The 265,498-nt window shown below is 49.0% G+C and overlaps 95 protein-coding genes across 95 annotated transcripts in view; 40 read left to right on the forward strand and 55 right to left on the reverse strand.

Moving 5' to 3' along the window:
• Positions 1-2,373: 2,373 nt before the first annotated feature.
• N7446_000001 (uncharacterized protein) lies at positions 2,374-2,652 on the forward strand (the record flags this gene model as incomplete). The annotated part of the gene is made up of 1 exon (XM_058508768.1): positions 2,374-2,652. The coding sequence occupies one exon, from the start codon at positions 2,374-2,376 to the stop codon at positions 2,650-2,652; it is 279 nt and encodes a 92-aa protein (XP_058377747.1).
• A 17,646-nt stretch (positions 2,653-20,298) lies between these two features.
• On the reverse strand, positions 20,299-21,801 carry N7446_000002 (cytochrome P450; the record flags this gene model as incomplete). The annotated part of the gene is made up of 5 exons (XM_058508769.1): positions 20,299-20,458; positions 20,580-21,003; positions 21,061-21,122; positions 21,181-21,674; positions 21,748-21,801. 5 exons carry the CDS (start codon positions 21,799-21,801, stop codon positions 20,299-20,301), a joined length of 1,194 nt encoding a protein of 397 aa, XP_058377748.1.
• Positions 21,802-23,999: 2,198 nt separating this feature from the next.
• Positions 24,000-26,930, reverse strand: N7446_000003 (glycosyltransferase; the record flags this gene model as incomplete). The annotated part of the gene is made up of 6 exons (XM_058508770.1): positions 24,000-24,864; positions 24,915-25,265; positions 25,317-25,686; positions 25,747-25,904; positions 25,961-26,708; positions 26,822-26,930. 6 exons carry the CDS (start codon positions 26,928-26,930, stop codon positions 24,000-24,002), a joined length of 2,601 nt encoding a protein of 866 aa, XP_058377749.1.
• Positions 26,931-27,856: 926 nt separating this feature from the next.
• Positions 27,857-28,878, forward strand: N7446_000004 (endo-1,4-beta-xylanase; the record flags this gene model as incomplete). Its single annotated transcript, XM_058508771.1, has 2 exons — positions 27,857-28,537; positions 28,600-28,878. The coding sequence occupies 2 exons, from the start codon at positions 27,857-27,859 to the stop codon at positions 28,876-28,878; spliced, it is 960 nt and encodes a 319-aa protein (XP_058377750.1).
• Positions 28,879-30,714: 1,836 nt separating this feature from the next.
• On the forward strand, positions 30,715-32,510 carry N7446_000005 (hexose transporter protein (Lactose permease); the record flags this gene model as incomplete). The annotated part of the gene is made up of 4 exons (XM_058508772.1): positions 30,715-30,898; positions 30,986-31,302; positions 31,380-31,698; positions 31,768-32,510. 4 exons carry the CDS (start codon positions 30,715-30,717, stop codon positions 32,508-32,510), a joined length of 1,563 nt encoding a protein of 520 aa, XP_058377751.1.
• Positions 32,511-33,196: 686 nt separating this feature from the next.
• Positions 33,197-34,943, reverse strand: N7446_000006 (glycoside hydrolase family 1 protein; the record flags this gene model as incomplete). The annotated part of the gene is made up of 4 exons (XM_058508773.1): positions 33,197-33,342; positions 33,435-33,928; positions 34,019-34,305; positions 34,422-34,943. The coding sequence occupies 4 exons, from the start codon at positions 34,941-34,943 to the stop codon at positions 33,197-33,199; spliced, it is 1,449 nt and encodes a 482-aa protein (XP_058377752.1).
• A 914-nt stretch (positions 34,944-35,857) lies between these two features.
• Positions 35,858-37,643, forward strand: N7446_000007 (fungal specific transcription factor domain-containing protein; the record flags this gene model as incomplete). The annotated part of the gene is made up of 3 exons (XM_058508774.1): positions 35,858-35,914; positions 35,962-37,431; positions 37,488-37,643. The coding sequence occupies 3 exons, from the start codon at positions 35,858-35,860 to the stop codon at positions 37,641-37,643; spliced, it is 1,683 nt and encodes a 560-aa protein (XP_058377753.1).
• A 31-nt stretch (positions 37,644-37,674) lies between these two features.
• N7446_000008 (glycoside hydrolase family 43 protein) lies at positions 37,675-39,316 on the reverse strand (the record flags this gene model as incomplete). The annotated part of the gene is made up of 2 exons (XM_058508775.1): positions 37,675-39,086; positions 39,157-39,316. 2 exons carry the CDS (start codon positions 39,314-39,316, stop codon positions 37,675-37,677), a joined length of 1,572 nt encoding a protein of 523 aa, XP_058377754.1.
• Positions 39,317-39,761: 445 nt separating this feature from the next.
• N7446_000009 (uncharacterized protein) lies at positions 39,762-41,450 on the forward strand (the record flags this gene model as incomplete). The annotated part of the gene is made up of 1 exon (XM_058508776.1): positions 39,762-41,450. One exon carries the CDS (start codon positions 39,762-39,764, stop codon positions 41,448-41,450), a length of 1,689 nt encoding a protein of 562 aa, XP_058377755.1.
• Positions 41,451-42,409: 959 nt separating this feature from the next.
• Positions 42,410-45,276, forward strand: N7446_000010 (beta-glucosidase; the record flags this gene model as incomplete). The annotated part of the gene is made up of 5 exons (XM_058508777.1): positions 42,410-42,607; positions 42,672-42,719; positions 42,785-43,757; positions 43,833-44,506; positions 44,575-45,276. The coding sequence occupies 5 exons, from the start codon at positions 42,410-42,412 to the stop codon at positions 45,274-45,276; spliced, it is 2,595 nt and encodes an 864-aa protein (XP_058377756.1).
• A 5,479-nt stretch (positions 45,277-50,755) lies between these two features.
• On the reverse strand, positions 50,756-51,690 carry N7446_000011 (uncharacterized protein; the record flags this gene model as incomplete). The annotated part of the gene is made up of 2 exons (XM_058508778.1): positions 50,756-51,354; positions 51,417-51,690. 2 exons carry the CDS (start codon positions 51,688-51,690, stop codon positions 50,756-50,758), a joined length of 873 nt encoding a protein of 290 aa, XP_058377757.1.
• A 2,842-nt stretch (positions 51,691-54,532) lies between these two features.
• N7446_000012 (uncharacterized protein) lies at positions 54,533-54,793 on the reverse strand (the record flags this gene model as incomplete). The annotated part of the gene is made up of 1 exon (XM_058508779.1): positions 54,533-54,793. One exon carries the CDS (start codon positions 54,791-54,793, stop codon positions 54,533-54,535), a length of 261 nt encoding a protein of 86 aa, XP_058377758.1.
• Positions 54,794-56,318: 1,525 nt separating this feature from the next.
• N7446_000013 (glutathione-dependent formaldehyde-activating GFA) lies at positions 56,319-56,543 on the forward strand (the record flags this gene model as incomplete). The annotated part of the gene is made up of 1 exon (XM_058508780.1): positions 56,319-56,543. The coding sequence occupies one exon, from the start codon at positions 56,319-56,321 to the stop codon at positions 56,541-56,543; it is 225 nt and encodes a 74-aa protein (XP_058377759.1).
• A 458-nt stretch (positions 56,544-57,001) lies between these two features.
• N7446_000014 (uncharacterized protein) lies at positions 57,002-57,491 on the reverse strand (the record flags this gene model as incomplete). Its single annotated transcript, XM_058508781.1, has 2 exons — positions 57,002-57,426; positions 57,479-57,491. 2 exons carry the CDS (start codon positions 57,489-57,491, stop codon positions 57,002-57,004), a joined length of 438 nt encoding a protein of 145 aa, XP_058377760.1.
• A 1,446-nt stretch (positions 57,492-58,937) lies between these two features.
• On the reverse strand, positions 58,938-60,829 carry N7446_000015 (uncharacterized protein; the record flags this gene model as incomplete). Its single annotated transcript, XM_058508782.1, has 8 exons — positions 58,938-59,254; positions 59,307-59,804; positions 59,860-60,018; positions 60,069-60,095; positions 60,157-60,286; positions 60,348-60,366; positions 60,435-60,605; positions 60,678-60,829. The coding sequence occupies 8 exons, from the start codon at positions 60,827-60,829 to the stop codon at positions 58,938-58,940; spliced, it is 1,473 nt and encodes a 490-aa protein (XP_058377761.1).
• Positions 60,830-62,018: 1,189 nt separating this feature from the next.
• On the reverse strand, positions 62,019-62,561 carry N7446_000016 (uncharacterized protein; the record flags this gene model as incomplete). Its single annotated transcript, XM_058508783.1, has 2 exons — positions 62,019-62,111; positions 62,217-62,561. 2 exons carry the CDS (start codon positions 62,559-62,561, stop codon positions 62,019-62,021), a joined length of 438 nt encoding a protein of 145 aa, XP_058377762.1.
• A 3,044-nt stretch (positions 62,562-65,605) lies between these two features.
• On the forward strand, positions 65,606-66,301 carry N7446_000017 (SDR family oxidoreductase; the record flags this gene model as incomplete). Its single annotated transcript, XM_058508784.1, has 2 exons — positions 65,606-66,080; positions 66,156-66,301. 2 exons carry the CDS (start codon positions 65,606-65,608, stop codon positions 66,299-66,301), a joined length of 621 nt encoding a protein of 206 aa, XP_058377763.1.
• A 2,349-nt stretch (positions 66,302-68,650) lies between these two features.
• Positions 68,651-70,542, forward strand: N7446_000018 (putative MFS peptide transporter; the record flags this gene model as incomplete). Its single annotated transcript, XM_058508785.1, has 3 exons — positions 68,651-68,927; positions 68,977-69,759; positions 69,857-70,542. 3 exons carry the CDS (start codon positions 68,651-68,653, stop codon positions 70,540-70,542), a joined length of 1,746 nt encoding a protein of 581 aa, XP_058377764.1.
• A 911-nt stretch (positions 70,543-71,453) lies between these two features.
• On the reverse strand, positions 71,454-72,687 carry N7446_000019 (uncharacterized protein; the record flags this gene model as incomplete). The annotated part of the gene is made up of 3 exons (XM_058508786.1): positions 71,454-72,102; positions 72,151-72,437; positions 72,568-72,687. 3 exons carry the CDS (start codon positions 72,685-72,687, stop codon positions 71,454-71,456), a joined length of 1,056 nt encoding a protein of 351 aa, XP_058377765.1.
• Positions 72,688-75,888: 3,201 nt separating this feature from the next.
• N7446_000020 (Zn(II)2Cys6 transcription factor) lies at positions 75,889-78,255 on the forward strand (the record flags this gene model as incomplete). The annotated part of the gene is made up of 4 exons (XM_058508787.1): positions 75,889-76,772; positions 76,827-77,264; positions 77,326-78,160; positions 78,211-78,255. 4 exons carry the CDS (start codon positions 75,889-75,891, stop codon positions 78,253-78,255), a joined length of 2,202 nt encoding a protein of 733 aa, XP_058377766.1.
• Positions 78,256-78,993: 738 nt separating this feature from the next.
• N7446_000021 (uncharacterized protein) lies at positions 78,994-80,798 on the reverse strand (the record flags this gene model as incomplete). Its single annotated transcript, XM_058508788.1, has 4 exons — positions 78,994-79,457; positions 79,528-79,752; positions 79,810-80,641; positions 80,697-80,798. 4 exons carry the CDS (start codon positions 80,796-80,798, stop codon positions 78,994-78,996), a joined length of 1,623 nt encoding a protein of 540 aa, XP_058377767.1.
• A 164-nt stretch (positions 80,799-80,962) lies between these two features.
• On the forward strand, positions 80,963-81,160 carry N7446_000022 (uncharacterized protein; the record flags this gene model as incomplete). The annotated part of the gene is made up of 1 exon (XM_058508789.1): positions 80,963-81,160. One exon carries the CDS (start codon positions 80,963-80,965, stop codon positions 81,158-81,160), a length of 198 nt encoding a protein of 65 aa, XP_058377768.1.
• A 244-nt stretch (positions 81,161-81,404) lies between these two features.
• N7446_000023 (MDR family NADPH-dependent oxidoreductase) lies at positions 81,405-82,475 on the forward strand (the record flags this gene model as incomplete). Its single annotated transcript, XM_058508790.1, has 1 exon — positions 81,405-82,475. The coding sequence occupies one exon, from the start codon at positions 81,405-81,407 to the stop codon at positions 82,473-82,475; it is 1,071 nt and encodes a 356-aa protein (XP_058377769.1).
• A 944-nt stretch (positions 82,476-83,419) lies between these two features.
• N7446_000024 (carboxymuconolactone decarboxylase family protein) lies at positions 83,420-84,117 on the reverse strand (the record flags this gene model as incomplete). Its single annotated transcript, XM_058508791.1, has 2 exons — positions 83,420-83,923; positions 83,992-84,117. The coding sequence occupies 2 exons, from the start codon at positions 84,115-84,117 to the stop codon at positions 83,420-83,422; spliced, it is 630 nt and encodes a 209-aa protein (XP_058377770.1).
• Positions 84,118-85,018: 901 nt separating this feature from the next.
• On the forward strand, positions 85,019-92,725 carry sidE (nonribosomal peptide synthase SidE; the record flags this gene model as incomplete). Its single annotated transcript, XM_058508792.1, has 3 exons — positions 85,019-85,286; positions 85,349-91,417; positions 91,482-92,725. 3 exons carry the CDS (start codon positions 85,019-85,021, stop codon positions 92,723-92,725), a joined length of 7,581 nt encoding a protein of 2,526 aa, XP_058377771.1.
• A 1,001-nt stretch (positions 92,726-93,726) lies between these two features.
• On the reverse strand, positions 93,727-96,615 carry N7446_000026 (uncharacterized protein; the record flags this gene model as incomplete). Its single annotated transcript, XM_058508793.1, has 12 exons — positions 93,727-93,987; positions 94,059-94,371; positions 94,464-94,933; positions 95,017-95,214; positions 95,281-95,295; positions 95,352-95,617; positions 95,671-95,895; positions 95,962-95,977; positions 96,036-96,097; positions 96,279-96,351; positions 96,422-96,459; positions 96,531-96,615. 12 exons carry the CDS (start codon positions 96,613-96,615, stop codon positions 93,727-93,729), a joined length of 2,022 nt encoding a protein of 673 aa, XP_058377772.1.
• A 1,634-nt stretch (positions 96,616-98,249) lies between these two features.
• Positions 98,250-99,367, reverse strand: N7446_000027 (Neuraminidase; the record flags this gene model as incomplete). Its single annotated transcript, XM_058508794.1, has 4 exons — positions 98,250-98,549; positions 98,579-98,853; positions 98,927-99,213; positions 99,255-99,367. 4 exons carry the CDS (start codon positions 99,365-99,367, stop codon positions 98,250-98,252), a joined length of 975 nt encoding a protein of 324 aa, XP_058377773.1.
• Positions 99,368-100,723: 1,356 nt separating this feature from the next.
• Positions 100,724-103,594, forward strand: N7446_000028 (glycoside hydrolase superfamily; the record flags this gene model as incomplete). Its single annotated transcript, XM_058508795.1, has 4 exons — positions 100,724-100,998; positions 101,068-101,181; positions 101,237-101,598; positions 101,631-103,594. 4 exons carry the CDS (start codon positions 100,724-100,726, stop codon positions 103,592-103,594), a joined length of 2,715 nt encoding a protein of 904 aa, XP_058377774.1.
• Positions 103,595-107,698: 4,104 nt separating this feature from the next.
• N7446_000029 (uncharacterized protein) lies at positions 107,699-111,042 on the reverse strand (the record flags this gene model as incomplete). The annotated part of the gene is made up of 5 exons (XM_058508796.1): positions 107,699-108,088; positions 108,139-110,247; positions 110,313-110,365; positions 110,436-110,703; positions 110,758-111,042. The coding sequence occupies 5 exons, from the start codon at positions 111,040-111,042 to the stop codon at positions 107,699-107,701; spliced, it is 3,105 nt and encodes a 1,034-aa protein (XP_058377775.1).
• Positions 111,043-114,240: 3,198 nt separating this feature from the next.
• Positions 114,241-117,688, reverse strand: N7446_000030 (bifunctional cytochrome P450/NADPH--P450 reductase; the record flags this gene model as incomplete). The annotated part of the gene is made up of 5 exons (XM_058508797.1): positions 114,241-115,053; positions 115,118-117,059; positions 117,145-117,424; positions 117,485-117,565; positions 117,655-117,688. 5 exons carry the CDS (start codon positions 117,686-117,688, stop codon positions 114,241-114,243), a joined length of 3,150 nt encoding a protein of 1,049 aa, XP_058377776.1.
• Positions 117,689-118,555: 867 nt separating this feature from the next.
• On the reverse strand, positions 118,556-119,331 carry N7446_000031 (uncharacterized protein; the record flags this gene model as incomplete). The annotated part of the gene is made up of 3 exons (XM_058508798.1): positions 118,556-118,996; positions 119,073-119,191; positions 119,250-119,331. Coding segments are annotated over 3 exons (642 nt in total), but the record flags the coding sequence as incomplete, so codon positions are not given.
• Positions 119,332-119,863: 532 nt separating this feature from the next.
• N7446_000032 (uncharacterized protein) lies at positions 119,864-125,052 on the forward strand (the record flags this gene model as incomplete). Its single annotated transcript, XM_058508799.1, has 11 exons — positions 119,864-120,449; positions 120,526-120,977; positions 121,057-121,153; positions 121,213-121,703; positions 121,754-122,349; positions 122,421-122,778; positions 122,840-123,410; positions 123,515-123,894; positions 123,977-124,166; positions 124,249-124,522; positions 124,623-125,052. The coding sequence occupies 11 exons, from the start codon at positions 119,864-119,866 to the stop codon at positions 125,050-125,052; spliced, it is 4,425 nt and encodes a 1,474-aa protein (XP_058377778.1).
• A 2,175-nt stretch (positions 125,053-127,227) lies between these two features.
• N7446_000033 (uncharacterized protein) lies at positions 127,228-127,563 on the forward strand (the record flags this gene model as incomplete). The annotated part of the gene is made up of 2 exons (XM_058508800.1): positions 127,228-127,282; positions 127,334-127,563. The coding sequence occupies 2 exons, from the start codon at positions 127,228-127,230 to the stop codon at positions 127,561-127,563; spliced, it is 285 nt and encodes a 94-aa protein (XP_058377779.1).
• A 2,241-nt stretch (positions 127,564-129,804) lies between these two features.
• On the reverse strand, positions 129,805-131,739 carry N7446_000034 (FAD/NAD(P)-binding protein; the record flags this gene model as incomplete). The annotated part of the gene is made up of 1 exon (XM_058508801.1): positions 129,805-131,739. One exon carries the CDS (start codon positions 131,737-131,739, stop codon positions 129,805-129,807), a length of 1,935 nt encoding a protein of 644 aa, XP_058377780.1.
• Positions 131,740-132,876: 1,137 nt separating this feature from the next.
• N7446_000035 (uncharacterized protein) lies at positions 132,877-133,387 on the reverse strand (the record flags this gene model as incomplete). Its single annotated transcript, XM_058508802.1, has 2 exons — positions 132,877-133,094; positions 133,174-133,387. 2 exons carry the CDS (start codon positions 133,385-133,387, stop codon positions 132,877-132,879), a joined length of 432 nt encoding a protein of 143 aa, XP_058377781.1.
• Positions 133,388-135,085: 1,698 nt separating this feature from the next.
• Positions 135,086-135,991, reverse strand: N7446_000036 (uncharacterized protein; the record flags this gene model as incomplete). The annotated part of the gene is made up of 1 exon (XM_058508803.1): positions 135,086-135,991. The coding sequence occupies one exon, from the start codon at positions 135,989-135,991 to the stop codon at positions 135,086-135,088; it is 906 nt and encodes a 301-aa protein (XP_058377782.1).
• A 1,980-nt stretch (positions 135,992-137,971) lies between these two features.
• Positions 137,972-138,304, forward strand: N7446_000037 (uncharacterized protein; the record flags this gene model as incomplete). The annotated part of the gene is made up of 2 exons (XM_058508804.1): positions 137,972-137,992; positions 138,101-138,304. The coding sequence occupies 2 exons, from the start codon at positions 137,972-137,974 to the stop codon at positions 138,302-138,304; spliced, it is 225 nt and encodes a 74-aa protein (XP_058377783.1).
• Positions 138,305-141,289: 2,985 nt separating this feature from the next.
• Positions 141,290-142,781, reverse strand: N7446_000038 (IQ calmodulin-binding motif protein; the record flags this gene model as incomplete). The annotated part of the gene is made up of 5 exons (XM_058508805.1): positions 141,290-141,446; positions 141,514-141,659; positions 141,714-142,532; positions 142,587-142,661; positions 142,719-142,781. 5 exons carry the CDS (start codon positions 142,779-142,781, stop codon positions 141,290-141,292), a joined length of 1,260 nt encoding a protein of 419 aa, XP_058377784.1.
• Positions 142,782-143,388: 607 nt separating this feature from the next.
• N7446_000039 (S-(hydroxymethyl)glutathione synthase) lies at positions 143,389-143,964 on the forward strand (the record flags this gene model as incomplete). Its single annotated transcript, XM_058508806.1, has 1 exon — positions 143,389-143,964. One exon carries the CDS (start codon positions 143,389-143,391, stop codon positions 143,962-143,964), a length of 576 nt encoding a protein of 191 aa, XP_058377785.1.
• A 449-nt stretch (positions 143,965-144,413) lies between these two features.
• N7446_000040 (uncharacterized protein) lies at positions 144,414-145,905 on the reverse strand (the record flags this gene model as incomplete). Its single annotated transcript, XM_058508807.1, has 3 exons — positions 144,414-145,302; positions 145,355-145,766; positions 145,836-145,905. 3 exons carry the CDS (start codon positions 145,903-145,905, stop codon positions 144,414-144,416), a joined length of 1,371 nt encoding a protein of 456 aa, XP_058377786.1.
• A 271-nt stretch (positions 145,906-146,176) lies between these two features.
• N7446_000041 (uncharacterized protein) lies at positions 146,177-147,068 on the forward strand (the record flags this gene model as incomplete). The annotated part of the gene is made up of 2 exons (XM_058508808.1): positions 146,177-146,580; positions 146,627-147,068. 2 exons carry the CDS (start codon positions 146,177-146,179, stop codon positions 147,066-147,068), a joined length of 846 nt encoding a protein of 281 aa, XP_058377787.1.
• Positions 147,069-147,348: 280 nt separating this feature from the next.
• N7446_000042 (uncharacterized protein) lies at positions 147,349-152,632 on the forward strand (the record flags this gene model as incomplete). The annotated part of the gene is made up of 10 exons (XM_058508809.1): positions 147,349-147,718; positions 147,768-147,872; positions 147,924-148,163; positions 148,221-148,367; positions 148,424-148,535; positions 148,590-148,719; positions 148,774-149,022; positions 149,065-149,276; positions 151,379-151,501; positions 151,522-152,632. 10 exons carry the CDS (start codon positions 147,349-147,351, stop codon positions 152,630-152,632), a joined length of 2,799 nt encoding a protein of 932 aa, XP_058377788.1.
• A 310-nt stretch (positions 152,633-152,942) lies between these two features.
• Positions 152,943-154,542, forward strand: N7446_000043 (CaiB/BaiF CoA transferase family protein; the record flags this gene model as incomplete). Its single annotated transcript, XM_058508810.1, has 6 exons — positions 152,943-153,107; positions 153,168-153,239; positions 153,291-153,466; positions 153,514-153,611; positions 153,669-154,343; positions 154,400-154,542. The coding sequence occupies 6 exons, from the start codon at positions 152,943-152,945 to the stop codon at positions 154,540-154,542; spliced, it is 1,329 nt and encodes a 442-aa protein (XP_058377789.1).
• Positions 154,543-155,404: 862 nt separating this feature from the next.
• On the reverse strand, positions 155,405-156,199 carry N7446_000044 (rhamnogalacturonan acetylesterase; the record flags this gene model as incomplete). The annotated part of the gene is made up of 1 exon (XM_058508811.1): positions 155,405-156,199. The coding sequence occupies one exon, from the start codon at positions 156,197-156,199 to the stop codon at positions 155,405-155,407; it is 795 nt and encodes a 264-aa protein (XP_058377790.1).
• Positions 156,200-157,219: 1,020 nt separating this feature from the next.
• On the reverse strand, positions 157,220-158,661 carry N7446_000045 (Zn(II)2Cys6 transcription factor; the record flags this gene model as incomplete). The annotated part of the gene is made up of 4 exons (XM_058508812.1): positions 157,220-157,291; positions 157,348-158,040; positions 158,089-158,381; positions 158,430-158,661. 4 exons carry the CDS (start codon positions 158,659-158,661, stop codon positions 157,220-157,222), a joined length of 1,290 nt encoding a protein of 429 aa, XP_058377791.1.
• A 604-nt stretch (positions 158,662-159,265) lies between these two features.
• N7446_000046 (uncharacterized protein) lies at positions 159,266-160,503 on the forward strand. Its single transcript, XM_058508813.1, has 3 exons — positions 159,266-159,406; positions 159,460-159,832; positions 159,890-160,503. Exons 1-3 carry the CDS (start codon positions 159,340-159,342, stop codon positions 160,473-160,475), a joined length of 1,026 nt encoding a protein of 341 aa, XP_058377792.1. The 5' UTR covers positions 159,266-159,339; the 3' UTR covers positions 160,476-160,503.
• A 437-nt stretch (positions 160,504-160,940) lies between these two features.
• akr1 (putative aldehyde reductase (AKR1)) lies at positions 160,941-162,555 on the reverse strand (the record flags this gene model as incomplete). Its single annotated transcript, XM_058508814.1, has 12 exons — positions 160,941-161,014; positions 161,069-161,232; positions 161,289-161,404; positions 161,461-161,589; positions 161,646-161,710; positions 161,765-161,894; positions 161,943-162,015; positions 162,068-162,087; positions 162,159-162,243; positions 162,308-162,321; positions 162,370-162,457; positions 162,509-162,555. 12 exons carry the CDS (start codon positions 162,553-162,555, stop codon positions 160,941-160,943), a joined length of 1,005 nt encoding a protein of 334 aa, XP_058377793.1.
• A 1,034-nt stretch (positions 162,556-163,589) lies between these two features.
• N7446_000048 (uncharacterized protein) lies at positions 163,590-164,039 on the forward strand (the record flags this gene model as incomplete). The annotated part of the gene is made up of 2 exons (XM_058508815.1): positions 163,590-163,667; positions 163,833-164,039. The coding sequence occupies 2 exons, from the start codon at positions 163,590-163,592 to the stop codon at positions 164,037-164,039; spliced, it is 285 nt and encodes a 94-aa protein (XP_058377794.1).
• A 274-nt stretch (positions 164,040-164,313) lies between these two features.
• N7446_000049 (S53 family peptidase) lies at positions 164,314-166,461 on the reverse strand (the record flags this gene model as incomplete). Its single annotated transcript, XM_058508816.1, has 5 exons — positions 164,314-165,430; positions 165,484-165,604; positions 165,660-165,883; positions 165,945-166,208; positions 166,256-166,461. 5 exons carry the CDS (start codon positions 166,459-166,461, stop codon positions 164,314-164,316), a joined length of 1,932 nt encoding a protein of 643 aa, XP_058377795.1.
• Positions 166,462-168,121: 1,660 nt separating this feature from the next.
• Positions 168,122-170,739, reverse strand: fos-1 (sensor histidine kinase/response regulator Fos-1/TcsA). Its single transcript, XM_058508817.1, has 2 exons — positions 170,215-170,739; positions 168,122-170,166 (listed from the first exon to the last, which is right to left on the reverse strand). Exons 1-2 carry the CDS (start codon positions 170,346-170,348, stop codon positions 168,270-168,272), a joined length of 2,031 nt encoding a protein of 676 aa, XP_058377796.1. The 5' UTR covers positions 170,349-170,739; the 3' UTR covers positions 168,122-168,269.
• Positions 170,740-170,752: 13 nt separating this feature from the next.
• Positions 170,753-172,014, reverse strand: N7446_000051 (FAD-dependent oxidoreductase). Its single transcript, XM_058508818.1, has 3 exons — positions 171,562-172,014; positions 171,116-171,513; positions 170,753-171,067 (listed from the first exon to the last, which is right to left on the reverse strand). Exons 1-3 carry the CDS (start codon positions 171,913-171,915, stop codon positions 170,785-170,787), a joined length of 1,035 nt encoding a protein of 344 aa, XP_058377797.1. The 5' UTR covers positions 171,916-172,014; the 3' UTR covers positions 170,753-170,784.
• A 425-nt stretch (positions 172,015-172,439) lies between these two features.
• On the forward strand, positions 172,440-174,983 carry N7446_000052 (uncharacterized protein; the record flags this gene model as incomplete). The annotated part of the gene is made up of 6 exons (XM_058508819.1): positions 172,440-172,472; positions 172,568-172,753; positions 172,801-174,128; positions 174,179-174,393; positions 174,454-174,723; positions 174,784-174,983. 6 exons carry the CDS (start codon positions 172,440-172,442, stop codon positions 174,981-174,983), a joined length of 2,232 nt encoding a protein of 743 aa, XP_058377798.1.
• Positions 174,984-175,193: 210 nt separating this feature from the next.
• Positions 175,194-176,585, reverse strand: N7446_000053 (putative guanine deaminase; the record flags this gene model as incomplete). Its single annotated transcript, XM_058508820.1, has 1 exon — positions 175,194-176,585. The coding sequence occupies one exon, from the start codon at positions 176,583-176,585 to the stop codon at positions 175,194-175,196; it is 1,392 nt and encodes a 463-aa protein (XP_058377799.1).
• Positions 176,586-176,772: 187 nt separating this feature from the next.
• On the reverse strand, positions 176,773-177,234 carry N7446_000054 (uncharacterized protein; the record flags this gene model as incomplete). The annotated part of the gene is made up of 1 exon (XM_058508821.1): positions 176,773-177,234. The coding sequence occupies one exon, from the start codon at positions 177,232-177,234 to the stop codon at positions 176,773-176,775; it is 462 nt and encodes a 153-aa protein (XP_058377800.1).
• A 415-nt stretch (positions 177,235-177,649) lies between these two features.
• N7446_000055 (putative C6 transcription factor) lies at positions 177,650-179,748 on the reverse strand (the record flags this gene model as incomplete). The annotated part of the gene is made up of 2 exons (XM_058508822.1): positions 177,650-178,449; positions 178,497-179,748. 2 exons carry the CDS (start codon positions 179,746-179,748, stop codon positions 177,650-177,652), a joined length of 2,052 nt encoding a protein of 683 aa, XP_058377801.1.
• A 669-nt stretch (positions 179,749-180,417) lies between these two features.
• Positions 180,418-181,164, forward strand: N7446_000056 (lysozyme; the record flags this gene model as incomplete). Its single annotated transcript, XM_058508823.1, has 2 exons — positions 180,418-180,576; positions 180,628-181,164. The coding sequence occupies 2 exons, from the start codon at positions 180,418-180,420 to the stop codon at positions 181,162-181,164; spliced, it is 696 nt and encodes a 231-aa protein (XP_058377802.1).
• A 543-nt stretch (positions 181,165-181,707) lies between these two features.
• On the forward strand, positions 181,708-182,479 carry N7446_000057 (GNAT family N-acetyltransferase). Its single transcript, XM_058508824.1, has 2 exons — positions 181,708-182,174; positions 182,224-182,479. The coding sequence occupies exons 1-2, from the start codon at positions 181,766-181,768 to the stop codon at positions 182,469-182,471; spliced, it is 657 nt and encodes a 218-aa protein (XP_058377803.1). The 5' UTR covers positions 181,708-181,765; the 3' UTR covers positions 182,472-182,479.
• Positions 182,480-182,637: 158 nt separating this feature from the next.
• Positions 182,638-183,669, forward strand: N7446_000058 (D-2-hydroxyacid dehydrogenase family protein; the record flags this gene model as incomplete). The annotated part of the gene is made up of 1 exon (XM_058508825.1): positions 182,638-183,669. One exon carries the CDS (start codon positions 182,638-182,640, stop codon positions 183,667-183,669), a length of 1,032 nt encoding a protein of 343 aa, XP_058377804.1.
• A 331-nt stretch (positions 183,670-184,000) lies between these two features.
• On the forward strand, positions 184,001-184,525 carry N7446_000059 (uncharacterized protein; the record flags this gene model as incomplete). The annotated part of the gene is made up of 1 exon (XM_058508826.1): positions 184,001-184,525. One exon carries the CDS (start codon positions 184,001-184,003, stop codon positions 184,523-184,525), a length of 525 nt encoding a protein of 174 aa, XP_058377805.1.
• A 148-nt stretch (positions 184,526-184,673) lies between these two features.
• N7446_000060 (uncharacterized protein) lies at positions 184,674-185,429 on the reverse strand (the record flags this gene model as incomplete). The annotated part of the gene is made up of 1 exon (XM_058508827.1): positions 184,674-185,429. One exon carries the CDS (start codon positions 185,427-185,429, stop codon positions 184,674-184,676), a length of 756 nt encoding a protein of 251 aa, XP_058377806.1.
• A 2,194-nt stretch (positions 185,430-187,623) lies between these two features.
• On the reverse strand, positions 187,624-188,417 carry N7446_000061 (PEX11 domain protein; the record flags this gene model as incomplete). Its single annotated transcript, XM_058508828.1, has 3 exons — positions 187,624-187,983; positions 188,031-188,185; positions 188,264-188,417. The coding sequence occupies 3 exons, from the start codon at positions 188,415-188,417 to the stop codon at positions 187,624-187,626; spliced, it is 669 nt and encodes a 222-aa protein (XP_058377807.1).
• A 285-nt stretch (positions 188,418-188,702) lies between these two features.
• On the reverse strand, positions 188,703-190,273 carry N7446_000062 (F-actin-capping protein subunit alpha). The gene is made up of 7 exons (XM_058508829.1): positions 190,105-190,273; positions 189,994-190,012; positions 189,772-189,887; positions 189,620-189,709; positions 189,502-189,554; positions 189,314-189,451; positions 188,703-189,221 (listed from the first exon to the last, which is right to left on the reverse strand). Exons 1-7 carry the CDS (start codon positions 190,159-190,161, stop codon positions 188,873-188,875), a joined length of 822 nt encoding a protein of 273 aa, XP_058377808.1. The 5' UTR covers positions 190,162-190,273; the 3' UTR covers positions 188,703-188,872.
• Positions 190,274-190,362: 89 nt separating this feature from the next.
• On the reverse strand, positions 190,363-192,604 carry N7446_000063 (uncharacterized protein). Its single transcript, XM_058508830.1, has 2 exons — positions 191,351-192,604; positions 190,363-191,297 (listed from the first exon to the last, which is right to left on the reverse strand). Exons 1-2 carry the CDS (start codon positions 192,458-192,460, stop codon positions 190,539-190,541), a joined length of 1,869 nt encoding a protein of 622 aa, XP_058377809.1. The 5' UTR covers positions 192,461-192,604; the 3' UTR covers positions 190,363-190,538.
• A 537-nt stretch (positions 192,605-193,141) lies between these two features.
• N7446_000064 (Zn(II)2Cys6 transcription factor) lies at positions 193,142-194,857 on the reverse strand (the record flags this gene model as incomplete). Its single annotated transcript, XM_058508831.1, has 1 exon — positions 193,142-194,857. The coding sequence occupies one exon, from the start codon at positions 194,855-194,857 to the stop codon at positions 193,142-193,144; it is 1,716 nt and encodes a 571-aa protein (XP_058377810.1).
• A 201-nt stretch (positions 194,858-195,058) lies between these two features.
• Positions 195,059-196,273, reverse strand: N7446_000065 (polysaccharide deacetylase family protein; the record flags this gene model as incomplete). Its single annotated transcript, XM_058508832.1, has 3 exons — positions 195,059-195,550; positions 195,601-196,147; positions 196,238-196,273. 3 exons carry the CDS (start codon positions 196,271-196,273, stop codon positions 195,072-195,074), a joined length of 1,062 nt encoding a protein of 353 aa, XP_058377811.1. The 3' UTR covers positions 195,059-195,071.
• Positions 196,274-196,561: 288 nt separating this feature from the next.
• Positions 196,562-197,356, forward strand: N7446_000066 (putative alanine--tRNA ligase; the record flags this gene model as incomplete). Its single annotated transcript, XM_058508833.1, has 1 exon — positions 196,562-197,356. The coding sequence occupies one exon, from the start codon at positions 196,562-196,564 to the stop codon at positions 197,354-197,356; it is 795 nt and encodes a 264-aa protein (XP_058377812.1).
• A 163-nt stretch (positions 197,357-197,519) lies between these two features.
• Positions 197,520-198,656, reverse strand: N7446_000067 (phosphatase PAP2 family protein). The gene is made up of 4 exons (XM_058508834.1): positions 198,493-198,656; positions 198,351-198,441; positions 197,960-198,299; positions 197,520-197,905 (listed from the first exon to the last, which is right to left on the reverse strand). Exons 1-4 carry the CDS (start codon positions 198,631-198,633, stop codon positions 197,536-197,538), a joined length of 942 nt encoding a protein of 313 aa, XP_058377813.1. The 5' UTR covers positions 198,634-198,656; the 3' UTR covers positions 197,520-197,535.
• A 145-nt stretch (positions 198,657-198,801) lies between these two features.
• med7 (mediator complex subunit MED7) lies at positions 198,802-199,630 on the forward strand (the record flags this gene model as incomplete). Its single annotated transcript, XM_058508835.1, has 2 exons — positions 198,802-199,062; positions 199,118-199,630. The coding sequence occupies 2 exons, from the start codon at positions 198,802-198,804 to the stop codon at positions 199,628-199,630; spliced, it is 774 nt and encodes a 257-aa protein (XP_058377814.1).
• A 666-nt stretch (positions 199,631-200,296) lies between these two features.
• On the reverse strand, positions 200,297-202,464 carry N7446_000069 (putative C6 transcription factor; the record flags this gene model as incomplete). Its single annotated transcript, XM_058508836.1, has 6 exons — positions 200,297-200,564; positions 200,610-201,340; positions 201,398-202,041; positions 202,095-202,180; positions 202,236-202,345; positions 202,393-202,464. The coding sequence occupies 6 exons, from the start codon at positions 202,462-202,464 to the stop codon at positions 200,297-200,299; spliced, it is 1,911 nt and encodes a 636-aa protein (XP_058377815.1).
• Positions 202,465-203,433: 969 nt separating this feature from the next.
• Positions 203,434-207,300, reverse strand: N7446_000070 (putative importin beta-4 subunit). The gene is made up of 3 exons (XM_058508837.1): positions 207,106-207,300; positions 204,736-207,046; positions 203,434-204,525 (listed from the first exon to the last, which is right to left on the reverse strand). Exons 1-3 carry the CDS (start codon positions 207,149-207,151, stop codon positions 203,610-203,612), a joined length of 3,273 nt encoding a protein of 1,090 aa, XP_058377816.1. The 5' UTR covers positions 207,152-207,300; the 3' UTR covers positions 203,434-203,609.
• A 238-nt stretch (positions 207,301-207,538) lies between these two features.
• Positions 207,539-211,969, reverse strand: ncr1 (sphingolipid transporter NCR1). Its single transcript, XM_058508838.1, has 3 exons — positions 211,498-211,969; positions 207,968-211,418; positions 207,539-207,918 (listed from the first exon to the last, which is right to left on the reverse strand). The coding sequence occupies exons 1-3, from the start codon at positions 211,768-211,770 to the stop codon at positions 207,815-207,817; spliced, it is 3,828 nt and encodes a 1,275-aa protein (XP_058377817.1). The 5' UTR covers positions 211,771-211,969; the 3' UTR covers positions 207,539-207,814.
• Positions 211,970-212,523: 554 nt separating this feature from the next.
• Positions 212,524-213,454, reverse strand: N7446_000072 (tudor domain-containing protein; the record flags this gene model as incomplete). Its single annotated transcript, XM_058508839.1, has 4 exons — positions 212,524-212,612; positions 212,661-212,850; positions 212,898-213,353; positions 213,404-213,454. The coding sequence occupies 4 exons, from the start codon at positions 213,452-213,454 to the stop codon at positions 212,524-212,526; spliced, it is 786 nt and encodes a 261-aa protein (XP_058377818.1).
• A 1,286-nt stretch (positions 213,455-214,740) lies between these two features.
• On the forward strand, positions 214,741-216,630 carry yap1 (putative bZIP transcription factor AP-1/Yap1; the record flags this gene model as incomplete). The annotated part of the gene is made up of 5 exons (XM_058508840.1): positions 214,741-215,038; positions 215,119-215,192; positions 215,249-215,987; positions 216,051-216,426; positions 216,480-216,630. 5 exons carry the CDS (start codon positions 214,741-214,743, stop codon positions 216,628-216,630), a joined length of 1,638 nt encoding a protein of 545 aa, XP_058377819.1.
• Positions 216,631-217,702: 1,072 nt separating this feature from the next.
• N7446_000074 (uncharacterized protein) lies at positions 217,703-220,086 on the reverse strand (the record flags this gene model as incomplete). Its single annotated transcript, XM_058508841.1, has 4 exons — positions 217,703-219,515; positions 219,639-219,750; positions 219,821-219,971; positions 220,078-220,086. 4 exons carry the CDS (start codon positions 220,084-220,086, stop codon positions 217,703-217,705), a joined length of 2,085 nt encoding a protein of 694 aa, XP_058377820.1.
• A 529-nt stretch (positions 220,087-220,615) lies between these two features.
• Positions 220,616-222,833, reverse strand: N7446_000075 (putative glutaminase; the record flags this gene model as incomplete). Its single annotated transcript, XM_058508842.1, has 2 exons — positions 220,616-222,345; positions 222,395-222,833. 2 exons carry the CDS (start codon positions 222,831-222,833, stop codon positions 220,616-220,618), a joined length of 2,169 nt encoding a protein of 722 aa, XP_058377821.1.
• A 362-nt stretch (positions 222,834-223,195) lies between these two features.
• On the reverse strand, positions 223,196-224,321 carry N7446_000076 (putative NAD binding Rossmann fold oxidoreductase; the record flags this gene model as incomplete). The annotated part of the gene is made up of 3 exons (XM_058508843.1): positions 223,196-223,936; positions 223,996-224,243; positions 224,297-224,321. The coding sequence occupies 3 exons, from the start codon at positions 224,319-224,321 to the stop codon at positions 223,196-223,198; spliced, it is 1,014 nt and encodes a 337-aa protein (XP_058377822.1).
• Positions 224,322-224,865: 544 nt separating this feature from the next.
• Positions 224,866-226,887, forward strand: N7446_000077 (uncharacterized protein; the record flags this gene model as incomplete). Its single annotated transcript, XM_058508844.1, has 10 exons — positions 224,866-224,900; positions 224,956-224,969; positions 225,018-225,032; positions 225,084-225,236; positions 225,285-225,616; positions 225,670-225,931; positions 225,980-226,390; positions 226,436-226,542; positions 226,602-226,701; positions 226,748-226,887. 10 exons carry the CDS (start codon positions 224,866-224,868, stop codon positions 226,885-226,887), a joined length of 1,569 nt encoding a protein of 522 aa, XP_058377823.1.
• Positions 226,888-227,515: 628 nt separating this feature from the next.
• N7446_000078 (uncharacterized protein) lies at positions 227,516-227,791 on the forward strand (the record flags this gene model as incomplete). The annotated part of the gene is made up of 1 exon (XM_058508845.1): positions 227,516-227,791. The coding sequence occupies one exon, from the start codon at positions 227,516-227,518 to the stop codon at positions 227,789-227,791; it is 276 nt and encodes a 91-aa protein (XP_058377824.1).
• A 187-nt stretch (positions 227,792-227,978) lies between these two features.
• On the reverse strand, positions 227,979-229,676 carry N7446_000079 (AATF family protein; the record flags this gene model as incomplete). Its single annotated transcript, XM_058508846.1, has 4 exons — positions 229,577-229,676; positions 229,418-229,520; positions 228,569-229,358; positions 227,979-228,539 (listed from the first exon to the last, which is right to left on the reverse strand). The coding sequence occupies exons 1-4, from the start codon at positions 229,638-229,640 to the stop codon at positions 227,979-227,981; spliced, it is 1,518 nt and encodes a 505-aa protein (XP_058377825.1). The 5' UTR covers positions 229,641-229,676.
• A 192-nt stretch (positions 229,677-229,868) lies between these two features.
• Positions 229,869-231,351, forward strand: N7446_000080 (Mrp/NBP35 family ATP-binding protein). The gene is made up of 4 exons (XM_058508847.1): positions 229,869-229,971; positions 230,094-230,229; positions 230,327-230,446; positions 230,514-231,351. The coding sequence occupies exons 1-4, from the start codon at positions 229,888-229,890 to the stop codon at positions 231,167-231,169; spliced, it is 996 nt and encodes a 331-aa protein (XP_058377826.1). The 5' UTR covers positions 229,869-229,887; the 3' UTR covers positions 231,170-231,351.
• A 285-nt stretch (positions 231,352-231,636) lies between these two features.
• On the reverse strand, positions 231,637-234,414 carry N7446_000081 (uncharacterized protein; the record flags this gene model as incomplete). Its single annotated transcript, XM_058508848.1, has 2 exons — positions 231,637-234,291; positions 234,346-234,414. 2 exons carry the CDS (start codon positions 234,412-234,414, stop codon positions 231,637-231,639), a joined length of 2,724 nt encoding a protein of 907 aa, XP_058377827.1.
• Positions 234,415-234,892: 478 nt separating this feature from the next.
• N7446_000082 (cytochrome and DOMON domain-containing protein) lies at positions 234,893-235,867 on the reverse strand (the record flags this gene model as incomplete). Its single annotated transcript, XM_058508849.1, has 1 exon — positions 234,893-235,867. The coding sequence occupies one exon, from the start codon at positions 235,865-235,867 to the stop codon at positions 234,893-234,895; it is 975 nt and encodes a 324-aa protein (XP_058377828.1).
• A 628-nt stretch (positions 235,868-236,495) lies between these two features.
• On the forward strand, positions 236,496-237,348 carry N7446_000083 (cupredoxin domain-containing protein; the record flags this gene model as incomplete). Its single annotated transcript, XM_058508850.1, has 3 exons — positions 236,496-236,879; positions 236,927-237,030; positions 237,080-237,348. Coding segments are annotated over 3 exons (729 nt in total), but the record flags the coding sequence as incomplete, so codon positions are not given.
• A 436-nt stretch (positions 237,349-237,784) lies between these two features.
• N7446_000084 (glutathione S-transferase) lies at positions 237,785-238,236 on the forward strand (the record flags this gene model as incomplete). The annotated part of the gene is made up of 2 exons (XM_058508851.1): positions 237,785-237,950; positions 238,025-238,236. The coding sequence occupies 2 exons, from the start codon at positions 237,785-237,787 to the stop codon at positions 238,234-238,236; spliced, it is 378 nt and encodes a 125-aa protein (XP_058377830.1).
• A 1,089-nt stretch (positions 238,237-239,325) lies between these two features.
• Positions 239,326-241,416, forward strand: N7446_000085 (flavin monoamine oxidase family protein; the record flags this gene model as incomplete). The annotated part of the gene is made up of 1 exon (XM_058508852.1): positions 239,326-241,416. One exon carries the CDS (start codon positions 239,326-239,328, stop codon positions 241,414-241,416), a length of 2,091 nt encoding a protein of 696 aa, XP_058377831.1.
• A 117-nt stretch (positions 241,417-241,533) lies between these two features.
• N7446_000086 (SDR family oxidoreductase) lies at positions 241,534-242,303 on the reverse strand (the record flags this gene model as incomplete). Its single annotated transcript, XM_058508853.1, is given in 2 exon segments — positions 241,534-242,282; positions 242,294-242,303. 2 exon segments carry the CDS (start codon positions 242,301-242,303, stop codon positions 241,534-241,536), a joined length of 759 nt encoding a protein of 252 aa, XP_058377832.1.
• Positions 242,304-244,357: 2,054 nt separating this feature from the next.
• Positions 244,358-246,736, forward strand: N7446_000087 (uncharacterized protein; the record flags this gene model as incomplete). Its single annotated transcript, XM_058508854.1, has 7 exons — positions 244,358-244,673; positions 244,742-245,037; positions 245,088-245,162; positions 245,216-245,443; positions 245,491-245,973; positions 246,027-246,331; positions 246,385-246,736. 7 exons carry the CDS (start codon positions 244,358-244,360, stop codon positions 246,638-246,640), a joined length of 1,959 nt encoding a protein of 652 aa, XP_058377833.1. The 3' UTR covers positions 246,641-246,736.
• Positions 246,737-247,782: 1,046 nt separating this feature from the next.
• N7446_000088 (uncharacterized protein) lies at positions 247,783-248,538 on the reverse strand (the record flags this gene model as incomplete). The annotated part of the gene is made up of 1 exon (XM_058508855.1): positions 247,783-248,538. One exon carries the CDS (start codon positions 248,536-248,538, stop codon positions 247,783-247,785), a length of 756 nt encoding a protein of 251 aa, XP_058377834.1.
• Positions 248,539-250,031: 1,493 nt separating this feature from the next.
• On the reverse strand, positions 250,032-251,675 carry N7446_000089 (flavin monoamine oxidase family protein; the record flags this gene model as incomplete). The annotated part of the gene is made up of 3 exons (XM_058508856.1): positions 250,032-251,228; positions 251,293-251,456; positions 251,576-251,675. 3 exons carry the CDS (start codon positions 251,673-251,675, stop codon positions 250,032-250,034), a joined length of 1,461 nt encoding a protein of 486 aa, XP_058377835.1.
• A 1,010-nt stretch (positions 251,676-252,685) lies between these two features.
• On the reverse strand, positions 252,686-252,925 carry N7446_000090 (uncharacterized protein; the record flags this gene model as incomplete). Its single annotated transcript, XM_058508857.1, has 1 exon — positions 252,686-252,925. The coding sequence occupies one exon, from the start codon at positions 252,923-252,925 to the stop codon at positions 252,686-252,688; it is 240 nt and encodes a 79-aa protein (XP_058377836.1).
• Positions 252,926-255,182: 2,257 nt separating this feature from the next.
• On the forward strand, positions 255,183-256,795 carry N7446_000091 (uncharacterized protein; the record flags this gene model as incomplete). Its single annotated transcript, XM_058508858.1, has 2 exons — positions 255,183-256,063; positions 256,120-256,795. The coding sequence occupies 2 exons, from the start codon at positions 255,183-255,185 to the stop codon at positions 256,793-256,795; spliced, it is 1,557 nt and encodes a 518-aa protein (XP_058377837.1).
• A 460-nt stretch (positions 256,796-257,255) lies between these two features.
• On the reverse strand, positions 257,256-259,124 carry N7446_000092 (NAD(P)/FAD-dependent oxidoreductase; the record flags this gene model as incomplete). The annotated part of the gene is made up of 8 exons (XM_058508859.1): positions 259,010-259,124; positions 258,915-258,959; positions 258,766-258,866; positions 258,155-258,716; positions 257,859-258,106; positions 257,593-257,808; positions 257,445-257,537; positions 257,256-257,393 (listed from the first exon to the last, which is right to left on the reverse strand). The coding sequence occupies exons 1-8, from the start codon at positions 259,041-259,043 to the stop codon at positions 257,256-257,258; spliced, it is 1,437 nt and encodes a 478-aa protein (XP_058377838.1). The 5' UTR covers positions 259,044-259,124.
• Positions 259,125-260,805: 1,681 nt separating this feature from the next.
• On the reverse strand, positions 260,806-262,130 carry gprD (the record flags this gene model as incomplete). The annotated part of the gene is made up of 2 exons (XM_058508860.1): positions 260,806-261,513; positions 261,567-262,130. The coding sequence occupies 2 exons, from the start codon at positions 262,128-262,130 to the stop codon at positions 260,806-260,808; spliced, it is 1,272 nt and encodes a 423-aa protein (XP_058377839.1).
• A 1,717-nt stretch (positions 262,131-263,847) lies between these two features.
• On the forward strand, positions 263,848-264,309 carry aspf13 (allergenic cerato-platanin Asp F13; the record flags this gene model as incomplete). Its single annotated transcript, XM_058508861.1, has 1 exon — positions 263,848-264,309. The coding sequence occupies one exon, from the start codon at positions 263,848-263,850 to the stop codon at positions 264,307-264,309; it is 462 nt and encodes a 153-aa protein (XP_058377840.1).
• Positions 264,310-264,440: 131 nt separating this feature from the next.
• Positions 264,441-265,498, reverse strand: part of N7446_000095 (NADPH-adrenodoxin reductase) — a gene marked incomplete at both ends in the record, with an annotated part of 1,733 nt that continues 675 nt past the window's right edge. Inside the window, 2 exons of the mRNA XM_058508862.1 lie at positions 264,441-265,313; positions 265,369-265,498. The exon at positions 265,369-265,498 is cut by the window's right edge and continues 305 nt beyond it. Of these exons, the coding sequence (XP_058377841.1) occupies positions 264,441-265,313; positions 265,369-265,498 (1,003 nt within the window). The remainder of the gene's footprint in view (positions 265,314-265,368) is intronic.

Here is a 265,498-nt window from a genome sequence, read left to right on the forward strand (position 1 = left end):
CTAACCCTAACCCCGCCTAATTCACCTAACTTCATCTCTCCTAAATAAACATCCATCTCCTCTCCTAAACTTCCATCCCCCCTTTCACCTCTCCTACCGTCTTCTATACCTAAAACCCTTACTTCTCACTACTACTAACTATTACCTATATTACTACTAAAACCCTGACCTCTCTTAATTACCTTACTACTAAAACCCTCCCCCTCTTATCATGCTATAACCCTCACCCTTCTAATCATGCTAAAACCCTTACCCCTCTCATCATGCTAAAACCCTTACCCCTCTCATCATGCTAAAACCCTCACCCCTCTTATCATGCTATAACCCTAACCCTTCTAATCATGCTAAACCCCTACCCCTCTCACTATTAAATCCCTCACCCTTCTCACTATTAAATCCCTTCCCCTCTCACTACTAAACCCCTCACCCTTCTCACTATTAAATCCCTCACCCTTCTCACTATTAAATCCCTTCCCCTCTCACTACTAAACCCCTCACCCTCTCGCTACTAAACCCCTCACCCTCTCGCTGCGATAACCCTTGCCCTCTCGCTAATAAAACCCTTACCCTCTCACTATTAAATCCCTTCCCCTCTCACTATTAAATCCCTTCCCCTCTCACTACTAAACCCTTCCCCTCTCACTACTAAACCCTTCACCCTCTCGCTACGAAACCCCTCACCCTCTCGCTAATAAAACCCTTACCCTCTCGCTAATAAAACCCTTACCCTCTCGCTAATAAAACCCTCACCCCTTTACTATAACTATATCCTGTACCCATATCCCTTAACTATTCCTTCCCTCTTTTACCTACTTCACTACTACCTTTATATCCTTTTCCTCTTATTATTCCTATCCCATTTTACTTCTGTCCTTATGTCTAATAATATCCCTTCCTCTATAAATCCTTATAACTTTAATTCTTCCTATAATCCTTACTACCATCCTCTTACATTATAATTAATACCCTCCTTCCTATACTAATCCCCTTTCCTACTATTTTACTATTATATCCCGTACCTCCTACTTATTTTCTCTATCCGACTTATCTATCTAACCTCCTTACCTACTATCCTTCTAATTTCACTACTCCACTATCTTAAACTCTACCGACCTATTTATCCTACTCTGAACCTTCTTCCCCATTTGAAATTCTTATATATCGTCCTATCCCTATTACCCTTGTATATATATCTCCATCCATATACCTTCGAATTTAATCCTCCTCCTAATATATATCCCTTTCTCTCCGATCTCTGTTCACTTATATATCTTCCCCTACTGCCCTTTCCAAATATTTATTTTATTATCCTACTCTACCCTACGCCGATATCTTACTACATCTTAATATAACCCTACCCTCTTACCCCGTTATAATCCTAACCCCTTATACTACAATATCCCTACCCCCTCTCTCTCCCTCTCTATTAAAACCCTTACCCCTCGATTTAACTAATAACCTCCTCCTGTTCGCTACTACTATTCTACCTCCTATCCTATTTATATTTATCGAATATCTATTTACTTCCTACCTTATTATACTCCTCCGTTTATATATCTATATATATATCCTTATTCTTAATACTAATAACATACCCCGGAAACATGGAACCCTACCCCCTTACGCCGCTATAACCCTGACCCCTTAAATTTATCACTACCCTCTCGCCTAAACTCCATATTATCGGAAACTCTAATATCGATAACCCTAACCACGATATGTAAATTCTATCTCTTTGGTCTCCTCGGGAAATCTCGTACTGAAATATACATCTCCAATCCTAACCGATCTACCTATATATATACCTGCCATATCTTTGCAATCTCACGAAAACCCATACTCTTGATACATCCGACGCAACCAAACATACTCATGCGCTAACCGGGAATGCCTGGTGTCCACGGACTGCGCTAAATATGCTCGTACGGCGTCTAAATCCGTCACGCGGATATTGGCACTCTTCATCCGCTGGCGCCACCATTCGTACCCTCCCTGTCGCCCATCGGCCCATTGCCAATGGATTAACATCGCCATCATCGGATACAAAAACTGCCGGTATTCACATTGCTGCCCGGCCTCCCAACCGGGACAAATCGACTGCGGCATACCACACGAATAACAACAATAAAATCCTCCTGCTATATACTGTATCGAATCCCGAATCGCCCGCACCCATCGTCGACACTCTGCACTCTCGCCCGCGGGGCAACTCCACAAATCATGCTGGACATCATCCCGCTGCGCCTGCACGCATAACCAACATCGGTGGTTCCACTGCCGTGCCTCCTGCGCTAAAAACTCCTCGTCCGATAACTGCTGCGCTTGCAACGTCCGCACTCGCTCCGAAATCGCCGTCTGCACCATCTCCTGCTGATGGTACCGATGCTGCGCCTCAATGGGGACCCCGGCGTCCGACGCGCTGCTCGGGATGCTCGTATGGGGATCATCCATCTCGGTATCACTGTCCCTATCATCGGTCTCGGCCGCCTCCCAATCGGGGTCACATTGATCACACCGTTGCTCGACGAACCCGAACTGCCGGTCGTGGTCGCCGCACTGCTCGCGGGTATCTCCATCGATCTCCCCATCCAAATAACCATCCAACACCGCTCGACGACACTGATGATCACTGGCCATGTACTGCCGGACTAACTCGAACCCGCTTTGCTCGCGGGGCGTGTTCTGGTCAAACCATGCCGGGACCTCGTCAAACCCTTCCGGCTGGATGATAATGGCTTCACTGGGGAATTGATCCCGTCCGGCACGGCCACTTTCTTGTGCGTAATCCAACAACGACCGGGGAAACCCGATGTGAATGATGCATCGAATATCGGGAATATCCACGCCCATCCCTAATGCACTCGTGGCTGCAATCACCCCATTCGCCGTACGTCGGAACTGTTCCAATATCCCTAACTTACTGTCCTGGTCGCTGTAATATGCGGCACATCCTAATATCTGGGCCGCCTGCGTCACAATATTCCGGGTGCTGCCGTACACAATCACTCGTCCGGGCCGCGCGCGCCGTACGCGGTCACGAATGAACTGTTGGATACTGGGCTGCTCGATCCATTGCGTCTGGGATCGAAATGCCGATGCAATCACGGGCCGGTACACCCGGTATGCCACATGGTGACGGCTGGTTCGCTCGCGGTGGATACTGATGTCCTCCCGCTCCACTTGCATTCGCTTGAACAACCGGGTCTCCTCGCATGGGGGCAATGTCGCGGTCAAAAACACCATCTGCACGCCACACTGATGCAATCGACCTAATTGCTGTAACCGTGGGCGAAACGTCGTGGACTCGCTCAACATCATATGGCATTCATCGATAACAATCCGGTCCAACCGCATCAACTCGCGCTGGCGGTTCAAAAACGACTGGAACCCGTCCGTGAACACGGACTCGGGCGTGACGAACACAATGGCCGCATGATCGGGATGTCGATGGCTGGCCCACTCGACACATGGAATGCCGGCGGCCTGGCATCGCTGTTGCAAATCCGCCCGTAATGCCGTCAATGGCACTACTACAACGGTCAATCCGCCGCGCTGGGCCACCCACGCGGGCAACATAAACAACATACTTTTCCCACCGCCCGTGGGCATTACCACGACCACCCGGGAATGGCCCGCTTGAATCGACCGGATGGCGGCCCCCTGCACCCCGCGGAACTGTATCGTGGGCTGTCCGGTCATCCGCTGCAACGCCTCGGTCATATTGGTCTGCTCCACCAAATGCTGACGCTCGTCCCGCATTATAACCCCCTCGTCCTTCCACCGGGGCTGTGGCCGCTTACCCAATACGTGGCTCGGGATATCCTTGATGTTAAACCCTAAAAAATCATGCCAATGCACGCTGCTCGTCCGAAACCCGGCCTGCCGACCCGCTGTGGTCCCCTGCTGCTGGCTCATCATGCGTCCATACACCATCTCCGCTACGTGGGTCGTGTGCGCGGCTTGTAAATCGGCAATATGTCGGATCCATTGCTCGTCGTCCATGGCATCCTCGTTCTCCTCGTCGTCGGCTATAACCTCGGTTCCATCCTCGCGGACGTTGTGTGGGAACGGTTTGGCATTGCTGAAATACCGCCGGCTAATGGCAATGGCAATGTCCCGGTATGCGGCCAACGTCAATCCATGGTGTAACCGTATCTTACTTTCCCGGACCATCACATCCGTTACCCGCGCCGGCGTCCACTCCCGTCCACTACCGGCATCCACCCCCACATCTTGGTGGCATGCGTGTCGGGAACGGCGTCTAAATGGCATGCCTCTTCATGGTATGCCTGCAACATCTCGACAAATGGCAACACTAACCATAAATACCACACCACCAACTCGCCCACTTCGCGGGGCACGTACCGATGAATCACCTTGGCATCCCCGCTGGCGTAAAACCCCTTGTGGTACCGGGTGATAAATGCCACCAATCCATCTTCAATAAACACATTGCGGTGTCCACCGGCGGCACTGTTGCGGTGACGGATACTCAATAACTCGGGGCCACGCGGGGGCTGCCCACTGGTGAAATGCGAAACAATGGCTAACTTCTCCTTGAACTCATTGACGAACCCGAAAAACCGTTGAATCGCATCAATACTGAACCGATTGGTCCTGGCTTCCATAAACCACTGCTGCAATGGATGCTCCTCCCGTACCCGGTCCACCATCCACCGGGATCCATCGACGGGCCACGGCGTACGCTCGTCCTGCAAAAAACTCCACCCGGCCTTGGGTTGGTTGAAATCGTCGGCTATACGATCCCATGGGATGACGGGAATCTGGTCGGGTGGGCACCGCAAAATCTGGTTGACCATCAATTGTCGTGCGCTGGCCGTCAACCCATGAATGAACCCGCGGAATGCCCCCATGGTGAACCGCATCGTTTTGTACGACAATTCGTCCCCGTTGCCCCAACCGATATGCCCGACGGACGGGGTATTGTAATGGACCTTTAACCCATATCGGCGTAAATCCATCATCCATTCCATCGGACCGGCGGTACCGTGCACCATAAACCCGGTGACCATGATACGAATCCATTCGCGCCATGTCTTGGTGCCTTCTCGTGCCTGCTGGGTGAATGCAACGGGTGGTGGGGAACTGTTGGGCAAACTACCAAATGCGGGCGAACTGGATACTTCGGGCGTTGTGGCTCGGGTCTGGGGCGGACTGCGGCTATCCCGTTGATGTGAAAATATATAATCGACTGGACTGGGGTCATCCCACTCCCCCACTAACTTATTCTCCCCAACCTGTAATAACTCACGCGCATCCGGGTCTAACAAAAACGACTGATGCACAACGACGAACCGGGACACCTTGATTACGCTGGACAAAATCTGGGGGTAACTGTGGGGATCCTTCCATGGTCGACCGGTGTCATGGTCACTCACACCTAACACGGCCAATGCACACACCAACGCTAACTCGTACTCGGTCGATCGAATGCGCTGGTTTAACAATTCAATCATAAATTCCATACAATCGGCTTCCACGGGTTGTAATACGTCCGGGTTCGGGTCGGTACCGTCGGTGGGGATCGGCTCGGCCCGGTCCTTATAACACTCGGCGGAATGCCATAATGCGTCCCACGCCTTGCGTTGCCGTTTACTGAACCGGTACACCGGACTGTTCCAATCATGCTGAACTTGGGTGCGGGCGAAAAACATCAAAATGCGGCGCCATGGGTCGACATGGCGCTCCAACTCATCGTCCGTATTCATATATACCTGCAATGGCTTCGATGGGATCTTCTCTATGTCGGTACGGGCGGCTTCGATCCGTAACAAATGTCCTGTCCGTTTGGTGATACTCTGGCTTTTGCTGGCAACACGTAATATGGTATCCCAAATCACCCGTGTGGTACCCTCGTCACCCTCCGCATCTTCCGTCGGGCTTTCAATGCATATCCGTAATTCCCTGGGGTTACGCCCGCGTAAATATACCGCCCATCCCGTTCGGTCCAACCATGGATTGGCTTCGTCGATGGCGCCGGGCTGGATCTCGCTTTCTAACTGCATTTTCCGTGTAAACACCTCGCGTAACCGCTCCACGGCTTCGGCGACTTGCGTGGCCTGGGGTGGCGGTGCTTCGGGCTCGTACTGGGGACCGGGATGGCGTATGTGGATATAATGCGACCCTAACCCACGGGGAAAAAACCGCTGGCACACGACTCGCTTGGCTCGCTCCTCTTGGTTCTGCTTGCCTGCGGCGACCTCGGATGGTCGTGGCTTGCCCCCATGGCCGTACGCGGAAAACCGATGCTCCCTCGACCAATGCACTCGCAAACTGTCGCGACTGCGGTAAATCTGCTGGCAAAATTGGCACTGTAACCCATCTTGGTAAATGGGCAATACCGGAACGGGACGGTTTACGCTCGTGGGGAACCAACTGGTCTCTTCCTTGACGCTATCCCATTCATCGGCATGTCGGATAATATCCACTACCTGTTCTGCAACACCTTTGCGGACGCGGTGCTTGCCCTTGGGGTTGGTCAAATGACGGACTATCTCCTTGGGCTTCACTCCATGCTCGCACTGGCGACAAATGGCAACTCCCCACTGCTTATTGCAAATAAAATACCGGTCGGCAATGGTGGGTTCTGCCGGTTCACTCATACTAACCATGGATATATATCTCACAATGCGGATTGTCCACTGAATGTATGCTGGTGAAACCCTAACGCTGGGAACTGCTCGGATGTTGATAAAATTGAAACTGGGAACTGATCGGAACCCCTGAAATCCTCGACTGGGTTTTCAAACGAATCGAACCAATAATGCGTGTGTGATGAATCGCGCGGTGATGGGTGTTGGGGTTTCATGATATTGGTGATGGCGCGGCCGACCGTACCCCATCAAAATAATTCCCCAACTTTGAATCCCTGTAACAACCTCTCCAAAACGTTGCTTTGCCTGGTAACTCGGGATAATAAACAATTGACTGTTCAATTGGAATTGGTAAAAATTTGAACGGAAAAAAACCACGGGAACGTAACTGTAATGGCACCCTGAAACTAACTGTAATCTGCCCCCTCGGGAAACCCTAACCCTATATAAAAAAATGCTGACTAAACTGTAACGAGCCTCATTACAGTTCACCCCATGGGATAGCCTAAGCCTAAGCCTAAGCCTAAGCCTAAAACCCTAATAACTAAATATACGGGCATGTCCATCTCCTAATTCTGGTCTATTGGCCCCTAAGTAATTATGGTCTAAAACCCTTAATACTACCCTCCTAAGCTTTTTATAATACTAAAACCCTTACCCCTCTCACTATTAAAACCCTCACCCCTCCTATAATAACTATAACCCTTACCCCTCTTACGATTCTAGCCCTTACCCCTCTAATAATAATAAAAAATAACCTATTTACCTCTAAAACCCTACCCCCTTTGATAATTAAAACCCTTACCCCTTATACTACTACGAACCCTTACCCCTCTCACTATTAAAACCCTTACTCCTCTCCTTCTTCCTAAAACTAACCTCTTCTATAATTAAAACCTTCCCTCCTATCCCTACTAACCCTTACCCTTAAAATATTACTCCTATATCTATTATACTATCTCCCTATACCTTCGAACCCCCGTCCGAAATTACCTCTATTATCCTTACCCCTTTAACGACTAAAACCTACCCCCTTTCCTACTACCGACCCTACCCCTTCTACGATAATATCCTATACTATTCCTATAATACTAAGCACTATTATACCTATTATATTACCGATCATACTCACTAAACCTATCTCCTACTATGAATCTTCCCCCCGAGCCTAAACCCTTCTTACTATACAACTACTTCTCTATTATTGACCTTCTTATACCTCTCCCGATCTAAATATCTCTACTCTACTATACTATCTCTCTTAATGCCTACTAATATACCCGCCTCTTTTTGATATATCCCTTATATCCTACCCCTTTCCTACCTTCTTATACTTACCGTAATACTACCCACTACTTCGTAAACTATTCACTACCTTATATACCCTACTATAACTAATTACCCCCTTATACTACTCTATTATTGCTGTCCTACCCTTAGCTATATACGTCGGTCTATCTCTAATACCCTCTCTCCTATATAATACCTTAAATAATACCCCTATCCTTAAAATATACGACCCTATATTATCTACTAAAATTATGCTACTAAACCTTATACGTCTAATAATATCGTAATAAACAGCCCTATTCTCGACTACTAATAATATAACCCGGAAACATCGAGCCCTAACCCTTATAAATCATTAAAACCCTGACCCTTCCTATACCCTATGCTTACGTGTCTATAATATACTATAATAATATTATAAAACCTCCTCCGACTAGCTATTACTACTACCGATTATATAAAAATTATTGTGAAAAATCGCCCTATTTTTTATGAATAATGCTAATTCTATAAACCGAAAACATCGATCCCTAACCCCTTGAAATAATTGAAACCCTGACCCCTACGCTTCACTTATACTTCGATATATACAATACCTCTAATAATATTAAGCCACGTCCTACTACTACCGATTATATGGCCTATAATATAAAATACTAGCCTTCGTTTTCACTAATAATGCTAATTTTAAAACGAAAACCTCGAACCCTACCCCTTTATCTATTACACCTTACCTATGATATCTCTATATTATAATAACTATCTAATGCTATCCTGATACTTTGGTATATCTTATATAACCCCTATTACCTTATTTTAAACCTAGTAAATCGCTCCCTACCCCTCTATCCGTACGGGGGCATATATACCTTATACGGGCCGAAAACAACCTTTACGGGCTAAATCCTATTACTAATGCTAATAACCCTACGTTATACACGATATAATAATACTAAATATATATATCTAATAAAAATGTCAATAATTCAAATTTTCCTAATGCCTATTTCAAAATATATATCGTAACTTCGTCTAATGTCTTAATGACATATTTTCTCACTAAGCCCTTATAATCTATATTTTACCTTACAAAAATCCTAAAAAAATGAAATGTCTGACTCGCTAGTTAAATTACCTATATATTGGTCTATACCCCCCTTACGCTTATGCTTTATGCCTATACTACCCCCCTTACCCTTATGCTTCATACCTAAACCACCCCCCTTATAATGCTATACCCCCTAACTTACCTATAATAACCTATCTATTTCACCTTACCTCTCTTCGGCTATACTACCCCCCCCTCACCCCTACGCTTTATGCCTATACCACCCCCCCCTCACCCTTACGCCCCCCGAACTTACCTATAATAACCTATCTATTACACCTCACCTCTCTCACTATACTTCACCTACCTATCTATTAAACTTCACCCTCTTATTATTAAAACCCTACCCCTAATATCATTTAAAACCCTTACCCCTTTCACTAATACTAACCCTCACCCTTTTATTAATACTAACCCTTACCGCTCTCACTAATATAACCCTCACCCTTTTATTAATACTAACCCTTACCGCTCTCACTAATATAACCCTTACCCCTTTCACTAATACTAACCCTCACCCTTTTATTACTATAATACTAGCTAATATATCTTATCTCTCTACCTATACTTTCTAACCTACGTCCGAATAAATGGCCCTTTCCTATATATAATAACCCTAACCCTAGCTTTCTAACGGACCTCGGAATTCATGGCTTCTCTACCTACTCCTATTATACCTATCGTACCCTACCCTATTTCTACGGCCCTCACAATTTATTGCTATTTCTACCTACTCTAATTACACCTATCATAAAATAACCTAATATTAACCTTCTACGGGCCGAATCCTACTCGCTATTATAATAAATATACGATATATACGATATAATAATGCTAAATATATATATCTACTAAAAATGTCAATAATTCAAATTTTTCTAATGCCTATTTCAAAATATATATCGTAACTTCGTGTAATGTCTTAATGATATATTTTCTAACTAAGCCCTTATAATCTAAATTTTACCTTCTAAAAAATCCTAAAAAAAATGAAATATCTGGCTAGCCAGTTGGATTACCTAAACATTGGTCTATACCCCCTCACCCTTATGCTTCATGCCTAAACCACCCCCCTCACCCTTATGCTTCATGCCTATACCACCCCCCTTACAATGCTACCCCCATACCTCACCTATACTAACCTGTCTATTACACCTCACCTCTCTATACTACCCCCCGCACCCTTATGCTTCATGCCTAAACCACCCCCCTTACAATGCTACCCCCTATACCTTACCTATAACAACCTACCTATTTCACCTCACCTCTCTTCGGCTATACCGCCCCCCCTCACCCTTATGATTCATGCCTAAACCACCCCCTCACCCTTATGCTTCATGCCTATACCACCCCCCTTACAATGCTACCCCCTATACCTCACCTATACTAACCTGTCTATTACACCTCACCTCTCTTTAACTATACCCCCCTCACCCTTACGCTTCATGCCTAAACCCACCCCCCGCCTTACAATGCTATACCCCCCACCTCACCTATAATAACCTATCTATTACACCTCACCTACCTATTACACCTCACCTCTCAATTACACCTCACCTCTCTATTTCACCTCCTATCTCTTCGGCTATACCGCCCCCCCTCACCCTTATGCTTTATGCCTATACCACCCCCCTTACAATGCTACCCCTATACCTCACCTATAATAACCTATCTATTACACCTCACCTATAATATCCTATCTATTTGACCTCACCTCTCTTTAGCTATACTACCCCCCTCACCCGTATGCTTCATGCCTAAACCGCCCCCCTTCACCCTTATGCTTCATGCCTAAACCACCCCCCTTACAATGCTACCCCCTATACCTTACCTATAACAACCTACCTATTACACCTCACCTCTCTTCGGCTATACTACCCCCCTCACCCTTATGATTCATGCCTATACCCCCCCCCCCTACAATGCTGCACCCCCCTACCTCACCTAAAATAACCTATCTATTGCACCGCACCTCTCTTTGGCTATACTACCCCCCCTCACCCTTATACTTCATGCCTATACCCACCCCCTCTACCATATTATACCCCCCCACCTCACCTCTCTTCGGCTATACCACCCCCCTACCCTTATGCTTTATGCCTATACCACCCTCCCTTATAATACGACACCCCCCGCCGACCTTACCTATAATAACCTATCTATTACACCTCACCTCGCTATTACACCTCACCTACCTATTACACCTCACCTCGCTATTACACCTCACCTACCTATTACACCTTATCTCTCTATTACACCTCACCTATCTATTGTACCTCACCTATCTATTACACGTCAAATGACCTATTCCTAGCACCTAATCAATTAATGACGCTATTCAATACTCTCACTATATTACATCCTCTCACCATGCTCTATCCACATCCTTCGGACCCATATATACTCATGTACCAATTTCACCGTCTCACCATCATGCCGTGACCCTAAATATCGCACTAGCTCGCTCTCATTGCCGATTGATACCCCGAGCCCGTCTAATCTCCGAGCCCACGCCTCCTTTATCACCTCACTTCCCTCGCCGTATACCATAACTGCTAGCCCCGATAATAACAACCCTCGATACGTACAATACCCCTGGCTACCGGCATTCACGAATCGACTGCAAATGGACTGCGGCATTCCACACCCGTAACAACCACCGAATGGGTCATATTTGATCTGCCGGCGTACCCGTAGCCACCAGCCTTTCGGTGATTCATTGCCGTGCTGGGTCTGGGCCCCGCACTGGTATAAATCATGCTGGTCATCCAATCCACGCTGTGTACAAAACCAGCATCGTCCCATCCATAATTGGGCCTGTTGTTGTAAAAATTCGACCCCGGTGGCAATTTCTTGATGTCCTGCCTGAGCTACCTCTCGGACGACCTCTCTCTCACGGTCTAACCGCTGGAACTGGCTAATTGCATGCGTGGGGATCGATGGACGGGCCACGCGCGTTGGTAATGAATGGGTCAGCTGCCGTGCCGTCGAATTGGCCATTGGGGCTGGCATTGAATTGGCCATTGGGGCTGGCATTGAATTGGCCATTGGGGCTGGCATTGAATTGGCCATTGGGGCTGGCATTGAATTGGCCATTGGGGCTGGCATTGAATTGGCCATTGGGGCTGGCATTGAATTGGCCATTGGGGCTGGCATTGAATTGGCCATTGGTGCTGGCATTGAATTGGCCATTGGGGCTGGCATTGAATTGGCCATTGATCCTGGCAATGAATGGGCCATTGGTGCTGGCATTGAATTGGCAATTGGTGCTGGTATTGAATGGGCCATTGGTGCTGGCAATGAATTGGCCATTGGTGCTGGCAATGAATTAGCAATTGATCCTAGCAATGAATTGGTCAGTTGCCTTGGCATTGAAATTGAAATTGAAATTAAGCCATGGGGTGGTCTATTACCTGGTGGCTCAATACTATGACGATAAATCGGACTAATCGATCCGACCTGGGATCGAAATCCGACCGATTCACTCTCACTTCGCTGGGAAATCACTTCCGGTGGCCCCTGGCTATATTGAATACCCTCCATGGCTGAATCGACCGGGCTGTCGGCTGGCTGGTTCAAAACATGGGTTAAAACCATGGTATCGGACATCTGAAATGATGTATTGGAAACTCGGCCATTTCTCTCACTTCCTATCTCACTTCCTACCTCACTTCCTACCTCTTCATTTGCCTGCCAATGCTCGTCACACCTATCGCAGCGCTGCTCTGTCTCATCGGATTCTCCACAATATTGCCGTGGATAGCCATCTAAATACTCGTCTAGTATGACGCGTCGGCAGCTATCTCGAGACATATATCGGTCAAGCCTTGCTTGCTCAGCCTGTGCTTTCACGGGGTCTTCATGAATCGGGTCCCATTTTGGCCGTAAAAACCTAGCGGGTTGTATAATAATGGCCTCACTACGATGCCCGTCTCGGCCAGCACGGCCGCTCTCTTGCGCATAATCCAATAAGCTGCGTGGCAAGCTAATGTGAATTATACTGCGAATATTGGGTATATCAACACCCATGCCTAGCGCGCTAGTAGCTGCCACTACCCCGGTTATATCGGCCTGAAAACGGGCTAGTACGCCATTGCGATCGATGGTACGGCTGTGATATGCCTCACATTCGACTAACTCGGCTAGTTTCTCGACAGTCTTGGTGGTGGGCCCGTAAATGACCACCCGGCCGGTCTGAGCACGCGCGCGCGTAATACGATCTCTAATAAATCGTACGATCTCGGGGTTCTCTACCCAATCGTAGCTATTAGCGTATCGGCTTGGGTTCGGCACCGTAGGCTGCCATAGCCGGTAAGCGACATTCATGCGATGGGTGCGAGCTCGAAATAAATGGACCTTCTCTCGCGACGTACGTAGCCGTTGAAATAGCTGGTTTTCGGCCGTCGGTGGCAGCGTGGCAGTCAAATATATCATCTGAGCCTGAGCCACGAGCAATCGACCTAATTGAGCCATGGCGGGCCTAAAATGGGTCTGATCATTTAATACCACGTGGCATTCATCGATCACAATGCGATCTAGCCGATGACATAGCCGCTGGCGGTTCAAAAATGTCATGAAATCCTCCGTAATAGCTGATTCCGGCGTCACGAGTACAATCGATGCCTGGTCTGCCGGCCGACGGCTCTCCCACTCCACGCATGAAATGCCGAGCCGCCGGCATCGATATACCATGTCTCCCCGTAATGCAATTAATGGCACGACCACCACCGTCACCCCACGGGGGCTGATCCACGCGGGTAGCATGAAAAGTAAGCTTTTTCCACCCCCGGTGGGCATGACGGCCACCACCGGGCTCTGGCCTTGTTGAATCGCTGCTAACGCCGGTGCCTGCACCCCTCGGAGTTGAAGCTCGCTATTTCCTAGCATTCGCTGTATCTCGGGCTCTATAGCTGCCTGCGTCAATTGCCAGCGACGCTCCGTACGGCCGATCTCGGCTTCCTTCTGCCATGGTGAAAACTGGGCCATTCCTAACGCACTCTCGGCCCCGCCGTCATCCGTGGACATAAAGCCTAAAAATCGATGCCAGTCGGTGCTACTAAGCCGAAACATCTCACGCCGGTGGGCCGTCGTACCGGGCTGCTCGGTGATGCCACGGCCGTAGATCATGCCGGCCACGTGGGATGAATGGGCCGCCTGGAGGTCAGCAATATGCCCCATCCATTGCTCAGCATTCATGCCGTCTTCGTCATCCTCTTGTGAAGCATCGGCCCTTGCATCCTGCTGCGTATTATTGGGAAATACGCTAGATGGCCGCATAAAGCGACGGCTAATGCCGATAGCAATATCTCGGTAAGCATTCAAATTGATCGCTTGCCCATTAAGCCCAATGGTGGTCTCCCGTTTTAAGACCTCACGGAGTCTCTCAGATGACCAAGCTCGGCTAGTGCCAGGATCCGGACCCCAGAGGTAAGCCTGACGCTGCCTACTTGCCAAAATTAGTAAAAATCATGAAGAAATTGAAGAAATTGGAAATTGAGAAATTGGAAATTAAGAAATTGGAAATTAAGAAATTGAGAAATTGAGAAATTGAGAAATTGAAAAAACTCACCTCTTGATCTCTTCCACGCCGTCCGATCTCCGCACCTTCGCTACGTACGCTTCCAATCGTCGTATAAATGGCAATACTAGCCATAAATAATGGACCACAAGCTCGCCTACTTCCCGGGGTAAATAGCGATGAATCACCTTCGTATCATTAGATGCGTAAAACCCCTTGTGGTATTGTGAGACGAAGGTTACGAGCCCGTCCTCAATAAATATATTGCGACGGCCCCCGCTATCGGTATTGCAATGCCGAATGCTTAATAGCTCTGGCGCTCGAGCCGGCTGGCCACCACTCACGTGAATAGCAATAGCAAGCTTCTCACGGAAATGCGCTACCCGTTGAAGGTATACGTCAATTGCTGCCATCCGTAGCCGACCGGCACTACTCTCGATAAATCGCTGCCGTACGGGGCCGTGCTGCCGGACCCGAGAGATCAGCCATTGCTCACCGACCACGGGCCATGGCGTACGGGTGTCATTTAAAAATTCCACCCGTGAGCTGTCTCCGTGGGATCGTCGTAAATTGCCTGCCATGGAATAGCTGGAACGGACCCATTTTCGACGAATAATAGCTCATTGTGAAGGATTTGGCGTGCCGAGGTTGTAAGCCCGTGGATGAACCCACGGAAGTCACCTATTGAGAAATTGAATTGCTGGTAAAGTAGCTGGTCCTGATTCATCCAGCCGACGTGGCCCGTAGTGGTGCTATTGTAATGGATCTTTAAGCCGTACGTCCGTAGATCTAATAGCCATTGAATTGGACTATTAGTTCCACGGACCATGAATTGGCTTACCATCTCAGCCACCCACTCTCGAAATGATCGCTGGGTCTGCCGAGCCTGGGTAAATTGAATGAATTGCGATGACTGCGTCGGTGGCAGAACTGGGCCATTTTCGAAATTGAAAAATGGATCATCTGATGTCTGAAATTCAGGCGTATCGAGTGGACTCTCGGTATCCCAATCCCCTGCCATTTGATGCTCCGCTAGCTGATATAGCATTGCCTCAGCCGTGGAATCCAATTTTAATGCCTTGTGGACTACCATGAATCGTGCAATTTTAATAAGCTTCGATAAAATCGGAGGATAGCTCTCTGCCGTACGCCAGCCTGTCTCACCGCGACCGAGCACTGCCGTGGCACAAATCAGCGCGCTCTCATAGTCCTCGACCTTAATTCGATGATTCAGAAGCTCAATACAAAAATTGAGACACGCTAGATCAATAGCAGCAAGCTGGAACGGAGAATCGGTGCTATTTTGCTGATTCGCTAGCGATTCGCTAGCAATTCGCTGCGTGGGATGATCCTCGGTGTCACTCTCTGAATGCTCGCTATTATCGCCTGAACTAGCCGTGGCTGAACTAGCCGTGGTTGAACTAGCCGTGGCCAGGCTAGCTGACCTAGCAATGCCTACGCTAGGTGATGCGCCCGGCTGAGCCAGTTTCCAAAGCGAGTTCCACGCGGCTCGCTGGCGCCTAGTGAATTTGTAATTTGGACTGGCCCATTCGTGCGAGGCCTGCGTACGAGTGAAAAACATCAAAATTTGCTGCCACGGTATGGTATGTCTCTCGATATTATCGGCATCCATGTAAGCTTGTAATGGCTGGTGCGGCAGTCGGTCACGCTCCGTCCGTACGGCCTCGGTGCGAATTGTATGGCTAGTTTTCGTACAAATCAACTGGCTAATTCTCGCGACGGCGGCCATTGCATCCCATATAGCGCTTGCCGCCATTTCCGTCGGATCGGATGAATCGACCTCGGGTGGTTGGACGCAGTCAATAAGGTGCTGTGGGTCGATTCCACGGAGGTAGACGGCCCACCGCGTACGACGGAGCCATGGATTCGCGTCATCGCGCTCGCCAGCTTCAATTAGCTGGGGTAGCTCACTTTCCTCTTTGAAAGCTAGTTCGATTTCATCAATAAGCCGGTCGCCGACCTCGGTCGCGGGCATTGAATCGGTCTCGGCAATGGCCTCCGCCCCGAGCGTACGCACCCGAATATAATGAGATCCTGGCCCCTGGATAAATGCGCGCTGGCATCTTACGACGCGGGTAAATTGCTGAATTTGCTGCTCGGCCGCCGATAAACCTTGCTGCCGCCGACGGCCGCTATAGTGAGCCGGTGCGACCCAACCATGCTGCTCACGCCAATGCTTACGTATAGTGCTAGCTTTCCTAGCGATAAATTGACAAAACTGACCCTTTTCGCATAAAATGCCATCCGAAAAAACTGGCAAATTAGCAATTGGGTCATTTACCGCGGTCGGAGCTTGCCATTCATCGCATTCTTGCGCGCGCTCGGAGGTCTGAACAGCTTTAGCAATTTGGCGTGCTTTCGGCATTGGAAAGCGATGGTTCGGAGATTGAAAGTGTCGAAAGACCTCTCTCGGTCTAACGACGTGCTCGCATGTCTTACACACGAAGACTGGGTCTGTCGAAGGTTGGTGAAAAAATTGGGTTTGCATAATAAAGGTGTAGATATATATCGTACAATAGTGAATTGCATGAAATTTGACGAATGTCTAATGCTAACTTTGGGGTGAAATAGTGTAAAAGAAAAGTGAGACAATAGCTAGGAAGCTTTCAAACCCCCTAAATTAATGGCTACCCCTCCTAATCATTATTGACTAGCATTATCGAGGTTGTTCTATTCGTCTAGAGTGCTGTGGTAGCGTCTTAGGTGCTAATCGTACACCGTAATGGTACACCCCAACAAAACATCTCTAATTTTTAATCGACATTTTCTCGATAACTAGTAGGCTGTGCATGCTCCGAAGCAAATGGGAGATATTTCACATAGTCTATTATAACTTATAAAAATTTGAGAACGATCGGAGTTCATTTGACCTCTGAACCCTGGCGAGGAAATTAACCTGAACTCAGGCGGGGCCCACTTTTTATGTCCCATAGTTAAGACAAAGCCCTAACCTGAACTCTGGCAGAGTTCACCCACCCCCGTGGGATAGGGATAATCCGCCGCCAAACCCTGGCTCTCCTCGGGTGCAAGGACATTTGTTTCGCAGTGTGTAAATGGAAAAATTGAAGGAGCTTCAGATCGTCCATTGCTAGGTTCCCAAGGGCAGGGTTAGACCCGCTCGAGAAAATTGCTGGTAATGGCACATTTATTTCCAGCGCCTGAATTGAATCGAGCGACGGGCCTCTATCCGAGGGCTGGAAAGATTCCGGTAAGGAAGATGTATTGTCATTCGCCAGCTCTTTTCTCCTTGGTCTAGGGGGCTTCTTCGAAGGGCTGCGTGGGCGGGGGTAGGAGCAAGGTTCGCCTCTAGAAGAACAGGTGCCGCAGGCGGGTTGGAATTCATCACACTTTAGGGTATCAGTATCTCATCCGCAACAAAAATCGGAACCACTATGACTTAATGATCATACTTTGACCCTTCGGGTCTTGCAAGGATAGCAACCATTGCGAGACTTGGTGTGGCGGGCGCGATGTCTTTTCACCACACGTTGATAGTCTACAGCGGTGTCGGAAACCGCTGTAACTGCGGTTTGCTCGTCCATTTCTCGAGTATTTTAAATCTCTAAAGGTGAAAATGATAAAGAATATCCACCATAATTGGGAGCAATTGCGTAAGGTTGGAGCCTACGTACTGTAGGAATAAGTGCTACGTCAAGGTAAAACGAGGCTCCGAGGCTCTGGCCTCTGGGTGTAGGGCGGCCCGCAGCGACCGGAGACGTACAGACCGAAGGTTTCCATTTCCGGTCATCCAACCACACAAGGCCTGGAGGCAAATCGACGGAGGAATTTTCTACAGATGTGAACAGTATCAGCTAGGGAATTGAATAATGGACAGAGCAACCTGGCGGCAGGTTGATGGCCGTGTGGCCCGAGGGAGAAGACATACTGCTGAGAATAACTCACGAGTAGAACATGGACGGAAGAATAATACTATGTGGCCGCATGTTGGGCCCACTAGTCTTGATCTAATTCAGACATCCCCTATAATAGAACTGGAAAACAATCTAGTCTCGAAACACTCATGCTTTGATTGTCGATCGGTATCCGAGACGAAGCTAATCCTAGGCAGTAAATTTTAACCTCTGTTCCGAGCGACCAAGCAGAAGCTTTGGAACAATCTCTGCGGCTCAGACAATCATGTATTTACAGAATAGGGGTAGCTTGCATATCGCTTCGGCTGATTTTATCATCAGACCAAAATACGGATCTGTACCTAGTCTAGTGGGTACTGATCTATATTCAACTTCGACAAGGGATCAGATTACATAAATTCATCGATGATTCCATCCATACTGTATCTTAGACTACGTTGTATTGTGTTGCCTGCAGTTCATAGTCGTGTTTGTTCGGACCCGCTGACGACTACGAACATCACGGTGGGTCCTACAATTTCCTCCAACGCTATAGTTAATCACTGTGTTTCGTTAAAAGGTTATAAATGTTAACTTTTTGAAGATCGGAGTCGGAGACCCACCTGTATTCTTATTCTTTGGGTGGGGCGTTTATATACGAGCACGGCAGTTGATAACGCCTCCTTTATCTCAACAGCCGGAGACAACCTGCGAAACGACATCTTTGGTCCATCCTTGTGGGCCAAGCAACAACATACGGATTGTTAATATGTATAAATTATTCCACAAGACTATAAATGTTGCCACAAGAAAGGTTCATCTTCAACCCAGATGTCTGTTATGTTGTTCAAGGGTATGGCCAAGTCATACTCGCTCAAACTTCTCTTTGCCTTACATCGGTAGCCAATGTAGCTTGCAGCTTGACTCCACATCGCCAGATGCGCCTTAATCCTGCCATACCAGGATAGCACAGCGACCCTAGTTGTGTCTTTGTCCGCGAAAGACATAATACCATCTTCTGCGCCTCTTTCGACATTCCTTTTGACACCCGGGATCCTAATTTATGCTAGCAAAGATCTCATAACTTAGAAATTGGCTGGGCACGCCCTTTCCCGAAAAAGTTAGTACCCGGAGTTCAACGAATCTAAACCCTAGACCGACGGTATCTAGGCACCGACTTAAGAGATATCGCTAGGGGGTATTCTACCTTATTATTACCTACAAGAATAACGATCCTAAAAAGACCACCGGATTAATATTCAAGACGACAGATCCTTTTAGCGACGATGCTTAGCCGATTCCTATTCGATATAGCGCTAAGTTCATCGAACCTGACCTTTTTTAGGATGATGATAGAACAGCATACGTTGCTACCGTTAGGGTCATTCTTTAGACAGTCGATGTCACGACTGGTACCCTTAGGAAACCAAGCCAGATCTAGAATAGCAGTACTGGTAACTTCTTTAAAAGGCCTTATCTCTACGGTGATGCGTTTGGGGAAATAGTAGGGGTTTGGAGGTACTTTAGAACATCGTTGAGAACAAGTGGTTGGGGCGGGGAGAGTGGAGAGGAAAGGGGGTGGGGGCGGAGAGGGGTGGCATGTAGTGTATGATCCTGAGCGAGGCTGCGGAAAGTGACATCTGGCCATGTAATAATAATTTCTGAACCGAGGAAGTGCCTAAGGGAAGAAACCCAGGAGTTCTGGATTTTCTCGTTATATCAGACACTAGTCCGAGCACTGATGCCCTCTTGACAGATCAAAAAGAATGTTGACAGCCTCAAAATCTCTAACATGAACACAAGCGGAGAGACCCGATTTGCGGGTTGTAACAGCAGATCATGATATGATATCTGTCGCAAAAGTCCCACTTCCCAGTGGCTACCGCGTTGAGTCATTTAGTGTCGTTTGCTAATTCGGATGTTGAGGTCTGGTTTTTCCCACAACATATATAGTTTCTGTTTTTCGATCCAATTCATGCTGTCCGGTAAGAGCTCTTCCAGGTTGTAATGCCAGAGAAGATTGGCAAAAATCATGCGCATCTCTGCCCATGCCAAACTAAGAAGGAGGTTAGGTTCTGCTTTAGAAGACGAGTGTCTGTATTTTCTATCGTACAACCAAAAAGAATCGGGCATATCCTGCACGACACGAAGAATGGTAGGAGAGGTTTAACACTCACTTTTTACCTAGACAATTTCTTGCTCCGATACTAAATGGCTGGAAAACGCTCCGATTATCTGATCGAAACTCCGGTGGGCAATCCTTCAACCACCGCTCAGGGAGGAACTCATCTGGTCGTCGGAAGTTCAACGGCGAACGGAACGCGGCAAACAAATTGACCGTGACGCTCGTTTGTGGAGGAACGAACTCACCGGCGATGATGCCACCTTGGACCGGTACTATACGAAAGAGGCTATCCGCCGCTGGAGGGTACAATCTAAGGGCTTCGGAAAGGACTGCATTAATGTATTCATGCTTTTGGAGATTTTGGAAAGTCATTCTGGTCGAATCGGCAAAGTCATTTCGGATGATTGAGGTGGTCTTGTACAATATACTGGGATTCCTAAGAAGCAGAAAGGTCAAGCCGGACAATAGAGTGGCCGCTATTGCTGCCAATTAGTATAATTCATTTACAATGTGGATCAAGGAGGATGACTGACTAGTTTCGCTGCCCGCGATAATCCAGGTGATGGACGACACAGCAATTTCAGCGTCGGATAGCCTAGATAACAGAGGCGTCAAAAATAAATTCCAGGCTTCTTCATTTTCTGAAAGCTAACCTCCGCTCATCAACATGTCGTAAAAGATAAGACATAAAGTCAGGTCGCTCCGTTCCGCGCTTCATTCTTTTCTGTGCCTGTTCTGCACCGAATCCAAACGCGTTCTTTGAGTGCGCCAGCTGCCGTTTGGAAAAAATCATTGCTAATGTGATATAGGCCATCCAACTAGGGTAGTGAGACATCTCTCGGGTAATTGAATGGATTTTGAGACTTCCAAAAAGATCATCGAGCCACGGATGCATCTCATTTTTTTCAAGTCCACCGAAGCTCGCGCCAAATGCCAGCTCACCGATAATATCTGTGGTCAGGTAATTAAACCATGTAGCCGCATTGGTAGCACCGTTCTTCGCAGAATTCATTTCTTCACCCAGGCGAGAAATAAACAGGTCAACATATCGCTGCACATAATACTCTTGCAAAGATAAAGCTTTTTCCGAAAAGGCATGGGCTTGGGCTCGACGTAATCGACGATGATCTTCATCGTCTGCGTTAGACTAACATAAGTGATCAGTCGTCCTGCTGTGGCAAATAACTCAAGGATCTAGCAGTTCTTACAATATTGCTTACATCCTTGTCTGACTTGATGTAGTACTTTGGGTCCTTCGAGAAATTGCCTCGCATGTTGCTTTTTTTGAGGCCGTAAATATCTTCGAAGGTCGCATTTGGTCAGAAGCAGAGTGTCTTAGATAACTTACGAAGACTTACCGTTCCAAGCCTCGCTACATGTGTATGAGACGGCATTAGGAGCAATGCGAACAACGTGACCGTACTTCCTATGCAGCCTTTCCGTTCGTTGGGTTATGGAGCCTCGCAAGAGATGGAAAGTGTACGGAATGCGAGTTGCTGCATATAGCTGTGGGCCTGGATATTTTCTCAATGGATGAAACCAAAGATTGTATATCAGTGTAAAGACGAGGTAAAAGATCGGCTATGAATTTTGAAGTAAGTCTCATCAGCAAGCCACTATACATCGAGACGGGGAATATGTACTAACAATGGAGGCAGCAAGGGCGCTTAGAGTCGCTACAGGTAGCATCTTTAATATCATATAAGCCATTTCAGTGCCGATGACAGTAGAAGGCGTAACTTCGGGCTTCCAACTGTGACATCTTCAGCTTATCTGCGAAAATACTTATAGCCCCATAGAGAAGATTGGGTCTACACTTCTCGAGGTTTTTTGCTGGAAAGGAAGGATACGTAGATTCTGAGAATGGGCGAACTGTACGATTACGGACACGTTGATTTCGGCATATACGAATACGGATGGGTCTGTGGAGAGACATATACACTACCATTGGACCATTCTGTTTAATCCTGGTTCTACACGACCAGCCATATGAAAGAAATGGTAGCCGACATGCGAGATAAGACGCGTGACTAGGTACTGCATGAATACGAGAGCTCTAGGCTCTGGTAAGAATTCTATTCTTGAATGCAATAGTTCTCAAACACTTGATATTAGCCTGCTAGAACGTAGTGTTGAGACTAGAGAAGAAGATAATGCTTTCCGAAGAACTGCATGATTTTAATGGCTGAGGTTGCGGGGTCCGAAAATGAAAGTTGAGAATGTAGGAAGCCGGAGGCCGGCGGGGGCCGGGGGGGGGGGCGCGGGGTTGTTACGGGCCTATTGTGCTGATGAGAGCGTTTAAAGCGCTGGAGTACATACAATTGTTGAGGTTAAACAGGAGCATAGTAGTTGATATGTCAGACCGGTAAAAAGAGGGAATGTAAAATATGGATAGAGAACCAGACGAACAAAGACACAGAATAATGGCTAGTTACGGCCTGGTCAAAAAACGTGGCTGGGAAGCCGAACAGTACAAGGTGTGAAATGAAAATGCTGAGGGCTCGTAATTATTGAATCTTTAAATAGACTTACATAGGTTGATCGTAGCCTGAGTAAAGAGGTCCTGAATTGTTGAACTGTTAATTTTTGATGGCCGCTTGAACGTACCACCATAGGGGATAGGAGCGAATGGTTGAGAGCACTGGCTTCGAAGATTAAATAGGAGCAAACAGACAAGTAAGTAATAGCGGGGAGAGTGGAGTGGTAGATTGGACGAAATAAACAATGCACTCAATCGGGTTTTGAAGTCAATGGTTGTTTGGTTGTATTTATGTACTCCCGTACTCCTTTCCACACCAGAATGCTTTAAGAATCTCAAATATGACTATACAAATCAATTGCCATGCCAGCCCGGTGGAATGAGCATGTATGAATTAATTCTTTGCTTTAAAAATTAATTGATCAGATTGTTTAATCCACTTTCTCTCCCGTGTAATTTCTTTAATAAGGTTAACATTCTTCAATTACCAATCCCCAGCATTTTCATTCGACAAACTTCACTTTTCCATTTTCCAGCCACATTGAATTTTTGTATTTGACTAGTGTGTAGCATCTGACAGTGTGTTGACGTTTGATCCTAGTAAGACTTTTGGGGCTGGTTACTCTGATAGGTCTCAATATAATCAAGATTACAAGCTGCATTATTTCACACCTTCTAGACCACACTACTAAGACTCAATTCGGTACTGGCCTGGGATGCAACCGTTAGTAAAAGGTCGGACTAGATTACTACTCATATCCTTCTCATTTCTTTGCTACATTATAGTGGCGGGTATAACTCGCACCCTTCATTCCCCCCTGCGCCTACATAAAGTCCGCATAGTGATAAGCACCCTTAGTTCTCTAGCGTTCCATGCGGGCGTCGCTCTTGTAACCTATACGATATCCATGCTGTGTTACACAGCTTGCTTGTCATTAACAGGATTCGATGTGCATTCCATATTGCCGTTCTTGCAAACGTTCAAGTAGTAAATCAGGTGTTCTTACCCTTCAGTATCCTTTGGAAGCTGTTAACGTTGCTATTAATTTCCGCATGTCTGCCATTCTCCAACAACCATGTCCCCTCGGCACGGCGCGCCTTGATGATTCTCTTTCTCGTCTTAGAGTAAACGGCCGATCTCAGGGTCTTCGCAATACCGACACCAGGGTATACCACAACACCGAACATGGCACAACCCGCTTTAGACGTCATGTTTGCCATGCCCTTGCCAATACCAGTTGCAGCGCCCTTTGCACCATCCTTTCGGAAGCCTTCGTACGGCTTCACGACCAAGTCGCTCACCGCCTCCACCATCCCCAATGCGAAGCCTGTACCGGCAAGAGTAAAGCCACTCTTAATGCCAGTAACGGAACCGTGGTCCCGTGGCTTCTCGCCATATAATCGAGGGACATTGCGCATTCCCTCCGTCATGGCGAGTGGGATGTCGACAGTCATGCCTTTCAGCGCAGTCGGCACAAAGTTGGCAAGACTCTTCATTGAAGCTCCGGCCATTCTACCTGCAAGCCTAGCTCCATGTCCTTTGGAGGCTGACGATGCATTTGCTGTGGAAACTATACTGTTTGTAGGGCTGAGTCTATTGTCAGCTCCCTCATGTGTCGTCTGCAGGGAGCAGTTTCCGGTAGAGCTGCTTGTCGGCCTTTTTGCAGCTTGACTCGAGGCAATCCTCAAGGGCCGATCACTGTGGCTTACTTGGTAGTCTTTATATTCCTCATAGGGTTTGAAGAACAACCCCAGGACAGAATCAATGAGGTCGGTCGTGGTCCCCATGACGGCAGAGGCTCCGCCTGTGAGAGGGTCCCATCGACGATTTTCAATCACAATAGGCTTTAGTGCATGTCTGAATACCGGTCAGTTACGTTACTACAGAGCAACAGAAGCTTCACATACATTTTCAGCCGTTTTGGATCAATCAAGTTTTGCGCGACTAGCGATGCTGCTGCGACTTTTGACAGTTTCACCTTTGTGTCACCCGTGGAGTAAGACCACACTGCTGGTTCCCCCGAGTATATATCACAAGAGAGGCGTTCCAATGGAAGATGTCGATGGAAAGAAGAGATGGCGGCTTGAACTCCTGTTTCAGATGCCATTTTTATCGCAATTACGGAGGCTGCAGTGATCGCTTGCTCCGTGAAGCAATATCGAATTCCTTCAGCCAAGATATCAACATTTAGCTCTTGGTGAGGGATAGGGTCAGGACCAGCACCCGCTGCAGCAACCATAGCACCCCAGAACGGTTGACTAAGGAGTTAGTCTCGAGGTCGTTTGAAACAAGATTGGGTATCAAATCACTCACTCCCCCCAAAAAACGGGACAATGATTGTAGGTCTTGCATTCCGCAGGCCACAAGCCGTCGTGCCAGCGCCTCCATGATGCACCACAGCCGCCACGTGTTGGAAGAGCCATTCATGAGGGCAATCTTCGACGAAGTATACGTTCTCGGTATGTTTTCCGCCCAGATTCGACCAACCCTTGGAAATGATAGCCCGAACACCAACAGCATTGACCGCGTCAAGAATGGCTGTATTAATTCTGACCGGATCCTCAAGCACAATACTTCCAAAGCCAATATATATTGGCGGTGGACCAGAACATAGAAAGGCCTGGAGATCCGTTGGAGGTTCGTATGTTGGCGCATCACGGAAGAAAAAACCGCAGACGTCTATAGGTTTTGTCAGCCACGTCTATCAATACACAGGGAACTCCGTCACGAGGCACTGACCAATATAAGACGGCCAATCCAACGGTTTGGGTATAAGAGCCGGAGACCAGCAGTATGTGAATGGGACTTTCAGTATTTCAGCAAGATGAGGACCCTCAAACATGGCCACTTCATCTAGATCAAGCACTTTTCGCCATCGATTGATCACATCCCCTACACTAATAGAATGGATTAGTACGGTGTATCCTTTGTTCAGTTGCAAATGGAACCTTACCCTTGCCATGTGAGCCAATTGACAAGATCGTACGAGGCATAATTCTTGAAACCCTGATCTGGACAGTCTGTCGTGAAGTTTGCTAGGGGATGTGGAAAAGACTTTGTATTGCTCCAAGGCATAGTAAACATCAAATGTACCGGAACGCTGAGAGCTTGAGCACAGTGAACGTGTGCAAAGCTCGGTGGATTGGCGATAATAGCATCAGCCACGAATGGATGGCCAGTTACCACATCCGGCTCTATACATGAGCTCCAGCATCCATCGAGCATCTCCCGAATCATGACGCGCTTGCGACGGATCTCGCCTGCTCGAAAGCTCTCCATGCTAGGAATAAGCCCGGGAGTCTTGACCATGTATGCCATCAGCTCTCTTGGATCGCCTCCAATAGGGTAAAACTCTAATCCCGATTCCCTGACGAAACCTTCGAACATGTCGTGTGTAGCCAGACGCACACGATGTCCGTATCGCATAAGTTCATTTCCGAGGGCAATGAAGGGTTGAACGTCACCCCGACTTCCCACGACTTGAATTACAATGTTTAGCTTGACGACCCAACCTTTTGCATTCTCCCTACTTGGCTCGGGATGTTCCGATATGCGATCGGGTCTAACGGTGGTAGCATCGGCATCCTGCTCAGAATACTCAGGTGGTGGTGTAGTAGGAGCTCTTAGGAAAGGGCCAGTATAGAGCTTCGAGAGCCCTCGTACGAACTTTGAGTCCCAGTCGATATCAACGCGGCCGGCATCTATTTCTCGCAGGCCACAAATCAATACATCGAACAACAAAACCAGCATCAACATACCCACAGCAAAAAAAACACTCCCAAAAAAAACCCCAAAAAAGGAAGAATAAACGTACCATTCAGATTGATGCCACTCTTACCCGCGGTCCAAGGATGGGTAGATGCCTCCATGATAGGCTCACCAGGTAGCTCGAAGACATCTCCACAATGGCCATTGCCAGACATATTCGCCAGACTCCCGTAGATGAGGAGAAACAGGAGGTGCAAGAAAATCAATAGAAATGGCCGAGTAGAAAAGATGCAGATTAGAAGGATTTGGAAATGATGTTTGATCATTGATTACGACATCATCGAACTTTATTCAACTTCCATTAAACGAATACGACCCGCACCCCTTCTTGTTCGGTTAAAGTTGAGCCTAACTTTAAGTCTTAAAACTAATTGTGGGGCGTATTCGTATACGTTCAACATACGGTCATCCTCAACCAATTGCGAGGTTTTTGTTTGAAACAAATAACGGACCAGGAAACTTGGAAAGTAATTGTCCCTATGATTACCTTGAGATCTACAGCCACTGGCTACGGAATGGGGCACAGGAAGACCGCGCTTTTCCAATAGTCTTATCCTGCTTGATTTCTACGTACTATATTGCGGTAATAGTTTCCTATCGTTTGAGCCTTGGAAAGCGAGTTCATGTGCCATAGAGAAAATAGCTGGCGTGGTAGTTACAATTGATCTATAGCAGACCTTTGCATACGAATAAGAACATTACTTGAGCAGTTCTAGCTCATATTAATGGCGAGTGGCTCTGCTCGCAGAGATCCAGGTATATCATAAGCTCTCGACTGCGGCTGAGGCGGTTCCCCGCTGCCGCGCTTCTTCAAGTACTGCATACATCTGAGCCTGTATAACATTTTATACGCAAACGGTTCCTCGAATCAGAGGGAGAGCTCGTTTACGTATAGAGCTGTCGCGTTCGTACTCTGCTCATACCGCAGTAGGGATCATCCCACGATGTCTCCACGGCGTTATGTTACTGCCTGGGCATCGGGTTTCTCAGCTATAAAGCCCATGGATCTGTCGAGGCGGTCTTCAAGATTCACACACAATTGAGAACTAAAGAGACCGAGAACACATCGTCAAGTAGAACCATGAAGAACTTTGCCACAACACTCGTCACCGCGCTCCTCGCCGCTACCGAAGGAGTCTACGCGTTTCCCAGCACCGGAACCACCCCGCTGAGGGAGGAGGCAAGCAAGAAGGACATTCTCATCGGGTCTGGGGCGATCAACCCGACCTACCTCAATGATCCCAAGTTCGCGGCCGTCCTTGCCAACCAGTTCAACAGCCTCTCTCCCGAAAATGAGGGGAAGTGGTCGTTCTTTAACCCGACCGAAGGGTACTACAACTGGACCTCCCTCGACCGCCTCGTTGACTTCGCGGAAGACAACAATATGGTGGTCAAGGGACACGGGCTCATTTCGAGCTGCTGTAACCCCGACTACGTGCTCAACATCACCGACCCCACAGCCCTTCGTGCTGCGATGACGGCTCACTTCGAGGCGTTCATGCACCGGTACCACAAGAGGATGGATCGGTGGGACGTCGTCACCGAGGCCCTCGAAACGCAGGGCGGCGGCCTGAATGCGAATATCTTCTATAACGTACTCGGTTCCGGCTACATCGCAGATGCCTTCCGCATCGCCCGTGCAGCCGGCCCGGACGCTAAGTTGTTCATCAACGAGAATCTTGTTGAATCACTCCCCGGCAAGCGCCAGGAACTCTACGACCTCGTCTCCGGACTCGTGGCGGACGGCATCCCGATTGACGGAGTGGCCCTGCAGATGCACATCACACCCCCCAAGCAGCCCCAAAACCAGGAGTCATCACGGAGATAGTCAACTCCTACACGGCGCTCGGACTGGAAGTGACAATTGCTGAACTGGATGTCCACACACTTGACAACGCACTCGAGACCGACATCTACGGTGCCGTTGTCGGCGAGGCTCTCAAAGCAGGAATCACCGACATTAGCTTCTGGGGCTTCACGGATAAGCATGCCTACACCTGGGTGCCGGGCGCAAAGCCCTTGATGTTTGACCAGTGCTACAAGCCCAAGAGCGAGTTTTACGCCACTCACAGTGCCCTCGCGAACTTCGTCAGCGGGCCCTAGGGAGCTCGAGCACCGTCAAGCCATCAAATATTGTGCTTTACGCGTGCAGTCACAGAACTAAGAGGGTCATGATCGGATTAGCACGTTCGGGGAGTATTCAACACTTCCGAAGGCATGGTTTCTCCCATATTTGCAAAGCTTTCAACAGCCTTACTCTAGTATATATGTACAATATGTAACAAAACAATCAGAATGAATAAGTTGACTTATATCGGAACTCGTTCACCAATGCCAAGATATCCAATGCTTCCTCAAGCATCCGCATTTTCCTACCAAGAATTCTATTTCCGACTTTCCAGCCAGCTTCTCTTTTCAAATTTCCTAGTAAGACGAGGAGTGATCCTGCGTCCCTGGTTGCTCCTGGGATCTCGATTTGTGTTCCTAGACCATGCATGTCCTACCCCTGGGAGTCATTCGTTCGTTCTGAGGAACCCTCGTACTCCCGAGATTCATGCTCAGTGGGTTAGGAACAGATGTAAAGCGCACGATCGTCTCTTGCGCGTCACACGCGCACTGATCATCGCGGAAGCCGAATTTCTTCGCGTAGGTGGATAACCAATTATGGCAGTCAAACTTGGGCAGTGGAAGTGTCGGTCTGTACAGGTCCATTGGCGAAGAATTGAGCCGGTCGCTTGAGGCAGTTACTCCGCAGATGCTACAGGTTGCCCAATTAGAAAGGGATCACCTGCTAAGAGAAGAGGTGAGCCTTACGACCCTTTGGGTTGTGTGACGAGGCCAACGCAATGCTAAGTTAGCATTGCTAAAAATGAATAAAAGGCCCGGGCCAGCTCGTGGCGACGAAGAGGCGGCTCTTTCAACCAATCGTTGTACGCAATTCTACCGATTGAATTCATTGGCCGTACTCGTATCAACTGGATACCTACCCACTCCGCTTACAACAACGCCAAGCGGTGTGGGAGGGTAAAATGCCATGAGTGTTTCCATCGCTTCGCTCCACAATGAGCCCGGCATGCAACTTCGAAAATTCCCTATTCTTATTGTCGTGGTAGTCTGTTTTGACCTTATCATTAGGCGGTTGCCGACCTCGAAGTCTTAGATATTTGTTCGCGTTTACCACGCAATTTTCCTCATCATGATCCGATTTCTTTGACTTTGTGGCTGCGACAGAGCGTGCAAGCTTGCCTTGTGCCTGGCGAAGCCCTTGAGCTCTAGCTCGGGAAGATGGTGGAATTCGGCGAATGTAGAGTGCGAGTCGAGCAATTAGAGGCCAACCAAGTTGAATGGTTAAACTTGTAACCATTTCTGCTCGTGTTCGCGTGCTCCGTCCCCCTTGATGCCTGGACATTCTGTAGTTGGGTGTCTCGGGCAAATGCTCTTTCGGCCAAATCCACAAATCCTCCGAACTGCATGACTCCGGATTCACGGAACAGGAAGGGTCTAGGGGCCCTTCCCCAGTCTCGTCCCCCGTAGTCTGCCCCATGGGGAGAAAATAGGCTCAATATGAAGCGCAGAACTCAAATCGGCCTTCTAGCCGGAGAATCAAAAGTTCGTTTGCGGGGTGATGAAGATATGTACCGTATTTTCGAAAGCCAAACTACCGGATCTGGGCTTCGAAATATCAAACTCTGTCTCCTTCTACAGCTCCGCCGGCTAAACCAAAGTAGCAACATCCTAGACGGAAAATAAATCATGATAGCTTGACGTATTCCATAATGATTGTTTAACCGGTGGAGGTATTTGATGGAAAGCATGCGGGGGTGTCAAAACCTGAACTTATATATAATCACCCTCACTCTTTCCCTTCTCCAGGCTAATTACTGCTGTTGTCACTATCTCCCTCCCCCAAAGGTTCCCCGATTGTACAACGGCCGCAACATGGCACATACTGAAGATGGCTTCATGAGGCTCCGAGAGCTCTGCACTGAAAAGTCATGGTGGCGCGTGCCGCACCTCATAAAACTAAACCTGCTCCTCTTGGTTCCGTTCGTCACGAGCTACGTAGGTGGTTTCGATGGCAGCATGCTCAACGGGATCCAGACGGTCCCGAAATGGCAACAAGGTTAGCTAGATCTGGGAGCTTCTCTGGCGTGGACACGCCGTGCTCGCTGTTTGTACCAGTCAAGACTAACCGTGATGGGATTTACAGATTTCAACCACCCTCACGGGAGCCTCCTGGGGCTCATGGTGAACATGCAAGTCATCGGTGGCGTGGTCTCTTTGCCCCTCGCTCCCTTCGCTGCGGATAAGTACGGACGACGACATCCCATCTTTCTCGGGGCCGTGATCATCATTCTTGGTGCACTGGTGCAGGGATGCGCGAAGAATTTTGGCATGTTCATTGCTGGGCGGTTTTTCGTCGGCCTCGGCGGAGGATTTGTCGCAACCGCTGCCCCTCCGCTCCTCGGAGAGCTGGCGTACCCGACACATCGCCCCATTATCACCGCCATTTATAACACTACATGGGTGAGTTGGCATATCTGACGGGGATAAGTCCCCTTCTCTTCCAGCTCTAGGATTCGACCGTCTAATCTTGTATATAGTACGCGGGGGCTATCGTTGCTGCTTGGGCCACGTTTGGCACCTTTAGGATGTCAAGCAGCTGGAGTTGGCGAATCCCCTCACTCCTGCAAGCCCTCCTCTCGATCTTTCAGGTAATATTCATCTATTTCGTGCCGGAGAGCCCCAGGTGGCTTATAGCCAATGGACGGACGGCGGAAGCTACGAAGATCCTTAGTATACATCACTGCGGGACCGAAGAGCCGACTGAGCTCGTCCGGCTCCAGGTAGCCCAGATTACGAGCGCCGTCGAGTTTGAGCGCTCGTGCGAATCAGTTTCTTACCTTCAGTTCTTCCAGACAAGTAAGTCCCTATGCCCTTCTACATACTAAAAGCAGAGACGCGATGCCAATGCCTATGGTTCACATCTAGAGGGAAACCGTCATCGGCTGTTCATCGTTGCCATCCTTGGCTTCATCATCCAGTGGTGCGGTAACCAGCTCATCTCGTCGTATCTTGCTCTTGTGCTCAACGGCGTCGGCATCACCGACCCCACTACACAGAATCTCGTCAATGGAGCACTCCAGATTTTCAATTTTGCCGTTGCTTGCGGCTCCGCCACCCTCATCGACCGCCTTGGCAGGCGGTTCATGCTTCTCACGTCCACCGTCGGCATGTTGATCGCGTTCATAGTCTGGACTGCCCTTGCGGCCCAAAACCAACAGCAAGGGAGCGGAAATAAAGGCCTTGGTATCGGTGTTGTGGTGATGGTGTTTGTATTCTACGCCTTTTACAACTTCGCAATGAACCCCCTGCCCATCGCCTACCTGCTCGAGGTGCTGCCGTATACGCTCCGCGCCAAGGGCCTGACCGTCTTCAACTTGGCGCAGTACTGCAGCAGCCTCTTCAACGGCTTCGTCAATCCGGTAGCACTGGATGCCATAGGTTGGAAGTACTATATTGTGTTCATCTGCGCCCTGGTGTTGTGGCTCATCATCATCTACTTCACTTTCCCCGAGACTCGTGGCATGACGCTGGAGGAGGTCAGCGAGATCTTTGATGGGAGACAAGTGCTCGAGAGACTGTACGACATCAAGGCTGAGGGGCTTGGTGAGACTGAACACACGGAGAAGGCCACGCCGGATGCCAAGAGGACAGAGGAAATGAAGGCTTAGTCCTGGTGTTGATTCAGTCGTTGAGCTGGGTTGGTAGGCAGGTACGATGTCACCGGTCAAGAAGGTAGGTCATAACTCGTTTGTGTTACTTTAGTACGAAGATAGTTTATAGGAGTTAAGCACGAACCTTCATCTGATAAACTAAGGAGATAACTACAGACTTTTGCGTACCTTCGTCCCTTGGATGGTACAAAACCATCGTAGCTTTTCGCAAAATCCGAGCCCACTCTTTAAATCGCCTATATCTTGAGAAAAATTTGGAAAAAAAAAAAAAAAAAAATTCAAAGTATTACTGACATGTGTTATGTGTCAAAGAGCTATAATATTATAAAACCACAATACAGTCACCCGTATTTTTCTTAGGAAATAGCCGCTTAAACATAGTAAGTAACGCTTTGGAAATTTGCTTCAAAAACAAGAAAGAGTCAGTAGTGTTGACCTCAAAGATTATAATGAGAAATACAAGGGTTTGATTATACGGAACAGCCATCTAAGCATAAGTTCGTCGGTCGGTGCTATGGAAATGTCGATTCAAGAAGTGAAGAACGAAGTAGAATTTTGATGTGTCGGAAACTTCAGATACCTATTGTGCATGTGAAGAACGTAACATCGAAAGGTTCGCTATCGTACTGCCAAAGGAGGAACATTGAAGTTGAGCTTCCAGGCGCAGCAGTTTCTAATCTCCATCACGCATGTCCGCCATTGGCCTTCGCATTCATTCTATCTGCAATCATGCCTCGCATCATCAATGCCGACTGCTTGGGCGTTCTCTCGAGTGTGTTGTAGTCGGTGAATGTCACACCAAACCTCATACCGTACCCTTCGGACCATTCTGTGAGCAAGGTCAGTATCGAGACTCAAGGGATCGGAGCTTTCATCCGTTCAAAAACACGAGGAATGTCGGTGAAAATTGAGTCAACTCACCCAAGTTATCGATCAACGACCAGGCGAAGTATCCAGGTACTTTTGCCCCGTCCTGGATTGCCCCAATAATGGCATCGAAGTGGTCCGAAAAGTATTGCTGGCGATACACGTCCTTGACAGACTCTTCCCTGCTCATCTTGTCTTCACCGGGGCAGGGACACCCATTTTCAGTGACATAGACAGGCTTTCTGTACTTCTTGTAGATTCTCACAAGGTGCTTTCGGAAGCCTTGGGGAGCAGAGCGCAGCCAGCGGATACCGCTCGGCTCACCAACCGAAATGCCGGCGTTGTTCTCTGGGCACTCATCCACGTTGCCGATGTAGTCTTCATCGGGTGCTGGAGAGGTGCGATGCCGCGCGAATTGAGTAGTGTAATAGTTCATACCGTAGAAGTCGAGCTCCGCCCCGCGTAGCAGGGCGAACTCAGCTTCTGTAAAAGTGGGGAGGCGGTCTCCAAGCTGTGCACGCATAGGCGCAGGATAATCCTGCGCAAGGCTTGAAGGTGACACCACATCAGCAAGCTTGTGCGTACAGGGGAAATAGATCTAGGGGTTCAACCAGGGATGTTCCGCTAGGGCGACTTACAACATGGGGTTGGCGAACCAGCCAGTAGAAAATAGCATCCTCCTCTCCGCCGCTTCGTGGTCCTTGGGTTCTGCGGAATCCCACGGCTCATAATAGTCGCCACTTAGAGACACGCCAATACGGCCTCCTTGCCTCGGTTTGAACTCTTTGTTGTACAGTCTTGCCGCTTTCGCATGCGACAAGATCAGGGATTTGCCAACAATCCAAGGCTCAGTTGTCGAGTCACCCTCAGCACAGTCTTTGTTGGTGCTGCTTCGACCGGGGGCATCAACGCCCTTGGAGTATCCCTGTAACCATGTTAGCCCGTCTGCTGTCCATTTTAGACCGTTCCATCGAGTGAGAACCGCCCGGCAGGAGTGGAAAATGTGTCGTGAAGTTTGACTCAAACAGCCTCGTTACTCACATGGATAGAAGTGACCCACGGCTCATTCAGCGTGATCCAATTCTTCACCCGGTCCCCGAACCGCTCATAACACACCCTTGCGTACCGCTCAAAGTCCTTCTGCGACTCCTCAACGTTCAGCCAACCGCTGTACCGGTCATGCAGCGCCTGTGGCAGGTCCCAGTGATACAAAGTGATCCAGGGCATAATATTCCTAGCAAGTAGTCCGTCGATGAGCTTGTTGTAAAAGGCGACACCTGGCTCGTTCACAGGGTCATTTCGTCCGCCGAGGGGGATGATACGCGACCATGACAACGAAAATCGGTACGCTTTCGCGCCGTACTTGGCGAGAAGATCAAGGTCCTCCTCGTATCGGTGGTAGTGGTCGCAGGCGACATCACCGTTGGCGCCGTTCGTACGGGATGGTTCAAGGTGGGTGAAGGTATCCCAAATAGAAGGGCCTCGTCCATCTTCATTGACGCCACCTTCGATTTGGTAGGCAGCTGTCGCAAAACCCCACTCAAAGTCCGAGGGGAGTGCCATGTTGGATATGCACGTCTGCAGCTGTACGTATTGATGTTAGGGTGGTGTTCAAAAGACTGTTTTCTCTCACAGTGACTTCTTCTTCCTGGTGAGAGTCTGATTTCTCGAGGGAAACGGCGGTCTTTTATCTTTTGGAGGACGCTGCGTCGCTCCACCTCAAAGCTTTCGGAGCATGGGAAATTTTGGCGCAACCAGAGGTTCTCCCAGAATTCCTCCGAGGTCCCACAAATACCACTTTCAGGTACATAGGAAGTTACCAGCACCGGGACTGATCACTGACTACGGAAGCTTTGTACAGAGTCCTGGAGTCCTGGAGTCCTGGATGAAAAGAACCTTGAGCTACGTCGTAGGCCCCACGGCCGAGAACCTAGGCAGCGGGATTATTTGCCCGTCACAGGCCGTGGAACAATTTGGCCGATTTCCAAGTCAACATCCAACTACTGACGCAAAAGCAATGGTGCGGGGAATACGCCGCATATCCATGGCTCTAGTGAATAATTATATAGTAACTACATGCTGGATCCACTGTACTAATGGTATTGTCCTGTCACCATGATACGCACTACTCATATATTAGGGTTGGACCTGTGTCGATAATACTGGGTCATGACCCCACAGAAATCTATAACAATACAACCATCATACACATGCTACAAGACTAAGGAGTACTCTGTGAGAAGTCAGTCTACTTTTAGTCTAGCGGCTTAGCATTTGCGAGACAGTTCCACAGGTTAAAAGGGATGGCCATCGCGGCGAAATATAAATGCGACGATGCCTAATTGCCCGATCCCCAAAACCCCGCTGATTTCCACCGACCGCCACCTGCACGTTCCCCCGCAACCCGATGGCTTCGCTAGTAGGTACAAGGCAGGCTTGTAGGCTATGTCGTCGTCGCAAAGTCAAGGTGAGTAACAATGCTGCTGATGCGGGATTTCTCCGGAAAATCAACCCATTTCGCTGACGGGGAAACCGTAAGTGTGATGGCTTGCCGACTTGTCGCAACTGCCACGCGGCCAAGACACCTTGTCACTACTCGCCCCCGAAGAAACGGGGTCCGAAGCCGGTCCAAGGGCAAGACATTCGCCCAAGAGAGCCTCTCAGCTCAACATCTCCGGCCACTGATACATTGGGGGGACTCGAAAGCCCAGCCCTCCTGCCAGCGGGGAGGGCTTACTCGTACCCGGCTTCGGATAGTCTGCTATCCCGCAACAGTATAACGGCAGATGCCCTATCTGCACCGCCAGAAAGCCAAACGCAAACTGCCGTTAGAATACATATAGACCTCCTGGCGGGGTTGCTAGTTGCTGCTCCGTCCAATACAGCGGCGTCGATCACAAATCACTGTATTCTCCTGTACACCCAGTATGTTTTCGGGACAGTTCCGATGTGCCATGAAGCTACACTCCGAGCGACCGTCAGCCGTTTCTTCATCTCTCCCTTAGGCGGGGTCGACCCTTCAGAGAACCCCGTGCGGATCTCGCGCTGTTTTGCCGCTGATAATGAGCAGGAGCGGATCGGGATCCTCAGGAGTCTCACCCTTCTCACGGCCCTATGCGCAGCCGTAACATACGTCCTGTCCGAGTCCCTTCTACCCAATAAGCACCTCACTGCCCCTCTATTCCTCCGAGCGGCGCGAGAAACTCTCAGGATCTACGAGGACTATGACCTCCAGCACCCCGACTCCTCGTCCCTTATTATCCGGCTATTCCTCTCATCGGCCATACAGATTGCCAAGGGAATGCAAGGAGTGGCTTTTCATATCCTAAGCGAAGCGGGTCTCATCGCGATGAGAATGGGTCTCTACGATGAGAGCTCGCTCGAAGGGCGAGAGCCCATTGAAGAGACCCTCTTGCGAAATGCTTTCTGGCAGCTATACGTCTGCGACAAGACGGCCTTCGTTATGAAGGCCCGCCCAGTGACGATCAACGAAAGTTTGTTCACCACTGAACTTACCCTTAAAACACATTCGCAAAGCTCTGTGCTACTCTTTGAAATCGGAAGGGAATCAAGCGGCACCGGGTTAGAAGGCTGTCTTGTGGAGGGATTCCACGTCATACGTCGACTGTGGGCCATGGCCGCCCGGGTTATCCAAGCCATGGAGTCAAACTCTAAAAGAACTTGGGACGCACATGCCGACATGCAAGCTTGTCGAGAAAACATCGCGCAGCTGTCAGAAGCATACTTTGACATGATCACCTTGACGAACTGGACCCAGTCACCCGGGGAGTCATCTCCTGGCGTCAGCCCAGACGGAGACCAGTACCTGCCCAAAATCTTGCAGCGGCAACGGACCAGTTATCTGATTTCCCTCCACTGCATAAAGATATTCGTGCTAAACACCGCGACCCAGTGTAATATGACCGAGGTTATGGGCCTAAGCGCGGAGCCCCTGATGCTTGCCATGAGGCAGATAGAACTAGCCCAGGATTTCTTAAATGTCCTTGAGAGCGTCCCATTTCTACATCTTCAAGCGGAAGGAGAGCATTGCGTAAGTAGATGTTCTTGTGCAGGAATTCACCCGCTTACACGAGTTTTTCGGAATAGGCTGAGAAGATCAGACGAGTTGGCAGCCTCTTGCTCGAACTAGCACACACCGCGGAAAATGACGTAGTCAAATTTCGAGCAAATCAATGTGCCATTCGCTTGATTGACATGTTGGCCCGCTTGAATTCAAAAGCATCGGATGTACTGGTGCATTGACTAGATTTTTATTTCTATTCTACTTAAGGCGTCAGAGGTCCTCAAGAAGGAGATCCGAATACCGTACTTTGTACTGCTTGTCGCTGACAGCATATATCCCAATGATGGGCCCCACGAAGTCATGCCCAGTCATGTCCAGAGTGTCGATCCCCTCCAGCTTCTCCTTTGTCCCTGCGTCAACAGAATACCAAAACGAGAGTTCTAGCTCGGTATATTCAACACCAAACGTAACCTTCGCGCCTTTGTCCAGTGCACCCACGCTCCGAGATATTCTCCGTTCGATGGACTTGGCCCTGTTGACAATTTCCAGGACCATCTCCTTGGCATCTACGTCGAGAAAAACGCGCGTAAAACGGTGTTCATCCTTGTAATAGCATAGTCCAGTCTTGAGACCGGAGCCGTTCGTAGCAGATGGGGCCAGGGGCTCTAGTGTTGCGGAAGCCGAAGCATCCAGGCGTCTTTGGCGCTTTCCGATAAACGTCACCGGCTCGTCGGCCTGCGACAGGTCTGCATTGCTGGATGTCAAGGTGACGCTGTTTTCGCCATGCTCGTAGTTTTCTTCGACGGGATCGCGGATGCGGACGAAACCAACATCTGGACGGCCAGGCTTTCTTCTGACAGGCCACTCCGAAGATTCGCCCCGCTTGATGGCGAGTGGCACGTCGAGTTGAACAGGGTCAATCACGGGATATTCACCTTCTGGCCAGGTGGCTGTGGTGAGGACCGATTCGCGTCCCATGATGAAACGACCGTTGTTTTTCCTCACACCCAGGCACACGAAATACCACTGCCCTGAGGGATCTTGGAAGAGGTCCCCGTGGCTAGTGTACTGAATATACCCATTCGGATCCGCCTTTGCTAGCACTGGGTTCGCTGGGTTCACCTCGTACGGACCCCAAATATCCCGCGACCGGGACATGATGGTATGGTGATCGGCAAAGCAGCCACCTTCCGCAATGAGCAGATAATACCACCCGTCCTTCTTGTACATGTGCGGCCCCTCAGGGTAAACTTTTGAGATACCCTCCCAAAGCAGCTGCTCCTCGGAGAGTTTTGCTCCCGTCTTGAGATCGATCTGGAATTGCCGGATCTTGGTCGCGGGAGATTGAGAAGCGGCGCCAATGACGTATACCCGGTTGTCGTCGTCCCAGAACAAGCTGGTATCGATGCCGTGGAAGTTGTAGAAGACCGGGTCGCTCCATTCGTCCACCCAGATATCCGTGGTTGACAAGATGAAGTTTTGGTATTCGCTCACTTCGGGCGGTAGAGATGCCTTGTGGAAAACATTGGTGCAGATAATGTAGAAGGTACCCTTGTGGTATCTAATGGAAGGGGCGTAAAGGCCGCCCTGGGCGGCTATCTTTTCCTCTACATCGTTGGAGCCGACGAGCTTGGTCATGGAGTCTTGGAGACTCATCTGTCGATTCTGATCCAGTGCATTGCCTTATATGACTTGTAAGCAGGCAAATATATGAAAGAAAGCTTGGAAGCCCCAAAAGTGGCCAAAACATACCAATTTGCTTCCAGTCCCGCAAATCCTTCGACGCGTATACTGGCAAACCGGGGAATAGGTGGAAGCTGGAGTTGACAAGAAAGTAGGTGCCGTCTACGTAGACAAGGGAGGGATCGGGGGCAAACCCGGGAATGACTGGGTTGATTCGAACTCGCTCCATTGTGCAATACTGTGTGTCCTTGAGTCGACAAATTCAAGCTTGATAGAATTGAGTGCGGGGATCAAATGTTAGGTACAATACTCAAGCACGCCGACCTGTTTTATACCTCTATGCACATTTCCGGGGCAATGTGGACCTAGGGTTCTGCCAAGTCTTCAAAACCGACTAAGGACTGCTCGGACAAATGGTGTCCGTGGTCGGCATTATTGCGGGCCTCCTAGAGGACCAGGGATCCACAGTTGCCCCGAGGGTCACGGGCGAAAGACGTGCCCTAGTTTGCACAAGACTTGAGCCCTTCCGGGCCGCGTGGCATATAAAAAGCACCGCGAGACAGTCTAATGTAGTGTCTGCGATACAACAAGTTTAAAGAATTTCCTATACATGCTCGTATTAAAGGGCTGTCTATAACGGCAAACGCACTGTCAACCTCCTGCTATCCGCAAAGATGGCCGCCAACAGCGAAGGTCAGCCTCCACTGCATCCCCACCTCCGGCGCGACAAGGATGGCACTCGTCTCATTGTCAAGGGCAAACCCTTTCTTATGCTCGCCGGTGAGCTGCACAACTCCTCTCTCAGCTCGGCTCGCTACATGGCCGACGTATGGCCGGCTATGAAGAAACAGGGCATCAACACCCTGCTCGGCTCCGTCTCCTGGGAACAGATCGAGCCCATCGAGGGGGTGTTTGACTTCTCTGAGCTAGACAAGGTCATACTCGGCGCGCGGGAACATGATATACACCTCGTGCTCTTGTGGTTTGGGGCGTACAAGAACGCTTCCAGCATATACGCCCCCCCGTGGGTAAAGCAGGACTCGAAGCGTTTTCCGCGGGCACGGAGTATTAAAGCAGGCGGCGGCCGAAATATTCTCGATGTTGTAACGCCCTTCTCTAAGGAGTGTATGGAGGCGGACGCAAAGGCGTTCGGCGTGCTGTTGGCCCACCTGAGAGTCTTCGATATAGACCACTCTACAGTGGTCATGATCCAGGTTGAAAACGAGCCGGGAATCCTCGGTGACTCAAGGGATAGGTCTTCGCTAGCTGAAGCGGCGTTTAGGGATCCTGTTCCGGAAACCCTACTCCATCACCTAGCCGACAACCAACATCCGCAATTTACGAAGCGGTTTTCCAATGTTCCTCAAGGCGGACGACACTCATGGGAAGAGGCCTTTGGACCCGGAGAGGCTGCTGATGAAGTCTTTATGGCGTTCCACTTTTCCCGCTACTTCGAAAAGGTCGCCGCGTCGGGTAAGGCCGCCTACCCGATTCCCCTCTACGCCAACGCCTGGCTCAACCTCGACAACCTCGATGCCGTAGATAGCTCCCACGCTCCGTTCGTGGTATCTACCGCCGTCGTGGCCGGCGGTTCCGGGCCGGGCAAGTACCCTTCCGGTGGACCCTGCGCTCACGTGCTCGACGTCTGGCGATTTGGAGCGCCCTCATTGGACTTAATTGCGCCAGACCTATACTTTCACGACTACGAGATGGTCTGTAAGGATTATACCGATAAGGGAAACCCGCTCTTTATCCCTGAACAGAGACGTGACGAGCACGGTGCTCGCAGGGTATGGCTGGCCTATGGAACGTATGGTGCGCTAGGGGTCAGCCCGTTCGGCATTGATACCGGGCCGGAAGCCGTTGGCAGGGAGTACAGGTTGCTGAGCCAAGTCAAGGATTTTGTCTTGGGTGCTCCTCCCGCCGAACGCTTCGGGTTCTTCTTTGACGGCGTGCTGGATCCCTCGATTGTTGAAAAGCCATGGACTAGGATATTCGGAGAAATTCAAGTCACGGTTGAGCGAGCATTTGTCTTTGGTAAACAGGGCCCTGGTGGAGGCATGATCATCAGATTGGCCGATCATAAGTTCCTCCTCGTCGGATACGGATTCCAGGCTAGCTTCAAGAGTGTGAAAAAGGGGTGTACTTTTACGGGTATCCTAAGCGCCAAGGAACTGGAAGTTACTGGAGACGGCAATTTCCGTCAGCTGCGCGTATTTAATGGCGATGAGACGAGAGGCGGCATATCTCTGGTCATGCCGAACGAAGAGCCCGACTACGGGGATGTCCCCATTGCGACTTCCATACCATCTCGCACCGCTATTGCTGAGATAGAGGTGTATACACTATTCGAGGAATCTTGACTACTCTTATACTAATATCCAAACAATATTTCGTGGTCACCCAATAGCTGCTCTTCGTAGTTCCGCTCTGTGTGCCGTCCTAGATCTCAACTTCTGGGGTACTCGCCTTGCGGGGGTTCTTAGCCGCTTCTATGATGATGAGCTCTTCCAAGGTGCGGCCTTTGGTCTTAATGAAGGAGACGTAGATGAAGCTATAGTCCATGACTTATGTAGTAGTACTGCAGTACTATTCTATAGTTCTAGTCCCAACTGTGACGATCTGGGACTCATTGTGAGGGTCTCACGTATACATAGAGGTGGATGGTGTTTCAAGATGAACAATCGATATTAAGAACAATTATAGTTGACTCTAGATACAAGACGTAGCGCGAGGAAGCAAAAGAAAGGTAGCTTCCTCGCGTTCGGGGGAACCCATATACACCATGTGGGTTTCCCGCAGATCATATCTCCATCCGTTCTGTATGCTTCATGTATATCCCTGGCACTCATCAAGCCAGAATCTGGGACAGACTAGGGAGGAACCTGGCAAGCAGCTCCTAGGAGGTGATGCAAGAGAAAAGCACTGCGGAAGCATTGTGGGTTTGAAGAGCTTTCGCAAATCCGGCTTTCCAGGCAGACGTAAACCGAGTAGTCTCATCACTAGTGTGCCATTTCCTCCGTGGAAGAATTAGGAATTGCCTTGGCATTAGTTTCCCGTCAACTGACGCGTCCAGACTCTTACCTTTAGGTTTGTATGAACCATGCACCTCCTAGTCCGGATATCATAATTCCAAGGGCCTGAATTTCCCACGGACAAATTGTGGAGTACATCGTGGACAAATTGTGGAGTAGGAGCTCCCCGACCCTCCATCTCGAGGATACAGTGGTCCCTGTTTGCGGGGGAACACAATCGATCAGAAAGAAGCGTCGGGAATCTACTAACTCTCAAAATTATAAATATTTGAATGAGTTCTAGAACAATGCGTCTGCGTGGCACATCTCGAACTCGTCACTTTGAGCTATTAACCTCGAACCAGCTCCTCGACGCCATTATGGGCATTATCGACGTGGACAAGGTGTTAGCAGAGCTGACGATTCATGAGAAGATTAAGCTGCTAGCTGGTCAAGATACATGGTGCACTTTCGCCATTGAGAGATTGAACATCCCCTCAATCAGAGTACATATCTGCCACCAATGCCCCCAAGCTGCTGGCCACTTGTCTTAACGTATCGCCGTAACAGACTACCGATGGACCACACGGTGCTCGAGGCGTCTCTTTCTTCAATGGTGTATGCCCTATCCAGTCGAATGTTCTGACCGTTGTTCGCCGCTGATATATTTTTTTTTCCAACAGCCCCCTGGGATGCTCCTCCCGTCCGCCACAGCGATGGGAGCGACGTTCGATCGAGATCTCATGGCCGCAGTAGGTAAGATGCTTGGCAGGGAGACTCGTGAGAAGGGTTGCCAGGTCCTGCTGGCACCGACAGTGTGTCTGCAGCGCTCGCCACTGATCGGACGAGGATTTGAGGCCTTCGGCGAAGATCCCTGGCTCAGCGGCACGCTCGCATCGGACTACATCAACGGTGTGCAGTCAGAGGGAGTCGCGTGCTCCATCAAGCACTACGCTGCTCACGACCAGTCTACTATGTCGCCGGAGGACTCAATTTGGGCTTCTGAGAGAACGCTCAGGGAGGTTCACTTGCTGCCTTTCCAGATTGCGATGACGCAAGCCAACCCCTGGTCGTTGATGACGTCCTACCACAGAATCAATGGAACTCACATATGCGAGGACCCATGGATTATCAACCAGATACTTCGAAATGACTGGGGCTGGAACGGACTAGTTATGAGTGACTGGTTTGGAACATACAGCACCGCTGAGGCGCTCAATGCCGGAATGGACCTCGAGATGCCGGGACCTACAAGATGGAGAGGTCCGCTGCTGCTGTGGTCTATCGTTTCCAAGAAAGTGAAGGAGGCGACGCTTGACGTCGCCGTGAAGAATCTCTTGAACTTGACCAACAAGGTGCGGCCTTCTCTCGAGCCTGTCCTCTCATCAACGGCGGGTAATAGCCCTGAGAAGGGAGAGCTTTGCCGCAAGGTTGCCGCGGAATCAATTGTTCTTCTCAAGAACGAAAAGGGTATTCTACCTCTCGATACGAAACTCGGCGGCAAGACGTATGCTCTGATCGGACCAGGAGCTTTATACCCGGCCGTCAGTGGAGGTGGCTCAGCGGACTTGATACCATACTACGTCAGTAAGCCACTGGATGCGTTGAAAGAGCTGGTTGGGGCCGAGAATGTGACGGCGACTGTTGGGTGTTACGGTAAGTGACGACGAGTTTCATCCAGAGCATGCTCTTCCTAGCGTTGTAGACACATTACTGATTCTCAACGTTCAGGGCATCTTTTCACGCCCCTTCTCTCGTCGTCCGTCACGGTCCCTGGTACCGACCAGGAGGGGTATTACCTGGAGTACTTCATGCAAGAACCAGACAGCACCGGGATTACGGAACCGTTGGCTATCACAACAACTACCCAGGCCCAAATGTACTTCGCTGACAACCTGCCCGACGGAGTCACTGAGGGGTACTGGATCAGAGTCTCGACGACTTATACAGCGGAAGCCACTTGCATGATCCAGCTGGGCTTGTGTGTCCTCGGAAAGGGCCGACTTTATGTTGACGGGGTTGAGAAAATCGACCTGTTCACGAGCCAGCCGGAAAAGACTCTCCAGACACCCATGTTCGACCAGGCCAGCATGGAGGTTACCACCCTGGTCGATGCGAAGAAGGGCCAAAAGTACGAGATTGTTGTTCTTTTGCAGAATGAGAGTCTGGCAGCTGGCGTTGGTGCGCTGAATGCAGGCGGCCTACGCATCGGCTGTTGTGAGCACTTCGACCCAGTCATGAAACTGTCAGAGACTGTGGAACTGGCTCGGGCTGTCGACTATCCCATTGTCATTGCCGGGCTGAATGCCGACTGGGAAAGTGAGGCGATGGATCGAAAATCACTAGCATTGGCCCGGGAGGTTGACGAACTCATTGAAGCTGTTATCGAGGCTAATCCCAACTCTGTATGTTCGCCTTTCTCTTTATGGTTTGCCATGCTTTAACAGAGCTTGAAGATGCTAAGGGTTACCAGATCATTGTCATGCAAGCCGGGTGTCCCATCACTCTTCCATGGGTTGTCTCGGCCAAGACTCTACTCCATGCCTGGTACGGCGGCCAAGAGACAGGCAACGCAATCATGGACGTTCTGTTCGGGAAAATCAATCCCAGTGGAAGGCTCAGTGTCACGTTCCCGAAGAGACTGGAGGATACACCAGCCTTCTTGTCGTTTGGCAAGCAGGACAAGATGCTTCACTACGGCGAGGGCGTGTTTATCGGGCATCGCTACTACGAGAAGCTTCAGAACTCACCGCTTTTTTACTTTGGGTACGGGTTGTCATATACGACCTTCGCGTACTACGACTTGAAGGTTCCCATGGAAGTGGACCTTGCCAGCCAGGACACGTTCGAAGTATCCGTCAAGGTACAAAACACTGGGAGTCGCCACGGCGCCGAGGTCGTTCAGGTCTACGTCTCAGATCTCAAGAGCTCTGTTCAACGGCCTATTAAGGAGTTAAAGGGCTACCTCAAAGTCCATGTTCCAGTCGATGGTACTGTGGATGTTTCTGTTACGCTTGACAAGTATGCACTCTCTTTTTGGAGCCAAGAGCATAGTAAATGGTTGGCAGAGGCTGGAACATTTGAAATTGTCATCGCGAAGAGCGCTGATCCTCAGGACGAGGTTCTCCAACAACGCTTTGATCTTGTCGCTGACTACTTGTGGTTGGGATTATAAATAGTGGTTCAACCCACGTAGTTAGACTTGACAGAGCCTAGATATATACTGCTATATAACCCTACCGGCTTTGGGTTATCTGTAATGGTGCCTTAGAGCACAATATTCAGTACAGTACCTCTAGAGCATGTGTTCTTATCCAGACTCCCAAGGAGCTATAACCGCCAGAGAGTCATAAAGTCAGATGTCAAACGCTACCTATACTAAAGGCGATACACTAAGAAGAGCCTAACTTGGGAGTCCACAGTGCGTTATTCCTTCAGCCGGCCGGATATCATATAGAGTTACATACTTTCTCTATGGACACGTCCATCTCAAAAACGGCAACTTTGCCCTGATCTTAATCTTAATCGCTTGATCAGGCATCAGAGGATCCTAGTTCTGATTTTCTGTGATAGGAGGAGGCGGTCGGGTTTTATAGCATGTTGTATCGCGGGATCAGGATTGAGTGTTTGCTTGCTCGCAATCGAGGAGGGGATCGCAAGTGCACGCATTTTTCATTCCTACTTTCTACCCGTAGATACCTATTTCTGAATCTGCACATTTTTTAACAAGGACTCGCTAAGAGGCAGATCAGACAATCGAATTCAACAATTGGTAAAACAACGGGAAATTGTCAACAAGAACGGACTCTTGTGGCCGCGTTCAACGTTGTTGATTCTCAAAGAAACGTAGTGCATCAAAAAGAGAGGGCTTTCTGGTCTTCAGAACTTTGAAGTGGTGCGAGTAGTGAGAGTCTGATACCGGCTCACTAGGCTAGGCCAAAGCTCATAACACACAGTAGTCGGCTTTTACCTGCCACATACACCACACTATACTGTAACCTTTTAAACTCAACAACCTTACACCTTCCAAATCACTTTCTGCCGATTTGTTCACCCGTTTCGGCCACTTTCGCAACTTGCCCGAGCATCACCATGTCCCAACGTAGCGCACATGGCTGGCCAGAATAGGAGGGGAAAAATCTTGTCCTATAGTTGGATGCCCATCCGGAGCTGTCGTGGAATACCCTCTCCGACGCATATTATGAAGAATATCAGGTGCATCGAAGCGTTGAGTCTTTACGAGGAAAAAAGCACCATATTCTGCGAAAGCGAGTTGCACTGGTGCCAAATCTGCCCCAAATCCAAGCAAACAAAAGCAAGCAGGCGCTGTGCGACGCTCAGTGGTCTATAGTGCTTTATAGTCGAGTCTTCCTGCTAAGGCCTCTACCAAAAGGAACATCGATAAATAGTTTCAAACAATTCTAGCGGCCGCCCTAAACAGCCTGACGACAGTAATAAAACAAGTCAAACGAACCCTATATCAGGTACGAAACACAACCTCTTCACATTTTACAAGCTGACTCTTTGTCACAGACCACGTCACGCCAGCAGCGCTTCTGTACCAGCCTAAAAGAACACGGTCGTTATCCTGGAGGTGGGACTATATGCACCGTGTCTGCGCTGCTAGGAAGCTAAGATACCGGCGAACAGAGCGTGCACTTCAGCAGCATTTATCGGCTAGATCGCTATATAGCGATGTCCAAGGAACAATGGCCAACTATCTTGATAAATAGGTCCTGGTGCATGTTCCTACACCAAAGTCTACGATCAGCAATGAAGCCTTAGCATAAGGAATATAAGCCTAGTAGTATATCATTCCATGTATTCCGTATAGAAAGGAGCAATCGCCCTTCTTCGGAATGATAACAATATAGTGGAAGCCCTAAACCCGAAGGTAAGGATTCGAGCGCGATAGTGGTGCCCTAGGAACAGGCCCGCCTACACATTTTCATCCTTGTCATGCAAAACCAGGAGGATTTAATCGGAGTGTTATGTGGACCGGTAAGTACTGCGGACAGCGTATAAGGATTCACGATACTATAAGTGTTCCCGTAGGGAGACAAGACCTGGTAGCAAGGGGGCTCTAGGAAAATGGAAATACGGTATTCTTGTTGTCTCAAGGTAATACGTCTTCTTAGCTTTGGTAGGATCGATAGTCGAAAGCAGGGTAATCTTTAGGGTGAATCGTACGATTTGTTTTGACCTACACCCAGGTCACGAGGAAATTAGTTTGACAGAGACCGTGGAATCACGAGCGTAGCTGTCGATTTTTAGCGGAACCGCAAATCATTCGACTACTTAGTTTAGACGACCCATAGAATCGCCTGCTCGGTGAGAATATACGGTGGTCATGTAGGATTTAGGCCCGGGCTTCTGCCCTACATGTTTTCTAGGTTGCTCGTGATTAAGCCCTAAAAGAGAAGTCCAGAGAATTAGGACAGAACCACCACAGTCTCGACCTACTCATATAGGGCTATTAGAATAGACCAGCATTGTACTAGAAAGATCTCTCTCGCTACAGTCGTAATCAAGATAAGGAGGGTGATTGAGATAAAGTTTAGGGGCCGCAGGAGGGCCGGCCCACAACCTCAATCCATTTTCGGCAGCCAATCGGTTCGTCGGTTTTAGTGCAAAAACCGGAGATATTTTTACATAAGCTCTTAAGATCTGTCTATGATTAGCATAGTTTCTACAGGCTCTCTGCTAGACATATCGGACTGGTTATTGAATAGGGTTGATAATAGGGTTATGTCGGATTCAACGAGAGTATTCTCTTGCGCGAAGCTTTATGCAGGACAGAAGACATAGCTTCTAGAACGTTCTACAGACAGATAGACAAAGGGCAGCTTGCTATTTAACAGGAGAACTTACTTTCCTGTGATAGGAACCAGGAAAGCATAACCACGGATCGGGATTTAGCCTACCATTCTATTACCAGAATTCCGCGTGATATTCAAAATACCTCACCTGCCTAGACCGTACCTCGGCCGTACCTCCTAAGCAATAGAGTCCTTTTCGATCGGACACTAACGGCCGTCAAGTTTAGGCTTATAGATCGGTCTAGACCTTTATAAATCCTTCACTTCTTCTCCGGGCTATAAATAGAACCTCCTTAAACTAGTGTCCCGTGGGTCGTCGCTAGGATCTATATCGTAGAACCGTACCTACGTCTACCTAAATTCGCGTATTGTGTTTGATTAGTCCGTCGGGCGCTATTTATATCTAGAGTCTTATTAATATAATAGTAGCGTTATAATCTTACGAGGGGGTTAGCGATCACGCGAACCTACTCGTAGGCCTAGTTACACATTTTATATGGTTATCCTAGGCTCGGTTTCCTATAAAGGCTTTCTAATAAGCTCTAGGTTTTTAGTTATACCCTCCCGAAGGACAATCCTTATCCTAAGTGTAATGGAGTGCACCCAGGTCAATACACGTCTCACCAACTAGGCCAAAAAGACCACTATGTCAGCCGTCAGGCTGACATGCCTGGGACCGATACATATACTACTCAGTACGCACAATTGAACCCGTGGATCAGCCACGCCGTTACACTAAGCTTAAGAGTATTGTTAGTATAAGCGTATTATTAAGCTTATCTTATCTTGATCTAAGCTTATTATCAAAAGGCTTAATACCTGTTACCCCTAGAAGGTCTATTAATGGTTTAAACCTAATAGCCTTCTGTCAGGACCCCGACCTGCCAGGTGCCTGATGGATGCCTGAGGGTATACGGCGAAAGCCCTGGTCCTCGCATTGCGAGGGTAGCTGATCGCATGCATAGGCCAGGATGGCCGTGTATGTCGCTAAACACATTAGCTAATCGCACCATGTATTTATTGTGCTCGCTGGTCCTCGCATGGAGGACCAGCAATTAGTCTCTTAATACACCTGCACGTACATTCGCCGATAGACTCTACTTCCCGAACTCATACTGCTACCCTAGGACCTCGCAGGGCCCTAACACCTTCCTATGATCCGAAGACTATAAGTCTTCGGATCAATGATCATTACATTAATGATCTTCTGACCTATAATTTGTAATACCTTATAGAACTACGCAATTCTACGCCGTTCTATTAGGTAAGAAGGTCAGCTATATATAGGACCTCGAAGAAGGGTCCTAAAAATACAACCATTATCTACTTTTATTCAATTAATTAATTGAATCATCCCTATACCTCACCGTCGCCTACTATCGTGACTATCATTACACCTCACTGTCGCTTATATAATAATATATTATATAAGCCTTACCGTATCGAAAGATAACCCCTAAGCATTCGACACCTCTGCTTATAGAGGAGAACTCTAGAATTTATGCTAAGCTTCGCGCGCTTTACCGGCGATTTAAACTTCGGAATTTTTACCTATTAGCCGTGCGTCTCGATTATTATACGGGCGAACGATAGTATAGGAATACTTCCTCCTAGCTAACGGATAAAATCAAGAAGAAACATCCGTCGCGGGAGTTAGGTGATAGTGATCTAAAGGAATATCTAGATGAATACGTTCGACTTAGTCAAAAGTATAATAAATAGGCTAAAGAATTAGGTAGCCCTAGTTATTTACTTACGTTACTATTAGAAATTATAGAAAGAGAGTGAGTTATAGAACGTTGATAGATCCCAATTTTAGGGGCTAATATTATAACTATATTATAGATACATAGACAGGCACTTTTCTCAATATATTCTAGTAGTATAATAATGAATTGTATGAAAATTGACGAATGTTAAGTGCTGACTTTGGGGTCAGAAAGTATGAAAAAAAGTGAGATAAAAGCTAGGGGTCTTTCTAACCCCTAAATTAATTGCTACCCCGCCTAATCATTATAGTCTAAGATAATTGAGGTGATTTAATTCGTCTATATATATCGAATTCAACCTTAGGCCCCGGTCGCAACCTTAACTAGCCTAGTTAGCCGTACCCCATGAAAACATCTCGAATTTTCAATCGCGAATTTCTTAATAACTAGTAGGCTGCGTACGCTTAAATTAAGGTGAGATATAATTAAAATACCCTATTATAACTAGTCAAAATTTGAGAGTGATTAGACCATCGTAGCTTTCTCTAGTTAGGTCGAGAAATTAATTCCCAGTCAGGGGGTCCCACTTTTTTCTCCTATAGTAAACTGAAAGCCCTAATTCCTAGTCAGCCTGACTAGGCCACCCCCGTGGGATAGACTAGCATTATCGACGTTGTTCTATTCGTCTAGAGTGCTGTGGTAGCGTCTTAGGTGCTAATCGTATACCGTAATGGTACACCCCAACAAAACATCTCTAATTTTCAATCGCTATTTTCTCAATAATTACTAGGCTGTGCATGCTCCGAAGCGAATTGGAGATATTTCACGTAGTCTATTATAACTCATAAAAATTTTAGATCGATCGGAGTTCATTAGACCTCTCCAGTCTAACGAGGAAAAGAACCTGCAGTCTAACGGGCCCCACTTTTTATGTCCCATAGTTAACGGAAAGCCCTAACCTGCAGTCTAGTAGACTGGGCCACCCCCGTGGGATAGGGCCATAATTCTAAAATTTGATGTGATTCGCATACTCTTGACTAATAATCACTATGTTTGTTTGTGAATTATGCTGTCACACTGTGATGCACTCAATGACTCTTGCGTACTATAAGAAGATGGTGCTCTTCTAAGTGTGTTTTTTTATTTCCTCAAACTTAGCATGACAGGACTCGTATCCAACCATTCCGAGACTCTGTAGTTCCTTGATGAAGATATCCATCACTGTCGGCCCCTCTGCATTCTTTTTCCTAGAACATACTGTTTTTTTATAGATTTCCTCCTCTCCAGTCGATTTCCAGTTCATGAACCACGCAATCCGTTTACAGCGTCGCCCTTTGAATTCGACTTCGCCGGACACTAAGGCGGTGACCTGTGTCAAAGCCGCGCCGGTAGGGTCTTTTGTTTCGTGAGGTAGAAAGCCGGGGTTTATCATCCTTGGAAATCTATAATAGGGGTCCGAATCCAAGAGAGCAACAATATCTTCGGCCGGAAAATAGACTATCCAGACCTCATAGATCATATTAGGACGACGACGTTTAGAAAAGCAATCCAGTATGAACTTCTGAGAAGTATACATGTACCGATGAATGAAGATAGCCTTGTCGTTAGGGCTGCTGCGGAAATTGTCTGGGGAACCGGGATCCGGTAAGAAAATAACTTCTTTCATGGTTTGTGTCATTATATCCGACTGGCGAAACTCGTCTCGCCGAGCTCTTCGCCGCCAATCTTTGATCATCGCGTTAGATGAAACTTGTCTTTAGGGGGAGGGAGTTTGTATCTAATCTTACGTATAATAACCCATAGTCTCTGGTTATCTTCGATGGGAACTGTCCAAGTGATTTGGCGACAGCCATCGACTTCCCGCACCGCCTTAAGAATGAGCTTCCAGTCGATGTTGGTCTGCTTAAGGATCGAGTTGTAGGAATAGTCAAGATCAAGCCATTCAATGAACGGCCCTGTTGTCGCTTGTTCCTGTTCCACGCTCTTCGAGATTTTATCCTCCTGTGCTGAGCTCGGGTCTTGGCTGACCAGGGTCTTCGATTGACTTCTTGTGACTGGCATTTTGAGTTGATAGTTAATGAAGAAAGAAAACTAACAGATCAAGCGTTTCGGTTTTGTCCTAAGCGATGACTAATAGATGGAACTTGCCTAGGTGCCTAGGTGAGAGAATCCGAGATTAGTGTGATGTTCCCTGTTCCCGGTGGACTCCACAAAAGATCCAAGCCCCGCGCATAAATACTCCACATGTGTATTGAAATATATTATTACGCTAACCTTAAAGAGGCCGGGCTAACTATAACACGTAAGTGATAGTCAAAGTCCACGCACACGGTTTCTGAAACCTTTGTCAGAAATCAAGGTTTTAATTAGTTACAGTCTATAAATTGGCCCCCCCCATGTGAATACTGCATGGAAACTGGAGGAACGTACAGTGGTCTTGCATAAATATTTGACCTCCGATACTTCGGCTAAAGGCCCACTTTTTAATACTGCTAGCAGAAGCCTCGGAACTTCAATTCAATTTAACAACTACTATAGTATGCAGTTCACGGATATTTTCGCTAAATGGTCATGCTCTGGGCCTCTTTTGCCGCGTGTAAGAGATGTTATTAAGGTAAGACAGCTGCCAAAATGTGTTGAAACGCGGCATACTAACAGAGTAGGCGGTATAAAAGCGGCCAGGCTAGAAGTGGATCCCGAAGTACTCAAGGTCAAATATGCAACGTCCCTGTACGTCCAGTGAATTAGCTTAGTAATTAGCTTCTACATCAAAAAGTCTCGTAAATGGGGGTGATACAAGGCAGAATGTTCGATATCTTTAACTGGTCCAATAAATTACTGGATTACATAAATCCAACACTGTCACGGGCTCTACCCATTAGGTAATAAACCCATCGAAATCGGGCATCCGACCTTTGGCGGCTTTGTCCCATCGTAAGCGGGTGTCGGTGTTGGCGGCTTGGCATAGCTACGCGAAATAAATCACCGAACTAGTTCCAGTGTTTCCCTTCCTTTGGCCTGCACCATTTTCACTCATCTCTCGCTTGGCTTATCGGAGGCATGTTCAATTCGGGTCCCTACAAGCGTGCATCCTGCTCGTACCCGATCTGTAGCACGCATTGCCGTGTCAGTACGTCTCATTAAGTTCTCCTAGAGACAGCAAGGGAAAGAAAAGTTCAAATGACGCCCACTACTCACTACTCTCACCACCCCGGCAGAGATTTAGCGTATGGTATTTGCATGTCTATCGCCCAGCGATCTCTAGGCGGTGAGTCTTACGAATAGGGACTTTCGCACTCTTGCGGAACCATTTCTCTACGCCCGTATTGAATGGACATAGACGGTCTCTCAGAAACCACTCCCCCCCGATTGCCCAGTTTTTGAAATGCATTATGCAAAAGCCAGAACTGACCAATTTCGTTCACGAGTTAATCCTCGGCGGAGACAGTTTTGGCGATTACGAATGGCATAACTCGAAATATCAGAGTCTAAAACTCCAAGTCTACGAAGATGTCACGAATCAGCTAGTGGAATACATCGAAAAACTTTAGGTTCCCTATACCGACGACTAAATCTAAGAGCTACGTACTGGGTCGATAGACGCATTTGCAACGCTTTTGATATCACAACTTCCCAAGCTAAAACGTCTCTACCTAGGCAAAAATCTCACCCGAGAGGAGCCGCTTAATAAGCATAATATTCCGCTCGGCTCTCTGCGAGGAGTCCGAGTCCCGGGATGGCCATATTTTATCGTTTACACATCTTTAAGACGTATCAGCCCAATGTCCCGATCTTGATTTTAATATCCGTAGGTACATGTTAGGACCCTGCGAGGTCCTAGAGTAGCAGTATGAGTTCGGGAAGTAGAGTCTATCAGCGAATGTACCTGCAGGTGTATTAAGAGACTAATTGCTGGTCCTCTATACGAGGACCAGCGAGCACAATAAATCATTACATGGTGCGCTTAACTAATCTATTTAGCGACATGCACGACCATCCTGGCCCATGCGTGTGATCAGCTACCCTCGCATTGCGAGGGCCAAGGCTCGCTATATGCCTTCAGGCATCTATCAGGCACCTAGCAGGTCGGAGTCCTAACAGTTTAAATCATTAATAGACCTTCTAATAATAGGCATAGCTATTAAGCTTTTAATAATAGCTTAGATTAAGATAAGTTAAGATAAGCTTATTATTAATACGCTTATACTAACTTAACAATTATACGCTTCTCTCTCTAATTATTCGAGTTCTCTCATCTCTTACTCGGTGACCGCGCCCTAGGCTGGTTTAGGGGCGGTCGGTTCGGTCGGCAGGAATAGCCTAGTCGGTTCATAGATTGGTTCTATGGTCGGGGGTTCGACGGTTCTAGGATTTCTAACTAGCCTATTTAAGGGGTCTTCGCTAGGCTGCCGAACCTAGGGTTCGATGAAGCGTTAAGAGCGACGCGATGCCATAGTCGAAATAGGTGGGTTCTCCCGGGCAAACCTAGATTGGTAGAGCGTTCAGAATTGTGAGTCTTTAGGTTTAGGTAGGTAAGCGAGGTAGATGACCCAGTTATGCGTGTATTACAATAGGGTGTATTGTATGAAGAGACTGAACGCTGGCAAGTTCCACGGTCCAGCGAGAAATGCTTATATATAAGAACTGGCCAAGTCGAGGGCGGTGAGACCCTCGCTGGCACCATTTCAATACTTTCCGAGCCCTGAGGCATCCACCAATGCCTTAGGCCGAGTCAACATCCTCAGTCAGGTAGAGGTCCTGACAGCAACAGCTTGATGAGTATGAAAACCATCAATATCACAATCATCACTTGGCCTCATGTCGTAAGTTTATGCCCAGTGTAGTGAGCAGGGTATTTGGATGTTGAGGAAGATTGCATGCCTGGCGAAGTGACAATCGTTCCTTAATGAGAACCGTGCGAGAGATTCTTAGTAGACTTGTCTCTTCCACTTGAGCTGGGCATCACTGGAGGCTGCTTTAAATTTGCGTCGTACTGCGGCTCTCCGGAAAGCTCATAGCTCGCATCATGCTCCTTCATCCATTGCTCGTAATCGGTTTGCGGCCGGTCTCGTTTGGGCAGTGCGTGTAACTTTTGTTGTAAAGCCATGTTGCTGTGAGAAATGCTCTGGCGGGAGATGAGCTTTGGCCGTTTGGATTGCGCCATCATCGGTAACTCGATGAGCGGCAGACAGTGTAAAATTACCGAAGTCAAAGTATGTTCGCTCCTTAATATTTTCAGTGAGTAGGCGGCATAATAAGCAACTTCATGTACCCTAGGCTTTTGCGCTAGTACGGCTCCACCCGGCCATTTCCCGTAACGTTACGTGCCTTTTTCAAGGCTGGTAGTAATGAGGCAAACTTCAGGATATGAATATTTGCGTCCAGACTGCATTTTGCGAGGCTATATCCAGGACCTCAGAAAACGGTGGGAGCTATTGTCGGAACAGCTTTTGACCCAATCGCATAGACTAATCACAAATAGTCGTCTGCTTTGGTTATCTTCGTACACATTAATTTGCATGCGCTCGACCATGGCTAAGGCTCTTGGCTAAGTTACAATGATACATTCTGACTATGTCTTACAATACCAATTCCCAACCTATACCGACAGCTATCGATGTCAACTCTGGAAGAGGTAAAATACCGGAGAATCCACACCATGTCGGAATGTGTGGAGCTTTGTTTTGTCATATGTTGTATTCAGTAACTAACGTGATTGTAATAATCGGTAGATAGATTGCCCTAGTGACCTTATAAAATTGTATGGCAACAGAGACGTATACACTCTTTGCTACTCTTTGCTATCTTATTCGGACGTGCAACGTAGGCCCACAGCTGTTTCCGACATAATCCTGTCAAACGTCCTCCATAGCTTGGCGGACGTCACATCATCCGGTCGATTTTTCGGAACCTCATTGGTCGACTACGGTAATGAGCGTACTGTATCCTCTGGAATCAATACACTATATACGTGTAATTCCTCAATATGCATACCATGACGTCATATTAAAAGCTTCTCCGCTTTACAAAAAGCTCTGGCACGCCCTCATCGCTAATTCGCATCTTTCTATCATATCTGTTGAGGCTTCTATAGTGACTAGGAATACCTAACCTTTTTTTCAGTACTAAGAAACCTTGGTATGTCGTACGTGGTTGGGTAATACCGCCATCCTTCCAAAGTTCTCTCTTTACGTGCAAGAGCGAAATGGATCGATTAGCTTCTGATTCCCGAGCGAATAGTACACGAAAACGAATGACTTAAATACAACCCCACCCTTATATATAACTGGTGGTTGCCTTTGCGGCCGGCTAAGATACAGGGCCGCGATAGGAGAAACTTATGCTTTTCCACCTAGAGTAAGTCCTGTGCTTGATTTTGACATTATGACAAGCATTATTAACTGGATGTTAGCCACATACCTGTTCCTGTACCCACTGTCGTAAACACACCGGGGCACCCTTTGCACTTTTCCTGACCTTCACATGTCCACAGCTTGGCTGGCCTAGCCCAGAATCAAGCGTGCCAATGAACTCTATGTCGGCTGATGATGATTTGCAAAACACACTAAGAATTACAATCTCGTGATGTGCATGGGCTGTCTTCTTGGCAGTCTGGAGATTTCCCCGTTGCCGAATACTCACATACACCGGGGAGGTATCGTGGGTTTTGTGGGAAATGCGGATCTACGATGTACTGGCGGTGTCCGAATGAGGATGGGGACGAGATTGAAATGGCCGTTGGAACTGTGGATGAAGAATGGTTGCGCAAATATGGACGGGAGCTTTGTGAGCCAGAGCGAGGTCAGTTTTATGCTGAAAATGAGGTATATGGAGTTGGATTCGGTGGGGAGTTTAAGCAAGGGCTCGGAGGCCCGAGATCTAAGGAGGGAAGCCGAAGCGAGAGACTTGATTAGCTTTAGTGGAAACATCAAAAAGGGCAACAAATGGCATGGGAAAATATTTGAAAAGAGGGAACATCCAAGTTAACTTCCAAAGCCTAGATGCTACTGTCTGAAATCCGGTCGCGGTCCAACGTTGGACCGTCACTTACGCAAAACTGCGGTCGCGCTTGTTGCAATGTGGCATAGTTATCTAGGACTCGATTTGGGCGGGTGCTTGAGACCTCGATCCTGGAACAAGCTGCAAGTTCGGGCCTAGAGCATATGATTCATAGTTTCTAGTCGCTTTACTGTGCGACATCTTCTCGGATGGTTTAGGCAGATGTCAAAAACCACAGTAGCAACCTGTCGTCATGATATATAGATGTGTGCGACTACCGGAGATAGTTGGATTATGCCATATCGGGCTTAAGTAGTGAATTTAAACGATTAAGTGCCAGCCACCGCATCCCGATAAGAACACTCACCATTTCTCAGCCTGCTGGCAATCCTGCAAAGCGCTGAAGCTCCTCTCGACTGACAACCGGAATATTCCATTCCCTGAGAGTCGACCCCAGAGCATCATACTTCCATGTCTCGTCGTCCCGCTCCGCCAGAATCGTCACAATCTGCCGCTGAACGTCGTTCATTTGCTCAAACGACAGTCTTTCTTCATTATTAGGGCTGGGGCCAAAAGCGAGCCTCAAAGAAAGACTCGCTAGGTCCGCAGAGTCCACGCCTTGGGTGCGAGATGGCCTATCCACCACATCGGACATCGCATCTGGGTAATCATCTATGCTGATGATTGCCAGGATGGCACCACTATATCCAATGAGGTCTCCCGTGTAAAAATGGAACCCAGTCCTGTTCCTCTCCTTATACTTAGAAGAGATAAAAGAGGGATCCGCCATACAACGGGCTAATGCGGCGACATGCTCTGGTCCATGATGTTACAGCTGTACCAGACTTACTGCGGCTGCCCATTGAACTAATGGGTGTGAGTGGGTTGAATACACGCGAAGATGAGAAACTCGATCTTCGGCGTCATCAGGTACAGCTCCGTCCAGACGGCCGTTCAGCAGGCCGAGGGCAATAATTGCACTGGCTAGAGCGGCAGGATCTCTCTCCTGCTCAAGAGTGCGTTGCAAGACCGTAATACGGCCCTGACCACTGGGGCCGAAAAATTCTCTTGGTGAGCTTGATCTTATTCTTGGTGACTAATTCAATGTGTTGTCTCCGTATAGCTTGGTATCACGTCGCGACTTCGTCGTATCACCGCTCTATGTGTCTCGGCCCAAGAGCAATGTATGAGAACGGGTTCGAGGAAATGAGGTCACATAACTAGACGTGAAGGCCAGCAGATAAGACACTAATTCAGCCACTCTTACGAAGCGCGATCCATGCTTGACTAGGAAACGAGAGTGCTTTGACCGGGGTCGAAATTTACGTTAGCGCTTGAGGAATTCGCGTTTGCGTCCAAGCTTGGTACTGACTACGTTTTGTGATCATAAACAGTCTGTAACGTGATCTCCAGCGTAGCAAAAGTACATTTATTCGGAGATTATTTTCATTGCCAAGTCCTTTGCGTTCCGTGTTTTATACCTTGTTAGGAAACATATCTCAGTATATACATTAGTTATTTAATTATTATGTGACACTACCTAATTATATCCGTCTCTAGGTACGCCGCCCTACTATTTAGGCTTTCTACTAACTTAGGTAGTATACATATATTATATACTATATAAATTTCACTTTATTAGCACGACCTAATATACGGTTACATATTAGTAAAACCTTGTATAAGTTTAACCTAATACTAGATATATTAAGTTGTAGTCTAATCGGGTGATATAACAGGGTATAGAATACAATGAAATTCGAGGGTGGAAAGTGGAATTCCGAGTTTTGATAGGGTGCGATAAAGTACTACCACCCTAACCGCCGGCCTATGAACAATAACGGCCCGGAATACGCTGTGAATAGATTGTGCAAAGTCCCCTTATTCCATATACATATTTGATTGATTTCTTATATGATCTACCAAAGTTCCGTGATTCACTGGTGACGTTCATTGTGGATACTCGCAAGGTCGTTCTGGTATTTTCTTCGCACAATCCAGCATGAGGCTAATAAACACGTTGGCTGTTGTTTCCTTTGCATGAGGAATTACCACCCTATAGGAAATAAAAGATCACTAAAGAGCCACAAATAATTATAATACGTAGTCTACCTAGTATTTATAGACAAGAGCTTGTGTGCTCGTTCATAAGCAAGATAAACTGTGGTTCTCCTTTATGAAACTTCCATGGAAAACGAGCTTCACGGAGGTTAAGTGCCGATAAGTTGGTTCTTGCCTGATAAATCAAGCGGTGAGGTGCCATAACTAACCAACTGGTTTCGTAAATTTTAACAAAGGAAACTATGATTTCAAAGTGTATAATACCACTCGTTCATGCCCTCAATCTGACAATGTGTCTCCTTGGCCTTTTTGTTCGTTTTCCAAAAGTGAAAGTCCATCATCAGGATTAAGCATATACTGACCATTGTAATCCCAAATGTTACCCAAATGCCTGTCGTATAATGCGGACTCTCACTAGATTTGAACGTGACGCTTGCAATGATGCCTCCAAGGCCCCCTCCAATCAGACAGGTCGCTGATGCGACTCCGCGCTTGGAATGGGAAGTGATGTTGTTCGCTTGAAATGCCAGCACGCCGGGGATACAAAACTGCAGGAATCCGACACCTTAAACATGATGTGAGATATAGATCCTTTAATAACGAAACTAAAATCTCACCTAGAAAGATCCCAAAATACCTTGTCCCGCTTGCACCGCCATAGGCAGTGATTACCATCCCCACGGCTGTCAAGAGTTGGTGAAGTGCAATGACCGGCCCGCGAATCTGGTATTTGTCGGTTAACCAGCCACCCAAGTAGGTAGATATAGCAGCGAGGATGTACGGAGGGGCGCTAAGAAGCTGGCTCTGTGTGCTGGTAAAGCCCATGCCCATAAGGATGACTGTCTTGAAGTAGCTGTACGCATAGCCGGGTAGAGTGGAGGCCATGAGATTGAATGCCCAGACATACAACTTCCAGTCCTTAAGATGATGAAGCACACCTTCAAATGTTACTAGATCTTCCTCCGCATCTCCACGATCGTTGTTAATGCGAGCGATGATGAAGTCCTTTTCCTCCGGCTTTAGAAATTTATCTGCTTGGGTCGGAAAGTCGATGATAATAAACCACCCAATGAGACAAACACCACTGGTGATCGCTCCCTCGATTATAAATATCCCTAGAGGATAACCCCTGTCAGGCATTACTATCGAGTGCAGTAGGCGTGGACTCACATCGCCATCCGTTTAGGCCATAGGTACCCTTAAGCAAGGTCAAGGCATACGCAAAGATCGCGGCAAAGGCATTCAGTATAACAGACACCAGCCAGAAGCTAGCAAGTCTTTTTCCCACTTCAAATCGTGTGTACCAACATGTGATCAGATATGTGCAACCTAGAAGGTTAGTAACGTCTACCTCAAGGACACGGCCTATTCTGATATACCTGGGAGGAAACCCGCTTCCATAATGCCTGTACAAAGGCGCCTGATCAGTCCCACAATCTATACCTTGAAGGAAAGACATCGCTTTACCTAAGAGAGTCCGGCAAACCGCCATTGTGCTCCAACTTTGGGTGAAACCCATGCCGATCAGGATTGCCCCAAAGCTAAAGCCAAGAAATGCCAACCAGTTTGCTGCACCAGCTTTAGGGAGTATCATATTCTAGGTATTGATTCATTAGCGAGTATTAGCGAGTATTCCTAACGTAGGACCGCGGACATACGCTAGGTATCTCGAATACACTAGGAAAATACAACGTCAGACAATCGTTGGCGCCAAAAACGCTCCACACCAACAGGATAAGACTTACATATAGGCCACAAAAAATACCATGACAATGATGGTATATCTATTACCGATGTCAAGTCCGAGATCCTCCTCCATTCCCGCCACAAAGGCAAGACCAAGGTTTGTCCGATCAATGAGAGATATGGAATACATAATCCCAAGTATTGGGAGGAGGCGAAGGTCAACGCGTCGACTAGTCAGGACACTATCATTAGCTGGTTTATGATATCAATGTTGAGATGCAGAAAGCACGCGGAGGACGCACATAACCCTTTTCTGATGCGCCTCATCGATACCATACACGGGTGATTCAATGACGGACTTGCTCTGCTGGGTCTCTTTTCCCTCAAGCTGGATAGATTCCACATCCCCCACCTTCGCAGTTTTCTTGTTCGGGGCTTGCTTGAAAGGGGTCATTTTCATGAGTTGATGGTATTATTTATATTTCAAGGAAGCGTAGAAGTAATGAAGACCGAGTGAATTGGGGTCACCTATATAGTATCTTAATAGCCTACTTAAGAGAGCGTTAACCGAGCTTATCTAACACGGTAGCAAAAGTGCCTCGGGATAGGGATGACAATCAAATAATCCGGGGAACTGCCAATATTTACCCCGCAAGTCTGCGCTTGTTGCCAAGGACCATGGGAGGGCATGCAGGGCTGGGAAGGTCTTGGGTACCTTGGCATTAGGAGGCGTGGCCTGGTAGATTTGAAGGTAGTTTCTAAGTACAACTGATGTGTACTCCCATTGGTAAGAAGCACTTCATGGTTAGGAATGTTGATATAAAGTGTGGAATTGTACGGTCAGTATTCCGACACTTTTCTTTATTGGTCTTAGTATTTTCCCATTAAAGATATTTTATGATGCTTACTGACTAGAGAGCTGCAACAACGATAGCTATTAGAAGTCTTGATTTGGCACACAGAGGTAGGATAACTCGGTGGTGGAGTCCTTGAGGATATGGAGAAATACGAAAGCCTCTCCAGTGCAGAGATACCCGTACCGAACCCCTTTGTCGATCATGTATGAGAAAAAAATGTATAACAATAGCGGCGAAGAGAAACTCAAATGTGTCACCTTCTTGCTCGATAACATCGCGAGCCGGTTCTATCCTATGTAACCTCGCAACCAATTTAGGTACATCTCAAGTATCATTTCACTGCGTGGCAATTAGACTTTCGGAGGCAATTGCGGAGGCGCAAAGTCCCCATCTTTAGCGACATATTCTGGTTGGCGTCACTACTTCAAATTATCGTATAGAGAATCGGACTCTATTATATAAGCTAGAAGCTTGGGAGAGGATTTTGATGACGCTCAGATGAAAGTAGACATAAGGGATTTACAGATTTACAGTTCTCTTCTACACTAGAGTGACGGCCTGGAATTTCTGCATTCTCAGTCCTAGCCCGTCTAATTGTTTTCGGCTGCTCCCTTGCACAAATCACTTGGTGGCGAGCAAGTGGATAGTCCGCAGTAGCTTTGACACTCCATTTTCCTATGTTGGACCCCATCGCAGTCATATATCCAGAAAACTTGATCAAATTTGTGCTCATATAGCATCGATAATGCTCTAAAGCGCCCTACCAAGGACTTCGCGCTAAACCATCTAATACTCTATCGCCAACCATTCGATCCACTTCACCTCAGGCGCCCGGATCTCGTCCTCGGAAGAGTCACACAGCGGCGTCAAAAACGGGATCTGTTCATCAGGATGAGTATCGTAAGCCGCTTTGGTCGATGCTCATTCTTTGCTTTTGGCCGTAATCAGATAGTTCACGTGCTCTTACTCGACGATACAACCTACGCCGGCTTCCCAGAGATCCCCAAAAAAGGCTCGCAAAAGGTTTCGCGGAGTCTCCGCCGTGACAAATAGGCATTTAATATACTGCCTTAGAGAGACGAATGGCGGCAAAGTATTGAAATGAAGGGTTGGCGTGGTGGCGATGGGATCAGAGCACCGTTGGTAAGGAAGACAGGTGACGACGAAGGCGGCGATTGACTGTACCATCGGCATATATTGACCGTGGTCCAGAAAGTGCTGGACACAGTTCTTATAGTGGCAGAACCAGCAGGCGGGATCATTGCTCTCAAATTTGCCGTCATGGAAAACCATCCCCACCTCGAGAGTCTTAGCACGGTGCCGGCGCATTGTCAAGTAGTGGTCAGTCTCCCATTAATGGGTTCTGGATTCGGGCAAAATTTCTCACGACAGACTATGGTGCACTCGACCGGCAGCAGGAGCAATCAAGATGGAATAAGGCATACGAAAAGGGGGCGGTGAGGGAAGCGAGGCTTGTAAGTGATGAACCCCCAATTAGATCGCTATACTACGTGCCACTGAGGCTGATGGCGATCGGATGGTCAGAAGAGATATGCGTATGAAAAGTATGAAAAGAAGAAGCCTGAGTCTCAGGGTGACTAAAAGTCCTGATCTTGGATTTCCAAAATGTTACTAACGCTCGCCATCCTGCAATTTTTATATTTGCTTATCGTATGTTTAGGATCACCGTGCTGGCTTGGGTGTTTGAACGTCACTTAGCTATTAGCGAATTAAAATGCGGTGAACCAGGTGGTCCTCCACGCCTTGATGCACACTTTGCCCTACTGTGATACGTTTCCCTATGTATTTATGCAGATGCAACGATGACCAAATTCGTTATAAATATTAAAGCTATAGATATGCGCTAGTCGTGGTCTCAGCTTATGCTTTAGAGTGCGTAGAGGTGACCGGACGACCAAATTCTTTTACCGGGATATTGTGCGGGCTAGTAGGGCAGGTGCACTAATCGAAGCATAGCCAGTCAAAATGTAAGACTGCGGCTGTCCACCAGATTCACAAATTGCAGGGTACCCCTCCATAGCACTACTTTAACAGTTAGATTCTGTGCTCCGTCTTGGAAAAGGATACCTGCTTTGGCTCCCCTGTTCCAACATTCAAAACACGCTGTACTAGCCTTTCTAGGCCGCTTCTGGAAATGAGGGACATGCCTTAACCGAGAGGTTTAGGTGCCAATCTCTTTGTGGAAATCTGCGAAGTCATCCTACATTGACATCAGAGATGTAGGTTAGGTGGCTTTCGTGTAACATTCCCAGCCGTACAATCTTCCCCTTTGCCAGCTATTTTGGCGAAAGTTTATCTGACAGGTTCGGCTAGTGAAGAAAAGGAAATGGGATAACTAGCAATTAACACACAAATTTCTTTGTCTTATCACCGCGCATCGCACAAAAACGATCTCTTCATGAAGTACCAAACAGGGTTCAAACAAAGCTACAGAGGGCCAGAAGGTTTGGCATTCGGTTCGTTGGAAAAAGTGATGCGACTCAAGGCTTACTTGCATATCCGGCCATGTACATTCGAGCAAGATACTAGTCCGTGGTGGCCTTGAGTTGTGGATACGACTGTTTCAACCAATTGAAAATAGTACTGAATATGAACATTGGATGGTTTCAAAAATACCGATCGTGGCTCGTCACAACCTGTTGAACCTGCGATAAGTACATACTGCATTCTCATGGCCGTGTGTATCATTAATAACATACTAATACATAGTCAATGTCCTCTCAAAACATGCTAGGCTTAGAGTTGGAAGTAGGGCCACCGATGTGGCGCGGGGAAAGAGTGAAAGAGTATACAATTCGTAGAGGCCAAAATTGTCCACTAATGTAGAGAGTGTGATGCTCATGCGAATCAAACAGCGCACCTCAAGCTCCGATCTATTCCAAGTCTATACGTGACTTGGTCAAAATTGAAATGCTTATCTTCTGAGTACTGTACAACCAACTTACTTGAATCGCTTACTACAGATAGTATGTTCCGCGAGATTCGCACAGGAGCAATTCAGCGGCTCCGCCCCATTAGACGGTATGCCCTGAATCATTCAACAGTCAATACTTCTTTATTGACGCCCTAAATCCTTTTATTAAATAGTTCCCGCGTTAGTTATGAACCAGATGAAAGCTAAAACTACAACTGATAGACAAGACATCGAACATTTGCAGTTTTCTTGACGTTATGTACGTATCTAAATAAACAGACATGATAGGGGCTGTGGTTGTGAACAAGACAAGATCGGCTGTCCTGAGTTATCATAACTAAATTATCGCTCAGTTTAATACCCTCAATTTGCCATCGTCCTCATGTATGTATGACCTGGTAGACGGTGTGTCAGACGGTGCGTTTAGGAAGCCGCAAAAAAAAAAAAAAGAAAGAAAGAAAAGATTAAAGTTGAGGTGAGGCGAACGACTTGCGTAGCCAGCCTCAAAGTTTATCGAAATTAAACAAAAACACACAGGGAAATGACTAACTACTCTGTTCAGGAGGAACATTTCGATGTCGTTGGAAAGCGGAAAATAAGATTTGCGGACAGAAAATGCTGCGGGCTGGTTTTTAATAACCAAATCGTGTAAAATAGAGGGGAGTGGTGATTTGAAGGGATATTTTAACCCTGGTCAATTAATTTCTAGGTATACAATTACTGATCAGATGTATAGCATTTGGTGTGCAAAACGAGTAAATATTACAAATAGATATACTTCAAATCCCGATTGCACAGATTGTTCATTTCGTTGAATCTAGCAATATAGTGTCCTTGCCATGAAACGACGTTCTTAGATCCATTTAACTAGCCTTTCGCATTCCTCTGCATGCACCAGGAAATAATTTTCCGACTTCCTAGCTAAAATTCTACCCAGAGGAGTAGCATCTGCGTGTTTGTTGTATCCCGCAGCATTTTATTGGATATCGACTAATGAACTCTGTCAGTTGCCAGCCGAACGAGCAAAGCCTGATCTTGTTCTGATGTTGCGATTTTGCGTTTGTGGGTCCTAGGCCAGAGTACTCGAGGTCAAATACTTTTGTTATACCACTGTACCTTCTCCTTTACTTTTGTAGTACAGTATATAAAATACTTTCAGAAAATATAATGGCGATATACATAACAGATGACTTAAAGACTTCTAGATAGGCCACAATGTCTTGGGCTGCTTTGTGCCAGTATTCTACCGGCTTTAGCGGTATTAGTAGCCAAACTCCGCTCCGCCTACCTCCGAAATGGCAGTGATAAGCCCCTTTCTGATTAGCCCCTCAAATTTTAAGGCCACTTATCCAAAAAATACACCTCTCTACATATAACCAACGTGAACTGCCCTACACTAAATTTGAGCAACGCCATTCCGATCTACTGCAATCCTAAGATGGCATCGAAAACCTGGCTTGTCACTGGTGCATCTTCTGGCCTCGGAGCCGCAATCGCAGAGGCAGCCCTTCAAGCTGGTCACTCAGTGATCGCCACGGCCCGCAACCCCACCAAAGCAGCTGAAGCCAATCCACAGATTTCTAACCTCGGCGGCATTTGGATCGAGCTTGATGTGACGAGCTCCGACACCTCCAAAGCAGTGGAATGTGCAGTCAATGAGGCCGGTGGTGTTATTGATGTGGTTGTCAACAATGCCGGTTATTCATTGCTAGGCAGTATCGAGGACATGAGCGAGGCCGAAATCGAGGCTCAGTTCAGCACAAATGTCTACGGTCCCGTTCGTGTGTTGAAGGGTGCTCTTCCTTTTATGCGGACGAGGAAGTCTGGCACTGTTGTCAATATTAGTAGCAGTGCTGGGGTTGATGGACTGCCCGCATGCGCGATGTACGCCGGTACGAAGTTTGCTCTTGAAGGTGAGTCCACTTAAGCTAATCATAACATGATATGTAACTATCTGAAGTGATGGCTTGCTAATACAAAATAAGCAGGCATGTCTGAAAGCCTCGCGAGAGAGCTAGCGCCATTCAATATTCGAGTACTCCTCGTCGAGCCAGGATCACTTCGGACCAACTTTTGGACCGCTTACGTCGAGCCTGCAGCCGGCGTAAATAAAGGCTATGCCGGGACCCCCTAGAACATGTCCTCCAGACATTCAAGTCAAACAAAGGCGTCCAGCCTGGCGATGCTGTCAAATGTGCTCAGAGAGTTCTGGAAGTCGTAGACGGTACCGGCATGGGTGCCGGGAAGGGAGACCTGTTTCGCTTGCCACTTGGCTCGGATTGCTATGATCGCTTCCAAAATAAAATTAAGAACTTACAGGACAACTTGCTGCAAGCGAAGGACATTGCCCATTCAACTAGCTACTCATGACCCACTTCCTAACTAACTGCAATTCGCTGACTTTGGCCGGAAAAAAATACAAATGTTTTAACATGGAACAATTTTCACAATACAACTTCGACTGTTGAGGTGTGATTAGTGAAAAATGGCTTTGTCTTATATTATGGATAAATCGTGTAGTCTCGACAGGTAACAAATGACGTTTATTATTAGAAACCAATTGTTGCTTGATTAGCCAAATATAGCCTAGCATAGCCTCGGGTACAAGCCGAGAAACAAAGCATGAATGTCCGGTGGATATAATGTTTTCGAATTCTACTGTATCCGGAATCCTAAAAAATCCGCCTTGACGCGTGTCCCAAAACAAGTGTAATGTTTTTAATCACCAAACAAGAAGGCCGAGCCTCGGGAGGAAGCCATAATACCTTTCCCCCGTTTACTGTTATCCACTCCTGCCGCTGTATAAAGTAACTAACTTATATATTCGCTTGAGGTGAACTAGAGGTATGGTTGCCACAGCTAAACTGAATATCAATGGATCCCAGATGTGTGGTTAAATATGAATCATCTTGAGAGAATTCTAGGTTAGTGAATGTAGTGAGTTTTGCGTTCAGTGTGGCAAAAAAAAAAAAAAAAATATCGGATTAAGCTATCTGAGGGTCCAGCTGATTTCGGTAGTGGTGTTTGCGGCGGTGCTCCTATGTGACCAACTCGATGTCACCTCAACAAAACAGGATATATGTTAGTAAGCAATGGGATGGTCCAGCATGATCTGGGAAAACGCGTTACCAGCGGCAGTTGGTAGCCTTGAGCTCGTGAATCTCTGCCGTGAAAGAACCATTCACCATATTCTGGCTGAAATGATGTACCTTCATGCCCCGTCAGCAGTACTATATTAATGACAATAGGTGAAAATATATAACTTATAAGTTAATACGTGAGTTAAGTAAAAAGTCAGAATTGTGTAGGACTAATTTTGATCTTGTATGATCTAGAAGGAAAGTGAGATAAGAGGTGGGCATTATGAAAACCCCCCAATGTAATTACTACTATCCCCGAGCGCACAACCCCCCCCCCAAATCATTATAGGCAAGGATAACCGAGGTGTTCGATTCGTGTGAAGTGCTAAAGTGACACCTTAGGTGCCGGCCGCCTCCCGTTTAGCCTATTTCCCTATACCCCATCAAAATATCTCTAATTTATTTTATCGCCAATTTCTCGATAACTCCGAGGCCGTGAATGCTCCGAAGTAAATAGGAGATAATCCAGATATTCTTTCATAAATTGCCAAATTTGAGATCGATCAGAGCTGATTACACTGCTGCAGTCAGGATAGGAAAAAACCTCCCGTGGGGAGCAACTTTTTCCTCCCATAGTAAAGGAAAAGCCCTAACCGACAGTCACCGCGGGGGGACAGGCGCCCACTCAAGGCTTAGCTCAGGCTCAGTGAGCGAATCAGAGCACTTAGGTGACGACCAGAGCATATTCCGTGAGCGGATCAGGGCGCTTAGGGGCGTGCTTAGATTTACTCAACGAGCAAAAAGCGGCAAGGGCTAAACACTAAAAAGGAAAGGGAGCGCCAAGAAGTAGCAGCTGAAATCACGTACCAAGGTTGAATTTAGTCGAAATATGCATACTTGATGGGGCCGAACTCAGCTTTATGCGGTAAGAACTGGATCCCCGACAAAGAGCAAGTCACCAAATACTAGTTCTAGAACTGGGGAGCCGAGTATCTCCGGCATGAAACTTGTCCTAACCGCAATCAGGGCAAGACCGATTGCGAATTTTGCACTATCATGTCGAAGCTGCATTTGGATGTTGAGAGTCGATTCCATATGGGAGGGCCATTGACGAGCCAGAACGCCGTCAAATGACGCCAATAGTGGATACTATCACCTATATGCCATGCGCGAGACACGCATCTTCGTTAAATGTCGAGCGTCTGCCCTTGCGCTGTGGTTGAGAAAGAGCCGGAAATTCTATTCTCGGTCCCGTTGTTCTTCAAAAGGCGACAATTGACCCGGTCGCATACGTGTAACTCCGAGAAAAAGTGCCAATTGCGATCAATATAGGTCTGTATTGGTCCCGCTCTGCGTCCAGGTTTTTTTTTCCAGAGATTTCTAACTGTTGAAATCCAGCTGCAATGAATTCAGGCAATGAGAATGGCTCCGGGGTGGTGGCAAAGTTGTCTCCTAGCGTGGTGGACGACTCTAAACAATTCCAAAAGCTGGAGCGAGAAGTGGCTTCAGACGATGAATATCCGCTTCCAACTGCAGAGGAAAGCAATACGCTTCGCAAGGTTGCGGGCTCCTTGCCTTTGGTCTCGTTCGCATTATGTCTAGTGGAATTTGCTGAGCGCGCATCCTACTACGGTGCAAAAACCGTATTCAGCAACTTCATCCAATTCCCACTCCCTGAAGGTATGTATCTCAAACGGCGTGTTTAGGAAATTTACTAATGCGACTGAAGGTGGTAACGGAGCAGGTGCCCCCCCGCGAGACACTCAGAAAACGGCTGGCGCCTTAGGGATGGGACTCCAAGCATCATCCGGACTGACACTGTTGTTTCTCTTTCTTTCATACGTGATCCCGATTTTTGGTGGTTGGTGGGCTGATGTCCATGTTGGTCGATTTCAGGCAATCTGTGTGGGCGTCTTGATCTGCGGAGTTGCCCATATTATCCAGGTCTTCGGCGCCATCCCCTCCATTCTCCAGAAGGGCACAGCCCACGTGGCTCCGCCATTCATCATCGGCCTGCTGCTTCTGGCCTTTGGCGCAGGCATATTCAAGCCTAACGTTTCGCCTCTCATCCTTGATCAAAATCCCCACAAGAAGGCCTATACTAAAACACTGAAATCGGGAGAAAAGGTCATCGTGGACCCCGAAGCTACGACAAACAGAATTATGCTTCTCTTCTATGGCTTTGTGAATGTCGGTGCTTTCTTTATGCTTGCGACTACATACTCCGAGAAATATGTTGGATTCTGGCTCTCCTTTTTGCTGGCAGGCCTTATCTATCTCTTACTGCCTATTCTTCTTCTGGTTATGTATAAGAGGACATACAAGCGGCCTCCGGCTGGGAGCTCGGAGGTCTCGCAGGCGTTCAAAATTATTGGGACTGCTCTTCGTCAGAGCAATTTCCAGTTCTGGCGTGAGGGCTTCTGGGATAAGGCAACATCCAGCAGCCTCCAGAAGAAGGGTATCACCGTGAGCTGGACAGATAAAGCCGTTAAGGATGTTTCCAGAACAGTCGGTACGTCAAATTTACTCATGATAAGATCCCCATCCTCCTTGCTTTAATCTTTTCTTGGACTGTTTTATCTTCCATCCGATGTTCTAATACATTTTAGCTGCCTGCGATATCTTCTGGTTCTACCCGATCTGGAACCTCAACGATGGCGGCATCGGATCTGTATCGACGAATCAAGGCGCTTCAATGGTTACTAATGGCGCACCCAACGATGTTCTCAGCAATTTCAACGCATTGACAATCATTTTCGTCATTCCAATTCTTACCTTCATAATCTACCCTACTCTCCGTCGCTACAAGATCAACTTCGGCCCAATCAGCCGCATCACGTTTGGCTTTTGCCTAGCGACCCTCGCTGGTCTCGCGGGTGCTCTAGTCCAGTGGCGTGTTTACGCGCTATCTCCTTGCGGTAACCAAGCGTCAACTTGTGATGAAGTAGCCCCCATTAGCATCTGGTGGCAGCTTGCGAATACTATTCTGAGTGCTTTGAGTGAATGTTTCTGCAATGTTACTGCCTATGAGCTCGCTTATGCACGTGCCCCGCATGGAATGAAGGGTCTGGTGGTGGCCTTTTTCCTCTTTATGAATGCTTTGTCTAGTGCAATTGGTGAGATTTTGCTTCCAGCGACTGCTGACCCGTGGTTGGTCTGGATCTGGGGTGCACCGGCTGTGGCGCTTGCTTTGCAGACGATTGTTTTCTGGTTCAGATTCAGACACCTCAATAATGAAGCGTGGACAGAAGAAGAAGAGCCTACTACTGTGGTCCAGAGGGATGAAAAGGTTTGATTTAATCGCATCGTTCTGGTGGCCAGTACTCAGGTAATTTATGAGAAAAATTTAGCAACATTCGTGCCATACCATATCAAGGATAGAAGTTACCGGTGATTAGCCTTTTACTTTTGGCAAAGCATAGAGAGGAGGGCTGTGTAGGTGCGTTAGTTCCATAATTCTCGCATATGAGTTGACCAACCCGTCACCTTTCAAGGAGGCGCATCCGCCTTTATCGATGACTACTTCCGCTGGTGAGTAGGTCACTCAGCCGAAGAGAACTTAGCCAAGATTCAATCTAAAGACATCCCCCGCATTGAAGCATAGGCTCGATGTACCGAGTCCTGTTTTTCGTAGCCGAAAAAGCTGCGCTTACTCATTTCACTAGGAAAAGACTCGAACGGCTCTAGGGTTAAGCGGTTATAAACGGGAAGATAATCGAAGCGTCGCCTACGGCTAGACTTCTCCAAAACCCAATTTGCGTCCCGCCCAACCCGCACTGGGGGAGAAGTCTACCAGCGTTTCTACTTCCCCTACTAGTGCTAGCAGCAATAGCACTGGCGGACCCCGGGTCCAACCCAGGGTGGAATCCCTGATCACTGCAATAAATGGGTAATGCAGAAGGACGCTAAGTACTGTCAAGACATGGCGGACGCCGCAGGAATCTCCCTCGATTGTCTCTACGAGATGAACCCTGCTCTCAACACGAAGAAGGGTGAGCGTCAGGGGCTGTTGACGGGAGACGCATAATGCATTGGAACTTCTTCCAAGAAATGTAAATAGTTACGCGTAGAAACAATAACTTATCCTATCGCTCTATGGATGGGGCAGATGAAGACTGTTCAGATGATGGGACAAGCCACACAACCCCGGTTCGGCACATGTGTAACTTAACAGCTGCGAATGCTGGTCCTTCTCCTAATCACTTCTCATGGCAGCAGAAACCTCTCGGTGGGGGAGGCGATGTTTGGAGCAAAGATGTCTTCGTCGTTCATGGAAACAAAAGAGCTGTTGTAGGGGTCCTTCTGAGCAGCCTTCCATATTTCATCCATCGACCACTCGTCCGCGTGCCAGCACCGAGCAACGTAGAAGTGATTAAGAAGTTGCTGAAGGCGAACGCGCACATAGCCTTGGTAACCCCTCGGATCGGAGTCCCGGCTTTCTGGATCAAAGTCGGGATCAACAGCCCAGATCCATTTATCGCCAGGTCTGCGAGTATCCAAGACCGACGCCGCGGCGTCGTGGTCCAGAAATAAGAACATGTTCCGGAGAATGCTTTCCGTAATTCCATCCTGGGTGGCGTCAAACTTGCCTGCGGCCAAATCGAGGCGTAGATACGGCGTTTGCTTCACGGGTGGCAGAAATCGGAGATAGTCGAAGTGCTTACGCAGTTGGTTCACCGTCGCTAAGAAAGACTCATCGCCGCCGGTTCTAGAAGGCTGATCAAGGCGCTCAAGGTACCACTGGGATCTAATCTGTATTGAAGAGCCAATAGCCACGTGCGCCCAGTGGAACAAGGTAGTTTGTTTTTGTTCATGGGACTCCTGGCGTTCGGGATCCTCGCGCTTCCACTGAGGGCTTTCGAAGATTACCTAGCCCCATGGGTGTTTGCCCTTTTCTTCTTGCCATAGTTGGCGCAGCCAGGTGTGGCCGCTTTCTAGCATCCGCTCTAGATCTTCTCTGTCCTGGGTTTCTCTTATTTCCTCGGTTCGTTGGAGAAGCTCCACCTCTGCATTTTTCAATGCATCCGCTTCGTATTCCGCATAGAAAGAGGTTCGAAAATTCTCGAGACGCTCGACTGTTTGAGAGTAGTGTTCTTCAGAGACTAGTTTGAGATCCTCGTAACAATCAAGACGGACATCTTCTTCCGGATAGCTGATTCGACCCCAATAACGGCTATTAAGTAGATCAAGCTCCAATTCTGTAAGCTCTCTAGGTGATTGAGCCGCTTTTTTCCTAAGCCCCTGAGCCTTTGCTCAGAGTTGTTGCAGCGGCAATGTTTGCCCCTTGGGTTGAGACGTCAGGAAAGTCGAGAAACCGAACGCGTTCCTCTGTAGTAGCGGCAGACAGGTTGCTTTCGAGTTCTTGGAAAGTTGCTAGCAGCTCAGCAGCGTCATCGAGGTTACATAGGACGCGGATGGAAGATGAGAATAGCTTCTCCATGGTTGGAAAGATACAATAGGAGATCGAGAGGCGAAAGTGAAGCTAAGAAGTGCCAAGAGTACGCCGTACGGGCGACAACACTGACCACGAATGATTTTAGTCTGCTAAACGGCATAATATGGCACTGGGAGACCCAAACTGCAGAAGCAACGGGTTTCACACTTCGCGACTGGCCTCACCTCATTCTCGACAAACGGATGAAATCAACAAATACAAATTTTGCCCAAGGAGTAAAAGTATATATTTCATACATGGAACTGGTTGACGAAACACAAATTTATTGATATACCCCTAAAACTTATTCAATGCAGGGCCAATTTCCTCAAAATTTGTATTATGGGTTAACCCTAAGCTAGTTCTCTCACTTCGCATTAACTATGTAGCTAGTTGGCTTAATAAACGCTGTTTATTAAATGACATATATTGTCGATTGTACGTTCAATAGCAGGTATTGCCAGACTTGATTGACTCAAAGTCGATCATAAAGGCAGAAATGATACCTAAGGCTGTATATCTAGAGAGCCTTGATAAGACAGCGTATGTTTATGTTGGTCTTCTAATCACAACCTTTAGGCACTATTTAACACGCTTATACCAGAATATAACGCGAGTGCCACTTCTTTCGAGTACTTAAACGGATTATCTAGATATATTCGGTAGTTGACCAGACTAAGGTTAAGATCGACGCGGGCGAGTCCTCTAGTCCCACTAAACATTCAGTTTTCTCTATGCTAAAGCGTATAAACGGAAAGCTTTAGCTCGTCAAAGTAAAGCTCATGTTTAGACTCGGAACAGTAAGTAGAGAGAAGGTGGCTGTTCTTGCTAAACTCCTAGAGGTTTCTCATATATATGTCAACTCTTCTAACAAATCTATTACTCACTCTTAGGGCTAGCATAGGTGTTAGAAGCGTTTGAGGCTCCCAACACCGTTCTTGGCATTTATATTTCAATTGATTGATTGTCTTTTTAACCTTCTTGAACCCATTTTAGGAGGCTCAAAGATTTGTTTAAAGGAGACCTCAAACATGTTTGACAAAGAGCTTTTTGTACTGGTCGCTAAGCGATCCACAAGTGCGCCTAAATGCTTGGGCTTTCGGGGGCTTTCCCCACCCCGGGTCTGGAGTCCGTTTGCGCCTAGGGTCGGGTGGAGGGCTGGAGATACTGGCCCTCTAAATGTTTCTTATGAGGTCTACTCTCTAGCTTAGTTTCTTGGATGAATGGACTCTTTTGATTAAGACTTGCCGACTCACATCAGAGAAGTCTAATCCGAGAATGCTCACTCTATGGTCTCCTCTAGAAGCTGGATTTGGTGTTATGAAGTGTCTGGTAATCCCGTGCTGCTTGCCATTCACGTGGATGTAGTGAGCCATGTTTGGTGTTGCTACAGTAAATCTAGAAGATGTTGTTCTTATGAAGTTCACATTACGCCATGCGATTTCATAACAAATTTATTTTTAGTACTGTATGCTTTTAGCACGGGTCCCTGTTTCATTAGGATTGGAGCGGTACATTCAGAGGAAGGACATTTTGGATGAATATACATCCATTGAACAAGTGAGCGCAAAGAAAGGCTCTATTAGTCAGGCTATCAGTTCATTCGCTTGCAAAAGACAAGCGTTCATCTATTTCTGGGCAAGAGTGAAAGGTGAGCCATTTCGGACTATGGGGTCACAGCCTTGGGGACAGTGACTGCGGTTTGAGGATCAGTATGGGGGCAAGCCGGTGATCAAGTGGCGTGCACTGATTGCACGGTGGAGTGGGTTATGTCGACTAGTGATGAAACCCTGAATGTGTTGTCTACAGTTCAATGCCAAGGAGCTATGCAGGGCTGTGGTTCTTGAGACAAGGGCCTAGAGCAGCTGTGGGCCCACTACTTCGGGCTGTGGATGTAAGTTCATGGACGTACGTCCACAACTCTCGAACTGGCGCAACGGCTTAGTGGCTTCAAGATACTCTGACTTCTACATCACCAAGGCTGCAGCTTCAGCCTTTTTTGATCTAGCTACGATTTCTCTTCAGGCTCAGAGTAACGCTAGACCGGATTAGGTCGACGCTACGCTTACGCTAAGTGGGGACCAGGGAGCGGGACTCGCCTCAGGTACACCAACCACAGGCATTGAGCCCTGAGACCGGAGGCTAATCGGATCACCGTTTGCCTACCTTGGCACATAGCACGTTTTATAATACATGGTTTTATAAGGGTAATAATATCTTGATCTAAGTTTGTAAGTCTCGTTATGCTAATCTCCTTTACTGTCTCTGAGTCGTAAGTCGAGGGTGTGGAGAGGGTGGAGACTCGAGAGGATCCCGAACTATGACTTTCGGGGGTCTTACATATTGACCCCAACCCCCCTTCTCCTTTTGGAGGAATGTCCAAAAGGTTCATGCGAGGTACAGGGATCGGACATATGCACTAATCCGAGACTCCTTTTAGGCAACAAGCCCGTCATCATGTAGGTGATGTTCAGCTGGCTGATGTGGATCCCGAATCGAAAAACCTATAAGACCCGACTTTAAAACAAGTTACAGGGCTTCCATTCTGCTGGCGATGTTCTTCTTGGTGGGAAATATGGCAGAAAAGTGGACAATGTTCCTTGAGGCTGAAATGATTCCTACAGTACAACAAAGATTTGGTGGGTGCCTGGGTCATAGAAAATGCGAGTGATTTGGAGGGTGCGCGCCAATAATATTCAATAAAGACCCTTTGTTGTACCGTTACATCCGTTTCCCCGTCGCCCTAAATCATACTAGTCAGGGCGGGGATCGACTGTTTCCGAGATTAAGTGGAATCAACCCACACCGAGACTCGTCCGGAGCTTGGATTGGCCAAGCCCTCAATCCGGTCAAAGATCGACCGCTGGCTTGGAGCCACCCGTCCTCATCAGATTGCTTTAGCGAACGCTCGGGCCCATGAATAATCTGTCACTTGTTTAGTGTCTCGTATTCTCCATCGCGAATTTCGTGATTCGGTTTACGTACAGAATCCCACCTGCGCAATGTCGTGTATGCACCTCATACCTCGGCTCCATGCCGTGTTTTCGAGCCATGAGGGACGGCCAACAAAGCCAACAACTCTTCGATACCTTGTGTTCATCTCCTGATATCTCACATTAGAAAGAAAGAAAGATACTCAACTCCTCTCCCGGGCCACTATTGACGTTAAAAATTGATCTCTATATGACTGCGAGTTAATCAGTGCAGATGAGCCGATCCACCCCCGCGAGTCTGCCGCAAGTGACGTCTCCGGTGAATCCCAGCTACGCGGAGGATGAAGAGCACCCCACCATCAAAGGCAAGAGAAAGCCATCTGGTCCCGACAAGCGAGAGAGCTGCCAGCGACTCAAGACAATCAGAGCGTGCGACATTTGCAAAGAGAAAAAGACTCGCTGCAGCGGGACTCGTCCATGTGCGCGTTGCCAACGACTGTCGTTTGTCTGTGAATACGAAACGACCTACTCCAGGGGACTCGGCCCGCCGCCGCCACCACCACCGCTGGAACTGACCTTCGACGGTCGGCCAGACGAGCAGCAGTACTTCAAACATGACGCGAGTTTCCCAACATCCATTCAACAGCCCGTTCAGCATGAGGCTGCCCATAGTGCTCCTACGCGCAGTACCGATCTCTTGACCGCGGACTTCCAGGGAGGCTACCTAGACTTGGCGTCAGGAACTTCGTTTATCAACCGGATATGTCAGCGCCTCAACCAAGACAAGACGCCGTCCACCGGAGCCGTGAGCGTGTCGGACGGGCTCCATGGTGAACTCTCAGGCAGCCCATCTGTCACTAGGTTTGGGGATAAGCCGTATTCAAGCCTCTATAAGCTTGATTTCACCCTTCCTCCGTTGGAGAGGGCACTGGAGATGGTCGAAACGTACTTTGAATATGCCGTTGTGACCTACCGGTTCTTGCATCGTGGTCATGTCGAGCAATGGCTTCGTCAGATCTACCAGAGCAACATTTCAGCAAAAAACCCGCCCACAGACCTGATGGTGGGCCGGTGCTGTATTGTGTACAGCGTTCTTGCGATTGGTACACTTTATGAGAGGCGAACTCCCGAGCCCGACGTAGATTATGATGAGCAGAGGTAAGCCCGAAAACGGCGCATTGATCTCCCAGTCCATTCGCTGATTACCTGAAGCGAACGCTGGTTTGCCCTCTCCAAGCGGATGTCGTCCATTGAGTCGGGCGCACCACAGCTGGAGACAGTACAAGCGAGACTGAACCGAAGTCTTTACCTACTGGCATCGTCCCGAGCCAGTGAGTGCTGGTTCGCGTTCGGCACCACCGTTCAGTTCTTGACCGCTCTTGACTTACATCGCAAATGGCCGTCCACTATGGTCGAGCAGGGTAAGGGCACATACATGGAGCAAGAACTTCGGAAGAGAACCTTTTGGAGTGTGTACACGTTGGACAAGTATCTGAGCGTGATGTTCGGCCGACCACGGTTGCTGCACGATGAGGATATCGATCAAGAGCTTCCGGACGAGGTGAAGGATCAAGACTTGTTGATCAATGATCCGAGCATGCGATCTGGCGTGCCCGATAATGCGATGATCGCATCCGTACTGCATTACCGGTCAGTGTCTGAATTGAAGCACTATTCGAAGAGAAATCCAATTCCAGCTAACAATTAGCAGACTCTCACGGGTGCTGGCAGATATTTCAAGGAAGTTGTATACCGTCAATCCCCCGGGAGGGTCCCCTTTTGAGGCGGCCATCCTGTTAACCCTCGAGTTAGAACGATGGAAGGAGGTCGCAGCCCCATTGATGGATCGCTGGCGATCTCAGATTCAACAGCTCGCCTACTCGCACGCAATTATTTACATCACGCGATTATTTCTCTTAAATGACTGCAAAGATATTCCGCAATCGAGCGTCGCCACTTATGTTCACAAATGTATCGGGGCCGCCGAGGAAGTAATGACTATCATCAACGGACTCGCCAGCCGAAAGGCTCTCATCCATGGGTTTTGGTTCACCCATTACGTGTGCTTCTGTGCCATTACCGTGGTGTACATCCACATCATCAAACAGCATCAAGCGTCGGGCGATCCATCGAAGGTGGAAAATAGCAGTCGGCTGCAATATCTGTTCAGCCTCGCAGAGACCTGCCAACAACATCTAGGTAAGGCCACCTGCCGGAGCAGTCCCAACCGTCGCTACGGCATTATTCTGGAGCAGTTGCGTCTGCAAGTCCACCGACAAGTCGTCTCCAGTCTCCGACCAAGCGTTCAAATGGAGACAGAAGAAAATAGCCACAAGGGCCTTTCCAAAGCAGACAGTTTCCTTCCGCCTAGCTTTCTTCCCGCGCCTATTACGGACATCTCCCCGAAGCCCAATATGGCATTCGACGCACTGCCCGCCGACCTCTTTGCTTCTCATCTTGTGGACGACTCATTCAAGTTATATGATAGCTTTGGATTCCCAGACAGCTCTGATACTTCAGCTTGGTGGGCACAACTGGACTCCTGCGTAAGCTTGGTCATCATTTTTGTTGTGTCAAGCAAGCTGACCCGTTTTAGGCGTACACTGATCTTTCCGAGGAACCGACCATCTTCCGGTTTTAGAGCACACTACGGTCTTGTAATAGATTTCGTGTCGACTGCGTGAAGTTATTTAAGGTGGCCTTCTAGCATTAATGCCTAGGCGACTTGGTTATACGCCGATCGTGACTATCAAGCCCTGTAGAGGAGAAAATCAAAGCCATTCCTATGTCACCTTGTGAATCTAGATAATGAATCAATGAGAGCATGAAGTCCTATCTCTATCACGTCTAGCCTTTCTCAGGTATTACCAATACCTTCTTCTATTTTTTTCTTTTCCTTCCTGCTTCATAGGTAGAGGAGTTGACGATGAATCCATTGTAGTTTCTGCTACTCATTAAATGTACACAAAAAAGAAGTCCACAACTTGCTATACTCAAAAAATGACTTATGTAAGTTATATAACAGCGAGGCCGCTGCACAAAAGACGTCCAATATACTAGGTTAAATTCTTCGGCAGGTGAGCAGCCTTGAATTCATTAGTCGCTTGGTTGAACACCAGTAATACTTGTTCCAATTATTGATTGTCTTACTGAGTATTGTAAAGTCCAGTAAAATCTAAGTTTCATCATTTTCCCTCTGGTGAAGAGCCTGCCTGGTTTTTGTGTAGGTGTGTAATCAGCCTAACTTCCCAGGTACATCTCTATATAAATTCGTATGCAGTATCAACTTTCGGCACTCCACTTCCGCCAACCATTGCCCCTCTCATGAGGTAGTGTCATCCAATGTTCAAAATCTGAATCCACGCCTGCAGCCACGAATTTAACCAGCGAAGCTCCCAGTAACAAATACCTTCTCATGCTTCATCAACAAGCTGCAGACCAAGCAAATGGCTCCCGCAGCGATAATGGGCACGTAGGCCAACTGGATCGCCCCGGTGATACCACGAATTGCGGCTGCATATTCCTCGGAACTCGCAGAGCGGAGGAGCTGGCTCCCCACACCCGAGATTGCATTGGAGATCTCGTCCTCGCTAGCCAGAGGGAACACCTGCTTCAGGGCCTGTTGCGCGAAGTTCACAAACAGGGCGCCGGATATACCCGTGCCGAAGACGATCCCCATCATCTGTCCGACGGTCATGAAGCCCACGCAGAAGGGGATCTCCTCCGGCTTGACCTTCATCTGTGCGATCGCGAAGCCGGCCTGGCAGAAACAGCCCACGCCGGTGCCCAGGATAATGGTGTAGCCGTAGATTTTGGCGTCGGATGTGTGTTCGTCCACGGTGTCTGTTTTGTAGCGAGGCTTGTTAGAACGTGTTTCGTGGTATATGAGGAGTACATGCGACGGGGGACTTACAGAGGAGGACACCGCCGATTAACTCGAGAGCAGCGCCGAAAATGTACCAGGGGTAGTAGTAGCCAGTCTTGCCCATAAATTGACCGTTGATCAGGTTGAAGGCCACCAAGAGCAGAATGAAGGGCAGGAGATGGACGGAGGTCTCAACGGCTGTGCTTCCGCGGGTGAATTGGTAGTAGATGGGCAAGTAGTAGATGCCGATGAAGCTGCCAAACGTCGCCAACACTGTACGTAGTTAGACATTTACGCCATGCTTGTGTAGTAAATGTTAGGAGTACTCACTCATAGTGAGGAAGAGAACGATCAAGGTACGGCTCTTCCAGAAATGCATGGGGAACATGCGGTTCTGGAAGCTGGTTCCCAGGTTGAAAGTTTGTTGCACCACAAACAGGACCAACAGGACGCCGGCGCCCACAAACAGACCAATGCTGTTCGAACTGCTCCAGGTCCACAGAACGCCGCCGAAGTTCATGGCCATAATCGCGCATAAAAGGGTACCAATAGACAGCAGTGCTCCAATGTAGTCGATCTGGCCAAACCGCTTGAGGATGGGGACATCCTTCTGGGGCCTGAAGTCGGGCAAGAGGAGGATGTAGATCGGAGCCACGACCGCTCCGACCAGAAGGTTCAGGTAGAATGCCCAACGCCAGGTCGCCTTGCTGTCGCCGAGGGCACCACCAACCACTGGACCCAGCACGGTGCCGATACCCCAAATGAACCCAGTCAGGCTGAGATACTTCGGACGTTCAATGTTGTCTGTGGTCACTGACATCAATGTCAACAGACCCATGTACATTCCACAACCACCGGCACCCGCGATGGCACGACCGACGATGAAGCTGTTGATGTCTGGAGCGCCTCCGCAGAGAGCCGACGCGCCCATGAACACGACCGTGCTTCCGATGTAAAGCTTCTTTGCGGAGAAGGTGCCATACGCCTTGGACCAGATCAAGGTCGTAGCCGCTGACGCCAGAGCAAAGGAGACACCCAGCCAAGGAACCAGACTAACATGACCAAAGGTTTCGACGACTTTCGGCTGAACATTGGCCACCACAGTATTGTCGAGCGCATACAAGAACAAGGACGAAAGCAATGCAGTGACTACTAGGGCCCACTGTGAATATTGGGTTAGCGAGGGATCAATAAGCATGGATGGTTCGATGTCTTACTCTAACGCCGTGCACGTCTCTTGGGGATTGTGGCTTCTCAATTGTAGCCTCTGAGGGCGGCTCAGAGGGAGAGGAGCGCAGAGAATCACTTGGAGTTTTCATTGTCGCGGTGCAAGTATTGACGAAATGTTGGCTGGTTCAAATGTGAAGCTGAGACTGGGAGTTTTTGTTTGGGATTGGCTTTTGCCGTTTGTACTGATGATTGTGGCTGAGGTGAGTGTCATTATAACTCCAATTGCCAGGGACACCAGTAACTATTTATCGTCATGGTGCCCGGTCGATTTGTCTTTCCGATGCTCTTGTCCAGCAGGCACGTTGCCGAGACGGAGTTGATTGCGCTGGCCGCGTCGGTGCCCATGACCGAAACGGACCCGGAAACTCGACTAGGCCAGGGAATTTCCTCAGCTGTTGGGCCCTTCTCGGAATGCCTCTGCGCCAAGCTTGAGGATCTCCGACGGAAATAGTGTGGAGTCAAGACAGTCGAAGCTACTATTCGCCCGGATACCCTATGGGTCCCGGAAATGCTTTGAAATCCAGCCTCGAAAAGCATCATCAATGGTATATTCCCCTATCAGGAGACACGGTCGTGATGGTTAGTTATGTTATTATAAGAATAACGGCTGGACTTGTTCAAATGATGGGATTTTGCACCTCTCAACCGCTTTAATTTCTCCGGCTGAATTCCTGCCCAAATCTTGCCCTGATATCATGTCCGCCCAAACGGTGACGTTCCAGCGCCAGTCGACAGAACCCGCCAGTGTCATCCGCATTTACCGTCACGATGCTGTAGGCGACGCTCCGATTCCCGCGAATTCGGTTCTGCTGAAGTTCCTGGCTGCTCCCGTGAATCCCCAGGATCTGCTGGTGATTGCCGGCCGGTATCCCGTCCAGCCACACCATCGCTATAACGACGAACCCATCCCGGGATACGATGGGGTGGCTCGTGTCGAGCGCGTCGGCACGGATGTTGATGCGTTGAAGCCCGGGGACCACGTTATCCCCCGTGCCCACGGCTTGGGGACCTGGCGCACGGAAGCCGTGGTTCCGGCGGCAGCCGTGCTGAAAGTGTCGAAGAGTTTGGAACCGACAACCGCCAGTCTGCTGAAGACAGGTTGCTCGACGGCTTATCTTCTGTTAGAGAGCTGTCCCTCCCTGTGTCCGGGAGAGTGGGTCGTTCTGAATGCCGCGACGGGATGGATTGCGCGGATGGTGGTGCAGTTTGCCCTGCTCAAGGGCTGTCCAAGTATCTGTGTGATTCGAGACCGGGATGATGTCGAGGCTACACGACAGTCACTTCTCGATCAAGGCGCTCGTGTGGTTGTCACCGAGTCTCAACTTGCCAAAGAAGGCCCGGCCGCGATTGCGGCCGGGAAGCGTGTCACTCTCGCACTGGACGCGGTCTTCGGACAATCTGGTCAACGACTCGCCGCCATGCTCGCTCCTGGGGCTACCTACATCAATTACGGGTCGCTGGGAGGTGCGGGCGGCCAATTAGTCCTGAGCCAGGAACTAATCTTCTGGAAACAAATCACTTTCAGGAACTTCCGACTGTCCCAGGCGCTGAGTCGATACACGGAGGACGCACAGATTGACCTCCTTTCGTGGTTCACCGAGCTCTTCGAAGAAGGGAAGATCACTGCGCCACCGGTCAACCGTGTAGACTGGGAAGAGGACAGAGATGGTGGAAACCTCGAGAAGAAGGTCCAGTCGGTGTTGGCTAGAGCCGGTGGGAAAGTAGGACCGACCGTCGGGTGCACCAAGCACGTCGTGCAGTTCTGAGTTTCTCTCTGTTGTCTCTGCTCTGTATTCTTACGCGCATATGACAAGCCTATCATGGGTTCCTTCAGCCTATCAATTGTACCTGCCGATGTAGTCGATTTTTGTAGACTAGAGCATAGAATGTATATAGGAACACTCTTCGCAACAGGAGTATAGTAACTTAGTGCACACCTGCGAATTTCTGTAGGGACGAAAGGTCACGCGAAGAACACACCTATCGTGATACTGGATCTTTTCATGTTCTTAATAGCCCCCGACATTGCCAAGTTAACGATGTTAAAAAACGCAAACCCGAATAATCGCAAGATTTGCCTTGAATAACACTCAAGAATCGTCACGATTGTGTTTATAGTCCTACGTAGTAGCAGGTCTCTTGACATATATTGGAGTCAAGTCACTATCTGGGATCTTGTTGTCCATGTTGGCTGCAATCTATAAAGAGTACATCAATGGGGCTGGCGATATATACATCTGTTCCCATGATGAGGCACATACAAGAAACATGTGATAATGTCGGTCCAGGTGACATAGAATGAGCATAAAAGGGATCTCAGCAGTGCTACAAACATCCGAGTCTTTCTGAACCTATAACTACAATTGTCTCGAATTTTTCTGATGCCGGTTCGCGGTCATTTCTTGAACCTGCGACACGGAGAACTCGCAAATGCGAGATAGAACAGTTTCTATATGTAGATCGTCATGAATAGGAAAAGGGAAAAAAGTCGTATCTTGTGTGTATTACTTCGGTGGATGACTATATTTTGAGACGCTTGGAAGGTTTGGTCCAAAAGTGCCAACTTGCGATCGCAATCGGCCCACAACATACTGGGCACGGCTTTACTCATGTGAATATGCACTAGTGGAATAATATATGAAATACTTGGAAAGGTAGTCAATCTATATACATTTCAAGGGCATGACCCCCAGTTGTCAACCCCACGGCTCTAATCCGTATAAGCGCTTTCCTGTTCGATGGTGGTTGCGTTGTACTTCCGGAGCGTGTCCTCCAATCCCGGAATTGGCGCATCGAAGTCAATCAAGCAGCTATTCATGGTGCGGGCGAGAAACGCGTAGATCGACTGAGTGTAGAAGAGATCCATCAAAGCCTCATCTCCAAGGACCTGTTTAGCCTTGAGCACCGTGTCCTTGTTGACACGATCGCGCAGACAAAGGTCTTCAACAACCGCGCTGATCAGTCTTTGGCGATCAGAGAAGAGCTCCGTCGAGCTCAAGTCCCCCGAGCGGAGGCCCGCCAGTTGCGCGTCGGTGTACCCGAAGACCCGGGCCACGGGCTCATTGACATCCCACTCGTACGGAGCATCCAGCAGGGACGCGGTGCGCAAGACAACCAGTTGCCAGTCCTTCGAGCGCAAGCTGCGCTCGGGCGACCAGGCACAGGTCAGCAGTTTCATGAAGGTTGGGAAAAAGGTGGGCGCATTGGCGACCAGCTGGGGATAGATTGTTAGTATATCGCTCTCCCATCATAGAAGACCATGGAGAGGATATGAGAATATACCTTAAAGATGTTGCGCTCGAAGGGAAGTGTTTTCAGGGCCGCGCTGACCTCCTCCGGAGCCGTTGTGGAGTCCACGTACGGCAGGAGGTGGTTGTTGGTCATGTCGCGGTTGTCCCAGGAAGTCATGATGACAGAAGAGTCGAAGTCGATGAAATTTATTATGAAGAAGGAAGGCGGGAGTGTGTGTTTTGGTCGGTTTTCAATGTGTTGGTGGTGATCGGGGCTGATGATTGCTGCTGAGCTGGAGTTTTTGATGGGTTCGTCGGTGGCTTTTATAACGTAGGATTTGTAGTTATGAACCTGATGGACACGGGAGGTCAATAATGAGCCAGCGAACAGAAACAATCATTTCCGGTGATTCCTTCCGTTGGTAGTCGGCAGTTAGGGCTTTCCGGGTCAGTCGCCCCGCAGTGTTTCCGCTCTGCGCTCTCCCTCTCCTCTCTTTCTCCTCCTCTCACTAAATCCTTGGCACTTGGCGTTGTCGATCCGGAGAGCGCCATCGTGTGTTTGCACAGACCCAATCATCTCGTGAAATTCTCCGAGATGTCGAAGCACGCGGCCGTGCTCCCACGGTGGGCCCAACACACGGACGGCAACTAGATTGGATGCTACCATACCGTTTGTTAGTCCTTTCCGCCCCCTGTACATGCCTGGCCGATATGGCGCAAGAGACAGGTTCCGGATCGTGCATACTAACTCGACCCAACTCAGTCCGTTGATCCCGGGGCGGGAACCTGCGACATCACCACGGAAGCTTGCATCGCTGAAGTCGAACGGCTGCTACGGAGGGGAATGGGGACATAGCGCACAGCATGGCACGGAGACATTCTTGGTTACGGGGAAGGCGATGTTCAGGATGGCTTTAGCCATGATCAAGAAAGGCTATAAGAACGGGCATGGAGGCACCCAGCCGTCAACCCATCAACACTTGAAACAGAAATCAGCAAAAGCATTCATCATTTGAGAAACACCATCGCGATTTTTACTTTCACACACCAAGACAAAAGTCACTATCAATAGCGTCATTATGAGCCTCATCCAGCTGAACACCATGGACTTCTTGTCCGCCGATCCTTTCAGCCATGCGGAAGTTCTGTACGACCAACACTTGGGCGATATTGAGAGCCTGCTCCATGGTCATGACCTGGAAGTGGAATGGCCGGCGACTCCGGCGCAATGCCAAATCCTGGAATCGGACGATATGCCCTGGTGCAAGATCAGTCTGATCTTGCCACGGCAGTCCGCGCCCGATGTGAATCGAATTCAGTCGAGCTGGACCCAGATCTGCTCCCACCGTGAGTTTCCATTTTTCTTGGCTTGAGCCCGAATTCCCAGCATGCCTAACACATAAACACAGACTGTGGCCTTCGTACAGTCTTCCGTTTGGATCCCCGGTCGGGGCAGACGTATCAGCGGGTGGTGTATCGCACTCCAGATATCCAGTGGGATACAAAACCCGTTGGAAGCAATGCCTCTTCCTCCAACTCATCGTTGGCGGATGTTCCGGCGGAGGATGATCTGGCACAGTTGATTGTCTGTCGCGACCCCAGCACCGGCAGCTATCGCTTGACACTCCGTGCAAGGCGGGCAGCCGTCGACGGTACCTCCCTCGAGATTATCAAGCGCAACTTCGTCCTGTTGTATTGTGGTTTACCCTTGCCGGAACACACTCCACTGGCGACGTACCAACGTTTCCTCAGAGAGACAAAAGACACGACCAGCAGCATTGCGTTCTGGAAGGCTCAGCTCAGTGGTGCCGTGCCACCCGTCGCTCTCCCCTGGGAGACAGGGCTATCGGATGTGAATGTGTCTCAAGACCGCCAGGCTCTTCGCCTCCATCTCGATGACAATTCCCACCCGGGGTTATCTCAGATTGAGCATGCCTCGGGCCTGCCACGCAAACTCATCTTTGAAACCCTCTGGGCCTATGTCTTGCACTGCCATTCCGGTGCCAGCGATGTTCTCTTCGCGGCCGTAGAGCGTGATGCGAGCTTCCCAGATGCCGCCTCGTGCGTGGGATACCTCGACCACACATATCCCGTCCGATTGTCGGTGTCCAGCGACGAGACGTTTGTCGGCCTTTCCAACCGCCTCACCACCTTCCATCAGTCCGCATCCCCGCATGCCTACCTGGGATACAACGCTTTATCCCAGGAACTCTCAAAGCCCCTTGAGTCGGTCCTAAGATACTCTCCGGATCCGAATGGGCCGACGCTGGCCGGGCAGTTGGCGCCGTTCCCTCTGGCAATGTTCATCAATGGGACCGGTGTAATCACTTTGACACTGTGCCACTCGCCCCTCACGGCGACTGCAGATGCCCAGCTGCTCCTCGAACATTTCTCGCATGCCCTGTACAGTGCGCTCAATAAATTCTACCTTCCTCACGCTCGTCTTGAGGAGATCGAACTGGGCTCGCGGGAAGAAAAGCTGGCTCAGGTGCACACGGCCAAGGCTTTAGCTCGTCAGCACCAAATATCGACCATTACCCGTCTTTTTGAGGAACAGGTCATGCACAGCCCGCAAGCCGCTGCGGTGGAGTTTGAGGAGGACGCCCCACTCAGCTATGCAGAGCTCAACGCTCGTGCGAATCGGATGGCACGCGCGCTACCTCCACTCACGGGCAAGGTCGTCCCAGTCTGTCTGGACCGCTCGGCTGATCTCATTATCAGTGTACTTGCCATTCTGAAGTCGGGTGGAGCATACACGGTCCTCGATCCAGAGGGACCACTTGAAAGGAACAGTCGAATTATCGAAACTTGCTCCGCGACTATGGTCCTGACGAGCCGTCGTTATGCATCTTCGTATCCCAGTGCTCTCGCAATAGAAGACTATATGGTTGCCACAGACAACGAAGAGTCTTCTGCGAACCTGGACATCGAAATCAGCAGTGAGGACCCATGCTACGTGGTGTTCACTTCCGGCTCGACTGGTATGCCGAAGGGTGCGGTTGTCACTCATGGGGCGGCCACGAATGGAATGGCGTACCATAGCCTGAATGGCAAACAGCGCTGGTTGCTGTTCTATAATCCAACCTTCTCTGCCGCACAGCGGACGATGCTCTCGACTCTGACCCATGGAGGTACTCTCCTCTTAGCCACCAAGCAAAGGCTGACGACGCGCCTGGCTGACACCATCCGCACCATGCAGGTGGATGCCCTCGGGATCACGCCGTCGGCACTATCTCTCATGGAGCCCAACGATGTACCCGATTTGAAACAAGTCACGCTAGTGGGTGAGAGCATTTCCCGCGAGCTCGTTACCACCTGGGCAGATCACGTCGACCTGCGGAACACGTTCGGCCTGAGTGAATGTGCCCAACTGAACTTCGGAAAGCGTCTCTCGCGCAGCAGCAACCCCGGCATCGTCGGACGCCCCACAGACACTACGCAAGCGTATGTTTTGAAACCCGGCACGACCGAGCTGACCCCGATGGGCGTCGCAGGTGAACTGTGCCTGGCGGGACCGCAGTTAGCATTGGGCTACCTCACCTCGAGCACCGATATAAAGAAAGCTACTGCATCGGTCTTCGTGGAAAACCCCTTCGGCATGGGACGCATGTACAGGACGGGGGATGTCGCGAGGATCCATGCAGACACCTCTATTGAGATCCTGGGCCGCATGGACTTCCAAGTCAAGCTCAACGGACAAAAGGTCAATCCGGCGGAGGTGAACCGGGTTCTATCCCAACATGAAGCTGTCCAAAGTTGTGCAACAGTTGCCATTGAGATGCGAGAACGACTCGTATTGGTGGCAGCGATCGTCCTGGCTTCCGAACATCAGTGGAGTAGAATGGTTTCCTCGATCCGTGACCACAGTAAGCAAAAGCTGCCGGCGTATATGGTCCCTTCACTGTGGATGCAAATGTCGAAACTTCCTGCCAATGGAAACGGAAAAGTTGATGTTCGAGCCATTGAGCGCGAAGCACTTGCGAAAGGCTGGGAAGGTCTGGTTGAAGCGGCAGCTTCAGATGCCGCTGTAGAGGCTATCACCGACCCAATTGAACAGCAGATCGCTAGTGTTTGGGCCGACGTGCTTGGTTTGCCGCAACAGTCTATCAATCGTGACACCGCCTTCCTCTCGCTGGGAGGGACTTCCATTGAAGGCATTAAAGTCACTTCAGAGTTGCGGAAACGCGGGATTGCCATTGATCTTGGGGATGTACTCGGCAACGCCACCTTGAAGGAGACAGTATCTTACGTGACAGTCGTGGAAGATAGCAGTGATGACTTGCAGCCATTTGCTCTCGTTCAAGACCACGAAGCGCAGCAGGAACTCAATGCCGACCCTCACATCAGCGATGCCTATCCAGCCACTCCGTTGCAAGAGAGCCTGCTCGCTACTCTGGGCGAGGACCAGGGAATGTATACCTACCAGAGGACGTGGGATGTTGGCCGTCTTGATATCCGCAAGCTGCGAGACAGCTTCAATACCGTTCTCGAGTCGAGCGACATCCTCCGCACATCGTTCAAGGCCCAGGGCCGCAGCCTGCTCCAGGTGGTCCGAAACGATATCGCTTTGCCTTGGGTGGAGTCCACGGAAGACCTTGGGGAATACCTTGCGCAAGATAAGCAGCTACCGTTCTCCCTTTCTGGTCCGTTGTTCCGAGTGGCTATCGTCTCTGGACAAGTTCTTGTTGTCACTATGCATCACTCCCTGTTTGATTACTGGTCGCATCGCTTCGTGTACCAGGATGTCGCAGATGTCTACCTGGGTCTTCAACTCCGCCCACGGCCGCAGTTCAAACAGTTCGTGAAGCATAACGCGACTACATCGGCAATGGAGCATGACCGCTTCTGGAGAACGTATCTTACCAACACGGAACCAAGCGTTATCAACACGGTTCCCGTAACCCAAACAACCGTTGCCCAACGCAAGCTTCCCGAGGGTCCTCTTCGCCGGTCGCTTCAACTCCACGGGCTCTCACTAGGCGCCGTCCTGTATGGAGCGTGGGCCATTGTTCTCTCGAACCACACTCGCCATGCCGATGTGATATTTGCAACCACTCTCTCCGGTCGGGATGTTCCCGTGCTTGATGTTGACCGTCTTGATGGTCCTACTCTGACTACAGTGCCCCAGAAAGTGAATGTGGCACCCGAGACAACTCTCTTACAGCTAGCCCAGACTGTACAGGCCAATCTGTTTAAAATATTGAAGCACTCACAGCATGGCATGCGCAATGCCCTTGCTGTGGGAAACCTTCCAGCGAGTGGCCTTGATACAATGGTGAACATTCTGGTGAAAGACCATGATGGGGAGCAAGTCAACCAGATCTTCCAGCGTTACGGGGATCGGTCCACCTGGGAATCTGAATTCACAACTTTGGAAGTTGAGAATGATGATGAGACACTGGTTATGAAGCTCTCATCAAAGATGGAGCCTCGCCGTGTCAAGTTTCTCCTCGAGTCCTACGAAAAGGTGCTCCGGGCATTCATGCAGACCCCAACGCAACGTCTCTCAACCCTGGACATCATTGGGGAGGCAGAGACCGAATTCCTGTACAATGAAATTTCAAACAGAAAGAGTCTCCATGTACCCCGTCCTTCGCTTCTGCATGCGAGCTTTGAGGATCACGCCCGAGGATTTCCTGACACTCACGCCATCGACTGGGATGGAACGACTCAGCTATCATATGCGGAGTTGAATGCCCGCGCCAATCGCGTTGCTCATTACCTGATCAAAAAGGGAGTGTGCGTTGGAGACGCCATCCCCCTCATGTTGGAGAAGTCTATTGATACCATCGTCGCGATACTCGGTGTCATGAAAGCTGGGGCTGCATATGTGCCTCTGAGCCCGGATAATCCGGTCGACCGCAACACATTCATCATAGATGATGTTAAGGCACGAACGATATTGACCGAAGCCGATTATGCCGATATGTTCTCTTTTATCCCTCATCTGGACATCGTTCGGATCGACACGCCAGAGATCGATCAGTTCCCTGCCTTCCCTACTACGGTTCACACCGTTCCTGACAATACCGCCTATATCATCTACACGTCCGGCAGCACGGGCATGCCAAAGGGTGTACAGGTGCCCCACCGTGCTGCAGCGGCGGCTGTCATCAGCATGGCGGTTGCTGAAAGCAGGTATTCCGGCGAGTGGAGAGCGGTCCAGTTTGCCAACTACGTTTTCGATGCCTCGGTGCAGGATATCTTCAACACTCTCAGCACCGGTGGAACTCTGTGCATGGCGCCTCCCGATAAGATGCAGTCGGACCTGCCAGGAGTCATCAACGCAATGTCAGCCAGACAGGCGATCCTCACTCCAACGGTCGCAAAGCTGCTTGATCCTAGCGAGGTGCCCTCTTTCGAAACATTGATCGTGGGTGGAGAGCCTCTTACATCAGATGTCATTGCACGCTGGAGTCCAGGCCATCGCATCCTCAACGTCTATGGCCCTACGGAGACTTCCATGGTAATCACAACGAAAGAGGTTGACCCTAGCGGTCGTCCGAGCAACATCGGCGCACCATTCCCAACAGTGATGGCCTTCATTCTGCACCCTGATGGTACTACGATGGTACCCTATGGTTCGGTTGGTGAGCTTTGTGTGGCTGGGCCCCAGGTAACCGACGGGTATGTCAACCGCGAGGATCTTACCAAGGCTGCGTTCATGGAGAATACATTGGGCACCGATCGCATGTACCGGACCGGAGATCTGGCGCGATGGCTCCCTGGTGGGGAGCTGGAATGTTTGGGCAGAAAGGATAACCAGGTCAAGATCCATGGCCATCGCATAGAGTTGACGGAAATCGAACAGGCGATCCTGAAGACCGGACTGGTTCAAGGAGCGGCCGTCCTGGCAGTCAACCACAATGGCAAGAAGCAACTCGTTGCCTTCTGCATCTTTACCGCTGGTTCCTGTGAGATCCAGGAAGCAGGTGACCACCAAGCTCATGTTCAAGACCTGCGAGCGGGGCTCAATACCCTGGCCCATTACATGGTTCCCAAATATATTCTCCCCATTGGAGACTTCCCCAAGATGCCCTCTCGCAAGACCGATCGGAAGCTTCTCGCCAAGTGGGTTGAGCAGCTGGACGCTCTCACCATCAGCCAGTATTCCTTCGAGGGTGACAGAATTCAACATAAGGTTGTTCCCGTGGAAACCGAGGAAGAGTCTAAACTGCAAGACATGTGGTCTAAGATTCTTGGTCTCCCCCCATCTGGCATTGGAAAGAAGGCCGACTTCCTGGCTCTGGGTGGCGACTCCATTGCAGCCATTAGCCTGGCTAGTGTTGCTCGCAGTGCTGGATACCTCCTCAGTGTTAAGGATATACTGAAGAATCCGATCTTGGAGAATCTCACACCAATGATGCGCCTTGACACAAGAGTTGCTCAAGTACTGAAGCCGAGCTACAAAGCCCCAGCAAGTGTGCTAGATGCCATTTACGAGCAGGATTTGACCATCGGTGGTAATGTTGAGTATAGTAAGCAACGGCCTGCTGTGTTTTGAGATCTCATACGAAGATGATTGCGGCTAACTATTCCAAGTTTATCCATCTCCCCCAGGACAAGCCCAGTTCCTCGAAGAGGGTGACCGCCCCGAACAGATGTGGGTGCTCATGGCCGTTCGGAAAATGCCCGAATCCGCCAGTTACCAGGACTGGATCCACAACACTAGTCGTCTGACGGAGATCAATGACATCCTGCGCACCACTTGGCTTCGTACCTCGCAGGCCCAGTGGGTGGGTGTGGTCATGAAGCACGCGGGATTGGACGTACCCATCATTCCCTGCGACAGCGAGGAGAAACAGTCGGAGTTCATCGAGGAGTTCTGGAATGACCGCTTCCAATTTGGAAAGCCTTTCGTCAAATACGCCATCCTTCTGCACTCTGACAATAGCTGGGATGTGGCCATCAAAATGAACCATGCTGCATACGATGGAACCTTGCTTCGCATATTTGATGACCACTTTACCGCTATCCGTCGAGGCATGCCAATCCCCAGCCATGGCGAGTTCAAGGACTTTGCCAATTTCATATTCCACTCAGACAAGAACGAATCGCTACGCTTCTGGGCCGAGACAATGAAAGACAAGCATTACATCTGGCCCCAGGCAGAGAGCCCGAAGATCACCGCTGCCATTCGGGAGATTATCCCCCGGAACCTGGAACCTGTAGCTCGCGTACAGGGAGTAACCGTCCCGATTCTCTTTCAAGCCGCCTATCAACTCTGGCTTTGCCGCGCAAGCGGCCAGAACGACGTCAGCTTTGATTATCTTCTTAGCGGTCGCAACGTGGACATGGTCGATGTCGACCCCCAGACCATCAATGGTACCTTGGCCAACTTCCTCCCGGTCCGTGCGCAAATCGATCCTCAGAGCGCCCTCGGCGACTACCTAGAGACCGTTCAGGACATCTTCTGGGGAATTACCGAGCATGGTGATGTCGGCCTGCATGAAATCTTCAATGCAAGTGGTCTGTCGCGGACTACCGCAAGCAATCGTTGCCTTTTTCTCTACCAACCATTTGAACCTGCTGCAAACAGTGAGGAATCCGAGTCCGATAGGTGGCTGGTCATGGCAAAATCGAAGGTCCGCATGTACCAGCCGTACGCTCTGGTGGTGGAGGTCGCCAAGTCACTTAACAACCGGAACCGACTCACTGTCATGTATGACACGGATGTCTTCAACGAGGAGGGTGCACACCGGATCGCTTCTGAGATTGCAGCCCTGGTGGACCAGATTGCGGATCTCAGCGGGCAAAACGTATCCCTGCAGCAGTTCCTCCATTGACTCGTCATTCATGACCCTTCCTTACTTGCTGTTCCAAATAGTAAGTATATACATAGATCTTACTTTCTCTCTTGCTACCCTTCTTCACTTTCATTCTGCAGTATTGCTGTCGATGTTTCCTTTGTTGCTTTCTTTGTTATATTTGTTTCCTGTCTGTTATGGCTCTTATGTGAAAGTATATACTCCATACGTTGAATAAAAATTGGCTTTGTCGAAACCTCTCCGAGTAAAAGTAATGAAACCGTACAAATCTGGTGTGGAGCCCTGCTATTTTGTATGACTTTGAACCTCTTGAGGCAAAGGTTAGCCACCTTTACTTAGGACCCTTTATGATGATCGAATAAAGCCAACAATACTAGTATGTTTCAATTTCTTCACATTAGCTTTTCTAGGTCACTGAAGTACATGAATCTACGTGTTTACAGTATAAGTTTAGGTCTTAGATATGAACCCGACCCAAAGCGAGGCCTACTTCGACCTAAATTATGTATACGGGAGTCTTTTCGTCTCTCTGTCTCTTCTTCTTTCCTCGCTAGTTAAATGTCTCCAGACGAATAGACTCTTACTACTTAAGACTTGCCATTTCTAGAGTGCTCTAATTAGCTGGCTAGGATCATTTAGCCTGTTTATATCGTTAGCGAAATAAGTGCTGCATACTACTAGATGCCTTATTCTCTGACTTATATTGAAGATGCTTACATACGTATAACTATGTTCCAGCCCTCACTTTCTAAGGTAAGTGTAAGACATATATTTCTGCAAGGTCACCATACTATGGCAATGTTTGATATACTAACCCAGACAGTAGTAGAAAACGGTAATTTATATTGATTAGTTAGCAGCGTTATGATGGCAGAGACCAGGATTTTATGCAAGAACAGGCTTTCGTGGGGCCCCATTGGGGCCCCATCGTGGGCCGGGGTTTGGGCTCTGGGCCCGAGATCCGGACCAACTGTGGGCTTCGCGGAAGACTGGGCTTGGCACAAAGTGTTTTTGCTAGTTTAACCAAGGGGAGTAGGGCCAAACAGCGGATCTGCAACGACCACCTCTCCCGTTGCTCCATCTGGAAAGTAGACTTCGGGAATGACAGAGCCAAAAAGAGCACGGAGATCATATCCAGCGAGAGTTGGGTTGTCTTCTGAAGTTTGCCCTAGGTTTTCCGGTATGATAGGATAGCATAAGAAGTCGCTTGGACCGTCCCATTCGCCAAGATAATCGGAGCCCGGGTTGCCTTCTCGGTTTCCTAGGGCGAGCTGCCCATTCTAAACCAGTGATTAGCTACCTTGTTCATGGCCACCGTCAATTCTTGCATGTTTGGTCAGATTTCTCATACCAAATTATTCCCCGTTTCTCGCGCAACTGCCCCTACAGGCTCCCCTATAGCTCCCTCAGCCTGGCGGGAGGGCATAGACGATTGTGCCTGGGCCTTAACCTCGACATCTCGCACATATTGTCGCGCAATGTGGGCAAATTCACCAACAAGGGAAGAGGGCATTACTCCCTTTGATTTATACTCCTGTAAGCTGAAGTGCCCGGCTGCGACTTCAAGGAGCGAAAGGTTATCCCTTGTTTCCGCATGTCTCGGATTGTGTACCACGAAGTCAAATAGGATAAAGATCGCCACAAGCGGCATAATAGAGAGGATACTGATAGCATCAACGTTAGTACGCTTTTCTTTTTTTGAAGCATAGCAAAATAGTAGTAGGGTAAAGAAAAACCTGGCGTCTTAGCATCTTACAAGATTGGTGTATGTGGTGCGGTATCCACAAATTGTATCAACTCGATGACCATCCTTGCTGCCGTCATAAGTGCACGCTTGTTCTCTTCTGTTCTCGGAGATGATTCATTCGCACTCAGGTACAATGTTAGCCTTGCCAATGCAATCACCAAACTGTAATATCTGAAATGCGTATACATTGCTGGCATTTTCGTGGCAGGGTCTGAAAAGGTGACAAATTGTGGATGTAGACCCGGCCTGAAATTCTCTGGGATTGCCATTCTCCAGCGCTCAAGGCGGCCCTCGATCTGGTCGATGGCAGAGTAATAAGATTCCAGGGAGTTCATAGTGGCGCTTACGGAGAACAGAGAAGCATAGGCTTGAGAGAGAATGCGGCTGAAGCAGATGGTGGATAGAAACCAATTGAAGTCTCCGTACATGGCTTCTGGGGCATCTGGGATGGGACAGCCAATGTCATAGTCTGCGATGATCTATTGAAATATCAATAATTCATTCCAACTGCTCAAAAAGTTCTGTTCACTGTAACGACGAAAAGAAACTTATGATAACTTACAGAATTGACTTGACCATGGAAGCACATGTGCTTTTCCATGTAGTAAATGACCCAGAAGGTGCGCCGACAAGTTGCCGTATATGGCTCTTCTTCGTTTCCGATAGACTTGTGATAACGAAGGCCTTGAGCCATACGAGCAGCTTCCGTGATCAGGACTTCATCGATTTGGAGGCAGCATGTGTTCATGGCGAAGATTGACTGATTAAGCTCTGTGTCAGTTCATTGGGTTATACAAGCTCATCAAGCAGACAGAAGCAAGCCTACCATAGCCACAAGAGCCTTTCTCGCTCGTTAGCATTTTGTTGGAGCTATCCTTTCAGCCAATAAAAGCTTACCTGAAGCCCTATTAAATGCTCCCGGGGTAATAGAATATCCGCAATTAGACCGAGGGCGACCTGGAAGAGCTCCCAGGCTTCCCCCTTTCCTGGCTCCCAAGTGCCACCTTCATGGTATTGACAGCCTAAGGCAAGCACCGTGTGATATAGAGCAGAGAACGCTGGGTTGGCCTTTAGTAGCTCCCTAATATTCGGCCCCAATGCTCTATTTCTGAAGTCTCGTTGGTCGAGGAAGGGGTACACAGAGTGCAAGTTTTGGAAGTAAGCTTCAATGTACGTATTAGTATGAAGGTTCGCAAACGTATAAAGGAAAACGTACCGTCGACATATGAGGCTGCGACGTCTCGTGGGACCTCTTCTATTCTGGAGGGCTTCATGAATGAGACTGGTGTCATATTTGAGGATGAGCCTCCCCGAGCTAGTAGACGGGTTTTAATGATGGCTTCCATGGCTTCTACAAGCCGGCGTAGAGTGTCGTTTCCGAGGAGCTCTGACAGGGTGTTGATCTTTTTCTCGGAAAAGAAAGCGAGACTTGAACTGCGGGCTGGATATATAAAGAAAGAAAGGGTCAGTCTCTCCTGTAGTGATCAGGCCTACTAGTTTGTCCCACCATCTTGTTCCTTTGTCTGGAACTTGCGTCAGCATCATAGTCACTCCTCTATATCAGGGCTTGAATGGACGAACGCGAAGTACCGCAAAATCATCCCGTAGGATCCCGCTCACGGGATGATCAGCTAGTAAGTGGTCTATGAAAAAAAGGGGACCGATTGTAGACGATTGGATGGCTCATTTGGGGCAACAGCGCTCATGTCTGCTGGGTGTGGTGTTTCATTTTGCCACTCTGGAGCCTGATCTGTTTACCCCGCCAGTAAATCTTCAACCTGATCGTTACAGAACCATATCATCGCCGGGGCCATTCTCACTTACGTGTATTATCGGCGTGTTTATGGGCTTTAAGCCTTCGCTTGATTTTCGTGAACTGGCAAATCTCTCCCCGTTTCTAGAGACCACAGTAACGTAAGAGCCGGCTTAACAGCGTGTTAATTTATTACAGTCAGTCTCAATCTTACCGCACAATGTGTGCATTTGGAACCTCCCCCAGGGACCACTGATAAACCACCAGTTAGAAGATTCAATGATAGGATAACTTCAATCTAGATATCCCGGGGATCCACATACTGATGCACCGAACCTTTCGGTTCCTGCATTGGTCACAGGACTTGCAAGTTTTGGATCGGGCAGTGGCTCTTTCTTCGATCTCCATGGGTTGTTATGTTGGTTCGGAGGCTGAGTTATGAGCTACAACGAAGTCTTTCAGCTGCCGAAGAATCCGACAGTAAGGCTAGGGGTCTCAAGTTGGGTGGGTATTAGTAATCCCGAATGTCCGAAGTCGCTCATTAGCTTTTACCACTGCATTGAGCTTTTCACTTTCAAAACAATGTGAGCGGCAAACCTTCAAAGAGACCGTTCGTACGAAGACATTCAACTAGAGAAGGGAAAGCGAGGAAAAGAGGAGCAGAGCTATTAACAACTGAATCCCCAACCAGCCAATCACAATCTCCTTTCCTGACCGCCTCATCGGTTCTGCCATCTCAACCTCAGCAACCGATGCGTCGTCTCATTCGTCGCAAACAAAACTACCCTTTATTCAGTCAAGGTTTGTGAGAAGTGCCCCCATCCTACTAATTGATCCTCTTCAGGTTAGTTTTGTCGACAACATGCCTGCGAGGCGCAACGACCGAGGAAACGCGACTCCTCACCGCCGCTCTAAACGCGTCACTCAGCCTTCTCGCCGCTTGGTCTGGCATGTTCCGCTAGACACGCGATCCCTTAATGTCCCAACAAAACGAATCTGCACAATATAACATGGAGGAGACACCCCAGTTGACCAGGCAGCCGGTCGTGACATCGAATCCGAATTACTTCTTCGTAGTGCTGCAGTCGTACGCGGAACTTTCCGTCCAGTCCAAACGCACGTCCTTAACGTACGAAAGGCGTTGCAGACGATCAACAATGAAGCAGGCTCGTACCGCAAAGAATTAAAACATTCCCGTACAGAGCTTGCCGACGGGCAATGGAAGATATATGAATCCCAACAGTAGATCACTAGCTTGAAGGTTGCTTATTCAGTTGTTGCAGCAGGATCTCGCTAGGACTTCTCTGCAGTGGTCCTGAATTTACGAAATGCCAATGACGAAACTAAGGGACTGGTAGACGACCTTATGTATACCAGAGAGAAGGTCCGCACAATGCGTAAGGATAAGGCCACCGCGAACGTGGATATTATCGGGTTAAAGCCGACCTCTCCGACCACTGTGAAAGACCTTATCGACTCCGGGTAAAGCGATACGAATCTCTACGGAGCTACGCAGTTGCTGAGCGCTGTGCCAGGAGCCAAGCCTCAAGGTAATAACGGGTTCTGGTCAAATGAACGATGTCAAGAAATATAGGGACTATAACAGCTGGACTTAAGAGAGGGCTTTAATCGCATCATCCAAGAAGAGAATGATATTATGCTGGTACTCTACACAGTTCTATGCCTATAGCTGTCGAAAAGATAATTTGGCTGAGTGAAAAGAAAGAGCGGATCTATGACTATCTACCTATCTTGATAGATGGACGCAGAATCGCTGCTTATCCGCCGCATTGCGCAGCGTGGAGAATCAGTTTTCCCAGACAGGTTTCACGAGCTATAACGACCGCTACGATGCCGCAAATGTCGACAGTACGGCAAAACCACGAAGAAGACCGGTACCCGAAGCTCGAAGCCTACGGCTGGGGGTAACCATCGCATTGGCCGGTGCACACATCCAATTTTACGCTTTGCACTCATCACAAGGCATAACCAAACTGGACCATACTATCTTTCCTATAGCGTGAATACACTGAACCCGTTTTCTAATTGCCAGCTGGCCGCCTCAAGGTATCTGTTAAGCTCACAATACTGAGATGGAGTGGCAAATTTTCTACTTGACCAAACTCAGCTGCACCCAGTATCATCAAGTGATCGGGATGCTTTGCAAACACATGTAGACTCCGACTGTATGCTGGCGGCTGCGGTGTGGCGTGAATCTCCCACTGATCAGGCTGGCCGTTCGCTCGGTTGGTAAAAATGCTGCCATGATCAGCGTCACTGACGACGATGGTTCCATTGACACCCCCGACTGGGGACCAGACAACATAAGGAGACGAGCTTGGCTGTATCCCGTCTACGACGATTGGATAACCATAGACAAAGCGAAAATCGAATGGGTTACCAGACAATCGATAGTAGAGCGGATAGCCTGCCCCAGACCAGCTGTCTCCCCTGGAAACTCGTGCACCAGAATCCACTTTTCCAACGGTGGAATATAGGAAATAACCGTCATTCCAGGACGGGCAGTATAGTTGAGATATGCCACATCATCTATCACGGAGCTCCAGGATTTCAAATCTGTGGATTCCTGGTGAGCAAGCTTCTGGCCATGCAGCGTGTCACGCTGATCAGAGTAAAACACGCAAACTGTGTGGTTGCAAAACCTGTAATTCTGCTATTTAGCGCCTTGGACAAAAAAGAAAGGGGAAGAGCAGCTCACAGAATGAATGGCTCCCAAATCCATGGATTCCCACTTGTAGTATCCAGTCAACTGCCTTTCGCCACATTGCTGACGAATTTCCATGTGTAATCTTTGTCTTCACTAGCGTATATATCGACATTCGTGCTTTGGTTCCCCAGCTGTTTCCACTGGCCAGAACCGTGCCGGCTGGGAAATTGCCAACGGGAAACGGCATCTCTGCCAGCGCTGGCTGAGCCGCCATCCCCAGTCCATTAACCTGGTCTGGCATGTTGGAGACCCAGGACCAGGTAGCACCACCATCTGCACTTCGAAAGATCGGGAAATATGGAGTTTTATTCCCCCATACGAGGCTGTCGCAAGGAGGCTTCCATCGGATAGTTCGACTTGTCGCGGATAGAGAACACTATGGTCGGAGTCAGGCTGGAAGATGATATTTTCTGCAAAGTCGATCAGGGCCATGGTGGTGCTTTCTTGGGAGGCTTAACCGATACGACACATTTAAGGCTGGTCTGACTGAGGAACAAATTTTTGGTGAGCATGCTTCTAAATCTGGTATATGTGAGAAAGTTACTAGTTGCAGCTACTTGGCTTCGGTTTATCTCTCTTGAGTTGCCATTTGATCAACGTTACCGATCGTTATATATTATTTGGTGTCCATGTACTGGGACTCTTCTATTACTGTTCAACTTAGGAAAATATTCATGCCGACGAGTTCGAAAGCTCATGGAATCACCAATCCCCGCATGCACATGAACTTAGCCAGTAACATTGCTAAGCCGGCGTATCCTGAAGATTTAGGCTAAGTTGAAGTTATCCTAATTCATGATCCATATGGATAATCTTTCAGTTTAAGAATCCTTCATTTAGCCTAATCGAATTGATATCCTTTACATGAATTAATAATCTTTGTGATTTAGCCTAGGCACAGCGTTTGCACTACTAGGTACTGCTAACTACCTACTTGCGATAATTGCTCACTCTCCTATGCATAGGCAATTTAGCACCAGATGTATACAGCTCTGCGACGACTTACTCGGGCATCGCAGACAATCTCCGCCTATTCAGATTACATTGCAAGGAAAACCAAGCTACTGGGGTGAGACTACCTACAAAGATGACAGTGCCTAAGGCTCTCGGCAACTGCCATCATGGATGTTGAGTTTGGCCGGGAAGCTTTACCAGTTTTTATTGTCAACCAGGTGCCACCATTCATCGATATCTTTGCCTGTCACTCCTCTTTCTCTATATATTCTCTTCTTTCCTCTCTAGCTTACTTGTCTTTTATTAGCATCTACTCCTCTCTTTGCAAAATTGCTCATTTTTTTAAGTTGAGTCTGTCTTCTCATGAATGTCTGTAATGACATTGTATATTTGAGAGTTTTTTTAATCAAGTTATTACTTTCCAGATGGTGGTCATTGACAATCAAAAATTTCCCAGAAGCGTCTTTCGAAGATGCTTTTTCGATGTCGGTATTGTCCAAAACTGTGGCTACACCGGATGTAACCTGAAAATGCGGGAAAAGTAGCAAAGAACTCGTCGTGGGAAATATTACCCCTCACTCGTTCAGGAGCGGGGATCTCGAGGCTGCGCGAAAGCATTTCTTCCAGAATTTTACGGCGGAGTACATCCTGGTCTGCGCTAAACCCGTAATTTAGCCTAGTCATTGAAAAAGAAATTCTACTAGCGAGTCTCACTATATACAGTAAAGTCTATATAAGTATCCGGCCATCACTTAATGTCGCCTTATCAAGTCTGTCCAGCATAAAGTGACCCACGAATGTTTTCTATTCCTTGGGGCAGGAGAGTAAACAATGATGACATTATCAATGCCCTTTCGGGCGGGTACAAAAGTACTACTGTCACTCATAGCAGTCCACACGAGCGTCCAGGCGTCATCTATCTGCACCGTTAATAGCTCAGCACCGACAACAGCCTACAATGCATCAACAAGCTACCTTGGATGTTATGCAGATCCCAGCGTGACCATCTTGTCCGCAGCGAAACTTAGCACAATTGTGATGACGCCACAGTACTGTGCCAACTGGTGTGGTCAACGGGGTTTTGAATATGGAGGTATAGAATTCGGGACGTAAGTGAACTTCACTTTGGCTGATATAGGTGTTAAGTGATACAATTACCTAAAGGTATGCTTGAATAGGCAATGTTTTTGCGGGAGTGTGCCCGAATTTAGCACCGCGAGCAAGAACAATGACAGCAGCTGCAACTCGCAATGTCCGATTGAACCATCCAGCTCATGCGGAGGGACCTATATGTAAGTCATATAAAGAGTAAAAGATAACGTGACTCCGTTTTTCTGATATTTCTAGGATGTCGTTGTATCAAATTTTAAATGCGCGAGCGAACGCAACGAACACCGGTTTCGTGCCAGCCTGCCAAACGAAACCCCTCTGCAGTCACCAAGTCTGTGATACTTCATGGAGCATTGCTGAGCGAGTGAGTTCACTTGTCAATTCACTGACCTTGGAGGAAAAGATCCTTAATGTTGTCGATGCTTCAGCCGGATCTGAACGCCTCGGGTTGCCATCATACGAATGGTGGAATGAAGCAACCCATGGTGTTGGCTCTGCACCAGGCGTGCAATTCACCTCAAAGCCAGCCAATTTCAGTTATGCCACCAGCTTCCCTGCACCAATCCTGACAGCGGCGTCCTTCGATGACGCTCTATTTCGTGCAATAGCTAATGTAATTGGCATGCAATAGCTAATGTAATTGGCAAGGAAGGACGAGCGTTTGCCAACCACGGGTTTTCTGGATTCGATTTCTGGGCTCCAAATATTAATGGTTTCAGAGATCCTCGGTGGGGAAGAGGGCAAGAGACACCTGGTGAGGATATATTTGTTGTGCAGAGCTATATCCGCAATTTCGTCCCGGGACTTCAGGGTGACGACCCTGAGGACAAGCAAGTCATTGCAACATGCAAGCACTTCGCGGTCTACGACTTGGAGACAGGTAGATACGGAAGTAACTATACACCTACCCAGCAGGACCTGAGTGACTACTTCCTGGCTCCGTTCAAGACCTGCGTACGTGACGCGGGAGTAGGAAGCGTCATGTGTTCATACAACGCAGTTTCAGGGATCCCAGCTTGTGCGAACGAATACCTTCTTGAAGAGGTGCTGAGAAAGCACTGGAATTTCACTGCGGACTATAACTATGTCGTGTCTGACTGCGGAGCAGTTACAGACATCTGGCAATACCACAATTTCACTGACACCGAAGAAGGTGCAGCATCTGTTGCTCTAAATGCCGGAGTTGATTTGGAATGTGGTTCTTCGTACCTGAAACTCAACGAATCTCTTGCAGAAAAACAGACCTTGGTCCATGCCTTGGACCAGGCGCTGACAAGGCTATATTCGGCATTGTTTACGGTCGGATTCTTCGATGGCGGAAAGTACAGGGATCTCGATCTCTCGGACGTTTCTACCCCTGCCGCACAAGCTCTCGCGTATGAGGCTGCAGTCGAAGGCATGACGCTTCTCAAAAATGACAAGCTTCTTCCCCTGGGTCCTTCGCATAAATTCAAAAGCGTTGCCGTAGTTGGGCCGTTTGCAAATGCCACGACTCAAATGCAAGGGGACTACTCAGGTATTGCACCATTCTTAGTAAGCCCATTGGAAGCACTCGAGGGCTACCATGGGTGGGAAGTGAATTATGCTATGGGCACAGCGATCAATGATCAGAACACAACCGAATTCGCCTTGGCTCTTGCAGCCGCAGAGAAGTTTGATTTGATAATCTACCTCGGTGGCATTGACAATTCTATGGAGGCTGAAACGCTTGACCGAACTTCGCTCACTTGGCCACGAAACCAACTCGATCTCATCACAAATCTATCGAAGCTTTCTATGCCTATGATCGTTGTCCAATTTGGCGGCGGCCAGCTCGATGACAGCGCCCTCCTGCAGAATGAAGGAATTCAAGCTCTGGTTTGGGCCGGATATCCTAGTCAAAGTGGCGGCCCTGCTCTGCTTGATGTCCTTCTTGGCAGAAGATCACCGGCTGGCAGACTACCGGTCACACAATATCCAGCCAGCTATGCCAATGGAGTAAGCGTTTTCGACATCAACCTTCGCCCTAATTTAAATGGTTCATATCCTGGGCGAACGTGCAAATGGTACACTGGAAAGCCTGTGATCCCATTCGGCTACGGGCTTCATTACACGAAGTTCAATTTTGAGTGGGAGGAAGCTTTGGACCGTGAGTATAACATTCAGCAGCTTATGACCTCCTGCCAAACAATAACTAGCGGCCCGATTAGCGACAATACGCCCTTTGCCACTGTCAAAGCGCGGGTAAAAAATGTTGGCCATGAAGCTTCCGATTATGTTAGCTTGTTATTCCTTTCAAGCGACAATGCAGGCCCGACTCCACGACCAAATAAATCCCTGGTGTCTTACCTGCGCCTCCACAATATTACAAGTGGAAGCGAAGAAGTATCAGACTTGCCTCTTACCCTCGGCTCATTGGCCAGAGCCGATGAGAATGGAAGCCTCGTTATTTTTCCAGGGCATTATAAGATTGCATTGGACATATTCGAAAGTTTGACTTTCGAATTTTCGTTACAAGGGTATCCAGCGGTGATCGATACGCTTCCCATGTCTGATGTACGGTATAATGTTACTGTACCAGTTCATATTGAGCCAGCGTCCACTGAAGCACATTGATGATGTTTTATTACTATTATTATTCTTGCCACGCGGATTTAATACCAAAAGCCGCCAAATTATGAGGACCTTATAGCTTTTCTACCATACCGAAGTCCATACCTTGTAGGCGGATTATAAATTGCATGCTTCTCACTTGCTTTTTCCGCGCTCGCTGCTCGTATCCTCCGCGTGTGGTATATGGAATATCCCCCTCTCTCTGTAGCAGGAATGGAGAGATTGAACGGTGCGTTTGTAACCTATAAGGTATTAGTGGTTTCGGGAACGTGGCGATATACGATTCGTGTATGTTGACGGGGGAATCTATTTTCGACTCCGACTATACTGGTACGAAGTATGGCGAGATATCCGATGAAGCGAATTTTGTGAGTTCCCCGAATGAGAGCCTTCATAGAGTATATCGGCCACTGATTCCATGCATCAACCCATTTCGGAAAGTGGTTTTTCGTAGTGGAAGGAGGTCGACAAAGAATAACGAAAGTATGTAAGTGTGAATTCCAATATTGATGAGACGTTAACCTGGAAAATTCAATAATCTAATCTATCTGTTTTCGTCCCCACCAACTTGTAACCCTTTATAAATCAATGCGAAAGCTCCTGCATCAATATCACCTCCGAACCAGGATATTCCGGAAAGTCGACGTCTTCGAATTCACAGGTTCTTCCATGGCTGCTTCCAAACCCATTTGTTTGTAAACTGCCATTTGGTCTATATAAATGCCGTGACTGACGTCCGCACATGTGTACTACGGGAACGCTGTAAATGCCCAATCAGACCAACATTGGAGACGGGCATAATTCTCCACGGTCACTTATGCTCTCGTTACCAACATGAACTCATTGGCGGGATCTCACTTGGAATGGTGACAGTGGGTGGCTAAGGCTGATTGTTGCGAAGATTCAGATGCCCCAATAGCTCAGCCATAACACCCGCACCACAACATTGGAGCATCGTCCTTTCCACGTACCTCGAGCGATCACTGAGCATGACCTGGGCATTACTAGACATTTCCTGAGCGTTCACTGAGTATCATCTGACTGCATATTAAACAAAGCCAGTTGTTACTGGGTAACCACCCTGTGCTGTGAAATAATCAGTAAGAAGGACCCTAAGCGCCGTTATAAAGCGGTGGCACCTCCATCGAGGATTTTAAGCCACGGCTTAAAATCCAATACATATAGCCACATATACATATCTTTGACCGTGAATATAACGTTCCGAAATTCCTACCTTCTTTACGGTTTCTATTCGGAATATGGTTATGGACAAGATTGCTTGATATGTTAATGCATGTAAGCTCTTGTTTATGGATGGTCGCAACCAGCTGACAAAATGACTTGAGCTTCAGGGGCCAGTGTGCTTGTAAATTAGCGGGAATATAGGGATTCCGTTTTCTTGACTTACGCAATTCACGGTCTTGCTGTGTTAGTCCTTTTTGGGTTCTAGGTCCAGGCCTAAGTCTTGATTTTCTGTGGTAGATCCCGTAGATCCTTCTCGCCATATCCATACTTAGCTGAAGTATTGCTAGGTAATATTTATCGCTAGAACTGTCACGCACTATTATTTCATATGGGCATATTAACAGTAAGATAATGTTCTCTCTATAGTGAAGTGATTGACTGAGTAATTGGTGAAATTGGCGAGACCATGAGCAATTATTGTCATTCAAACAGACCTAGCGAACTTCTTTGGTATCCGCCTTATCCATTGTAATCCACGCTGCAAACATGAGGATAATGTCAACATTGAACGCTGAATGGAAGCAATTTCCGCTGGGTAGACATTCCTTATGTCGGTATAATGAAATGGTTCTCTCAACCAGACAACCCACTGTCGATTGCACTCCAGTGCAGTCACATATTTCGAATGTGCAACCTTCAATTCCGCTTCCATCGGTAATACAGGATTTCATTGTCAAGAGCCCTCTGCTGGCGTCTTCCCACATGCACTGATAATGGCCTTCAATAAATCTACATGTTGTCACCAAATGTCCGCCTCGAAAATAGATTGAACTACCGTCCGCCCCATTTCTCAAATTGCGTTTTTGAATAACTGCTATAACATCATCTTCTTGGCCTGCGATATCTGGCTTAAGAAAAGGATAATCCTCATGCCGGTACACGTAGATATCACTCATACATAAGTCGGCTTCCGGGATAGAATCTTTGGCTATTCCAAGATTCAGGATACTTGGAAGCCAGAGTCCAAGAAATGGAATGGCATGAGCTTTGTCGCCTATCAATTGGACCTGTAGTATGAGCTTTGGTCGGAGGCGAAACTTTTGACTGGTCTTTGTTGATGAGCCAAGTAAAACATCGTATTGTTGCATCGTTCGGGGTGTGTGATTACTGTGGACCACGGTATTAGAACTTCTGTAAATTGACAAAGTATGAGAAGCTTGACCAGACCTTTCCTCGCCATCGCGGTTGCTGTTATACTGGAGGGACTCAGGATCGCTCATATCAGTGTTAATGCACGACTATAATTCAGGAGATTGACCTCACACTTTTCAAATGGCATTTTTGAGTGATGGGGGCGGAGTCATATATCCTGAAGTTTCTAGAACCACTGAACCACTGTTCATAAAGGAGTGAATTTGAAACAGGTCGCCCTGTTAGATTGAAGATTTCAGCTTCACCTAGAGCAACTTGTCCATAATGATCCATTTTTATCCACTTAAAATATCTGCATCCATGTTATTACTGGCCCTGTATCTGAAGTGAAGAATAATGCAGCCTACAATAAATTTGATGAATTCTCGAGCTCGGTATTCGGCAGAGTAAGAGTGAGTGTTTGCCTTATCTCGGTGCTCGGTGGAAGGAACAAACTATCAATGCGACCAGATAAATTCATATTATGCTCCCCACTGCTAAATCTCGCCCAGCTCGCTGCCTAACACGGAGGCTTTAGCTTTATATTATGGTTGTGATTTGTCACAGTCAGCATATCTTGCATCATGCATTTATTAGCCTCCTGTTGCGCGTATGTCAGCCTCATCCCGATCAGTTCGCTGATTTAACTTCGCACAACCCTCGCCGGTGGATGTTCGATAGGCCTTCTACTTTGGGCAATAATTAGTATGCAGTATCTACGCAGCCTTGTTGTCTGATTGCATCGACAGGATGAGGATTGAACAAATGGTTCGGAATTCGGGAATGCTTGGCAGACTCATGTTCGGTCTTCGGTGGCACTAGAGAAGACCCACCTATATCTAAACACTCGACGAGATAATAGGCGTTTTTTGTGAGGACTGCTAGTCTGTGGCAAAAGCAAAGTAACCCGTGATTTAAATGTCTACCTAATCTTAGGAATAGGTCGAGGCGCGTTGCAACCCCCGCCCCCCCTCCAACCACCCCCAACACGGCCAATGATAAGTGCAATACAAATAATGACTTATGAGTGGAACAGCGCAGATTACCGACACTCAGCATTTTATCATTTCTAGATGAATTGGGAGCAAATAGCCTCTTAGCTATAGCCGGGGCCTTTACCGTTACACTGCAGCCTGGCGAAACGGAAATGAATTGCATCACCCCCGTGGGATAGAACACATGACTTCGCCGGATGATTCGGATGTTGAGGAAATCCACACTTTGGGAATCCTCCACCAAGATCTGCGGCCTGTCAATATCCTTTGGAATGAGAAAATCAATCAGGTGTTGATTATCGAATTTCACCGTTCTACTTTATTGGATTGTCCGTTCATGTTAAAGCGATCACAGTCAGATAACTACATTTCAGATAGTACTTCTATAGTCCTTTTCTCCAACTTCACCCATGTATCTTTTTTTAAGAATGCATCACTTCCTTCAATCATCTCCTATGATTCCTCTTAGAGTACTGCATAGTTGAAGAAAATATTCAATGTTGATTGTGCCGCTAACATCCAACGTAATTCCAGTGCCTGATACAAAAGCACACGTCTGGATGTGAGCGCTTCTTTATTGCGCGACTCATGAGATGCCTTTGCTCCTAAGACCATCTCTTTACCCATAATGCAATTGAAGTGTAGGTGGGACGCATGTCCCTGTCTGTCCCTCGAGATATCCAGTGTGCTAGCTAGAAACACTTGGAGTGTCCCCAAACAATCCACCGAACTTCGATCAAAATCTCCACTGCTTCATCCAATTCTCCATTAGAGGAGCATCGATCGCCTTCAATTGTCTCAATGTCTTGCTTGCCTCCTGGGTTTTCAGCGTCTCGGTCCATGGACCAGGCTTCTCTGCCATTGCGATCGCTTTGAAGAAGTCGAGGATCTTTAGCGCAGGCTTGTCTTTCAGGTCATCCTCTGTGGCGTTGACGACAGAATCCAGAGTTTTGATCCACTGTTGTAGACTGACCGGCTCAGCATCGAAATGATTGGTAATGGCTGGAACGAGAGACTGCCAGTTGGCAGCTCTTGGATTTACGAGGTGGAAGGCCGCACAAGGCTCATCTTCTTGTGTGATACGCCGAGTGCGGACAATATCGGTGATGACCTTTGCAGTTATATCCTGGCGAACTTAGCCACTAGATAGGGAAGGATAGTTAAGATCGAGCTTACCACTGGAAGCCACTGCACTGACACAGATCCCAAAGAACTTGGGATCTGCCTGATCGTCTTGGATGTTGCAATCAACGATGGTACCCATTCCTGTTTATTCCACATCCCCTTCTCTGTAGTTGGGCCGCCAATCTGGCCCACGCGATGGATACTGGTTGGGACACCGCATCTCGCGGATGCGCCTGCGCAGATCCTTTCAGAGACATGTTTTGACTCACCGTATCCTTGGCGCAGGGCGACACTGGGATCATTAAAAATTATCTCTGGGATAGAGAGACCCTTTTCAGGATTGTAGCCTTCAATGGTAGAGATGGAAGAAATGAAATGAATATGGGCTGTCTTTTCACTCGCAATGCTGAAATCAACCAGTCGACGAACACCCTCAATGTGAGGTTTCTCAAATGACTCTACCTGATGATTGAAGTTCACTTTCCAAGCATTATGAATTATAGTATCAACTTCACGCAGAAGAACCTCGTACTTTGCTTCATCGAGGCCCAGTCTTTCTTCGCCAAGCTGTGCCTGAAGAAACTCCAGGCGACGTGGGAAGTGGTCGAATGTCGCGAGACCCTTTTCATGTAAGCTCTGCAGCTGTCTCGATGCGGCGTCTATCGATCGGTTGAGACAGTAAATTTTAGATACGCTGTGATCGCGTAGGAGCTCGTACAACAGATAGCTCCCCAGTGAGCCGGTTGAACCTGTCAAAATGACCGTGTGACTTTTTCCCAGATCGTCGGAGTATTTCGAGACAAGTTCAGCCAACCGGGCTTCCCTATCACTGTCACTTTCAGACATTGAAGTGGCAGGTGGCGAGTCCCGCCCTTTGAGAAGATTTAAAACATATCCAGAGAGATGAGAAATTGTCGAGTGGGAGTACAGCTGCTGACTGTTGAATGCTGCGGCCCCAATATCCGGTCGTGCAGATCGTAGGGCCCCCTGCAGAATCTGCCCCAGTCGCAGCGTTTGGAGGGAATCAAGACCCAAGCCAAAGATGTCCGCATTTTCATCAATTGAGGAGACAGTCAATATATCGACCAGAACCTTGGTGATATAGGCTTTAATGTGTGAAACTGAATCCTCCTTGCCAATTTGTGCAACGTCTCCCTGAGCGTGGCTTGCATATAGAGATTCGATCTCATCCGCATAGTCGATCAATACAGAACGCCGCTGAATACTGCCTTTGGGGGTAAGTTTGAACCGCTTGGAGGCAGAGGTTATGCCGATGCGATCCTTCATGAGACGAGCGTGGCCCGGGGCAGATTCATTCGCCGTCTTGATCACAGGCCAAATCTCCTCGACGAGGGAGTCCTGCTGGCCATTCCAAATATCCCATTGAGGCTCTATGAGAGCGCTAGACTGGAATCGACCCTGGCCCAATATAACAGCGCGTTCGACAAGTGGGTGTGACGAAATGATTTCCTCCATGGAAGTAGGGTTGAATTTCTCGCCGTTGCTGAGGACAATCACATCATCCAATCGGCCATGATACAGCCAAGCCCCGCTCTTCTCGGGATGCTGGGCAAATATATCCCCCGTAAAATATTCCTGCTTTTGTGGATAAGTGTGGAAGACAGGATGTGCATCTCTACTCCGTCCACGAGGTACGACAAGTTCGTAAAGGCTGTCACCGATATCACGCATTTCGAGTCCATGACTTGGGTTCCACTCCAGGTATCTCCAGTCGTTGTTGTCTTGATGCTTCAAAGTACCGAATAGGCCACATTCGCTTGATCCTAGAACAGATTGTAGGTGGGTTATCTCAGCGATGCGATCGCCGACTTGTGGGGCCAATGGCGCTCCTCCGAAGGCAACCATGCGGAATTTCTGTAAACATTGCATTCCAAGGTCGGAAGAGCTGAGTTCCTCCAGAATAGAAGGTGGAAGAATTGCTGTCTCGGGTTTCTTCTCCGCAATGACCTGAGACAGCAGGTCGGCTGTCAGAGGCTTATCGGGGCTCAGAACAAAGGGCGTTCTGAAGAATATCGGCGTCACCATGTTGAGAAGACCCATGAAGTGGAAGAAGGGGCTCATGGTAAAGAAAAGCTTTCCCTGTTCAGCGACGGCTACCAGACTGCTCTCCCTATTGGGTGGAAGGGGAAGACGCCCAGTCTGCATTTGATTAGCGAAAGGAAATCAGCGAATAGGACTTGGCTATTGGAAAATGCTATTCTCACATTTTTGAGCGCTTGAAAATACCCATTTGTCATCGGAACTGGCTTGGGCAGACCTAGGTTGTAACAGTCAAGATGTTAGAGACACGGGGTCATGCAGGAGCCCTTTAGCATTGGAAGGCCTACCAGTTGTCCCAGAGCTATGAATGTAAACCGCCACTCTATCTTCCGTGTCGCTGACTGGGTCATTCGTCGGAGTAGTGATAGTTGGTGGGCTAAACCTAAAAATCTCCCAAAGACCGGGCACCTCCCATACCCACAAGGAAGGCTCCGCCTCTCTCAATTCATTAACTTGACGGCGACGCTCAGGACTATACAGGATTTTGACGCAGTTCGTAGCCCCCAACACATGGAGTGATGCCTGTTCCGAATTCCTGGGAGAGAGCAGGAGCGCCTTTGAATTTAATTAGATATCAATCCCACGGGAATGTAGATTGCAAAGACCCACTGTGTGTCGCAGCCTCATACAGGCGAAGACAAATGCAGCATATCTGATATCATTGGCACCGAGATAAGCCAACGTCGACGGCTCATTGGAAGATGCGACGTTGCCCTCGATCCAGAGAACCATCTGTTGGATAGCATCCGCCAGGTCAACAAATTTTACATCTCTCCAACCGTCAGAGATGCTAGATGAGAATGGTTGAACGCAGTAGAGTCTTTCGGGTTCTTCTGCGATGATGGTGTCAAGGTTCCGCAGTACCGTGTGCTGAGAAAGCCCGATTGATCCCATTTTGATAAGTCTTTTCTGGAAGAATATTTTAACAATTGGGGGTTCTTGGAAGTAGAAAACTGGGTGTCTAGGATTTCTTTTCAATCCGTCAAGGCCCTTGAGCATGGCACGGGTGCGTGATATAACTGCATCTGCATCTTCCTGCAGTATGCAATAGTATAGTGGAGGTCGCAGCTAGTTCGGCCGCATATTTGAGGGGCGTGGATGATCGATGGGGCGGGCGTTCGACCACAACCTGCATGATGCATGTAGGATTAGAAAGCTTTCGAATAGAAAGCTTTCGAGAAAGGAACTTGGAAACAAATGATTATGAGATCTGAACATATCTGACCCGGAAGAGCTTGTGTCATGATATTACATTTAGGCCTGGTAAGTCCCCAGGGCTAGACATTTTACATGATGATTTTAGAAAGTATTGCCATTTCATCGTATAAAGAAAGATAAATGAATAGGGATCTCCCCAGCACCTAACACTAATCGCAGGTACACGTACACTGTACCAAAATTCGAATCAAGTAGCGGTGTGTTTGCAACTCATTCACTCGACGAAACTAGGTTCAGCCAGCCCTTGTTTTTTGCTTCTTATCCTACTCAGGAAACGATCTGATCATTCAGCTTGATCAACCAACTTGTGTGACGTGGGTCGACGTACGCAGAAAAAGCAAAATAAATGACACATCAAAAACCAACTCTGGCCTAGGCGACCCACCACCCTCTGGAAACATCAGTCGGGAATAGATAGGGAAATTGCCCGAAGGGCGTGGTTCATTTGATGTGGCTGTAATAGCCAGTAGGTGCACACAAACTAGGGTCATGTATCCGATTCTAAATAGAAACAAGATCGCATCTCAAGATTCGCTAGCTGCATATATCCTATGTACGAGCAACAGCTTCTATTAGTTTCCAGCACTCTACCTTTGTTAGGAAACAAAGGCACTAGATGTTTCTCAGACCAAGAATAAAGATCTTGCCTGAGAATCTTGTCAACTAGTCTATTCTAGTGCTGGCATTCCATATCTTCAAGCAACAGAAATAAGATCTTGCGGAGACACCGTGCGACATTCCTCTTATCTTCTTGGGCCAACCTCTCGCCGTCATAGAAATTGAGACAATCAAATTCTGAAGTTAAAACAATAGAGTGAAATTGGGCTTCTACATTCGTTGTTGAGGTGAATAAATTGCGCTCACCAGGAGAAAGATGAGGATAGTTTCCCAGAATTTCAACTTCGAGTATATTTATGCTTGAAGAACATCATGCACACATAAACACACACATATATAATGATTGCGTGGTCATTCATACGGGGTTTTATTCCCCACCATACAAGTCCGCAATCCCTTGATAATCTGACCTATGACATTATGGCACATAAGCTGTGAGGTGACGTATCTAGGGAGGGGTTGGGTGTTTTATATTATGTGGCTGGCTGATTTTTGACTGTAATTGTTGGGTCGCACTCGCGCAGGCTACGAGACGGCAAATTACTCAAATAGTGAACGGCAGCGTTGCAGCTGAACTAGTTCACCGCACATTAGAGCTGAGAGCTGCTGATCCGTGATATGGAGGTGCGGTTAACCACAATTTTCTATTTGCCAAACATGATTGGTTTCGGGAAAACAGTCTAGACTCCTAGAGCTTAGAGTATCCGTGAGAACTAATATGGGCGTTACCCTCGAGAAAATACCAGCGAGAAAGCTTCCAACAGTGGATCTATTTGGACGGGTGTTCGGTGCAACGAACCTCAAACTTTGGACCCAATAGTGCTTGCGCCAATGAAAAAAAAAAAAAAAAAAAAAAAATGACGAGAGTTGAGGGCATCTGGACACGGAAAAGAACATCCTTGGCTATGGCCGGGACGGTGGAAAGCCTGTCGTAGTTGTCCCACCCATATATATTGTTGGTGCGTTTTCTTTTGGCATCGCTATGCACAGCGTTTCATCTCGGTAAGCTCGTGATATTATCGTGCTAAGCAAACCTGCGAAAAAGTCTACGGCAGTTTTATCCTTACAATCAAGCTGTTGGACCTCTGGACACTCGGGGTATCAGAGATCGATGTCTTGCTCTTGACGACATAGTCTGCTTCCATTTATGATCTGTGACTTTAAGCTCAGAATTAAGCCTCAACTACTCTTCAAAAGAACACAGAATTTCGAAGGATATGCACGGTGCATTGAGATCTTGCAACCGCAATCGCACTTTGATTAGCTCAACCAGCTATTATACCTTCATGTAGTGGGTTTTGCGTTCGGTGTGGCAAAAAATATCGAATGAGCTATCTGAGAGTCGAGCTGGCTTCGGTAGTAGGTGTATGCGGCGGCGCCCCTACAGTAAAATTGTTCCGTGTCTATGCGGCAGTTGGTAGCCTTGAGCTCGTAGATCTCTGCTGTGAATGGACCATCCACCATATTCTGGGTGAAATCATGTACCTTCAGCACAGGGCAGGGCAGATGGTTTCGACGTGGTACTGCACTATAAAGTGACCGGTTAAGTAGCATTCTGGCCGTTTTGAGTCTCGCAGCGTTATTTAACCAGTTTGTTTCGTCGTCCACAATCCAACGCATCCGGAAACGCGGAAACCCCCTCACTGTCGGACGTAGCAGCTGGTCACTTCCACACTGTTAGATTACAACTCCGGAGGGTTCCTGCCCACGTCACTTGTAAACCAATTTTTACATATCGCATGGCAGTACGTGTTAATGACTTTGGCAATAATCAACAACAACACAACTCGGTGGACTGGGCTCGTCGATAGCGGGATCCACATTGGTTGACCGAGGCATCGGCCGTTCTGGATCTTATAATGACACTCATTCCTTGTCTAACATTGACTCAGTCTCCACGCAGTTACATCAAACGAAGAGCAACAATAATAGTATGTCGAGTTGCAGTATAACATCATGGAGACCTGGGAAGTAAAGGACTATCTGTACTATCCTGTAACGCCGGAGAAGATCGTGCATGGCGGGACTGAGAATCCGATGACGGCTCCCTTTAATATTCAGAGCTTGCTTGGGTTTGTGTTCCGGAGTTTAGGCATGATCAGTAGATGGAAACCTATCCACATGAATTCTTCAAGTATACATATTCAACAAGTAACTAGGTGAAACTCCACCCGAAAGACCATTCTATAAAGAATGCTAGAACAAATCTAGCATAACATCTGCACCAGAATAAAATAGAATAAACACAATGCCTATCTAGAAAATCTCCGTAACATATCGCTCCTCAGACAACGTCCCCAGCATATTCTCGAACACGGCCTTGACTCCTTTGGCGAGATCCCCCGAACCGCAGACATAGATTGTCGCGTTCCGAGCCCACAGATCCTGGATGGCCTCGGTTTCTGCCGCCAGCCGGTGTTGCACATACCGGCATCCCTTGGCCAGGTAGTGGTCCGGGGCTTTGCTGTACGCCCTCCGAACCTTAACCACGCCCGCAGATTCAAATTCGGATAATTCCTCGTCGTAAAGATCATCCAGGTGGGGACCGCGACAGCCGAAGAACAACAGCGCCTTTGCGAGTGGTTTGCCCTGTTGCAACCAGAACATGCGTTCTTGGATAAAGCTGCGGAAGGGGGCAAGGCCGCTGCCAGCGCAGGCCATGATGATCGGTGTGCTGTACTGGTCCGTCGGGAGATGGAAAGCTTCTTTGGCTGGTCGCGGAGATATGTAGAGAATAGACCCTAATGTGAGCGAAGCGAGATAGTTTGATCCGACGCCCAGATACCGGCCATTGCCGTTCCATGCTGGCTCGTTGACCACGGAGAAGGTGAACGAACCGTGCGAGGGTTTGAAGGAGGGGGCTGTGGAAAGGGAATACGTGCGAACGCGCAAAGCGGGGAGCATGGAGATAAATGCGGCAATAGGGAGTGGGACGGTAGGGAATTGTTCGAGGAGGTCCAATACTGAGACGCGCTTATCTCGGATGAGTGAATCGTAGGAATCGTAGAAACGGAGCAAGTCTCGTTTGTCTCCATCTGACGGTGCGGATAAGGCGAGCGCTTTGAGATTCTAAATTTTCTTCAGTTAGCCGTGCGTGTTAAGTTACAGTTGCAAAAGGATCTCATGGACGTACATTTCGCGTTGCCGGTTGGGACAGCTCTAGATACGAGCTGAACAGCTCGGCCGCCGATACAGGGGTGGCGTGGGGCAGACCGAGCGTGTTGAACGACTTGATCGTGATGCCGTGATCCGGTGCGAGATGGAATCGAGCCAGGACTCTTGAGACCGCGCTGGGCGGATTGACCGGGAGGACATTGAGATGATCGCCTGGGCGCAGGGTCGCTTCGCCTAGGATGTGGAATTCTATATGTCGCTTCTCCGGGGTCCCGGTGCTGCTTAGTTTCCGGATAGCGGTCACCTTGGCCTCGACGAGCCCCTGGTGCATTTCCACCCTGGTTGGCTTGCAGAGGCTGATTTGGAGTTGGTGCAGGTCGAGTGGTTCGATGTCGCTGCTGCTGGATAGAAGAAATGTCTCTCGGAGAGCGGGCAGCAGACTGGTTTCTTCCCACGCTTCGAGATCCGAGAAGAGATCGCCGACGGCGGCGTTGGCGGCGCCTCGCGTAGCGAGACGCGTGGCTCCCGCGTTGTGCATCAGGTTGTCGATCAAGATCGGGATGCGATAGAATGTTTTGGTCCAGTCTTGGTGGCCGCAGCCGAAGACTGCATAGAAGACGCCTTGGAGAGACGGGACATTGCCGCTTTCAAGCCAGGCGACAAACTTCTTCGCATCGTCTGTGGGCTGCCCATCGTAGGTGGTGGTTATTATGATCACTGGCTGATCTCTCGGTAGGTTGTTGACGGCACTGTCGAGCGGGGCGAGCTTCTGGTCGGTAAAGCTGCGGGCCATCATGGTCGATGCTAGCCGGTGGGTGAGAGCTTTGCACGTCCCGCTGTTAGAGCCGTAGAAGAAGGAAACCGGCTGCCCTCCCGCCGCTTCCTGGCCGTTCCCATTCCCGGTGAGATGAGTTGACGACGCCAGGCTCGCAGCAGCGCCCGCCGACATACGGCGCTGGGATAGCCCCGTGGCACTCTGACCGCGACGCAACATGGCTCGGACCCGGAAACCATCGGGCTTGATAGTGAGAGTCTCTTTGATTCGCAGTTCGTAGGACGGGTCATCTGCTACCAAGTCAAACGTTTGAAGGACCATGGCAACCACCAGTTGGGCTTCCTGCCAGGCAAAGACCCTGCCAATGCAGCCACGTTCACCGTTGCCAAAGGGCTTCCACGAGTTTGGTGGGAGCTTGGAGAAGTTCTCTTCTAGCATTCGTTCCGGGCGGAATTCGCCCGCGTCAGGCCTAAAGACGGTCTGGTCTCGCAGACAGACAGGCAACAGCAGGTTGACGGACTGGCCCGGATTGATCCTCCATTTCCCGCCCAGCACCTCCGGCTTCTTCGGGGTTACGGTAAATCCCGGTGCGGTGGGCATCAGGCGCAGACTCTCCTTCATGATGGCGTCGATGTAGGGAAGCTTTGCGAGATGCTGCACCGTGATCGGGTCGACACCGGCGATCTCATCGACTTCGTTCTGGGCCGCCTCCAAGACGAGCGGGTGTTGCAGCAGATAATAGAATGTGAATGAGAGCAGGCCGGAGGTGGTCTCATGGCCCGCGATCAGAAAGGTGATGATGTTGCTGATAATCAAGTCGTCGCTCATACCTTCGCCGGTGACTGGGTCCCGCCCGTTCAGCAGTGTGTTCAGGAGGTCATCAACCGACTCCGGTTTGTCTCTACGCTCTTTGATGATATCGCCAGCCATGCTCCTCATCGCCTCAATGTTCTTGGACATGTGCCGCTGCGCCTTGACACGCATAGAGTTTGCAATTCCGGGAAGCGTGGACTGGAGGTCGGCTTCCTTCAGCACGTATAGCATAGATTTCACGAACGGGTGCATAGACTCGCTGTTGTAAAAGCTGTTCAACCGGAAGCCCATCGTGCAGAGGGCAATGGTCTCTAATGTGAGGCGTGTAAAGTCATCGCTGATATTGATACTGGTCGAACTCCCCTGGCGGGCCCTGCACCAACAACAACCAAACCACCCTAATCAGCCTTTTGGTTCTTGTCACTTTGTTTTTGAAACCGATATTCAAGGATCCATACCACTTGAAACACAATTGTTGTGCGACATCGCTCATATCATCGAACATGTCCCGGATCCGTAGCGGGCCAAAGGCAGGCATCAGAATCCGATGGGCGATGCCCCAGCCGCGCTCTCCGTGGTAGGCTGTGAAGAGGCCATCGTTGGCCAGCATTCGTAACTTTTGGATCCCAGCGATGACGGCCTTGTGGAAGCGGGTTTCGTCACAGAGCTCATCGACCAGCGCCTGGCTGGTTGCAAAGATCTGCTTCTTGCCGTTGATGGTGATTTGGAAGAGGGGTCCTAGAGTGACTGATTAGTGATGGTGATTTCGCTTTCGCATCGGAAGGCAGTGAATTGTACCGAACTCGTCGGCCATTTCGACAATAGATTGTAGGCCATGCTCGAGGTCGATGTCGAACAAATTTCCTACTACCGGCAGGGCTGAATAAACGGTCAGTTTGTAAAGGAAAAAAGAACGGAAAGCAACAACAGTAGTTTCGGGTGAGAGTGCTAGTTATAGGCTTACTTACGTTTAGGTCCGGGAATGCACTCCATATCTTTCATCGTTTTCGACTGGGTCGTAGTTATGCTTCGAAGAGATAATATCAACGCGGTGAATAAATGGACAAAGTAGAGGGAGGTTCGATTGAGCGTTTTGGAATAATATCATCGCTATTTATACACCGTAGCGCGTTTCACCAACATAGCATAGCCTCATAAGTTGAACTATCTAATGATGCCATGAGTTATCAGACTCCGAAGCGGGGCGTTATTATTGCGTGGCCGGGAGATCTCTCTGGGCTCGGGGTTCGGTGTTCGGTGTGCCCAGCATGAAACTAGTATATCCAGACACTCACTCGGCGGCGTCTCACCGAGATTAGTTATCTATAACTACATAGCGAGGCGCAGTTATTCCCCACATCTCTGCATGGAATCATAACCCTAATTTCCACCTCTGAGCCGACACCGATCCAGAAGGAGTCTTGACCTTTGACTGGATGGAGAAAGTAGTGTCTAGCCTTGGTCCGCTCAATATCTCATATGAGGTAATTTTGTTCAGAACAGTTGGGAATAGATTAAAGATATAACAAAGATTGAATTAATCTCTTATGGAGGGAATGTCCAAAAGGCTTTCCGATCACATCACTTGGTAACTAATTCATTGCCATCACTAACTCATCAGGTGGCTTCTCCCTCGATCGTATCTACAGTTCCTGAGTCGTTGCATTCTGTCTCTCTCTGCAGCTGCTGAGTCAATCGTATTCCCCTCCAGTAATGCCCCTCTCGCCTCAACTCCACCCGAATCCAGAATAACGTCACCACAACCCAGATCCCCGCCCAAATAGCAGGCACCAACCAGCCAAGCTGCAACAAGTGACCCCCGAACCTAAGTCTCTCATCATCTATTACATTTTGGAGGTCAGACACACATACCGTGTAAGCCAGCTCATGGTCCGCAATCACAATTCCCGCTAACGTTCCCCCCGCCACCATCACTTGAGGAACCGCCCATAGCATCGTTACTCGATGCAGCAAACCACGAAAGGGTGGACTGGCCTTGTACCGCTGATCTAGGCGGCCTCGGAACCTGGTCCCTCCTTTGCCGTCTACCGCGATGATGTCTTCCAGAAGAGGATAGATGGCGGGACGCATTGGCTCGCCTTTCTGGATAGAGGAGATGCGGAATGGGGCGGGTTTCTCAAAGACGTACAGGGCCTCGAAAACTAGCATCTCGAGGGCGAAGATGAAAAAGACCGAAGGCACGGGCATGGCGAGCATGCGCATCCAGGGTGGGTCGGGAATGGTTCCGATAACGAGTTCGGCGATGATGATGACCCAGGAGACGAGGACGTTCCAGTGGGTGAAATCAAACTGCATGGATCTAGTTAGAGGATATTGTTGCCGGAGCGGTATGAAGGAGAGCGGAATATTAAGGAAGGGTTGTCACATAGTAGCGGCCTGCGTTCGGAACGCGACAGCTGGATTTCTTCCGCCACAGATGCCACGATCTCTGTAAGGACTCGGTCACAAATGTTCCGAATAAAGTCACAGTCAAGACACTGAAGACTGTGGAAGGCAACTGCCAGTTAGATCTCAACAGAGCAAAAACTAGAGTTAAGCGTACTAGTCGTAGACGACCACGTCGTTGTTCTGGTCAGGAGGTAATAGAGCCCAACGGGGAGTACAACCGAGTCCAAAAGCACCATCAGCCAAAAGATCAGGATGCGCAGTTTCCGTTTCGCCAGGCTGTAGTTCAACGGTAGAGGCTCCAAGAATTGCTGGGAATCGGACATCTTGTTGCGCAGGTGAACACACAGCAGAAGAGAAAAGCCACAACAACAACAGAAAGAGATTGAGTATTACTATACTTCGGCTGTTCTACGGATGGCGCACTTATTATTCCTACTGTACTTCAGCCGTAGGAGAAGTAAGCTTCAGATTAGGTTTCACTCTGAGACATAATGCCGTGGTGGAGAAGCACGCCTCTTTTTTAGCCTCACCGAACACCGAGAAACGTCAGCCTGCAATTCCCGAAGACCGAAAGGCTATTCCATTTGAACACGGTGGAAGAGGAAGTCATTCTAGAAGGTCCCGTCAATAGGGGCAGCTGTCCAAGTATTAAATGCCATTGGTGAGCCGAGAAGGGCCAGAAAAAGGAACAACTCGCAACTGTCACTATTTATATTTACAAGGTCGTCTCCCGCAGATACACTGAGAACTCTCCAACAACACGCAACCATGGAAGAGAGCACTATTTCAAAAAGGCACCCCAATTCCACCAATACCGAGTTGCCCTGTGTGTCTAAACCTGGCCTGGAAGAAAAAGGAAAAGAAGAAGAATACAATGACGTCGACCGAACAATTCATAGACTGGCAAGCCGTGTCTCACGACACACCGTGGCCTCGGACGTGACCAGGCCCTACAACGCTATTTTTCATCCCCTCCCCGGCTCGGATCTCGACCCACAGTCCTCAAGTTTCGACACTCGGGCTTGGGTGGAAGCGCTCGTCCGATACGAGAGCGAGGATCTCGAGTCAGGACGACGCCGTAAGTCCGGTGTCTCCTTCCGCAATCTGGATGTATACGGCTTCGGCATGTCCACCGACTATCAGAAGACCGTGGGAAACAGCATCCTGTCACTAATGACGCAACGGCGCAAACGACGGATCGATATCCTCCACGGCCTCGAGGGGCTGGTCAACGCCGGCGAGATGCTTTTAGTGCTTGGGCCGCCGGGTTCGGGGTGTTCGACCCTGTTAAAGACAATCGCTGGGCAAATGGAAGGGTTGTTTTTGGGCGACGAGGCCATGATGAACTATCGAGGTGTGTATGGCAGGGTCCTGGACCATTCGCACTAGAAACCTTGAAATCACTTTCTTACTTCTGTATCTACTTCTAGGCGTCTCCAGCAAAGAGATGCACACATACTTCCGAGGAGAGGCCATTTTTGCAGGCGAGAACGACGTTCATTTTCCGATGCTGTCGGTGAGGGACACGCTGGCTTTCGCAGCCCATGCCAGAGCACCACGAGAGTTGCCGGCCGGGCTGAAGGCTGAGGAATTCTCCATGCTCGTGCGGGACGTCATCATGGCCATGTTCGGTATCTCGCATACGGCGAACACAGTGGTCGGGAATGACTTCGTCAGAGGGATCAGTGGAGGAGAACGGAAACGAGTGAGCATTGCCGAAGCATCGCTGAGCGACGCCGCGTTGCAATGCTGGGACAACAGTACGCGCGGGCTGGACAGCGCCAATGCAGTGGAATTCTGCAGAACGCTTCGCACGGCCACCGAGCTTTTACAATCCACCGTCCTGGTGTCCCTGTATCAAGCGCCCCAGGAGGCATATCATGTACGTCCAGGCGACACCCCCGCCCCCAACTTTCTACTCTTGCTATCGGTGAAAAGCATGCTGGCTCACCATGCGGAAGCTTTTCGACAAGGTCACAGTCCTGTATGAAGGACGGCAGATTTTCTTCGGGCAGACATCTGAAGCACGCACATATTTTGAAGAGTTGGGTTTTGAGTGTAAGACTCCACAAGGTCATGACCCGTATTCTCCTTGTTCCTAACGTGAACATCCCCAGGCCCCGAGCGACAGACAACGCCGGACTTCCTCACCTCAATGACCAGCCAGAAGGAACGTCTCGTGCGGCCAGGGTTTGAAGATACAGCCCCACGCACAGCAACAGAATTCGAGGAAAGATGGAAGAAAAGCCACCAGCACCAACAGCTGATGCTTCGAATTGAGGCGTACGAAAGTAAATTCAGACTGGGAAGCAAATGTCTAGACGAGTTCGTGGCCTCACGCAGGGCCCAACAGGCAAGCGGCCAAAGAATGAAGTCGCCGTATACGCTGTCATACATGCAACAGACGCGTTTGTGTCTTTGGCGGGGTTGGAAACGCCTGCTTGCTGATCCCTCCTTGGCGTATATCCAGCTTGGAGGCAATACCATCATGGCCCTGGTCTTGGGCAGCATCTTCTTCAATCTACACAACGACACGAACAGCTTCTATGGCCGAGGAGGGTTGATCTTCTTCGCACTACTGCTGAGCGCTTTTGCCAGTGTTCTTGAGGTAACGACAACCAATTAACTGCTGTCTCGTACAACGCTAACCATCATCAGATCTTGACGCTCTACGAGCAACGGCTGATTGTAGAGAAACATCATCAGTTTGCTCTCTACCATCCATCTGCCGAGGCTGTCGCCAGTATGCTAACTGACATCCCATATAAATTGCTCAACACGCTGTGCTTCAACCTCACGTTATATCTCATGGCGAACCTACGGCGTGAAGCCGGGCCCCTTTTCTTTTTCATTTTTGTTGCGTTCCTCAGCACAATAGTGACATCCAGCCTGTTCCGGACAATTGCATCCGTATCGCGTACCATGTCGCAGGCGATGGTGCCAGCCGCTTTACTGGTCCTAGGCTTGATCATGTACACCGGCTTCACGATGCCAACCATGTACATGCCTGGATGGTCACGGTGGATGGCCTATGTCAATCCGCTCAGTTATGCCTTCGAGTCTCTGATGATCAATGAGTTCCATGATCGCGCATTCTCATGCTCGGTCGTCGTTCCCTCGGGGCAGGACTACAGCGCCATCAGCATCAATAACCGGGCCTGTGCGGAGGTCGGAAACACACTTGGCTCGACGACAATCCAGGGAGACATATACATCAACGACAAATTCCAATATTACCATTCCAACAAATGGCGGTAAGCGTCTTCAATCATCTTTGTGAGCGCCGTTTGGGCTAGATAGGGAAAAGCCACTGACGTTCCACCAGCAACGTGGGAATCCTCGTCGCCTTTTGGGTTATCTTCACGGTCGCCTACCTGGCGGCAACCGAGCTGCTCAGTATGGCTAAGAGCAAAGGTGAAGTTCTCATCTTCCGCCGAAGCCATTTCGTCAACAAGAAATCCACACGCCGAATGGCCGAGGCCGACGACGAAGAGGCCCTCGGCGCCGAAATGGCCACGATGGAGCAGCCAGCCGCGAGAGACGAGACGCAAGTTCCCTCCCATGATGGCCAGATCTTCCAATGGCAAGACGTATGTTACGATATCAAGAATAAGGGAGAGGTCCGGCGTATCTTGGACCACGTCGACGGGTGGGTTCAACCTGGAACTTTGACCTCCTTGATGGTACGTGTATAAATGTCACTGTTCCAGCGCTGTGATAAGCCTAACACGAGATGAATCCCAGGGTGTTTCCGGTGCCGGCAAAACAACTCTTCTCAACGTTCTCGCCAACCGCGTCACGACCGGCGTCGTCACCGGCACCATGCTTGTCGACGGCAGGCCCAGCGGTGCCTCCTTCCAGCGAAAAACAGGCTACGTGCAGCAGCAAGATGTTCATCTCTCGACCTGCAGTGTACGCGAGTCACTTGAGTTCAGTGCACTTCTCCGCCAGTCGGCGAGCGTCTCGCGAGAGGAGAAACTCGCCTACGTGGACGAAGTGATCAAGCTGCTCGAGATGGAAGAGTACGCGGATGCCATCGTTGGCGTCCCTGGTGAAGGATTGAACATCGAGCAGCGCAGACGTCTCACCATTGGCATCGAGCTGGCCGCGAAGCCCGAGTTGCTCCTGTTTCTGGACGAACCGACCTCCGGACTGGACTCGCAGACCTCGTGGGCGATTTGCCAACTGCTGAAACGACTTGCATGCAGTGGCCAGGCAATTCTATGCACAATCCACCAGCCATCTGCCATTCTGTTCCAGGAATTCGACAACTTGCTGCTTCTCACGAAAGGTGGGAAAACCGTATACTTTGGAGGTTTGTCGGCTGCTCTCTCTCTCTTTTTTCTTCTTCTCCCCCCTTCCCCCCACGTGGGGTAGCAACGTACATATACTGATGATAAGGTTCTTTTACCTTTCTAGAAATCGGCGAGAGCTCGGCAGCTCTCATCCGATATCTAGAGTGTAATGGAGCAAGCCCGTGCCCTCCTGACGCTAACCCGGCCGAGTGGATGTTAACCGTGATCGGCGCCGCACCTGGGTCGCAAACCACAGTCGATTGGCCGAAAGTCTGGCGAGACTCGCTTGAATATCAGTCCGTCAAGGTGAAACTACACGAAATTCGAACCTCGAGGGCTACCATAGGTGGCAACCTACAAATGCACCCATCCAGTTACTCAAACAACGGGTCGTATGCCGCATCATTTCTGGCGCAGTGGTGGTTCGTTCAGAAACGTGTTGCGGCGCAATATTGGCGAACGCCGTCGTATATTTATTCCAAAATCGCCCTTACAGTGGCCTCCGTGAGTATCCATCTGACGGCAACTGACCAGTCTTGGAAGACATCTGAACGTCTTATATCTAACTGACATTGATTTGCCGCAGGCTCTATTCATCGGTTTCAGCTTTTACAATGCGCGTAATACTATTCAGGGACTACAAAACCAGATGTACGCCGTGATGATGCTATTAAGTATGTTCGGACAGCTCAGCGAGCAGATTATGCCCCAGTTCATCAACCAGCGGGAAATTTACGAAGCGCGCGAGAGGCCATCCAAGATATATGATTGGAAAGGTACGGTGTCCCTGCAGTAATAATCAATGCTGGCAACATACTCATACACACATACACTGGACTAACACAATCAATCGACAAGTCTTGATGATGAGTAACCTCGTGATTGAGATCTTCTGGAACACCTTGATGGCCGTGATGGCCTACTTTTGCTGGTACTATCCCATCGGACTATACCAGAACGCCGTTTCCACGCACGAAGTCATCTCCCGCGGCGGTCTGGTGTTCTTGTTTATCTGGGCATTTATGATGTTCACCAGTACCTTCACGCACATCCTCATTGCTGGGATTGACAGTGCCGATTCGGCTGGGAGTGTTGGGAACGTCTGCTATATGCTGTGTATCTCCTTCTGCGGGTACGTACCATGTTCATGTCTTCCCTGTTTTCCCCTTTGGGCTTATACGTCTGTTCCGTCTGAACAAAACTCTAACTCATTATTCTCGTACCGAAAATAGCATCCTCGTCAAAAAGGCTTCCCTGTCCGGATTCTGGACATTCATGTACTACGTATCCCCGTTCACGTGGCTCGCATCCGGTCTTCTTTCGACTGGTGTAGCTAACACAAGGATCGTGTGTGCATCCAATGAGTATGTCAAATTCCTTCCGCCGGCGGGACAGTCGTGCGGCTCATATATGGCCTCCTATATCTCCTCGTCCGGTGGGTATTTGATTGATCCATACAACACCGAGCACTGTGAATTTTGCCAACTGAGCAATACGAATGAGTATCTCGGCACGGTCAACATCCGATACGAGGATCGCTGGAGGAATTTGGGCATTGTCCTGGTGTATGTTGTGGTTAATGCCGTGGGTGCTTTGGGTGTGTATTGGTTAGTTCGGGTGCCAAAGAGAAAAGGGGGTTTGGGGAAGCGGAAGGAAGAATGAAGCAGAGAATGGCATTTCACAGCTGGTCTTACTGGAATAGATTATATTGGAAGGTGGAGCCCTGAAAACTAGTCGTAGTTATAAATATATATAGATATTCAATTTTAACCACAAGTCTTATCTTTGTAATTTTTGCAATACATGTAGGACCTCTCCAGTATAGCTCGCGCAATCAAAAGGAGAACCGCGATGCCGCTGGCATCACCTACTACCACGACAAGATCATCTGTAGGAGAAGACACTTGTGCAACATTATTTAATGGATTTTTGTTACAGATTTCATTTATAAGATAGTCATTTCTAGCATTTAATTCAATCATTATTACACCTATTTTTGCACTACGTGCTGGTGGGATAGAATAAGTCTCGACAAGCCTCGACCACCGCTGGTTTCGGCGGTGGGGAATTTTCTAAATGTCTTGGTTCACTTATTCCGCGGTTCCGTGCTCTTGCCGCCACTTGTTATCCTAGATCATCTTAAATCCGGATTGATGAAGAGGTATATGATAATACAATCATTTCCGAACAGACTAGATCATTCATGCTTTGTCTAGAACATCCAATTATAAATAGAAGATGCCATAATCCTACGTGGTTATAACCTAAGGTGTTAGGTCCATCAATCTATTATGCAATAATGACCCAGTGAGAACAATGGGAAAAGCTCTAAGATCCTTGGAACATTTGGCGTGTAATTTTGGTGTCAAAGAGTTCGTTTACCAGCCCCGAAGGATATGGAGTGAACTTACTGGAAAAGAAAGAAAAGAAAGAAGCTTTTCATCAATTCTCGGCCAATGCTTCTTTCGTTCTGTCAGATATAAGATACATGAACTAAAGTAGCATGCAGGAGTTAAAGCAGGTGTTTCAATTGGGGCTGACTTCGGGCTTGCTGTGACATGGGAAGTGTGATCAATTTGTCTGCCTTCCGTGTGTAGGGATTTAGCTAATTGAAAAGAGATCCCCATTCATTAAGCTCTCGGTGTCTAGGCGGGTTAGACTTTCTAGTAGTAAAGTTACAGGCTCAAACACGACCAATGGTGCAACCAAGTGGGGGCGGGGGGCTGTGTGGGCAAATTCGAAATGTGCTTATGAGGGGCGACATGTTCATCATTTCCTACAACAATGAAACAATATTTCCTGTAATCTATGTAATTACTAGATGGATACCCTTTTATAGGCGCACTCGTGATTATGAGAATTGTCAAAAGTACACAACCCTAGGCTAATCGACTTACTCCGCTAAATCCCATTTGGGACGTAACAATTCAAATACCCTATGGCACAAGAAGTATTGCAGTGGCATATCAATAGCTTAAACTCATCCGGAAAACCTAAGATTGTCAGGCTGGACGATGGTCTCAGTTACAAGGTAGATTAAATCTTAGGATTCTTTTTGAAACACGTTTAGAGCTGTTTTTTTCGAAGGAACGGAGCCAATCACAATTTTCCGCATACACGAGCACTTCGGACATGTCAGATTTTATTAAGCTTTTTTTTGTTTCTTGGATTCGGAATGATGAAATTTCCGTCCTTCACCCGTTTCGAGCAAGCGAGGTACACACTGGGGCAATTAGCCCTGCGATGATCGTAGCGATGATCGTTGTCTTGGCAACCGGTATAAGCACTAGTCTTTAACAGGCACTAGCGGTACATTCTGAACAAATTCTCCTATCCTTCCCCTACCTTGGGGGCCGGGCAACGTACTAACCCGTGTCTCTATAGCGAATAGAATACTTGGAAGGTCAATTGCGAATAGCTTGCTGTGATATGTATGTGTTGTGATAGGATGTTAGAATAAAATTTCACATTGATACCCGTTTCAAGGGTCGGCGAGACCTTCAACCAATAAAGTTACAAGGATTCAAATGTGGGCCGTCCTTGATGCTCGTCTTCAACCAAAGTACGACGCATCTCATGGCGAATCCATGGCCTAGAATGTTCATCGTATGCTGAAGGATTCAACTCAGCATTGAATACTATGCCAATTAGAGAGAAGAATTCATCTATTGCCAACACGATGGGAACTCTCCTGTCCTGCTATTTCCCCTTGACTGGGATGCGGCCCTCCGGTTCCCGTAGAGTCTTCTCCGTGGCTGAATGCTCATAATTCGAGGTTAATCCATCATTTTGGCTTGAAATTACGTTATGCAAATTCCCAATAGAACCAAGCCAAGCATGGCTGCCTTCGAGAGCCGTCATATCATTGCCTCATTCTGCCAAGACTTTGAAAGTAATTGTCAAGTTTCATGCCCCGCCTGCTTGCAGTAAGATCCCCAAACAGTGTTCGTCGCCGGTCTCAGCGGCGTAATGCAGCGGCAGCCAACCGGCCGCGTCAACCATGCTTGTATTGGCACTATACCGAAGCAGCTCACGTACGATGTTGTGATGACCGCCCCGAACGGCTGCATGAAGTGCTGTGGACCCTGTTCCGTCGACTGCATTAGGATCAGCGCCGCGATCAAGGAGAAGTCGAACCGCCGCGAAATGACCTCGTGTAATAGCGATATGTAGGGGCATCGTCCAAGTTCTCGACCCTGCTCCACTATCGGGCATAACGTCGCGATTGCTCCTTCGTCCACCAGGCCGAGTGGGTGTATTTGCGGGCAATGTGATAGGGGTTCTCTGCTGCTGTTCTGCCATTAAAAGTTCCTCGGCGTAAGTATAGCAGCTATCGCATAAATTTGTAGTATGAAAGGCTGGTGAGGCTGGTGAGCTATGAGGTATGCATGAGTGTATTGACAACAGGTCTCTTACGTTTGCTCGGGCTCGCGGAAGGATTTGGATCCATGATGCATGTACAGGGGCCGAATTGGAGTCGATCCTCAAGTGGCAAACTAGAAGATGCCAAGTAGAGGTCCCTGCATTCGGGGCTTTGCGCTAAAGACGGCTCGTTGGAGAACAAAGTTTCCGTGGACAGGCTATCGGCTTTGTTTGATGTATGGCTCGGTCCGAACAAAGCTGACGAAGGCAGATCCTCTTGGCAATGGCTCACAGGAGGCATACAGCTGCGTTGGCTGGTTGATATCGCTGGGCGATATTTCTCCGAGTATGGCTTCACACTCGATCTGCTATGGTCTTCTAGTAGTCGTGATCTCTTGGTTTCTGTCTTCGCATTCTCACCTATTTCTGTTAGTTATGATTCAATGTTGGTGGAGTAGACAATGTACGATGTTTGCGCTGTGCTATCCTGTTGCGCTCCCTTCGCCTTTCGAGGGCCAAGCTATCTTGGTCCATCATGATGATTCGATTTGAGGGAACTTGTCAAAGAGATAGCGCACTTCAATGGTTCGGTAGTATGGGTTCATAGAATTTTAAGGCAACCCCAAATGCAGAGGAAACTGGTGCTTATATAGCCAAGCTAATGTCGATGTGGCGACTAGCCTCCTGATCTACCGGGAAGGACAGCGAATTCGGGCCGGCAAGATGCATCTTTGTTCTACAGTTACATTGTGGATATATTGGACTTTAGCTACGCCATTGTGACCCACTTTCTTGGCTACATAATGAAGAAATGCATAACATAATGGATTGTTTCATTGATGCCTCGAGACTTGATGAAAGCTCCGACGGATCTCACGTGTCATTTCTCCAGCTGATGACTTGTTGATTCCAGGCTCGAATCTAGCTTTCACCACATGATGCCTCATGCCCTGGATAAAAACCAGTTTGGGGAACCTGTAGCATAATAGTATGTTTACGATGAAATAAGCTTCAGTTGGCACTTTGAAATGAGTTATTCAAATTAAGGGGATGAGGGAGCAAGTGCAGAGATGAAGACTGACTAGTTCATTAGCTTGAGGGTCCACCGGGAGAAGTTATTCCGAAATTATTCCTTGAGCACTCTTTCTATATCCATGGTCTCTTAAAACAGTTTTAAGTAGAACTTCAGCATTATTCTGAACTTCACGGTTTGGATTGGCATGACCCTCGGTTATTGTTTCTATTGATCTACACGTCTACATAATAATTGTGCATTACTACAAATTTAGATTCCATTGATAATATGATTGAGCGGCAGGACATTTTGTGATTCATGGCTTCTCCAGGCATGAAATGCCTGCTCCGCCAACCATGAATCTATTGATCAGCATTAAACCTGCTATATAGAGAATAGTTCAGGAGAAATGCTCTCCATTAAATGGGATCTCTCTCTCATTGAAGAGAGATCAGGCTAAAACAACCTCGCTGGCCTTGACGTACATGCTTCCGTAGCGTCATTCATCGTGTAATTTTAACACATTTGATATGCCGATCTATATTCTCAAGAAAATAAGGCATTGTAGTGGTGACACCAGTGGCAGTAGCACAGAATGCCTGGGACCATATTCAGCTTAGTTTACCCTACAGGAATAGGCCGTTCATGCACCACAATATGACTGCTTTCTCTTCGGCTTTTTGACTTCTTGACACAGTATCAAGTTACGAAGCCACTCTACATCTCCTGCCGATTGGGGGAGTGGGTTGGTTGTATGCTCTTTGTTGATATCAAATAGTCTGCTATCATACTGTAGACTGCCATCGTGCCATCCCCATTTCATGATATAGTATTTTTGAAATATTGTTATCTCTTAAAATTCAAACATTCATTTTGAGCTGCAAACACATAGAAACATCAAATCCAAAATTTGTGGCGATTTACATTCTTCCTTTCCATTCCAGCATATTCCTGATACCCTCACTTTCTTCATCACTTTAATCAATATATCCCAATCTATTTTTCTTCGCACAGCGTGACCATAATACTCTTATACTTCAAGCATGGACACGGAGCTCGGCAACCTCAACATAAGGAAATGTCTTCACGTCAATGTCAGCTTGAGTAATCTTCGCCTCGATAGCTGCTGCGTTAAGAGCAGCGCGGGCAATGGCATCAGTGTCACAAAGTGTGACGGAGTTCACACCTGGTCTGGCACCAGCAGCGGTCACCCAGTGGACTCCTTCAGTTGGAACACCGACAGCAAAGCGCTTTGGGTGCACACGGCCATGGGTGTCAATGAGATGGTATGGGCTCCCAGTCACATCGAGACCACCAGTCTCGTATCCGTCAATAGTGTGAGCGCGGCATTGACCCGTTTTGAACAAATGAGAAAGAAGCTCATCCCCCGTGTTGCGGAGTGTCGGCTCTGGCAAGCGGGCTTCGATCAATGTTGTAACCCGGATTGGCTCGCCTGGCACCTCGGGCGAGTGGACTAGCCAGGCCTCCTCCTGGGCCTTTACCTGGGGATGGGGACCCAGGACTTCCAAAACTCCCGCTTCCATGAGCGCAATCATTTGCTCAATACGTTTGCGGGGAGGTCCAATTGACACATAGGCGTTGAGCGGTGTGTACCAGCGATCGAGGTGCTTCCGATGAGAAGTACCGGTCAATCCATTGTGATCTACGATGAGTCGCAGTTCGTTTCGCAGATCGCGCATCACATCCAAAGCTGCCTTTAGTGGACCGTTCAAATTTCCAAGTGCGGCCTCCTTGGCATCTTCGCGAAGGTAGTCGATCAACCACTCACGCCATTGAGTGGTCGTATTGAAAACCCGGTCACCCTGTGGACGCTGGATACGGTCCCAGGACCACCGCTTCTCTTTTGAAATACCAAACTCATGAAGAACTTGCGCTTCCTGTGGACTGTTTGGCTCAGTTTCTAGGAACCTCTTCTGGAAGTCGGTTTGTTCCGACCCATCACGCCTCAGTAGAGCCAAGTAATAAACGGTTTCCACTTCTTTGGAGACAAGAGGCCAGATATCCTGGAGGAAGTCAGGCGCTTGTCCAGCAGCAGAATGCTTGCGGAAAGCATTGATGACTTCTTCAGTGAAGACGAGGGGCATGTGGCGGCCATATGCCCCTTTGCCGTTATCACCACGGGAGTGGTATGGAATGCCACGACGAGATCCCGCAATCATCCGAGGCTCATTGCCCGATGGGTGATATTTCAAGCCGTTAGGAGTCTCTGAGAAGCTACCACCGCGGGATGTTGTTAACAAAGCCATGTAGTCGAAGAAGTTGAGACCAAGACCACGCAGAAAAACCTGCTCTCCAGGAGCAATAACAGACAGATCAACATCTGCCGGGTTCGAGGGTGGAATATGATGGAGACCATTCAGCTCTGCGTAAGCATTGAGTTTCAGTTGTTCAATGTCCGGAAGCAGGGAGACGTGACCCTGTGCAAGAATGACAGCTGCGAGGCTAGAAAGGGTGCGGCCATTCGACAGCTTGAGCGTTTGCTGGCCATAGCATGTGTCGTCCAAGCGGACAGCAAAAGCAGAATGAACCTCAATTTGCACTTGGGGTGGTGCTTGTCGCACAGTCTCTTGGAAGATCCATTCAAGATATTGTCCGTACTGAGCACGGGTTCCATAATCATCAGGCCCAATGCCAGGGATCTTGTCGGCAGCCCAGTTGTAGAGACTTGGCCCTGGACGGATTGGGCCTGCGCAGACAATGCTGTCATCAGTGAACAGGGTCACCTGGGATGTGACGGTGTTCATCAGAAGTTCATCCGACTGCTCTGTACGCCATACACGACCCGCACCTGGAGGCGATGGATCAACGATATGGACCGTCAGTCGTGCTGCTGGGGCAAGGAACTCCGGTGCTGAGGCGCAAAGACGCTCCAGAGCGCTAGTTCCTCGAGGTCCAGCACCGACAATGGCAACATGGGTATGCACCTCAGTAGATTGAATGGCGGAAGGCATTGTGATTTTGGTTTCAGGAAAGATAAATATGACGAAGTAGGACTTTTCAACAAAGACAGCAGAAGTAGGTTTCCAATCTTAGCGCTTATACTCTTCGTATGCCTGAGTCTTCTCAGAAAAGGCCTTTGGAAAGTTGTTACGTATAATGCAGAGGAATCCCAAGCCCCTTTTATATTCTGTCAGTACATCAGGCCCTCAATTGAGCCTTTTCATGAGCTGACATCGTTGATCTCGCCATTAAAACGCCACCGTGACGAGCGGTGCCTTTCATGATTCACACGTGCAGCGTTACGGACCAATAGTCCACAGTATGAGCATCAACTAGGCTCTTCTGACGATGAAACACCTCGAAAGCCCGCCCGGCTTCGGGCAAATGGACGTCGTGAGTGTTAGAGAATTGAAGATCTCGATGCAGTGATCGGGATCCACACTCTTTCAATCTACCTTTAGGGTAAGAGAGCCACGAAACCCGATGCCGAATCTTGTTTTTCGGCCCGCATTTCTTTTGCACTAGGACAAAAAGTGGATTCTGTTTTGCAAGAAGAATAATATATGAGGCTACTAAACGATGACCTTGCATGCAGATAGTGACCTTGCATACGAGCTATGACAGTGCGGGCATCAGCAGCGCAGATCAAAGGTAACTATGTGACGCTGAGAAATTTCCGGTGGTCCGAATTTCATATGCAGCTCAGTATTCTACAGGAATATGAAGACGAATTATTGGACAGAGCGTGGTTGAGGAATATTCTTAGCATCCGAACAACGAGCTACAAGCGAATTGATGATCCCAACTCCCTCACAATGGGACATGTGGCTACTGATTCCGATAGGCTAATTGGTAGAGTAAGTTGAATAGTCATGACGGGTTGATGGCAACAGACCTCTATATTTTATAATCGCAAAAAACTCTGGTTCTTTTTCACAAATGAATGCGGCTAGATGGGAGTCTGAGTAGGATTGAGACTTGAGAGTTTCCTTTTTTATTTGTATCAATGCCATGTATCCAAATAGATGGTCTGTCCTTCGTATGGGAGCATTAAATGAGAACCAAGCACCGGCATGATACAAATATTCCAAGCTACTTGTCATTTTCATCTTAAAACAACGAGAAGCGATGTCTCCATCCATACCAAATCAGGCCTCCGGACGCTTGTATTCGCCTTTCTCTATCATCTCATTTATGGTTTTCTCAGTCACCATCATTGCCTCGACACCAGCAGGGGTGCCACAGTAGACTGTTGCCTGCAGAACAGCCTCTCTGATTTCTATCTCTGAAAGACCGTTGTTTATAGCACCACGGGTGTGCAAGGCGAGCTCAAGCCATGCTTTCTGGGCAATGATGATTCCAATATCTGCAGAGTATCACCGGTAGATATTAGCAATCTCGGGCTCTCGCTGTCAATCACCAAACCAAGCGGAAAATTGACTTACTCAGAAGGCTGCGCTGCTTTCGGTCTAGCCCCGGGCGTTGCCAGATAGTACCCCATGCCCATTCCGTGATGAGCTGTTGTCCGGGCATCGTGAAGGGTGTGGCATTTTGCAACGCATTGTTGACATACTCGTCCCCAAGGACTGCTCTCCGCACCTTGACTCCCTCTTCAAAGAGGTCCTTGTGCAGCTCATCAAACTTCGAGATGTCGGACATGTTTGCAGAAATTTTGAACTATGAATACGATATGAGTTGGGATGCAGGGTCGCAATGGCAATTCCGATTCTCGGGAAAGTAAACCACGGTGGTTTTTCACTGCTTTTTGGCAACACTTCGCTATTCGACATCGGGGAATATTATAAGACCAACAAGTGGAATTTAAGTGAGGGATTTCTTCATCCAGTGTCCCTCTGATCAGATTAAGTTCGTGTGTGTGGGCTAACTTTCGGTCATCGGGCCCACTTGAGATCTTCCCGTCAGCGGTATGAAACACCTGTGGGGCCGAATCACCCATTGACAGTTAGCCTGCAAGCCATGAGGCTTCCCGCGTGCTTTTTTCAGCTTAGTGGCAATGATAATCGCCAGAAACATGCAGGAATAATTTCAGCCTGTGGGGCTTCACTCTTAATCCGCAATATCCGCTCAATCCGGTGAAAAGATGGCCTTCCCCATACAAGAGCGACCCCAAATCACTTTCGTGTTCGTAAGACGAAGACCATTTTCCTAACTGAGAGCCTGCCCCACCAAGATGGCAGGAAAAATACTGAGCTCACTGCAGCTAAACCCACTTATGTGTCATAACCACGGTCTAGATCCAAGAACTGCAAGTTGTCATGCCCGATGACAAAAACGCAATACTACATGCTGGAAAGTATAGTGTCGAGATCTAGTTACTACTAAACAATAGGTCTCATATTTACATAGCTGTAGTGGAAATTTCGTTGAACAGGAATGCAATTAACCCCGTAGCTGATCTAGTGCAACAATATGTCGGAGAAACAATTTGCACCGTATTCCAAGACTCTTGGCATTTATAGCGAGTTCTTTCTTCTTGTGGGTCGGCTAAAACCTGCGCCATGTCTGCTTCGTGGGAAGCTTCGTGGAGAACCTTTGGTGTATGCAAAACCTCACCTGGTGCCGTGAATGCCTTCAAGAACGGTCTGAAGAACTTTGTAACAGAATTGCTCTAATCTCACGCTTCAGAATCCATGTGAGCCGGTTTGTATTGCATCATATCTCTCACAGGTCGTCGAAAGAGGCTTTTTTTAGCCTCTGGGGAAAGACCTTGCGCAAAGGGTTGACAAGAGTTTAAATCCTCTGAAAATGCACCCCAACCGTTCCTCATCAAGTGCGGAGAGACATCAGAATGGTAATTATGACGCTGGAAACGTTATCTTTCAATTGCTAGTGGTTGACGGTCAGCCACTGTCAGCACGACAATACCGAAAATAAAGGGCAATAGGAAGATAGCGGCGACATCTTATCATTCCCGGCCTTATGAACATGGCCAGTCTTACCTTACGTTAAGCCAAGAAACTAGATAAGGTAAATTTGCCCATTTGGATTGTTTGAAATGCCAATGCTAAGTGGATTAGGTAGACAGTATAACAGAGCTCCCCATAATCCGGGCGAATATATGGGTCTATCTGTCAAGAGCTCCATAAAATTAGCCGCAGCTCTCTTTCATACATTCCTAGCTGAATGCGGCTTATTACACATATCAACTGGACAAGATTGCTAAGAACTGTTAAATCATTATGTTATCACTTATCTCTTTATCGCTCTAGGGACATTGTTTGTGGTCGATAGGCGCTTGGTTTTGTTTGGTTCAAAGTGAATTTGTATGATTTCCAGAGTCATCATATTGCTAATTTATGTTTCTATCAATGATTAGGCCTATAGACAATGTGTTTCTCATTCCTGAAACTTGTTTTTGTTTTCCTCTACCCAATGCTGAAACTTGACCGGGTGCTTTCCAGTGTACTTTTGAATATTTCCAACAGCTTCCTCAAACCCAGTCGCATGGAAGGATGCGCCTGCATTCTGCATAACATCATGTATCATCCAACTAGCCACAGGAGGGGGAACCCCTGTTCTCAACAAATTCTGCAGAGCTTGATCTGCCCCAATTTTATGGATCTCGACGTGCGTCCCCAGAATTCCACTAATCACGGCTATAGCGTCCTTTAATGCCATTTTCTCCGCCCCAACCAGCCCCACGATATGCTGTGCAGTGCCATGCGCCAGTATAGTTCCACACACACGTCCGATATCCGATGGGGAAATCCAGTCAAATTGGGCCTCCGGGTTGGGCAACTCGACCAAGCCCTTCCTGATGCCACGCTTGTGTTGAAATATATTGCTTGCGAAATAGGCCGGTCGGATGGCGGTAAAGTTTTCGACCCCAAATATATCCTCCAACGCGATTTCTACCTGTGCGTGATGCCAAGCAATAAAATCGGTAGGCGACACATCCCGGGGGTTACCATCAACGGTGAAGCTACTCAACAGAACAACAGACTCGACACCGGCTTCTTTGAGCGCCAGCAGGCCAGGTCGCATGCCATCGTCGGTCCCAAACACAGCGTAAATAAAGACCACTTTTGCGCCAGTCTCATTAACAGCGGCTTTGACTGTCTCAGGCTTAGTGAGATCTGCTTGAATCTTTTCGAGAGAGATGTCGTCCAAGTTCGGAATAGATTTTGCGATGTTCCGCATGGCCAGGAAGACCTTCGCACTTTCCTGGTGAGCTTGAAGGGCCGCCGCAGAGCCAACATCTCCCGCTGCACCGAAAACGAGAACACGTGGTGTTGTGGCCATTGATTTAGGATTTATGGATACCTGGGCTCCACTGTTACTGGCTTTGTCTTTGATTGAAGAAATGAGCGCCTAGGATGAATGGGAAGAGAAAGCAATTTGGAGGGGTTGAGTGGCGGTGTGTGCTTCGGGCCTCACATGAGATGCATAAGCAATTTGCTCACCTTACTGTTATCTTGGATATTTCAATATGTCTATGCAGTGAACATACATCCCCTACCAAAAGTTCCTTCCCACTCCACTTTTTCGGGTCCTCATGTAAAATATATATATCACTTACACTGTATATAGCACAATAAAATTTTCGCTTAATATTTTGTATAATACCCCTTAGCCTTGCGTACTGCCTTTAGACGTCTTCCCATGCTCAATATTAGCGCATCTATCTTCGACTAATCTAATGCGTTCCATGCTTCCACCAGGCATTTTTTAAAATAAAGCTAGTCTGCTTCCGACCTTCCTTGGTCAATAAGCTCCGGAAATAATGCAAAAAGCTTCACTTTTAACCAGCGCCATACCGGTTCAATTGGGTTCAAATCGGGTGAGTGCGCGGGCCAATCCTCGACGTATACTCCGTGAGTTTCAAACCACTCTTTCGTGTCCTTCGCTAGATAAATCCTCGCGTTATCTTGCTGAAATACTAAATTAGGGGTGTAGATTGGTTTTTCGAGCGTCGAAATATACGACTTCGTAGTATAGCCCCTCCCCGAACGCGAGTCCTCGTCTCTTTCTATAATAATTAGGTCTGTTCGACCCCCTAGCTAAATTCCGGCCTAAACCATTTATGAAATGACTTTTACGTGAGCCTTAGCATTCACAAGATCTTTTCGAAGGCCCTCCGAGGTCGTACGAAAGCACTATTGTGGTCTAAAGTTCGAGGTTCGTTGCACCGAACACTCGTCCGAGAAGATCCACGATTAGAAGCTCTAGCGTGGCTATTTTCGCGCAAATTTTAGCCTCTTCCTTGCTAGAGGAGGCTTAATTGGTATTTTCTATTTCGATCGCCGTTTTCCGAGTCCGAATCGCTTTAAAATTCGACGTATAGTGGAGGGTGACGGATTCTGAGCTGTAGCAGCACTTAGCTGTTTATAGGTCCAAAATAGATGCCGACGTGCTTATAAATAGAGGTAAGAGCAAGCGCGCTCACTAATAATTACGGGACGGCCGCTTTTCTCACGATTTTCGAGGGTGTTGTCTTCTAAATAGCGTTTTAGCGTATTGTAGATTGTACGCCGAGAGCACCCAAAGTTATTAGCTAATTTCACCTGCGAGATACCGCTCTTATGAGCAGATACAATAGCTGACCTTTGTATAGCAGTAAGCTGCGCCGTTTCGCTAATTTTTGCAGCAATTTTCATTACAATCGGAGCAATAGGGGAGGTGTAGGAAGAAAAATAAAACGGTGGGTTGGTTGCCGGGTCAAATTGTAGTGGGGCAGTGGGAAAGAACATTTGACTAGTATCTGTAAGCCATCCCTTGAACCCATAGATTCCCGAGGAATCGAGCCCAAAGCCTTTGACACTTAGGTTGTATTTGAATATCCCACAAGTTTCTACAATATGAAACTCATACATACAGGGGGAGTAGAGCACAAACATTTGATTTCGTCTTTTGAGTGGGTATTTATATCTACCTTGTGACTAGGCTTAAAGCATGAAGGCCTAAGGGCTCGATTATAGACCCAAATAGATCTGCACCAGCAAAGATCTCAAAGCCGAAACCAAGGTAGACTATTCGGGGAATTGGAGGTTACTATGATGACCCACTATCAGGTAGTAATATTAGACGGGGCTTGACACGGGATTGTTTGATGAGAAGCCATCAATATCATACCGAGATAGGGATAGTGAAATGCGCACGAATTTATCACGTATCTTCTCACCTCCCTTTATTTCCGTCGCCATCCCCTCGCTTTCCTTTTTACTTCTTGGCTATATAAGCAACCACACAGTCAAACCATAACAACCATAACAACCATACAAAATGTCCACCACAACCACCTCCGTCAGCTCAACCAGCACCGCCTGCGGCGGTAGCGCCTAGCAAACTCCCTCAACGGATGCGGCCTGCGCCGCCGTTGTTCGTGCTAACATTACCAATGCTATGACACAGTGCTGCGGGGACGCGACAACCCACAAGTACAACAATGACTGCGGAATCTACTGTCTCGCCCAGGGACAGGATGTCAAGAAACTCCAGACCTGTCTCACCAGCAAGAGTGGCAACTACAATGTTTTCTGTAATGCCGCCCAGAACGCAACTGCAACTGCCATTGGCTCCCAAGTCTACCTCAATCGGCACGAGCACCAGTACTAGCACCGGCTCTACCACTACCTCGACCCACAATGCCGCCGTTGTGAACCTGCCGGTTTCGAAGTCTGGTCTTGGACTGATTGCTCTGCTTTTCGGCTCCGCTTTCATGGCTGTCATTTCTTAAGGCGACCGTCGACTTGGGCTTCTTTGTTTAATATTCGATTTCGAATTTGGAGCGGATGAGCGACCGTGTGCTTTTCCTTCGCATTTGGAGATGGCCCTTCTTTTTTACGATGTAAACTAGCATTTGAGATACAGAATGAGCTTGAACCGTACTTAATCAGGTACCTTTGTATGTTCATGGCTCTTTCTATCTATCTTTCAACATGCATATGATATTTCGAGATTGATCAACAAGGAGGTCGAAAACAATGAGCCGCCTCAGTTCGGAGAAGCTCTACCTAACTAGGTAATTTTTATCGATGATACATCAAGTGGTCATTATTATACGAAATATGAACCATGAATTTGATTCATGGCCATTGTGGTGGCGACGCGAAGCATAAATCTATCCCCAGGCCGACGGCCTTATTAATTCTAACGGCAGACTTCCGCATCCGTTCTATACTGAGCATTAAAAAACAGGTTCTATCACAATAGAATGTTCCAGTCGTGTAATGAAGTCACACATTGTCTTTCTTCGCATAGTTATCAAATCAAGCGAAACATTGTATGATCCTTACCATAGGCATGGGATATCGTAAATGGCAAGTGGATGTCTTTTCTGCCTAAATGATCATGTATTTAATGTGTTCCCACTCTTTGCTCCAAGCACTTTACATACTACGTACTTCCCACCCTCAACAATCCTCTCACAATTCAAGCTGGTTCTGACATACCCCGAATTAATCTTCTATCATTTAACATGTTTCCCCGAACAAAATCACTATTTGCAATTATCACACTGTATCTGGCCTTGATTCAAGGGATCGCAGGTCAATCCGATGATCTACCCGCTAGTCAATCTACTCATCAATCCGATTGCACAAGTGATCAGATCCAGAAAGGTGATGTGAAGAATTGCATATGTCACGGGAGCGATCATTCATGCGACAACAAGTGTCCAGTAACTCCGCCAGGTTTAAAGTGTGCAGCAGGTGCATCAGCGAAGGAATCACAGGTTTACTTACAAGATTGTGCTGCAACTTGCGCGGGAGAGCACAACCACTGTTGTTCCGGTTGTTGGATATGGTTCCAAGAAGTCTGTTCCTGCTTGCAGAACGGTGGATGCCCGAAAGGCAGCACCTCCTCGGCCTACTGGCTTAAAGTCAATAGCCAATTAGCCTCCACGAATGTACTGATACCAAACATTCTCAATTTGCAAACATCTCAGCCAGCACTGGCAATCGACGTGTGGAACTTTGGCCAACAGACTGCGTCTAACCCAAAGAAACAGGCGCTGGCTATCAACTCTGCGCATTCGATCACTGAGAACCAAATCCACATGCACATCTGTGACCCGAATACCGACATGCAGCAAACCCTAGCCGACCTTTATAAAGGTCACGGCTCCCCTGCCTTTTACAGTACACTGAAAGACATTCCCTCACCACCACTCACGCCTCCGAGTAGAATGTTCTGCCGGGCAGCGCAAACCAAGTTTCAACTTATCCTAGGAGCTACAATCTCGGATGATATCAACACAGTCCTGAAGAGGCCAGACATATGCGACTATTATGTGGGTGCTGCAGTGATAATAGACAAGAATGACTATATGTGGTCATGTGTGACAGCTGATCATGAAAGCACAGAAGTTAAAAGGTTCTGTGCTTAATGTGGCCGGAGATATTTGTCAATTGCCTTATTCCATTTGTTGATTCGGTTTCTCCCCAAATTATATTCAGTTGAACCTGTACTTTGGAAATTGCGTATCAATGTTACTATAGTGGACTGAGATTGATGCAGTTTGCTTAGGGAATGAAAGTTGGGATTCCACACTAACTTACTATTTCAAATACTCTTTTTTAAACCACCATTATAAGGCACTCTATCAACAACATCTGTCACTCAATTCCCACAATTTTAATAGAGAGCCTTCGGAACAAGTGTACAAGTCGCTATGTAATTTTATCTTGCCACTTACACCTTTTTTTCCTTATTAAGAGCCTATGTCATCCATGAGACTCAAGCGGGCTACAGTGGACGAGCGGTGAAACAAAAAGAAAACAAAATTAGATGACGTAGCAAAGTGAGTGGCACAGCTTCCACGACAACTTCTATCTCAGCCTCAACATACAGAAAACTCATTGTTTACGCAGATCTAACCCTAATCAACAGATACACTAACGCAAATAACTTGCAATTTTAATCGTAAATTTTAGTCGCCGTAGGTAATAATACTATTCAGGATAGGAGTATAAAAGTCACCACACGGAACTGAAGGGCTGTGTGCAATTACAGCGAACAAGACGACCATTCGGTTGCAATCTATCAGATATTTCTTGGCTGCCTCTTGCCGTTGCCTGATTACAAAAAGCTGGTCGTCTAGCTATTGTCAGGTGGACATGCTTTGCTCCTATATAACCTCCTCACACAACATCCGCAAGGTCCGCTTGGCTTTCTGGTAGCTATCAGAGCCAATAGGGAAGCAATAGCTCCCTTCGGTCGGCCATCAGGCGAACTTGGGTTACTCGGTAGCTTGTCAAATCCAATACCGCTGAATCGGATGGCATGGTCTAGAAAAACCAATATTAATTACCAGCATTTGGACTCTAGAGTATCTGCTCCGAAGATGCTCAGTTCCTGGTTATTCACCAGATCCGTGTCACTGTAGAAAGACATAAATTTGTAGTCCTCAAGTTGGTGATGAGATGCTGTACCAAGAAGCGCCAAGTCAAGATGCAGGCTAGGCAACCTCTCTCTCGCATCAGTGCGGAACAAATTCGGGAAGATTGTTTCAAGCACCCCCGTACGACCCTGATTAATTACCTTGTGAGGGAGACAAAGAAAACAAGCCCAGACCTTGTACGATTACTGTCAGAAATCGCGCTAGGTAGTCAGTTTTCGTTTCGCTTTAGTGTATCCCTCGATTCCAGCGAGCATCATATAGGACTTGCTCATAGAGACATGTGACATATCGACCCCTTGTTGTTGGAGCGCATGATGGAATGCCCGAAAGTTTGCGGCTGAAGGTCGATAATGACCACTGATAACATCAGCACAAGATCAGTGGATATTGCCTTCTATGGTATACTGGCTGTGATCTAACATACCTCAGCGGTGCCAGGCTACGTAGTTGACCGTGTTTGATCTTGATCATTCCAGCTGCGGCGATGCGAGCACCTCTAAGAAATGAGGAGTGTTGGAAGGCGCCCGATTTTTTAATTCCAATGTACAAGCGAAAAGAACTGTCTGCGACCTTATAATTCTTTAATAAATGGTCAAAATCTAAATCAGCGCACTGGAGACTTACAAAGATCCACATATTTTCCTTTTCGGTGGACTTGCCCATCATTCGTTTGAATGCAGTGGTCGGGCTAGCATGGAGGACTTTCTTCATCACCTTTGCAGCCTTGTACTCCTCTTCCGTGAAAGGTTTCGTCTCCTCGTCGGATAAAGCACTGTCCATGCTTGTTGTAGAGGATGACGTAGAAGAAGATGATGGTGATGATGATGAAGAGCTGCAGATAGATGCAGACTCCGTGGTGGTTTCATTGCCAATAAATTGCGGTGCATCATCCTCTATGTCTACAATCCCATCGAGACTGTCTTTGAAGCGTGCACTGTTTGTCCACACTAGCTCGTTACTTTTGTCCCATCGAAACAACCCAGCTTCGTCCACTGTGACCAAATAATTCAGGCGTTGCTCGCGGGTGAGATAACGAACTTGCTGTTTCTCGAGCCGTTCTCGTGGGCATTGCTCAAGTTCCAAATTCCGTCCTTCGCCATAGTCGAGCCAATAAAAGAAATTTTGGTTGGTTGGTGAGTTCTGCCAATAGTTGTGGTATGAGCGCAGATTGCTTCCATGTCGATGTTTCAGATCCACAATTTCCAAGAAGTATTTGAGATCCATCACCTTGGCCTCTGCCCCCGATGAGACCACGTCAATGTAGGTTGACTTGCTCCCGGTGGAAGGCGATCCCGAAACACGGTCATCGTCACCGCCGGCTCGTCTAGCAACGCTGACCGCTCGTTGCCAGTTCCGTCGGGCTTGGTTGAAGCCATCATCCGCCGGCGCGACTTGGAGATTTGCGGGTCGATGAAGTTGGTGCCACTGGGCTTCGCGGACGGCCTAGGGGCAAAACACAGTCAGAGTTGTAGGGGTATAAGTAGTTCAGAACCGTACCTCCGCCCATCGTGCCGAAGCCGATAACCCAAACCCACGAAGCTCTCTTCGTGTGCGGTAGCCACGATACACCCTCTAACAGAAGAGATATGTTTCAGCTGGAGTTGTTGCCCACGGGTCCATCAACTGTACCTGAACCGTTCGTGCCGCCCGCTCAATGACGTCACGCCCCTCGGGCGAGGGAGTGCGGGCCATGGAGGAAATACCTACTTGAAAAAGGATAGTACAATATATTCAGGTTCGGTTTTAGTAAAGAAAAGCCGATGAGAGGGAAGTTTGGAGTGTCAACGCCAGGTGGGCGGGACGTGCAGTTCAAGATCTTTGTCATCCCGGCTTTTAGCCTCTCAAGGTGGGAGTCCATCTTATCACTTGTCATATTTCGTGGCAGAAAACGAAAACCAACCTACAATATCTTCTGGTCTTCTGATGTTTTCATTGGCACTTCTTCTCTTCAGATTTTGATCTGGGCCTCCTTCTCCACATTATAAAGAAATCTATTAAGGATTGGAGATACCCCTCAGAGCTCTCTTCTCTTTACTGCAGGCCGGTATAGATCCCGGGAAGTTATTTCTCCTTTGAGATCTCTCCGCAAATCACGTCAGGTTTAGCGTCGGAAGTCTTCCCTATCTGTCCCCACTATATGTACTGGACTCCGATCATCCGGCCAAGTCCCCTGGCCACCCCTCATGAGGAGATGAGGGGACTCCGGGTGCTCACTCCGGGTGCTCTACATATAAATATATCGAATTTGTTTGGAGGACCTTGGTAGAATTCATCGTCCTTATTGCGGAATACTATCACAATGGCACCCTCCCTTCACCCTCTTATCGACAACGGTATCACACCCGGCTCCAGTAGCTTCTCCGGTGGGAAGCTCCACTGCCGCTGCCCTTCGAACCAGGTGGAAGTCACATTGAAGAGCAATGTAGCCCACAACCACGCCTGTGGCTGCTCCAAGTGCTGGAAACCTGAGGGCGCCCTCTTTTCCATTGTTGGCGTGATTCCACGAGACGCCCTTTCCGTCACGGCGAACGCATCCAAGCTATCCATTGTGGACAAAGACGCCACAATTCAGCGCAACGCCTGCAAGGACTGTGGTGTCCACCTCTTTGGTCGCATTGAGAAAGACCACCCCTTCAAAGGACTCGACTTTGTTCATGTCGAATTATCTGATGAAAAGGGGTGGCAGGAACCACAATTCGCAGGTTTCGTGTCCTCAATCATTGAGCAAGGCTCTCACCCCAACCAAATGGACGAAGTGAGAGACAAGTTCAGGGCTGTTGGCCTGCAGACATACGATGTTCTATCCCCAGCGCTGATGGATTTGATTTCGACTTTCACGGCACAAAAGTCGGGCATCAGATTTGCCAACCTGTGATATAAAATTGTTGTTGCAACTTTACGTCCGATAACATGACTTTATGGTGGCTGGTAAAGAGTTATAGTTGGTCGGGGAAGTTTTTGTGATGGATAAGAAAAGAATGTCGTGCTTTTGGATATTAGGACCTTTGTGTGGATTCGGATGTCAAATATATCTAAGCGAGTCAGCATTGATGTGCCAATTGTATCTTACAGGCAATGTTCGTTCACTTTGCGCTAGTATAGCCTAACCTAGATCTGTTGACATTCACTGAATGACTTTGTCGAATAGCTTGAGCTTATGACTCCTGCTTGGGCATAAACATATGGATTTCATTGTATATGTACCAGACTATGTCACGCGTTAGACGATTGCTTCATCCCTTGATTGGCGACACATGATTCAAAGGGTCGTGTTCCTTCTGCCGGCGTTGATAGATTCTTGTTAATTCCACTCCGAGTTTCTGATCACATGCGGGATTTGAGCTTTCCTGTCGTATCGAGGAGCGGGTAATCATGACGTTTTGTTGTGCTACGAACACGCTCGCCATCTTCGGGTGTGATGTATCGAGCTTCCACTGCTGGGTTGTACCCCAAACCTGAAACTTTGCTAATTACCTTATCTGAAATAGCCTCGGTCGCCTTTCCATCAGCCCGTTTATAGATTGTTACAACCACAGCTCCTCCCAGTCCAAGATTATGCTGCAACGCGACATCTGTGCCAGAGACTAGACGGTTGTTTGCCCATCCGCGGAGTTGCCAGGTAAGCTCGGCACACTGAGCAAGGCCCGTGGCCCCGAGTGGATGGCCTTTGGATATCAAGCCCCCGGATGGATTGATCACTGGGCCACGGCCGCCGTAGGTAATATCTCCACGCCGAACCATCTCATGGGCTTTTCCTGGTTCCGAAAATCCAAGTGCATCAAGCAAAAGAAGCTCATTGGTGGAGAAGCAATCATGAAGCTCGCAGACCTTGACATCTTTCGCTTCCACTCCAGCTTCCTTCATCGCCAGTCGTGCGGCTTGCCGCGACATGTTGAATCCAACAAGGTCAATTGCGCTTCGGGAATATACTTCGGGTCCATCCGTCATTGACTGTTGACCGGCCATCAGTATTGCCTGTGATCTGAGGTGAGGTCGCGCATCCAAGAATCGTTGAGATACAATGACTGCTGCTGCTGCTCCGTCGCTTGTTGGAGAGCATTGGAGCTTAGTCAAAGGGCCATAAATCTGGGTCTTGGGGTCCAAGATCTGGTCAAGCGAGTATGCAGTCCGGAACTGGGCATACGGGTTCCGTTGGGAATGCTCATGCGAAATTCGAGCGATTTCAGCGAAGTCCTCCGCTTTGGCGCCATATCTATACCCATGGTAAATATCACATCTGTGATTTGACTCTTCTGGTACCATACTTGTCCATATATTCCTGTCCCGCATTGCCAAAGTATTGTGCATTCCTAGGACTCGAATGCTTCCCGTAAGTATCCTCCATCATTGTTGTGGATGGCCCCAATGGACTCGGTCTGTCATCCCATACACTCTTGATTGACCCCGGCCGCATCTGTTCGAAGCCGACCACGAGCACGCAGTCAACCACTCCCCCTTTCACCAAAGTACGCGCAAGGTGCAAGCCACTAGAGCCCGTTGCGCACGCATTGTTAGTATTATAAATGGGGATGCCCGTCATTCCGAGCTGGTACAGAATCCGCTGGCCTGAAGTCGTGTCCCCGTAGCAGTAACAGGCAACGCCCGTCTGGACATCATCGTATGTAATATGGGCATCGGTCAGTGCCTTGACTGCAGCTTCATAGCCAAGTTCAGGGTCTGAAGAGAGAGGATAAAAGAGCCCCAGTCAGTTCCGGTTATACAATGAGCGGCCAAAGCAGTTCTCACATTCACGGGTGCGACGAGGCTTCAGGAACTGGGTCATGCCCACTCCGAGAACATAAGATTGTGATGCCATCGTAATAGCTTACTCTATTGTACTTGTGACATCAAGAATAGTCGTATATATATGTTGGGTGATTAGCCGAGCTTCCGAGGTACGTTGGCCTCCCCCTCACCTAGCATAAACCGACAGTTAATAAGTGGTCGGCTGTATAAATGCCAATTTATTCACAACCGACGACCGAATAGCTTGATAACGTGTAAAAGTTATAGCTTTCCCCACAACCCCGCAATCTCCCCTGGCGCTATACTCCGTACATGAATTCGTCTTCACTCACAGTTACACCATGTCTGATAGTCTTCATTCCCAACCTCCAGCGACCAATCATTTTCGGCTATCCTTCCCAGCACCCAAGGTGCTTCTCGTGACGATCGATCGGGAGAAGCAACGGAATTCTCTACCCGCCGAGGCGCATTGGGAAGCCCATGGCTTATTCTCGTGGTTCGACGATGAGCCCACTTTACTTGTCGCAATAGTTACAGGCGCGGGCGACAAAGCATTTTGTGCTGGACAAGACTTGGCTGAGCAGAGTACGTCTCGCCGCGGCCCCAAAACTGCAGCCCAACTGGCAGTAATGAACCATCCTCCGACCGGTTTCATGGGCCTTAGCCAGCGGAGGGGGAGGAAGCCTGTGATTGCCGCAGTAAATGGGTTTGCACTAGGAGGAGGGTTTGAGATATGTCTCAATTGGTACGTTCAACTACGTGTTCTTTGAGTCTGGGACTTACATATTCAGTGACATGGTGGTCGCATCACCTCAGGCTCAGTTTGGGCTGCCTGAGGTCTCAGTTGGATTATACGCGGCCGCCGGAGGGCTGCCTCGGTTGATGCGCATTGTTGGCCTCCAGCTTGCTTCCGAAATTGCTATGACCGGTCGCAAGTTGACCGCTCAAGAAGCACTGGGATATCAACTGGTTAATCGGGTCACCCAGGCATCAGAGTCTGTCATTGACGAGTCCCTCAAACTTGCGGCCCAAATCGTGAGTTTTTCGCCGGATGGAATCATTGTTACGCGTCAAGGCTTGCGTGAGGCGTGGGAAAATCCGAGCGTTGAGCATGCCACTTCCCGAACTAGACATGAATATGTGAATCGATTAGTTGCAGGGGATAACTTCAAGATTGGCGTTGAGGCTTTCGCTAAGAAGACAAAGCCCAAATGGGTTCCTTCGCATCTATGACGGCTAGTAGATTTCAGACGCCACTTTGTGTACTAGTTTGCTATCCTCAATCAAATACGTTAGACCAGAGATGCAAAGTAACTAAAAAGATCCAATTCCAGTTAAGTTGAGCATAATACGGCCTTTGTGTAGAAAAGTGACATTGCACTGATTGACCTCCGCATATGAATACACTTGCTCGGGCCGAGGTTTCACTTCGCACGTTTTACCCCATAATAACAGGCTGGATCCTCTCTAAATATCCCATCTCTACATCTTTACATGGTGATTAAACTGCAATATGCCTCCCATTATTGTCGGTGTGGCCGATATCCGAAATCGTTCAGTTACAGTCGAAGATGCTAAAGAGCCCGCCACTTTGATGCTAGAGGCCATCCAAGGGGCCATCAACGATGCAAGCAGCTCTGCCGAAACTGCGCAAATCCTTCAAAACAACATTGACAGTATCAGTGTGGTTCGTACATGGACTTGGCCTTATCGTGACTTGCCAGGCCTGTTGTCACATCACCTGGGTATTATACCGCAACACCAGTCGTACAGTGATCATGGAGGTAACCAGCCAGCGAAGCTACTTGACGAAGCAGCCATGCGGATTGCGAAGGGAGAAACAAAGGTTGCGGTCCTTACGGGCGGCGAAGCGTTGGCCTCTTGTGCGTGCAGACAACTCTTCAACCTGAAATTTCACTTATCAAAGGATAGTGGCCGCATGTGTTAAGAATGGCAAGATGCCGCCTCCAGGCTGGTCAGCCCCGGCAGAAAATGTGACTGATGTATTCTCTCCTACCACAAGAGGGCTCAGAAAAGGTGTGTTCCCATATCTCCTACGTGATCTTTTGGTGAGTTAACGGTTTCCAGATATTGGAGGACTTCACGCCGTGGGGTCACCAATTCACGTCTATCCGCTCTACGAAAATGGGTTCCGAGCTCACCGCAAGCAGACAATTCAAGCCAACCACCGGGAGTCAGCAGCTTTGTATGCCTACTTCAGTCAAATCGCATCGCAAAATCGGTATTCCTGGAATTATGGCATGGAAGCCCAAACCACCGATTCTATTGGAACTCTGTCCAAAAAGAACCGGATGATTTGCTTTCCATGTAGGCCTGTCCATATTGTTTCTTGTACGCCAATAAGTCTAACCATAGTGGTGACAGATCCGCTCTTGATGAATGCCTTCAATACTGTCAACTTGGCATCAGCTTGCATCTTGACCTCAACGGAATATGCCACCCAGCTTGGGATCCCCAGAGGCAGGTGGATATATCCTCTTGGTGGCGCTGGGTTTAACGAACGTGATAATTGTGAGTCTGCACCTTTTCACCTGATAGGAAAGATGCCTGACGCTGTGAGCCGCCAGTTTGGGACCGTCCAAACTTCTTCGAGAGTTCCGCAATCTCGAAATCGCTCGATCATTGTCTTGAATTGAGCCACCTAACTCCTGACGATATAGATCTTTACGATCTCTATTCGTATGTAATTCAATTCCAGTGTCCCCCAGTTAGGAATCATCTAACAAATCCTAGGTGCTTTCCTATTGTACCCAAACTTGCATGCCATCACCTAGGTCTTTCTATCACAAAGCCTCAAAAGCCGCTTACTTTATTAGGGGGCCTGACGTCTTTTGGAGGTGCTGGGAATAACTACTCTATGCATGTATGCACTTTTCTGATTTCTTTGCCTTTGGGAACAGTCATCACTAATGCATAGTACAAGGCGATTACCGAAATGACCCGTCAGTTACGTGGCAGCCGCAGCCGCAACGGGCTTATTCTTGCAAACGGTGGTGTTTTATCGTATCAGCATTCAGTCTGTCTTTCTTCCCAGGCCCCCAAGGAAGAGAGACCTTATCCAGATAACAAATTTTCGAGTCTGGTGGATTCAGATCTTGTGCCCTCAGTCGACTTTGAGGCAGAAGGAGAAGCAATAATCGAGGTCAGTGGGCCCAATATTATCACGGTTTAAGAATACCTGTCTGTGCAATAACCTGACTTATCCCAGACGTACACAATTGAATTCACCCGGGATGGCAGCCCATTGAGGGCTTACATCGTTGGTCGACTTGCTGGCACTAACCACCGATTTTTGGCGAATGAGAGCGACCAGGCTACTCTGTTACGTTTGTCTTCAATGAATGAAGAGCCAATTGGGAAGACTGGCTTCGTTATCCCTGATCCTGAGGGGGATAGGGGCCAGAGGAGAAATCTGTTCTCGTTAGATAGCAGCTCCAAGCTTTAGGATCTTTCGGGCATTATGCCGTGCAATGGGAGTTTAGCTCTACTTGTTTTTAGCAAGTATTGAGTTACTTGGACGATTCATCAATGATAGGATGACAAAATGTTTCTAGATAATTTGCAACGTACTCTTGTATTTTGCTGATCGTTAAATATGGCAGTTGAAGGATTCTTGGAATTTGCGGGCGATGGCATCCCCACACGCATCTCGATACTTAGGAATTCCACCGTAGTAATAAAGCAGCTCCACTGGTTTTCCAGGAATATTGGCACCAGTATACCACGATTTCGCTTTAGAAAACAAGGTCATCTTAGAGATTGTTTCCATTTGGGCTTGCCAGTCCTGCACTGCGGCCGAGTGAGGTTCCACTGCTTGAATACCGTCAGACTGCATCTTCTTTATCATGTCCCTGATGAAGTTTGCTTGGAATTCTATGAAAACAGGCCCATTTGTAAAAGGAGTCGGTGCCTGAACGGAATATGGCAAAAACATATTAGGAAACCGGGGGGCCATAAGTCCCAGGAAAGTTGAGACGCCCTTGCGCCAGCGTTTGCCGAGATCCACCCCGTCGATGTCGCAAATTCCCATGCTACCCAGGCTACCGGTGCTCGCATCGAACCCCGTGGCGATTGCAATGACATCAACTTCATGGATATTTCCATCAGCTGTTACAATACCGCAAGATGTCACCTCAACAATCGGGTGAGCATTGGTATCGATCACATGGACATTGGGGCTGTTGAATTGTTCAAAGTAATCCTGCTCGAGGGAAGGTCTCTTGGCGCCAAAAGGATGCGGTGGATTGAGAGGAGCTAGTAGATCCCTTTTCATGGGGTCATTGATGCGTTCACGCGTCCTCTTAGCCCAGACGTCGTAAGCCACTCGATTTCCTTCCGGATTCAAGAGCAGATCCATATATGCTCCAGACCAAAATCGAAAGCCACCTTCGTCGTAAAGCTGATTCAAGGCCTTGTCACATTCCTCGGGCGAGTAATCAGCGAACAATTTAGAACTTCCTCCATCTGGTAGGCCTCCTGCAGTCTCCCAGCAGCGGGAAAAGAGCTCCGCTGTCTCAGCCCGCATCTTGTCTTGGGTGATTGGGTCGAGCTTTGGTGCATGGGCAGACAAAGATTTGGGGTTCTTTGGAAGACAAATGTTTCCGAGGCCTCCTTAGCCCATTCCTGGACAATCTGCACGCCTGTTGAGCCGGTGCCAATGATCGCGACACGCTTCCCTCGTACATCCACTTCCTCGGGCCATTGGCATGAGTGGTGGATTGTACCCCGGAAAGAATCGATGCCCTTCCAGGATGGCACATATTGTTGCGAAGCGAAACCGACCGCAGGAATGAAATATTTGGCCAGCACTGTCTGTCCATTGTCTGTTTTGATGGTCCACTTCGAGGCGTCAAATTGAGCTGAAACGACGCGTGAGTTGAATATGCAGTCCTTGCTAATGGATAGCGTACGGTCGACGTGCTGGAAATATGCCTGCAGTTCCTGCTGTGCTGGATACACTTCCGACCACTTCCAAGTCTTCCACACCTCCTCGATATTGAACCCGTAGACAGGAGCTGGGCAATCTACTCGAGCGCCCGGATATTTATTCCAATGCCATGTTCCGCCCACGTCGGAGCCAGCGTCGATGATTTTCACATTGAGATTCAATTGATCTCTCAGTCGGTGGAGGAGGTAGATTCCTGAGAATCCAGCACCGACAATCACAGCATCCAATTCCATTTCCATCGTCAAGTTTCCGGGGGTTGGAAAGAGGACAATTGGAGATAGATACATCAGTGACTTCCCCCCGCATTGCCGATCAATGAAAGCCGAGGTCGAGTAGAGACCGAGATTACAGGGGACGAGGTATACACGTCGAGTATTGGGAAATATTACCTGAAATGTGAGTTGCCGCCAGACTCGTCTCGGACCTTTTGCATCCTGGAGCTGTCTGACACCTCACCTCGAGTTGAGGTGGTAATACGTTGGTTGGCCTTGACTCTGTCTACTCAAGCAATGGCAACCATTCTGAGACGTGTAAGGAGGGTTTTAAAGGCGAAGGACTCAGCTAACACCCACAGATTGGAGCTCGTCCATTCCTGCGAGCATCGCGGTCTCTTCCGTCATTCCAGTCGTGTTTCCACACGCGCGCGACCGAGTATCTTCAGACTCATGACCCTGACCTATCGGAGTCTCAGCGAACGGTACGAGAGGCAATCGCTAGGATCTGCTCGGATTTTCCTGACGAGTACTGGGCGCGTGTGGATGAGTTGAAACAATTCCCGACCGAGCTCTATGAGGCATTGGCACGACAGGGCTGGCTGGGCATTTGCTTGCCGCAGCGATATGGAGGCTCTGAGCTCGGCATCTCCGAAGCAGCGGTGATGATGCAAACTATTGCAGAGTCCGGGGGAGGCATGACGGGTGCCTCGTCCATACACATGAATATCTTTGGCCTCGAGCCCGTCGCCAAGTTTGGCACCGGCGAGCAGAAAGAACGCTGGCTTGTTCCACTCATCGCGGGTCGTCAACGGGCATGTTTTGGCGTCACAGAACCCAACACTGGCTTGGATACGCTGCAATTACAGGCCACGGCACGTCGATCGGGGGACCATTATCTGCTTTCGGGACAGAAAGTCTGGATATCTACTGCTCAAAAGGCAGACAAGATCCTCATTCTCGTGCGTACGGCCCCACGCGACCGAGAGAAGCCATCCCAGGGACTCTCGCTCTTCTACACAGGTCTACAAGTGCCCGAAGTCCAGATCACCGAGATCCCCAAGATGGGTCGGGCTGCTGTTGACACTAATTCACTGTTCTTTGACAACTGGCGTGTCCCAATGAGAGATCGTGTCGGCCAGGAACATGAAGGGTTTCGAATGATTCTGCATGGGATGAATGCCGAAAGAATCCTCATCGGCGCAGAGGCTCTCGGTCTAGGGTTCGCGGCGTTGCGTCGAGCATCCTTATATGCCAAAGACCGACATGTATTCGGGCGCCCTATTGGTCAGAATCAGGGCATTCAGCACCCCCTCGCAGACAGCTGGATGAAACTGGAGGCTGCCCGGATGATGATCTATCGGGCTGCTCAACTATATGACCAGGGATACACCGGCGGTGAGTATGCCAACGCTGGAAAGTATTTGGCTGCAGAGGCGGCGTTTGAGGCTTGCGAGCGAGCCATTTTAGCCCATGGAGGGATGGGTTATGCTAAAGAATACCACGTTGAGCGATATCTTCGAGAAGTCTTTATTCCTCGCATCGCCCCAGTGAGTCGAGAAATGATCTTGAACTACATCGGAGAGCGCATGCTTGGTCTTCCCAAGTCGTACTGAACATGTTGTATTTATCTAACTCATGATATGTTGAGCAACATGTAGACCTAAATTCTTCAGTAAATTTCTGTCTGTGCATGATCCTCAGTTCCCATGAAACCCCTTATCCGTCCTATTCGGTGAATTTCGGTCCTTCAAACTCGGCATACAAGTTTATATTACCGCGGTATTCCATGGGCGGGGAGAGTATTCGATCGTCCCTTGTGCGGGGTTATCTATCACTTTAAAAGTCACTATTTCTCAGTTGCGCTGCTTCTACTTCCACCCTCAAATAGCCCGGCTTGTGTACCTGGACACAATGATGATCAGAATGCCGAAAAAGCACCCAATTAAGGCTGCTGTGCAGGCCATGAGATACCGTAATGGCCAATCTTCTCCATGGTGTCGACGTCAGCTTCGTTGGAATCACTCTGCTGTGCATTCAAGCGGACCGTTGTCAGGAGTCCGGATTTTGGATCTAACGCGTGTTCTCGCTGTACGTCTAGCAATACAAAAAGAAACGAAAGAAAAGAGAAAAACAACTTACATAGACCAGGGACCATTCTGTACACAAATACTCGCTGATTATGGTGCAAAAGTTCTCAAGGTGGAGAATCCAAAAGGAGGTGTATGAAACTACTCATCAACCACAATCTTAATAGTTACTGACTAGCTATAGGATGATACTCGATTATGGCGAACCGTAGCAGAGAAAGACATCTGGAATGCTACAGACAAAGATATCTCTGCGTACTTTTGTACGATCAACAGAAACAAGCAGTCCATTACTTTAAATCTGAAAGAGGAAAAAGGGAGAGAGATCCTTTTTCGCCTTGTCGAAAATTCCGATGTGGTGTCAGTAATCATTCTGATACCCAGCAATTATCTGCTAATTATAACAGTGTAGACAATTTCGTCCCAGGAAAAATGGATAGCATGGGCATCGGATACGAAAGGCTACGTCAAATTAATCCCTCGATCATACACGCAAGCGTCTCTGGTTCGTGCTCAAGGCATTCTTTCAAAGTCGGAAACCCCGAAATTGACTTTCGTACAGGGTACGGGCGCAGGGGACCATATGCCCATCGTGCAGGCTACGATGCTATTGCTGCAGCTGAAGCAGGCATGCTTGACATAACAGGCGAACGCGATGGTCCACCAACACGACCTGGGCTTGGCCTTACTGACATGAGCACTGGTCTATATCTGCACGGAGCAATTATCGCTGCTCTCTATTCTCGCAAAGACACAGGACAAGGACAGAAGATTGATGCGTCTCTATTTGAGAGCCAAGTGTCCTTACTTTCCAATGTCGCAATGTCGTGGCTCAATGTGGGCGAACGAGCAGCCCGTTGGGGCACAGAGCATCCAAGTATTGTTCCATACCAAGCATTTGAGACAGAAAATGGCTACTTGGTACTGGGTGCTACAAATAACCGACAATTTCGAGTTCTTTGCCAGTTGATGGGGGAATCGGAGCTGGCGACTGACCCACGCTTTGTGGACAATAGCTCACGGGTTCAAAACAGATTGGAATTAAAGGAGATATTTGAGCGGATCCTCCGCAAAAAGACAACTCAAGCATGGCTGGCTGTCTTAGAGGGAAGTGGGATGCCCTATGGCCCTATCAACACCATCGAACAGGTCTTCTCGCACCCGCAGACTGCCGCCGGGGATATGGTGCAAAGTCTTCCTCATGAGGCCGCGATTTCGGGTAAAATCAAAGTTTTAGGTTTGTTTTACTTTTTGGCGCACTCAACAGCATACATTCGCTGACCAGCCATTCAGGGGTTCCTGTTAAGTTCAGTGAGACAAAGCCCACGATCCGACATTCTCCGCCAAGCCTAGGAGAACACACGGATTCCACTTTGATAGGCATGGGATTCTCACCAAAGGAGGTAGCTGCTCTGCGGGAGCAGGGGATTGTGTAATGATATTTCGCCTTGGAATGCTCTGGCCTCCTCTCCAAGACTACGTGGGAGTCGAGGGGGAACACGTTGTCTCATTGGTAACTCCAAGCTGGTGGTCCAGATGGAGCTCTTGAGCTAGTGTTGAAGCAACCGAAGGTTGATCCACCTGCCCGCTGGTAAGATGCTACCTTTGAAGCGACTTAACTACTTGAGAAGCAGTACTGATTGTGATTAGACCTAAACAACCAAAATTAAATCTACTATTGCATGGTAGAATCCGATTCCAGCAGTAACCAGCACACTTTGTCATTTTCCTCGAATCATCAGGGGGTGCGCTTTCGCGATCCCATCCCGGCAGCGCAGCCGTAGGGCAGGGAGGACAAAGTTGTATTCAATGCCAGAGTCAATGGCTCCTGCGGTGAGGAGGAGCGCATCTAGCTAGATCGTCGCTTTGTTAGCGAAGAGGGTGCAACCATTCTGGTACACGATCAAGGATTTAAAGTGTGGATTGATTGGGTGCACGCCATCTGTTTGCTAAACGTGCTAGAGAGATTACACATGAGGCCATCTGATACGAGCTTGGTGGCGAAAAATGGACTTCTGCGTTGTCAGAGGAACTTGAGGTGCGCACGTATCCCTCCACGAAGGCTCTGTTCCTACAAAAGCATGAGCACGAAGAAGAAAAGTAGCTTTTGTGGAGCTTTTAACACTCGCTCTATTGCTTTCGGGGAACCCTTTGCTCCTATGCGGTGCTTTGCGTGACTCTAATGGTTGGATAGGTAGGCCAATAGTGAAAATGAGAAAGATACCGAAGATTGAAAGTATATCAATAAATTGATGAGGTTTAACAGACTTTGCTGGTCTATCCAGGTGATACACATGATCAAGGATAGTAGTAAATCCCACGATCAACATCCTCCTTGAGTTGTTCGTTTATCCGGAGATATCCCTCCCTCCTCAAATACGGGAAATCTCGATCAATCAGTTGAGCAACGATCCCACCAAACACAATACTTCCTGCCACGTTTAGATGAGTGTAGTCGGCGGCGTTCAGGTTGTATGTATAGGCATTTGTTGGCCCAATTGCATTCAGATATTTGGTGCTGACCTGGTTCAAATTAATATACCTGGAGCCTGAGTGATGGGCAGCTGAGATTGTAGCGGCGGTCTCGTTGGCCAGACTCATGATGATAGATGGATGTCCCGTAGAATTCTCATAGTTTCGTCGAGATAACGGCGTGACCAGGATTGGTGTGGCTCCAGCATTGAAAACCTCGGTCACGAATGTTTCAAGATTCTCTGTGTATTGTGATAGCGAGATATTTGCTGTTGCCTTTTGATCATTGTGGCCAAATTGAATAGTGACGAAAGGAATATATTGGTCCCGGACTTGTCTAACGGTTTTCAAGACGTTGTCCCAATCACCTCCAGCGCGAAAACTGACTGTGGTAGCCCCGTTGTGACCGAAATTTGTGCCAGCGGCTCCCTGGAATAGTGTTGTGTTGAGAAAGCCATCTCCCCACCCTCCGCCATTTGCAGACTGAGTAGCAGTGGTACTATCCCCTGCTAGAATAAAAAAGGGTGCTTTGGGCGACTGCTTGGCTGCGGGCGAAAGGGGATGTGCCTGGACGCACGCCAACACACTAAGAAAAGCTAACTTGGCAATCCTCAGTGTCATATTGCCTGTGTGCTGTTGTGTTTCTCTTGATATATGCTTCAATCAGTCGGGGTTAAACCAAAGAGCACCTCTCCGCGGCGCTTTATATTGCGCGGGCCAAAGGATCACTGAATAGACCTTCTCCATATTACATGAGGTAGACGCAATACAGGAGAATGAAACTTCCACCAACAGGAGAAGCAATATGCTGATATATGCGGAGCTACGCATTCACTTGCGGGGTTGCATGAAGGGTGGGACGAAATTGACCGAAGCCCTGCAAGGACCAGCATCGTTCGCGGCCAAATAGACCGAGCAATGAGGGCATCTAAATGTCCGAGTTTTCGAATTTTCCACCGGTTTAAGCTGCTACTGTCAATTCGATAAATGAACCCATACGTCATTGGATCTCGGATTTTTGGCCTTCTCTTCATGATACATGCTCGTATGGAAGCTTCAATCAGTTTCATTTCTATTCTTGACCACCTAGTCATTTGTACCTGTCTGTCCTCTTTTCCTATGATAATAGTAAGCAATTCGATGGGATGCTCTATGGAGACAAGCCAACACAACTAAAATCTTGAAATCTAGTGATCCAAAAAAACCCCCCAGACTACCGGTCATTTTCGACCTGACCGCTGACTGTCACGGATCCCATGAGTCAAAAGCTGCCAGTTCTGTCCATCTGTTTTCCAGCTCTTTTCTCATCCATGAAGTGCGCCAGCCAAGCACCTTCTCTACACGAGACATAAATTCCAACGACCCTTGCTGCTCGACTGGGTGCCGTAGACAATAACCAACTAGAGTGAAATTAGTGCTAGTGAGGCGACAAAGATTTGGGGCACGAACAACGATGCAGTAAATGGGATGCCATGAAATAGGCATTCTCTACACTTTCGTTGGACAAGGAAAGACCAATAACCATCACTAAATTATCGGCAATTGTTTTCTACTAGCCCATATTAGCCACCCAACTCTAAAGTAAGAAATTGAAAATACTTGCCTCTTTAATACGCCGCGAGCAAGCGATTTCATAATCACTCATGTGGTGTGGTGGAGTGTCGGATAAAGTGAGAAAAATGCATGCCGAGTAGTAATACTGCATCCCGACCACTATGTGGGCAATCAGTACTCGCATACTTCAAAATAAACCATGACTGGAGGTATACCTGCAGGGGGGATATCATCCATAGCTCAGGAAAGGGTCTGTCGACAGATATGTCTGGTGCCTGGTACCGTAGTGGCTGCCAGGTCATGGGCTTCGTTCGGTTCCATTCAATCACACTTTCCGAGATGTTGCGCCAGGCTTCTCGATCCACAATTCTCCCAGGCGCATCGGAACAGAGTTGGATTATACGTGCACAATGATAAATGATCACGTTGGCACAGGCGGCATCATCATGGCGGTGAAACATAGATGAGCGCTCGTAGTTTTGCATGTTTAACTGCAAGGGTTGATACTGGACTATCGATGCGTAGATAGCCTGTCGCAGAAACTGCCAGCTCACTGCCTCTGCCAGTCCACCCGACGATGCAGAGCGTGCCACAAGATTGACTAGTCTGTTGGATCCTAGCAGGTGAAACTGCTGGTCAGTATTGTTCTCCAGCTCTTCATATATACGGAGGATCACAACCGCAATGAGCATATTTTCATCACAGTTCGTTTCGGCTTGGTCTAATGCCGCGATCAATAGCTGCAGGCATTGTCCATGATAAGTCGAGGCCTCCCAGTCACTATCGCCGGCCAAGATAGCATCGTGGCGTGCAGATAGGGCCAAAATTGCCTTTAACACCATCGAATTCTGCAGCGCTCGTCTTGGGACTTCAGTGCTGAAGTGAGATTGGACATCACAAATGTCGGCCTAGTGCGGTCAGACATCGCCATTTACTGTAAAGGGCTCGTGACTCACCCAGGGTGCTATTTTCTGGATAAAATAGCGCATCAGGGATGCTTCCCTCAATGATAATGTTGATTCATTACCGGAAGGATGACTTAGTGGACCGCTGGTCGGGTACTGTTGAGATTCATCCTCGTGGATCGCAGGGCTACCAGCGCGAGCTTTGTCTATGTCCACCATATAAAGTTCACGGTTTCCTCCACGGTCGTGCTCTGATATGTTGGTTGATGATCGATCCTTTTCGTCTGGCGACGCGTTTTTCTCGTCTCCAGCTAATACATCATTCGTCTCAAGGACAAACGTCGCTATGTCCGATTAGTGCATGCCCAAGGCCTCCATGTCTGACGGCTTACCAGGGCGAGACACATCCACCCAGACTTGCTCCTCATCCCAGGCCAGATCGAACCGTGCAGGGGCCCCATTGCTCTTCTGATAGACATGGTGAACAGCCTTGAACTGGAAGCGGGGATCGAGATGACAGGCCCGACCAAGCCGTGAGCATGGGGTGCAGGCCGAGGCACCAGCGGGAATCACACATCGGATATGGCGAGTGCGACACCTTTCACAACCCTTGCCTACTCTCATAGGGATGTCAGGTCGAGATGGGTGCCATTGGGATTATAGAACAACAATCCCCAGATGCGTCGGGGAATTCCCCGCATTTGCTGAGTCATCTGGGAAAGTTTGCGGAATCCACGGTTTGTGGCGACTGATCCACGGTCGAGAGGAAGTGTATAAAGTACGGCAGATTCGAAGATTCGAAGATTCTCCGTTCTCTCAGTGATGTCAGATATCTGACATCCTTGGAAGACCAATGTTGTTGCCTACGCTATTCTCAACGGCACATAAAAATAGCAACCTCCTTGCCGAGACCTGTCAAACAGCGCAGTTGCTTTCTTTCAGAAACACGACTGTATGATTTTCAATAATTGTATTATGTATTCCGCACGAGCGAGCATTTTGTCTCCCGCTGCCGGCGGAAAATATGCGTCGAGTAAGCCGTAGGCAGAAGGAAATACCTCTGATCCGCGGTGGGTCTTGATAATTCACATCTGAATATGGCCAATCAACACTCGGATGCCCAGTTTCGATACCAATCCACCACTAAGGAGCTATCGGCAGAATTTAGTACCTGATGGACAGACACAGGGCCAAGAAAAAGGTGTCGACTCCGCCTCCCTCTTGATCTTAAAAATGTCAATGCCCAGGGCTTTCACGCACGCGTTTATCTCGACAGGTGACTCCCGGTGAGATTCTGTACAGATGATTCTCTTCGACTTTCTTCTGATTGCCACTACATGGCAAATAGTTCTTGGTGCTTCAGGTGCCTGTGAGGGTTCTCCACTTTGACCTCATAACAAAATTCTTGCTCATGCCATCCAGGTTCAAGCAGTGTAACCATTTCCAGTCAAGGCGATGCCGACAATCTGAGCAGTTGTGACACATTTGAAGGAAGCATCACAATCTCCTCTTCAGTAAATGGAGCAATCACACTCAATAATGTGGAGGAGATTAAGGGATCGTTAATCGCTGAGGGTGTATCGGGGCTCACGGAGCTCATCGCCCCTGATTTGGACACTCTAGACGGGGCTTTAACGTTGAGCAACCTCGCCTCACTCGACACCCTAACTATGGGTGCGCTGTCACGCGTATCTTCGGGTATTACCATTACAGGGAATCCCAAGTTGAAAACTCTCGGTTTTGCGGAGTTAGAAGAAGTCGACGGATTGTTGGAATTGACGGGCTCATTTACAAGGTATGATAGGAGTATGTGACATATTTCGCTCCCGGAGACGCTGACGAATGTTTTCAGCGTGTCGCTTCCTTCGCTCGACCAAGCCAAAGGACAAACAACAATTAACGGCGCCAGCTCTATGTCATGCAGCAGTTTGAATGGATTACAATCTCAGGGCGTTTTTAAGGGCAGCTATTCGTGTGGTGCGGGCTCCTCCGGTCTCAGCGCAGGAGCTAAGGGTGGAATAGCAGTCGGCGTGATCTTGAGTGTTCTCCTGCTTCTTTTGCTTCTCTGGTTCGTGCTTCGGCGGCGTCGGCAGAAACGAAGACTGGGAGATGCCGAACCGACTGTTTCGTCTCCATCCACTGCCGTGATACAAGACGAAAAGGTGTCACTTTCCGAAGAAAGAGTCTCACCAGCAAGTGAGCCGCAGAATCTTATGATTCGAAAGCCGGTGGGATCGGCGATACTCTTGGACGGTCGCTCGATCCATGAGGCTCCGATAGCGGCCACTCCTGTCCAAGAATGTCACGAACTAGATGCAGGGCCAGTTTTGAGCTCACACCAGCGACCTATACACGCGGAACAAGATGATCCCTATGACCCAGTGACGAAAGTAAATGGTTTGGGAGAACAGGAAAATGGTCATTTAACACAGCCTTGATTTCACATATACCCTCTTTCGAATGATGCAACTCGTTAATTTCATTCAATTTCGCTGGATTCTGAGAGAAGTCTAGGCAATCCCCTTGGTTACCATAGGTGACCTTGTAACCCGTATCACTATTAGTGGTAAATTCTTGACGCTGGAGTGGAAGCCGACAGTTAAATCTGACCATCAACTTTCTTTCGTAGAGATGCGTAAAAGGTGATTTCCTTGGAACGACGCTACGCTCTTCGGCTCTCATTGAGTGTATGAGTCGCCAACTATCTCTATCTTATCCCACTCTGAATGAGATTATAATTAAGGATATCCTGGTCGTGCAATCTATAGCTAGAATAACTAGGCTCTTCTTTTGGTTTATGGACTCATTCAAGTTCTATTGACATTGAAATACCACGCGAAAATACATGCTCTCATTTATTCATTTTGGTCGCCATTCAACCAGTGCACAACCCATTTGTCCATTTAAACGATGACCTTGTGGCCGGCAGCCTTCTCTTCAGGCTCACCGAAGATGTCAATATTCCAACGAGGCTTGTCTGGAGGATATTAGCATGTATTACCTGTGATAAATGATCAATCTGAAAACGTACTAGCAGTGAAAGGAGTGTTGTAGCGTCTGCGGTTCTGGCCCAAAGAGCTGACCTTCTGAACCTCCTCAGGGGTGAGCTCCACTTCCTTGAAGTTGTCACGGATGCGTGACGGGGTGACCGACTTGGGAATGACACTGTGGCCGCCAACTTGGGACCATGCGAGGCTTTATATAGTTAGTATCGAATTGCCCACTTCGGGGGACAGGGGTAATGATCGTACATGACATGAGCAGGGCTGACTTCCTGACCAGTGCGCTTCGAGACTGACTCGGCAACCTCCTTGACCTCAGGGCGGGTGATAAGAAGGGGAATGCCAAGCATGTTGTTACCGAAAGCCTAGAAGGTTCAGTCAGTATTAGGCAACAGACTCCACAGAGACATGGCAAACACACCGAGTAAGCAGTGACGTGGATGCCCTTCTTCTGACAATACTCGATCAAGTCGTTGCTCTGGAGGACGGGGTGGCGCTCAATCTGGTTCGCAGCGGGAACAACACCGGTTCCGTTGATGATAGCCTCAAGCTGTTGGAAAATGGTAAGCTGGTATAGAGACATTCTTGATATTTTGAAGTACGAACATGTTCAATCGTGTGGTTAGAGACACCGACGGAGCGAGCCTTGCTCTTGGGGAGCTGGGTCATAGCTGAGAAACGTCAGTTGCGAGCATTCTTTCGGCCTAAGCCCAGGACGATCCTACCTTTCCAGGTATCCACAATAGAGACGCCATCGTCAATTACCACGTCACCACCCTCAACGTTGCTGTTGGCAACGAGGGGGAAGTATGAGTCACCCTTCTGGAAGGCCACGGGCCAGTGAACAAGGTATAGCTAGATCAATTAGCGGAATTCTTCTGTTGAAGGATACAGTACTCCTACATCAAGGTAGTCCAGCTCCAGCTCGGCAAGACACTCATCGAGGGAAGCCTCCACAACTTCCGGGCGGTGCTGGCTGCATCCAGTCAGTACTTGTGCAGGAAAGGAATATCTGGGTAGTGGCGTACCTGTTCCACAACTTGGAGGTCTAGGAGAGTAGATGTCAGTTTCTGAGAACGCGCATGCCTCCTCAAGGCCAATTGATGTGCTTTGACTTACGATGAAAAGGTCCTCACGCTTCAGACCAGGAACATCCTTGTAGGCACGCTTGATACCCTCGGCAACCTCGCGCTGGTTCTGGTAGCTGGATAGAGGAGAAGGTCAGGAAAATGTGCGAAATCCAAAACTCTAGCGAACAAATTGCATACATGGTGGCCAAATCCTACAGCGAGTTAGTACCAACCTCTCCAAGGACAATATGTGTACTTACCAGGTGGCGGTAACCGGCCTTCAAGGCCTCATAAACAGCCTCGCCGACCTGGCCAGGGGCGGATTGCCAGGTACCAAAGCCCAGCTGGCTATAATGTGGGGTCAGCAATGTTGTTCCAGTATCGCCCAGGTATACCTACGGGATCTGGTGACCGGAGTTGAGAGTGACTTTCTTTCCGAGAGACATTGTAGAGCTTGTCAAAAAATAATAGATAGAGTTGAGAGGAAAAAGAGAAAGTTGGGGGAGATGCCAATCTTAATAGCCCAGATCCCGGCGGGGTTCATAGAAACATCCCACGCGTCTTCTCGGAGCAGACTCCACCGAGACTCGGGGTAACTGGAGTAGCATAGTGTTACAGTCTGCTCTTCAGACTCTATGCCTTTTTGTTCCCTCATAGAATATACATTACATATAAACTGCCAGTACTACCCTAGTTGTATAGGTCCCACCTGGTCGGAGCTTCCCCGTCTCAAACATGACGTCACATCCACCGTCGATGGTGGAATCCCTTTTTCCTTCTCTCAACTCTCTCAATCCTTATAAGTTATTTACCGACAGTGCTGTATCGGGCACTCAATTCGGAATAACTTCAATCCTTTCATTGGCGGGGCGGGGCTCGGACCAACTCCGGCTTCGTCGGTGCGATCGCTCCGGTGTTGGGCCGAGAGACGATGCCGAGCCATAGATGAGATGCTCTGTTGTATCAAGGTTGGAGTATAGAAAATGACTCCAACACTGACCAGATATGAAATTTGAAATCAATTTTGCAATTCTCTTTTCACATCTGCGTATAACTCTGGCCAATCTACAAATCCCGCTTGTCAATTGCCTGTGAACAACCCCGCTCCTTGCATGATGATCATTGCTTCTAACATTATAACTCATTGGCTGCTTTGCCTCTCCACAGTGCTACATGTGTGCAAAATGTATGCCCAACGCTTGGTGAAGAGAGTCACAGGACTCCCTGCTTGCTATGTACGTTAGCTTGGGTTCTCAGCCACTACTGTATATATCATAGCCAGATATACGAAGGCAGCACATATGCATCATGAGTGTAGAGATGTATTATACCATGTATCCAGATTAATTGCCCAAGTTATCATCTTCATTTCTAATACCCTTTGAAGTAAATATGTCTGAATTCCTTCGCAGTGACCGAGGGCTTGTAGAAGTGTACTGTGGTGAATATCATTCTCTTCTAGGAATGTCCTTCATTAACAATGTCAGATAACTTTTGGAGGTCGCATTCTCGATCTGATGCTACTGTCGATGAAACAATATGGTCGAATCGCTGCCTGGTAAGCCTACAATGCGCCCTTCCAGTCCATCTCGGTTGATTGACATCTAGACAATGGAACAATATCCAACTATAACAAAGACTCTGATCCAGTCCCTTCGAAGAACTTTTATATCAGTTCACCCATGTTATCTCCAAGTTACAATCCATTTCTTACGGTTTGCAGGAAAATGTATCTAACCGAGTCGAGATTCTTGTACTCATCGTATTTGATCACATTCACAAAGCCATCGGGGTGCAAGAGCGGCTTGTGCAAGCCTGGAAGGATGGTAAAATTGTTGTTGCTGATGAGATCGAGACAGTCGTCCAGTCTAGGTTTGAAGACGTCTCGCGTACTAGGTTAAATTTGTTTGATGGATCAAACACTGGGTAGTTTGCGACTGAGTTATTCTAGTAAGGCTTACACACGAGGTCGAAGTGCGGTTGAGTAAGTCAACTGGTCATTATTTCTGGCCAATATGAGATCTCGCCTGCGTCTTCCTTGACAGTGCCCAGTCTAAATGTTGCCCTAAGGTAGACTTTGATATAGCGTATATATGATTTACTTAGCACTTCCTTATCCCAAGCTTTGATCAATGCATGGAATCACATTAAGACTTCATAAAAGGACCACAGCACGTAACTAGAGGATCCACGACAGAACAAGGCTACTGTTTCATAAAGACATCAAGAAGAGCAGGATAGTTCGGTGTACCCAGTCCTGTCACCGGGTCCCATCCTTCAGCCGCAGAGAAGCCATCGGTACCGCAACCAGCATTTGAACCTTTGGTTACGTCGAAGAATGCTTCCGGGTGCGCGTACAAGACCGGGTTGACGAATCCGACGGTAGATTTTCCAGCGGCTAATCGCTCCTCATTAATGCGAGTGAGGATCGAAGCGAATACAGGTGCAGAGGCAGATGTGCCACCAATCGAGGTAGGCAGACCTCGGTTGTAGATGACGACCTTGTCCCCAATGGCAGCCACATCTGGATATCCACGACCGATCCTGTTGTAAACTCCACCATTGGCACCAAAGCTGCTGTTATCCACGCTTTCATAGTAGGGATATGAGGGCTTGGCCTTTGCAAAGTAGTCGGCAACTGCCTGCGCCTGATAATCCGGCGCCTTGTAGATGTTGCTGAAACCACCGCCCGACGGGAAACTGGTCACAGCCTCCTCTGTATGATCCTCGGGCGATGCACCCAATGGGATGATGGTGGCTCCAACAGCTGTTAAGTAAGGACATGAGGCGGGGAAATCGGGAGCGAAGATCTTGCCCTGGGTACCAAGACAATTACTGGGAGTAGGATCACCTCCACGTCCGGCCACACCTGAGTCACCCGAGGCGACCACTACCGAGACACCCATGGTGCCCAGCTTCATGAACTCGGCACATTGTCGCCGCTGGTAGGAAATGGGGAGATCTGCCTCAGCAGAGCCGTATGAAATTGACACGACCTTGGGCGGGTCATACACGCCACACTGCAGGGAGCCCTTGTAACCGCCCTCTTGCGGGTTGGGGTATGGAGGATCCAATGGCGAGATTTCGCTGCAGTATGATCCATCAATAGCATCCAAAAAGGTATTCAAGAATCCCCTGAATGTGTAGGAGTTCTCATAAACCATATCATCGCTTTGAAACAGAATAGAGTTCTGCGGCCAGATAATCGGATAGGAGATCTGGAAATCCAGATCAGATTCAGGCCCAGCATTGATAAGAGATGTAGGAGCCTGGGCACCATCGACTGCTTTGAGAGTCGGGTGTGTGCCGGTGGGGATTTTCCTGGTAGCAAGTTAGCCTAACGATGTGATCAACCAGGATAAGTGTTGGCATACGAGTACAACGTCGAGAAGAACAAGTCGAGATCTTCTTGAGCGTAGACGTCCCCAATTCCCTCAAAGATTCCCAGTTCATTGCCCTTTGTCGCTGAAGTTCCCTGGCTGATGTTGTACATTTCTGTCCTTCTGTTAGCATATCTAATACATAAAAGGCAGGATTTGCTGAATGTCACGAACGCTGGATGCATTGGGGGTAACAGCGATGGAGCAAAATCCCGCGATATTGGCTAGGAGTTCCTCCACTGGTAGGAGTATTGGCTCAAGAACAGGGGGCTGTCCGTTCGAGAACCGTTTCTGGAGCGAACTGGTCGGTTTTCGAACACCGGTCACCTCCCGCAGACCGATTCCTGGAGTGATGTAGTCAACATGCTCACGCACAGAGCTTGGGACATGATATCTGAAACCACCAGTCAGCCAGGGCATGTTCATGTTTATAAGTTGAGGAATGAAATCCTTACTCGCGACACGCCACATGTGAACGGCCCGTTTCGGAATGAGAATAGACGTAATACTTCGTGTGCAGCAGCTTCTCCAACTCCTCTGCATCCGCATCAAATTGAATCCATTGCTTATTGACTGACTGGGTTATGCGATCTTTCGCGATACCAGCCGACTCCAACCAGGAACGCACATCATCCACGCTTTTCTGGGCAGGGGCAAAGAGGTCGTGCACCTCTTCGCTAGAAAGATGCTGTCCATAGCGGCTCGAGAGTGGGTTCGATCTACGTGGGTTAGTTGGACGCTCATAGAGGATGGGTGAGCAACATACAAATCCATGAGTAGCTCATGACCGTAGTCAAGGTTAGACTGCGTCAAGCCGATCCGTACAGGGAGGGAGACTTTGCCGTCGAGCTTCTTGCCTTCCATCCAAGTGTTTGGAATGAAATCACGGCGCTCATGCAGCTCATAATGTTGGGTGGGTGCAGCTAAGCTACTGACAGCCGCCAGACCCATGAGCAGAATGGAGGACTTCATGATTTTGAGTTGCGTTTACCAGTCAGGTCATGAACAAGTAGAGATTGAAGTAAACACTATGCGACACAATGAGCTTTATATGGCCACCCACACTAGGTAGGATCGTTCTCTGAACTAGCTCCGTGAATATCTTTTGCACATAGCGCACCCATCCCATGGACAGTAGCAGACAGTCAACCTAAACCGGTGCCGCCATGGTCTTGCGCCTCGTGGTGGATCCCTGATAGACGTTGAACACGGGCCTGGATTGGGCCTTCAGGGCCAAGCGCCACTGATTCGGTGGATTGGCATCACTCATCAGGCAAGACTCCAGTCGATCGCCGATGCTAAGGCCCCGAAGGGAAAGAAGACGGGGTATGATAAAGCTTATGCTGGACGCTACATTAACTTTGGCCTGATAACCGGCAGGCGCCGCAGGTTTGTCCTAAGTACCTAGGCATTATTGCTCAGAAGAACTCAAATCAAAGCTCCTCGGAAGGTTAAGAGGGGAAGATATTGGAGGTCACGCGAGCCCATGTGAAGGTTATCGATACGGAGAGTATATCTCTCCTCTAAGGGTTGCTTTCTTCGGCGACTTTTAAGGAATGGGGAAATCGCAATCGCATACTCGATAGATCGGCCTGCGCGAGGTGGGAAGGATGCACTTCCAAGTGGCCTGATAATGACCTTTGTGCTCGTTAGTTGAAACCTCCGATGGCACACAATCGCGCCAACCTGACGAACTGCTCGGAATAACGAGTGACGATGGTCCCATGTGATATGAATGGAATCAACAGTCCATGCATAATCATAACCTCGGTAGATATTGGACTGTGATCAAAGGGGCCAATGGTTTGAATAAGAGCAGCTGATCGCCATGGGAGTCCATTCGAAAGAAGCGAAGTTGGTCTTTGAAAAGCAATCCGTCAAATCTTAAACAGGGAGCGGTTGATGTGATTTGATGCCGAAGTGAGGCCGACGATCCTGATTCCACCCCTGAATCCCCCGCAGTCCCGGAATCTCCAGGGAAAGAGGGTCCGAATCCTTCTCCATTCACCATGGCGTTTGGGGGACCAAGCGAGCTGAAGAGGGGAAGTGTCGAGTGAAAGAGGCCCGATTTCGTGGCCAGAATTGATCTTGAACTTCTAGGACTGGACTATTGTTGTTAATATTGCCAAATATATGTAGCTCCGGCGAGCTCTGCAATTTACTGCCTTACAGGAAATGGCTACACTGGGGATATGCAGACCCCACATACTACAGGACAAAGACCGTTGTAACGTCCGCCATCCACTATGCAGCCAAGACGCCGCAGATAGATGATCTCAGAACATGGTATTAAAGAGCCAGTTGATACAGGAAACCAAGCCAACATGGTTGCACTGTTAACACAACGTGCATGTGCCTTTTACAGGCATCCATGTGAGCATAATAGTCAATACTTCCATGCTCGTCCTTGGGCGTATGATGTGCGCCGGAACGGAACGTATTGTTTCGGCTGATGGCGTTTGTTGTTGGTATGCAGGTGATTAGGCATTGACTAGTCTCAATGTCAGAAACCGTGAGAGCTCTAGGTGAACTGAGAGCATTTTGAATGCCTATTGGCTGGACTTTCGTTCAAAATCTCGGAAGTCAGGGCAGGCGTTTTGGACAGCGTGGAACTGAAGTCAGTCACGGGATGCCCATTGCTCAGTCGTTGCTCTAAGTCTGTCGCTTTCAGGGCGCCGCAAAAAGTGTGTTTCAACTGCTGCGTCCAAATTGCTACCGAGAGGCGACAGAACGAATTGGTGTGATGTTCAGGGGTGGAATCCCCTTTGGTAGGGTAACGTTCAGGGCCCGCACCATTTCCACAATAAATCCACCAACTGCTGTCTGTGCAGTGGCTTGGCAATGTAGTCGGTCATTCCCCTAGCCAGATATGTTTCGGCATCTCCCTTCAAGGCATTGCCCGTGAGAGCGATGATAGGGACGTCGACCTTCATCTGCCGAATGAGCTCTGTGGCCGTCAAGCCATCCATGACAGGCATGTTAATATCCATCAGGATCACATTGTAGCTCAAAGGCTTTTGTTTAACCAGGCGCACCGCTTCTGCGCCATCCCAAGCCGCATCGACGCGCTCAAACCCGAGGCTACCGAGAAGTTTCAGCATGATAGTTTGATTGACCTTGTTATCCTCAACTAAGAGGATGTGATTATACGGCGCGACTTCTTGTAGCGCGGCGGAGTGGTCAAGGGCCACCGGTATCGCGGGAGCGAGCTTCTTCTTTGCGTGCGCGACTGGAAGATCCACACGAGCCATTCTGGCTGTCATCCAGAAGACACTGCCGGGTCCATCTGGATTGGCATGGAACCCAACGGCTCCATCCATCAATTCAGCCAAACTCTTGCAAATCGAGAGTCCAAGACCGGTGCCTTGGTATCTTTTGGTGGCCGTGTCTGCGAACCGCGTAAATGGGGTGAAGAGGGTGCCCACGGCAGACTCGGGGACACCGATGCCAGAGTCCACCACTTCAGTGGAAACCACATACAGATTGGGGTCTTTGTCGTCGACGGCATATGTGGCGTTGATCTGTACGTGGCCATTTTCGGTAAATTTGACTGCGTTGCTGACCAGATTCTGTAGAACTTGGCGAAATCGGAGCGGGTCGCCTTTGACGTTCAAAGGGAAGTCTGGTTCAATGGTCGTCTGAAGCTTCACTCCGGGCTTTAGGGTCGGTCGGCAATTACGCACGACTGCATTGATCACGGTTGGGACATCCAGTACATCAGCATTCAAGGGGAAAGATCCCGATGACAATTTGGAGTAGTCCAGCACGTCATTGATGACCTGGAGCAGAATAGAGGTGGAATCTTCCAGGATGGATGCATATTCCCGCTGCTCGTCATTCAACTCGGTCCTTATCAGCATGGTTAGGGCCAAAAACATGCCATTCATGGGCGTTCGCAGTTCGTGCGACATGTTCGCCAGAAAGTCGGACTTAAGTCTCGCGGATTCTTCAAAGGCGTCAATCAAGCGCGACTCGGCTGCCCGGCGCTCGGTCAGATCGCGAGTCACCTTGACGAAGCCTATATGGCTGCCATTTTGATAGATGGGGGTGATCATCACATTGGCCCAGAATCGGGTGCCATCCTTGCGGTAGCGCCAGCCTTCATCCTCGACCTTTCCTTCTTGGATACAGACCTCCAGCTCGCGGGCGGGTTTGTCGATCTCGCGATCGTCGCGACCGTAGAAAACGGAGAAATGCCGACCGATAATCTCCGTGGACGAGTATCCCTTGAGGATCGCAGCGCCTGAGTTCCAGGTCGCAATGTGGCCCCGTGTGTCCAGCATAAAAATGGCATACTCCTTCACCGTGTCAACCAGGATCTTGTAGGTTTCGTTTAGGTAGGTCTGTTCGCTCATCAAATTGATCGGTTCGCGTTTCGTCCTCTGGGCTTCCAGCAGGACATAGAGGAGGGCGTCATTCCGAAAGATGGGCATCACGCTCAGCGAGTAATAGGCGCCGTCCACCTGGACACTCTCGATCACCTGCACCTCCCGGGTGGATAGGGCAGTGCTGATGGCACCACTGAGGGAGGCGACGTTCGGGGAAGGAACAATGGACGGAGGGAGGTCGTAGACACTGGTGGTCAGTAGTTCATCTCGTGACCACCTGAAGGCGGCCACATGGCTGTTGGAGACTTGGACAATGCGCAGTGAGTGATCGAGGACGAGCGTGGGTTTCCTGGAAGGGTCAGTAAGAGGGCAAGGGAGAGGAGAGGAAGACACGTACGGAGTTAACCGGTAGATGTCGCTCAACGACGTATCTTCAAGTTTGTTCTCATCCTCATCCGGAGGAGTGATCATCGTGACATTGTTAACCGGGCAGTCAATACGGAGGTGGAGCATCTGATCCACTGGAAGCATAACGGGGCCCGGATGATCATCGAGTGAAGATGAGTTGTGTCAAAGATCAAAGATAAAAGATCAAAGATTAAAGATAAAAGATTAAAGATCAAAAGATCGAGATGCAAGACCCATAAGGGACGGGAATTGACTAGTTCCTGGTATGGCAGACGGACAAGGTTGAGTGGACGGGAATGACCCCCGGCGGGGAAAAGGGTGGAGTTGAAAAATGTGAGGGAAAACGAACAAACGAAGGAAGAACAGAACAGAGAAAATGAATAGAATATAAACAGAATATGGGAATATAGGAATATAGGAATGAGGAATATAAGAATATAGAAATATAAGAATGAGGGATATAGGAATGGGGAATAAATGTGGAAAGACTAAAATACGCCTACGACGTAATGACTCCTTACTAGTATGTACTTTTGTTACGCCTTCTATATCTATAAGCTTATATCACATTGTCGCGCTCGACCTTCTCCACCATCTTCACCACTGCATCTGCGATTCCATAAGAGAACGCATATCCGCCTCCCCCAAACCCGTATGCCGATAGCACTACTCGGTGATCTTTTCGCTCCGAGTCCAGGCGGAAGCCTCCCCTTCGCGAGGGCCGGATGCCAATGATATGGCTCACGGCCTCTGAAGCAGGGTGTTTGGGGACGATCTCCGGTGCTAAGAGATGTGCGCGGGCAATTTCATCGCGAGCAATGTCCATATCGACCTCGGGAGAACTGGAATGGTGTTAGCTGGGAATCATAGATGGGCTGGGAGATGTATACAGGTCATCTTGCTGTTTCACACCACCTAGAACTACCCCTTTGGACAGTGGCCGGGGGATCACGTAGGTGTATTCTTTGCCATTCCGGAAGTAGAGCGTATTGCACTGATCGGTGGCCAAAAACACATTTTGTCCTCGTTCTGGGAAACAACGGTCGTCTTGCACATCCGTCAGGGTTTTGCTTCCTAGGCCACTTGCATTGATAAAGACCCGAGACTCGGGGAACAATTCATATAATTCTTGGAGAGACTCGACCCGTTTGCGAATAAATCGACCCCCTAGTGATGTGACCTGTCTCCCCAAGTAAGGCATATGTCGGGTGGGATCTGTGACCAGGGTCTCATAGGACCAGGCACAGTTGAAGTGGGATGGGTATTCCCCAGGATTCATCTCACGAAACTAGACAGGTATTAGTGTAGTCCATCAATGATCCGAGTAGCATAGTACTTTGGAGACCACCGTCTTGCCCCATATCGCCGAGTCAGGGGCCGGTTGCTGTTCAAGATACTCGCGAGCACCAACAATGCTCACGCCGGAGTCGGGATCCTCTGCCATCTTCAAAAGTATACGATGGGTGACAGCTTGCAGGTACCGTTGATCAGGAGTGATGCCGCCAGCGGCATGCCACGCAGCACCAGCCCAGGCCGATGCATAGTAGATATTCTGATCTCCGGGGAGATATTCAGCCACCAGCACCACTGGAAAGCCATTCTGTAATAGTTGTCGAGCAGTTGCACAACCAATGATTCCGGCACCGAGGATAATCACCGGCCGCTGAGAGAAGGGCAGTTCATTCCCCATAGTGGAATGATATAGGAGAAGACTGTAGTCCTCCCCAGATAAAGACGCGAGGGGCAATACGGCATACTCCGTACTATATAGCAGAGAGAGTCTCCTTTGAAGGTCCTCTCGCCCGTTTACCGTATGTGAAGCTATCTTACTCTGGCAATTATTAAGTGGGTCAACGGCCTCTGCCGACAGCACCGCAATTCTCCTCTCCTCTGCATGTCTCTTGGCCCAATACCATCTCTCTCTCGTCTGGGGCTCGAACTAGAAAGACTTGGCTGGTATCAATTTCGGCCTGGGATGTGTTTTACGTTGTAAATGCCTCCGCTTATTGGCTGTTCCCTGCCGTCAGAGTCTGCGCTTGTCACACATCCCTGCAACTGGAGACTATCCACGCAGCCCCAGAGTGCCTAAAATTGCCTAAAACTGCCTATCGCGATTCAACACTCGGCTCAAGCCGACTCATATCACTAAAAGGGTTCATTCTGAACATTCCGTGACCCGGGGAATTGGGTTGCCCGGGGTGGACCGGGTTCGCGATGGAGACTGAGAAATATCGGCGAAATTCCTCGGTGGGTGCTCAGCCCACTACGATCGAGACCGTTTGGCTGGAGGCGATTGGATTGAAACATCTGGGCTTGAGTGGAGTTTCTGACTGGTTCACTAGCATTCTCCGGATCATGTCCGCGATGACATCGCCATTCTGCACGATCGGGATGCCGAGAAGATCCTACCTTACGAGGCCGATGACTCGCCATTTCCAGAGGTGCGGGCTGTCATTCAGCCAGTCAATGACCTGACACTGCCTGTAAATACGGTCCGCATGTGGACCATTGGCCTCATATTCACTATTGTATGTCTGATGCGACCGGAGAAGTGACAAGAAGCTAACGGCAGCAGATCGGCAGTGGATTGAATCAATTGTTCAGCTTGCGACAGCCTAGTGTGACCATCAGTGCTTTAGTTGCCCAACTGCTGGCCTTCCCTGTGGGATGCGCCTGGGCGAAATGCATACCCCTTGGAATGCTGAATCCTGATCGGCACTTCAATATCAAGGAACATGCCTTGATCACCATCATGGCCAATGTTTCTATTGGCTCTGCTGCTGCAACTCAGATCATTGAAGCACTGGTTAAATTTTATAATATGCCGTCGCAGGGCGGCTTTGAAATCTTGCTGTGTATCACTACGCAATTGTTCGGCTTCGGCTTGGCCGGCATGGCCTCGCGCTGGCTTGTTGGACCAGCAGCAATGCTGTGGCCGCAGGTCCTGTCAAATGCTGCGCTTCTGACTACTCTACACTCTCGTGTGAATGCCGTCGCAGACGGCTGGCGAATTACACGTCTCCGCTTCTTCCTTTATGTATTCGTCGCTGGTGGCATCTGGTATCTCGCGCCAGGCTATCTCTTCACGGGTCTCAGTACCTTCAACTTTATTTGTTGGATTGTGCCGTCCAATGTGGTGGTCAATCAGCTTTTTGGACAAACGACAGGACTGGGCATGTCGATGTTAACCTTTGACTGGGCCCAAGTAGTCTACGCCAACCAAAGTCCTTTACTGGTTCCTTTCTGGGCTGGTCTTAATGTCATGGGATCATTTGCGCTCTTCTTCTGGCTTGTTTGCCCCCTTGTCTACTACACTAACACGTGGTATTCCGCGTATCTGCCGCTCCTCAATTCCAACACTTTTGACAACACTGGAAGTACCTACAACACTAGCCGCATCATGAACGCGGCCGGCCAAGTCAACCAAACTGCCTATCGGGACTACTCGCCCATGTTCCTACCGGCTGGCTATGCAATCACGTTTGGTGTTGCCTTTGCTAATCTGACTGGTATCTTCTTTCACGTTGGACTGTACCATGGCAAGGACTTGTGGCAGCAATGGAAGGGTACGAGCAAGCAAGATGTCCATGGTCGACTGATGTCTGTCTATCGCCATGTGCCCTGGTGGTGGTTTGTCGCAATTACAGTCCTAATGTTTGCGCTGAGCATTGTTACCAATGAGGTATGGCACACCGGGCTACCGGCTTGGGGTGTGTTGGTGGCTTTCGTGATGCCCATGGTCTACATAATCCCAGTGGGCATCATTAAAGCCGTGACAAACATCAGCAGTAACCAGCTGAACTTACTCACCGAATTCATTGGTGGGTATGCCTTTCTCGGGCGGCCAGTAGCCAACATGGCGTTCAAATTCTATGGCTATGTTGCTGTCGAGCAAGGACTTGAGTAAGTGATCTTCTCCGAAGCACAAGCACACGAATTAACATCGCAACTAGATTTGTTGCGGATATGAAGCTGGCTCATTATATGCACATCGCACCGCGGACCCTGTTCGTTGCTCAAGGCCTTGCCACGCTGGTTGGGGCTATCGTTCAGTGTGGAGTGACAGTGTTCATGATCACCCGAATCAAGGGCGTCTGCACGTCTGATGCAGAGGGAAATTTCACATGTCCCCATGGGAGAGTCACATACTCTTCCTCGCTTATTTGGGGTGAGTTTTATTCCTTTTATTGTCAACTCATCCTACAACTGGCCGCTAACCGATCTACAGGCGCCATTGGCCCAGGTCGACTGTTCTCTTCTGGGCAAATCTACAGCAACCTACTTTGGTTTTTCCTTGTTGGTCCTGCCGCAGTGGTGATCACATATCTATTGGGTCGTCGGTGGAGAGCCGTCAACTATCTCTCCTGGCCTGTTGCGTTTGGCGCCATGAGCCAGGTTCCACCCGCTACTGGTATCAGCTTCTCCTCTTGGTGGGTTGTCAACATGATCTTCAACGGTCTACTGCGTCGCAGCAGACCCGCGTGGTGGTCAAAATACAGTGAGTATCCACAATCCCACATGGAGCTTCTGTTGCTGCTCTCTTACTAATTGTCTACAGATTATGTTTTGTCTGCCGCGCTAGACTGCGGCGTTGCAGTAGCGACAGTGATCATATTCTTCTGCATTACTCTCCCTGCTGGCTCGTTGAGCTGGTGGGGCAACAATGTGTCTGCGAACACAGCGGACGGTCAAGGCACTCCCTACAAGAACCTACCGGTGCAGGGCTACTTTGGGCCTCCGAGGGGGTCGTGGGAGTGACCTTACTTCTGTACTATATTTACTTTTTCCATATTAGCGCTTGCGTACATAATCATCGGTGACTCCGCTTGAGCTTTATATACATCTACAGTATCGTTCACATATGAGTGTCGGGATGGTCTAGGATACTGTTTAAGGATTGGCTTAAATTGGGCATCCATCTTCTTATCGTCATATTTCGTCTTTGATGTCATGTGAATCATAATCTCATCAAGCCTTAACCGAGCGGCCACTCACATAGACCCTGGCAATATTCCGATCATCGCCAGTCATTAGAAACTTCTCAAAGATTACGTCAATAGTGTCCTCCTCTTCCACCAGACACATCACTCCCGGTCGGTCAAGATCTAGGGTGTGAATCTCCAGCGCATCAAACTCTTTACCGACTGCGAAGTTTCCAATCCGATCATCGAGTCCACAAACCTGTGCACCACCTAGAGTGGCAAGGAAAAAGCACTCCGACAGAGACAATGCAGGGTCTCGGCCTTCAGTCTTCGTCTGCTGCGCATTTGACACAATAAAGGCCTGCTTCATGGCGTCTAGGATCGATGACGAGTAACCGCCGCCACTGTCCGTACCTAGTCCCACCTTGATACCGCGACGCAAGTACTCCCTCACGGGTGCGATCATAAACTCTTGCATAGTAGTGTTTGCGATTGGGCAATGGGCAACACCACAGCCAAGCTCCTGGATGCGGCGCATTTCCTCTTCTTGCAGGAAAATGCAGTGCGCAAGGATGGATCGATCATTCAACAAATTAAATTTCTGATAGAGATCCGCTTCTGTCTGGAAGTCAGGGAAGAGCTGATTTGTGAATTCGATTTCTTGCTTTGCCTCATTGAAATGGGTTTGGATTGGCAAATCGGGATGTTCACGAGCAATGGCACCCAGCCCATCCAATAACTCTGGCTCACAGGATATTGCAAAGCGTGGCGTAATAATCGGCTTCACCAGCTGGAATCCTGGGTCAAGTTGGCGGACATGCTGGATAAGCTCATGTGTTTCCCGCAGCGACTCCGAGACGGAGGAATCCCTGTACCAGTCTGGAGCATTCCGATTCATGTTACACTTTCCCACCAAAGCGCGTTGGCCTTTTTCAAAGCAGATGTCCGCCAGGATCCGAGTTGCCTCGCCATGGTGGGAACCGTAGTAAGATGCTGTAGTGATTCCCTGCTGCAAGAACCCCGCAACGCAAGAGGCATACGTGCGTTTGGCATATTCGGGATCTTCAAACTTCGCCTCGTGCGTAAATGTGACCTTGTTTAACCAGTCAAGCAGCGAGATCCCTCTTCCAACACCGCGTTGTGCCCACTGAGGTGCATGGTTGTGGGTGTCAACGAAACCAGGACACAGAAACTCCCCGCGCTTGAGATATTTCACTGGGAAGATGTCGGGCGCATAGCCATTCTCTGAGACAAGCGAGTTGATCTGATCACGTTCTACACCTGCTTGGAAAGCCTGGATCTTGCCATCTTTGCCCACGAGAATGAAGCAATCCTCCAAGATCTGGAGTTCGTCTGGGGTCTTGGCATGAATGGCTGTGCCGTGAAAGGCGAGAGGTAAACCCGAAGCAGGGGTAGTCTTCTTGTCCAGTTCCTCCATTATAAAGAAAGTACAGAGAGAAATGCAAGTGAAGAGAGATGTCTTATCAACAGAGGAGGGGTTGACATTAATAATCAGACGTCAGGCCTATGTTGACATCTAGATACATCACATCTGCAGTGACTGAGATACATACATGTGCAGTGAGACTCGACATATTATTCATATTTGCAATATCATCCAACAGCTAAACAAGCAGCTCAAAAGCAGAAAACACCCGATGCACTTTGACAACCAAGCCATCCATGAAGTCATAGAAAACATATTCGTAGAACTTGAACCGCTGTCCTGCAGGGACACCCATAAAATCCACATTGGGGGTCGAGATAAACTCAAGTCGACAAGCAACTTGGGAGGATTCCTCATCGATCACCATGGTGACGGCGTCGAAGCCCAATCCGGGGAGCTTTTGGACTGCATCGGCAACCAAAGTCTCAATCTCGTGGCGAGTCATGACTTTCTCGTTGTAAATCACTTTATCCGCCATGAAAGTCGCAAGATTGGGTCGCCAGCCTGTTCGGTCCGCATGCGAGTTGAGTTCCTCGAGGTAGTTCAGATAGTGAGCTCTGAGACCCGCGGCAGGCATGGCCGCTTTGGTGGAAGGCATGGTGGCCTTGAGCGGGTGAATGTGTGTATTTGGAGTAGCCATTGAGTCCTGGGATTTTCGAGACAAACATGTTAGTTGTCTGAAGGCTCGGTTGGAGATGGGATGTGTATAGGGCTTGGGCCGGATACCTTCAGTAGGGAAAGGCCGGCAGGTCTTCGACTCTCGCCTTGGGAAGTTCAAGAGTTGAACAAGGGAGAGTTAGAAATGGCATCTGGCTCTCTTGAACCAAAAATGTCTAGCTCATTGCGTAAATATTCATAACATATCCATCTAGAAGCAAAATACACAAACTCCAGAGCCGGAGTCGCGGCGCCTAGTTTAACTTCTCTATTTGATGAGCACCGTCCTATCCAAATGTGACGGACTCGTAAACTATTAACAGGAAAATAAAGCGTAGCCAAGATAGTAAACTCCGTCTATCTCCAACAGAGCTCTAAATACAGAGAAAAAGATGCGTTCAAAGGGTATAGTAAGATGCCATCTCCTCCTGGAACCAATTGTACGAGTAGAACAGTTGGTCCGCCATTTGCGGGTCGATCATTGGGATAGCCCCGCTGCCATCCACGAGGAGTACGTCGTCGAGAACAGGAGCCAGCGGAACTGGAGGGGGTGGTGGTGCAGCTAAAGACACAGAGGGCTGAGGCGGGATGAGTGCAGGTGGTGGTGGAGGTGGAGGTTGGAGGTGAGGGTGGTGTTGCTGCTGCAGCTCTAATTGCTGTTGCTGATAGGCCATTTGGCTGAAGATCGTCGTGCTCTGATGTCGGAATGTCTCTGCCAACTTGTCCACCCCGGGTCGACGCTTTCCAAATTCTTCCAAGAGGACAACAACCGCTTGAATTCCACGACGCATGGTCTGTTCGTCGGGGTTCCAAGGGGCCGGTTGCGACTCACGTAAGGAGCGCGCGTTCTGCTCAAGGCACCACAGAATGGTGATGCCCGCAAAATAGACTTGACTTAACGTCAACCAAATCCATTTGAGCTTGCCAACTGAATAGCTGTCCCAATAAGATCGAATGACCTGGACGCTGGAGTCACCGCAGCTGACAATGCTAAGGGCATCGGGCGTTGGATTCCGAGGACTAGGGCGGTACATCAAAAGTAACGTTGTGTAGTAGAGGTAATCGTAATACGAGGTGGAATAGAGGAGAGCCGATGGATATACTGGAGCAGCCATGCGCCAATCATCGACCTCCTGGCGGAATCGACCGAGTGTTGCGGCGGCCTCTTGGGGCGAGGGACGCGGCAGACTGCTGTATACTACGAAACGTTAGATAGAACCAGAATGAGGCACAGAGTCCACTTACGATATTGATAGATACGCGAAAAGATCCGCCTTAGGCGAATTACCTGCAACGGAATGGTCATCGCACTCGCGCCAGGCGCCTCAATTCCGTCGTCATTCAATTCGCGCAAAAGACCCACGCTGATATCGTCGTCGGCAATCCCTAATGGCCGGCCCAAAGTGCTAGCAATCAGGCGATCCAGATTATAAAGACTCCAGAAAGCGCGCTTGGACATTTCTTCCTCCACAATACTGGAGTATGATCGTGCTTTGTGTAAACCGAGACTAGTCGCTAACCTCATCGTGGTACCCAGGACATGCCAAATACTAGGCCCTGCTGTTGCAAACATGGTATACAGGGCCAGCCCCAATAGTGCTCGTACAGCCGGCAAATCCTCATTCTGCAATGCCAGTGGGAGAGTTTCCTGACTGGCACGGTAGAATTCGGCGGCCTGTGTTGGATCTGCCGATCCTATCAAGAGTGAAATGGCCATCACGATATGGTAGGAATTGTGCGTTTCCGGGGATGGGACACCCCCAGTATAGATGTGTCGCAGATTTCCCATGAACTCGAGGCGAGACATGAACGGGTATTGGTAACCCATGCTATCGAAATATTGACCAGCTATCCGTTCGGCTTCCTCCAGCGACGACAGGCGCATCACCCGTGGCGCGGCAGAAGGTCGCGCGACTGACGGTCGGCGATGCTCCAGCTGATCGCGAAAGATTTCCCCAACATTCGGTAGTTCAGTGCCCACTGCGGTCGATGCCTCCGATGGACCTGCAGTCGAGGAGCCACCACTGCCGGCAGGGCTCGGCATTGAGGTCGGACGATGCCCGGTCGCAATCAGAGCGGGCACTTGATACCACCAGTCCGGGTCTCCGTCGCCATCCACTGCAGTCCCTGTGGGTAGTTCCCCCACAGAAAGACCTGACTTGCGTCGCACAATATCTTCTAGCCATCGCACTCGTTTCTGGAGGTTCTCGAGCTGATCACGGGGAACGGAGGCACTGGCGACTTGGGGGCCGGGTGGGGGGATGGTGCATCGGACTCCAGCTCGGGTGCAGGCGGAGCAATTGGGGTATCGAAAATCGCATTTCTTCTTTCTCTTGCGACAAAAGTCACAGGCGGTCGACACTCGTTTGCTGCGCGAGGGCGAGGACTCTACCGGCTCATGGTACACCGGCTGCGGCTGCCATGTCGAAGGGGTGAGAGTGTTGATGGAGTCAAGACGAAACTTGCCCAGCTGGTCGCGGAAATCCTTATTCCCCATGCTGACACGGGCTCGAGTCCATCGCAGTCGCCATCGAGTGATCGAGTGTAGACTGGGGAGTGGCGGGGGGCGAGCTTTGCCCGGATTTCGCTTAGGGCCGAGTGCCGATCCGCTGCATGCTACATACTGTAGATGTACATACGTCTACACTAACTTATAACTTACATGACGGAGTGCGCCATTCAGCTGGGATTACTGCTGCATGTGTTTCTTGATCTACATATCCCCCTTGGCATCTATTTCGAATACGAGATCTGCCAGGAACCACCCCTGATAGCCCGTGGCTATACGAGATCTCCATACCAATGAACCTATACCTACAACAGGAGACAGACATATATAGACATTCGCAGAGACACAATACACGTACATGCTTCTCCAAACCAACACTTTGGAGTATATCCCCGACCCAGGGCCTTTCGGTTGCTGAAACAGCGACTTTTCCTTTGCTGGCCTTTCGACACTCAGGTGGACTGATCGGCATCACTCGTTCCTGACTGGGGGAAAATTGGGTCCCGTATCTATCTACACGACGATCCCCGAGATTGTTATTTTGGGATACGATGCGACTGCAACATTGTCCTTGAAGCTTCGATTCCAGGGGGCATAAAGAGGGGACATGCTTCCTCCTTTCTGTTGACAACACTCACTTCTTCCTCTACACTCATCATGAAGATCACTGCTCTCCCACTTCTGCTTGCTGCCGCTAGTGCCACTCCTCTCGAGACGCGCGCTAGCGGTGTCCAGGGCTTCGATATCTCCAGCTACCAAGGCACAGTCGACTTTGCTGGTGCATACAGTTCGGGTGCGCGCTTCGTCATGATCAAGGTGAATATTTATTCCAACATCATTACAGGTTGGACCATACTAACTACGTAGGCGACCGAGGGCACCACATACACCGACAAGACGTTCTCGAGTCACTATCAGGGTGCATCCTCCGCTGGCTTGATCCGCGGAGGATATCATTTCGCTCATCCTGATAGCTCCTCTGGTGCCAAACAGGCTGAATACTTCCTTGCCCATGGTGGTGGCTGGTCCAACGATGGCAAGACCCTACCCGGCATGCTGGACATTGAATACAACCCGTCCGGCGCAACTTGCTATGGGATCAGCGAGTCTGCCATGGTGGCCTGGATCAAGGATTTTGGTGAGACTTACAAGAGCAAGACTGGCCGCTACCCCATGATCTACACGACCGCAGACTGGTGGAATACCTGCACTGGAGGCAGCACAGCGTTCAGCAAGGATTACCCCTTGGTGTTGGCTCGGTACAGCACCTCTGTTGGCACCATCCCCGGTGGCTGGCCATATCAGAGCTTCTGGCAGAACTCGGACAAGTATACTTATGGTGGTGATTCGGACCTGTGGAATGGCAGCGAGGCCTCCCTCAAGACATTCGCCAAGGGTGCTTAGTGTTGGAATGTTTTCGGCTGTCTGTGGACCATTCTATTTCCGTTAGTAGGTTATAGTTGGGCATCGGAGGAGAGCATCCATGTATGTAAATAGTACCATCTGCCTGACTTTTATGGGAATTTAGTCGGTTTTCTCTGTGCCCTTGTCAATCCAGTTAAGTACTAATTTCAAACCCTTATACACCGATAAGTTGTAGATTCTCGCTTCCAGGGAGGAACCCACCATATAGATTCCCTAGATAAGGTAAGATCAACGCAACACTTCGGGCGGTCTGATTAGGGGGCGGCTGGCGTGACTGTATCCTTTTTGTTTTCTTCCTCCGTGTATCTCACGCAGACTAATATCATTAGTCTACGGCCTCTATTTATCTCTTTTATTCATTACAGCATTAGTAAACCCTTTAGGAAGAAAGCCTACGAACATTTCGGCGCAAGACGGCAGGGCGTCGGACCCATAGGGCGTCGAATTCTGTAGGGCGTCGGATCTCTCCCGACATGCCGAACTTCTCTTACTTATTTAGGACGCCGACTATCTACTGTTTCCCTTTCTATTTGTCTTTCTTTCCTCTTTCCCTCTTTCTTTCCTACTTTCGCCTTCAATCATGCACCTCATTCAATATGCTGTCGAAGCCGACGCGCCAGGCTTGGCTCGAATCAATGTCGAAAGTTTCCTAGGACGACATCTATTTGCTGAAGTGTTTCCAACAAGCAGCGTGCCTCAGATGTCGGAATATAAAACAAAAGTCGGCATGAAGCATCTTGCAAACCCAAATATGCACGTCTTGAAAATCCACGACGAGGCCAGCGGCGAGCTGGTAGCATATAGCCGGTGGCTGATACCCGAGGCTTTGGGATACGGTCCAACTGTGCCTACACTTAGTGAACAGGCTGTCGCGTTCGCCAAAGACCCTGTGGCATATGCTCCCCGGCCAATGAAAGAAGAGGTGTATAATGCCTTCAAGCAAATGCTGGAGAATGCCCGTAAACGATACACAACAGAGAATGATATTGGTATGTTAGCCCCGCATTGGAAGGTTCTGGTCTAACAAAAAGCATGCAGTACTTGACTTACTAGCAACTTTACCGGCATATCAGGGACGAGGATTTGGGTCTGCCATCTTGAAATGGGGAATTGAAAAGGCGGATACCTCTAAATCTCGCATCTTCCTTGAGGCTACCCCCGAGGGTGTCCCTCTTTATCTGAAGTATGGATGGAAGCAATTAGAGGAAGTGACCATGGACTATAGGCCATTCGGGGGCTATAGAAGCGAATCTTTTTACCTAATGATGAGAGATCCCTCGAATTGATATAGATCGGTTTCTGTTTATATACAACTTCGTACATCTACTGTATATCCATGGGTAAATACATTGCCGGTGCCGACGCACGTCACACCCCCGCATTATTCTTCAACTCTTCACTTCTTCCTTGATTCGCTTCTTCATTTTTGTTCACTTCTTGTTCTCTTTGGCAATGGCGAAACCCAAGTTTGCTATTCTCGACGACTATCAGGGCATTGCGCCCGCTTACTTTGCACATCTCGAGTCGCGCATTGATATCTCCAGTTTCCCCGAAACCCTCGACCCCCGCGATCCTAGACAGCACGATGCTCTCGTCCAACGACTCCTTCCCTTCGATGTGATTTTAGCAATGCGCGAGCGAACCCCCTTTGCTGCCAAGACAATCTCCGCGCTGCCGAATTTGAAACTCCTTCTGACCACCGGAACCCGCAATCTCTCGCTAGATCTCGAAGCATTTGCGCGTGCCAATATCCCAGTCGCGGGGACCGAAGGGCGACCTCCTGGCGTCAATTCTACCGTGCAACATACCTGGGCCTTGATTCTAGCGCTTGCTCGGAATGTGGCACGCGACGATGCGGCAGTGAAGCGGGGTGAATGGCAAGGCTCCCTGGGGTTAAATCTGTCTGCAAAGACCCTCGGACTGCTTGGTTTAGGGAAACTCGGATCCCAGGTGGGAAAGATTGCAGTGTTGGCCTTTGGGATGAAAGTGTCAGCCTGGTCGACCAATCTGACCCAAGAAAAGGCCGATGAGCAAGCTCAAGCCCAGGGCCTGCCTGCCGGATCATTTGTGGTCGCTCCATCCAAAGAGGAATTCTTTGCACAGGCCGACGTTGTGAGCTTGCACAATGTGCTCTCCGATCGAAGCCGCGGCATTGTCGGTACTCCCGAGTTGGCCAAGATGCGATCCACTGCGTTCATTGTCAACACTTCACGTGGGCCCTTAATCGATGAGGCTGCCCTCCTCGAGGCCCTGAATGCAGGCCGCATTCGTGGCGCGGCACTTGATGTGTTTGACCCGGAGCCATTGCCGCTTGACAGTCCATGGCGAACAACTCCGTGGGGTCAAGACGGGCGGAGTGAGGTGGTCTTGTCGCCCCACATGGGGTACGGCGAAGAAGAACTATTGCGAGGTTGGTATCGGGAAACAGCTGAGAATCTGGAGAGGTGGCTTAAGGGGGAAGAACTGGTACGCAAGATGAATTAATAGAGACGAATGAGGTATAAGTAAATATAGAAGTACAGAATAGAGTAGAAGCATCACATGTAATCCTACATGTCTCACCGGACACCAGAATGCGATCATCGGACGATCATATCCCCACGTCCTGAGTGATTTTAGTGTGTTTAGCGTCGTTAGTGACTGGGGTTCCGTTTTAGGCTTCGACTCCGGCTTGTCGTCATACTGCCTCGGTTTCGGAGCTGCGCATGTCCTCGGTTCAAGGGATGTAAATAAAAGCCACCTCGTTTCTCTTGCCTTTGCTTGCATTCTACTTTGTCTTTCCCTCTCTACCTCCCTCTCATTCTTACTCCTCAATATGGCCCCATCCGCAGACCCTATCCCCGCGCCCACTCTCGCCAGTGGGTTCCCTCCTCCGACCCATCCCGATCGCCTGCGTGTCGACCGCAGCACCAAAGCCTTTGGAAGCGGAGCGTACTCTCTGATTGATCTCCCCGCTGGCGCCGTCTTCGCCAAGATCACTACGGCCACTCCCGGCACAAAAGCCTACACCAGCGTGCAGACTGGCCCCGACACCCACATTGAGCTCAATTCCGACTTGGTCTACTGCAACCACTCTTGCGCACCATCGCTGAACTTCGATATGGGGCGTATGGAGGTGCGGGTCGTGGATGATCGGCCATTGAAGGTCGGCGACGCCCTTACCTTCTTCTACCCAAGCACCGAGTGGGACATGGATCAGCCATTCCAATGCACCTGTGGAGCGGGTGATGGAGTCTGCAGAGGCTGGATCTCTGGAGCCAAGACCATGTCACCAAAGGAATTGGATGGCTACTGGCTTAATGACCACATTGCGACTTTGTGCAATGAGAAGGGCAACTAAAGGGCACACTACTGAAATGAGGACATGAGATAGAGACCGAAAACAAAAGATAGAGAGAATAGATACCAAATGACACGTAAATAATGAAAATATACAAAATAAAAATTAAAGACGCTCTCGTTGTTCATAAATAGACAATCAGACATGCTCAACTCGCAGCCCCGCCGATGACTGCCATCTGGATCATCCTTCGTCGGTCAATTTCTTTCTTCAGCATCATCAGGCAAGTTGCAACCACGAGTGCCTCGTCCAATTCAAGTGACTGCAAAGCTGCTTCGTCGATTTGCAATTCTCCGCCATTGCCCGCAGTACATCGTGATGTGCCTGGTGTCCGAGAGTCTGCCCCGCGGACTAACTGTGCAATTCGGATATCTTGCTCTTTACTGTCGCTCTTTTCCCCTATCACTCTGAGAACAATGAGGTTTATTTTCTGTCCATCGGGTCGTTTCTCCTTGGCATATTCCCATTCAAAACACTTGCCCCCAGGCATCTCGAACCGCGCAGCGCGCGAGGTCCATTTCCCAACGACTGTCACAGATTGGTGATCGGTAGCCTGTAAGAGATGCAAAATGGGATCGCGATTCGGACCAAAGAAGTACTCCGTACGGATAAGATCTCCGCGCTTCGGGTGCGACAAGACCGCATTGCCTGACCAGCGTTTGTCGCGCGTAGAGACATAGGCTTCGCTGCCGTCTGCATTGTAGATAAAGATCTCTGTCTGTCGAGATGGCAGTGGAAGACGGAAGGCTGCAATGCCTTGCGCATTGATAGTCAAGATGCGCGATGGTTGAAAGGCAGTACTTTCATTGAGTGTACATAGAGTACTGCAGGATGCCACAGACAAGGCAGAGGAATGAACCTCCTCCTTGATATCAAGATTGGTAGTAGTGGTAGTGGTAGCCATGATGGTTGATCCCTCTCATCTCATACCTCGCGCCGCTTTATATCTTGTTCTGTGTCTTCCAATACGAGACTTGCCTAATCGGGCATGAAGGACAACCTAAAACCGCCGATCCATGGAACTTGAATCGTGGCTTGGCATCTCGTATCCGCTTCGCCTCGTGGCTCATCTGAGGCTTAGGATGACAGTCCCGTGTTTTCAACGAGCCTGACTTCAACTTATGGATTTACATTCAATGTGTGAATTCCATTTATATTAATCAAAAGCTAGCACCATCCTATTTGGTTCGGTGGTAACAGATTGCTGCCACTGCATGCAAATGTATATAGGTATCATGACAGAAACAAGGATTAAGTTAGAGCAACCAAGCATAATCTTCAGTCTCGTGAGCACGAATGAGGTCAGACGTTCGAAGCCCGCGAGTAGACCGATCCATAGGAAGGACTTCCTGGCCCACGGCCACTCCTAGTCGAACCCCATGTGTAGATCCTATCTGGCAGAGGGCTGTACGTAGCTGAGCCACTTGGGCTTCGGTGGCATAGCCACATTGCCTCACACTGAATATTGGTCACAGCACCTGGACAGCCTTGATGTCTGTCAGTCCACGACTCGAAAGAGGAGTTGGGCGTCCCAATGGACGGATCTCTCCTAGTGCGAATGGAAAAGTCTGGCAAATCTCGGTGGCCATGTCAATTATGATTTCCTGTGGTAAGCGCAGGAAATATATCGCTTCGTATCTCCATACTTTCCCTGTACAGCCACTAAATATCCGTGGATCTGTAGGAGTGTCCGTTGGAGAATGATTCTTGTGCCACGGGAATAATTCCAAACACCCGCCGAGGTGAGATCAGGATGAAGAATTCGCTTTTCCATCGGGTTTTGGGTGTTTGCGAGGTAGCCATGCTTCTGCTATGCCTCAATGCCACTGACTGAATTGCATGTTAAGGTGCTTGCCCTGTTCTGGGAAAGACATCACAGCCAATGCATTCGACTGGTCGGTCTTCTCAAAGGAGAGCAATTGCGAAACCGTGGGACAACATTCAGAATTTCGATGCTGCCTGTCATCTGATAGACGGCATATCCAACAGTCGGTCCAAATTAATCTGCATGGGATCTTTTAGGCCCACAAATTGAATCAACTGTGCAAATGTCAGCAAAAGCTTGCTCCACGCGTGACATCCTATACAATTCCATTTGTGTAAACGCGAAGTGAAACGGTGACCGGGTTGTAGGTCACTGAGTTGTCGAACACCACGCAGCTTCAGGAGGGCTGCCGGCAAGCTTGCAAGATGAGCCCCATCGGCTTTCTTATCCTGGCAGAGCGTATACAACAGAGGAATCGAACCCAGTGGTCCATGGCTGCCATCTGGCTCAGCGGGCAAGTGAACCGGTCAAGAAAATAACAATGCCCATGATTTTCCCACTAAGAGTCTAATAAGAATCGAGGAACTGACAGTCCAATATTGGACCACTTTGGAGCACTTGCAGTCCGAGAGACCAGCATCGTCCGTATTGTCAATTCTGGTCGATTGTTCGTGACTTCGTCTGGTTTCTCCTGAACAGCGTCTCAACTTGTATGATTTTCATTAACAAAGACCAACCGGATACTGGTCCAATACCCGGGGCAGATTTTCCCATAGATAGCACAATTCCCGCGAGACGGTTTCCCTCATCGCACTGCCACTCATTATATGTGTTGGTGCAATGGCCCAGTCTTGCTCGCCTTGACCTTGCGCTTCCTGCAAAGAGAGCCTCCTTGCCTCCGCTGACACCCTAGCATTTATTTCCGATAACGGAGGCATTGCACGGGCTTGAGGCAGTGAGTTGGAGAAGGTTGACTGAAACATTCCCGGTTGAGCTGTTGACCATCCCAACTGTAGTTTTGGCTCATGTAGCACAGTTTGGCTACTTCTTCCATTGAACTGGGCTTGTGGTTTAGTGGTATAATACTCCCTTAGCATGGGAGTGGTCCGGGGTTCGATTCCCCGCGAGTCCATTCTTTTTCGTTTTTGCTTTTTACATTTGCCTCAAAAACTAATTGGTAATAATCTCGGTAGTGCTTTGGTATTTTGATCAAATTGTCTTATGTGTGGCTCGCGTTCTTTTTATTCTCTGATACGCTTCCGCTTGATATACACAGATCTATATCTAATGTCTACATAACACTGCTTTTGTCTATGTAAGATACATCCAACCCTCACACCCGAGCCCAAATATTTTGAGCAGTCAGCAATGTACTCAATACCATGGTGGATCCAACCACAACATCTCCTGTGGGCATCCAGTTGAGAAGCTCCAGTGGAATGAGCAAATCACAGCTATCGACCACAATCTGCTGAATCAAAGCAGAGGAAGGAGTCGCCTTGACGGGAACAGCTTTCTCGGGCTCGACTTTCTTCTTCTCGCCATCTTTCTTGGCTGGTTGCTCTGAGGGGCCGAAAAGGAGCGCCCAGATACCACCTGCAACCGAGAAAGAGAGAGCATAGAGCCAGAAAGTATTGGCTTGGTCCATGACGGAATCATGCCAGGACACTGCATAGACACCCATAGCATGAAGCTGATTCATAGTCAGTGCCAATTTTCAGAGTAAAGCAAGCAACATACCGTAGTCAAGTCCTCCAGGACGAAATAGAGGCCAAAGCAGGTCCACTTAGCAAGTTCAATCAGTCCACCCACAGAGCCGAATCCATCCTTGCCTAGCAATGCAGACATGCGCTGGAAGGAGTCAATGAACCCGAAGAAACGGAAGTACCTCCGCGCTAGACACCAGACTCACGTTAGCATCTAAAGGGCCAAACATGCAGATTTCTTCTTCTATAGAGTGTACGCCGACTTACCCAATGCCAATTGCAACTTGACCGTCGTCAATTGCACGGCCAGGGCACTGCTGACGGTGAGCGCAGCGACAACCTGTGCCGTGCATTGGATCAGGCGAAGGGTCTTCTCCAGGCCAGCACCGGAGTTAACGAAACGAGAGAACTTTTGAATCATTTCTGCGGTGCTGTTTTATTCTCCGGGATGGACGTCTCAAGATTGTCTTTGTGTGTCGACGGGTTGGAGGCGGGCTGATCCCCGGCCACTCCAGGTGCGCTAGTCTTTGCTTATTCAGCCTTGCATGTTCTGGTATAAGAAGTAGTTGAAATGCTGTCAATCCCTTTTTTTTATATATGGTCATATATTACTGTTGAAGATGGTTGGACCTCGTGTTGGTGGTCTTTAACGGCATTGGTGTAGGTTTATAGCAATGTCCAGTCCGAAATATATATAATATAGATTGACAGTTTCAGCACCAGCTGGTACTCCGTAACTATGTTGAAGTTTGCAAAGTGGAATCAATTGAAACACGAAATGAGACAATGCTTGCAAAACATTAGTGATATATCGGCCCAGCTGTCTACGAGCAGGTTTATCACTGCTCAGCAATATTTCCAAATGTACTCCGTATTCTACCGTCCTTTGCCGCCTGAAATGTCTTGACCCAGACGATACCCACCGACCTTCTCCCATTCCACCTTCTGCCGCGTAATGGGGAGCTGTCTCCGCAGACCCTTGAATACACCCTCGGCTGTCTGGACAAAGGCCCGGTTCAGAGCCTCCTGATAATCTCGCTCCGCCGTTGCAATGCGCGACACAATAGATTCGGCGGAAACGGAAGGGATAGAAATGCTGACAGGCTTAGTAGTGTTGAGCGCCACGTTGCCGTCTTCGTAGTAGTGCACGTCGACGTGGATCTTGCCGGTCAGGGTGGTAGAAGAAGAGACAGGGACATGGTAGATTGTGCGGAAACGACCGTTCCTATTGAGATTTAACAGGCAGCCTTCCCCAGGCGGGGAGGCATCCAGTATGATTAGTTTTATCGAGATTGCCGAAGGAGAGTAGCCGCTCACCAGAAGTTGTTAGGGGAGTATCGGTTTGCGACCAAGAGAATGGCAATGGCGGAGTCATCCTCAATAGGGTAGACACCATAGGAGCAGTCGGGGTAGTGCTCACGGGCATGGGCACCGAACGACTTGAGCAGCGATTTACTAGACATGGTCAGTTTCTTCCCCAGGACTTTGATATTCGGGTTCCTTACATCAAATCCGCATTCTGAGACTCCAAAGGAGATGATTGGGCTGCAGAGGCAGTCTATTTCCATCATTCAAAACCGTGAGCCTTCAATACGCCGTCGCAGTCAATTGGATGCATCCTACCTGTGTGGTATGGTCGATCTCAAAGGAGGTCTGGCTTTCTGTATCGAAATAGCGGTTGCCCTCTACCTTGTTAAATTCGCTGACAATAACCTTCCAGGAGAGCGTCAGTATATCAACACGACCGGTGAGTGCTGTTGAAAGTTGACACCCACCTCCTGGCTTGATCCCGGCAGCTTGACTGTTGCGAGCTGCGCTTCATTGTACCGCTCGAATGCGGGAACCAGGGAAGGAATGATATCCTCGCCCTCGGAGGTCAGGGCTTGCACATCTAGTCCAGCGACAAGGATCAGCAATCAGGACCAATATTTATGTGGACAGGCCGGGGGTGCGGGGGTCGGGGATCGGGAGAGCATAGAATTCAGAGGGCTATTTACCGGCAACAACATCCGCGAGCTGAAGAGAGAGAACATGTCAGCAGTTGTTCAGGGCTTCGAGTGGACAGTGATCAGGGAATGAGTGTTCTGGGCCATTGTTGACATGCGTACCTCTCCGGGCGGGGCACCCTCGATGAATGAGGATGCCAGTTCGACAGTGGAAGCCATGGGGGAAGGAAGTAAAGGTTCAGAATAGGAACAGCAGCGAAAACGCCTCAGAAAGCAATTTAGGGCAAGAGAGATTGAGCACTGAAACGTTGTGATCGGAGGTGAGTTTGCGGAGAGAAGAGCTGGAGGCGGAGAGCGATAAGCACGTGGCCAGCCAAGTATCTACAGCTACAGCTACAGCCACTGTTTCTCGTAAAATGGCCGAAATATCATACCAATTGCATTAATGTGGTATCTTGAAGTCGCTGAAATAACGAATGTGTGTATCTTCATGGGATCCCCAACGCCATGCCGTGAAAAGCAGAGAAAATAAAGTGCAATACCCAAAAGAAAGAATCCCCCCGAATTAAGATAAATGCAAGCCAAGAACTTCCCGTTCAATCAATGCTCATGTTCATAAAACCATCGCTCGCCTCGGTCATCCCCTGCAGACCGATACGTTTCGTACCCCCTGGAGGAGTCATTCGATTGCCAGATTCCCGCTCAGAGAAAGGTGCTCCGAGTCCTGGCTTAGGTGGTGGACCCCAGATGTTTGGTCCAGCATCACTGATGTTAACATTGTGGGTATGGGTCATCACCGGGCTGCTATGGGCGCTCACACTGGGCGACACAGCCCGACGCTTAAAGAGATTGGGATCGAAGTCATCGTCACGACGCCGCTTGCGACAAATCTCGCCGATGGCTGCCATACCCTGTGGGTGAGGGGTAGAAGAGCGAGAGCGAGGCTTGGACGAGTCGGCAGCGGTAGAACCAATCGTTGTAGATGGGGTCATATCCATGGAAATATCATCGTCTGCGACAGATGGAGCACCCTGGCGCAGAGGAGGTGGGGTTCGGTATCGCTCATCGAATGAGTTCCAGAACTCAACGCCGCCAGAGTTGCGACTGGCTTGCTTGCTGAAACTGCCCTTGGATGGTGTGTCGATTCCGGCCTTGACGAGCGTGTCATCAGATGACACCCCATCAAACTGAGCAGGTGGCTCTAGCGATGGGAATTCGCCGAGTGCAGGCGTTGTTTCAGGCTCAGTATCCCGGACCTGCCGGACGACTTCTGCCTCCCTTTTCATATCACTGTCGACCGGAGCACCCTCCTCCATCAAAGCGGCGCGAATGCGTGCAAAAGTCTTCGTTTTTGGCTGTGACATGAGTTAGAATTTGCACTTTCGAGGCAGACAAGAAAATAACTTACAAGTAAACTCCCACGACGAGTCACAGCACGCCGAATGACTCCCAATGGCCCACCTTCTGAATGGGTGGCAGGAATCGGGCTTCCGCCGCGCGTCGCACGACTTTCGCCGTCGTCGCTCATATCGGACAGACGCAAGTCGCGAGTGCCCAAGCTGAGAGACTCTCTGCGAGTATGCGCAGTCTGTCGAGGTGCAAAGTAACCCGCGGAGTGCTCGACACTCTTCATGATTGGGGGAGAATGTGGCGTGGGACTAGGCTTCGAGCTGTTTCCACTTGCGCTGCTTGAGCTGTGTCGACTTCGTCCCTTGCGAAAACGAGCACGCTGGAAACTCATCAAACTGGCAGCAGCTTGTGAATAACCACCCATCCACTCATTTCCTGGACTTTGGATATTGCTAGCAAATGAGTTGGACGCATTACCCATGCGCGTTGCTTGTGGCGTATTGAGCATTATGTCGTCGCGGTCCCCCATCGATTCATCCTCCTCCTCGCTACTACTTGTGTCTGATTCCATCATATTTACACTCGACATGGAGCTTGATATCGTCGCACGATCCGCTGGGCCCGATGTCGAGAATGGAGGGACAGAGGTCGCGCCAGGCGATCCGCGCCGCTGGGGGATTGCCATACCCCGCCCTCCTACTGTTGGAGATGAATCGGGGGAGGATTCGGCGAGGGTGGAATGGTGGAGATTGGTACAGGCGCGAGAAAAGTCGAGGCCTCGAGATCGCCGTGGTAGAACGGATCCCGGGGATCCGTAAATATGTGATGGATCTAATTTGGGTGATAGAGGAGCGCGGTTAAGGGAGGGCGACGCGGCGGTTTTGGAAGGCAGGTTTAGTGATAAGCTGGGATGCGAAACACTTGAGCGTCTTGGAGTCGCAGGAAGAGCAGGAATCCCATCGTCTTTGCTTGGTGGGCGGCTCAAATCCCCGGTGGATGGCTGGGAGGTAGGTTTGGACGCATCAGATAACGAGCGTGAAGAGCGCGTCGTGGGTTCGAGTTGTAGATCTGGCGATTGCTGTGGTTGTGATAATTGTTGACTGAGCTTGCTCTCAAATATGTGAGCTGAAGTGCTGCGCCCTGGCGCTGAAGGTCGCGCCTGGGCCATTATCCGAGTGAACTTGATCTTCAATCTCGAGCAAGGCGCACGGCGGGCATCATTTCCCGGTATCAATTGGGATTTATACCACGACTGATGGCAGGATACACGCACGATGCCTTAAAGCGTTATTCACACGGTATACCAGTGGATGTGACGTCTAAGATCGGTATGAGGTCGCTGGCCCCAAGCGGTTAACATGCAGATCAGATGACACGCTAACCGGATACGGACACCCTTTACCATGTCATGAGCTATATAAATCTCCCGACAGCTCCAAATTGTGCAAACCATTTGATGTATTCGTATTTTAACGCTTATTTTGGCTCTCTCCACTGCACTAAATGTTTCAGGTCAACTAACGTATCCCTAATTATCCTTGCTGGACAATTCCACTGTACGTATATCAGACCCTTGCACTTCTACTTTATTCGCGATACTTTTCCACTGCAATTATGAAATTATTTGTGCAAGTTTAACGTTGGTACTTACAATTTTGATCATCTAGCAAATCCCAGCGAGAAATTCAAACAAAGAAGAGGCATAATTAACAAACCTGGAGAAGTGACCCTTTCAGCCCGGGAGTATAGGACTGGTTGACTGGCCTTCAACGGGACAACGCCTTCATTGAAACATAGTTAAATTAGTAATCTGTGAATTCAAATTTATTTCGTTATAATTACATGGACATCAAGCCAGACTCATGGCATTGCTGATTGGAACCACATGCCACTCCCAATCATTGCAGTCATCATGAAGAGAAGCTCCTTTGAGCAGATCAAAATCCCGTGTCTGCCATAATTTGGTGATCACTGCTCGGGTCCTTGCAATATTCGAGATGGTCGAATCGGCCATTGTTGCAAGGGCGCGCAGCACAATTGCCCGTCCAGACCCTGACTCGGTTTCAGAGTCAGGGAACACCTCGTCATCTGATGGATCAAGCTCCACAGCGGCCACAAAGACTGGCCATGTCACATTGGCCAGCAGGTTGCGATCGAGAAGATCCGAAATGAGCCGAAGGATCTGGCGGACATAACTTTTCACCAAAGGGGTGGTGGGAGAAGCCCCGTACACTGCACAGTGGAGGTATAGCACTGCTGCCAGTCGCTTGGCATCTGCAACTAGTGCAAGGACTTCATCGTCCCCCTCTCCGACCTCCTGAACCAAACCCTCCAGCTGGCGTTCAAGGGAAGCAGCACGCAGGGCATAAGAAGCCTTGTCAGCATCAGACGTATTTTGCCTCCTTGTTCGGCTCATATCTGTGATCTTTGCCAAAACTGAAACTAATTCGGGACTACAACCCATCCAAAGATCAATGTTTCGCTCGTCCGTTTTCCAATAGTCTGTGCCAAACAAGACCTCCTTAGCACAGGCTGTTCGACCCATAACATCTTGGAAAGCGAAAAATTGCTCTGCAAAACTCGTCACAGGATCCGATGGTGCTGTTGACTGAGATAGTGTATTTTGTTGTTTTCTTCGGAGTCGAATCAGATCATTGGCGCCTTTGAGATGGATCGTCCATTGTTGATCGCATTTGTCTACTATCTCATATAGACATAGCATGATCATGATAACCAACACTTCGGGATCCATGGAGCAGGTCAAACTTCCCTCGGAAGAGAGACGTCGGCGAAGGTCTCTCAGGGCCTCTGATTTGAACCGCAGTCCGATAGCACTGTAGCTCGGGTTGAGCCTTGACCAGTGGCATGCTCCCAATGCTTGAATCGCCTTGAAGAGAGTGGGAGATGCAGACAGGCAAAACGGAAGAATGACGGAAGCAAATGGTGACGAGAAAGCAGAGCTAGCTGTCGTTCGTGGACACACTTGTTGTAGATAATAATCGAATAGCTCTCCATGCCCCGATTTGGAGAGTTCTGGAAACAGCGCGAGGGAAGGCGGAAGACTAACATCGAAATTCATGGCCAGTCCACCGAGGTACGGGAGATGCTGTAGCCACGACCATAGTTGATCAGCCGTCTCATTTCTAGGAAATAGCGAGATAGAGCTCTGGCCAACGGTGATGATCGCATTCAGCTCGTTAAAGTCCACATTGACTTCATCTGGGCGTTCAAAAGTCGAAACACCGCTGTTTATAAAGCCCCAAGAGCGAACATTCGGTACAGGGCACCACTCCTGTATAGAAGAAATGGAACTAGGAGTGGATGGGCTCGCGGTTTGAGATTTGCTCCAAACGCCCGCACGACCAAAGGCCATGCCACGACTGGCGAATTCCGATTCCCATTTCAGAACCAGGTTCTTAGTGCATGGCAATCCTTTCTCCCAGCAGCGTGTGCAGCGAGGCTTTTTGGTGTCGCAGCGGACACGACTCGCGCGACATTCTTTGCAGCCATCGCGAGACCGGGTCTTGACCGGGCCCGTGCGGTCTGCAGCTTTTCTTCGTGGCATCTGAGAATTAATTTTACATGGTCTTGTGGATGAGCCCTGTCGGGGTCTGGATGAAGTTGGTCGAGTAGTTGAAGGAACAAAAAAATTGGGTCTCAGTGGCGATAAGGGTCTATCGTCCCCGCATATGTCAGAGCGGGAACCATTTGGCACTTTTATATACATTATACAGCAGAGTTGAATACTGTATATGTTTATTCTGAAAGGTACTCTGCTATTAAGACTGTTCCTTTTTCCATTCGGCTGCACAGTCACCAAATGTGACAAATTCGACATCCTGCTGCTTGAGCCATCTGATCATTCGGTCGATCATGCCAGCAACATGGGCCATTCCACTAGTATCCGGGTGCAGCACCAAAGGGAAGATGAACCCCTGGGGGCTAGAATCCTCCTCGGCCTTGTCAAGGGCTTCGCTGTACAGGAACTCAAACCGAGACTTCCAATTCTGCTCAATCGTCATCGGGCTAACAAACCCGTGAGAGTTCTCAGCAGCTGGAAGGAACTGCATCGGGGTCATATCCTCCATATACCAATTACAGGGAATTTCAACCAGGGTTTCGGAAGTCCTGGCCGCCGGGAGAGGGAGAGGCTTCATCCAAGTGGAAGCAGAATTGGAAGGCGAGAAGTCAATGGCCGTAGGCTCGGGCATTTTAGGGATGAAGTAGAGCGCCGAATCATGGTGCGTGAGAGAAGAATCTAGTTGATGGTTAGTATTTCATTGTAGGAAAAGAATTGCCACCGCATACCGTATAAGAATCCAAGTTCCTCCAGGACATTAATGGTATTCGTTCGCAATTGATATAAGGGAGCTCTCCACCCACGAGGCTTTTTTCCTGTCAAGTCGGTTGCCAACTGCATACATTTCGTGATAACGTCCCTCTCCTGAGACTCGGTCATTTGGGTGGAACCCTCGTGGGCATATCCATGACAGCCGATTTCCGCACCAGAATCGACAATCGCTTTGGTCTCTTTCGGAAATGACTCCATTGAATGGCCCGGAATGAACCAGGTCACCGAGGAAGCGATTTCATGTTTCTTAAAGAGTCGCAATAGGCGCGGCACTCCTACTTGGGCTGCGAAGAAGCCACTGCTGTAATCGGCGAGATTGGTTGTGGGAGAAGCACCGGTGCCTAAGAAGCCTGACACGGCATCGAAGTCGACCGAGAGTAGAATCCGAACTCGTGGTTTAGACATGGTGAACTTGAAGTGGTGGGGAGTAGAAAGTAGTGAGGAATAAAGTTGCCCGCTTTGGCCGAAAGGGAAAGACAAGGGGATCTCTTTTTTGCCGATCCCCTATACAACCCTCAGACCCGGTCTATACTTGCCATGTTAAGTGAAAACTAATTTGCTGGCTTCGTGTTTGAGAGACTATTGAGTTAATACCTTGGCAATTTCTGGATTGGCGTCTTCAATTACCATGCACTTCCTTAAATAGTATTGCACTCTAGCAGTTCAAGAGACGTAGATAGGACCGAAAGAATATAAGTCCGCTCTGGTAGTTCAGTGGTAGAATACTACTCTTCCAAAGTAGTGGCGGGGGTTCGATTCCCTCCCAGTGCATAGTTTTTGTTTTTGACTGATCAGATCGTTATCTATGAGTTAATAGAACACGCCCTTTGACCGACATGGCCCCGCATGCAATTTCTATGCGTCTTCTCCTATATCTTTACGGTCTTACCCTCTAAACAACCACCTTAACCTCATACAATGACCTCCCGCACATATCTCGCCTTTCAGCAAGACGCAAGTCTTCACAACCTTGAGACCATTGTGACCGCTGTTCACCCTTTCAATATACTGGACGAATCTAGCCGGCAGCTCTTCAAGGATGCCAACGATTGCCATGTCGTTGTGACCGAGAAGACCATCTTCCATCCCCAGGGAGGTGGTCAACCCTCCGACATAGGCGTGATCAAAGGCCCTGTTAGCACTTTCACCGTCACGGCAGTTCGCATGGATGCCAATGGACAAGTGCTTCACCTCGGCCTTTTCGGGGATTCATCTTCGCTTTTCAAGGACGGGGAAGCAGTTGAGCAGGCAATTGATGTCGAGAAGCGTCTGCTTTACTCCCGCCTTCATACCGCAGGCCATGTACTCGGTTCCGCAGTCCGACATCTGCTGGAGAAGGAGATCGAGAACTTCGATGAATTGAAGGCCTCTCACTTCCCCGACTCAGCAGCATGTGAATTCAAAGGCTCAATCGAGGGAAAATGGAAAGACCCTATCCAGCAGAGACTAGATGAATATGTCGCTGCCAAGATGCCCGTTCAGATCGAGTGGTGGGACGAAGATGATTTCCGTTCGCGCGGACTGGAACGATTGATACCAGATCGCAGTCTGGTCCCCGCTGGTGAAAAGTCCCGTGTGGTAAACATTGTTGGGGCTGAAGTGTATCCTTGTGGAGGCACGCATGTCGATACTACGGACTTGTGTGGGCCTGTGACAGTGAAGAAGATATCAAGAAAGACAGGCAACTCGCGTGTCAGCTATGTGGTGAAATAATATTGACCATACCAGGCACTCGGATACATGAGAGCCTAAAGAGCTCAATAGATTATGCCTTACGATACTCAACCGCTTGCATGAGAGAACCAAGAGATCTTGACAAGATAGGAACGCCAATGTGGTTATTTCAGTTTTAGAGAACATGGGTTAAAATTTACGTATAGTCAATACCCAGTTTATCGAGATGGCTCGGTTTCTTCAAGCTGATAGCTCTCCTGAGACGGGCCAGAACGTGGACTGAATGGCCGCGACAGAGCCTGCTCCTCGTCATCCAACTTAGTAAAGCCGTCCGGTCCAGCGAGGTCCGATTTGTCATAGGGGATATCACACAGAACCGAGCGCAGTGGCGGATAGTAACGGCGGTAGGAGAACCAGGCTATCAACATGCCCAGAAGTCCTCCGCATGTTACATCGTAGACATCGTGTCGATAATCATCCAAACGTGAGATGGCAACCAACAGAGCACATAGCAATGGAAAGAATGCCAACAGACAACGCCCAAGATCGGTGCGGGGCCTGAAGACGTGCATTTGACCGCACAAGAAACTATATATTGGGTAAGATTGAAGTTTCTCGGGGTTGGAGCTGACCAGTACTCACAGAGATAGGTAACCCAGACCACCAAAGGAGAAGCTGCTGTGTCCACTAGGAAAGCTCCTCCATCCCTCTTGTAGAATGTGCTGGTTTGGTTCTGTGCAGACGGTCCATGCGACCAACGCATTGCTCGATGTACCTCGAGAGGGTTTGCAGCGTGATAGTAAATCTGGACGTGGCCTTCCCACCGCATTCTTGATTATGTCCGTGAGGAGCGATGTCAACATCAAGGCGACGAGCAGCCCAAGTACCGTTACTTGTGTCTTTTGCACACCGGGACGACACATTGCGGACCAAGTAAGGATGATGAGAAAAGGAATGACGCCAGCGAATATAACAGACCACACTAGATCCATCAGTAAAAGATGTGTAGGTTATGCGATTGCGGAGAACTCACAAACAGGAACTCGTTCATGAACAGCAAATGGGTACTGGATGGCCCTATTGTCGAGGGAAAACATCCGATGAAATGGCTTCACGAGTTGCACCTAAACATCTGACAGTTAGTATCATATAAACCAGCTGGTAATGCGACTTACCAAGACCCAACCTGCTACTAGAAACCCCAATGCGATGTAGTCGGCGGCATAGGAGCGTTGCGCAAAACGAGCAGCGGCCCCGGCGAGCCCGACGCGCTGTAGAATTGGGGTTGACCCATTCCCCAAACCATTGTGAGGCATTTCGATGTACCCCCGATATCTCCAGAAACCCCGAGTCGATCAGAAGTTGAAGCGGCGCAGGTTGTCGACACATTGCGGCCGCACGGACCACACCGCTCTCCACTCACCTTCATCTTCACCTACGCCTTCGTTCTTCTTTCAATCTTCGCTTCTGCCCATACCCAGATCATGGCTGATCCGAGTCAGCCACCTGTCCCTACAGCCTTTGCGCCCCCACCACCGCTGTGGAAACACTTTACACGCGAGAATATCGACAAGCTCGAGCATATCAAAGCCGAAGCTTCCAAGGACGAAGATGGCCGGCCAAACAAGAAGAAGGAATGGTCAGCAGCAGAGCTGCGCGCTCTAGAGATCCCAGATGAGCTTAGATATCTCGTGCCCCCCGATATTCCAACGGGGCAGTATAGCGTCTTTGGGGAATTGCAAACGGTTTGTTCCCCCACCTGAGATGTCTACAGTAGAAGATGACTGACTGTGACTTAAGATGTCGACCGTGTTGCCATCGTTGAAAGACCAGGGAATTGAACAGCTCTACCCAGAACCTGCCACAGCCGACGCCGACCAGGACCCTTCGCATCCCTCACCTCCTCTCAACCATGCCTATTACCTCCTCAAGATCAGCAAGTCCCTCCTCCTCAATTTCCTGGAATTCGTCGGAATTCTATCTGTGTCCCCAGAGCAATATCAATCCAAGGTGGAGGATATGCGCAACCTATTTATCAACGCCCACCATCTTCTCAACCTCTACCGCCCGCACCAGGCCCGCGAGTCACTCATCATGATGATGGAAGAGCAGCTCAGCCACACTCGCGAGGAAATCAAGCAAATGGACAAGGTCAAGGCAGAGGTCGAGGGTGTCCTGGAGCAGTTGCAAGCTGAAGGCAACCGCGTGGGCTCCATCGAATCTACGGAGAATACCAACCCGAGCATAGCGCTGAAGGAGAAGGCAGATGCCCACTCTCGGCTGATTTGGGATTTACTCGGCAAAGAGGAGTGAAATCATTGGTGCTTGATTTATACGCCACAAAATTTTCGTCTGCGGATTGAACAACAGGACTGGTTCAACCGTCTCTTTCAAATGATATCGCGCTGGTTACCTAGCTTACAAAGCGTCAAGCTTGGCCATGAATTTTACACCCGAGCGATGCAGTCTCCCAAGAACAAGGGTACCCAAATTGGCAATGACGTTCGTTACAGTCTCGACTGGCGGCATGGGCGTGAGAACCCATTTCATCATGATAGTGACCAAGAATGTATGAATTGCATGTCATGTGGGTCGTGCTACCCCTGCACGAATATTGACAAGGGCTGCAAGCCTCGGCGATCAGGGACCTCCTAGCCGTGCGCCATACAGTGGATCGTGATCGACTGCCCCAAATCCATCACCTCAGCTCAGGTAGCCAGGGTGGCAGTCTGTTCTGAACGTGAAATGGAGCAAATTGCCTTCTGTTGCCTGCATAATAGCAGGAACCAGGATTCTACTCGACCAGATGGATTGAATGGTAGTTTCCTTTAATTAATGTGTATGAGACTATGTCGGTAGCTGAAGAGAATCTACCAAATATTTCCTGCATAATGCAATTCATGTCATCGTAAATCCTATTATTGATAGCCCGTAAACTGTGTATTAAGTGGTGGCCAGTTGCCGGAAAAGATCCCTCAATCATTTCGCCATGTGGCTGGCACGCTGCTCTGCCCAGGCCTTGTCAATGGCACATTCAGCCAGTCGCTTCAACTCCGTAACGAAGTCGGCGACCATCTTGAAGTGTACAAGCTCATTCTCTGGCAGTTTTCGTGAAAATACACGCTCCATCATGACAGTGGCAACCTTTAGTCGGTCCAAATCTTCGCGCGAATGTGGATCAAGTGGGTTTTGAAGGATGCTGCAGAAAATGGTGAGTAGCGCAGACATGGGGTAGAAGATGAGTGTCCTAGAACAGTTAGCTTTGACCTATGGATAGTATAAGACAACTTACCAGAATACCCCATCGACCACCACATGTTCTGCCGCCTCGAGGTAACAGAGACTGGATCGACTAGCCTCTACCGAAAGAGCCATACTCGAACTCACTCCATCCACCATGCCACTTTGCCCTTCCATCCATGATTTACACCTCCCACTTGCTTGGTGAATGATAGCCATGCACAAATGATAATTTAACCGCAGCAAGACACTGTGCATACCCATATTGGGATCAGATGTCTCTGGAGAAAATGACATGGTTGGACGCCATGTCGGAGGAACCGAAAGACGCCACTCTTCAAGCTCGTCATCTAGTTCCCGAATTGACTTGAGGAGCTCGGCATCGGATTTTCGAAGACTGCTCACGGAATAGAGCTCTCTGTGCGCACGAGACTTGATTATGCTCAGACGTAGGTCAAAGGGAAAGACTGGTCCCAGGAACGGCGCATCCTCGTCTTCCACGTCCAGGAATGCTCGTTCGAGATAGCCCGGCGGCAGTGTCAGGTCACAGTTTTCATCGCTGATCGTAGGCGGCTGGCCGGTGCGGAGTGAAATATCTTTGTCCATTGTGTAGCAGATCCAGAATAAGTTTCGTAGTTGTTGGTCCTTTTGCTGGCGGCGTTTATCAAACGAGTAGGCCTGGCCGTCCGGTATGTTCCCACCAAGCATAAAAATCAATCGTGCTGTGATTCCGGCATAGTAATTTGTTGCCTGCATATTTCCAGCCGATAGTTCAACGAGAGTCTAGTCACCAGTCAGTTGTTGTCAAAGTAGCATATAGAAATTGAGGGGCTAACTTACCAAAATGGTGAGAGCCTGGGCAGAGTCTAGACTAGGACTCTCTTGAAGCACTTGAGGCATCAAAAACTGTGCTCTCGTAGCAAGTAGATCATGGTCAACTGGAGTCATGTTCAAAGCAGCAACCATTTCCTTCACAAGAGGAAGGCGAGAAACGAAGGTAATAAATACAATGACACAGACTCGCGCACTAGCTTGTCCATAGCCGAAGGTTGGACCCGGATGTTTGTAAGCAGTTCTGATGGTCTCATCAAAGAGTTCAAAATCTATGATGGGAAAGATGCGTCGCATCACCTTTGAGGCCTTGAATGCCTCGAGGTGGACCTGCAAGACCCCGAAGTCAGGTAATTCGAATGGATTGAGAGCATTCATATTCATCAAAAGGGTATTGAAACTCTGGCCGCGCTCTTTTTCCCATGGTGCTCGTGCTGGGCTGAGTCTGTCAATTGAAATACTTTGCCCTGTACGAGCTTCAATCCACGCCCGACCCTCAGGGAAAAGAAATGGCGTGCCAGTAAGTAGGCTGATGACGCCCAATTCTTTTCCTGCAAAATGAACGCGAGCTGACGAGTCTGGGGGCTGATGGGTGCTGGGGGAATTGCTGGCCGTTGTACTGGCCCGAGGAGATTGAGACGTATCCTCACATTCTGTTCGGTGTCAATGAGGACTTTGTTAAATAATTTTCTGAATAGTAGTGTACCTGATATTTGATGTCGCGTCAAATTCTCTGCTAGCAGCCGCTCAATGCGGCTAATTCGCTCCGACAGCCGTGAGACTTTGGGGCGACTATATTGGTCAGACACATGTATAGGAAGTACAAAGGGAACAGGGGGTGACTGACCCCTCATCATCACCACCTTTCCTTTTTCTGTGCACTACACGATCGAATGTGCAAGGGATATTGTGGTGGCTGCACCAATTACACTGAGGAACCGCCGCGTCGCATTTAATCTTGGCGGCATTAGCGGCGGAATAGACTAGAGGGTCATAAGATATACCTTTCGCTTGTAGCATGAGTCACAAGCACGGGCGGCCCTCTTACGGGGTTCATCTGCGTTCGAAGGATCCATTGGAATGATGTCTACAGGACTTGATGCTCGGAGAGGGGAACTCCGCTGTATCCCGCTGACAAAGATACAAAAGATACCCCGCTGACTCAGCCATTTGCGAAATTTAGAGTTTCTTTAGTTGGAGAGTACAAAAGCTGGAGATGGTGGAAGTAGAGGAATGATAGACAAAGGGTTCTGATGTATTAGACGGTACATTATGGCTGGAATGGACGTCCTGGTATCGCGTAGGTGTGCAGAATCCAGATAAACTAAATCCCGAACGCTGATCACATATGCTCCGCGCATTGTTCTTGTTTTTGCCGCTCTACGCGGTCAGACGAGGTTCAACCGCAAGGAAATCCCGAGGAACTGGAAAAAATGGAGGAAATGGGGGAATTCGATCGAAATAGAGATGAATCGAGGCTGACGGCAGCCAGCTCACATCACAGTGCAGATACAGCAGTCGCACTCTTCATCTCCGCAGTCACATCCGAAGCATGGCTTGGAAACAGACTTGATGGGCTTTTTAATCGAGCTGCCGGAGCTGCTAGAAGGGAGGGTGAAGTTGAAAGGCTCGGAGACGGAGGTGGCAGCCATGGCGGAGAGAGGTGTTGGAACTGGGATACATCGCGATTAGATGAGCAACACAATCATACGAAATAGAAGCTTACCTCGGTCAAAGCCTCGAGTCAGGTGTGTAGGGCTGAAGACAGCGAGTTGGGGAATGAAGAAGGGAGAAAATATAGGCCAAGCAGGCAACCATATATCGTCTGTATCCCACTTTAGACTGAAACTGCCGAAATTTAAAACCCAAGAATGAGACTGAATGCCCGACTATTTAGTCCTGGAAATGTCTCCCAAGCTCTTTTTCGTGTCGATCAAAACGGGCCAGCCACACACGTCACAGGGTTCTACCTCATGAAGCCTGGGGGGACGACGAAGGTTGTACGAGGTTACAGGGAAAAGTTGGACGGTTACAAAATTCAAAGTGTAGAATCAAAGCATGCAGTCATTGACAGTATGTACAGCAGCAACTTTTGAGGTGTTCATCAATCATCGCCACAGTGACCGGGGTATCGTCTAGTCATCTTGGGCTTCCAAGCCATATCCGTCTATCCATTAAATATCCTTTTTGTTCATCAATCCATAACAGAAGCAGGCAGCCTTTACAGCTGCTCCACCCAGGGGGCGGCACCAGCCTGCATCTGGTTGAGCCACTTGACAAGCTCAATGAGCTCGGCGCGACGCTCATCCTCTAGCTGGTCCTCGTCACCAGTCAGGACAGCCTGGAAGACGGGGAGCAGGTTGGGGGTGAGTTCACGGATGGTGGCATCCTCCCACTTGTACATCTGGCAGATCATGCGGTAGAGGGGCTCGTTCTCCTCGAAGTCGTTCTTCAGGGGAAGAATATTGACGAGAGCAGGGAGAACCTCCTTGGTGGGCACGCTGTCACGGTGGCGAAGGATCATGCGGCTGACACAGCCAGTGGCGTTGTCCTGCAGACGGGAAACATCCATCTCGAGGCAGCCACCGAGACGGCTGAGGATGGTGGGGAACTCCTTGGTGATCTCGGCATCCGCGTTGGAGTGCTGGACGAGACGACCAACGGCGTAAGCAGCGTTGGACTTGGTCTGAGGATCCTCGTCGGCCAGACGGTGAAGTAGCAGCTTCAGGAAAGTACCAGTGAAAGGAGTCACGGCGGCACCCATGCCGTTGATGCACTCAGCGAGAACACCGACAGCGGTGGCGCGCTCGAGAGACTCGGTACTACCAGCGTAGCGGAGGATAGTCTTCTCGAATACCTTCCAGAGCTCAGCGAAGCTCTGACCCATGGCGGCGGCCATGCCGGAAACAACATCCAGGGCAGTGTCGACGACAACCCAGTCGAACTCGGAGGTCTCTTCGCCAGCCTCAAGGGTCTCCTCCTCGGGACCGAACTCAAGCTGGCAAGGGTGCTGCTTGGTGATGATGTCGGTCACCATCTGGATCACGTTGTGAAGCATGGTCTCGTTGGCAATGAGAGCGGGACCGCAGAAGCGGAGATTCTCAGCCATGTTGCGGTTGATATCCGCGACAGTAGCACTAGTATTCACCATTAGCAATCAATTCTCGACAAATCGAGGAGTGAATAAAAAGGCAGTAGGAATGTTTCTCAGAGTGTAGACTTCGCCGTTTACATCAATCGCGACTTTTGCGCGTCAAAGTGAGCTGGGTTAAGCGGAAAAAGTTCATCATAGAAACTTGACGGGGAAAGGGAATAACGAAAGAAATAGGGGAATGTATAAAGCGTACCGGTCGTCCTCTTCGGTCCACATCTTGACGGTGGCAGTCATGAGGATCTCGCCGAACTTCTGGACCTCCTTGGCAGGCTGGACCTGAAGGGGCAAGCCAGGCTGCCACTTGGGCATCTGGCCAGTCTCCTCGGCGATTGTGAAGAGCATAGCGTAAGAGCGGTGCAGAGTGCTGATGGTGCTCTTGCGGACACCCTCGTAAGGGTGCTCAGCAAGGGGCATGACAGTCTCGATGGTCTTCTCAAAGTAAGGCAGGAAGGAGCTACGAGTGTGGGTGACAAGGTCACCGATGACCTCAACAGCAATCTCTTTCTCGAGGGACATGGGTGTAGTGGCGGTGATATCATCCCAGTCATCCTCATCCTCAAGATCGACATCCTCGATCTCACCGTCATCCTCGTCATCAGCGCTTGCGACCTTGACCTTGCGGCCGTTGAAGGTGACTTCCTGGCCAACGAGATCCTTGGCGGAAGTGCCGAGGTCGACGTCAAGGTCGTCCTCATCCTGTTCAATGCAATCGAACAGACCCTTCACAACACCCTCAAGGAAAGGAGAGAAGTGCTCGCCGTAGACCTTAGCCATAGCACCCCAGAAGATGTAGGTACTCTCCTTGAGACGGGAATGACCAAGGTGCAGAGCCTCCTCAGTAGCGCGCATGAGAGGCTCAACGTACGGCTGGTAGCGCTCGGGGCCAGCAGCGGCGGCCATCTCACCCATAGAGTCGGTGACACTGGCACGGAGGTCGAGCTCGTCCTCGCTGTCCTTGACGGTAGCGAACTCCTGCAGAAGGTGCATGGACTCGTCGAAGAAGGAGAGGAAGGAGTCACCGGCAGAGGAGGCAAGCGATCCAAGAGCACCGGCAGCAAGGGCCTTGATCTTGAAGTCGGGAGCCTTAAAGAGCTTGTGGAGGATAGGCACAAGCTCGGACTGATAGGGAGCAACGTCCTTCTCGTCAAGACCGTCAACAACGGCATCAATAGCGCTGATACCAGCCTTGATGATATCGACAGTGGGGCCTTCCTCCTCACCGTTGTACTCCTGCATGGCGCTGGCCAGGTTCTGGAAAAGCAGGGGCATGAGGCGAGCGTGCTCGGCGCTGAGGTCCTCAACGAGATCCTCGGCAAGGCGAGCGACGGCGTGCAGGGAGGCCTGACGGACCTTGGGCTCCTGGTCGGCAAGAAGCTGGAGAACCATGGGGAAGATCTCTTTCATCTGGGTGCTGATGAAGTCAGGGGCACCCTCTACACACATGCCAAGGGCCATGATACCGGCGCGACGGTAGTCAGGGTTGGAGTTGTTGAAGTATTGCCCAAGGGCCTGGAGCAGGGGAACAACGACCTGGCTGGGAGGCAAGCTCTGGGAGAGCATGTCGAGCAGGCCAAGTGCGGAGCGCGCAGGGGTGATATCATCATCACCAAGGGCGGTGTCACCGAGCTCCGTAACGATCTGAAGAGCAGTACGGGTAAGCTCCTCACCGATACGCATACCCTGAACCTTGAGCTTGCGGTATTGGATAGTGGTCATCAGGAAGCTGATGGCCTGGGTGCGGACATCCTCATCAACCTCAGTGTTAGCAGAGATCTGGTTCATGAACATGACCAGGTCCTTGAGGTGTACGGTAAGCAGGGCAGGGTCGCAGCCAAGCAGAGTCTGGAAGACCTCGAAAGTCTGCATGACGTGACCGTCCTCTTGCTGATCAATGGAGTCCTTCAGGATGGCAACCATGGCGGGGACCATATCCTGGAAGGCCTTGACAGGAGCCTCATCCTCCTCGGAGTCAAGGTGCATAGCAAGCTTGCTCAGGGAGAGCATAGTGTTGATGCGGACCTCGGCACTCTCGGGATCGCGGATGGTCTTGTTGAAAAGGCTGAAAAGGTCGGAGAACTTCTCCTCGAAGCCCTCACCAATGGTATCCAGGATGGTGAAGAGAATGTAGATAGCCACGGCACGCTCGGCTTGGTTGCCACCGTTGCCAGCCTGCAGCAGGATGTTGGGCAGGTCAGCCCACTCGCCGTCGTTCAAATCAATCTTGGCAACAGCGGAGATAATCTGAGCGATAGAGTGCTGGACGAGAGAAGAGCTCTCGCCCATGGTAGAACGAAGCAGCTGCTCACGGATCTGGGGCTTCTGGTCAGCAGAAACCTTCACCCAGTGCTTGGCAACGAGCGAACGCGACTCTACAGCAGCGAGCTGACGCAGGTTCTGGTCCTCATGGCTGGTGGCGATTTGAATAAGGAAAACAAGGGCCTCGGGCTTGTTGTAGTACTCCTTTTGCAAGATTCCGGTGGCCTCCTTGACGTTACCCTGGGTGGCTGCATGCGAGGGTTAGCGAAAATGTCCTTAGCTGCAGGGGGTCAAAGGTATGACTTACGGTTCAGGATGACCTGCAATTGCTGCAGGAATCGTTGCTGATCCATGACGGGTAGATATAAAAAGTTTTCGGTCCAACGGTCAGTTGTCCCAGGCCTTTACAAGCTCAGGCCAGTCGTAAAATGAGCAGTTTGTCTTAGACAAACAACTCAAAGGGGGTATCACAAAGCAATATGGACAGTAAAAGAAAAGAAAGATAGGAGGAAGAAAAAAAGGAGAGTAGTGGGGGAGAGAAGAAAACAGAAACGGAGCGGAAGGAAAAAAAAAGTTAGGGGAGTGGGTTGCCGCCCAATGGGGCTTAGTGCGGGAACAAGTCAACACGCGATTTTGGCAAATTGAGATGACGTTGTGAATTGGCTGTTATGAAGGGATTGTGAGGGATAATATGTGGATTTGTTAAGGGATATTAAAGGAACTAGTTCAATTCAAATGGCTATAGCTCCTATATCCGAAATTGTCCCAATCTCATGTATGGAGATTCCATCAGCTGCAATATTGACCAAAATACAGATCTAGAACCTCAAAATTTCTCCTAATATCTGACCAAAACTCCATTTCATTCCTCAGCATGTTTGCATATGTGGCCCAAAAGTTTGCGCGACAAGAAAATTCTCAGTGCCGCGTCGCGTACCGTGTACTCCATCGGGCATCTATCCGGACGTTCCAGGAGACCCACACACTAATGCAGCGTCAAACCAAAGAGCCATCGCTTAATATTCTTCGGAGTCATAGCCGTCATCGACCAGCAATGAGCGGTAGCCGCGTGAAGCGAGATTGGCCTCTAGGCCACCGTCAGATGCAGGGTCAAAGTAACCTATATAAATGTTAGCAAGTCAACAAATTGAACGCGGAGGAAAACGTACCACCGCCGCCAAAGTAGCTCAAAGCAACCGGCAAGAATATGAGAGCATGGGTAGCAGCGAAAACAACCAGGGCCAACCACACACGGAAGTAGTAAATCTCGAAAATCTTGCTCCGAGTAAAGGCTAAAACGCAAACACCCAAGAGCTTGGTGATGGTGATACCGCTGAAGACGCTTCCACCAACGTTGACCAATGCTGACCATGCTCGAGCATCCTTGCCGCGGAATTTGGTGGGCACTTTCTCCATAATGGGTCGAGCAGGGAACATGAATGCTCGAGCAATGTGAGCACAGAACTCAACACCAATGCCTACGCAAATGACCAGGTTGACAAGAGACACGGCGTTCAAGGACACGCCCGCGATAGCCATCGTGCCAATGATATCGACCACTGTCATGACCACCGTGGTAGTAACGACAGCACCGGTGGCAATTGAACCCAGTAACACAGAGGTCAAAACAAAGATAATGGCAACTGCCGATCCCAAGAGTGTACCGGTGAGTCGAACAATGGAAACATATTGGTCGAAGAAGATATAAAACTTGGAGTAAGGGAAGACATCGATATCGTGCTCTTGCGAAATACCATTTGCAATCCGGCGAGCTGCGATGTACGCCTGAATAAACGCGTCCTGGCTCCGGAGCGGTGTATGGCTGGTACGGAAATGACTTGCATCAATCGTGTCGTGCTTGTCGTTAATTACCAAAGCGTTGCCGTAGGGGGCCTTTCCACCCAGGGGACAAGAAGCGTCGGTAGGAGCATCAATCCATTTTTTGGCATAATGGATAAATTCGGACCCTTCCGGCATTCCATACAGAGAAATGTTCCATGGGGGAATCCGATTCTCGAAGCAAAGTTTGCCATCCTCTTTACAGCAGTCTTGCTGGGGATTTAACCAGTAGAAAAAATCATCAATCCAGCTGGCGGCAGAGCCTGCAAGATAGGACACGTCTGCACGCTTCGACTCTTGCTCGAGAATAAAAGGTAGGGAATATTCTTCGCAGGTAGTGAAGCGCCCACAGAGTTGTTGCTGGTGATTCCGCTGCGTGACATTCACGTTCCGGGTCACAAAGTAGACAGGAGGCCCGACGCCGAAATAATCGTCTAGATCATTGAAGTACGAGATCAGGTACGAGTCACTAGGAAGTGCAATCCGCTGATCTAACCCGAGAGCAACCTTCGGAATGAGGGCTAGGCCAGCGGTCAAAAGGCCCAAGAAGAAAATGATAACACCAGCTTTCACCCGGCGATCCAGAAGGAAAGGGGCATAGACACGGCGAATGAAAGTCTGCAGACTACTCTCCCCTTCTTGGTCATCGTAATCGTTGGGGAAACCGAACGAGCTTGCCTTTCGAACAGTGAGGCAAGGCAGACAGTCTGCACGGAGACTCTGCACGCGTCTCTGGTTCAGAGCCAATACGGAGGCGAACATCGTGACCTGCAGGATGGCGTTGATAAAGACAGCTCCCGCAGCATATGCCGCAAAGTTCTTGACCGCAGGCATACCGACGAAAGTACCTAGGGCAAATGCCACAGTTTCGGTCAAGGCAGACAGGAAAATGCTGGGGCCGATCCGACTAACTGCTCGGGCTACTCGTTCATCAATCTCTTCATCGGGGTGACTGAGATTGACTCGCTCAAACTCGTGGACAATCAAAAAAATGTTATCCACGCCAACTGCCAGGACCAAGAATGGAATGACTTCGGCGATAATCAAGGTCACCTTGACGCCGGCTGCCGAGAACAGACCGACTGATGCAGATACCGACATCAAAACAATGACAATTCCCGCAATACCCAGTGTGAACTTTGATTGAACAAGAGCATTGGCCGGGTTCGTTAACAAAGACCGCCAAGTAACCGTAGCCGATCCTAAGGCGATCGAGGCGTAAAAGAACATGATCAGATAGCTGATGACGACGATTTTCGCATCGGTGTTGGTAGACTTGTTGAGTTCTTGCTCCAAGCTGACCTCGGAATTGAAGGAGACGCGAAGGCCTCGCTCTGCGGCTTCTTCTTGAACCACCCCCAAGATACCCTGGAAAGTATTCTCCCAGTCAATGGCCCTTGCTTCGCCATCCGTTCCTTGGGCATAGTTGTTCACCACCCAGGTGGTAATTAGTGCCTTTGAGTCTAAAAAGTTTCCTGTCTCTTCATATCCCCCAAGGATCATTTCTGGCTTGAGAGGCTGCGAGAAGTCAGGGAGACAGCTAGGGTCTCCCGGTGATTCAGTGCAGTGTGTCAAGCGATCCATCCAGGTATCCGGGTCAAGATTCCCAGCTGAGCCACCGAAATACCCAGTGACAGACTGCACAACACAGGCTTCACCGGTAGGTTTGAAGCAGATGTCGTCGAGGTTGAGAGCCAGGTTCACGGAGATCATGCGTCGCACACGAGACTCCACATCGAACCACCAGTTGAGGGTATCATAATCCAGAAGCGGTCTAGAATCGTTCCCTGGGCGGTCGTTCACCAAGAATGCTTGTTCAGCTCGGTAGAATGGACCAAAGTTCTGATCGAAGAAATCTTTCTCTTGGGCTGCTGCCGACGATGGACTTACCCACAAGCGAACAGGATCTGTCTCAACTGTGAAGCGCAGCCAGCCCAGGCTCAGTAGCACAACCACGATCACGCTGGAAGATGTTGTGATTGCCGGGAATCGAGCGCAAACACCACCGATGCGATGGAATAAGGCGGATAGTAAAGAGTTAAGTTTGTACACCCCTTGTGGTTGTTCGATATACCCCCCATGGCGGACGACTTCCCCTTCATCCTCGTCATCGCTGGGCGTAGGGTCTTGCAGCAGGCGCACTCGCTCTGGTTTGCGGAAGCGGCGTTCCTTGTAGGTCACGTAGCTGGCGAGGGCCATCACAAAGAGTAGGAATGTGGAATATACCAAGATAACGGCAAAAGAGAGACACGGGAGGAGGCCCACGTGGCACGCATTGTGAGTAGACACGGCAGGTAACTCAGGGCATACATCTGGGCAGTCGACACAGGAACAGCGGAAAGCTTTGTCCGGGCCGTTGCAAGCCTTTGGTTTAATCGATAGAGCCTCCATGCCTTCTGAATCTAAGCCAGTAGGCTCTGTATGGTAGTTGATCTGGAATGGACTTCCAAGGAATTTCTTGTCCCCCAAAAACTTCATAAAGCCTGCATAATCTTTTGCACCTCCTCCGATAAAATCGATGGCTTTGCCGCCGGATGCACCGTTTTTGACGTTTTTGCAGCTGTCATAGAAGCCGCTTTGGTACTCCTCGGACCAGATATTATCCAGCTCAGTCACCAATCTCTTGTCACCTTTCTCTTCGGTTTTTGTCACATTGACAAAGAGTGACTGGTCGGGCGAGCAAGTGAAGGTACAGAAGATGTTGAAGAAGTTATCTCGGCAGGCCGGACAAGACGCGATAATCCCTTCGGCTAGTTTGAGGTTTTTCGCGAGCGCGTCAACCTATTGACATGTTAGCATCACAGGCATGTGATAATGAACGTAGTTTGGCGTAGGGGGCCAGAAACTGGGGTTATCATACCTGCTCATCCTTACAACAGACTGGACCCTCGCTCCATTTGCTGCCACATAAATTTACTAGCTTCTCGCGTACGGAGTTCTCCGGCTGCTTTGCCAGGTTATTATCAGGACATGGGAGCTCGCCTCCAAAGATAGACTGTTTCCCACAATGTCCACGAATCGCACACCGGCCCTTTTCATGAATCTTCGTCTCACCCTGCGCAGCCACGACGATGGGCTGGAGCGCAAGAGAGCCCAGCCCAACGATCACAGCAAGAGCCTCGGACCACCGCATCTTGTTGTAAAGTCCAGTGGTCGGTAGCTATATCCAAGATATCTGGCAAGGTGATGCTGCTGTCAACAGCGATGATCGGCCATGCGCCAGTCGTACGGGGAGGGATGGAAGCTACGTCGAGCTCGGGAAAGGTAAGAAGAATCCCAATGATGTTCAAGAGGTTCAAGGATCAATAGCTAAGTAGAATCAAGGATGAAAGACCATGGAAGTCTTCAATGACAAGGGAGAAAGCAAGTGACGTGAAGGCGGAGACTACCCGTGAACATCCCCCGCACGGTCACGCAAACAAGGAAGCTAACGTCAGGCACAACAAGCTTGCCTGATTACATGTATGGCGATGATTTGGCAGTTTATTCAACTGCTTGGCACTGTAAATCGGACCGGATTAAATGTTGATTATAATTGTTTTGTACTAAGAGACAGTTGGTAATATATATATATATATATATCCTTTGAACTACCTTGTCTTTCACTTCAGCTTTACTGGGACACGGTGGGACGCTTCTCAAATGCTCATGATTCATTCCACTAATAAAATACAAAGAATTGACCGACTCCGAGCTGAACCGCATTCTATGAACAGGAACTCCTAGTCTCAAAATAGAGACAAATATGACATCTGCACCGCCAGTGTTTCAGTTAGCGATGAGAACAGATGCAAGAGCTGAAGGAGATATCATCAAATAAAAATGGAAAAAGACATAGCCGTATGCCCAGGGGGAATCATCACAATGCGGTCTGGCTACATAAAGCTTAGTAGCCCTCATCCTCGGCCTGTTGATAGGTGTGGCGGGTTCGGGTGGGATCTTTGCGCATCTGCTGACCAGAACCTGTGAATCCCACTGACAAAAGTCAGTATCGTGATACTCGAAGCAGAAAAGGGTACATACCTCGTGCGTTGACACCATCACCAGTGCGGAACATGCTGTCTTTCTTGCCAAACTTGCCCCTGCCCTTAGTCTTGGCAGCAAAGTCTTTCCACTTGTTCTTGCCCTCCTCAAGCTCGCGATTAGCCTTGACCTTGCGGGGTGCCTTGGCGGGACGAGCCGAACCATCGCCTTTGGCCTGGTCGTTACGAGCCTGGGTCGCCAGCGTAGGATTGATATCTGCTGCAGCGGAAATCACACCGGGGGTGGGGCGGGCGAAGATGCCGAACTGCTTGAGGTTCCATCAGCCTTGCGCTTGCGAGAGTCAGTGCCAGAGATGGGTCGGATGTCCTTGGCTGTCAAGTTTTCCACGTTCGCATATGACTTGAATGAAACCAGGTAGACCGGGTTGGCCGAGGATCCGGTGATAGAGGTGATTTTGGCCGGGTAGAACGAGTTGTCGCCAGAGACCCAACGGGCCAGGACGTTGTCGTTGACTGAGAAATTCATTGGAGTAGGAGGGGCTTCCTCTGTCGTAACGGGTTTCCGGGCGGCATTATCTTTGGGTCGAGTGTCCTTGGGAGGAGCAGGGTTGGTCGGCTTGAGTTCGGCGATGGAAGTTTCCGTGAGGAGTATGAGTTCTTCGAGTTCAGTTTGGAGAGCCTGGAGTTCCGTGTTGTCGGGGTCTACCTGCAAGCTCGATACAACGGTTTCAAGCTGATCATGTGTCAGTCCGCATTCGCGCGCGAGGATAGTGTCTGGCTGACCTGAAGCTTAAATTCCTTCACCTCTGCCTCCAAGGCAGCGACATCAGCCATGATGAAAGATTGGATCTGAAGATACAACGATTTGGAGAATGGAGATAGAAGCGGAGGCAATGCGGAGATAATTCATTGATCAAATTCGTTGATTTCACAATCATGTGATTGTTCACCGCCTTCCTATGTTGCCACTAACATAACATAACCTATAAGTTAAGCCTAAAATACATGGATGGTCATGTCCAGGTAAGTATCTATCTAGCTCTAGAGGTAAGGACAATTTATGTAGAAGAAACACCATTGGAGATACAATTGTACAACCCCTCAAATTAAGCCTGGTGTACGTATTCCGTACACAAACATGTATACAGTGAGTTCCCTGGTGGATAAGATATAGGTAAGAACCCTGGGGTTGTGATAAGCATAACCTCCTTTAACCCACTTTCGACACGCAAGATCCGCATTGGATATGCATTCTTAGCCTGCTGAATCTTGTTTTCGTTGGGGTTAACAAACGGAGTAGGGATGGACACCTTAAGTTAGAGTCTCTACGTCATACTGTAACGAGAACGAAAACGAATGTAGCTGGGAATGCCTATCATGACATTGGGAGTCTGGCCTGATTATGATCGGATCGGATCAGACACTGAATCCCCGAAGTCGGAGAATTCCAGGGATGAGTCAGATGTACGAAGTAGAAGCTTGAAGAAACTCCACCTTGGCCAGTGAGAGAAAAGAAACGAAAAGAAGTTTTGGCGCTGATTTCAAAGCATGGCAGATCGGTCCGAGGGGGCGACCCCAATGAACCAATAATAGGGCTGTATGTCTCACCGCCCGTGCGATCGCCTCTTCCCCCTCTATCTCTCTCATCATTTCGCTCATACTGCAGTACGACCAACTCCCATCCCTCTCCCCTCAGACACTTGTTTCAGGCATCAGCCTCGTTCCAATCTTGAGCCACATTGCCGCAATCTGCCTAGCGGGGAATTTCCTCGCCTCAGGCCCCTCAGCCTCTCCAATCCTTTCTTCCTTTTCCTCCTCCCCCATATTGCCCCATCCATCTCGTTTCTTGATTTGCAATCTGATATCAGTTATCTGATATTGATATCTGATCTTGCCTCTGACGTTGCCTCTGATCTTGCATCTGATCAGAGCTGTTCAAGTCCAAGCTGTCAGGCTGTGAGACTCGAAGTCTGAATCATCGACCTCGCCCTCACGACTTCGATATCGTTACGGGCGGGAGGCCCGGTCTGCTGCTTCTGTATTGAAATTTATTGATCCTCCATTGACATCTTCTGTCCCACCGCCTTTTCCCCGTATCATCTTGCCTTAAATCTGTCACAATGGGCGATTACGATCAACGATATCAGCGAGGTCTTTACCTGTCCCCAAATCAACAAGACCTCCTGCTTGCCGCTCTTTCTTCCAATAACCCGGATCACACGCATCAGAATGGGACTCCCCGGATCAAGACTAGCCAGAGCCCGGACCAAAATTCGTCCGGCCTGAGCGCCCCTCCGTCGGGCGGGTACGAAAACACCCCCCATGTGAATGCCTATGGTTTCGGAGACGACGAAAGCCCCTTCCTTGACTTTACTCCCGACGTCGATTTCGACTTCCCCGGCTCGGCTGATCTCATCGGTGACTTGCCAGGATCGGCTGACTACGAACTGGGGAGAAGCGCAAGTCCCTCGACGGAAAGTCGGATCTCGAGGGCGAAGAGACTGGAAAGAAGCGCAGAGAGAGTGAGGCCAAGAAGCCTGGCAGGAAGCCATTGACCTCGGAGCCCACTACGGTATGCCTCTCGAAAACTCTTGGAGGGTGAAATTCTGGGGCTAACCCATTGAGCAGAAGCGCAAGGCACAGAACCGTGCCGCCCAGCGAGCTTTCCGCGAACGAAAGGAGAAGCACCTGAAGGATTTGGAAGACACAGTGGAAAAGCTACAAAAGACCTCGGACACGGCCAACCAGGAGAATGGTTTGTTGCGTGCGCAGGTTGAGCGTTTGCAAGTCGAGCTCCGTGAGTACCGGAAGCGCTTGTCTTGGATGGCTTCAGGGACAGGTAACGGCATCTCGGCTATGAGCTCAAACTCAATCCCGAATGCTCCGTCCAAAGGCTCATATGGCCTTCAAAATAACGAGTTCCTGTTCGATTTCCCCAAGTTTGGTGATTTGCCGGGCGGTCATCTCTTCAATGGACAGGCCAAAGATCAATCCAAGTCCAATCAAAAGGCCAATGACAACAACAACCGCGCACCCGGTGTCTTGGGTCGCGACAGTCTGAATAATGCTTCGCGACCTTACGGTGCTGGCTATGCCTCGTCAAACAGCGCAAAGTCGGATGGAACCTCCCACAGAACCCCCCACAGTGCTACTTCTGCTAAAACTTCTTACTCTGGGTTGAAGTCCTCAGCACCGACACACGACAACACCAACTCGGATTCTCCTTCGTCTTCCTCCGATTCGCACCAAAGCCAGCTGCTCTCGTCTAACGGCACATCTCCTGAGCCAAGCTTGAACTCTCCCCCAGATGGCAAACAGCACGAATTGGGACCGGGTGACACCTGCGGAGGGCACCTTACCATCGATGGTGAGAAATCTTTCTGCGCGCAACTAGGCATGGCCTGCGGCAACATCAATAACCCCATCCCAGCATTGCGGGATAGCAAGGGCAAGTCCCACAGTTTTTCAAGTAGTCTGCCTCCAGCTGAGGCCACAGGTCCAGCTGATGATACTCAAGATCTTGGAATTGATTGGCTGGCCCATCAAAATGGCGGCCAGTTCGACCCGGTGCTCTTTGGCGACTGGCGAGAGCCTCAGGACGCTGTGCTCTCTCAAGACTTTGGCTCATTCTTCAATGATGCCTTCCCTCTGCCAGACCTGGGCAGTCCGTCTCACAACCTCAGTGAAGTCGCCACTGACTCGGCACCTAAGAAGAGTTTGATCAGCCTGATTGACAGCAAGCAAGAGGAGGATGAAGTTGTTCCAGGAGAAGACAAGTCGCAGATGTTGTCATGCACAAAGATTTGGTTTGTTCACCCTGCAAGATTCCCTATGTGTCAGCTACTGACTCGTTATCTAGGGATCGTCTCCAATCCATGGAAAGATTCCGCAACGGCGAGATCGACGTCGACAACCTTTGTTCCGAGCTCCGCACCAAGGCACGCTGCTCTGAGGGCGGTGTGGTCGTGAACCAGAATGACGTTGACGACATCATGGGCCGAGCCAAATAGCTTGACCACATCTACGGTCATTGCTAGACCCTTAATTCACGATTCACGGCAAACACCTCACTGATACTCGCGCTCTTGTTTCAACGCATACCCAACATCAATCAAACATGGAACCCACACGGCATTACGAACACAGCAGGATAAAAGGAGGAACAAACGGACAGGCCAGGAATTCCAACATTTGGATACTCGGTCTTTGACTTTGATTTATTTGAACGCCTATGGCAAACCACTATCCATCCCAATGGAACACGAATTCCTATCCTCTTACATTTTTATCACTTTTTGCTATATGCACCGTTTTCCCCGTTTCAGTAATTTGTTATTTGAACTTCCATCTTGTTCTTAAGATCGGCGAATGGAGACTCGGTTCGACACGCAGGTGGTCATCTTCTTGAATTATTTACATACGGGATGGCGCTTCCATTTCCTATTGTACGGAGGGACTGCGGATACGGCGAACTTGATTTGAGGCCGGGACTTGCACTCATTTAAGAGTCTGTACTTTTTTTGTAAACAATCAATTCCCTTTATTGGATTTTGGCAACTATTTCCTGACATCTAGTCCAGTTAGATTGAGGATACAACTGAAATACATGGACTAGACTTGGAGTAGATGATCTACTGTGTTCAAGAACATAGAGCGAAGCTGCTAGGGTATCGATGTGTCTCCACGAAAATAGAACTAAAGTACAAAAAGAAAGGTGGCATGGTGTATTCTTTTTTTCATGGCTTGTTTTTTTTCTCATTTTGCTTTCTCTTCCTGCTTTTTTTCCACTCGTTCCGCGAACGCTCTCTCCGCAGACTTCACCACTTCACCATTCAATCATTCCCCGAGTCCACCAGCTAGAAGCCATCCAAGATTACCGTCTCAGATAGGCCCCGAAAAATGATCAAGTAAAGCACGTCAGACTCAGGAAAAAAAGGGGGAACTGCAAATATGACGGGAAAAAAAGGACCACAAGTATTAGAATATTGGGTTAACATCAAGGGGCGTGCGAAGACCAGGGCAATCGAGCGAATCTCGACGCCCAAGAGAAATATCAAAACGAGAGAGTCCAGGTGTCACCGCTTAGGCGTCAGTGGACTGGGCCGGCTTATCGCCGGAGGGAGTAGAGGAAGCGGGAGAGTCGTTTGAGCCCGCGCCGCTCTTGAAGCCTCCACGAGCACCTCCACGGCCGCCACGGCCACGCTCACCACCTCGGCCGCGGCCCCGACCACCGAAGCCACCACGGCGAGCTCCCTCGCTGTCACTGGCGCTCTGGTATCCACGCTGGCCTGCGCTAGCTCCACCCCGAGTGCTGGCTTGCCAGGTGCCGGCGCCGCCCTGGGCACGGTTGTTGCCGCGGTCCTCGAAGTACTTGAAGTTGGGCTTGCGGGGTTGGCCTGGAGCAACATTGGTAACCTTCTTGTGTTCAACGGGAAGGTGGTCAAGCATAGCCTTGGCCTCCTCGATAGCCGAGAAGGTAACAATGTGGTTGAACTTGCCGTACTTCTCCACCTTGACAACCTTGGACTTGTCCTCTTCAGGGATCAAATCACGAACGGCCTGCTCATTCTCAACGTTGGACACAAAGAGGATGTTGCTGGGCTTCTTCTCACGGGGACCGGGAGAGTCACTGGGCTTTTCGTGGGGGTTGTTTCCGTTGGTGGTGGACTCCGCGGCCTTCTCCTCGCCGGCTGGCTGAGCAGAGGCAGTGGTAGGGGGCTGGGGACTAACGGACTTGGGGATAACGGGAATGGGGGAAGCGCGAGCCTGTCCCTTTTGGCCCTGAGGAATGGGAGGACGAGCAGGGGGAGCCTGGCCAAACTGAGGAGCCACAACGGGGGTGCGAGCAGCACCAGTAGGGGCAGGAGAGGCAGTGGTGGCAGGAAGACCGCTGGAGACAGGTTGAGGAGCACCGCCGGCCTGGGGCTTGCCACTGCGGTGAGCAAAGTTGAAACCCTGAGCCCGCATCTCTGTAGCGATGCGTCCGCCCTCAATCTCGAGGACCAGGTAACCGAATGCAGCATCTGCCAAGTTGAAGTTCCACATGTTCTTGAAGGCACTCTCGTCGACCTGACCAGCAGCGTTGCCGGCGGCAACAGGGCCACCGAAGGGGTTGCCGCCGTTGGCGATGGAGGGCATCTTGGCAACCACATCTAGGGCGTTCTCTAGAAGAGTCTTTTGGCCATCGTTAGAAGAGATAGCAGACTCAACCTCACTGCGAACAGTCTCCCAAACATCAGTGAACGAAGCCTTGGATGCAGCAAGCTTGCCACGGTAGTGATCGAGAGATGGGTTGACAGAGAACTCGTTGTAGGAGGAGCCGTAGCGGAAGTGGAGACCGGCCGAGATCGAAAAATCGGCCTTCAGGGTGACGGATAGTTGGTTGAGCATACCCTCACGGGCGGGGGAGGCGTGAGTGACGAAAACACGCGTCTCCGAAGGATCGTAAACCCGGTTCGCTGTGTCGATAAGCTCGCCCATCTGCAGTAGCGTTGTCCACATGGTGCCCTGTCCACCTGCGATAGTCGTCTTTCCTTCACCGTTGTCGAACAGCTTGTGCATAACCACAGCACCGCCCAGACCCAGCAAACGAAGCTTCACTCCACCGATATCGAGCAGGCGGGAGTTGGCTTCATCAATAATATGCAGCTTATCCACTTTGTACTCGCCGGAGCGGAATTTCTCCAGCACGCGCACATCTTCACAAGCACCCCAAACTGTGTATACCGGCACGTCGAGGGTGATTCGCTTGTCGAGAAGCATAGAAAGCTCGGAGAGGGGTAGCTGATCAGCGGGGAATCGCTGCTTGATGGACTGCTGAGGGGGAACCTGTGCGATTGACCGCTTCACATTCTCGGGTAGAAGAGGAGAGTATTGTGCAACGTGCTTCAAGGTCCTGTTAGATTCCCAGGTTAGCTGATGCTCTTCGGTCTCGTTACGGTGGATGTTCGCTGCCCAGTGAAGAGGTGACGTATTGGGCAGCAAGAGTCGCGCCAGACTGATTGTAAGGTAAACTTACTTATCCGCAATCCGCTCCAGTGAGGTATCATCGTAGAAACCGAAGTCACCCGTGTGGATGATGTGGTCTGCGCGAGCCTGCTTGGCCAGTTCATTCAGAGACTTCAAGTTTCCTGTTGCACGGGCCCATTAGTCCATGGTCTCACCCTTGATTTCAAAATAACATCACCAGAGGCGACCTACCTCGTACGTCCGCAATACACAGAATTCGAGTGGGACCGCTTTGAATCACTCGGCCATTGTTAGGGAGAAGCGGCGTGGCACCGGGGACGGGACCGGCGGCCGCACCGTTCGCGAGAGGGTAGCCTTGAGGACCGAAGTTGTGAGGGCGGGGCTAGAAGAGAGAAGAATAACCGCGTTAGCTTTGGACTGCCGTTTCTCGCAAGTGTCGCGCATCTAGAAGCTGTTCCTAGGGGAAACGGGGTCAAGGAGCCACGTACAGAAGCCATGAGTGTCGTGTTATCAAAGGTCAAAGGTGATGGAGGATGGAGGGTATTGGCTCAAGAAGGGGGAAATGAAGAGGGAAGAAGTGGAAATGGAATCGAAGGGGAACTTTCGATGGAGATTGACTTTCCATGAAGCAACAGGCGTGATGCTGAGTAAGCCCCCTGGCAACACCCAATGGGGAAAAGCTCTACCTGGCACCTTTCTTACTTCTTTGTCTGTTGTTTATTCTATGCAATTGTTGCCTTCTGATTGTCTTTGCTGTACTGCTTATACCCCATGGTATTTGCCTAGGTAGGCTACGGAACATGTTGGACAGGACGTATGCCTCACTAGCTTGACGGAACTGGTTGTGGTATGACCATTTCCCAGATCAGATTTACACCCAATAATACTAGATATGCATGCCCGGGGATCTACCGTACAGTATTCCTACCAGAGAGTCAGTAGAATGGAATGCATACCGTATATACTGCTGTCTTTTATTCTTCCAACCTCAACGAAGTCAAACGTAGCATAGCTATTGCATCAATATCATAGCTCCTGAGACTCAAACATATGGTTCTGCCCATGTGTCTTTTCTGCAGACTCAGACGCTGGTCTATGGACATGACTCGACAAACATTCAATAGACCTCGGCCCCTTCAGTGCCAACAATGCGAAATGACCGCCGACAGTTGGACGTGCTCGACACAAAATGGGAACACCGGGCTCATTTCCGTGTGCAGAGGTAGCAACGTATCGATCAGAAAATGGCCAGTTGTGCTTCCCATTGGTCATGAAAGCCCACAGGTCATCGACGAACTCATCCCGAGTGCTCGTATCAAAGGTGCCAGCCAGCCACATATTCCAGTCTGACTTGGCCCAATCCTGACGATTGTCGAGTGGAACACCATACTCGCCTCGAACAGTTGCAAAGAAATCACTACCCATCCGGTAGGCAGCATCGGGGAACGTTTTCAGGTCCAGCAAGACATCCGGGAAGAGGTTGTATGGGGTCTTCCAGGTTTCTGGATAGTCAGGATATTCCAGCACAAAATGTGTCTTCTGTTTGTCTGTCCCCAGACCTTTTTCGAAAAAGAGACTCGCGTGCTCTTCCCCAATACGAGAGTAGTACTTGTTCCCACTCATCTCCCCGAATGCTTTGAGACCAACCGCCGCTTTGATTGCCAGATTTGTCTCATTGGCGAGTGGCCCAGCTGCGTCATTGGAAGAGAGCTGAGTCGCAATACTGATACTATTGTCAACCAAGTAGTCGGCGTACTTCTGGAAGATCTCTGTGTACTGTGAAGTCCATTTGGTATCACCGGTGGCGTAAGCATATGCAGAAGCTAGAACCAGAAGGTTTCCACACTCCTCAATGGGCATGGGCTCTGCTTGCTGGTCATCATGTCCAATGGCGTGAGGATAATGAGTGCCCAGATCATGGATTGTGTATGGCAGATGCCAGCGACCAGCAGCGAGATACTTCATCACGGGCTCCAGTAGCAGGCGAATGTAATCCGGATCCATGACATAGTAAACTGGGAAAGCGGGCATAATCACATCGATAGTGTTGATGTTTCCATCACTGGAAAGTTCCTTAATAAAAGCCAACACGTCGTTGGTGTCGAGCGTGTCGTTGGCGATAGTCAAATCGATACCTCCGTATGCTTGTCGAGTTGACAGAGCGATGATATCTGCATACTTGGGACCTGCAGTAGCCGCAGACAAGGTGACAATTTCCTTATCTAGCTTCCATGACTCCAACAATGCGCTGCCATAATCGTCCAAGAAGAATGATAGCGCACTTGAGGTTGTCGGGTACTCGGCCCGATAGTAGCCAGTGTAGGCTTCTCCGAGATAATTGATGGCAGATTCCCTCTCGTAGCCTACCACAAAGTTCACTGAGAGACCATCTGTGAAATGACCTAAATCGTGAACTAACGCGACGACACTTCCATCACTCCAAGTGTCGTCTTTCCCAGAGAGCACACCGGATTTCACAAATTCACCACGCACTTTCTCAGGCTTTCCTGAGAGGGCAGATACTGTGCTAAAGTTAGAAGGACGAGAAGCCAGGATCGCTTGACCCCAAAGAGCCATGTCATCTGCCTCGGCATACAGTGGTGCATCTTCAACCGTAAGTGAGTAGATGGCCAGGTTATCCTGCTGTTCGAAGCCACGCTGCGAGCGACGTGCCTTGCCGGTCCACCTGGCATCAATATCCGAATAAACTTGGATATTCTGACCGTTTGATCCAGACACATGTACAGTCAAGTAACCTGATTTCGGTTAGTACAAACAACAAAACAACAACTGAACCAAACCCACTAAAAGGAAGCGACTGCCGAAGATAATTCGATGGAGAAACCGGCGACAGGAAATCCAGCGTGACCTCCACAGAACCAGCCATGAGGTCAAAGACAGAATGCGTGGCAGTAAACTCAGCCCGATGCACGATCGCAGGGCGTATATCGCTTGCTTCGGGGGTTGGCACACCCATCAGACTATACGCCTGTCCATCAACACGGACAATAACCGACCAGCCAAGGTCCTGACCTGCCCAGAACTGGGGTTCGGAGTAGGGTAAATGCTGGACCCTGTCGCTGGGCATCCATGCCGACAAATATGGGTTGCGCACTGCTAGCGGGTAAGATGGCGGGAGTACTGGGTGATGGGTTACAGAGCCTGAGTCCTGGCCGGAGAAGAACGAGAATACTGAAGCGCAGAGGGAGCCTAGTCCCAGTGGACTTTGTAGATTGAATCGCATGTTCAGAGGGACCGGCCCTGTAACAGTGAGATATGTTATGAACCGCTCCGGGCAACTAAGTATCGAAACGAACGATGGTTTGACGATGTCAAGGTAGTTGCAGAAGTATAAAATATGTCAAGGGCTGCGCCCCTTGTCGATCAGCTGGCGTCATCTCGGGGAAACCCCACACTTTCAATCCGTACTTATCTTAGTTAAGTCATATACATGTACTTAGTTACTTAGTTGGTTATTTACTCAATCTACCCTCGACGAGTCTGAAGTTTGTAAGACTCATAGGTTAGGGAATATACAACTTCGGGTCTCTTTCGTACCAGAAACAGTTCAGTGTTTCATTATCCATCTAATTTCTCTAAAACACCCTACAGCTGGGCCTTCTCAATCCGACGTCCAATCTCATCGAAACGAATCTGTTTTCCAGATACAAGGGACTCCTGAAGGTAAGAACCAATCTCAACAGCCTTGACGGCATTGGTCAACTTCATAGGAAGCGGCGTGTTGTCCAGGCAGGCTGCAGTAAAATCATTGGCCTCTTGCACAAAGGCCGGGCTGAAGCGACCCATGAAGTTGGGAGGGATCTCGCGAGTGATGCCACCGGAGTGGTAGAGGTTGACAAAGTTGCGCTGTGGATTGCCGTTGACGGTCAGCTTGCCCTCGGTGCCAATAATCTCAGTGGTGTCTTCCTGGCCGGCAGCCATCATGCGGGAGCAGTAATAGTAGGCAATCTTGCCATTCCAGAACTCCACAATGCCGACCGCATTGTCGTAGTCGTTGTATTTCTTGAGCTCCGGTTGCACTGCGGTGATACCATGGGCAGAGATGCTTTTGGGGAGGACGTCATCACCGAAGAACCACAGACTGAGATCAATGTCATGCACTGACATATCGACGAACACACCACCGGACCACGCGGCGTATTCAACATAGAAGCCCGAGGGGTCAAACTTGTCGCAAGTTTGGCTGCGGATAATGGCTGGTCTTCCGATGAGGCCCTGCTCCATCTTGGCATGGGCATCTCGGTAGGAGTCATCAAAGCGTCTTGAGAAGCCGCACATCACCTTTAAGTGAGGCTTCTTCTGGGCAGCTTGAACCACTGCTCTGCACTATAATTGGATATGGATCAATATTGGCTATGAGCCGGAGGAAGCATATAGAATCATACCACTTCGACATCGGTGGACAATGGCTTCTCGCAGAGAACGTGGAGGTCTTTCTCAATGGCCTTGATAGCCTCCTCAGCGTGAACAGAGGTAGCAGTTCCAATGGCCACGGCCTGCAAGCCGGGGTGTTTGAGCATCTCATCGTAATTGGTGTAAAGAGTCACACCGTGAGGCTCCAGGTTCACTCTTCCCCATGCAATTTCAGTAGGGTCGGGGGTGAAAGCTGCAACTAGCTCTGCCCGGGGGTCTTCTGAAGAAAGTTGGTGGCGTGCAACTTCCCGACACGACCTAGGCCGGCCATACCAACTTGAAGCTTTTGAATGCCCATTGTGTTGGAGGTATTGGAAGTATTGGAACAAGTCGAAAGGAATCGATAATTGTCTTCTGTTTTCCTCGTCCCATGAGGGGGTTTAAATAGCTTTGAGGGCAAACCTCCCGCATTGTGAACATACCACTTTCGATCTCATAGGCAAAAATCCCCGCGAGAAATGGTGGAAGTGGAACATGAGATACACGGAAAGAATTGCCGGGAAAAGGAAAAGCCAAGTTCCACTTCAACATGGAGAAGTGATGGAAGAAGTGATATACACACGCACAATTATTTATACACCCAATAGGAGAGCGAGCCAAGACCCATATTCTACTTACTCAATTGGTCAGAATGCTGCATACTAACCCAACTAAGACAGGCACTTTGCTTATATAATGATTGTGCGTGCATGTACCAACACATTCTCCCCGCAACTCCAACTTCCACTTCCACTTCCACAGCCAATGCCGCAGATCAATGAGAGTAGTGGGTCATATTCCCGGAAAGAATCCCCCCTCTTCACTGTTTGCTCAGACAGCAATTCATTCCATGCAGATGTCTCATGTCGTCCAAGAGAAGTCGCCTAGTGGCTGGTTGGTAGGTCATAGATTATCCCGTTCTATGCACGATATGAACTAATTGATTTGCTCAGCCAACGATGTCGTGGTAAGTGTCTTAGGGGGTGAATTGAACTAATTGCTGACCACTACATAGTCCGACACCTGAAGTGTAAGCTACATTGTACCTGGAATGGCACACTTGACTAAACTGGAAATCAAGGTGATCTCAATGACCAGGATTGCGGGCACTGTCAACACGCTGGCGTCGAATGTGATCGAACCAATATCCGGTTTCGCAATGGTCTTTTGCTCCCCAAAGAGCCTGAACTTGCGTTTCCGGATCAGAGTAGCTGGCCCCAGCTACATGGCCAAGGTTTGTACTTTATGTGATTTGCTGCAATCAATCTAACTTATGCTCTAGTGCGCTTCCACAATGAAACTCCAGAGATCGCCAGTTTGTACTCGGCTTTTCCGCATGGCCAATCAACTGCCATTGGTAATTCAGAGTATGGTTTGGCACTCGGAGAAAGGGAGAGACCTGAGAGCCGGACTGTACAGCAGAGTATACAACCATTTGCAGCTACTGCCTTGACGCCAATACCAGCTCGCGGTGCAGAAAGCCACTCACCGTCCGCCTCGCCGTTGTCTTCTCCAAGGCCAATACAGTCTAGATCATCATCAAAGCCATTGTATTCTCTGACTGAAAGAGAAGCTGTGTTGATGAGAAACTACGTTGAGAACATGGCCCTTTGGGTGCGTATTTGCTTAGCTGCGAACCGATTTGCGACTGACAACTAGAATTTCAGGCTGACATCACGGACCCCCAACGGCACTTTGAAACTGAGGTTCCAGCTCGTGCATTAAATGAGCCTTTCTTACGTTATGCGGTATTTGCATTCTCATCGCGCCATCTTGACCGTCAGGATGGCAGTGATGTGACAGAAGCACTGCAACATCACAATTGCTGTGTTCAACTACTTATTCCGGCACTCTCTGAGCCTCGAGAACATATCACTGAGGATATTCTTGCAACAGTTGCTATACTTCGCCAGCATGAGGAAATGGACGGTATGCATACCGGCAGCCGTATAGCTCATTGGCACTAACACTCTCTAGGGGAGGATAATCAATTCCATCTTACCGGCACGACACACATATTGAACACAGTATCAACCTTTGGCTCATCAGGTGGCTTGGGGGAGGCTGCAGCTTGGCTCTGTTTGCGTCAAGACATCTATATCTCTCTGACCACTCAACGGCCTCTCCGAACTGATCTGCAAAGTTTTTATCAATCCGACGTGTTTCGAAGAAATGACGATTTTGCATGGTCTAGCCGAATGGTATTCTTGCTAGCCAAAGTTCTCCAGAGTGCTTTTACCGACTCTGCGACAGCACATGGCATAGGAGCCGAGATTGACGAATGGTACTCCACTAAGCCATATACATTTGAACCTGTCAGGTCTGTTCCACGAGGTCCGGAGCCCGACCAGCGATTTCCGACCATCTGGATGCTATTGCCCGTACATGGTAAGTGATGCCGGTACATTCGAGAAATCCAGACTGACTTGCTAGTCATCGGCATTCAATACTTCCACCTCGCCAAGATTGTCTTGGCGCTCTCGGAGGGATCGAACGCATCATCCGCCTATGAAAGTCTACGCCACTCTCGAATAGTGGAGGTTCGACCATCTCTTCTCTATTTTGTCGGTCGGAAATACTCACAATGCTACAACGCTAGAAAATTGTTCGTCATCACCTGCTCACCGTGCTGGGTCTGGCCCATTCAAACAGCAAGGCTGAAAATACCCTGTTTACTGCACGGCATAGTCTAGTGGCCTGTGAGTTACCAATGCCATTTCAGCTCGCCTTTAACTAACTCGGAAGGGGGATGGGTCCTTCGGCATCGCCTAGATCAAAGGGCTGCGGAGGCTCTATTGCAAGCCATGCATGCAAGGACCGGCTGGAATATGGATTCGCTCATCCAGTCATTGCGGGCACAGTGGCAGGAGGTGGATGATAATTGACAGTCCTCATGCCAGCGCCAGATTCGTGCCCACAAAGAAGTGCCGTGGGTTACTGCAGCCGATCTAGCGGCATATCCGAGCGCAAGAGAAGTATAGCAACTATACCCGACAAAAAGAGCAAACATGCTATAAATGTCCAGTTCATGACCAAAGTCCAAGCCCAGGAAGTCCAAGAGTCCAAGAGTCCAAGAAGTCCGAGTGTACATTCAAGTGTCAATCTTCACCTCCTTTGGGCAAATCTGACGTCTGGACCTGGGGCCTTGCATCATTGTAAGGGGGAAAGACCCACTCAATATTTAAATCACCGCGCGTTCCTGGACGATCCTCCCTGATTCTTTTCTTCTTCTCTTCTCATTTTTACTCGGCTTACTCGATACTCTATTCTCTCGGACCTCAAACATTTACGAAATCCTGCAAGCGCCACCCTTGTTCAACCCCGCAAATCCACTAGCGTGTGGAGGCGTTTTACCCCAGACCGCGTGACAACCAAGACGCTTTTTCCTCAGGAACTACAAATCTGCGCTCAGGATTGATTCTGATCCTGCAAAGCCTCAAGCCTTTCAAATCAACTTCCTATATAGCATCCACCATGCAAAGTCCAATCCTCTCCCTTTCTACCATCCCCACAATGGGCACAAAAGAGTGCGCAAGCACCCCAACCTCGCCCCCACTCTCAAGCGCAATTCCTCCGTCATACAACGATGTGAGCGGCGCAGTCGTCATTGGCGCCGACGGCAAGCCTCACTTTCTATCCGCAGAAGAAGAAGTAGACCGGCGATTGCGACTGGAACAAGCAGTCCGCGAAAAGATGCTAGGGCTACCACGAACAACGCAATTCGAATGGCCACAAGGTACATCAACCGAGCAATTACCGGCCTATTCACCACGGGAAGAGAAGATATGATTTGGTTGCATGTATCTTGGACATAAACATTGAAAGCGAGCGAGATACCCGGACTACACATGTATATAATACCATACCCCCACTGAACAACAACTGGATTGAATGCAAAGAGATTCGCCTTTTATTTCATGGCCGTAACCACTATAGTACAAAAAAAGATGCGTATGTATGTAAATGTGCAGACCTTCTAGTTTCGGAACAGTCGCAAACCACCTTCCTCACGGTCATCATCCTCCGCCTCGCTCCCACTCTCATCGCCCTCACCGAGGACGCCACTAGCCGTCCGACCAAGTAGAGAAGCGAAGAACTCGTCGCGCGCGCGCGTAGTCCAGGAAGCCCGATCGTCAGGAGCCATGAAGTTCTGCAGCTTCTCATGCACAGTATAGCGCATCTTACGACCCTTGGAGGCGCGGGTATCGACATCTCGCTTCACCTTGTCGTTGCGCATACCGGTGACGGGGTGGATGGGCAGACGGGAGGGCAGGTGGTGCAGGTCGAGACCGTTGGTCATAGCCTCGGAGGAGGACATGCGCTGCTCAACAAGGTCTCGGAGAAGGGACTGGTAGAAAGCGCCGTCGTCGTAGAGGGGTTCTTGCTGGTCGGACGAAGAGCGGGCGCGCTTGGAGGATCGTTCGCCAATCTCTGTGGCGACTTGGGCGTCTAGGACGGCTGTGATGGTTTGCTGGCGGCCTGCAGCGCCGAGGAGCTTGCCGCGGGCATTGGGGAGAGATGCAGAGGCGCCTCGGACCTTGGAGGACCATTTGTCGAGAATGAAACGGCGGTGCGAAATGGATTCGGATTCCAATTCGGACATGCGCTCCCAAAGTGAGGCGGTAGTGGTGGTGGGAGAGGCGGGGAGGGTCTCTTGCGCTTTTTGCTGTCGTCTTTGGAGTTGGCGTCGGCGAGGGCGGATCGCAGACCCTCCAGAGTCGACCATAACGCTAGAGCTGCTGATTCTGCCGATTTGATCGCTTCCTCGTCGACCATTTCGTCGTCGCCGTCCGCGTTGTCTCCATTTTCGTTAAATCCCAAAGAAGCGATACTGTTCACAGCCGTCAATCCACTCTGGAGCTTGATACGGGTGTTCAGCAAGGCATCAAAAGTAGCACGCTGCTCTTTCACAGCCTTGCCCTTGGTAGCATCGGCCTTGGCCGCTGAAGAAATCGTTGCAGCAATGGACTTTTGGTCTGTCGCCATCAATCTCCGAAGTTCATCGCGGTCACCCGAGGCGGGGGCGCTTGTTTCGGCACTCTTCTTGCTCTTGCTGGACTTCTTTGGGCGTGGTTCTTCCTCCTCAGATTTCTCGCTCTGATCATACCCCTCTTCGTCGGAGCTCTCTTGATCCAATTCATCCTCCTCGTCGTCGCCCGATTCTTCGGCATCCACTTCAGAGCCGAGATCTGAGCCTTCGTCGTCAGACCCGCTCTCCTCGGAGCCAGAGTCTTCGTCGGAACGAGCTGCAAATGGATCATCGTCACTGTCAGCGCCTAGGGCGTCTCTGCTGACACGGGCGCCTTCATATTGTTTTCCTAGGGCGACGGGGTCTTCCTTGCGGAGCTTTCCTTTGCTATTTCAATTATTAGTATGTGGTATGTCGTTATATACGATTGAGTATTCCTCACTCACCCCACAGCTTGATAATGCTCCCGTCCGGCGTTCTCGTCAGGCTTCTCGACATCTTCGTCATCGCTTGACTGGCCGCCATTCTCAATATCCTCCGGATCGAAATCTAGGTAAGAAGTCAGCATTGTAAGTCCCAAGGCGACATATCAACAGTGGTCCTACCCTTAGGTGTGGGATCTTCAAAATCAGCCAGCTGATCAGCCAGCGAACGTGTGCCTTTCCCCATGCTGTTGCTTGTTTGCTATGGAGAAAAGAAGATTGCTTCGCGACTTTTTTTTTGCGGTTTTTCCGGATAACGGATCAACTGGCCTATCTTGGACTAGCGGCAGGCGGTCTACGTCTGTGGCCGCCACGCGGTCAGTGCGCTGGGCGGTCGGAGCTAGTATCGGCAGTATCAATTATCCTCACAGCTTCATGAACTTCTGTTCATATATTGTTTAGTCCATTTCTTAATCTGCTTTGCAATTGCCGATATGCTGGCATCTCCTACTCGTGGAGCTGCCATGCGTGTGAGACTATTTTCCACCTGCAGGGTTCTCCAACATGATAATCCTCTGGTCAGTTCTTACATCATCCTCGGAACTCTGTTGCTGCTTCAATAGTGCATCGACTGTCTCCAGAAGCCCCAAGCTATAGAAGGCTCAATTGATAAGGAATCTCAGCGACTAACTCTCAACAGGGACTTCCGCGCTCTGGAACCCCTCCATCCTTTCGTTCTCGTCGCAATCTCCCCGAAAAGCGGAAGATTCGAGATGTCAAGAAAGTTGTTGCAGTCTCGTCAGCAAAAGGTGGTGTGGGAAAGTCAACAATAGCAGGTGGGTCGTTTATTTTTTTTATATGCGCCTCAACTCCACTCGCAATGCAAGACTCAGAGAGCAAATTGATTGGACAAGCGCTAATGGTATACTTCAGTAAACCTCGCGCTCTCCTTCGCGCGCCGGGGCATTAAGACAGGTATTCTGGACACTGATATCTTTGGCCCATCTATTCCAACTCTTCTCAATCTCTCTGGCGAACCTCGCCTCGATGAAAGTGAGTCTCTCGTATTAGATCACCATCGGAGCGCACGCATCGATCGAAATACTCACATAGCCACTAGATAACTGCCTCGTCCCATTAACAAACTACGGCCTCAAATCCATGTCAATGGGCTATCTCCTCCCACAAACACAAGCCGACAGCACAACAGGCGAACTACCAATGGATACAACACCAATCTCATGGCGCGGACTCATGGTCACAAAAGCAATGCACCAACTCCTCCACTCCGTCTCCTGGGGACCCCTCGACGTCCTAATCCTTGACCTCCCCCCAGGAACTGGCGATGTCCAGCTCACAATCAACCAAGAAGTCATAATCGACGGCTCAGTCATCGTAACAACACCGCAAGATATCGCACTCCGCGATGCAGTCCGCGGCATCGGCATGTTCCAGCGTATGGACGTACCAGTCCTCGGAATGGTTCGAAACATGGCTTTTTTCGCTTGCCCGCAGTGTGGACATCAGAGCCGCATTTTCTCGCATGGCGATAGTCCGCACGTGCACGATGAGTCGCATGGAGTAGTCGCGGAGTGCAAGAGACTTGGGGTGGACTTCCTTGGTGACATCCCCCTTGATGCTCGGGTCTGCGAGGACGCTGATCGGGGTATGCCCACTGTTGTTGCGGAGGAGAGTGTTGAGCGTAGTGCTAGGCGTCAGGCTTTCCTTGATGTTGCGGAGCAGGTTGCGAAGAAGATTGGTCTTGATTGGCGTTGAAAGGGACTCTGCTTAATTGTGTAAACATATCATCGTTGTATATTATTATAAGACTTGCATCATCCAGTGGCTGGTTCTTGGCTACGGTTGTTTTTGAGATTGGAATTTGAGCTCCCCTCCCATGAATGTTATTTACGAGTTTGATTTACTGCATAAGCCTTTCGATAAATGCTAAATCGGGTATAGATTGTTCATTCTCTGAATTTCAAATGTAGGTTATAGTCGCAGCCAGAGGACCAGGAATGGGACCGCCAACATCGGGTATATCCAAAATCAAAACACAAGTTATAAGACAAAACGAAACGGTGGCTCAGGGAGTAGAGCTTCAACATGGTGAACGTGTACGTGTCCACGTAAGAACAGTTCAGGTATAAATAAACCAAATGTAAAAGATCCGAAAAAGATAGAACGAGAACATAAAAAATTCGAAATAGATCAGGATAAATAGCAGAGATGGCAGCCTATAGCTATAGGCCTTCCTCAGCTGTCTTGAAAACCTCTCTATCAGGCATGTCGGGACGCTGGGAAGTCGAATCACGACCAGCAGCAGAGAAAACCGAAAGTGTATCAGTAGACATTCGACCATTCTCGCTCGCCATCAACGGGATGACACCTTTCGCACCCAGTACAGCACGGTTGCTAGCACTATCAGACGCCATATTCATACGAGCAACGGAGTCCTTGTCGCCACCAACAGTACTAGCTGTGTCAGACACCATCTCGCTGCGACCGGTAACCGAGCCCGCAGCGGACCCTGGCCGATATCTACTGTTAGACAAGGAGATATCGGACTTCATAGGGATAGTGCCTGCCGCATGGAAGAGAGCTCTAGTGCTTGCGTTTTCATCGGTGAATTTGCGGTTATCCACCTCAGGTAGTATGAGAATTGGACCACTTTTCTCTGATAGAGGACGGGAGGCTGAATCGGGTTCAGTGGACATACGACCTGTAAAAGAGTCGGCCGTATTATTATTGGGATGTTCCTTCTCATCCCAAGTGACGGAAGTAGGACCGGTGGCGTGTGATTTCTCTTTGGTAAGGTCGTGATCCGCGGGAGTTTCGCCTTGAGGGTTCTTTGACGGTGTGCTAGACCAAGCTCCAGCCTGGCCAGCGTCAACACTGGGACGGGTCGAAGGCCGGCCAGATTGGGTAGCCTGCCGTTCCTTTTCCATTGTGCGCTCGTCATGCTTGCTTCCCCAGCCACTCCAAAGCATCATACCATAGTTCTTCTTGGCATGACGCTTTGGTAGCACGCCGGGAGCAGCACGTCGAGCCGCTAGAGAGCTTGCAGGCGGGCATTCACCATTGAAGTCTTGGAACCCATGAGCCAATTCCTTCATGCGGCGGCGTTGGACCCGGAGCTTCTCCTTGGAAAATTTAATATCCCATTCTTGCTTTGCTGCCAGCCACTTTCGAATGAGTTCAGGATTGATCGCGCCAATGTGAGCGGGCGGGATTTCTAGTACCGGATATGAAGACGGAGGATCAAGTGGGAAAATGTGTCCATGTTTATTGACACGTTGGCGAATCATGTGTTGATGGAATGCTGGTAGAGGATCTCCGGCTTTGCCGACGGACGCAGGTCTTTCTTTCGGAGCTGATTTGTTGGTCTCGGCTTGGGATCCTGAGAAGCCTTCCTCAGAACTGCTAGAGCTACAAGACGTGAGGGGCATCAGGACAGAGTCGTCTATAATATCAACGTCTGCCTTCTGCGCACGAGCCAAAGCCCAAGAACCGAACTGAGAGATAGATCGGAACATGTACTTGGCTGGCTGTGTGAAGCTGAGAGTGGGAGCCACATGGCAAAGATGGTCCCACACCTGAAGCTGTACATAGGTCGGTGCGTACTTATTCAAGGTCTCGCGGGTTGGGTCATTCTCGTCCAAATACACATCACTGGGTGGATATGCTGTCGGGTTGGCTGCTTTGTGGGCCACGTAGAACTGCTCATCACGAAGCATCTCACCGCCGCCGCTAATGATCTGAAGAGGAGGAAGGCCACCGAGTGAGGGTTGCAGGACAGGTGAAACAAGAGGGTGGGAGATGAGTTGATTTGTCGTGTACATTTGGATTTGATCCTTTAGTTCAATGGTCTTCCCATCCAACAAAACGTGTATGTTGTCAGGTTCAGCCTGCAGGGTAGCAGGATCCTGGCCCTGTTGTTGACCAGGGTAGGCAAGTTCGGTACGAGGAGGGGAGTTTTCATGAACAGTATATCCACGAACAGCTGTCTCTTCTGCCGCGCTATTCGGTGCAGGGATTGCTTTCTTGACATCCTCGGCAGTGACCGTTGGTTGCTGCGACATTTTCTTCATCTTCAGAATATCATCGGCGTTGGGAGGAGGCCAGGCGGTTGATGGTTTGTGACGGAAACCCCATGGAGGGATATAATCACCTGGATTGTGCTTAACAATACTCGGAAAAGAGTGCGTCAAATCAACCCAGGGCGAGATCAAGATAGCGCCTGCGGGCAGAGGAATGCCTTGGTCTCGCATAATGACCAGCATTGAGAGGGCCATGCCTCCGCCCGCAGAGTCACCAGCCAAAATGATTTCGTTGGGCTCATATGACTTGAGCAGCCATAGGTAGGCAGCCATTGAGTCTTGCAGTCCACATGGGAATGGGAACTGCGGTGAGAGGCGATAGTCCGGCGCAAACACACGTCCCTTAAGCTTGCGCGCATGGCGCTGCATCATATACCGATGTGTGTCGACACTTCCAAAAAAGTAAGCACCGCCATGGATATACAGCATCACTCGATTGGAGCGCTGGTTGGCTTTCTTTGTCTCATTGTAGTGGTTGCGCATCTCAATCCATTCTCCCTTCAACTCTTCAGATGGCCCACGCCATTGCCACCATTTCTCTCCCCCAACTCTTGTGACACCTTTCTGGCCCAGCTGCTTGACAATTGCATCTCCAGCAGACGACAGGAACTCATCGGGGATTGTAATGGTCTCGGTTCTCACCCAATGTGGGCTGGGCACCCATTGCCGGGTAAATGCTTGGAGGTCTTCGACAGGATGCTTAGACGCATAGTACAGGAATTGGCGCACGATCTGGATGCCCTCGTCGTAGGTGATATGAACTGTTGGTTTGTTGTGTAGCGATTTGCGGTGCAGGTACTACAATGCGACATCAGTATGAACTTCGACTTCTCCCTTCACACAAGAACTTACATGGCTGATCAGAGTATGCAACACTGTAGGCGTCAGTGCCGCACCAAGTGCGAATGTATGCAATGGCATTATATATCGTCGATGTCGCGTAGTTGCGACAGAGGCCAGGTGAGGTTTAGTTCCAAAGTAGAGTCCAGTGATATATGAGCCGATCTTATTAACGAGAGACAAAGTTCGGCCACCAACCCAATGCCTCGGTGAAAAGAGAGGAGAGAGAGAAAGAGAGAGCGAGAAGTGAACAAACACAGGGGGACTGCGATGATGTCATTGTCGATCTCCACTAACTTATGGAGAGAACCTCAACTCTACGCTAACACTCGACTAACACAACACTAGCTCCACTAATACTAACACTAGCAACGCAGTCACTACAAGCCACTTTGGCGTTTCTAGTCTCCACTTCGTTTCCATAGCCTTTGTCCAAGCCATACAACTGCGACATACCCCAGTGCAATGACTCCAGCCACAACGCTGGCCGCAATCACCGCCCCACGCGGCCCGTGCGCAAGCTTGAATCCTAGTCCAGCATTGATGATTCCCAGGATGATCAGGAGTCTCCCAAACCACCGATGTGTATAGGCAAAGGTCCCTTTCCACCAGTCCTCCGGAAGAACCGGTGCTGTAATATCCCCATGGCAGGCTGGAAAACAACGAGGCAGGCAACAATTACCATGCCGATAATGGGATGGTAGTGATGAACCAAGGAGAGATCCCTTGCCATGGAAACACCAACACCGAGGCCAGCAATGACAACAGCCAGAGTGAACAGTTGACTGGGCCAATGGAGATTCACTGTCCACTTCGCTGGGAAGAGATGGAGGCCCAGTGCGAAACATGGGAACATGACCACGAAGGCCAAGATCATGAGCACAGCATGCGCCGTCTGCTTCTTATTGATCATGTCTGAGAAGGAAGAAAAACTCGGATCTGCACTGGGAACAGACGCTTGGGCCAGTTGAGCGAAAGGGTTCTCCGAGCTGCCACCCGTCGCTTTCTTCATGTCGATAGACACGACACCCTGGTCATCGTGTTGGGTGATTGTCTCGGAAGCAATGGTTGATTCCAGCGAATCCCCGAACTTCACTGCCCAGATCCACGGACTTGAAGAGCTGTTGACATTTTCTGTTCCACCATTCCATTTCAGGCAGGTATCGCACCGGATATTGGCGGTAATGACTCCGTCGTGTACACCACTGCCATTGAGAATTGTGATTCGGGCGTCTTTGTTATATAACGGCTCGACTTCGGCTATGCCAGACCGTGGAGAAACTGTCACGTTGTTGCCGGAAGTATAAGTAACAAAGATATTGGCGCCTGCCATCCCCGTTCCTTGCCCTAGCGCAAACCATTGCACTTGACGGGTAGAATTCATTTGAAAGTAGATAGATCCAGAGCCGGATTGGGCGGTCCTATCGGGAACATTGATACTATAGGTGATTTCGTCGTGGCCGAGGGGGTGGAAGCTCTGGAGTTGGGCCAGCACAGGGACGGCCCAGAGCCAAGCGAAAACATGTCGGGCCATATTTATGAGGATTGCTGTCGATTTTCAGCGGGAAATGTTTCCTCAATAAATAAAGCGGCATACATGGCTCGGCTCATTGTCGCACGGTTCTTTTCATATCGACTGGGCCAAGACATTATTATGGCCGACTGTCGGGTAATTACCTTTAAATTCCTACTGTTGAAGTCAGTGTCACAGCCCAACATTTACTTGAAGTAGCAGTTTACGAGATGCCTAATAAGGTACTCCTGTATTGACGATCTCCTCGTTCTCGTTTTCGTAAAATTGGTTCGAATGTTGAGCCACTTGGGGGTCAAGGTTGATACGAAAGTTCCCAGCTGCGCCTCCACAGTGTGGACCCTGAGACGATCAGCAAATCAGCTGACAGTTCTATGGAGTGGCGCATTCTAAGACATCTTCATAAATCGAGCTCTATAGAGTGAAGAGCCCGAGGCCGTGTCTGTTTTGTACCTGGCAACTCTCATAAGCTTTTCGCACATTAACCTAATAGGGCTACCGTGTGAACTAGGTTTCGAGCTAAGTCGCTCCGTGGCTATGCCATAGATATCTATTCATGTCTATATCATTCACTATTTGGAATAGAATAGTAACCCCGCGGGGTAGAGGCGATGTTAGATATAAAATGTATCCCAACGGTACAATATCCGTTATACTTCAGAAAGCCAAGAATACCAAGATACCTTTGACTGCAACAATGTTGACCGCAATGATTTTTCTTCTTTTCGCGCTTCCATTTACCAATGCCCAGTATGGTTCAAACGATGCTAGCACGACAACTAGTGCATCGTCGAGCACCACAGCCTCGGCATCAAGCAGCACCCACAAAGTCAATGTCGGCGAAGACGGCTTTACATTCAACCCAGATACACTTACTGTATCTCCAGGAGAAAAAGTCGAATTTCATTTCTTCCCACAGAATCATTCCGTGGCCCAAGCTTCCTTCGATAATCCCTGTCATCCCATGAACACGTCAGGCTTTTCTAGTGGGTTCATCCCAACTACGACGGAATCAGTAAGTACGTCGGAACTGGATGAACCAATAGTACCTGACTCCAATAGGAAACCGTTTTCACTCTGACAATCAACGACACAACCCCAATCTGGTTCTACTGTGGTCAGATTGAGCATTGTCAGGCCGGCATGGTTGGGGTTATCAATCCATCGTAAGCATACCTTTTTTTTGGTGGATTTGGCTGACTATTGGCTCTTCAGATCAAATGGCCAGGAAACCCTTGACTCTTTTAAAAAGGCCGCCTCTACCGCTGAAGGCAGCACTATACCTGTAACTGTTCAAGGTGGTTTCCTGGGGAAGTCTGGAGGGGATTCCTCGAGCTCGAGCAGCACAACTAGCTCTACTGCTAGCCCGACTAACGCTGGTAATAGTGTTGGTAATGCTTTGGATATGTGTATTCTTCTGGTTTTGGCTTCTTCTGTTGCGCTTTCTATGATGTAGTAGGTTGTTGGTTCATTTTATAGTACGGTTCCTGGTCAGTGCAGAATAGTTGTTCCGAATTTGAGTATCCGTTTCTTGTTGTGAAGGCGCTGAAAAGTATCCGCAAATCTAAAAATAAATTCTTCTGTACAGAAACCGTAGGTACATGGAAATCTATATCATAAGTAAGCCCGAGAAAATCTCGAAATAAACGAATAACCTGGAACTGTCCAATAGCTGAGCGGGTGTCGTCAACGTTCTTCACGCTCGCTTACATAGGAATACTGTTAAGACGCAGTAACGCAATACCTTGTTCTAGAGTGCATAAAGCGCGTAGCACATAGACGATGAGGATCGCACGTCGAAGAGTGCTAGCAAGCTAGCCCTTAGAGGACCTAATAACTACCTATGAAAGTTAGAAAAGCCGCAGTATAGCCTCCGAGTATAATTCTCAAGACCACAACTAACCTAACATGCTTATAATAATGACGGGAAGCAAGGAGATAGCCAAATTGAATTCGCCACTTGTCGAGATCCACTCCTTTCCTAATAAATATATTTATTTGGCACGTCACTCCGATCAGCTATATGAATACCGACTGTCGAGCAATGGTCGCAGCACGTTTTACACATTTTACCGCATCACCTGTCGTATTGAAACATAGTTCTTACCATCCACCATTTTCGATATCCCCAGTCGGGTCGCATAGCCTAGTTATGTGAAGGGCTGGGCATCGACTATGAGCTGAATACGTACGAATGCTTGCCCCTTTTGGCCGCACCAGCGTACAAAGCACTGCACCCTGCGGAATCGGCACCAGTCATTCAGGACGGTGATCTAACCTTGGCTGAGAGCGGCGGTTGCATGGGATATTTTAGACGCGAGTACACCAACGGCGAATTGTTCCCAGACCAGACACACCCTTCTTACGGGTGATTTTGTATTTTGGTGGCACTAGTGTAATGGCAATTTTATGCTTTGTTTGGTGAATGCCATGATGGCATGTGCGGTCCTACCTTGGAAAGAATGTTCGTGAGGAAGCCATGGCAGTACTCTCTGCACGCTACGTGGTCGGATTGAAGATGCTGGATAATAGACTGCAAGGTAATAAATGGCCGGCGGGGAGAGAATTTACCGTGACGTATGTGATGGTCACCTTTGCACTGACTACGCTTCGATGCTTCTACCTATACAGTGTGGCCAAGTACCTCAATATTTTGAGGTACCTTCGGCGCATTGGCAAGAGACAGGTGTATCAGAGGGCAATAGTCAGGAGTAATCCCGGGATAGGAGCTGCTGATAGGCCGAGTGGCCTAAAAAACCCTTTTTTCGACGTGAAGGAGCAGGGAGAGAAAAGAATGTAGATTGGCAAAATGCTACGCTGGTCCGGGAGAAAAGCTGTAACATCATGAACCCTTAGGGTTCACGTGAAAAATCTCTCGGTCATGATACACCTGACGATCTTGTATAATTTTTCACTGGCCAGAATTTTGACTGCTGTGGAACGTTGCTTACGGAGATAACCTATTATCTTCGGGAAATGAAGTATTTTTCGGAAAGTCTGCATTGAACGGGCTTTTTTTTTTTTTTTCTTTGAGCTTCTAACTGCCATTAATAACCCAAGTTGATGATCTACAAGTGGACACAACAACCTTGGGAGAGTGAACCCCAAAGGCCTATGTCTATATTCTATCAACAACTCAGGTCTAATTAAATCTCCGACGTAAGATCATCATTCTACGGACCTAGTTGACCAGGAAAGACCCTTTCAAACAAAAGAATCATCCCTGACCTGGCCGCAAGGTACACCAGAAAATTCTTGGCTTTCCCCACAGTGCTCTGAAGGTACTCTTTTCGACAACATCGCGAGGCGGCGATCTGCAACTTCATACCACACTTGGTAGCATCCTCGGGCCCTTCTTGGCAATGCCAAAGGTCCCCAACGGTATTTGAGGGTCCTAGCATAGATGTGCGGGTATATAATCCAGACGAGAAGATGGAAGAATGCCACATAAACCCTCGAAAATGATCGGCAAGTTGTACCTCGTGGCAGCAGTGGTCGCCCATGGTCTACCGGGGCTCGCCAGGACTATCGAGCAAGAGACTGTGAATGTGACAACATCTGACACGGTTCGGCGCGGCGAACTGGCTAACGTTCATCTAAATTGGATTGGTGAGCCACCGAGTCTGATTGAGTCGAAGTATGCCTCCTGTGACGGCCAGGCGATTAGCGAAGAGCAGATGATTGCGCATTTCATTATTCAAGATCAGCCTCCCCAACGATTGGTCTGGGCAGTCCCCGAGGATGCTCCAAGCTATCACTGTGTGTATGTTTATGGACGTGATACATCAGATAACACACAGAGTCTGCTGGGGAAAAGCAGGCCGGTATCTTTGCAGAATAAACCAAAGAAGCGATCAACAGCAGACACCAATATTCCGTTGTTGAAAGACTTTGACGCACTTGGAACATGGTTCGACGGAGTAGCCAGTATCAGGGACAAACTTGAAGCCACCGGAGGAGTCACTTCAGGGAGCTCACCAAAGAATGCCTCGATCGCGATTGTTGGTGGAGGTATCTCTGGTCTCGCGACAGGCCTGATGCTAGACAGTGTCGGCGTGTACAACTGGGAGATTATTGAGGCCAGCGACCGTGTTGGAGGCAGATTCCGAACCAAATACGTTGCAGGCACACAGGAATGGGCTGAGATGGGACCCATGAGGTTGCCATACTCTGTGACCTACAAAGACGACAATGAGACTCTCCTGTACTCCGACCACCAGTTGACATTTCAAATGGCAAACATCTTGAACGAAATGAACAAGAATAACTCGCAGTGGAAGATCGACTTTATTCCCTGGATCCAACATAGTCCCAATGAGCTACTTGCTCAAGGGACTCGTCGCCATCCGGATGGAAGGATCCCAACACGCGCCGAAGTAGAGGCAGATCCGAGTCTGGAGGACGCACCGGATATTACTACGGCCGAGTTCAAAAACACCCAGGATCAGATGGACAAGATTCTTAAGAACGAAACAACTCTCAAGTCTCTTCAGAAGGATGTGTGGAGAGCACACAAGATTGCCATGGACCAAGGCCTCGATGACTGGAGCGAACAGGCTATGATGCGGCATGTCTTCAAGGCTAGCGAAAATGTCACCGATGAGATCTGGACTTCATCCGACTACGACGTGTTCTGGGATGAGTTGCACCACAACTCCAACCTGGGCTTGGATGGCACAAAGGGTAGCTTGGGAGAGACCAAATGGCTGTGCATCGATGGAGGATTCAACCGTCTATCCGACGCCTTTCTTCCACATGTTCGCGACAGACTCACTCTCAACCGGAAGATCAGAAAGTTGGAACCCATCCAGGACAGCAATGGCAACACTCGCACCCGACTATCCTGGTATCCCAGCATCTCGAACCGGACGTACGAGTCCAAAGACTACGACTACACAATCATGGCCGCCCCATTCACCATGACCCGCTTCATGGACTTGCCAAAGTTCTCATCAGTCCTCGATCGCGCCATCAGCGAAGCAGGCGTCCGTTTCAAGTCCGCCTGCAAAGTTGCCCTCCTATTCTCCGAGCGATTTTGGGAAAAGGGCGACCGACCCATCTTCGGCGGATATTCCAAACCTCCAAGTGACCCAGTCGGGGCTCTATACTATCCAGTCTATGGCCTCAACGAGTCACGGCCGGGTCTGATCATGCACTACCGAGGCGGAGACTGGAGCGACCGGTTTGTGAGTTTCTCCGACGAAGAGCACGTTCAGACAGTGCTGGATTCAATTGTTAGTTTGCATGGCGAGCAAGTGCGAGACTTGTATACGGGTGATTACGAGCGTCTCTGTTGGCTTCAGGATGAGCATACTGCGACTTCGTGGTGTCGGCCGGATGTTGAGCAGCATAAATTGTACATTCCGGCTTATCATCAGACGGAGCATAACACCATTTTCATTGGTGAGCATACTGCGCCTACTCATGCTTGGGTTAGCTCTTCTTTGCAGTCCTCCGTTCGTGGATCTGTCCAGTTGCTTTTGGGGCTGGGCTTGGTTGATGAGGCAAAGGAGTTGAACCAGCGGTGGATGGGGAGATGGATTAAACTATGATTTCCTGGCTATTTCTATGAGCTACAATGCAGTGATTGTAATTAGATACAAAAAGTTCATTCTTCTCTATCCATATTAAGAAAATATTGAAGTACTGTTCAATACTGCAGTGTTTATCTACCAGGGCAATATCTCACCAGTTTGAGTAACAAACTTGCCAGAAAAGTTCTCCCTTGTTGCTCCATCAATAACCTCCAGCATCCCCTTCACACTCTCGTCAACAGTGACCGGCGGACTACCAGAGTATCCCCACTCCTTCGCAGCAAAGTCCCCGGCACGCGTCTGTACCCACCCGGGATGAAGTGAAAACGCAATAAGACCACTTGCCTCATTCTCAGAATGAAGCGCTTTGGTAATCCAGTTAGATGCAGCTTTACTAGGGCCGTAGGCCCCACCGGGAACAGGCTCTTGTTCAGCAATCGACCCAACGGACGATGAAATGACAACAAGCTTAGGAGAAGAAGTCGACTGCTGCATGAGTGGCCAAAATGCCTGAAAGACCATAAGGGGCGCAATGGTATTGACTTCAAATGAAGTGCGAAGGGCTTCCGCCGAAGTCAGACTAGCACGGGTCATGGGCGCTGCGAATCCAGCATTGCAGATTAGGACATCGACGTGGGATATCGTAGGGACTGTGGCTGCAAATATATGAAGGATTTTTTTCGGAGGGATCGCAGAGTCAAAGTCTAGCTCGATGATGTGAAGGACACTGTTTTCGCCCACGGTGACAGTTTCGATCTCTGACTTGAGGCTAGCGGCAGCCTCAGGGTTACGGACAGAAGCCACGACAGTAGTTCCTGGGCGGGCCAGTAGAGTTTCGGTCAAACCGAGGCCGAGTCCTCTATTTGCTCCGGTTAGGACATAGACTTTTTTCTACTGGCTGTCATGGTCCGCAGTTCTGCGAGGGGCAGTGGTGATTGTTTATGGTCCAGGCCGGATTGGCTTTAGAAGCTTAAACTAAACAGAAGAATGAAGAATCAAATTGAAATAACCAATGAGAAAGAAAAGAGAAATTACGGAGTAGTTGAAGTCAAACTGGTGTTTTATACCCTTGGGGCGGCTTATTCCCCGTGATCTCGGGCCAATCAGAAATTTCCGAGACCTCAGGGATCTAGAAAATTGTCTTTTCTTATAGTTTCTCTTCCTGTGATTTTATTTGCGTGTATACTTTAGGGCAGGAATTCTAAAATCTAACAGGAAGTTTAATCCAGACCTACGCCATAAAGTCAGGGCATCACTATGATACGTACCACTCTGATCTATTCCAAAGGCTTCTCCTTACCTTTTGAGTAGCTACAAGAAATAAAGTCAAGCTGCGCACTAAAAAATGAAGGCGCTTTAAAGGTATGTATATGAACCAAAATGGCGTGCTATGGCATTGACCGCAGGGTAGATGTCGAGAATCCGGTGACTTCTCAGACCTGACGCTACTCTGTGAAGGGGAGGAGTTCAAAGTGCACAAAGTGATCGTCTGCTCTCAATCAAATGTGCTACGCGCTGCTTGTGCAGGTAATTTCAAGGTATATTCGCTTATAGATCACTATTTAGGGAAGAATACTGATGGGTCTTTAGGAGGCATCAACAGGAATTTACAAGCTCGAGGATGAACCCGCAATAATTGTCAAATGATCGAGTTCTTCTACTGCGGAGATTACAATGACCCTATAAATGAGAGCACGTCACTCTCTCGTCTTCAGCTCCACGCTGAAGTCTTTGCTCTAGCCGGCAGATACTGTGTTCCTGATCTGGTCAGTCTTTGTTGCAAGAAGTTCCAAAAAAGACTCGAGATGAAAGAACCCACCGAGTACCTCGAATAAATTCCTAGTGTCTACAGTTCAACCCCTGATACAGTGCGTGGCCTCAGAGATATTGTCACCAGCTTCGCACGCGTCCATGTTCCCACTTTTGTACTGGATCCATCTTTCGAAACTGGGTATAAAAAGGTTGAAACACTCTTCCTTGATTTTGCAATAGATCTGCTCAGCTTGTTTATCCAAAACGTTCTTAATCATTGCTGTACATGTGCGGATGAGACAAAACAAGATGTAAAGAGACTATGCAAAGAGTTCAGGGGGCAGATGAGAATCGAGAGATTTGGTCGGTAGGGGTTGAACCAAGAGAGTGAAGGATGGTTTTTTGAACAATGCTCGCTTTTGTATCATATTTGACGAGGTACCTCCATCGCTGGCAGACATAGAGACATTGCTAGATAATAATTATTTTCTGGTGTCTCTTGAAATGATCTTAGGATCTCAGTTCGGATGGTGTGGGAAACTGGTGCCTGATATTTCAGGCTAACTTTCCTCCTTGATAACGTTAAGTTAAGCCATAAATGTGTGCTGTCTTCGCTGCAGAGTAGAAGACTCGTCATGCTTTCTTTTCTTCTCTTCTCCTTGTCTTCTGGTCTTGGTTCTTTCACTCTTCTTTCAGCTACCCAAATGAACAGGTCTTATGGAGATAACTTCGATATATGTGGCACTGATCTTAGCGCAGGGGCTTTTTAGATATGGAATTGCAACCTATATCTCTGTTCAGATTTGTGTACGAAGTCTCACCTCGGTAATAAAGGATTAAGCGGATTTGATGACTTCAACAGTCATATCAACGAACATATCGCGATCTCCACCTGCCAAGACTGCCAATCTCTCCCACTTTCCCCAACGCCCTTCAGCGGAATTTGCCGGTCCCCTCGGGGTCTTTCTCCGATAGGACAATGCGCAGATTAGTCGGAGATTTTCCCTTCTGACCTCTAAGGACCAATGGAGCAAGTATGAAAACCCCAAAAGAGGGGATACGCCCCACCGTTATCTCTGGCAATTTGGGGTTAGAAGTTCAGGCACGGCAGCGTCGGAAGGTCCACGAGACGCTAAGATAGTAAGCTTGGCGGTTTCTATGTATTTAAGAGAGCCCCTGCTATTCAAAGCATTAGATTAAGGGCATCATGGCTTTGGGTTTTGGATCTCGCCTGTGGCGTGTTTCCGCTTCTATAGTTCTTCTATTTGCTACCTCGACCACATCAACTACTATCGATGATGGCAAGCTGTTCACCGTCAATGGAATCAGCTATTATGGCGGAGGCACTGCTGTCTCCAAGATAGTGACTTCCGCAGATTTCAATACAACCCAATTCAACGCGGATATCGTTCCTATTACTATCATTCGAACAGATGATGCGGTTCTCACAAAGGACAGTCTGAAGGATACTATCTCAAACTATTCCGCCTCCGATGATGTATTCCAGATTGGATTCCTCCAATGTAAGTTTGGGTTGAGCTGCTATTCTTCACAAATTCAGTTGAATTAACTTGGATTAACCTCACAACAGCGGTGTTTCTGCTCTACGACGGAGATGGTCGGAGCAAAGCTGACATCTCAAGCCACCAAGCTCTGCAGAATTTTGGAAGCAAAGTCGTAATGGCTTCACCTCGCTATCGACCTGAAGCACATCTTACACCCGCCAAGCTGTCGCATGATCTACCCCAGGGACCCTACTTTTTCTCGCCCCAGACCGGAGAGGTTTATCAAGCCTTCCGTCTCTATTCAGACCACCAAGTTGCTTTCACTGAAGCAGCCCTGAGCGATGGAAATGGAGGATTCAAACCTTTGCCTGCAGCGGCATCCGTGAGTATTTTGTAGGAAAGCTCGCTTTACTTTGAGCTGATTGGATTTAGGGAGCAATGACAAAAAGCGTGGCTGTTCCATCCCGGCTTTACTATACGCCCACTTCTGAAAAGCCACTTGCAGGAGTGAGTCTCACAATCATGTAATATTGATTGAAACTATTGTTGACAAAATCTAGTTACGCTTGGGTGTCAAAGACATTTACCACATCAAGGGACTGCGGACTAGTGGAGGTAACAGAGCCTACTATGATTTGTACTCACCGCAAAACACCACCGGTCCCGCAATTCAACGCTTGATCGATCAAGGTGCTATTATGGTCGGAAAGATGGGCACTGTTCAGTTTGCGAACGGTGACAACCCCACTGCTGACTGGGTCGACTTCCATTGTCCTTTCAACCCGAGAGTAAGTCTCTTGATGTATATATGGGGATCTATACTAACACTTCTCAGGGTGATGGCTACCAAGCTCCTGGTGGCTCATCTTCAGGACCTGGCGCCGGCATTGGTGCTTACGACTGGTTAGATATTGCCGTGGGAAGCGACACTGGTGGCTCCATGCGCAGCCCAGGAGGCATGCAAGGACTATTTGCCAACCGTCCTTCTACTGGCGCCGTCTCTTTGGATGATGTTATTCCCCTCTGCCATGCCCTCGACACAGCTGGTGTCTTCTCTCGCAATGCCGCCACCTGGTCAAAGGTTCTTCATGCTTGGTACCAGAACTTCACTGATTACAGGGAATATCCTAAGAAGATCTTCTATCAGGACTCTTCATTCCCTGCCACAAACACCTCAGCGGGTGCAATGCTCGAAGAGTTTGTTGTCAAGGTCGAAGATTTCCTCGCCACAAAGCGTGAGCATGTTAATATTTCTTCACAATGGGAGAAGACCCATCCTTCAACAACGGCCGGCGCCATCAATGACGTGTTGAATACAGTGGGTTTTAAATTATCTAAAATCTACCATCACATGCTAATTGTACACAACAGACATACGCTTTCTTGGTATCCGTTGACCAATACCGCTCCCTTGCACTGCCATTCTACGCAGACTACGCTAAGGAGCACGAGGGTCGCCGGCCCTTCATTAACCCAGGTCCTCTGGCGCGGTGGACCTGGGGCCAGAACAACGGTGGTGACGCCGCCTTTACAGAGGCTCTCAAGAACAAGACCATTTTCAAGAACTGGTGGGAAACAGAAGGATACGGCAAGGCAGACGAAAAGACTTGCTCTGAGGGAATCTATCTCTACCCCTACACCCAGGGAGACACGCAATACCGCAATGTCTATTTCAGGTGAGTTGGCAGCATCAGAACCATAATAAAGCTGCAATATCTAACATCCACAGTGCCCCAACGGCACCTCCTCTGGGCTTTTCAAATGGCCGTATCGCCGTCTTGGCTGGTACGCCTGATATGATTGTTCCTGTTGGTGAGGTTGCTTATAACTCTACTATCTCGCTTAAGACGGAGTATATGCCAGTCACGATGAGCTTTGGGGCTGCTAGAGGCTGTGACTTTATGTTGGCGAATCTCATTGAGGATCTTGAGAAGGCTGGTATTGTGAAGCCTGTCAGCACAGGGTCGATGATGTATCCATCCTAGATATGAAGGCCTTTGAACCTAACCATCATATGTATAGATTATTTTATGCAATGGGTTCTTAGATTAGAGGTCGCGGAATGTAAATAGAGTCGAAACAAACTTTAGTTACCTAGATCCATCCCTTTTAAGTCGCGCTTGGTTATGAAACTTGGCTAAAGCGGACAGATAAACTTCAGGTTCTCTCGATCCGTCTTGTAAAGATCAAGAGCACCAATTTTGAGAAACTATATTTTTTGGTATTTGTATGTCATTCTGGGTCAATTTGCAGCTCCGGTGTTGTAACCCACCGAGTATCAGTGTATTCGACGCATTTACCCGAGGGTATTTCAGCATGCCCTCGATCGTATGTTGTTCTCTTCAATTAATCAATTTATTCATCCAGAATTGGTTCCTCTTGATCTGATCTTAATCTTCCTGGATGCGTACTAGTCCATACACTTTTAGCATGTTCTGATGAAATATCCCGGATCGTTGTTGAGCAATTAATTGATCACGGACGGTGTAATCGAGCTTGCTTTATAAGAGACATGCTAGTGCAAGCGGGACAGAAAGTTCACAGTCGAACCAACCGATTCAACCCAGTACACTGAGAATGGTGGCCACTATTGTCCCGGACGTCGAGAAACCGACTACAATATTAGTCTTCCAGATCGCGGATCGCACGTCGTACCACTAAATTTCCGGCTTCCAGCCGGTGCATGATCCGTGCCAGCTTTGCCCTTTGGCCGTTTACCATCCTCGTAGCCCTCAGGTTTGTTTAGGTTGGGGATACAGCATTATTCTCCGGCATTCGCCAACCAGGGTTGATACCCCATCCGCCCCATAACCTCCCACCTCATCAGCGCTTTTATTGAACGTAAACGGTAGTACACTTGCCGACATGGAGATGGACAAACGCAAACCTAGGAGTGACGCTTATCTGGACATTAGATTCCTCCTTCTACTCTGCCACCATACAAAGATCGAGTGGGCAACGGAAACCAAGATCAGTCACTATGGGTAGTCGTATTGCTTGTTAAATGGCTCAAGCGGCCAGAGAAAGCATCACTATTCAACGAAGATAAATCTTGTGTTTATACATAGCAAAACACTCCCCGACAATTATCAAATATCCACACACCCTTTGCAGCTTCAATTGTCTCTCATTTCCAAACTGAGTCTGGTACTGTTACTGGCCCCGATGGAATCAGCGTCGATACTGATATATGCGGCCAGATCAACTGGTCAAATACCAGTAATACTACTTCAGAATACTGAATCTGTATCGAAGTGACATTGATCGTCTTGGGTGCAGTGATGTCATGCGGTGGGCGGACGAGGAACACCGGCGCGGGCTTGTGTGCTGGTGAAGCCGGGGAAATCTTCATAGGGGCTTGTCCACGCTTGAAGATTGGAACTTTGAGCTCATATTGCACCTTCTCAATCCAGAAGGTAGCATTTATTTGGACTGCATTAGCATTTGGAGTCGTGGCGGCGGGGTTTCCTTCTAAGAATACGATGTTCGCTGTTCCTCCACCGAACACCGGAGGCGGAGGCATTGTGGACACCGTAAAAACGGTGTTCTCGAGAATAGTCTGTCCTTCGATGGCGTCGCGCAAAACGGTGTTTGGGTCATCTAGCATGTCTTGTGTGATGGTGCCAGCAGCAATGAATTTCGAGAGATCCTGTGGGCGTCGAAGATCGGTGAAGACTGAAGCATTTAGGCTACCAATCGGCACTGCGTCACCACCGCCTACGGGTTGTACCGCCAAGCTGGCCGGTGGGATCTCGGGTGGACCTGGGAAAACCGAAGTAGGCGCTAGGCATTGAGCATTGATAGTTGTGCCATGTGGAATAGACCCCATGCGCACGAGCGATTCGCCAAGGACTGGAGTATTGTTCGTGGGCGGGACGTTCATCCACGATTCAGCGATGAAGGGGCGGAATGGATACCTAACAATGTAGGGAAGGTTTGGAATGTGTAGACATTGATATGGCTCGCCCACGGGTGGGAACTCCTAGCTGAGGTGTTGCATGTAAGCTTGGGAGGAAAACAGAAATATGACAGGTTGACAAGTGATAGAAATGAAAAAAGGGTCAAGCAATTTTGGCCGGAAATTTAGGAAAATAGGCAGGAAATAACGTATTTCATAAGCGAGTGGCCATCTCTAAAAGACGTAGTAAATGCGATATATTGAAGTCGTTTTGTAGTGTATCTGGGGGTTAACTCGGGCCGGGCACCGCGGCCCGCCGTTTCCGAAGAACTATTCGTAGAGTAATCGGCAAATTGATCCTCTTGATCTTTATTACGCATTCATCTATTAGATCTCGGTATTTAATACGCGATGTTTTCTGAGTAATATCATACAAATGGTCTCGTTTCAATCTCCTCTATAAGCAGGAGTAGGTTTCTAGAGCACAGGCAAGGAGTGATTGTCCTTTTGCTTACGCTCCATCCGAAGTACATAGTAGTCACCACTCAGGGTAGTGCTTATGAATGCGCCGTATTGCGCGGAGCAGATACAGCTTGTACTCGCTATTTCGCCGGTGGAATAGAGAACATCTTGTCTAGGATGATTATGGTCGTGTTGTAACGAAACGCGAATTTTAAGGTTTTAGCTCAGAATCTCGCGGCAGCCCTTTTAATTAGCCAAGACAGGGGCTGGCTGTTTTAGGCTGTGTGGCGTCTGTAGCGAGCTTTATAGTTTTAGCTCGGATTCTTGCAGAAGCACTTTAGGCTAGTGTAACCTAAGTCTATTTGTTATAGGCCGTGTGGTCGTCGATGGCGATCTTTATAGTTGTGGCTCGGAATCTTACGCAAGCCTTTTAAGCCAGTGTAACCAAAGGTTATTTGTTAAAGGACGTTCTAGTCCATTTACAACCTTTTAGTCGCTGTAGACGTGCATCCAGATGCCATTATTCATCGGGCCTCATGTAAATCATCCGAATAAGAATCTAAAACCTTCTTGTCTCATGAATGATGATGAAACTTCCGATTACAACAAAGACATCGATACGGCGCGGTGAGAGCCAGATGTGCTGCAGACCTAGCGATACGTCGGCCTTATGTCTCAACTTGGACGTGTTCCTGTGGTTTCTTCCGCTAAAAGTTAAAACGGGAGGATTTAGAGGCACGTCTAATCAATATAAATTCGATTTCTAACCCTTTCCAACCGTATTTTCAATTCCCATAGGTTTCCTTACGGGTTTGGTGACTTGGACCAACCCATATCCACCTCATCTACTGGTCCCCATATCTTTATCATCTTCTCCATCAAATCTGTTCTGCCTTCGACAGCCAAGACCTCCATAACAGCACGATACGCCGAGTTCAACGCGCCAACAACCCACGCATGACCACTGCTTGTGGCCTCGCCCGCTGTGTGTAGTCTTCCGTTACAACTCGGCCGCATCAGGGGCGGGAGGACATCTGAAAATTGTGCGGGTTAAACAGAGCATAAGCACCGATTGAGTATGGGTGGTCATACCAGTCCCACAGATGTGCTTCCACTAGCTGGTCCTGGAGGAACGATATAGATACGTTATGTAGACGTGCCATATCCTCCAAGACAACGTGCGTTATGAATTCTTCCTGTTCTGCACTTTGGTAAAAGGCAGCTAGTCGAGCAGCATCTTGACTCCATGTATAGCTGGCGATCATTGTCCCTGGAGCATCTTGGACATCAAGCCCATAGGATGGGTACACGCAGCGTCGGATTGGAGGGTCTGTGGATGATCCCCCGCCGACGAAAGGAGCAGGCAACACATCAGGGTTTTCCCACCAGCGAGTCTTAAACCAAATGCCAATTTTGCCTGCGTCATCGTAGGCTAGAGCGCGCCACGCCATTGTGGTATTGTAATTGAGATCTGACAATGTGGACGTGTCGAGGAGCCTTGTCGCTCCAAGCGGGATTGAGCTGATTACGTAGTCATAAGAATGCTCAACTGTATGGTTCACGACAACTGTGAGGGAATCTGCTCGTCCGGGCTTGATGGCGGTCACGCGGTTGAGCAGTTTCGGCAGGTGATGCAGAACTTTAAGAAGCCCATGGATTAGTCGTTCAAACCCGCCGTTGATTGTGACCCAAGAATCAAGAGGAGCAGCCGTGAATATCCATTGTTCGATGACTGCCTGGGCAAGGGATGCTTTATCAAAGGACAACGTTCCTTCCTCAATGGTCTCCAACCAGTTGATCTGCGCGTTGGTAAAGCCTTTCTGCAAAAGGTATGCCCGGACGGACAACTGGTCGAATTCCATGAGCTTAGTATATCCTTGATCGATGTTCTGCTGTAGTGCATCCACCAGTTCGGCAACCGCATCGCTGTATATCGTATCGGGATTGATAACGGCGAAGTCGGAGGGTGGGATATTCCCGCCTTCAGTTGTTAGGACATGAAATGTTGCGGCAAAGGGAGTCACGTTGGCATGAACAGATATATTATTATACATTTGGAATGTATTGTTCGCGGAGAAGACGTATGGAATCAGATCAATTGCATCAGCTCGGTCACTAACGTGCGTGTTCACGTAGCTGACGACGGACCAGTTTTGAGTCCCGATCACTCGGTCCATGTAGGGCATAATGGGAATCCTCATGGCACCCGCATCCTGGATGTCCAATTAGTTTTGCTACCAACACCTTCTCCAGCAGCTGCTGTGGCTTCACACTTACATAGTAATTGTAATACGCAGCTTCCTGGGGATTCGACTTTTTCCAACCCTCCGGATCAAAAAAATGGGTGTAGATTCTTCCGCCCGCGCGTCCGTCTGCCTCCAGGATTTCGAAGTCGACATCTAGGCTCTGCAGCAGCAGAGCTGAATACAACCCCGCAGCACCTGCACCAATAATGCCGACCTTTAGCGGCGGTGACCGTGTTGGCAGTCTTGGTCACAAGGCAATGCCGGAGGACCAGGAGGAAATGAGTTGTAGACTCCTGCGCGAGATATCAACTCACGGAAGAGTTGGACCCGGGCAGAACCGGGGTCAATGGCACTTTCGGCGCCGTGTAGGCACAAGGAAAAAAGGAAAGCGGAGAGGCAGAGTAAAGGCCTCATCTTGGCAGCAACGGAAGAAAGCGAAGGCTGTCAAACCAGGTACACAATAGAAAGTAATGATGCCTACAAAGATAGGAAGAAACAAACAGCCATTTTCTATCTATATGTGCCATGTTCCACTTCTCCAACGTCGGGATGGAAGGGCTTGGAATGTTCACTTTAAGCTTACCAGTACAAAGTTTGCAAATATTTCAGATCCCCGCTTGGTATGTAGGAGAATTAGGCCGTGCCATCTTGAGCCGCCCCTAAAATATCACTGTACGGAAAACCAGCATTGTTGAATGTTAGGTTAATGATACCACGTATATGAAGTGTTGAACGATGAAGCTCAAAGGAACTGGAAATATAATGTCAAGGTGTGCACAGCGAACTGGGTCCTGCTTGCCGGGTATTTCCCAAGCTTCTTCACTTGGTTGAAGAGACCAAGTAAAGTGAGAAACAGCTTTGGATGAAAAAAAGCGGGACGAACAGTTTTAAACACGATACAAAACCACTCACTAATTATGTGTCGGAGCTACGGCATTTACGTTACTGCATAGGGAAGAATTTGATAGAAGTACACATTGCTCATGTATAAGCTTTCCAGGTCAGATTCCTAGTGTACCTGCAGGCGCAAGGCTAACAGAAAGCAGGCCAGTTAATTTGAGACGTTGTTGGCTCATAAAATTTATTTGCCCTTGGTTATCACACAATAACACGATCATTGGACTCACGCTCCTTATCTGGGTTTCCCTGAACACGGGGGAACCATTTTCGAGTGTTTTCTCGTGCTATGTCTTGCACTAGGGTCGACAATAGCTGCTCTTCAACATTTACTACCCACTTCAGAACACGTTCTCCCCTCCAGGCATACGTGGGTCCCTTAAACTGAATAATCCGTTGAAACCTCCGAGGAGCTCTCGAAAGACACTTATGCATAGGCCATGAATTCTTCATCGTGACGGAACCTCCTATAGGCGGCCCCACATCGATAGCCTCCCCGAATACTTGAATACTTGAATTCTATGAGACTATATAGATGAGTCATCCGTCAGAATGTCAATTTCAACGACGCGCTCCTTTTCGGATTCTATAAGGACAAACCACACCTGATCATACTGACCTAATAACATCATTCCGAGCTTAATTGTTAAGCTTTTTAAAATAGTGGAGGTCGCGACGAGGAATTTGTCCTTGGCAAATTCTTCGTACTTGGTGACTGTCGTATGTTTGACCGCCTGGGGGCTCTCGTAGACCGAGGGTGTAATCATGGTAAATTATGGGTACTACACAACTACTCTAACACAGCTCTGTGAGAACAGCTGAGTTGGATGCCAATCTAGGCTCTCCGACGCAAAATTAAATTGATCGTGGTTGAGGAGAGATCGATCAGTAAAAGCATCCCATGCTACACGACGAGGAGCAAAGTTGACCGAGAAAGATGTGTTTAATGCTAGGGTTAAGGTCGCACTTCAACACCTCTGAAGATACCATATCTGTTGAGTGTCTCAGGACTATTTATGATCAGGTTTTATAACTTGCTAATTATGAATAAATAGCGAACACGGATACCTACCCCGTATGAATCTTGAAGTTAAGGCGAAAGAATGATTTGGGTATCAGCTTAGTGCGTAGACTAACATGTAAATAGTGAAATCTAAATTTCCCTAGAGGAATCTAAGGCTTACGCAGGGATGAAAACCGAGGAATTCTGCCAAAAAATTTGGAAGGCCAAACATTTAGCGTCTGCTACTCTTACACTCGTAACAGTAGTAGTAGTAGTAGTAGTAGTAGTAGTAGAATTCATTTACCCTGACCCCTCGCGAACGACATGCAGGCTGCAACAGCTTTGTAAATATATGTTTGTTTGCTCCACTGAGATTGTTCCAAGCTTCCTGAACGGTGAACTTCGAGCCTCACCTGATAAGGTGATTGTCTCCACTTTAATCCGTGATAAGACTGGGGTACTCGGCTACCCCGGGTTGTGTCTCTCCATAGAGACGCAATGGTGATCAATGTTGTGCCAGCGCTGGGACTAGAACATAATACCTTCAGAATGAAGAGTGTCACAGTCATCCTGCAGCTTGCCTGGTGAAGAAGGCGAATGAGGTTGTTCAACCAAAAGCTGTCCAATAGGAATAGAAACTGTTCAATCTGCTCTACAAAATGAAGATATAACGAGGACATTTCATACTGCTTCTGGTGCTTCTAGCAAGCTCCGAGCACAGGTACCGAATCTTCCAGGACGCTCGTATAGAACGAACCCAAGGTAGCGTCCTGCACGTCTATCCCCCGGGTCAGCGGTGCGTACAGGGAGCAGGGCTTGAGCACCTCGGAGGGAAATGCCTGAACAGGAAGTAGGGCCCCGCAGCTGAAAGCAATGCAGGAAAGAGAGCACGAGCACGCAACTAGATGACGATATTAAACTGGGAAATCCCACAGGGAAATTCAGCTAGGTATTAAGGAGTATCGGGTCGTTCACTCTCGAGCACCAATCTTCAGTTTACGGGGTTGCGGGCGGCGGAGTATAGGCCGGAAAGTCCTCCGGCGTAGAGAGCGGGATATTACCGAATTGGGAGCTATACACACCTCAAGCCTTGATGTGGCGATGCCTTGGCAGTTGGGACTCCAGCATTACCACCTGACTGGTGAAGCACCTTCAGAAATGGATTCCAAAAAGTAATTCACCAATAACCAGTATTGTGTGTACATAGTCGGAATACGTGATACTAGCGATCAATCAATGATCTTGAAGTCTCTGGTATTATCTAATCCTCTGAAAACAACAATTCAACTATTGACAGTGTAGGAGAGACGTGAATGGCATCGAAAAAGAATAATTCAGGAAAGGTAGCTGGGGGAATTTGGGACCGAGGTGAGGACGACGAAATTCTCCAAGCAATGAGTGGCGGGTGAAAAAGCAAAATTAAAAGTGTGACTGAGGCTGGCGCGTAGATTAGTTCCTGAGAACTTAGTGGCCCTCACTAGCACATCAGAAAGTTGCGGTCCTCAAACAGTTGGTGAGCGCAGGGGTCGTACTCCTCGGGGTTGACCTGAGGTCTTACACGGATTATCCTACCACAAACGTGCACTATTCACCTCATACAATTTATTGAGTCATGATGGACCTTTTTATCGGATATGCATTCCCTCAAACATATCCTAGGGGTATACGAAGCAATTTATTTTGTTTTTTTTTAGCTTGAAAGCTATCGGAGAAACTGTGGTCTCTCTGAAACATAAGTTGTTTTAGATTCAAAGTTAATTCAGTAAATCTTGAATGTTATCTCCACCACACTCCGCCTCATTTGATCTAACACCATTTAGGTGACAAGCTCGGGAGAAAAATACAATTTGACTTGGATAGATACTTATTAACTCCCTGGAGGAACGACGATCTCTTGGCTGGTACTATTAAGCTGATCCTGCTCAAACTACTCTCTTTCCTTTCGCTTCAGTATTGTATTCATTCATTCCTTTCTTTTCTCCTATTTGCCTTCATTCATTACTGTTATCATTCTCTTCGCAATGCGTGCCTTTCTGTCTTTCGTTGTTCCTCTACTCCCTCTTGCATCAAGCTTCGTGCATCCTGGCCTCCTTGTCTCGGACAGCGATGTCACTCGCGCCCAGCAAAAGATCAAGGCCAACCTGGATCCATGGACTACCTCTTGGAATACCTTGACCAGTCTCTCATTTTCTGATGCGAGCTACACTCCTTCGCCAGTTAGTCATGTCTACCGCAGTGCCTGGTATGACAATGCCGAGAACGCGGAGCTTCTCTGGCACGACGTCGCGGCCGCATTTAATCTTGCCCTACGCTGGAAAATGACACAAAACGTGAGCTTCGCCGACACCGCTAGCAATATTCTGCATGCGTGGGCGACCACTCTCAACGCGATCGATGGTGGTGATGACAAGTACCTCACAGCGGGCCTGCAGGGGTACGAACTCGCCAACGCAGCCGAACTCCTTCGTGACTATGAACCCTTCACGGCCAATGTCCTCCCGGCCGTTGTGGAAATGGCCAACAATATCTTTATCCCGATGCACTACAGATGGTTGAACCATGAAGAGCCGTCGGAGCATAATATTCTTCATTTCTTCGCGAACTGGGAGCTATGCAATATCGCTTCGGCGATGGCTATGGGTGTCCTAACCGACAACAAAACAGTGTGGGATTTCGCTGTGAATTACTTCAAGACCGGGGATGGAACGGGCGCGATCAACAATGCTATCACCAATATCGTTGAAGAGCCTGGTACAGGGACGTTGCTCGGCCAGGGCCAAGAGTCTGGTCGTGATCAGGGCCACTCAGCATTGGACATCCAACTCCTCGGTGTTATCGGCCAGCAGGCCTGGAACCAAGGAGAGGATTTGTTTGCCTACAATGATAGCCGGATTCTCCGTGGGTAAGTACCATTCAATACTTTCCTCCATCTTACCATTTACTCATGTATCCCCGTAGGGCAGAGTACTTCGCGCGGTACAACCTTGGAAACGACGTTCCCTTCGTCTCCTACACGAACGGGATAGTCAGCTACACGGAGATCAGCAGTGCCTCCCGTGGAGCCATTAGACCTACCTGGGAGCTTCTCTACAACCATTATGTGATAAGGAAGGGGATGGATGCACCTTGGTCCACTCTGTTCCTCAACAACTCTCTTGACTATTACGACGGCGCGGAGGGTGGTGCCGGCTCCTGGGGAGAGGGGTCTGGTCATTACGACGGTTTGGGCTGGGGATCGTTGCTGTATCACATGGATGAGGCAGACGTGGCAGGTCTGGTCTCCTCCCAATCTGCTTTGCCCACGGCGAACCACATGTCAAGCGCCTCCTTTGCGTCTACTTTCGCCCCTAGCGCAACGACCACGACTTCTGGCGTATCCGACCAAAGCACGCATGTTTCGAGTTCCACTACAACATACCCTAGTGCTGTTTCTTCTGATTTGGGCACAGGACACTCTGCCTTATCAACCGTCGCAAAGAACAGTGCGACTCCCATATCTTCTATGCATAGTACTGCTTCTACCAGCGTATTGACAACTTCAACGACTACGCCACTTGGTAGGCCGCAAGAAGCCCATCACCATCATCATCACCATGTGGACGGTCAAGCACAAAATGTTTGCCACGTACATTAGGTCTACGTTCAGATGCTCCACACGTGCTTCTTCAGCCACCAACCTTGCCTGATTGTCAGTGTTTGCTCAGGCAAATACTCGTTCATTGTATCGTCTGTCTCCCTACTTGAGCTAGTTGGCCGTTTATAGGATACATTTGGGTTACATGGTTAAAGCATCAAACCAACCAAGAATCATTTCCATAACTTAGTAGAGGAACTGAGGATTGAAATAGAAGGTGGTATGACGTATTGAACAAGTTGACAGTAATCAGCGCCAGGTTCATCGGCCACATGACCCCAGAAAGGTTCGAATAAGGTACAAAACTTGATACGACGATGGAATGGGAACAGTCCATGGGCTTAATTTTATTACAGAGTTTTCATCCACTGTTCTAGAGCCGAGCCCGCGTATGCTGATCTTATAATTGTCTAACCATATCAAACGTGATGAGATGTAAGTATGAAAAAAAATTTCAAATCTAGCGTTGCGAGATGTCCCTCGGTCCACCAGGGCCCTCTTCGAGACCATTCCTTCGTGGCGCATCGGGGCGCCAGCGCCAGAACTCTCGCATGAAGGATGAGCTTTGGTCTCCTTTCTCCAATATATCCGCGGCATGCTGTGAGTGGCTATTAGTAAGTCTCTCATGATGTGAATTGGCTCTTCCCACCTTTCCCAGAACTGGTAAGAACTTTGCACCATGGCCACTACCTCCAGTGCAAACGAATACAGAGTTCTCTGCATATGTCGGTACGTGATCAATCTATATTATTCGGAGATGAGTAAATTCATTTGTCCAAAATATCTTAAAGACTTACCACGAAGGAATTGTCCAGTGAATCGGTATACCAGCAGAGCTTTGTAGAGGAAAATGGAATACCATCAAACTCCGGCAGGAATATGGACACAAACTGTTTGATCGCGTAAACAGCGGGCTCCGGTAGTACTGAGCACTCTTCTACCGGAAGAGGAACCGACCATTTCCCGTCTTGGGTAAATGGAGTGCCTTGCGGTGCAGGTTGGAAATTAGTCCACTAGAGATGTGATCAGCAAAGTCAAACGAAGAGGAGGGATCTTTGATTACTTTGATACCACGGTATCCAATCTTCACGAAGCCCTCTGGAGTTCTTGGTAGAACGTAAATACTTCCGCTATCCTTGCCAGAGCTATCACGAGCTACACTTTTCCAGGTCATGACGGGGAATCGCTCCGGGGAATATTTCTCCCATAGCGCGGTGTTACCCCTGTCAATCTTAAAGGTGGCAAGGCTACCAGCAGAGGACTCGAGGTGATAGCTCAATTCCGGGAGAATTTGCGTCGAAAATGAACCAGCTACACGAAAGTTGGCATAATAAGATAGAGAAGTGTTAGGCGACTTACCAGCTATAACAACGATATCGGCATCATGTACAATGCCGTTTGTAGTTTTGAGTCCCGTCACCTTCACTTTGCCTGGTTCAAGACTACTTATCACCTTGATCAACGAGTCAACCGACCCCTCAGGTCCAAAGTAAAAATTGACCCCTTTGTCGGCGGCCACCCTTTGGTAATGGACACAGGCATTACTGCATCGGACAAACCCAGCCGTTGAGTCCAGCACTGCTTCATAAGACTTTTCAGGGGAATCTGGAATCTGAAAGTCAAGTATCTTCTCTTTCCAGCCCAACTTGTCGGCGCGCTGGCAATCTGCGGGGTCACTTTTGACAAACTGGGTGTCTCGTAACCCATCACGTTCCATGTTCGCGAGGGTTTCCTTCTCCAGGCTAGCTAAGTGGTTCGATGGCTGTATACGAAGCATTCCACTATTAACGAAAATCCGCTGGTCATCGCCTTCATTGCTTCGTTCCGAGAAACCGCGTTTCTCGTCTTCTGCAACCCATGCCTTGCGGCTCTCAAAAGCGAGGCGCTGGTAGTGAATCTCTTTCCCGTATGATGCGCGGAACTGGATTCTTTGGTCAGTCCTTGCTTCTTTGTCTTTGTTGCTCACCTACAATCTTGTTGTGATCTGCGGATGCAGCCTGAACATCATCCGATGCGGGGTCATATCCATTCGCATCATACTGGCTTCGATCGAATACAGATACTTCATAGTCTGCAAAGGAGTCAGTCAAGGTATGCTAACATGGAGTCTTCTTTTCACTTCTGTCTCGCAGTGCAATGGCCAGCGAAAGTCCGAAAATGCCGGCTAGCAAGTAGGTTAGTACGTATGGTGCTAACAAAGCCGAGTGTTCTTACCTCCGATAACGGCAACTGACTTCGGCTCTGTCATTTCTTCGATGGTACTCTATTTATCGGTGAGCATGCGATATATGGCCGGGTGTAGTTGTATTTCTACTCGCGAGCGGAGTGGAAGTCCCCGCAAAGCCAAAGCTCCACAAGGTCCCCGATATGACTTGGACCGCTTTGATATCTCAACGTTGCAGTAACGTGTCTAGTTCGTGCTTCAATTCTCAATATAGTGCTGCTATTAAATTGGATATTTGAGTGAAACTACAAGTAACTGTAGTCTCAAGATCTCTCACTCACATAATTAGTTACCTTGGGAATAGCGCAATTCATTTTAGTTATAGCATCATTTATCTTCGTTCAAGGATAGCCTATCAACATTCTCGTAGAATATATAATGCGAGCTTGCATCACCTAGTGGCTTTATGAGTGGCCTATTCCGTGAGATAGTGCTTAGCGCATGGAGATATACTCAAACAGATATCCCCTTTAAATATAAAAGCGTCGTATTTTTGTGGACTTCTCGTGTCGCCTGCCACGAGTCTCCAGTATTTATCCACTGGTCATCTTTGGTACGATACGGAAGGGAACTTGCAAAGGTTGTGTCCATAGATGACATTTTTGCGGTCGATGGCTTTGGACCGGGTATAGCTAGGCGTGTGTAAATGTGAATTAATGAGGATCGAAGACGCAAAAAGCAAAAGGTTCAGGAGTTACGCCAGATCTGCATGATTTATGAGTTGGACTTTTATAGAGCGATCCGAAGCAGGGATTAGTACCCTTTGCGCATAAAGCCTCTATCAATCGTCATCGCGATTTTTTATGGACCTGAACCTGGAACACGACCCATTTTTGTCTGCTTCATCCATGGAAGTCAATTATTGTGGGCGGTAAGAATCTAATAAACTCCACAGATCTTCAATCGAACCGGTTCACATGCTGCAAATCTCCGGGTTTGCCGGACGTTAGAATACAGGTTTTGATCCGCCCTCCGTGCACTATAAGATAGAAATCACTTCAACATAGAGGTCCTTCAACATAGGGGTTCGGTCTCCTACCAACTTTAATTACTCGGCTATTTGCTCGTATATTCTCTCCTAGTTTAAAAAGAAAATGTAAGATCTCAACCAAATCTCCCCGAAGTGGACCTCGGTCGCCGAAATGAGGTCTCCACAGAAGTGCACAGATCGCTCGACTAAACATACGTAGCTCGGTCCAACAAATCCAGAAAGCAGACGGCTGGGACTGTTCCACTTAGGGTTGTTTAGCTTGCTAAGCTCTCACCACGTAACAACGGGCCGCGATATCCAAAATTGGGTCTGAAACCGCTGTTCATTTCTCCTCAGTGGTCGGGGTGTTTCTCCGGTTAGGGTCTTTTAGACTGTGCTCTATAATGATCGACACGATAGTTTGTTCTTTTCTTCGCTTGCATACACTAGAATATGCTTAGTCTACCGGGGTCCGACTATTGTTCTGGGTCAGGGGTTCGGTGGCGGTACCACTGCGCAGGGTATTTTCTAGTTCTCCACTTGCGGCTGGCCGGGTTCTGCAGATGTTGTGCAGAAACTTGAATTTGGTCGACTGGTCGTTTTGTATATGGTAAAATCTACTTTGCAGTGGATTCTAAGTCTGATGGCAAACACTCGGATATCAATGTAGTTTAATTTGACATAAATTAATTCATATATTAGGAAAGTCCGTTAGTGGAGTAGGTAGTGCCGGAAGAAGTAGACACAAGGGAATATGGTATATACAAAATCGTAAGGGAAAGAAAGATTATAGTCATAAGCAAGATATCCAAGGTTTTAGCTGTTGCGGCGCTCATTGTGTTCATCAGACTCATATGCGGAGACGGGCTCGTGTGAGATCTCGATTGTTGTCTCTTGAACCACACCACCGAAGTTGGACATTTCCATTTCATTCTTAGGGACGATATCATCGGTCGAGTCATCGAAGGGACTGGTCCTCTTGGTGTCGGGGTTTGAATTCTGGCGGAATCGGGAGCCAAAGCGAGATCCTCCTTTGCTGCGGAATCCCTTGCTGCGGGGCTTCGAGGATCCTCCAGCGTTGGTAGTGATGTTGGTCTGCCACTGCGAGTCGGTGTTGTCGTAGTTGCGGTCGGTGGTGCTGTGCTCGGTGTCGATCAGGAGATGGCGACGGGTCAAGGTGTATACCATCACATCGAAGAAGCCGGACAGGGCCATCAAGCAACCGGCTACACCGAAGTAGGTTTTACTGGGCGCACTACCACGTGCAGTGGCCATACGACCGGCGGCAAGTGGCAAAGACAGGATAAGATACACCAGAGGATAGACAACCATGTAGACGACGACTCGGTTGAGACGGTGCAGACTTTCTTGCTGGCCACGGCGCAGTTGTTTCGCTTGTTGCATACGGCGTCGGAGGTAGAAGAACATGATCGCATAGAGCACAACGGTGCCGAATTCGGAAACGAAAATCCAGAAGTAGTGACCCCAGAGACGTTCGTCTTCATACTCGGGACTCACCCAGCACTATCAACGAGTCAGTTAATTGAATATCAAGACCAGTAGGAGGTATTACATACCCAGTTGGCCTCAGAGATCACAAAGACATCTTTCCCGTATAGACCAACAGGAACGAATCCCAGAATCAAAATGAAAGTCCAAAGTCCGACCACACACCAGATAAAGGTTTGGAATGTCACTTGACGACCACGCAGAACGACTGCACCTGTATGCAGGGCGATAGACAAGACAAACAATCCACTGCCAGGGTCACCAGTCTGGATCCACCACCCTTGCAAGTAACAGGCGGCTTCACCAAAGCGAACACTTCCCACAGACACCCAGTAGAGGGATATCAAGAAAGCGAGAGACTGTTGCAAGTCGACGAGAAGCAAGTTATAGATGAGCACGACATACTGGTTTTTGGAGAGCGGGCTTTTGTAGTATCGTTGCCAGTAGACAAATCGGTAGGTCAGGAAACTGAGTAGAGAAAGAGAGGACACCAGGGAGATCAGAGCAATGGTCCCCATAGCAATAAAGAGCGAACGATCGGAGCCCACAAGTTGAACTTCTTCCCGAAATTCCCATTTGCGAGGAACGAGGCCATGATCCGACGTTAGGGAGCGTAGTACGTGGGAAAACATGATGAAGCCGTTGCAAAACGGGATTGATAAAGCCGAGGGGTCCTAGCTATAAGAACAGGATCCTTAGAACAGGATCCGGGGGGAGTGCATAGATGCCATCCACTCTGCCAAGCCGTGCAAAAATGCTTAGGAGTTCACTGGCAGCGGACTTCCATGGATTCCACGCAATAGTCCACGCTAGTTCCATATATGGAGTAGTGACTGTATACTCCATTTGGCAAATCATCCAGGCTAGATGTAGTGGAGATGGAACACTCCACGCACACTGGATGGTTTGTACCGAGTCCTACAACCAAGTCCAAACTTCCACTCTTATCCAAAAATTGCGCTGGTGATCGACATTGCAGATAACAACTAAAATTTGAAGCGGACTTTACCACGAGCCCCACAGTTCCGGCCAGGGATTTAACTCGTATTGAATAGGTCCTTTGCTGGTTAGCCTGCGCCCGAGGCTGCCATTGACGAGCCAAGTGGGTTAGCCCCTTCGTATTTGACCCGACCTGGCCCACAAGTGGAACAAGCAATGGATTGGAATTGCCAACGCTTGGCCTTTGGGGTAATCCGAGCTACACGCATTGTTACTAGCCTGGAGTTGAACCTCGTGGGGCATCACAGGTGTTTGAGTCGGGAACTTTCGTAATCGCTGCTCCAACCAGAGCCATTGGAGAGCCTAGACGCAATGTAGATCAGTCGATCCAGCACTTGAAGACACAAGCGCGGTGTCTTCCGAAAGCATGGCAGCAAATATACCATTGTGGGACATAGCCCCGGATCCGCTGTCCACGTCTATTGGCGCGATATGGAAATCTTATATTCACTCGTTTTTGAGGTATTTGTGTACTTCGTGATTTCTCAGGGGCACGGGCATTAGATGATCAGGAGAACTGAAGATCAAGGAATTACATGGCCAAGATCGTGACAAGTTCGAAGTTTGAATGGAAAGAAGACGGAGGGAGAATGAGGATAACTGAATATCAGTTCGACCATAACTACGGTCTTCAAGTATCACAGAGCTGATGTGATTTTCAACAAGTTCGTCTCCGTGGCGCAATTGGTTAGCGCGTCTGACTGTTAATCAGGAGGTTGGAAGTTCGAGCCTTCCCGGGGACGTTTGTTTTTTTTATCTGATAAAAGATCTAAAAAAAGCCTGTCGCAGGATATTTTGTGTTTTATTCGTGTTTCTCTTTTTTTTGCTTACTTTGTTTCGTCTTGCTCAAGTGATATGACATGGATGAAACAAAATGCGGGCTGTGATACTATTTTGGATCATATCTAAATGCAACCTCGACTGCGGCCAACCATCTGGATATACGCATGGTAGCATGAAGATGTCGATCTTCTCTGTTTACGATGTTAGGCATTCATCATAGAAATAGCATCCTGCATACTGTATGTCTCAGTCCTGCCCACATCTTCCTGGTCAACCCCACACTGACCTTCCGCCTTATTGCACCGGTTTCTCAGGCCATCTATTGCGGAAGTATCGGGTGATGGTGGGCCCGAGATGAAAGCCTCCTATTTGAGTGTCAGCTGGGTGTTTCTAAGACCTGCACCGGGTACAAGCGGTGGTGATGGTAGGAAATAGAATCAACCTTGGCGGGAGGCCTGGTGATCACGATATATAAATCACCATGTGAGGCAGCTGGAAGTATACAATCCAGCAAAACATTCAATCCTCTTCAAACAGAGAAAAACAACCCTTTATTATATCATCATCATGAAGTCCGTCATCGCTTTCACCTCCGCCTTCTTGACAGCCCTCCACCTCGCCGCCGCCGCTCCCACAGTGGCCGCCAGAGCGGAAACCGTATCCGTTTCCTACGACCCCAAATACGATGTGCGCGAATCGTCTCTGACGACCGTAGCCTGCTCAGACGGAGAAAATGGTCTGATCCCTCGCGGATACAGCAACTTTGGCTCTCTGCCAAACTTCCCCAACATCGGTGGTGCCATTACCATTCCGTCCTGGAACAGCCCTAACTGTGGCAAATGCTACCAGCTGCACTACTCCAACGGCAAGATCGACAAAACCATCAATGTCCTTGCCATTGATGCCGCCCCGGGTGGCTTCAACATTGGCCTCCAGGCTATGAACACCCTGACCAATGGCCAGGCTGTACAGTTGGGCCGTATTTCCGCCACTTACGTTGCAGTGGATGACAGTGTGTGCGGAATGTAAGGACTGAATGTACATAGCATATGAAAATAGTAATATATGGGATCTGGGATATAATGGGATAACTTAGTGGAGAATTGCGAATATTTATCTAAATTGATTCATCTATACAGTTCATGTTTTACATGTAGGGCTCAATCAAGCACCTCCAGCATTTCTTCTACACGGCCAAGTTTACTCCGGGGCTTGCCCTTTTGTTGACCACGTTCTTTCTCAGCGGCATCAATCCTTAACCAGTCCTGCCAGGATGTAGGCCGGAGACCGCGGCGTTCAGCCTCGGCCTTCACTCCATCCCAGCCGAGCCCACTGCCCTGTTCAGGTGCATGAAGCAAGGACTGGGAGTCGACACGATTTGCTAAATCCTGGGCAAGGGTATCCGCTGTAGTAAAAGCGTCGGTCATAGTTGAAGCGATTACACCCGTAGGGCCCCTCTTGACCCAACCAGCACAGTATAGACCAGGAAGGGTGGAGATCAGAGATCCATCTGGAAGTTGCTCAGATGCTCCCTTGCCCGAGAGACTTGTCACGCGACCGAAGCCATCGTTCGGGATGATTCCGCGTCGGGCATCGAAGTCGATACCGAGATCATCTAGCCCGGGGAGAGGAAGCGATTTATAGCCAACACTGCGGAAGAACACGCTGGCTGGGAGATTAATCTGCGCCCGCTTTCCGCTCGACAAGTACTTCGGGAACACTTTTGAACTGGGACTATGAGGATCGGAAGGATCGAGCTCATTGCGAGAGAATCTCGCATGAGACAGATGGTAAGGGTACTCTGGGGCCCAGCATAGCGAGTCGGGCGCAAGTAAAAAGTCTAAAGACCACGATCTGGAGGCTTGCTGAGGATCATTGGCTGATCCTTTAGCTAGAAGCTGCATTAGGCGCTTCTGCGCCCGGGGCAATGCCGAGACCACATCGTCCGGTGGAAAGATTTCCTTCGGGATCGGGTCGAATGAGACACCCGGAAGCTGAAGCATTTCACGGACTTCTTTGATAGTAAATGCGGCCTATGCCAGAGGGATCAGCAATCGGAATATAAATAGCCAGTCCAGCGTGACTCACCTGTAGCGGTCCCCGACGCCCGACAACTCGCACTCGTTTAATGCGACTGGTAGCAAGTTTCTCTAGTGCATAGTCTGCGATATCGGTCTTGCGGAGTGCATCGACGTCCGAAAGAAGAATACGGGCAACG

Source organism: Penicillium canescens, assembly GCF_028828765.1.
Source record: "Penicillium canescens strain IBT 15451 chromosome Unknown utg000001l_segment0_segment0, whole genome shotgun sequence".
NCBI classification, from domain to species: Eukaryota; Fungi; Ascomycota; class Eurotiomycetes; order Eurotiales; family Aspergillaceae; genus Penicillium; species Penicillium canescens.

Excerpts from the sequence above, each read along its gene's own strand:
- fos-1 (XM_058508817.1), bottom strand. The coding sequence starts at position 170,348 with ATGCTTCCAGTGGATCAGATGCTCCACCTCCGTATTGACTGCCCGGTT. Across the intron at positions 170,167-170,214 it reads GACATCTACCGGTTAACTCC|GAAACCCACGCTCGTCCTCG; the intron begins GTACGTGTCTTC and ends TGACCCTTCCAG.
- N7446_000057 (XM_058508824.1), top strand. The coding sequence starts at position 181,766 with ATGCACCTCATTCAATATGCTGTCGAAGCCGACGCGCCAGGCTTGGCT. Across the intron at positions 182,175-182,223 it reads CACAACAGAGAATGATATTG|TACTTGACTTACTAGCAACT; the intron begins GTATGTTAGCCC and ends AAAAGCATGCAG.
- N7446_000067 (XM_058508834.1), bottom strand. The coding sequence starts at position 198,633 with ATGCCTCACAATGGTTTGGGGAATGGGTCAACCCCAATTCTACAGCGC. Across the intron at positions 198,442-198,492 it reads TAGTAGCAGGTTGGGTCTTG|GTGCAACTCGTGAAGCCATT; the intron begins GTAAGTCGCATT and ends TCAGATGTTTAG. Across the intron at positions 197,906-197,959 it reads GGTCTGGGTTACCTATCTCT|TTTCTTGTGCGGTCAAATGC; the intron begins GTGAGTACTGGT and ends CCCAATATATAG.
- N7446_000062 (XM_058508829.1), bottom strand. The coding sequence starts at position 190,161 with ATGGCTTCCACTGTCGAACTGGCATCCTCATTCATCGAGGGTGCCCCG. Across the intron at positions 189,710-189,771 it reads TGCCGGGATCAAGCCAGGAG|GTTATTGTCAGCGAATTTAA; the intron begins GTGGGTGTCAAC and ends CTCTCCTGGAAG. Across the intron at positions 189,452-189,501 it reads TCTCAGAATGCGGATTTGAT|TAAATCGCTGCTCAAGTCGT; the intron begins GTAAGGAACCCG and ends GACCATGTCTAG.
- N7446_000080 (XM_058508847.1), top strand. The coding sequence starts at position 229,888 with ATGCTGGCATCTCCTACTCGTGGAGCTGCCATGCGTGTGAGACTATTT. Across the intron at positions 229,972-230,093 it reads TCCAACATGATAATCCTCTG|GGACTTCCGCGCTCTGGAAC; the intron begins GTCAGTTCTTAC and ends AACTCTCAACAG. Across the intron at positions 230,447-230,513 it reads CGAACCTCGCCTCGATGAAA|ATAACTGCCTCGTCCCATTA; the intron begins GTGAGTCTCTCG and ends CATAGCCACTAG.
- N7446_000063 (XM_058508830.1), bottom strand. The coding sequence starts at position 192,460 with ATGGCCCAGGCGCGACCTTCAGCGCCAGGGCGCAGCACTTCAGCTCAC. Across the intron at positions 191,298-191,350 it reads CTCGTCGTGGGAGTTTACTT|CCAAAAACGAAGACTTTTGC; the intron begins GTAAGTTATTTT and ends CTCATGTCACAG.
- ncr1 (XM_058508838.1), bottom strand. The coding sequence starts at position 211,770 with ATGCGGTGGTCCGAGGCTCTTGCTGTGATCGTTGGGCTGGGCTCTCTT. Across the intron at positions 211,419-211,497 it reads TCTGTTGTAAGGATGAGCAG|GTTGACGCGCTCGCGAAAAA; the intron begins GTATGATAACCC and ends ACATGTCAATAG. Across the intron at positions 207,919-207,967 it reads GAGCTACTTTGGCGGCGGTG|GTTACTTTGACCCTGCATCT; the intron begins GTACGTTTTCCT and ends ACATTTATATAG.
- N7446_000051 (XM_058508818.1), bottom strand. The coding sequence starts at position 171,915 with ATGGGGAATGAACTGCCCTTCTCTCAGCGGCCGGTGATTATCCTCGGT. Across the intron at positions 171,514-171,561 it reads GCAAGACGGTGGTCTCCAAA|TTTCGTGAGATGAATCCTGG; the intron begins GTACTATGCTAC and ends ATACCTGTCTAG. Across the intron at positions 171,068-171,115 it reads GTGAAACAGCAAGATGACCT|TTCTCCCGAGGTCGATATGG; the intron begins GTATACATCTCC and ends ACACCATTCCAG.
- N7446_000070 (XM_058508837.1), bottom strand. The coding sequence starts at position 207,151 with ATGGATCAGCAACGATTCCTGCAGCAATTGCAGGTCATCCTGAACC. Across the intron at positions 207,047-207,105 it reads ATTGCAGGTCATCCTGAACC|CCACCCAGGGTAACGTCAAG; the intron begins GTAAGTCATACC and ends CCTCGCATGCAG. Across the intron at positions 204,526-204,735 it reads TGGACCGAAGAGGACGACCG|TGCTACTGTCGCGGATATCA; the intron begins GTACGCTTTATA and ends GGTGAATACTAG.
- N7446_000046 (XM_058508813.1), top strand. The coding sequence starts at position 159,340 with ATGATTCTCTTCGACTTTCTTCTGATTGCCACTACATGGCAAATAGTT. Across the intron at positions 159,407-159,459 it reads TCTTGGTGCTTCAGGTGCCT|GTTCAAGCAGTGTAACCATT; the intron begins GTGAGGGTTCTC and ends CATGCCATCCAG. Across the intron at positions 159,833-159,889 it reads TTGACGGGCTCATTTACAAG|CGTGTCGCTTCCTTCGCTCG; the intron begins GTATGATAGGAG and ends GAATGTTTTCAG.